This window comes from Schistocerca piceifrons, chromosome 2, assembly GCF_021461385.2.
Source record: "Schistocerca piceifrons isolate TAMUIC-IGC-003096 chromosome 2, iqSchPice1.1, whole genome shotgun sequence".
Classification (NCBI taxonomy): Eukaryota; Metazoa; Arthropoda; class Insecta; order Orthoptera; family Acrididae; genus Schistocerca; species Schistocerca piceifrons.
The window spans coordinates 1,116,435,031-1,116,723,388 of record NC_060139.1 but is presented as its reverse complement, the minus strand read 5'-3'; the positions used below and the strand labels follow the sequence as shown (position 1 = coordinate 1,116,723,388).

The 288,358-nt window shown below is 40.5% G+C and overlaps 1 protein-coding gene and 1 pseudogene across 1 annotated transcript; one reads left to right on the top strand and one right to left on the bottom strand.

Annotated features, from left to right (window-relative positions):
- Nucleotides 1–110,682: 110,682 nt before the first annotated feature.
- LOC124776176 lies at nucleotides 110,683–165,289 on the bottom strand (annotated as a pseudogene).
- A 734-nt stretch (nucleotides 165,290–166,023) lies between these two features.
- Nucleotides 166,024–211,980, top strand: LOC124776175 (GTP 3',8-cyclase-like). Its single transcript, XM_047251011.1, has 7 exons — nucleotides 166,024–166,152; nucleotides 167,334–167,554; nucleotides 167,763–167,778; nucleotides 188,872–189,096; nucleotides 200,863–201,008; nucleotides 209,781–209,866; nucleotides 211,778–211,980. Exons 1-7 carry the CDS (start codon nucleotides 166,024–166,026, stop codon nucleotides 211,978–211,980), a joined length of 1,026 nt encoding a protein of 341 aa, XP_047106967.1.
- Nucleotides 211,981–288,358: the final 76,378 nt, after the last annotated feature.

Sequence of the window (288,358 nt, the reverse complement as noted above, 5' to 3'; positions counted from 1 at the left end):
ACAAGAGGAGTGAATCTTCTCAGAGTATGTGCATTGAGCGGCTCCTGGGAGACCAGTGTTAGATTCCGATGCACCTGTGCTGGTTTAGTGTAACCCTTGGACCTTCACATGGACCTCCAAACACAGAAATTGCATCGGGATTGAATACAAAAGGGACTGCCGACTTAAGTGCAAGATGTGTTAATCATCTTAGAGTTTGTGTTTGAGCGGCTCCTGCGAGACCAGTATTAGATTCCGATGCACCAGTTCAGCTTTAATGTATCCCTTGGACCTTCACATTGACCATGAAACGCAGAACTTGCATCGGGATTGAATACAAAATGCACAATGCCGACTTATGTACAAGAAGAGTGAATCTTCTAAGAGTTTGTGCTTTGAGCGGCTCATGGGAGACCAGTATTAGATTCCCAAGCACCAGTACAGGTTTACTGAATCCCTTGGAACTTCACATTGACCATGAAGCACAGAGAATGCATCGGGATAGAATACAAATGGGACAATGCCTACTTAAGAACAAGAAGACTGATTCTTCTAAGAGCTTGTGCTTTGAGCGGCTTCTCGGAGACCAGCATTAGATTGCGATGCACCAGTGCAGGTTTTCTGTATCCCTTGGACGTTCACATTAACCATGAAACATAGAAATTATATCGGGAGTGAATACAAATTGCACAATGCCGACTTAAGTACAAGAAGAGTGAATCTTCTAAGAGTTTGTGCCTTCAGCGGCTCCTTGTAACGCCGGAAATGCATATCCTCCTATTTCCATCTATTGTACTATTATTTTTTTCCTTGTTTTGTTACCGCAAGATATGACATTTCTGTCTCGTTATATATTGTAATTGCTTTACTGTTTGGATATATATATATTTATGCACTCATGTCGATGTATAATTGGTTTGTTTCGTAAATATTATTTGTATTTTTACGCTGGGTCTTGCCTAGGGAAAACTGCTATCGAACGATTACGTCGATAGGTCGTGTGACGAATCAAAGTGTGTAGGATCTTTGGTAGTGTTAACTCTGCCGCGTGGAGCGCGGGCAGAGCAGTGAGAGTCTGGCGGGAGTAGCGAGTGGAGCAGGTGTTGTGTGACGCTCCCGCGAGTTGCCGCGCTTTCGGGGTTTGGCAGCAAGTAATTGCGCTCGACTCGCGATGATAGTTTCTGACATGGTGTCGCGGACGGGAAGCATTAGCTGGCGCACATCAAGAGCCCGTTTCGCCTGGTGACCGTGTCGAGAAGGAGGCGCGCCAACATCCAGCTTCTGCAACAGCGACGGCCGACAATGAGTGACTGTCGCCACCTCCTCGATTGACGGCTTCAAAACTTCAATCAACCAACAAGGAAGACTAAAAGCACGTAAAGTTTCAGAACTGTATGGCAGACCTCAGCTTTTCAAATTGTTCCATTTGCCTCGCAAAATTACAGCAACTTAGCATGAACCTTTGTTGCTCATTGTCCCAATTGCATTGCCAAGCAGGGTCCCTTCCTTTTCCGAAATGAACCCGAGTGTCGTTGAAATTCAAACGCCAGCATTAAAAAATATAATTAGATTTCACTGCTTTAATTTCAAAGTTCAGTAGCTGGCTACAATATTTAGGTTACACGAGCACAAATTTAGAGTGCGAGTTTTGTTAGCATATTTTAGCTTACCTGTGACTGCAGCTCAGCTTGGTACGTACTAAATTTTACTATTGTTAATAGTTCAGAATCATTTAATTCAAGTTCGAAGTTAAATCTCTTGTTTCTAAATTGCATAGAGTCAAGTTGCTTTTGAAATGATTGTTGATGTAGTCCAAGACTAACCGTATTTTACTGGATTTCGATGTGCTTCAGAAAGAAAGCTCACTATTAACTTCAGTCACTAAATTAACTTTCGATTTTCCGGTTTTATTAATTCTTTTGCTAAATTAAGTCAGAGTGTAGCGAAATTTATTACTTCTGACAAACTTTCAGTTTTCACACTACACGTGTCAACCTTCAGTTGCCACGCTTCTAGTGTTAATTATATGTGTAATAACCTTTCTTTTTCAGTTACTATAGTAATTGTCCTTAGGACTGGCGACCGTGATTTCCCCCAAATCTCAAATATCTAATTACCGCTAGTTAATTGTTAACGTAACGGCCGCACATTTACTTTCTTTATTAACTTTATCCCTTTTCAAAATTAATTTCCACCAGTTTCATTTGCATTTTTCCTTTCATTTAGATGTAACCCTTTCCTCCCTCTTTACCGATAGATTAACTTCGGTGACGATTGCTTTTCCCAAATTTCCATTAGGTACACGCGGTTTAATTTTTCACTGTCATTAAGGTCGATAAGTGAGGGGGGAAGTTACACGTGGCGACCTGGTGACAGGACAATCTTCAAATTTGAGGTTGTTCTGGACACGAATTTTGCATTGTGCAAATCTCGTAACAAAGTACTGGTTACGAAATGGTCGATACGTCAGCGAGAATATTCGTGTGAGGAATCCTAATTAGAGTTGAGATTTTGCATTTATATTGAAAATTATTAAAATGAGTGAAGGCAACAATTACCAAAATTTGGTAGACTTAGATACGGAACAATTGGTCGAACAGTGGGAAACGCGCACAGCGGTACCCATTGTTCCGGGGCAGGCGGCTAGCATGAAAGATGCGACCACCGAAACGCAACAAAGAGCAGAAATGGAATTCCAGACTTTAGAAAATGTTTCGGAATCGGAAGTGAAAATCAAATCTGAATCCCCTGATGACGAATACGGGGGGATAATGAAAGAGGAAGCCGCTACGGAAGAAAAACCGGTGGTTTCCGGGAATTTAACTGATTTATTGAATGTTTTGATTAACGAAATCAAGAGTCAATCGGCAGAAATTAAAGATCAGGCTGCCAAGCAAGAAGCTCAGGCTGCCGAGCAAGCAGCTCAGGCTGCCAAGCAAGTGGCTCAGTCTGAAAAAATTGAACGAATGCTAGACAATCAGAACAAAGCTATTAATGTTGTTAACAACAATGTTGAAGTTGTTAACACAAAAGTTGATAAAATCAAAGACGATATTGTCGTGATTTATACCGAAATCGGTTACCTTAAACAGGAAATGATAGGCGTTCAGGCGGAAATTGCGAGCATAAATACTCGTTTTGATTCCGAAATTAGCAGAATCGAGAAAAGTGTAGGAGACGCAGTTGCTCCGATCATCGAGAATAAGGTGACGGAACAAATTCAATTAGTGAGAAAAGAGGATCAACAGAATGTGGAAACTTTAAAGGCTTTAGTATCCGAAGTAGATACCAAAGTGACGAAGCAGGCTAACACCTGCGAAGAGAAAAAGAGGGAAGTGGAAACGCTTGCGACAACCACTTGCCAAGTGATTACGAGGGTGTCGGAATTAGAAAAGAAACGTGACGAAAAACAGAGCTATGTGCCAATCTGTGCACATAGTTCGGAGTTGTTGACGAAAGAGGAGCGGTTCGACCCCTTGAAAAAAGGCGGTATACACCCGACGGATTTCATTAAAAATTGTGAAAGAGTTTTACCCAGATCATGGACTAATGAGAGAAAAATTAATGCGGTTATTGATGTGTTGGCTGGTGATGCCAAGCGTTGGGGCTTAAACCTCAACATTACGAACCTGACTTTTGACGAGTTTAAAAATTTGTTTCTGGCTGAATACTGGTCAGAGCAGAAACAGCAAGGTGTCTGGCGCGAATTTGTCGTATCGAGGCCTTTCGATGCGAATTCGCGCGTTTCGATGAAGGAGTTTTGTGAGGGCTGGATCCGCAAGTTGGCATATTTGCGTGATCGCCGCACGGAATCCGTAATAATCTGGGAACTCTACAAGAAGCTTCCAGATGATACAAAACGATACGTAGGAAGCAATTACAGGACAATCAATGATTTCCTGGAAAGAGTGGAGGACGAGGACAATTGGCGCAATAATCGCGACAGTGGCAGAGGCCGTGGTAACAACAACGGGTACCACAGCAACCACAACAACGATAACCACGGGAATAATGCATACCGCAACCATGGCGGCAATAACAATAATGGTTCGGACCGTCATAACAATCGGTACAATGCAAATAATAACCGGAATGACGGAAACCAGTATCATACTAGCGTGATACGGGCTGCACAGAATAGTAATAACGCCAGAGGGTGTGACCAGCCGCCTCAGCAGTATCCGGGGGGCGTATCTGCTGGGACGAGACAGGGAAACCATTAGCCGCGCCGGTGAGGGGCCGACCGGGCGTGGAGAAATTTTGGCGGCCCAATAACAGGAGAAAACCCAGGTGTCGTCGTTATGAAAATTCCGTATGGAATAATCAACGGCGGGAGAGTGTGCCAGTGTTAGGAGAAAGGAGTGCGCCCACAAGTAGTAGATCAGCTGTAGACACGGCAGTAGGAAGTACATTCACTGTCAGTGAGAACAATTTAAGTAGTGTTCCGGAAATCGATTATAAAGTGGCAGCTGTAATACCCACAGCGGAACTGGAGATTGAGTTTAAGAATGATTCGCAAGTGTTGAAAGAAGATCAGATGTCAGATAAAACGTCCGTCATCGAGCGAGGAGATGCAGAGAGGGATGAGGTCTGGTTAAGGCAGTTCGGTCGCTTATACGACGAACTAAGAGATTATAGGGGCCTGTACGGGAGAAGTGTTTATGGGGAGCGCGGGCAGGATTTGCCGCGTCTCGTCCCGCAGGAAGATAGTGATTGTGAAGTGATAGAAAGTTCTGGCCCTAACCGGCAGACTTTACTAGAAATAGTTGATATTAATGGGGAGCACGAGCAAGATGCGTCGTGTTTCGTCCCGCAGGAGTTGAATGTTGAAGTAGTAACGGAAAGTTCTGGCCCTAACCGGCAGACTTTACCGAAAGTTGTAATGGTAGAAGTAGCCGACCCATCCGACGCGAACATCCAGTTTAAACATTGCGAGAGTATTAAGGAGAAAGATTACGAAAATTTTAGTGATAGCCGAACACGATTGGTAGAAAAGCACGTAGATTACAGCGTGTATGAGGTTAGAGTTGACATTATACGGTCAGAAGATAACAGTGTGGGTTGCGCAGATCTAGAGGAAGTAATTGCAGATACTACTGGGCACATGTCTCCAGGTAGATTGGCAGATGAGATCAATCTGATTAAAGAGGAATCAACGAAGGTGACAATTAGTGAATTGATAGCAAAGCAACACTCACTAGTTGACGAGTTACAGGAAAAGGTTTCGGTATTGGAGGCGACGCTACAGACTAAGCCTCAGGACAAACGTGTTGAAATTAAAACTGTATGTGAACAGAGGCTGAAAAAGCCGCCAGATAAACCGGATTTAGGATCAAAGCCGGATGGTTTTTTCTGGAATGACCTGGATATAGACGAGGATTTACTGTGGGAAAATAAAGAAACAGTCGAGGACAAGTGTAGACAGATAGTAGTGTCTGTTAATATGCACGACCTACAACTAAACGTGTTGATTGACACTGGTGCAGAATTGAGTGCTGTATCTGGGAAAATATTTGAGTTACTGAAAGATAGACCTGGCATCGTAGTTATGCCAGTAACAGGAGTGAAAATTATCGGTGCTACTGGGAAGGCCAGTAAACCGGTCACAAAACAGATTTTTGGCAACTTCGAGATATGTGGGGCACGATTTGAACAAGAGTTTGTCGTCGTGCCAGACTTAACTACGGAGGTAATTATTGGGTTAGATTGGCTATTAAAGTACCGTGCAGTGATTAATTGCGAAAGCAAAACTTTGACATGTACGTCACAAGATAAAACAATAGTAGTTCGTTTTGACGAGGCAGGAGACGGTGTGCATAGGCAATACCAGCCTATACACATTGTTAACTGGCCGGATGCTATTGACGTAGGTATGAATTTGAACTACTGTAATGTGAGGAATTTCGGCATTGACAACAGTGTAGAAAGTTTAGTGGAAGAGATAATCAAATTCCCTCCACGGATTGACATTAGTATTTGTGTGAAAAAAGATCGTTTGCGAGAAGTAATGAAGCTAAAAGCCGATGCTCGCATACGTCGTCATGACGCTAAAGCGCGTTTTGCTAAGTTTGCGATCGGAGACTTAGTACTTGTAAAAGCTCATGAGAAATCGAGCGAGATAGACAATGAAATCTCTAAATTTAAGTTTGTTTATAATGGACCATATAAAGTCATTGGTATACCTCACACAAATGCTTATTGCTTAGAGTATCCAAGCTCTGGAAAGCTATTAGGTATACGAAATATAATAGATTTGAAATTGTACCAACCTAGGATCGATTAATACCACACAATGGGTAATTTGTACAATATGTAAATATAGAGTGTAAGATTTAAGGTTTGCTAGATTGCCATGCTTTTGCCTGACCTAGAGGTCATTAAAGAAGTTGTAATTAATAAGTAATTTATGTTGATTAAATGATTTAAGAGTTACTGAATATTAATCAATTTAAAAATCCAAGCTGCTAGTTTAAGTTTTCAGCTGAGTCACAGTAGATTAAGCAATGTAAATATGATTTTGTAACTAGCTGTAAGATTCCATAAATATGTGATTTACTAGTCATTGCCGATGTACTTAGACGCTGTTTTAAGTTTCAGGCTAGTACATGCGTGTGATGATGGACAGTGTTGAGTTATCCGCTGTGATAGTGTTTATGGACTCCTTGAGATTACTCGGGAGTGAGTTTTTCCGAAAGAATTCATTGGAACGGACGTTCTGGAAACGCCGTCACAAGGGCGAGTGAGATCAAGCGTGCCGCACACGCGGGCGCAACAATACTGGCGAGGCGAGCCGCTGTCGGCTCTTGTGCCGCTGTTGGCTCTTGGGCCGCTGTCGGCATTCTTTGTACTTGCGAGTACGGAAGGCGGAATTGTTTTTCTTCCTGGACAGCTGAAAGAATTCTACTGTCAATATTTATGTTTTTTTCGATCTGATGTGTGTTATTTTCTTGTTTAGCGTTTAATGGTCTCCCATGACGAGAATATTAATTATGAAAGGGTTATGTAAAAATGTGTATTCTATGTAATTAATTATTAATTTGCGTATTTTCATCTACCTGTTTTTATGACCATGTACTCTGATTAATTTTGTAAATAGTATTCCATTTCTTGATACTGTTGGGAATTTTGACAATTTTAGAATAGCTAAACCATTTTCTATGTTTTCTATGAATTTTAATATGTTGTCAACCTGTTTTATTTTGTGCAAGATGACAGAGTGGAATAAGATTAGGAGTGTCTCCACTCAATTATTATGGTCTAAAGAAATTCATTTATGCTTAATTAGACGAATGCTAAATTTTGTTGATGTTTTGAGCATATGCATTTCCGCTGTTTCTTTTTTGGGACATTTTCTGAGTCTGTTTACATTACACGAACATCCTCAGACAATGTGGGGCACGTGTAACGCCGGAAATGCATATCCTCCTATTTCCATCTATTGTACTATTATTTTTTTCCTTGTTTTGTTACCGCAAGATATGACATTTCTGTCTCTTTATATATTGTAATTGCTTTACTGTTTGGATATATATATATTTATGCACTCATGTCGATGTATAATTGGTTTGTTTCGTAAATATTATTTGTATTTTTACGCTGGGTCTTGCCTAGGGAAAACTGCTATCGAACGATTACGTCGATAGGTCGTGTGACGAATCAAAGTGTGTAGGATCTTTGGTAGTGTTAACTCTGCCGCGTGGAGCGCGGGCAGAGCAGTGAGAGTCTGGCGGGAGTAGCGAGTGGAGCAGGTGTTGTGTGACGCTCCCGCGAGTTGCCGCGCTTTCGGGGTTTGGCAGCATGTAATTGCGCTCGACTCGCGATGATAGTTTCTGACATGGTGTCGCGGACGGGAAGCATTAGCTGGCGCACATCAAGAGCCCGTTTCGCCTGGTGACCGTGTCGAGAAGGAGGCGCGCCAACATCCAGCTTCTGCAACAGCGACGGCCGACAATGAGTGACTGTCGCCACCTCCTCGATCGACGGCTTCAAAACTTCAATCAACCAACAAGGAAGACTAAAAGCACGTAAAGTTTCAGAACTGTATGGCAGACCTCAGCTTTTCAAATTGTTCATTTGCCTCGCAAAATTACAGCAACTTAGCATGAACCTTTGTTGCTCATTGTCCCAATTGCATTGCCAAGCAGGGTCCCTTCCTTTTCCGAAATGAACCCGAGTGTCGTTGAAATTCAAACGCCAGCATTAAAAAATATAATTAGATTTCACTGCTTTAATTTCAAAGTTCAGTAGCTGGCTACAATATTTAGGTTACACGAGCACAAATTTAGAGTGCGAGTTTTGTTAGCATATTTTAGCTTACCTGTGACTGCAGCTCAGCTTGGTACGTACTAAATTTTACTATTGTTAATAGTTCAGAATCATTTAATTCAAGTTCAAAGTTAAATCTCTTGTTTCTAAATTGCATAGAGTCAAGTTGCTTTTCAAATGATTGTTGAGGTAGTCCAAGACTAACCGTATTTTACTGGATTTCGATGTGCTTCAGAAAGAAAGCTCACTATTAACTTCAGTCACTAAATTAACTTTCGATTTTCCGGTTTTATTAATTCTTTTGCTAAATTAAGTCAGAGTGTAGCGAAATTTATTACTTCTGACAAACTTTCAGTTTTCACACTACACGTGTCAACCTTCAGTTGCCACGCTTCTAGTGTTAATTATATGTGTAATAACCTTTCTTTTTCAGTTACTATAGTAATTGTCCTTAGGACTGGCGACCGTGATTTCCCCCAAATCTCAAATATCTAATTACCGCTAGTTAATTGTTAACGTAACGGCCGCACATTTACTTTCTTTATTAACTTTACCCCTTTTCAAAATTAATTTCCACCAGTTTATTTGCATTTTTCCTTTCATTTAGATGTAACCCTTTCCTCCCTCTTTACCGATAGATTAACTTCGGTGACGACTGCTTTTCCCAAATTTCCATTAGGTACACGCGGTTTAATTTTTCACTGTCATTAAGGTCGATAAGTGAGGGGGGAGGTTACATCCTGCGAGACCAGTATTAGATTCCGATGCACCAGTGCAGTATTGCTTTATCCCTTGGACCTTCACATTGACCATGCAACACAGAATTTGCATCGGGACTGAACACGAAAGGGTTAACACCGACTTAAGTACAAGAAAAGTGAATCTTCTAAGAGTTTGTGGTTTGAGCGGCTCCAGGGTGACCAGAGTTAGACTGCGATGCACCAGTGGAGGTTTACTGTATCCCTTGGACATACACATTGACCATGAAACACAGTAATTGCTTCGGAACTGAATACAAAAGGGACAATGCCGACTTAAGAACAAGAAGAGTGAATCTTGCAAGGGTTTGAGCTTTGAGCGGCTCCTGGGAGACCAGTATTAGATTACGATGCACCTGTGCAGGGTTACTGTATCGCTTGGGCCTTCACATTGACCATGAAACACAGAAATTGCATGGGGATTGAATCCTAAAGGCACAATGCCAACTTAAGTACAAGAAGAGTGAATCTTCGAAGATTTTGTGCTTTGAGCGGCTCCTGGGAGACCAGTATTAGATTCTGCTGCACCAGTTCACGTTTACTGTATCCCTTGGACCTTCACATTGACCATGAAACACAAAAGTTGCTTTGGGATTGAATACAAATGGGACAATGCCGACATAAGTGCAAGAAGAGTGAATTTTCTAACAGTTTGTTTTTTGAGCGGCTCTTGGGAGACCAGTATTAGATTACGATGCACCTGTGCAGGTTCACTGTATCCCTTGGACCTTCACATTTACCATGAAACACAGAAGTTGCATAGGGATTGAATACAAAAGAGACAATGCCGACTTAACTACAAGAGGAGGGAAATTTCTAAGAGTTTGTGGTTTCAGCAGCTCCTGGGAGAAAAGTATTAGATTCCGATGCACCAGTGCACGTTTACTGTATCCCTTGGTCCTTCACATTGACCATGAAACACAGATATTCCATCGGGATTGAATACAATAGGGACAATGCCAACTTAAGTACGAGAAGAGTGAAACTCTTCAGAGTTTGTGCTTTGAGCGGCTCCTGGGATACCAGTATTAGATTCCGATGCACCAGTGCAGGTTTACTGTATCCCTTCGACCTTCACATTGACCATGAAACACAGAAATTGCATCGGGATTGATTACAAATGGGACAATGCCGACTTAAGTATAAGAAGAGTGAATCTTCTGAGAGTATGTGCTTTGAGCGGCTCCTGGGAGACCAGTATTAGATTCCGTTGCACCAGTGCCGGTTTACTGTATCCCTTGCACCTTCACATTGACCATGATACACAGAACGTGCATCGGGATTGAATACAAAAGGGACAATGCCGACTTAAGTACAAGAAGAGTGAATTTTCTAAGATTTTGTGGTTTGAGCGGCTCCTGGGAGAAAAGTGTTAGATTCCGATGCACCAGTGCACGTTTACTGTATCCCTTGGACCTTCACATTGACCATGTAACACAGAATATGCATCGGGATTGAATACAAAAGGGACTGCCGACTTAAGTACAAGAAGATTGAATCTTCTAAGAGTTTGTGCTTTGAGCGGCTCCTGGGAAACCAGTATTAGATTCGAATGCACCAGTGCAGGATTACTGTACACCTTGGACCCTCACATTGACCATGAAACACAGATATTCCATCGGGATTGAATACAATAGGGACAATGCCGAATTAAATACAAGAAGAGTGAACCTCTTCAGAGTTTGTGCTTTGAGCGGCTCCTGGGATACCAGTATCAGATTCCGATGCACCAGTGCAGGTTCACTGTATCGCTTGGACTTTCACATTGACCATGAAACACAGAAATTGTATCAGGATTGAATACAAATGGGACTGCCGACTTAAGTACAAGAAGATTGAATCTTCTAAGAGTTTGTGCTTTGAGCGGCTCCTGGGAGACCAGTATTAGATTCGAATGCACCAGTGCAGGATTACTGTATACCTTGGACCCTCACATTGACCATGAAACAGAGAAACCGCATCGGGATTAAATACAAAAGAGACAATGCCGACTTAAGTACAAGAAGACTGAATCTTCTAAGAGTTTGTGCTTTGAGCGGCTCCTGGGAGATTAGTATTAGGTTCCGACGCACCAGTGCAAGTTTACTGTATCCCTTGGTCCTTCACATTGAACATGAAACACTGATATTGCATCAGGATTGAATACATAAGGGACAATGCTGACTTAAATACAAGAAGAGTGAATTTCTTCAGAGATTGTGCTTTCAGCGGCTCCTGGGATACCAGTATTAGATTCCGATGCACCAGTGCAGGTTTACTGTATCGCTTGGACTTTCACATTGACCATGAAACACAGAAATTGTATCAGGATTGAATACAAAAGGGGCCGCCGACTTAAGTACAAGAAGATTGAATCTTCTAAGAGTTTGTGCTTTGAGCGGCTCCTGGGAGACCAGTATTAGATTCGAATGCACTAGTGCAGGATTACTGTATACCTTGGACCCTCACATTGACCATGAAACACAGAAACCGCATCGGGATTAAATACAAAAGAGACAATGCCGACTTAAGTACAAGAAGAGTGAATCTTCTAAGAGTTTGTGTTTGAGCGTCTCCTGGGAGACCAGTGTTAAATTCCGATGCTTCAGTGCAGGTTTACTGTATCCCTTGGACCTGCATATTGACCATGAAACATAGATATTGCATCGCGATTGAATACAAATGGGACAATGCCGACCTAATTACAAGAAGAGTGAATCTGCTAAGAATTTGTGCATTGACCGGCTCCTGGGATACAAATATTACATTCAGATCCACCAGTGCACGTTTAATGTATCCCTTGGACCTTCACATTGACCATGATACACAGAACTTGCATCGGGATTGAATACAAAAGGGACAATGCCGACTTAAGTACAAGAAGAGTGAATTTTCTAAGATTTTGTGGTTTGAGCGGCTCCTGGGAGACAAGTGTTAGATTCCGATGCACCAGTGCACGTTTACTGTATCCCTTGGACCTTCACATTGACCATGTAACACAGAATATGCATCGGGATTGAATACAAAAGAGACAATGCCGACTTAAGTAGAAGAAGACTGAATCTTCTAAGAATTTGTGCTTTGAGCGTCTCCTGGGAGATTAGTATTAGGTTCCGACGCACCAGTGCACGTTTACTGTATCCCTTGGTCCTTCACATTGAACATGAAACACTGATATTGCATCGGGATTGAATACAATAGGGAGAAGGCCGACTTACGTACAATAACAGTGAAACTCTTCAGAGTCTGCGCTTTGAGCGGCTCCTGGGATACCAGTATTAGATTCCGATGCACCTGTGCACGTTTACTGTATCCCTTCGATTTTCACATTGACCATGAAACACAGAATTCCATCGCGATTGAATACAAAAAGGCACAATGCCGTCATAAGTACAAGAAGAGTGAATCTTCTAAGAGTTTGTGCTTTGAGGGTCTCCTGGGAGACCAGTATTAGATTCCGATGCACCAGTGCACGTTTATTGTATCCCTTGGACCTTCACATTGACCATGAAACACAGAAATTGCATTGGGATTGAATACAAAGGGAACAATGCCGACTTAAGTACAAGAAGAGTGAATCTTCTCAGAGTATGTGCTTTGAGCGGCTCCTGGGAGACCAGTATCAGATTCCGATGCACCTATGCTTGTTTAGTGTATCCCTTGGACCTTCACATGGACCATCAAACACAGAGATTGCATCGGGATTGAATACAAAAGGCACAATGCCGACTTAAGTACATGAAAAGTGAATCTTCTAAGAGTTTGTGGTTTGAGCGGCTCCAGGGTGACCAGTGTTAGATTCCGATGCACCGGTGGAGGTTTACTGTATCCCTTGGACCTTCACATTGACCATGAATCACAGTAATTGCTTCGGAACTGAATACAAAAGGGACAATGCCGACTTAAGAACAAGAAGAGTGAATCTTGCAAGAGTTTGTACTTTGAGCGGCTCCTGGGAGACCAGTATTAGATAACGATGCACCTGTGCAGGTTTACTGTATCGCTTGGACCTTCACATTGACCATGAAACACAAACGTTGCTTTGGAATTGAATACAAATGGGACAATGCCGACATAAGTGCAAGAAAAGTGAATTTTCAAAGAGTTTGTGGTTTGAGTGACTCCGGGCATACCAGTATTGGATTTCGATGCACCAGTGCTGGTTTACTGTATCCCTTAGACCTTCACATTGACCATGAAGCACAGAAATTGCATTGGGATTGAATACAAAAGGGACTCCCGACTTAAGTACAAGTAGAGTTAATCTTCTAAGAACTTGTGCTTTGAGCGGCTCTTGGGAGACCAGTATTAGATTCCGATGCACCAGTGCAGGTTAACTGTATCCCTTGGGCATTCATATTGCCCAAGAAACGCAGAAATTTCATCGGGATTGAATACAAAATGCACAATGCCGACTTAAGTACAAGAAGAGTGAATTTTCTAAGAGTTTGTGGTTTGGGCGGCTCCTGGGAGACCAGTATTAGATTCCGATGCACCGGTGCAGGTTTACTGTATCACTTGGACCTTCACACTGAATTTGAAACACAGAATTTGCATCGGGAATGAATACAAAATGCACAATGCCAACTTCAGTACAAGAAGAGTGAATCTTCTAAGAGTTTGTGCTTTGTGCGGCTCATGGGACACCAGTATTAGATTCCGTTTCACCAGTGCAGGTTTACTGTATCCCTTGGACCCTCACATTGACCATGAAACACAGAAACCACACCGGGATTGAATACAAAAGCGACAATGCCGACTTAAGTACAAAAACAGTGAATTTTCTAAGAGTTTGTGGTTTGAGCGGCTCCTGGGAGAAAAGTGTTAATTTCCGATGCACCAATGCAAGTTTACTGTATCCCTTGGACCTTCACATTGACCATGAAACACTGAAATGGCATCGGGAATGAATCCAAAAGGGACAATGCCGACTTAAGTACAAGCAGGGTGAGTCTTATAAGATTTTGTGCTTTGAGCGGCTCCTGGTAGCCCATTATTAGATTTCGATGCACCAGTGCTGGTTAACGGTATTCCTTGGACCTTCACATTGACCATGGTTCACAGAATATGCATCGGGATTGAATACAAAAGAGACAATACCGACTTAAGTACAAGAGGAATGAATTTACTAAGAGTTTGCGGTTTGAGCGGCTCCTGGGAGAAAGGTGTTAGATTCCGATGCACCAGTGCACGTTTACTGTATCCCTTGGTCCTTCACATTGACCATGAAATACAGATATTGCATCGGGATTGCATACAATAGGGACAATGCCGACTTAAGTACAAGAAGAGTGAATCTCTTCAGAGTTTGTGCTTCGAGCGGCTCCTGGGATACCAATATTAGATTCCGATTCACCAGTGCAGGTTTACTGTATCCCTTGGTCCTTCACTTAGACCATGAATCACAGATATTGCATCGGGATTGAATACAATAGGGACAATGTCGAACTAAGTACAAGAAGAGTGAATCTCTTCGGAGGTTGTGCTTTGAGCGGCTTCTGGGATACCAGTATTAGATGCCGATGCACCAGTGCACGTTTACTGTATCCCTTGGTCCTTCACATTGACCATGAAATACAGATATTGCATCGGGATTGAATACAATAGGGACAATGCCGACTTAAGTACAAGAAGAGTGAATCTCTTCAGAGTTTGTGCTTCGAGCGGCTCCTGGGATACCAATACTAGATTCCGATGCTCCAGTGCAGGTTTACTGTATTCCTTCGACCTTCACATTGACCATGAAACACAGAAATTGCATCGGGAATGAATACAAATGGGACAAGGCCGACTTAAGTACAAGAAGAGTGAATCTTCTCAGAGTATGTGCTTTGAGCGGCTCCCGGGAGACCAGTATTAGATTCCGTTGCACCAGTGCAGGTTTACTGTATCCCTTGGACTTTCACATTGACCATGATACACAGAACTTGCATCGGGATTGAATACAAAAGGGACAATGCCGACTTAAGTACAAGAAGAGTGAATTTTCTAAGAGTTTGTGGTTTGAATGGCTCCTGGGAGACCAGTATTAGATTCCGATGCACCAGTGCAGGTTTACTGTATCCCTTGGCCTTTCACACTGATCATGAAACACAGAAATTGCGTGGGGATTGAATACATATGGCACAATGCCGACTCAAGTACAAGAAGAGTGAATCGTCTAAGAGTTTGTGCTTTGAGCGGCTCTTGGAAGACCAGTATCAGATTCAGATGCGCCAGCGCAGGTTTACCGTATCCCTTGGACCTTCACATTGAGCATGTAACTCAGATATTGCATCGGGACTGAATACAAAAGGCACAATGCCAACTTAAGTACAATAAGATTGAATCTTCTAAGAGATTCTGCTCTGAGCGGCTCCTGGGAGACCAGTATTAGATTCCGTTTCACCAGTGCAGGTTTACTGTATCCCTTGGACCTCCAGATTGATCATGATACACAGAGCTCGCAGCGGGATTGAGTACAAAAGGGACAGTGCCCACTTAAGTACAAGAAGAGTGAATTTTTTAAGAGTTTGTGGTATGAGCGACTCCTGGGAGAAAAGTGTTACATTCCGGTGCACCAGTGCAAGTTCACTGTATCCCTTGGACTTTCACATTGGCCATGAAACACAGAAATTGCATCGGGATTGAATACAAAAGGCACAATGCCGGCTTAAGTACAAGAAGGGTGAATCTTATAAGATTTTGTGCTTTGAGCGGCTCCTGGGAGACCAGTATTAGATTCCGATGCACCAGTGCTGGTTAACGGTATCCCATGGACCTTCACATTGACCATGAAACACAGAATTTGTATTGGGATTGAATACAAAATGCACGATGCCGACATAAATACAAGAAGAGTGAATCTCTTCAGAGTTTGTGCTTTGAGCGGCTCCTGGGATACCAGTATTAGATTCCTATGCACCAGTGCAGGTTTACTGTATACCTTGGACCTTCACATTGACCATGAAACACAGAAATTGCATCGGGATTGAATACAAAATGGACTGCCGACTTAAGTACAAGAAGAGTTAATCATCTAAGTGTTTGTGTTTTCAGCGGCTCTTGGGAGACCAGTATTAGATTCCGATGCACCAGTGCAGGTTTACTGTATCCTTTGGGCGTTCACATTGCCCATGAAACGCAGAAATTGCATCGGGATTGAATACAAAATGCACAATGCCGACTTAAGTACAAGAAGAGTGAATCTTCTAAGAGTTTGTGCTTTGAGCGGCTCCTAATTAGACCAGTATTAGATTCTGTTTCACCAGTGCAAGTTTACTGTTTCCCTTGGACCTTCACATTGACCATGAAACACAGAAATCGCATCGTGATTGAATACTAGAGGGACAATGCCGCCTTAAGTACAAGAAGAGTGAATTTTCTAAGAGTTTGCGTTTGAGCTTCTCCTGGGAGACCAGTATAAGATTCCGATGCACCAGTGCAGGATTACTGCATCCCTTGGCCCTTCACATTGACCATGAAACACAGAAATTGCATCGGTATTGAATACAATACGGACAAGGACGACTTAAGTACAAGAAGAGTGAAACTCTTCAGATTCTGTGCTTTGAGCGGCTCCTGGGATACCAGTATTAGATTCCGATGCAACCAGTGCACGTTTATTGTATCCCTTGGACCTTCACATTGACCATGAAACACAGAATTCCATCGCGATAGAATACAAAAGGCACAATGCCGTCATAAGTACAAGAAGAGTGAATCTTCTAAGAGTTTGTGCTTTGAGCGGCTCCTGGGAGACCAGTATTAGATTCCGATGCACCTGTGCTTGTTTAATGTATCCCTTGGACCTTCACATGGACCATCAAACACAGAGATTGCATCGGGATTGAATACAAAAGGCACAATGCCGACTTAAGTACAAGAAAAGTGAATCTTCTAAGAGTTTGTGGTTTGAGCGGCTCCAGGGTGACCAGAATTAGATTCCGATGCACCAGTGCAGGTTGACTGTATCCCTTGGACCTTGACATTGACCATGAAACACACAAATTGCATCGGGATTGAATACAAAAGGGACTGCCAACTTAAGTACAAGAAGTGTTAATCATTTAAGAGTTTGTGCCTTGAGCGGCTCATGGGAGACCGGTATTAGATTCCGAAGCACCAGTACAGGTTTACTGTATCCCTTTGAACTTCACATTGATCATGAATCACAGAAATTGCATCGGGATTGAATACAAAAGGCACAATGCTGACGTAAGTACAAGCAGAGAGAATCTCCTAAGAGTTTGTTATTTGAGCGGCTCTTGGGAAACCAGTATTAGATTCCGATGAACCAGTGCAGGTTTACTGAATCCCTTGGACCTTCACATTGACCATGAAACAGAGAGATTGCATCGGGATTGAATACAAATGGGACAATGCCTACTTAAGAACAAGAAGACTGAATCTTGTAAGAGTTTGTGCTTTGAGCGGCTTCTTGGAGGCCAGTATTAGATTGCGATGCACCAGTGCATGTTTTCTGTATCCCTTGGACGTTCACATTGACCATGAAACACAGAAATTATATCGGGATTGAATACAAATTGCACGATGCCGACTTAAGTACAAGAAGAGTGAATCTTCTAAGAGTTTGTGCCTTCAGCAGCTCCTGCGAGACCAGTATTAGATTCCGATGCGCCAGTGCAGGATTGCTGTATCCCTTGGACCTTCACATTGACCATGCAACACAGAATTTGCATCGGGATTGAACACGAAAAGCACAACTCCGACTTAAGTACAAGAAAAGTGAATCTTCTAAGAGTTTGTGGTTTGAGCGGCTTCAGGGTGACCAGAATTAGAATCCGATGCACCAGTGCAGGTTAACTGTATCCCTTGGACCTTCACATTGACCATGAAACCTAGTAATTGCTTCGGAATTGAATACAAAAGGGACTATACCGACTTAAGAATAAGAAGAGTGAATCATGCTAGAGTTTGTGCTTCGAGCAGCTCCTGGGAGACCAGCATTAGATTACGATGCACCAGTGCATGTTTATTGTGTCGCTTGGACCTTCACATTGACCATGAAGCACAGAAATTGCATGGGGATTGAATACTAAAGGCACAATGCCAACTTAAGTACAAGAAGAGTGAATCTTAGAAGATTTTGTGCTTTGAGCGGCTCCTGGGAGACCAGTATTAGATTCCGATGCACCAGTTCACGTTTACTGTATCCCTTGGACATTCACATTGACCATGAAACACAAAAATTGCTTTGGGATTGAATACAAAAGGGACAATGCCGACATAAGTGCAAGAAAAGTGATTTTTCTAAGAGTTTGTGGTTTGAGCGGCTCCTTGCAGACCAGTATTAGATTCCGATGCACCAGTGCAGGTTTACTGCATCCCTTGAACTTTCACATTGAGCATGAAACACAGAAAGTGCATCGGGATTGAATACAAAAGTGACTATGCCGACTTTAAGTACAAGAAGAGTGAATAATCGAAGAGTTGATGGTTTAAGCTGATCCTGGGAGACCAGTATTAGATTCCGATGCACCGCTGCAGGTTTACTGTATCAATTGGACCTTCACATTGACTGTGAAACGCAGAAATTGCATCGGGATTGAATACAAAAGACACAATGCCGACTTAAGTACAAGATGAGTGAATCCTCTAAGAATTTCTGCTCTGGGCGGCACCTGGGAGGCCAGTATTAGATTCCGTTGCACCAGTGCAGGTTAACTGCATCACTTTGACCTTCACATTGACCATGAAACACAGAAATTGCATCGGGATTGAATACAAAAGGGACAACGGGGACTTAAGTATAAGAAGAGTGAATTTTCTAAGAGTTTGTGGTTTGAGCGGCTCCTGGGAGAAAAGTGTTAGATTCCGGTGCACCAGTGCAGGTTTACTGTATCCCTTGGACATTCCCATTGACCATGAAACACAGAAATTGCATTGGGATTGAACACAAAAGAGACAATGCCGACTCAATTACAGGAAGACTGAAACTTCTAAGAGTTTGTACTTTGAGCGGCTACTGGGAGACCAGTATTGGGTTCCGATGCAACAGTTCACATTTACTGTATCCCTTGGACGTTCACATTGACCATGAAACACACAAATTGCTTCGGGATTGAATACAAAAGGGACAATGCCGACATAAGTGCAAGATGAGTGAATTTTCTGAGAATTTGTGGTTTGAGCGGCTCCTGGCAGACCGGTATTAGATTCCGATGCACCAGTGCAGGTTTACTGTATCACGTGGACATTCACATTGAGCATGAAACACAGAAACTGCATCGGGATTGAATACAAAAGGGACTATGGCAACTTAAGTACAAGAGGAGTGAATCTTCTAAGAGTTGGTGGATTGAGCTGCTCCTGGGAGACCAGTATTAGATTCCAATGCACCAGTGCAGGTTTACTGTATCCCTGGGACCTTCAAATTGACCATGAAACACAGAAATTGCATCGGGATTGAATACATAAAGCACAATGCCGACTTAAGTATAACAAGAGTGAAATTTCTAGGAGTTTGTGGCTTGAGCGGCTCCTGGGAGACCAGTATTAGATTCCGATGCACCAGTGCAGGTTTACTGTATCCCTTGGACATTCACATTGACCATGAAACACAGAAATCGCATCGGGATTGAATACAAAAGGCACAATGCCGACTTAAGTACAAGAAGAGTGAATCTTATAAGAGTTTGTGGTTTGAGCGGCTCTTAGGAGACCTGTATTAAATTCCGATGAACCAGTGCAGGTTTACTGTATGCCTTGGACCTTCTCATTGACCATGAAACACACAAATTGCGTCGGGATTGAATACAAAAGGCACAATGCCGACTTAAGTACAAGAAGAGTGAATCTTCTAAAAGATTGTGCTTTGAGCGGCTAATGGGAGACCAGTATTAGATTCCGATGCACCAGTGCAGGTTTACTGTATCCCTTCGACCTTCACATTGAACATGAAACACAGAAATTGCATCGGCATTGAATACAAAAGGCACAATGCCGACTTAAGATCAAGAAAAGTGAATCTTCTAAGAGTCTGTACTTTGAACGGCTCCAGGGAGACCAGTATTAGATTCCGATTCACCAGTGCAAGTTTACTGTATCCCTTGGACCTTCACATTGAGCATGAAACACAGAAATTGCATAGGGTTTGAAAACAAAAGGGACAATGAACACTTCCGTACAAGAAGAGTGAATCTTCCAAGAGTTTGTGGCTTGAGCGCCGCCTGGGAGACCAGTATTAGATTCCGATGCACCAGTGCACGTTTACTGTATCCCTTGACCCTTCACATTGACCATGAAACACAGAAATTGCATCGGGATTGAATACATAAGGCACAATGCCGACTTAAGTACAAGAAGAGTGAATCTTCGGAGAGTTTGTGTTTTGAGCGTCTCATGGGAGACCTGTATTAGATTGCGATGCACCAGTGCACGTTTACTGTATCCCTTTGACCTTCACATTGACCATGAAATACAGAAATTTCATCGGGATTGAACACAATAGGGACAATGCCGACTTAAGTACAAGAAGGTGAATTTTCTAAGAGTTTGTGGTTTGACCGGCACCTGAGAGACCAGTATTAGATTCCGATGCACCAGTGCAGGTTTACTGTATCCCTTGGACCTTCACATTGACCATGAAACACAGAAATCGCATCGGGATTGAATACAAAAGGCACAATGCCGACTTAAGTACAAGAAGAGTGAATCTTCTAAGAGTTTGTGGTTTGGGCGGCTCATGGGAGACTAGTATTAGATACCGATGAACCAGTGCAGGTTTACTGTATCCCTTGGACATTCTCATTGACCATGAAACATAGAAATGGCATCGGGATTGACTACAAAATGCACAATACCGACTTAAGTACAAGAAGAGTGAATCTTCTAAGAGTTGATGATTTGAGCGGCTCCTGGGAGACCAGTATTAGATTCTGATGCACCAGTGCAGGTTGACTGTAACATTTGGACCTTCACATTGACCATGAAACACAGAAATTGCATCGGGATTGAATACAAAAGTACAATGCTGACTTAAGTACAAGAAGAATGATTCTTCTCGGAGTTGTGCTTTGAGCGGCTCCTGGGAGACCAGTATTAGATTCCGAAGCACCAGTGCAGGTTTACTGTATCCCTTGGAACTTCACATTGACCATGAAAGACAAAAGTTGCTTTGGGATTGAATACAAAAGGGGCAATGCCGACATCAGTGCAAGAAGAGTGAATTTTCTAAGACTTTGTGGTTTGAGCGGCTCCTGGCAGACCAGTATTAAATTCCGATGAACCAGTGCAGGTTTACTGTATCCCTTGGACTTTTAAATTGAGCATGAAACACATAAAGTGCATCGGGATTGAATACGAAAAGCACAACTCCGACTTAAGTACAAGAAAAGTGAATCTTCTAAGAATTTGTGGTTTTAGCGGCTCCAGGGTGACCAGAATTAAATTCCGATGCACAAGTGCAGGTTTACTGTATCCCTTGGACCTTCATATTTACCATGAAACACAGCAATTGTTTCGAAATTGAATAAAAAGTGACAATGCCGACTTAAGAACTAGAAGAGTGAATCTTGCAAGAGTTTGTGCTTCGAGCGGCTCCTGGGAGACCAGTATTACATTACGATGCACCAGTGCAGGTTTATTGTGTCGCTTGGACCTTCACATTGACCATGAAACACAGAAATTGCATGGGGATTGAATACCAAAGGCACAATGCCAACTTAAGTACAAGAAGAGTGAGTCTTCGAAGATTTTGTGCTTTGAGCGGCTCCTGGGAGACCAGTATTAGATTCCGATGCACCAGTTCACGTTTACTGTGTCCCTTGGACCTTTACATTGACCATGAAACACAAAAGTTGCTTTGGGATTGAATACAAAAGGGACAATGCCGACTTAAGTACAAAAAGAGTGAATTTCCTAAGAGTCTGTGGTTTGAGCGGCTCCTGGGAGACCAGTATTAGATTCCGATTCTCCAGTGCAGGTTTAACGTAGCCCTTGGACCTTCACATTGACCATGAAACGCAAAAATTCCATCAGGATTGAATACAAAGTGCGCAATTCCGACTAAAGTACAAGAAGAGTGAATCTTCTAAGAGTTTGTGTTTTGAACGGCTCATAGGAGACCAGTATTAGATTCCGAAGCACCAGTGCAGGTTTACTGTTCCCATTGGAACTTCACATTGATCATGAAACACAGAAATTGCATCGGAATTGAATACAAAACGCACAATGCCGACGTAAGTACAAGAAGAGTGATTCTCCTAAGAGTTTGTGCTCTGAGCGGCTCCTGGGAGACCAGTATTAGATGCCGACGCACCAGTGCAGGTTTACTGTATCCCTTGGACCTTCACATTCACCATGGAAAAACAGAAATTGCATGGGGATTAAATACTAAAGGCACAATGCCAACTTCAGTACAAGAAGAGTGAATCTTCGAAGATTTTGTGTTTTGAGCGGCTCCTGGGAGACCAGTATTAGATTGCGATGCAACAGTTCACATTTACTGTATCCCTTGGACCTTCACATTGACCATGAAACACAAAAATTGCTTCGGGATTGAATACAATAGGGACAACGCCGACATAAGTGCAAGATGAGTGAATTTTCTGAGAGTTTGTGGTTTGAGCGGCTCCTGGCAGACCAGTATTAGATTCCGATGCACCAGTGCAGGTTTACTGTATCACTTGGACTTTCACATTGAGCATGAACCACATGAAGTGCATCGGGATGGAATACAAAAGGGGACTATGCAGACCTAAGAACAAGAAGAGTGAATCTTCTAAGAGTTGGTGGTTTGAGCTGCTCCTGGGAGACCAGTATTTGATTCCGATGCACCAGTGCAGGTTTACTGTATCCCTGGGACCTTCCCATTGACCATGAAACACAGAAATTGCATCGGGATTGATACATAAGGCACAATCCCGACTTAAGTATAAGAAGAGTGAATTTTCTAGGAGTTTGTGGCTTGAGCGGCTCCTGGGAGACCAGTATTAGATTGCGATGCACCAGTGCACGTTGACTGTATCATTTGGACATTCACATCGACTATGAAACACAGAGATTGCATCGGGATTGAATACAAAAGCACAATGCCTACATAAGTACAAGAGGAGTGAATCTTCAAAGAGCTTCGTGGTTTCAGCGGCTCCTGGCTGACCAGTATTACATTCCGATGCACCAGTGCAGGTTTACTGTATCCCTTGAACCTTCACATTGACCATGAAACACAGGAATTGCATCAGGATTGAATACAGAACTCACAATGCCAACTTAACCTCCAGAAGTGTGAATCTTCGGAGAGTTTGTGTTTTCAGCGTCTCCTGGGAGACCTGTATTAGATTCCGATGCACCAAAGCACGTTTACTGTATCCCTTTGACCTGCACATTGTCCATGAAATACAGAAATTGCATCGGGATTGAACACAAAAGGGACAATTAAGACTTAAGTACAAGAAGGTGAATTTTCTAAGAGTTTGTGGTTTGAGCGGCTCCTGAGAGACGAGTATTAGATTCCGATGCACCAGTGCAGGTTTACTGTATCCCTTGGACCTTCACATTGACCATGAGACACAAAAATCACACCGGGATTGAATACAAAAGGCACAATGCCGATTTAAGTACAAGAAGAGTGAATCTTTTAAGAGTTTGTGGTTTGGGCGGCTCATGGGAGACCAGTATTAGATTCCGAAGCACCAGTGCAGGTTTACTGTATCCCTTGGAACTTCACATTGACCATGAAACGCAAAAATTGCATCGGGATTGAATTCAAAATGCTCAATGCCGACATAAGTGCAAGATGAGTGAATTTTCTGAGAGTTTGTGGTTTGAGCGGCTCCTGGCAGACCAGTATTAGATTACGATGCACCAGTGCTGGTTAACTGTATCCCTGGGACCTTCACATTGACCATGAAACACAGATATTGCATCGGGATTGAATACATAAGGCACAATGCCGACTTAAGTACAAGAAGAGTGATTCTTCTAAGAGTTTGTGGTTTGAGCGGCCCTTGGGAGACCTGTATTAGATTCCGATGAACCAATGCAGGTTTACTGTATCCCTCTCACCTTCTCTTTGACCATGAAACACACAAATTGCGTCGGGATTGAATACAAAAGGCACAATGACGACTTAAGTACAAGAAGAGTGAATCTTCTAAAAGATTGTGCTTTGAGCAGCTAATGGGAGACCAGTATTAGATTCCGATGCACCTGTGCATGTTGACTGTATCATTTGGACCTTCACATTGACCATGAAACACAGATATTGCATCGGGATTGAATACATAAGGCAGAATGCCGACTTAAGTACAAGAAAAGTGAAACTTCTAAGAATTTGTACTTTGAACGGCTACAGGGAGACCAGTATTAGATTCCGATTCACCAGTGCACGTTTACTGTATGCCTTTGACATTCACATTGACTATGAAATACAGATATTGAATCGGGATTGGACACAAAAGGGACAATGCCGACTTAAGTACAAGAAGGTGAATTTTCTAAGAGTTTGTGGTTTGAGCGGCTCCTGAGAGACCAGTATTAGATTCCGATGCACCAGTGCAGGTTTACTGTATCCCTTGGACTTTCACATTGACCATGAAACACAGAAATTGCATCGGGATTGAATACAAAAGGCACAATGCCGACTTAAGTACAAGAAGAGTGAATCTTCTAAGAGTTTGTGCTTTGGGCGGCTCGTGGGAGACCAGTATTAGATTCCGATGAACCAGTGCAGGTTTACTGTATCCCTTGGACATTCTCATTGACCATGAAACATAGAAATTGCATCGGGATTGAAAACGAAATGCACAATACCGACTTAAGTACAAGAAGAGTGAATCTTCTAAGATTTTATGCTTTGAGCGGCTCCTGGGAGACCAGTATTAGATTCTGATGCACCAGTGCAGGTTGACTGTATCATTTGGACCTTCACATTTACCATGAAACACAGAAATTGCATCGGGATTGAATACAAAAGGTACAATGCTGACTTAAGTACAAGAAGAATGATTCTTCTCGGAGCTTGTGCTTTCAGCGGCTCCTGGGAGACCAGTATGAGATTCCGATGCACCAGTGCAGGTTTACTGTATTCCTTGGACCTACTCATTGTCCATGATCACACATATCGCATCGGGATTGAATACAAAATGCACAATGCCAACTTAAGTTCAAGACGAGTGAATTTTCTAAGAGTTTGTGGTTTGAGCGGATCCTGCGAGACCAGTATTACATTCCGATACACCAGTGCACGATAAATGTATCCCTTTGACCTTCACATTGACCATGAAACACAGAAATTGCATCGGGATTGAATACAAAAGGGACAATGCCGACTTAAGTACAAGAAGAGTGAATTTTCTAAGAGTTTGTGGTTTGAGCGGCTCATGGGAGACCAGTATCAGGTTCCGATGCACCAGTGCAGGTTTAATGTATCCCTTGGACCTTCACATTGACCAGGAAACACAGAAATCGCATCGGGATTGAATCCTTATTGCACAATGCTGACTTAAGTACAAGAAGAGTGAATCTTCTAAGGGTGTTGTGGTTTGAGCAGCTCATGGGAGTCCAGTATCACATTCCGATGCACCAGTGCTGGTTTACTGTATCCCTTGGACCTTCACATTGACCATGAAGCACAGAAATTGCATCGGAATTGAATACAACAGGCAGAAAGCCGACTTACGTAAAAGAAAAGTGAATCCTCTAAGAGTTTGTACTTTGAACGGCTTCAAGGAGACCAGTATTAGATTCCGATTCACCAGTGCAGGTTTACTGTATCCCTTGGACCTTCCCATTGAGCATGAAACACAGATATTACATCGGGATTGAATACAAAAGGGACAATGCCAACTTAAGTACAAGAAGGTGAATTTTCTAAGAGTTTGCGGTTTGAGCGGCTCCTGAGTGACCAGTATTAAATTGCGATGCACCAGTGCACATTGACTGTATCATTTGGACCCTCACATTGACTATGAAACTCAGAGATTGCATCGGGATTGAATACAAAAGCGGAATGCCGACTTAAGTACAAGAAGAGTGAATCTTCTAAAAGTTTGAGGTTTGAGCGGCTCCTGGCTGACCAGTAATAGATTCCGATGCTCCAGTGCAGGTTTACTGTATCCCTTGAACCTTCACATTGACCATGAAACACAGAAATTGCATCGGGATTCAATACAAAACTCACAATGCCAACTTAACCTCAAGAAGTGTGAATCTTCGAAGAGCTTGTGCTTTGAGCGTCTCCTGGGAGACCTCTATTAGATTCCGATGCACCAGTACACGTTTACTGTATCCCTAAGACCTTCACATTGACCATGAAACACAGAAATTGCATCGGGATTGAATACAAAAGGCACAATGCCGACTTAAGTACAAGAAGGTGAATTTTCTAAGAGTTTGCGGTTTGAGCGGCTCCTGAGTGACCAGTATTAGATTCCGATGCACCAGTGCAGGTTTACTGTATCCCTTGGACCTTCACATTGACCATGAAACACAGAAATCGCAACGGGATTGCATACAAAATGCACAATGCCGACTCAAGTACAAGAGGAGTGAATCTTCTAAGAATTTGTGGTTTGGGTGGCTCATGGGAGACCAGTATTAGATTCCGATGCACCAAGGCAGGTTGACTGTATCATTTGGACCTTCGCATTGACCATGAAAATCAGGTATTGCATCGGGATTGGATACAAAAGGTACAATGCTGACTTAAGTACAAGAAGAATGATTCTTCTAGGAGTTTGTGCTTTGAGCGGCTCCTGGGAGACCAGTATTAGATTCCGATGCACCAGTGCAGGTTTACTGTATCCCTTGGACTTTCACATTGTCCATGAAACCCACGTATCGATCCGGATTGAATACAAAATGCACAATGCCAACTTAAGTACAAGAAGAGTGAATTTTCTAAGCGTTAGTGGTATGAGCGGCTCCTGGGAGACCAGTATTAGATTCCGATGCACCAGTGCGCGAGAAATGTATCCCTTTGACTTTCACATTGACCATGAAAGACAGAAATTGCATCGGGATTGAATACAAGAGGGACAATGCCGACATAAGTACAAGAAGAGTGAATTTTCTAAGAGTTTGTGGTTTAAGCGGCTCCTGGGAGAGCAGTATTAGATTCCGATGCACCAGTGCAGGTTTACTGTATCCCTTGGACCTTCACATTGACCATGAAACACAGAAATTGCATCGGGATTGAATACAAATGAGACAATGCCGCCTTAAGTACAAGAAGAGTGAATCATCTAAGAGTTTGTGCTTGCAGCGGCTCCTGGGAGACCAGTATTAGATTCCGATGCTCCTGTGCAGGTTTTCTGTATCCTTTGGACCTTCACATTGACCAGGAAACACAGAAATTGCATCGGGATATAATACAAAATGGACAATGCCGACTTAAGTACAAGAAGAGTGAATCTTCTAAGAGAAAGTGGTTTCAGCGCCTCCTGGGAGACCAGTATTAGATTCCGATGCACCAGTGCACGTTTACTGTATCCCTTGAACCTTCACATTGACCATGAAACACAGGAATTGCATCAGGTTTGAATACAGAACTCACAATGCCAACTTAACCTCTAGAAGTGTGAATCTTCGGAGAGTTTGTGTTTTCAGCGTCTCCTGGGAGACCTGTATTAGATTCCGATGCACCAAAGCACGTTTACTGTATCCCTTTGACCTGCACATTGTCCATGAAATACAGAAATTGCATCGGGATTGAACACAAAAGGGACAATTCCGACTTAAGTACAAGAAGGTGAATTTTCTAAGAGTTTGTGGTTTGAGCGGCTCCTGAGAGACCAGTATTAGATTCCGATGCACCAGTGCAGGTTTACTGTATCCCTTGGACCTTCACATTGACCATGAGACACAAAAATCACATCGGGATTGAATACAAAAGCCACAATGCCGATTTAAGTACAAGAAGAGTGAATCTTCTAAGAGTTTGTGGTTTGGGCGGCTCATGGGAGACCAGTATTAGATTCCGAAGCACCAGTGCAGGTTTACTGTATCCCTTGGAACTTCACATTGACCATGAAATGCAAAAATTGCATCGGGAGTGAATTCAAAATACACAATGCCGACATAAGTGCAAGATGAGTGAATTTTCTGAGAGTTTGTGGTTTGAGCGGCTCCTGGCAGACCAGTATTAGATTACGATGCACCAGTGCTGGTTTACTGTACCCCTGGGACCTTCACATTGACCATGAAACACAAATATTGCATCCGGATTGAATACATAAGGCACAATGCCGACTTAAGTACAAGAAGAGTGATTCTTCTAAGAGTTTGTGGTTTGAGCGGCCCTTGGGAGACCTGTATTAGATTCCGATGAACCAGTGCAGGTTTACTGTATCCCTCTCACCTTCTCTTTGACCATGAAACACACAAATTGCGTCGGGATTGAATACAAAAGGCACAATGACGACTTAAGTACAAGAAGAGTGAATCTTCTAAAAGATTGTGCTTTGAGCTGCTAATGGGAGACCAGTATTCGATTCCGATGCACCTGTGCATGTTGACTGTATCATTTGGACCTTCACATTGTCCATGAAACACAGATATTGCATCGGGATTGAATACATAAGGCACAATGCCAACTTAAGTACAAGAAAAGTGAAACTTCTAAGAATTTGTACTTTGAACGGCTACAGGGAGACCAGTATTAGATTCCGATTCACCAGCGCACGTTTACTGTATGCCTTTGACATTCACATTGACTATGAAATACAGATATTGAATCGGGATTGGACACAAAAGGGACAATGCCGACTTAAGTACAAGAAGGTGAATTTTCTAAGAGTTTGCGGTTTGAGCGGCTCCTGAGTGACCAGTATTAGATTCCGATGCATCAGTGCAGGTTTACTGTATCCCTTGGACAATCACATTGACCATGAAACACAGAAATCGCATCGGGATTGAATACTTATTGCACAATGCTGACTTAAGTACAAGAAGAGGTATTCTTCTAAAGGTTTTGTGTTTTGAGCGGCTCATGGGAGTCCAGTATTAGATTCCGATGCACCAGTGCAGGTTTACTGTATCCCTTGGACCTTCACATTGACCATGAAACACAGAAATCGCATCGGGATTGAATACAAAAGGCACAATGCCAACTTAAGTACAAGAAGAGTGAATCTCCTAAGAGTTTGTGCTTTGAGCGGCTCCTGGGAGACCAGTGTCAGATTCCGATGAACCACTGCAGGTTTACTGTATCCCTTGGACATTCTCATTGACTATGAAACATAGAAATTGCATCTGGATTCAATACAAAATGCACAATACCGACTTAAGTACAAGAAGAGTGAATCTTCTAAGAGTTTATGCTTTGAGCGGCTCCTGGGAGACCAGTATTAGATTCTGATGCACCAGTGCAGGTTGACTGTATCATTTGGACCTTCACATTGTCCATGAAACACAGAAATTGCATCGGGATTGATTAGAAAATGTACAATGCTGACTTGAGTACAAGAAGAATGATTCTTCTCGGAATTTGTGCTTTGAGCGGCTCCTGGGAGACCAGTATGAGATTCCGATGCACCAGTGCAGGTTTACTGTTTCCCTTGCACCTTCACATTGTCCATGAAACACACATATCGCATCGGGATTGAATACAAAATGCACAATGCTGACTTAAGTACAAGAAGAGTGAATCTTCTAAGGGTTTTGTGGTTTGAGCGGCTCATGGGAGTCCAGTATTAGATTCCGATGCACCAGTGCTGGTTTACTGTATCCCTTGGACCTTCACATTGACCATGAAGCACAGAATCTGCATCGGTATTGAATACAAAAAGCACAATACCGACTTAAGTACAAGAAAAGTGAATCTTCTAAGAGTTTCTACTTTGAACGGCTCCAGGGAGACCAATATTAGATTCCGATTCACCAGTGCAAGTTTGCTGTAACCCTTGGACCTTCACATTGAGCATGAAACACAGATATTGCATCGGGATTGAATACAAAAGGGACAATGCCGACTTAAGTACAAGAAGGGTAAATCTTCTAAGAGTTTGTGCTTCGAGCGCCTCCTGGGAGACCAGTATTAGATTTCGATGCACCAGTGCAGGTTTACTGTATCCCTTGACCATTCTCATTCACCATGAAACACAGAAATTGCTTCGGTACTGAATACAAAACTCACAATGCCAACTTAACCTCAAAAAGTGTGAATCTTCGAAGAGTTTGTGCTTTGAGCGTGTCCTGGAAGACCTGTATTAGATTCCGATGCACCAGTGCTGGTTTACTGTATCCCTTGGACCTTCACATTGACCATGAAACACAGAAATCGCATCGGGATTGCATACAAAAGGCTGAATGCCGACTTAAGTACCAGAAGAGTGAATCTTCTAAGAGTTTGCGGTGTGGGCGGGTCATGGGAGACCAGTATTAGATTCCGATGAACCAGTGCAGGTTTACTGTATCCCTTGGACATTCTCATTGCCCATTAAACATAGAAATTGCATCGGGATTGAATACAAAATGCACAACACCGACTTAAGTACATGAAGAATGAATCTTATAAGAGTTTATGCTTTGAGCGGCAACTGGGAGACCAGTATTAGATTCCGATGCACCAGGGCAGGTTGACTGTATCATTTGGAGCTTCACGTTGACCATGAAACACAGATATTGCATCGGGATTGAATACAAAATGTACAATGCTGACTTAAGTACAAGAAGAATGATTCATCTAGGAGTTTGTGCTTTGAGCGGCTCCTGGGAGACCAGTATGAGATTCCGATGCACCAGTGCAGGTTTACTGTATCCCTTGCACCTTCTCATTGTCCATGAAACACACATATCGCATTAGGATTGAATACAAAACGCACAATGCCAACCTAAGTACTAGAAGAGTGAACTTTCTAAGAGCTTGTGGTTTAAGCGGCTCCTTGGAGACCAGTATTAGATTCCGATGCACCAGTGCACCATAAATGTATCCCTTTGACCTTCACATTGACCATGAAACACAGAAATTGCATCGGGATTGAATACAAAAGGGACAATGCCGACTTAAGTACAAGAAGAGTGAATCTTCTAAGAGTTTGTGGTTTAGGCGGCTCGTGGGAGACCAGTATTAGATTCCGATGAACCACTGCAGGTTTACTGTATCCCTCGGACATTCTCATTGACCATGAAACATAGAAATTGCATCGGGATTGAATACACAATGCACAATACCGACTTAAGTACAAGAAGAGTGAATCATCTAAGAGTTTATGCTTTGAGCGGCTCCTGGGAGACCAATATTAGATTATGATGCACCAGTGCAGGTTGACTGTATCATTTGGACCATCACATTGACCATGAAACACAGACATTGCATCGGGATTGAATGCAAAAGGTACAATGCTGACTTAAGTAGAAGAAGAATGATTCTTCTCGGAGTTTGTGCTTTGAGCCGCTCCTGGGAGACCAGTATGAGATTCCGACGCACCAGTGCAGGTTTACTGTATCCCCTGGACCTTCACATTGTCCTTGAAACACACATATCGCATCGGGATTGAATACAAAATGCACAATGCCAAATTAAGTACAAGAAGACTGAATTTTCTAAGAGTTTGTGGTTCAAGCGGCTCCTGGGAGAGCAGTATTAGATTCCGATGCACCAGTGCAGGTTTACTGTATCCCTTGGACCTTCACATTGACCATGAAACACAGAAATTGAATCGGGAGTGAATACAAATGAGACAATGCCGCCTTAAGTACAAGAAGAGTGAATCATCTAAGAGTTTGTGCTTGCAGCGGCTCCTGGGAGACCAGTATTAGATTCCGATGCTCCTGTGCAGGTTTTCTGTATCCTTTGGACCTTCACATTGACCAGGAAACACAGAAATTGCATCGGGATATAATACAAAATGGACAATGCCCACTTAAGTACAAGAAGAGTGAATCTCCTAAGAGAAAGTGGTTTCAGCGCCTCCTGGGAGACCAGTATTAGATTCCGATGCACCAGTGCACGTTTACTGTATCCCTTTAACCTTCACATTGACCATGAAATACAGAAATTGCATCGGGATTGAATACAAAAGGGACAATGCCGAGTTAAGTACAAGAAGGTGAATTTTGAAAGGGTTTGTGGTTTGAGCGGCTCCTGAGAGACCAGTATTAGATTCCGATGCACCAGTGCAGGTTTTCTGTACCCTTGGACCTTCACATTGACCATTAAACACAGAAATCGCATCGGGATTGAATACAAAAGGCACAATGCCGACTTAAGTACAAGAAGAGTGAATCTTCTAAGAGTTTATGATTTGGGCGGCTCCTGGGACACCAGTATTAGATTCCGATGCACCAATGCAGGTCGACTGTATCATTTGGACCTTCACATTGACCATGCAACACAGAAATTGCATCGGGATTGAATACAAAAGGCACAATGCTGACTTAAGTAGAAGAAGAATGATTCTTCTCGGAGTTTGTGCTTTGAGCCGCTCCTGGGAGACCAGTATGAGATTCCGACGCACCAGTGCAGGTTTACTGTATCCCCTGGACCTTCACATTGTCCTTGAAACACACATATCGCATCGGGATTGAATACAAAATGCACAATGCCAACTTAAGTACAAGAAGACTGAATTTTCTAAGAGTTTGTGGTTCAAGCGGCTCCTGGGAGAGCAGTATTAGATTCCGATGCACCAGTGCAGGTTTACTGTATCCCTTGGACCTTCACATTGACCATGAAACACAGAAATTGAATCGGGAGTGAATACAAATGAGACAATGCCGCCTTAAGTACAAGAAGAGTGAATCATCTAAGAGTTTGTGCTTGCACCGGCTCCTGGGAGACCAGTATTAGATTCCGATGCTCCTGTGCAGGTTTTCTGTATCCTTTGGACCTTCACATTGACCAGGAAACACAGAAATTGCATCGGGATCTAATACAAAATGGACAATGCCCACTTAAGTACAAGAAGAGTGAATCTCCTAAGAGAAAGTGGTTTCAGCGCCTCCTGGGAGACCAGTATTAGATTCCGATGCACCAGTGCACGTTTACTGTATCCCTTTAACCTTCACATTGACCATAAAATACAGAAATTGCATCGGGATTGAATACAAAAGGGACAATGTCGAGTTAAGTACAAGAAGGTGAATTTCGAAAGAGTTTGTGGTTTGAGCGGCTCCTGAGAGACCAGTATTAGATTCCGATGCACCAGTGCAGGGTTACTGTACCCTTGGACCTTCACATTGACCATGAAACACAGAAATCGCATCGGGATTGAATACAAAAGGCACAATGCCGACTTAAGTACAAGAAGAGTGATTCTTCTAAGAGTTTATGCTTTGGGCGGCTCCTGGGACACCAGTATTAGATTCCGATGCACCAATGCAGGACGACTGTATCATTTGGACCTTCACATTGACCATGCAACACAGAAATTGCATCGGGATTGAATACAAAAGGCACAATGCTGACATAAGTACAAGAAGAATGATTCTTCTAGGAGTTTGTGCTTTGAGCGGCTCCTGGGAGACCAGTATGAGATTCCGATGCACCAGTGCAGGTTTACTGTATCTCTTGGACATTCACATTGTCCATGAAACACACATATCGCATCGGGATTGAATACAAAATGCACAATGCCAACTTAAGTACAATAAGAGTGAATTTTCTAAGTGTTTGTGGTATGAGCGGCTCCTGGGAGACCAGTATTAGATTCCGATGCACCAGTGCACGATAAATGTATCCCTTTGACCTTCACATTGACCATGAAACACAGAAATTGCATCGGGATTGATACAAAAGGGACAATGCCGACTTAAGTACAAGCAAAGTGAATTTTTTAAGAGTTTGTGGTTTGAGCGGCTCCTGGGAGACCAGTATTAGATTCCGATGCACCAGTGCAGGTTTACTGTATCCCTTGGACAATCACATTGACCATGAAACACAGAAATCGCATCGGGATTGAATACTTATTGCACAATGCTGACTTAAGTACAAGAAGAGTGATTCTTCTAAAGGTTTTGTGGTTTGAGCGGCTCATGGGTGTCCAGTATTAGATTCCGATGCACCAGTGCAGGTTTACTGTATCCTTTGGACCTTCACATTGACCATGAAACACAGAAATCGCATCGGGATTGAATACAAAAGGCACAATGCCGACTTAAGTACAAGAAGAGTGAATCTCCTAAGATTTTGTGGTTTGAGCGGCTCCTGGGAGCCAAGTATTAGATTCCGATGGACCACTGCAGGTTTACTGTATCCCTTGGACATTCTCATTGACCATGAAACATAGAAATTGCATCGGGATTGAATACAAAATGCACAATACCGACTTAAGTACAAGAAGAGTGAATCTTCTAAGAGTTTATGATTTGAGCGGCTCCTGGGAGATCAATATTAGATTCTGATGCACCAGTGCTGGTTTACTGTATCCCTTGGACCTGCACATTGTCCATGAAACACACATATCGCATCGGGATTGAATAAAAAATGCACAATGCTGACATAAGTACAAGAAGAGTGAATCTTCTAAGGGTTTTGTGGTTTGGGCGGCTCATGGGAGTCCAGTATTAGATTCCGATGCACCAGTGCTGGTTTACTGTATCCCTTGGACCTTCACATTGACCATGAAGCACAGAATCTGCATCGGAATTGAATACAAAAAGCACAATGCCGACTTAAGTACAAGAAGAGTTAATCTTGTAAGAGGTTGTGGTTTGAGCGGCTCCTGGCTGACCAGTATTAGATTTCGATGCACCAGTGCAGGTTTACTGTATCCCTTGAACATTCACATTGACCATGAAACACAGAAATTGCATCGGGATTGAATACAAAACTCACAATGCCAACTCAACATCAAAAAGTGTGAATCTTCGAAGAGTTTGTGTTTTGAGCGTGTCCTGGAAGACCTGTATTAGATTCCGATGCACCAGTGCACGTTTACTGTATCCCTATGACCTTCACATTAACCATGAAACACAGAAATTGCATCGGGATTGAATACAAAATGGACAATGCCGACTTCAGTACAAGAAGGTGAATTTTCTAAGAGTATGTGGTTTGAGCGGCTCCTGAGAGACCAGTATTAGATTCCGATGCACCAGTGCAGGTTTACTGTATCTCTTGGACCTTCACATTGACCATGAGACACAGAAATCGCATCGGGATTGCATACAAAACTGAATACCGACTTAAGTACAAGAAGAGTGAATCTTCTAAGATTTTGTGGTTTGGGCGGCTAATGGGAGACCAGTATTAGATCCCGATGAACCAATGCAAGTTTACTGTATCCCTTGGACATTCTCATTGACCATGAAACATAGAAATTGCATCGGAATTGAATACAAAGTGCACAACACCGACTTAAGTACAAGAAGAACGAATCTTATAAGAGCTTATGCATTGAGCGGCTCCTGGGAGACCAGTATTAGATTCTGATGCACCAGGGCAGGTTGACTGTATCATTTGGACCTTCACGATGACCATGAAACACAGATATTGCATCGGGATTGAATACAAAGTGTACAATGCTGACTTAAGTACAAGAAGAATGATTCATCTCGGAGTTTGTGCTTTGAGCGGCTCCTGGGAGACCAGTATGAGATTCTGATGCACCAGTGCAGGTTTACTGTATCCCTTGCACCTTCACATTGTCCATGAAACACACATATCGCATTGGGATTGAATACAAAATGCACAATGCCAACTTAAGTACAAGAAGAGTGAACTTTCTAAGAGTTTGTGGTTTAAGCGGCTCCTGGGAGACCAGTATTAGATTCCGATGCACCAGTGCACCATAAATGTATCCCTTTGGCCTTCTCATTGACCATGAAACACAGAAAATGCATCGGGATTGAATACAACAGGGAAAATGCCGACATAAAAACAAGAAGAGTAAATTTTCTAAGAGTTTGTGGTTTGAGCGGCTCTTGGGAGACCAGTATTAGATTCCGATGCACCAGTGCAGGTTTACTGTATCTCTTGGACCTTCACATTGACCATGAAACACAGAAATTGCATCGGGATTGAATCCAAAACTCACAATGCAAACTTAACCTCAAGAAGTGTGAATCTTCGGAGTGTTTGTGTTTTGAGTGTCTCCTGGGAGACCTGTATTAGATTCCGATGCACCAGTGCAGGTTTACTCTATCCCTTGGTCCTTCACATTGACCATGAAACACAGATATTGCATCGGGATTGAATACAAAATGGACAATCCCGACTTAAGTACAAGAAGAGTGAATTATCTAACAGATTGTGGTTTGAGCGGCTCCTGGGAGACCAGTATTTGATTCCAACACACCAGTGCAGGTTTTCTGTATCCCTTGGACCTTCACATTGACCATGAAACACAGAAATTGCATCGGGATTGAATACTTATTGCACAATGCTGACTTAAGTACAAGAAGAGTGAATCTTCTAAGGGTTTTGTCGTTTGAGCGGCTCATGGGAGACCAGTATTAGTTTCCGATGCACCAGTGTTCTTTTGCTGTGTCCCTTGGACCTTCAAAATGACCATGAAGCACAGAAATTGCATCGGAATTGACTACATAAGGCACAATGCCGACTTAAGTACAAGAAGAGTGAATCTTCTAAGAGTTTGTGCTTTGAGCACCTCCTGGGAGACCAGTATTAGATTCCAATGCACCAGTGCTGGTTTACTGTATTACGTGGACCTTCACATTGCCCATGAAACACAGAAATTGCATCGGGATTGAATACAAATGAGACAATTCCACCTTAAGTACAAGAAGAGTGAATCTGCTAAGAGTTTGTGGTTTGAGCGCCTCCTGGGAGACCAGTATTAGATTCCGATGCACCAGTGCACGTTTACTGTATCCCTTGACCCTTCACATTGACCATGAAACACAGAAATTGCATCGGGATTGAATTCATAAGTCACAATGCCGACTTAAGTACAGGAAGAGTGAATCTTCTAAGAGTTTGTGCTTTGAGCGGCTCCTGGGAGACCAGTATTAGATTGCGAGGCACCAGTGCACGTTGACTGTATCATTTGGACCTTCACATTGACTATGAAACACAGAGATTGCATCGGGATTGAATACAAAAGCACAATGCCGACTTAAGTACAAGAAGAGTAAATCTTCCAAGAATTTATGGTCTGAGCGGCTCCTGGCTGACCAGTATTAGATTCCGATGCACCAGTGCAGGATTACTGTATCCCTTGAACCTTCACATTGACCATGAAACACAGAAATTGCATCGGGATTGAATACAAAACTCACAATGCCAACTTAACCTCAAGAAGTGTGAATCTTCGGAGAGTTTGTGTTTTGAGCGTCTACTGGGAGACCTGTATTAGAATCCGATGCACCAGTGCACGCTTTACTGTATCCCTTTCACCTTCACATTGACCATGAAATACAGATATTGCATCAGGATTGAATACAAAAGGGACAATGCCGACTTAAGTACAAGAAGGTGAATTTTCTAAGAGTTTGTGGTTTGAGCGGCTCCTGAGAGACCAGTATTAGATTCCGATGTACCAGTGCAGGTTTACTGTATCCCTTGGACGTTCACATTGACCATGAAACACAGAAATTGCATCGGGATATAATACAAAATGGACAATGCCCACTTAAGTACAAGAAGAGTGAATCTCCTAAGAGAAAGTGGTTTCAGCGCCTCCTGGGAGACCAGTATTTGATTCCGATGCACCAGTGCACGTATACTGTATCCCTTTAACCTTCACATTGACCATGAAATACAGAAATTGCATCGGGATTGAATACAAAAGGGACAATGCCGAGTTAAGTACAAGAAGGTGAATTTTGAAAGAGTTTGTGGTTTGAGCGGCTCCTGAGAGACCAGTATTAGATTCCGATGCACCAGTGCAGGTTTACTGTACCCTTGGACCTTCACATTGACCATGAAACACAGAAATCGCATCGGGATTGAATACAAAACGCACAATGCCGACTTAAGTACAAGAAGAGTGAATCTTCTAAGAGTTTATGCTTTGCGCGGCTCCTGGGACACCAGTATTAGATTCCGATGCACCAATGCAGGTCGACTGTATCATTTGGACCTTCACATTGACCATGCAACACAGAAATTGCATCGGGATTGAATACAAATGGCACAATGCTGACTTAAGTACAAGAAGAATGATTCTTCTAGGAGTTTGTGCTTTGAGCGGCTCCTGGGAGACCAGTATGAGATTCCGATGCACCAGTGCAGGTTTACTGTATCCCTTGGACATTCACATTGCCCATGAAACACACATATCGCATCGGGATTGAATACAAAATGCACAATGCCAACTTAAGTACAATAAGAGTGAATTTTCTAAGTGTTTGTGGTATGAGCGGCTCCTGGGAGACCAGTATTAGATTCCGATGCACCAGTGCACGATAAATGTATCCCTTTGACCTTCACATTGACCATGAAACACAGAAATTGCATCGGGATTGATACAAAAGGGACAATGCCGACTTAAGTACAAGCAAAGTGAATTTTCTAAGAGTTTGTGGTTTGAGCGGCTCCTGGGAGACCAGTATTACATTCCGATGCACCAGTGCAGGTTTACTGTATCCCTTGGACAATCACATTGACCATGAAACACAGAAATCGCATCGGGATTGAATACTTATTGCACAATGCTGACTTAAGTACAAGAAGAGTGATTCTTCTAAAGGTTTTGTGGTTTGAGCGGCTCATGGGTGTCCAGTATTAGATTCCGATGCACCAGTGCAGGTTTACTGTATCCTTTGGACCTTCACATTGACCATGAAACACAGAAATCGCATCGGGATTGAATACAAAAGGCACAATGCCGACTTAAGTACAAGAAGAGTGAATCTCCTAAGATTTTGTGGTTTGAGCGGCTCCTGGGAGCCCAGTATTAGATTCCGATGAACCACTGCAGGTTTACTGTATCCCTTGGACATTCTCATTGACCATGAAACATAGAAATTGCATCGGGATTGAATACAAAATGCACAATACCGACTTAAGTACAAGAAGAGTGAATCTTCTAAGAGTTTATGATTTGAGCGGCTCCTGGGAGACCAATATTAGATTCTGATGCACCAGTGCTGGTTTACTGTATCCCTTGGACCTGCACATTGTCCATGAAACACACATATCGCATCGGGATTGAATACAAAATGCACAATGCTGACTTAAGTACAAGAAGAGTGAATCTTCTAAGGGTTTTGTGGTTTGAGCGGCTCATGGGAGTCCAGTATTAGATTCCGATGCACCAGTGCTGGTTTACTGTATCCCTTGGACCTTCACATTGACCATGAAGCACAGAATCTGCATCGGAATTGAATACAAAAAGCACAATGCCGACTTAAGTACAAGAAAAGTGAATCTTCTAAGAGTTTATACTTTGAACGGCTCCAGGGAGACCAATATTAGATTCCGATTCACCAGTGCACATTTACTGTATCCCTTGGACCTTCACATTGAGCATGAAACACAGAAATTGCATCGGGATGAATACAAAAGGGACAATGCCGACTTAAGTACAAGAAAGGTGAATCTTCTAAGAGTTAGTACTTCGAGCGGCTCCTGGGAGACCAGTATTAGATTGCGATGCACCAGTGCACGTTGACTGTATCATTTGGACCTTGACATTGACTATGAAACACAGAGATTGCATCGGGATTGAATACAAAAGCACAATGCCGACTTAAGTACAAGAAGAGTTAATCTTGTAAGGGGTTGTGGTTTGAGCGGCTCCTGAGAGACCAGTATTAGATTCCGATGCACCAGTGCAGGTTTACTGTATCTCTTGGACCTTCACATTGACCATCAAACACAGAAATCGCATCGGGATTGCATACAAAAGCTGAATGCCGACTTAAGTACAAGAAGAGTGAATCTTCTAAGATTTTGTGGTTTGGGCGGCTCATGGGAGACCAGTATTAGATTCTGATGAACCAATGCAGGTTTACTGTATCCCTTGGACATTCTCATTGACCATGAAACATAGAAATTGCATCGGGATTGAATACAAGGAGCACAACACCGACTTAAGTACAAGAAGAACGAATCTTATAAGAGCTTATGCATTGAGCGGCTCCTGGGAGACCAGTATTAGATTCTGATGCACCAGGGCAGGTTGACTGTATCATTTGGACCTTCACGTTGACCATGAAACACAGATATTGCATCGGGATTGAATACAAAGTGTACAATGCTGACTTAAGCACAAGAAGAATGATTCATCTCGGAGTTTGTGCTTTGAGCGGCTCCTGGGAGACCAGTATGAGATTCTGATGCACCAGTGCAGGTTTACTGTATCCCTTGCACCTTCACATTGTCCATGAAACACACATATCGCATTGGGATTGAATACAAAATGCACAATGCCAACTTAAGTACAAGAAGAGTGAACTTTCTAAGAGTTTGTGGTTTAAGCGGCTCCTGGGAGACCAGTATTAGATTCCGATGCACCAGTGCACCATAAATGTATCCCTTTGGCCTTCTCATTGACCATGAAACACAGAAATTGCATCGGGATTGAATACAACAGGGACAATGCCGACTTAAAAACAAGAAGAGTAAATTTTCTAAGAGTTTGTGGTTTGAGCGGCTCTTGGGAGACCAGTATTAGATTCCGATGCAACAGTGCAGGTTTACTGTATCTCTTGGACCTTCACATTGACCATGAAACACAGAAATTGCATCGGGATTGAATACAAAACTCACAATGCAAACTTAACCTCAAGAAGTGTGAATCTGCGGAGTGTTTGTGTTTTGAGTGTCTCCTGGGAGACCTGTATTAGATTCCGATGCACCAGTGCAGGTTTACTCTATCCCTTGGTCCTTCACATTGACCATGAAACACAGAAATTGCATCGGGATTGAATACAAAATGGACAATCCCGACTTATGTACAAGAAGAGTGAATTATCTAACAGATTGTGGTTTGAGCGGCTCCTGGGAGACCAGTATTTGATTCCAACGCACCAGTGCAGGTTTACTGTATCCCTTGGACCTTCACATTGACCATGAAACACAGAAATTGCATCGGGATTGAATACTTATTGCACAATGCTGACTTAAGTACAAGAAGAGTGAATCTTCTAAGTGTTTTGTCGTTTGAGCGGCTCATGGGAGACCAGTATTAGTTTCCGATGCACCAGTGTTCTTTTGCTGTGTCCCTTGGACCTTCACAATGACCATGAAGCACAGAAATTGCATCGGAATTTAATACATAAGGCACAATGCCGACTTAAGTACAAGAAGAGTGAATCTTCTAAGAGTTTGTGCTTTGAGCACCTCCTGGGAGACCAGTATTAGATTCCAATGCACCAGTGCTGGTTTACTGTATTACGTGGACCTTCACATTGCCCATGAAACACAGAAATTGCATCGGGATTGAATACAAATGAGACAATGCCACCTTAAGTACAAGAAGAGTGAATCTGCTAAGAGTTTGTGGTTTGAGCGCCTCCTGGGAGACCAGTATTAGATTCCGATGCACCAGTGCACGTTTACTGTATCCCTTGACCCTTCACATTGACCATGAAACACAGAAATTGCATCGGGATTGAATACATAAGTCACAATGCCGACTTAAGTACAGGAAGAGAGAATCTTCTAAGAGTTTGTGCTTTGAGCGGCTCCTGGGAGACCAGTATTAGATTGCGATGCACCACCGCACGTTGACTGTATCATTTGGACCTTCACATTGACTATGAAACACAGAGATTGCATCGGGATTGAATACAAAAGCACAATGCCGACTTAAGTACAAGAAGAGTAAATCTTCCAAGAATTTATGGTCTGCGCGGCTCCTGGCTGACCAGTATTAGATTCCGATGCACCAGTGCAGGATTACTGTATCCCTTGAACCTTCACATTGACCATGAAACACAGAAATTGCATCGGGATTGAATACAAAACTCACAATGCCAACTTAACCTCAAGAAGTGTGAATCTTCGGAGAGTTTGTGTTTTGAGCGTCTACTGGAAGACCTGTATTAGATTCCGATGCACCAGTGCACGCTTTACTGTATCCCTTTCACCTTCACATTGACCATGAAATACAGAAATTGCATCGGGATTGAATACAAAAGGGACAATGCCGACTTAAGTACAAGAAGGTGAATTTTCTAAGAGTTTGTGGTTTGAGCGGCTCCTGAGAGACCAGTATTAGATTCCGATGTACCAGTGCAGGTTTACTGTATCCCTTGGACGTTCACATTGACCATGAAACACAGAAATGGCATCGGGATTGAATACAAAACGCACAATGCCGACTTAAGTACAAGAAGAGTGAATCTTCTATGATTTTATGCTTTGAGCGGCTCCTGGGAGACCAGTATTAGATTCCGATGCACCCGTGCAGGTTGACTGTATCATTTGGACCTTCACACTGACCATGAAACACAGAAATTGCATCGGGATTGAATACAAAAGGTACAATGCTGACTTAAGTACAAGAAGAATGATTCTTCTAGGAGTTTGTGCTTTGAGCGGCTCCTGGGAGACCAGTATGAGATTCCGATGCGCCAGTGCAGGTTTACTGCATCCCTTGGACATTCACATTCTCATTGAAACACACATATCGCATCGGGATTGAATACAAAATGCACAATGCCAACTTAAGTACAAGAAGAGTGAATTTTCCAAGAGTTTGTGGTTTGAGCGGCTCCTGGGAGACCAGTATTAGATTCCGATGCACCAGTGCACGATAAATGTATCCCTTTGACCTTCACATTGACCATGAAACACAGAAATTGCATCGGGATTGAATACAAAAGGGACAATGCCGACTTAAGTACAAGAAGAGTGAATTTTCTAAGAGTTTGTGGTTTGAGCGGCTCCTGGGAGACCAGTATTAGATTCCGATGCACCAGTGCACGTTGACTGTATCCCTCGGACCTTCACATTGACCATGAAACACAGAAATTGCATCGGGATTGAATACAAAAGGGACAATGCCGACTTAAGTACAAGAAGAGTGAATTTTCTAAGAGTCTGTGGTTTGAGCGGCTCCTGGGAGACCAGTATTAGATTCCGATGCACCAGTGCAGGTTTACTGTATCCCTTGGACCTTCACATTGACCATGAAACACAGAAATCGCATCGGGATTGAATACTTATTGCACAATGCTGACTTAAGTACAAGAAGAGTGAATATTCTAAGGGTATTGTGGTTTGAGCGGCTCATGGGAGACCAGTATTAGATTCCGATGCACCAGTGCTGGTTTACTGCATTACTTGGACCTTCACATTGACCATGAAACACAGAAATTGCATCGGGATTGAATACAAATGAGACAATGCCGCCTTAAGTACAAGAAGAACGAATCTTCTAAGAGTTTGTGCTTTGAGCGGCTCCTGGGAGACCAGTATTAGATTCCAATGCACCAGTGCCGGTTTACTGCATTACTTGGACCTTCACATTGACCATGAAACACAGAAATTGCATCGGGATTGAATACAAATGAGACAATGCCGCCTTAAGTACAAGAAGAACGAATCTTCTAAGAGTTTGTGCTTTGAGCGGCTCCTGGGAGACCAGTATTAGATTCCGATGTACCAGTGCAGGTTTACTGTATTCCTTTCACCTTCACATTGACCAGGAAACACAGAAATTGCATCGGGATTGAGTACATAAGGGACAATGCCAACTTAAGTACAAGAAGAGTGAATCTTCTAAGAGTTTGGCTTTGAGCGGCTCCTGGGAGCTAACTCGATACAATACACCTAGGAAGTGGAGAGCAACCCGCACTGGACACCTCAAAAGGCAGAACATTGGGAATTATTGTAGATGTAGCTAAATGGAATATCTGAAGGGAAGTAACAAAATAATGTGTTCTAGGATGGGACAAACCTGCCCAAATCCTCTACAAAGGATACCAAGGGTCTAAATAATGTTTTGATAACATTTTGTATTTAAAAATATTTGTGTGTATAAATTGTTCATGCTGATGTAAATTTGACAATTTAAGATATGGTCATGCTTAGGAACAATGTAAGAAATAGGTGTTATGTAAAAGCCAGTGTGCTTTTGTTTGAAACGAAAATAGCTGTGGGGAGTGCAAAAGGTGCGAAAGGTGAATTGGCATGCTACCTTGAGCAAGTGCGGGAAGTAAGTCACACAGTCTGTAGGCAGCAGTGATTGAGGTAACTCCTTTGTGGAGCAGAAGCTTTGCATGCAAATTTTCATAAAAATGCCTCGGTTGAAGACTGCAAACAGCTTACAGCATAGCTGCGAGTTGTTGAGCTACTGTATGTAAAACTGAAAGAAGCCAAAGCCAAGAAGAGAAATTGAGCCCATACAGCAAGAAACTTGCAGGCCGTAGTGTGGGTAGTGTAGCCGTCATAACTGTTCGCCACACCCAAGCCTACAGCCACCAGATAAGATTTTTTTCTATTTTTACCTTTGTACAGCATGAACCATTAATTTAAACTGTGTTATAATAATCATTCTTGAACTTTATGGAAACTGGCTCACCCTGTCATTTCATCCTAATCATACATCTGTACAGGGATCCTTCCTGGTGTTTGATTAATCTGAGTGTCCTGTTTTACAGACTTATGAAATGCCAAGTTAAAATAAAGAGGCACCATTTATATTGCTTTAGCGTAAATAATAAAAATGTTTTCTTAACTATACCAAAGTGTTATAGTTTGCTAACATAAAATTCAATCAGAGTGAAGCCAAGTTACTAGAACCTGTTAGATGGCTAATTCAAAGAATAAGTAAGTTCCACCAAGAAAGAGGTTTTCTTTAAGTGAAATGTTCAGTTAAAAAGTGTGTGCTTTAGTGTCTAAGTATTTAAGTTTCTTGATTATGGAAAGTGCTTTTCTAAAGGTTGTCCCCCCCACCCCGGCTAATTTTTTTTACCTTCCTTGAAGTTATCTACTGGGCTTTTTCTTTTTTAAAAACATAATACATAAAGATGTAGCCCAAAATTGTTTAAGTGGGGTAATTTATTTGAAGAGCCAAACTAAACAGTAGCAAGAAAGTAGGCAAAATTCACATTTCTGCTTCTCCAATACTTCACTATTTCATTGCCAGGATAGGTTGGTGACCATTAAGTACATGTTTTAAACCACTAAATGAACTTGGAAATGAGTTGTCCTAGCTTCAGTATATTATTATTCATACTGTGTTTCTATCTAGCCACTGGGTAAGATCTTAGGAAAAGAAGTGAATAGTCCAATTTACTTATCCATTAGACGCAACACACGGTAAATCCAGTAAGAAGGATAACTCTATTGATTATCTTTTCCTATAAACAGGACTATCCTTCCATAGTGCATTTTATTTGGAAACTAGACTAAATTTTAGTAAGAGGGTTATACGTGGCAACATAGAGACAGGGTTTCTGTTATTTACGTAAAAGCATACTAATATCATAATGGTAGTGTTATAAGGTCCTATTAATGTGTGGTCATGACATTTGTTAAATGTCTCACCACATTCCTATTGAAACTATTTACTCTTCTTGTAAATAACACCTATGACAATTTTATACAAATGTCCACTAAGACTTTGCTCGTCAACTTTCATTTAGGTAACAGCGATCTTTTAGATGTATTTAAATCAGTACTGTTAAGAAATACTGACTAGCTTTATTTTCAAGAATCTCAAGTTTAAGTTATACATACTGTTATCCTCCAATAAGAATCATTGGCCGATTCTTCATCTTTGACAGGTTCATCATGCCTGCAATGCAAAACATTATCTTTTGTATTAACAGATGAAATCCAACTTTTTAAATTTAATAAATGCTTATACAAACATAAAGTTTCTTCAAAAAATGTATTTCTGACAACTTCCTGTCACAGATAATTTTCACTGAATGTTGCAACCCAGTTATATTGCTGATGAGAAGCAAATGTTGATCTTTTCCCTCTCTTCCTTCACCATCTCCTGTTTTGTTCACCTTGACATATTTCTACCAAAAAGACTACCCCAATAGATCCACTGCTTATATTTAACACACAGTAAATTCAGTGCAAATATTTCCTTAACACAGGATGTGCATTGACGAGCTTCAATTAATCAGGAAAATATAAACAGATACTAACCATTCCACAGCTCTTACAAAGTACTTGCATTAAGTAATCATCAAAGCTACTTTTTGTACAGCAAGAGGACTAACGGTCAAAATGGTGCTACATGCTACAGGCAGTGCAATACAATTTATTTTACTCATTGCTACAGCAATAAATGTACTTATAAAAATATTCAGACTTAGACTATAATCAAATACACAGAGAAAAAATATTCTAACTAAAGAGATATAGCAGCCATAGGCAGAAACAAATAAAAAAACTGATACTAATCTTAGCTTTGAGGACCAAAAGTTTATTCATCTGGAAAACGTAAAAAGAGAAATGAGACTGTTCAAGAATTAAGGACAAAAATTCAGGATCTTGAGTCAAGGAAGATGTACGGTTAAATGAATGAAAAAACTAGACTGGACATGATGAAATTCATTTGCGAAAGAGCAGCAGATGATGTAATTTTAAATGCTGAGAAATAAGATCTCTTCAAGAGGAGCCACCAAAAGGTCAAATAAGTGAAGAACAAGCTGAAAATACCGGTAAATGGGCTAAAATGGCGGCAAATAGATAAAGGTAACAGAAAGAAAGTGCTGAAGAACAGGCAACCAAACAACAACAACAACAACAACAACAATAATAATAACAGCACATTGTAGCAATATATAATAGCAGTCCCACAACATCTGGAGGAAGATTTTCCACTAACAGAGCAATAAATTCATGAAGCCATCAAATCATTCCAAAACTTCAAAGCAACAAATGAAGACTCTACTGCAGCAAAATTATTGACATAGTCAGAACACACAAATGATCTACAACTGCTGTTTGAGAACATTTGGAAAGCTGAAGAGATTATGGAAAGCATTAATCCACAGCTATGAAAAAAAGGGGACACACAAAATGTCAACAATTGCAGAGATGCCTCACTTCTGCCAGTGGTATACAAAATATTATCAAAAATTCTCTGGACAGAGTTGTAGAAACTTTAGACAAATAACTGGGAGAATCTCAAGGAGCTCTAGAAAGAGAATACCCTGCACAGAACAGATGTTTATTAGAAAATCGATAATTCTCCACATACTGTTAATCACCAAACCTATAATAGTATCATGTATTGGTTTCAAGAAAACATTTGATTTGATAGGCAAAGAAATTATACGTAAAATCATCAAAGAATTTTGTGTTAAAGCAAACATAATCCTCAAAACACTAGCAAATAGGATGACTGAAGCTAAATTTATGGGAGAAGTATCTCAACCATTTGAAATAAAAACTGGTGTTAGACAAGGGGACAGTTTATCACCTTTACTGTAACACTGCATTCTAGAAAAAATAGAAAGTATCTGGAATTTGGAGAAAAAAAATCACAAAATTGAACCAATAATTTTAGGACGAAAAACAAATTGAATTAAGGTAAACTGCCTGGCTTCTGCAGATGATTCTGATATACTTTCAAAAAATCTGACAGACAGTTATTGAAAGAAATCTTTTGGAAGAAGTAGCAAAGGGAGCTGGTCCCAAAATTTCAGCCGAAAAACCAACATTGATGACAATTTCAAACAATGCATCAACATTCTTAGAAAAACAAAAATGTAAAATAGCATTAGTAAGTAAATTTAAATATATTGGACAAACTGTACAACAAAATGGACTAGAAGAATTAACAGTAGATGCAAGAGTCAGCACACTGGAGAGAGCAAATCGTTTGACAAAGGATATTTACAACAAGAGATGTACAACTAAAAAAACAAAACTAAAACACTATCCCACAGTGGTAAGACCAGGATGTTTATATGGATGAGGATGCCTAATGATGAACTATAAGCTGGACAGAACAGAGGTTCCTCAAAGGAGCATTATTAGAACATAATGGTTGCAATACAAGCTACAGATGGCTGGAAAATGAGAAGTAATGAGGAGATCTACAAAAATTTTGAGAAAATATCAGAAGTAATGGCTAAAAGAAGATTAATCTTTTTTGAGAGACCTCTACTGAATGAGTAGTTCTGGAAGAAGGAATCAATGATAGCATGGATTACAGAAATAAGAAAGAAACAACATCAAACAATCAGAAATAATAGAAAGAAACCTTTTTACAGATAAAATACTGAATTTAAAAGGATCATCACCTCTCCAAGATCAAAATTAATTTCATCCCTCTCAATAAGACCGTGAAAACTGGAAATAAAATTCATAAATATGATATTGCGAAGCTCAAAATCAATCAAAACATATTGGAACAATGCCACCAGTAAGTGACAGTTGAATCCCATAAATGGGCAGACATTGCCTCCATGATCCAACAAGCAGCTAATACTACAATCCTGACAGCTAAAAAGAGGAATCATACATGGTGGAATGAGGTTTGTGGTGAGGTGGTGGCCCAAACAGCAAGTGCATGGAAAAAGTGGAACTCTACCAGGAGACCTGATGATTTTGATGTATTCCATGAAGTTCGAAAATATGCAGCCAGAACTCTATGAAGGGCTAAGCAATTGCAGAGAAACAGCAGTTAGAACAGATCGATCAGCGTTTCCAGATAAACAATGTCAGAGACTTCTATCAGACGTTCAAATCGAATTTGAAAGGATACCAAGCCCCTAGTTGCTGTTTTAGAGACGAAAATGGAAAGCTCAGTGTTGTGTACATAGTTCCGCGTATTCAGCACGTACACAAATTTCCCACTAGAGTGCGCCCCGCTAAGCACAACAGCGCAGGCGCAGCGCTCGTCCATCTCCGCACTACGAGATGGCGCTGCCATAGAGACGGACCAAATTCTGCTTCCGCCGATCCGCGTATTAATATGTAACGCAGCCAATGAGATTGCTGCTAACATAGAACACTTTCTCCTCGCGCATCACACTCGCGCAGTGATACATGAACGTGCGAGGTATTATAACAAATGTTAAGACCTCCGATCAGTCAGTCTGCATTTGTCTGCACTAGTCTGTACCAGTCTGCATTAGTCTGTACCAGTCTGCATTAGTCTGTACCAGTCTGTACGAGTTCTACAATTGTCTGTACCAGTCCATAGTCAAGATTCAGTCTGCGCCTAATAAGATTACCATTTTCCTGTACATAGCCATGAAGATAAATGTATAGACACTTTTGTCAAGTATCCGAGATATATGTGAGAATAAGATTAACGTACCAATACCAAAGGAACTTCAGATTGTCAATTGTAAATAGCATCCAGAACCAAGTTAAGTAATTTTTATATTTGTTATTATTTTAATAAATGTATGTGAAAATTAATCAAGTTCTGTTTAAAGTTGGTCACCGTCAATCTGCTACTCTAAGCGTGCAAGTGGCATTTCTATCGTCTGACCTAATGGCAGAAGATAAACACGCCATGATAAGACCACGAGACATATTGCTGTCACTCGCTTACTTCGTTAGAGCAACAAGTCAAATAATCTGATGGTGTGTGTACTGAAGGTCTTACAGTACGCACACCACACTTGGCCTGACCAACAAAGAAAACTGCAAGATAATGTCTCGTTACTTTGAAAACCTACTTAATTGTGATGAACCAAAAGAAAGATTCCCTGTATGTGCCCCAATCCACAAACTACCCCTCATCTCCATCTAGTAAAGAGGAGACCAAAGATATCATCAACAACTTTAAGAATAATAAGGCAGCTGGAGAGGATTCAATAGTGGTGGAACTACTGAAGCTGGCAAATAATGAAACTCTAGATATACTAGTCCAACTTTTTGAGGAGATCTGGAGAGCTAGGATGATACCAACTGAATGGCAGTCAGTTTTAATCCATCGTCTACACAAAAAAGGTGATATATAGAATGTCAATAACTATAGGGGTACCTCATTAGTATCTGTTCCATATAAGATTCTCTCCAAAGTGATACAGAATAGAATAGAAGATTATTGTAACCAACTGACTGGGGACTATCAAGCTTGTTTCCGAAAGGGCGATTCTTGCGCAGAACAGATCTTTAACCTGAAGAACATCATCAGGTACAAAAAAAATTGGAAGAAATAACTATGTGGTCTTGTTTGTTGATTTTCAGAAAGTATATGACTCCATCGACTGACAGGCATTAATGAATATTTTGGAAAAGTTTGGGGTGGATAATACATCAAGAAAGCTGATCAAACAAACTCTTGCTAACACAGTGTCAAAAATTAAATTTATGGGTGAGGTATCTGAACCCTTTACAATCAGAACAGACATAAGACGAGGAGATGGACTAGCCCTCTCCTTTTCAATTGTGTCTTGGAAAAGGTCATTCGAGAGTGGAGAAAGTTATTAGCCCAAGAAGAACCAAATGAAGAGTGGTTCAGACTTGGTCCTAAGAACAAAGGGGTGTGCATTGACTGCTTAGATTTTGCGGCTGACCTGGCCATTTTTGCTAACAACATAGAGTCAGCAGTCAACAAGATAAATAGGCTGTCAGAAATTGCTGAAAAAAGTTAGACTCCAGATCTCTATTCAAAAGACAAAATATATGACGAACATCTGTGACGGACCTGAATGGATGATAACCAACCTGGGAAAAAATCGGATGAGTTAAGAATTTCAGGTATCTCGGTGAAGTCATCCACCAGGAGAATGGATTAAAAGAAGAAGCAACTGTCGGGATGAGGAAGTTAGACCAAGCATACCAACTGACAAAGAATACTTATAACAAAAAGTCTATGAGTATATGGGCCAAGTTACAACATTATAATACAGTTGTAAAACCTGGGGGCTTATAAGCATCCAAAACTTTGACCACGAATAGGCAAGGTCAAGCTGAGCGGCTGGAAAAGCGTGAGTGTAGGATATTAAGGAAAATCCTAAGGTAATAGATGGGTCGATGGACAATGGCAAATGAGAGCAAATGAGGACTCGTGCAGCAAGACAGAACCTATCACAGCATCCATTACGAAGAAATGATTGTTATTTTATGGTCATCTCATGAAAATGGACGGTGATCGAATAACAAAAAGAATACGGAGTTTCATCCTATGTAAGAAAACGAGGCCGAGATGGTTCAAAGAATGTGAAAAAGATCTTAAGCAGATTGGTATCTCAGAGAGAAATTCCTGAAAGGAACAAATTTAGAAGATTGGTGACCAACTACCAAGGTTTTAACATGGCATCAACATCTGAAAGACAGTGAGGACCATTATCTGAAGAGCATAAAAAGGCACTTCTTGGAGGGGCTCAGAAGATACTGGCAGGAAGTCAAAGCTGGAGCAAGAACAAGACCTGGCACTAGAGTGAAGTCGGTTGTTACCACGCAGTCCGTAAAGACTCACCTCGATAAAAAAAAATAAATAAATAAAAATAAAAGGCTTTCGATGCAGAAGAAATAGGGGATTGAGAACAACACGAATAGAATTTATGAGGAGGAGATGGACGAGTACTGGAAAAACAGGAGACGACAAGGGAAGAAGAAGAAGTGAAGTTATTACATGACGAGAGATGGTTACTGGATTTGATTTGATTCAGTTTTCGTTACATACACCGAAAAAATGAGATGATTCTCGAGGGTGTGGAACATGTCAGAATGTATAACACAAAACATTTTAATATAATGAATACTACCCTGATCATTTGTCACGAGATTGTCAAAATAGGTGAATACAATACAGTAAACTGGAAAAGCTAATATTTACAGAATTAATACACTGTCAGAATGAAACATTGTTATGCACTATTAATAAATTTATCATACACAAAATACCTAATATTGTCTGTTGCAACCAAGTGCTGTCAAAACTTAAATCTAACATATTTTTACTTAAGCTGGCCTAACAGTCTCTGTTAGGTTAGTCATCTATAGAGTAGAAGGCATTGCCTATCAAAAAGTCATTCAAACTCTGTTTAAACTGTGCTTTATCTGAAACCAAGTTTTTAATGGTTGCTGGTAATTTATTGAAAATGTGTGTTCCTGAATATTGGACCCCCTTTTGGACCAACATAAGTGATTTTAGGTCTTTATGTAGATTGTTCTTATTCCTAGTATTGATAATATGTATTGAGCTATTTGTTGGAAATATAGGTATATAACTTGCAACAAATTTCATTGAGGAGTAAGTATACTGAGAAGCAATGGTTGGAATTCAAAGTTCCTCAAATAGGTTCTACACGATGTTCTTCAAAGACTGGTCCCAGATACTCCATTGCACCATTCACCGAACCTGATAACCCCGAGCCGTCAGTAACAAAAATTAAGTCTTGCTTAAGAGATTTACAACACTACATGCACTTGTTACCAAAGTCTCATTTACTTTTAGAACTATCTGTTCCACTTCCTTTTTGGCCCCACTTCTCTCTGTCTTCACTATATCCCATACAGTTCTTATTTTGTTGCCCGATACAATTATCTTTTTCTCTTAATAAAGCTACTTCGATTTCTGGATTACTTGATTCAACATTTTGCAGTATTCTTTGTAATGCATTACAATGCTAATATCAGAAATGTTCCTAGATAGTAGATACAGTCTCCTTTTTGCCCCACATGATATCTTTATTCCTTGTGTAATCCATGGTTTATCTTTTGACTTCTGTGTGATTTGAGTTACCTTTAGAGGAAAACAATTTTCGAATGAGGAGGTAACTTTATTAATAAATGCTTTGTATTTTCCATTTGAGTCAGGTAAACATCTCTCCAGTTCATGTCTTTGAGGAATTTCCTGAATTCCTCAATTTCTGGCTTATTTATTATCCTCCTGTACTCAGATTTAATATTTTTTTATCCTGACAAGTTTCAACATTTAACACAAGATGCTGCACGTCGTGATCAGATAGTCCATTTACTATTGGTTTTGTGATATGACTTTTTTCCCCTAGATTTGTTCATAAAGATATTATCAATAGCAGTCTCAGAGCATTTACATATCCTAGCTGCAAAGTTCACAGTAAGAACTAAATTGAATGATAGTGTTAAAAACACCAGCAACCACTATTTCCTCTTCTTTTTTTTTTTTTTTTTTTTTACAGAAGCCATTCCTTTCGCTTTGTGAAATGAAGCACTGCCTAGTTCCAAAACACAGGACTACTATGACAAGGTGAAATGTTCTCAGAGTGCTACATGTATGATAGTAAATGTAATCAGCACTATAGTTGTTTTCTGAGTAGTTATGCTGTGTGTGTTTCATTCAATCAGATGAAATGGAATAAAATCATCAATTTATTTATTTGGGCTCTTTATCACCAAGATACATTCAATGTTGGTTGAGGTTTATCTTTTGAATTCACTCCAGTGTAGATTGTCAAAATTTTATCAGTTGTCAAAGTACTTGTAACACAGTTTCCGAATTTACTGCCATCCAGGAAAGTCTCGCACTCAAATTATTCTCAGCGACTGAGAGCTGGCTGAAACCCAGAGTAGAAAGCTCTGGCATATTTAGTGATTAATGGAATATATATCGGAAAGGCAGGTTAGACACTGTAGGAGAGGGAGTGTCCATTGTCTCTATTGAGGTCAAAGCTGATTGTGACAGTGAAGTATAACAAGTCTACGTGAAATCACGTTAATTAATGGATGTTTTAATCAGCCACCCGGTTCTGCTATGACAGTTTTGGAGCCATTCAAAGAAAGTCTACAGACAGTAGCACGTAAATACCTAGATCATGCAATACTAGTTGGAGGTGAATTTAGCCTACTGAGTATAGATGGTAGCCTATGGCTTCATTGCAGGGGGTGCAGTCAATCTTGTGAAGCACTTTTGAATGTGGTTTTCGAAAATTGTCTTGAGCACCTAGTTTGGCACGCCACATGCAATGGAAATATCTTAGACCTTGTAGTTACAAACAGGCCAGATATCATCAATGACTTCAGCATAGAGATGGGGATTAATAATCATGATAACAACTAAGGTTACAAAAATTAATAAATCAGTCAAGAAGGCTAGGAAAATGTTCATGCCAGAAAGAGCAGATAAGCAGATGTTAGCATCTCACTTAGACAGAACTGACATCACTTACTTCCATTAAGATGGACGTAGAGAGATTATGGTCAAAGCTTAAACAGATCGTGAATTGCACTCTCAACAAGTCTGTACCTAGTAAACGAATTAAGGATGCAAAAGAGCCACTGTGGTTTAACAATGAAATTCGGAAAATACTGAGGAAGGAAAAGCTACTGCACTCTTGGTTCAAAAGAGAATGCCAAATGGCAACAAGGAATGGTTACTACCACTGTCATACCTCAGCAAAAGATCTGGCTGAGAAGCAGGGGAAATTATTGTCCTATGTAAAATCACTAAGTGAGTCAAAGGTTTCCATCAAGTCACTTGACCAGTCTGGTGTGGCAGTAGGAGATAAATGTTTTAAATTTTGCATTTAAGAAATCATTCATGCAAGAGAATCATATAAACATACCGTCATTTAACAATAGCACAAAGACACCTAACAACAATCACCACAAGAGGCCAGCGCTAGCACAAGTTGTTCACATGATATTCGTTGGACTGTTACCTGTAAACACGTGCCATGTCAGTGCTCTTGGAAGAGAGCTGTGGCAGTGACACGGCTCTGTTGCTGTTCCTGTGTAGTGATCTGCAAAGACGAGAGGGGGGGGGGGGGGGGGGTCGGGTCCAGATTCAAGCAGTGATTAAGTACTTCATAAAGAAAGGTATGAAAGCGAACGACATTCATGCCGATTTCCAGAATACACCAGGGGACTCTGCTCCTTTGTCTTCAACTGTTGCCAAGTGGATAAATGAATTTAAATTTGGTCAGGAGAGCTTAGATGATGATCATCCATGAATAGGTCAGCCAAGATGTGTCACTACTCTAGAAATCATTGCAAAAGTGCGCATAATGATCAAGGAGGATCACCAATTTAGAGTGCATTAAATTGCTCACGCTTGCCAGATGTCATCTGAAAGGTATTCACAAGATGGGTGCCGCGACTCTTTACGCTGGGTCAAAAACAATGTTTGGCCTGTTTTAGGAGAAACAAACAAGATCTTTTGTGCTGGTTTGTGACCATGAGGAAACTTTGGTTTACTACTATACCCCAGAGACAAAGCAACAATCAAAGCAGTGGAAACATGCTGAATCTCCTCCGCCAAACTCCTTCAGCGGGGAAGGACATGGCGTCAGTGTTCTGGGATGCACCACCAAATTCCTTCAGCAGGGAAGATCATGGCATCAGTGTTCTGGGATGAGAAGGGGATTCTGTTTGTACATTATCTCCCCACTGGGCAAACAATTACTGGAGAGTACTATGCTAACCTTCTGGACAAATTGCAACAAAAGATATGCAAAAAAGGCCAGGTTTAATAAGGAAGAAAGTCATCTAGCATCAAGCCAATGCACGCTCGCACGCATGTGCCATCGCCATGGTAAAATTACACAAACTAAGGTATGAATTGTTGCCACACGTGCCTCTTCCCTAAACTGAAAATTTTTCTTTGTGGATGAAGATTCACTTAAATGAAGAATTGATAGCCTGAGTTGACAACTATTTTGCAGGCCTGGAGGAAAATCATTGTCGAGATGGGATCAAGGTATTGGAACACTGTTGGACCAAGTGAATTAATCTACAAGCAGGGTACATTGAAAAACAACAAAGTTTCAGTGACTAAGTACTTTTTTTCTATTCTGTTTCAAGAAATTTTTAAACCACCCTCGTAAGCATCTCTGACACCTTAAATAATTAAAAACAAATAAGTCGCCAGTTGCAGATGGAATCTCAATTTGGTTTTACAAAGAGTGCTATATGGCACTGGACCCTTACTTAGCTTGTATTTATTGTGAATCTCTCACCCAGCAGAAAGACCTAAGCAACGGGAAAAAAATACAGAGGCGTCTCCTGTATATACGAAGGGCGAAAGAACAGACCCGCGAAATTACAGACCAATACCCGTAACATCAGTTTGCTGCAGAATTCTTGAACATATTCTGGGTTTGAATCTAATCAGTTTCATAGAGACCAATAAGTTTATGTCCACAAATCAGTACAAAGCATCGCTCATGGGCAACTCAGCATGCCCTTTTGTCATACGACGTCTGTTCAAAAAATTCCAGAACTTTGTCCACAAAATTTTCTATGCTTATCTTTTAGTTACTATGGATTGTCTCCTTCGAAATACTCTCCTCCACAATTGATACACTGCTCCCAATATCATTTCCACTTCCAGGAGCGGTCTTGACACACCTCTTGCTGGGTCGCATAAAGTGCCATCTGCGAATTTTCTTCTATCTCATCTACCATTGGAAACTTCATCCTTTTCAACTTTGGAAATAAAAAGAAGTCTGCAGGGGTCATACTATTCTCGCAAGGAACATCTCATTCTCATTTGTGAGATCCAAAAAGTTTTTTTGGTCTTGACTCATGAGCCGTGGAATGAACTTGGCGGCAACACAATGCATTCCAAGATGCTGTGTCATTTCATAACATGATCCAATTGAAATGTTACATTCTTCTACAATCTCTCGGACAGTGAATCTTCGACCGGCACACACAATTTCGTTGACGTTCCTGACACAAGCATCACCAGGGGACACCTAAGAGCGTCCTGAACAAGGATCATTTTTGACTTTTGTAAAGCCATTTTTAAAACGTGTGAATAATATGTAACACCGAGTATGGCTTAAGCACTCATCACTATAGGCTCCATGCATCATTTGGTGTGTCTCTGTAAAGGTTTTCTTGAGTTTCACGCAAAATTTAATGCAGATGCATTGCTCCTCTAACTTTGCCATCACAAAATTCACAAACCCAGATTCCATATTTCTTGATTTCCGAGAAGCATTTGACATAGTGACTCACTGCAGACTTTTAACAAAGGTACAAGCAAATGGAATAGGTTCCCAGACATGTGAGTGGCTCAAAGACTTCTGAAGTAATAGAACCCACTACATTATCCCGACGGTGAGTGTCCATCAGTGACTAGGGTATCATTAGGATCGTTCCAGGGATGTGTGATAGGAGCGCTATTACTCATATTTTCTATGTGCATAACTGATCTGATGGACAAAGTGGACAGTAATCTGTGGTTGTTTGCTGATGATGTTGTGGTGTATGGAAGGTGTCATCGTTGAGTGATTTAGGAGGATAAAAGATGACTTGGACAAAGTTCCCAGTTGGTGTGATAAATGACAGCTAACCCTAAATGTAGAAAAATATAAGTTACTGCAGATGAGTTGGAAAAACAAATCCATAATGCCAGAATCCAGCATTAGTAGTGTCATGAATGAAAAGGTCACATTGTTTCAATATCTGGACATAACATTGCAATGTGATATGAAATGGAACAAACTTGTGAGGGTCATGGTAGGGAAGGCGAATAATCATCTTTCGTTTGTTGGGTGGATTTTAATACAGTGTGGCTCAGCTGTGATGGACATCACATATAGGATGCTAGTGTGATCTCTTCTTGAGTACAGTTTGAGTGTCTGGGATCCACAAGGGGTCGAATTAAAGCAGACATTGAGGTAATTCAGAGGCAGGATACTAGATTTGTTAACAGTAGGTTGAAACAACAACATACAAGTATTATGGAGATGTTTCTGGAACTCAAATGGGAATTCCTGGAGGGATTTTGAGGAACACTGTGCTGACTGCAGAACAATTCTGCTTGCACCAACATACATTATGCATAAGGACCACGAAGATAAGAGACGACAAATTAGGACTCATAGAGAGGCATATAGACATTCACTTTTTCCTCACTCGATTGGCAGATGGAACGGGAAAGGAACTGACTACAGTCGAATTAAAATTACTTGATAGTTGGCACTTCAAACGCCAATAAGAGTAGTCAGCGTCACACTTGAACTGTCTGCTGTTGCCAAACTCCACCAAAATTGGCCAGTCACTTCCAATTCCTGGTTCAGCATTCTTTCTTGATGTATTTGTATCCCGAATTATGAGCCCGACACTTTTATTATGTATTTCATGACATGCGATAACTACACCAAAAACAACACACATTAACAATGCTAATGAAAGACACACATTTCATTCATAGCACTAACCAAACACTACCGAATAACTCAGCACAAGGTGTAATTCAGTATCATACATATAGTTATCATATTCACAGAGATCATCTTACATTAGATAAGCTTTTCACTACACTGCGTGAAACTGAAATTTTTAAGGTTGCAATTCATAGTTGCAACTGGGTCACTACATTCACATATATAAATACTTCATGCAGTGCTGTGGCATAGCACAATGGTTGGCAGATTAATCTAATGTGTAGCATGTCATAGGTTTGAATCTCATCAATGCAGCAAAATTTTTGTTTCTAAATCTAACCAAAAGAGTGTGATTATTATTTTCATTCAATTAATTGCTTTAAATATATATATATTTTTATTTTTAATACTTTGCTGCATCATTTTTCATCATTGTTTTGACTGTTCTATTTGGTCTTATTTGTCTTCCTGTCATTATTTCTTCATTTGGAATCTGCCTCAGTCATCTATAATCCACGACCAAGTGCCCACATGGACAGTTCACTGGTTTCTAACATGGCAGCATGTGCAACTAGTGTAAGGATAGTTACAGGTAACAAATGACATGGAGAAATTTCAATTTGCTTTCAGCCCTGAAATTGAGTTTTTGTTGTCTTTTGTTTACCCTTAAGGGTTAGCTTTAATCGCCATGAACAAAGTGATCATGATATTAGTACTGCTGCAGACTGTTGACCACAATTTTCTCGGCTGGGTTAGGACACAAGTTTACAGTCAGGGATACAAAAGGGGTCGTCTTCCCCAGTTCAGTCACTGGTCACTTTAAATCAATAGTCGACAGAGTATCCAACATTTCTGACATACCTTGCACCAGCCACTAGAAAAATTGCTCTGTGTTAAACATTTAACATAATTTGTGAAGTGAGCCGCTTGTTTGTTGTCACCTGTAACCAAACGGTAGCTGGCAGCCAATGTGGCAACATTGTTGCAGCAAGTGATTGATGTCAACTATCAAGTAATTTTATTCAGACTATTGTAGTGAGACAGGGTACCTTCTGCCATGCACCATATGGTGGCTAGTGGAGTATGTATGTAGATGTGGAATCAGTCTTTCCTTCTCATCCCATTTGGAAAGTCACCCTTGATCTGCAGTTCTGGATAACTTTCTCAAAATCTACCCTTTTTCCTAGACCTATCCTTCACCCCTCTTCCTTCCACTTCAACCCTTCTGCCTGAAGAATGAGCTACTGGCTCTGAAAGCTTGCCCCTGCAACTACTGAAAAGGCTGCTGCCCCTCTTCAGGAACCACATGTTTGTCTCGCCTCTCAACAGATACCCCTCCGTTGTGGTTGCACCTACCATACGGCCATCTGTATCGCTGAGGCACGCAAGCCTCCCCACCAACGGTAAGGTCCATGGTTCATGGGGGGAGTTCCTTCATAGTCAACAGTTAAGGAATGGGTGGCTGAATTCATATGTGGCATATGTCTCTGTAAACTCATGAACAACTTCCTAGAATTACAATCAAATATGAAAATGCTGAGAAAGAACACAGTGTGATATTGCAAGATCAGTAATTAAAAAGATGTGCAAAACAGTTGATGCCGTGGCCGTACCAGAAAGTGAGTGGCATGTCTGTTGAAGCCTGACTACAACCTAATGTGAAAAACAATTTGGGACAATCTGACACACAACTGATTCTATGCACCAATCTGTTCCTGTGGATGAGAGATGACTGAAATGAAACAGCAGTTGCACAAAAATAGCCAAGGTGACTTCATCGGAGAGAAAGAGTGGTCATTGCTTTCTAGGATGCAAAAGGGATTTGTATTTTAGATTAGCTTGCAAGACTGAATCAATACCTCACAAATACTATGCAAGTATTCTGACTCAACTGGATGAAAAAATATGGAGCCAAGACCCAGGGGGGGAAAAAAAAGTTTATCGTCAGTGAAATGCATATGGTCACAAAGGCACTTTCACAATAGGAAAACTGGGAGTTTCAAGTGTGAAGTCTTCAAATATCTATTCCATTCTCCAATTTTTTCACATTCTGACTTTAGCTTCTTCTTCTTTTCTTTTTGTATGAATGATTCACTTAAGACTACATGCGTCACACCTCAAAACCGTTTTGTGAGTCAACAACTGGATATGTTTTCACTGCTCTGTCTCTTGTAACTCCGTTGGACATGGAGGTAGCAAATGAGGATGTAGGATGTCCATGACATACTGCTGTGCTGTCCGAGTGACCTGAAGTCATATCCGATGCTGCCCCACACGCCCTCTCCCTATGTCGTTGTCATACTCACTGACAACTGTCATCGTGGGTCTTGCAGAATGTGACCCACTGCTGATCACATGACAGGTGCAGGTGTCAAAGGGTTACAATGTGCTCGGCGTACATTACAGCAATTCTCCCATGAGCTCGTCAGACACGGTCAACCGGAAGCTTGCTGACAAGCACGCCGCCCTTACGTTCCCAAGCAGTCCAACATGGGGCCACTACCACATCTGAATGTCTCACAAATCTGAATATTGCATAATTCAATCAGCCTGGCAAATGGAGACACACAATTAGGCCCCTTCAAATTTTGTTACGTGCTGATAATGCTGACTCACAGAAGTACAGGGCATCTGTGCCCTTCACAGGGATCACTCAACATCTTACACTCTTCACATCTCTTATAGCTCCTACCATTCACGGTAACAATCCGAGACACAAACAAAGCTAATGCAATCTGGTGGCCTTTGTATCCATTTCAGAGAGTTGCGACTCTCATAATTTACCACTGGTATGCACACTCGTGAAACTATGTTGCTTCAGGGACCTTCCCTTTTTTCTCTTCAAGCAGTTTAGTTCTTTGAATCCATTTTTCTTGTAGCTCAGAATAATTATTTTATTGTGTAGCAAACTTACAGACTAGCATTCTGATCTGAGCTGTCGGAGTCGGCGGTCATGTGTGTGTGAGGTGTGCTTGCTTGTGTGAATGAATGGTGTGTATTTCTATTACTTTTTCTGATGAAGGTTGTGGCCAAAAGCTTATGTGTAAGTGTCTTAACTGTGCCTGTCTGCATTTTAACGTGCCATCTTTATGGTAATTAGCACTCTATCTTTTCCTACACTGCTGATATTCCAACCTGGAGTTTCCATTGTTTGAACTTACGGTCTACTGTTTTATGTTGCAGTGCACTTCTACAAGTGTAATACACAAATGTTGCCTTAGGAAAGAGTCACAATAACATCCATGTCTACCGTTTACTCTTTTTTACGAAATAGCATGTCACACTCGAAATTTAACTTAGCCAATGAAATAAGTTTGAAGATTTATTGTGTGTAAAAGACACGAGGGCCCACTGTGTAGGAAATGTGTGAAGTTCTGTGCAGAGACGGAGTTATCCACAGACGCGGTACGTCTGGGGAGCTATACGGGTGTTAAAACATCGCCACTTGCTGGGATGAGGGGCCACTTACTCTGAGGTGGCGCTGTGCCAGCAACGAGCTCGACCCATTGATTAGCACCACAGATGACAATGAGCAACCAGCTGCTTGTCTGTGCAGAGATATAAAATTTATCTATTTTGGACGTCGGGTGACAATCTGTCACATGGAGAACAATGTTTACTCTGGCAATTTTAACACTAATCTAGTGTTCTGCAACATATTAATGTGAAATGTTGTCTATGATGTTGAGGAGTGTAAGTTAAACTGATCTCTGAGAATTTGTTGTTTTTGTGGCACTATCTGGAAAATGGCCTCTCTTGCAGCTCCAAGCATAAATGTCAAGTGAAGAAGAATAATTAGCACAGCACACTGTAACTGAGTAGGGATCCGGTTTACTGCTTGGCCACTAAATTAGCATATCATGAGTACACCAGAAGAGACGCTGTACACACTTGCATATACTACATACACAAGTACAAGCATCGATCAAGCTACTGTGAAACTGCACTCTGTGTGACTCATCACTACATCAGAATACTGTAAATGTGGTGATTCCAATTCCTTAAGTTCTCTTCCTGTTTGTTTTCATCAGTTGGATCTTATTTTTCAAGTATGTGGGAATCCAATGAGCTGCCGGTTTGGATACATTCTTTCTGTACGTCCCACAAGTTGGATTCTTTGGAGACACATTGTAACAAGAGTTTTTAGGAATTTGCCTGGAGATTTCACACTGGGTTCTGTGTGATGTATTCCATCTTTTATTCTTGGACCTAAGATTTTTACTACAATTTTACATTCTTCTAATTCAGTTTGCTGTTTTCATGTCTTGTGTTGGACAAAGAGTCTCTCTCATGCATAAAGAAATTCTAATTTGATCACTGTTGTACAATGTTAGATTTTAGAGTTCCAGGAAAAATACTTTTAGTTAACTGAGAGACAGTTTGAATTTTCTGAAGTCTGGATTCTATGGCCTTCTTTTCATTATGATGTTCAGTGGTCTTTTTCACCTAACTATTTAAACTCTTTAACACCGAATACTATGTCATTGCCTATATAAGTTCACCCAGTGCCATTTTGGTATCATCCAAGAATTTTTTCTCCAGGTGAAATTAGTAGTCCAATTTTCCTAGCTTGCTCCCTTAATATTTCAAATTGCTTTAGCACATCAGTGATGTTTTTGTCAATTAGTATTATGTCATCGGTATAGGTTACACAATATAATTCTATCTTTAAGTTTACGTTCTAGTCAGTGTAATAGTGCACCTGCTCTTCTCCATTATCTTACAATTTTCTTAGGGGCATAGTTGAATAGCAATGTGATATGCCATCCCATTTTCATATTCTTATGTCTGTCTTAAATTACACTGCTTGAAAAAAAGTGAGACACTCAGAAGGTGGGGAGAAAACAAATTGAAACATAGCGAATTTAAAGCGTATGTGATGTTATTTCAGTGATAACAAAACAGAGTCAAATTTATACAGAACTTATCAGTTTGAGCCCACTTATCAATACAGCAATGCACCCTGTCTGGTCTGGACAGTGCGGGAGGATGTCGTAAAGCTGCTGCATACCCTCCTGAGAAAGGTGATCCACAACTGTTGTAACTGGTCATTGCAATCATGGATACAGGCAGTGGGATGGAGTTGACGTCCATGTTGGTCCCATAACGTTCTATCGGGGACAGATATGGGGATTTTGCTGGCCACAGGAGTATATCAACATCACGCAGACAATTTAAAGAGACACATACTACATGTGGACAAGCACTGGCCTGTTGAAAAATAGCACCACAATACTATTACACACTGCTGTACCATCAGAGTTCCCTCGCCCATTACAAGCCGTGACCTGAAGTCATACCCAATGGCTCCCCACACCATGGGACTGCTTTGTGACCCCCCCCCCCCCAAATGTGGAAGAATGGGACCTCTCCCCATCTCCCCGGGTCACTGTCAAACTTCTCCACGATAGTCATTTGGAGCAGTGCAGGACTGGGACTCATTAGTGAACATAATGTGACGCCATTCATTAGCAGTCCGTACTTCTTGATCATGGCACCACTTCACATGCAGTCATTTGCTTGGGTGTTAATGGCAGCCTATGCGCAGGACGGCAATTCCACAGTCTGGCTGCTCCTAGCTGTATGATACAGCATGTTGCAAGGAGTCTATTACAGTGAACTCCTGTTTATCCGAAATGATCGGGACGGTGGCCGGTTCCGATAACGAAAATTTCAGATAAATCAAAGTCCCCCTGTTTTCACATGTGAACACTCCAAATTGCATCAATATTGCGAAATACGATCGTAAAACGTGCGTAGGGTATGTAAAACGTTACTGATATGGTTGCAAATAACCCTGCACTTTTTTACTGAAAAAATTGTGTTGACATGTTAAAAAGGCACCAAACTATGATTGAAAACTCAAAGTTTTTAAATGCTGTATAACAAAGCTCGTTTATTTTGCATTCTTACAGAAAAAAATCTCCCTTATTTGGCAGCAGGAAAAAACAGGAGTTTTAATTTTATTACCTACTCTTTTGAATAAAAAATAAACTACTGAACAAAATTATGAAACAAATCTAGAGATAACTCAAAGGAACGAAAAGTCTGTCTAGAAGAACTTTCAAGAAAAGTAAAAAAAAAAACTTTTTAAGTTATGGACATAGAAGTTCTAGGATGCTTCATTAGAGTTTATTTTTTGGTAACGAAGTCACAAATGTCTTTTTTTTTTTTTTTGTTTTTTTGCTTGAGAAACTATTTTTGCAACAATACATCTCCAACGTTGAAATCAAACTATTTCAGGATAAATCATCTCCTCCTATTAGCTGATGTACTCCAGGGCAGTTTGGATCACTTCGTAACAGAATGTGTGAGGAATATTTTTCTCTGATTCATCATCAGAAACATAGTCTTCTGACACTTTATGATCGGTCACAATTTGTACGATTTCATCCTCAGGCACATGAAAAAATGCCATTTTCCATCCACTCTTCAATGTCTTCGAAGTGTGTGTCTTTACAACCAGCTTCTAAAGTAAATTCACCAAAATTACGTCAGCTTGAGTTTCGGTGTTGCCTCCTCCTTCCCACCACTTAGGTTGCCTTACGATCTAAGAGTTTTTTCCAAGACCCAACAAGAGGAAGTGGAGGAATTAGACTCCAAGCTTCAGCAATCAATGAATGACACTTAAAACATCGATTTTTTAAGAGCTTCCACAAAATCATCTGCAGCATCAATCACCTAGCATCTTGCGTCTGTAATGTTTTTCCATCGCCTCAAGAATACCTTGGTCCATCGGTTGACATAGAGATGTGACATTTTGTGGGAGAAATACAACTTTGATATCCCCATCTTGCAGATCACCTGGGTGATAAGGAGCATTGTCCACAAGAAGTAGCGCTTTTCGAGGAAGTCCATTTCCTTCCATGTAATTTACTACAGCTGGAACAAACTCTGCCTGGAACCACTCTCTGATGATGGCACTGTTCATACATGCCTTAAGACTGATTCGTGTACCTCAGTGGCAAACTGGTTGGTTGGTGTCTAAATGCTCTTGGTGTTTTGGATTTGCCAATTAAAGTAAGACACAGTTTATGATTGCCAGTGGCATTACTGCAAGCGAGGACAGTAAATCTTTCTTTGATATTTTTGTATCCGGAAGCCATTTCTTCTTCTTTAGAGGCAAGGGTTTTCGTTGGCAGCATTTTGTAATTCAACCCAGTTTCATCACATTTGTAAAGTTGATTGCCAGTATAACCTCCTTTGTCAATGATTGTGTGCAGTTTCTTCTTAAAATCAGCGTAGCAGCTTCATCCCCAGATAATGATTTGGCACTGATGGCAATTTCATGAATGCCATGCCGCTTCTTGAAATGATCCTGCCAGCCATTACTTCCGAGGAATTCTTGCTTCTTTCCTTCAATCAGCTCATCAGCTCATTTTGACAAAGTAGAGGACCTGAAACTGACACACCTTTGGCTCTTATTTATTCGTGCCACAAAAATAATGCCTCTTCTATCTGAGGATGTGCACCTTCTCTCATTGTTTTTCAAGATTTCACTGCGCTGCCCAATGCTTGGATGGAACAAAATTTTTCAATTCCTGATCGATTTGTCTTCCGATCAGTAATTGTACTCCTACTCTGCAGCAACTTTTGTGGGTGGCTCACCAGCTTTGATGTACTGACAACAAGTGGAAAGTGTTAGGCGGCGCACTCTAATTGTCAGTTTCGACAGGACTACGTTGCGCTGCATAGAACAATACTGTATGTACTGTACTTACAAGGAGTTCCAATAGATGGCAGTGGCATGAAACCATGCAATACGAATAAGAAACACACTAGAGCTTCAACCAACACACGCACGAATTGACAATACTTGGACTTTTGACACGCACCAGTGCACTGATTAGCACTAGATTGCCAAAAAACACCAGCAAATGCTTGGCTCCAGGTGCATGCAAATTGAAACTTGTCAAGTGTCAATCTAGCTAGCCAAAAGTGTAGCTGCACGAGAGTTTACTGTACTTGTTCTCAGATGGCAGTCACAGATGTGAACAGGTTGCAATGTACTCAGTACACTACACAGTGATGCTCCCTTGTAGTGGTCTGATGTAGTCAACTGGAACATTGATTTTGAGTATGCCCTTACTTTCCAACATCAGGCCACTATCAGATCCAAATACTCCAAAAATACAGATGTTGCAAGGTTTAACCAGGTGACCAAATGGACATCCACAATGAGGTTTCTTTCAAACTCTTATCAGATAATGCTGTCTCACACCAATATGCAGCACCTTCATATCCTCCAGAGTGATGATTCAACATCTGACGCTATTCACATCCCTTATATACCACATGATGCTTGCTAAACAGCAATAAAAACAAAGAACACTAATGAATAATGAAGGAAAAGACAGACTGTTACTTACCATAAAGAAGATACCTTAGGCTGCAGATGGGCAGAATTAAAAGACACTTACATAAAGCTTTCAGCCACAGCCTTCACCAGTAAGTAGTAATCTGTCTTTTCCAACATTGTTGATATTCCTACTGGAGTTTCCATTATTTCAAGGACACTGATGCTTTTCTGTGAGTGTTTCCTTTATGATGTTTTCTGCATTTTAGCTTCTCTTTTAAAAAGAAAAAAAAGAAAGAAAGAAAAAAAAAGATTTGTTGCTGGAAAACTTCTGAAGTCCAAAAAAGGAGTTACAACAGCCATATATGGTTATCTGGTGGACCTTGCAGAACCAAATTCTAGGGCTGAAATGTATTGTTGACCAATGGGCATTAATCAGACTGAATACTAAATAAAAAATTAAATCCAATTTTACACAAAAACACAGGTTCTATCACTGTTGTTTTTCGTTCTATTTTGCTCTTATGTTTGCTATGACTTGTTAAGCAGAAATTTTCTTTCTATCTATAGAGTTACATTTGCTGTAATGTATCTTACCTGCATGTTGTTACTTCTTTCTTCTCACTGCTGCCCCAATCATGGCAAGCAAGTCATCCTCACTGCATTTGCTTCGTATTGCATCTCTGAAACAACAGTTAAAACACCCGTTAAACAGTACCAGGCAATTACCACACAGTGAAATGTTGGTACACTAAAAAGGAAGAAAAACTTTGCAGAAATCTTCAACAGTAATCTTGTAGTCTGTAGTAGGCAACAGCAGGATAACAAACCCACTGGACAAGAATGGGAAAGTCATGATAGAAGTTACTTTTATTTTTATAAATAAACAGGTATCTTACAAAAATGCTCAAGAGTATACATAGGATCTTGGGCTGAAGAGGTGGAGCAGAAACTGACATTAGTTTTGTTGAAGAGGGAGTAGTGGAACACAGCACAATTTCTTGCAAAATGAAGCCGAATTTATTGATAAACTGTTAATTAATTGCCAAGCTCACTAATGTGACCATTTTACAACAGGTACTTACTGCTTGGAGTATATGTGAATTTTCAGGCTTGCCTGATAGATCTGTTGCAAAAACACTTTGGGTTCCCCACCAGATAACATTATGCAAGTCCCTCCCTCAATATTTCAGTGACACAACGTTTTGGCATCTTCAGGTGGTGGTGATTTCCACCATCACTGCTGCAAGATGCAACTGGCAATTTCCACGTGACAGCTTTGAAATTTATCATGTGGATGACTATGACCATCATATTTAGAATTCAGAGGATTTCATAGAATACCTGAAGATGCTTAAACTAGAACTTTCAGATCTTTTAGTTAGCTCAAATGTTATATCATTACTTACAAAAGTGCCCCTGCAGCCCTCATTAGAGGTTATTAGCAGCAAGTTTGAGAAAGAAATTGTGGTGCTGTTTAAACATGTGCATACCTCATCCTATTTCTTATGTAACACCATCTACTTTGATCAAGTGGACAGTGCTCCCATGGGAGATCCTCTATTTCCCTTAGTAAATATCCAACATTCCTCCTTCTGGCAGAATGCTGAAGAGACATTTGTGGTGTGGCCCACATAATACAGACACTACCTATGTTCCTGCAGCATTTGCACTCACTCCATCTGAATATTCAGTTCACTGTGGAAGTACAATAAGATAGCAGCTTACCATTCCTGGACGTCACGGTTAGAAGAAAAGCTGACAGAACACTGGGGCATAGTCTCTACCGCAAACTGATACACGCAGAGTTATATTTGCGGTCCAAAAGTTGTCATCACCCTGCACAATGTGGTAGTGTCTTACACTCCCTGGCACATAGAGCACACGTGATCTCAGATACCGACAGTCTGCCTGGTGAACTGTAACACCTAAGAACAGTGTTCCAGCAGAATGTTTATTCTTGTAAACAGATTTGCAATGTGTTCTGAGCAAAGCAAGTTCAGTGTAGGGATGTAAATGAAGATACTTAGACAAGCACTGCAAATGGCTTTCTTGGCATATTTCAGTGGCATGTTTTCAAAAATAGAAAGAATCGCTAAGAGAAACAGAATCAAGTGTGTTTTTCGTCTACCAGCAAAACTAAGGAATTGTTTGGGTTCAGTTAAAGACAATCTTGACCTCAGAAAACACAGATCATATATAAGATCTGATGCCATTATGGGAAATCTTATATAGGGCAGACACCTCACATTGTGCAAGAACACTGTGTTCAAAAATGCTGACAAAAATGCCACCCAGTAAATTAGTGGTAGCAGAGCACTGCCTGAATACAGGGCACCACACGTTTCCCAAGAGGACTGAAATTTTATCCTCAGCATCATCACTCTAGGATTGTGTTTTTAAGAATGAGGCATGTATCCATACGGTGGGCAATCTTACCAACAGGAATATGGAATTTTGACTAAGCACTGCCCAGAATCCAGCACTGACTGCCATGAAATTAAAACAGTAGAAACCAGATCCTCCGATGTATGACCTGATGCAGCACCTTGCAGAGAGTTATTTCAGCTTTTAACCACACGAGTGTCCAGAAGTGCAGTCATTGCCCACAACACATAAGCAGAAGGCTACTATGAATGGCATTTCCATCCAACTGGGAGTGCCTGTCCACACATTCGTACTCCTGCTTCTAGCCTGACAAATTTCAATTCTGCTGTGCGAATATCACCAGTCACATCTTGCAGCAGTAATGACAGGACCCACCACTACCTGAAGATGACGAACAGTTGTGTTGGTGAAATCTTGTGAGGCTTGCACAAAGTTATTCAGTGGCAAATCTGAGAAGGTTAGTATACATTATTTTTCTGTGATGCAGGTAATGTGCAGCAAAATGTGATAACTTTCTGCATTTGCCTTTTTATACATTTCAAAATACCCCAAAAATTGGTGATAAACACTGAACATATGACGTAACCAGATGACATACCCCACAGCATGTGCAGCAGTTGGGGCTGAGTGTAAAGGAATGATTGAGCAGTGCAATACTTTCATTTGAGCAAACAGAGCAAATTTCGAAAACATTTTGTAAATATGATCTGTTGTAAATGTAGATGTTACAAAATTATTGTCCCTGCTGTAATCAAGCAAAAGCAGTTCTGATTTTGTGTTCTTTGCTTCTGTCCCTTCTCTTTTTGTTTACAGACATTAGTTAGTAAAGAAAACATAGGTAATTTAATGGCAATGATGCTATTCTGAAGTTTATACTCATCTACTTGTTATGCAATATGGTAGGTTTTCATTGTACTGTACTTTGCAAGAAATCAAGGAAACTGCAAGACCGGTAAATAAAATAATAAACTTCAATATAAATACATAATTGTTTAACACAATGAAAAAATACTGCCTGCCAGATGCAAGACTCAAATCCTGAACACCATCACTAAAGTCGCACACATGTGTCCGTAGCCACAATGATATGAATACTTGACTTGGGTTGGGATGATCAAGTGTGACAGGCCGAGAGGTTCAACCACTGCAAGCATGGCAAGGTACATCATCTGGTGACATTTGTCATTCGCTTTTGACACATTTCCCAACATTTGTATCGTATCCAACATTTGTGATCCCATATGTCTTGTATTAAATTACTTGTCTCAGGGTCATATACAGTGCTTTGGAGGCTTTTAAATGATAATACGCATCACCCTGTCTGTGTGTGTGTGCGTGTGTGTGTGTGTGTGTGTGTGTGTGTGTGTGTGTGTGTGTGTGTGTGTGTGTGTGTGTGTGTGTTTATATATATGAAACAAATGCTAACAAAGAGATAGAGGGCCTGGCCAGTACTTACCTCAGCTCAGTACAGCCGATAGATACACAAAACAGAACAGAAAATTGACGTATCCTAGCTTTCGGAACTTCGTTCCTTCATCAGGGAGGAGAGAGGGGAAAAAAGGGGAAGAAGGGAAAGTGGATTCAGTTATTCACAACCCAGGTTATGAAGCAACAGGGGAAAGGTAAACAGGAAGGGTAGCAAAGATGGAGGCATGGATGTCAGAGGGAAGCCAAGGTGGCTGTAATTACTGTGCCAGCTTCAAACCAAGGAGGATGAATACAGAAGTAAAGAGGCACATAGTATAAAGATAAACGCAACTGTGTAGGATGAAAAGATGCGTGAATGGCTAAAGAGGAAAGGGAAAGAGGAGAAGACTAAAGAGTAAATGGGAGTGAGGTTGGTTAACATATGTTCAGTCCAGGGGGATGGCGGGATGAAAGGATGTGTTGGAGTGCAAGTTCCCATCTCCGCAGTTCCGAGGTACTGGTGTTGGGTGGGAGAAGCCAAATGGCACATATGGTGTAGCAGGTTCCTAGGTCCCTAGAATTATGCTGGAGGGCATGCTCCGCTACTGGGTATTGGACATCTCCTAGGCGGACAGTTCGTCTGTGCCCATTCACGCGCTCAGCCAGTTTAGTTGTCGTCATACCAAAGTAAAAGGCTGTGCAGTGCAGGCATGTCAGCTGATAAATGACGTGTTGTCTCACATGTGGCCCTGCCTTGAGTTGTGTATGTTATACCAGTAGCGGGGCAGGAGTATTTGGTTGTGGGGGGATGCATGGGGCAGGTTTTGCATCGGGGTCGGTTACAGGGGTAGGAACCGCTGGGTAGAGAAGGTGGTCTGGGAATATTGTAGGGTTTGACAAGGATGTTACGGAGGTTAGGGGGTCAGCAAAAGGCAACTCTGGGTGGTGTGGGGAGAATATTGTCAAGGGATGATCTCACTTCAGGGCTTGACTTGAAAAATTCATATCCGTGGCAGAGTAATTAGTTGTCGTATTCGAGGCCAGGATAATATTGGGTGAAAAGGGGGATGCTTCTGTGTGGTCTGGGGGTAGTAACATTGTTGTTGGGTGGGGAGGAATGTATTGCTTGGGAGATCTGTTTGTGGACAAGGTCTGCAGGATAGTTGTGGGAGAGGAATGCACTGATATATAATATAATACAGGGAAACATTCCAAATGGGAAAAATATATCTAAAAACAAAGATGATGTAACTTACCAAATGAAACCGTTGGTATGTTGATAGACACACAAACAAACACACACACAAAATTCAAGCTTTCGCAACCCACAGTTGCTTCATCAGGAAAGAGGGAAGGAGAGGGAAAGACGAAAGGATGTGGCTTTTAAGGGAGAGGGTAAGGAGTCATTCCAACCCCGGGAGTGGAAAGACTTACCTTAGGGGGGAAAAAGGACAGGTATACACTCACGCGCGCACACACACACACACACACACACACACACACACACATATATTCATCCGCACATATACAGACACAAGCAGGGTATATGTGTGGATGGATATGTGTGTGTGTGTGTGTGTGTGTGTGTGTGTGTGTGTGTGTGTGTGTGTGTGTGGCATACTGATCTGAACTATGCAGCCTTCAAATGGAAGTTTTTTGATCACTCCTTATTTTGCACCCTGCCACCTTGGCAATATGTACCGCAAATCATCAGACAGACGACCTTCCTGCATGCTTCGAGCATCCCCTGGTGCTGTTCCGAACCAATGCTAATCTTTGTAACTGTGACGAGCAGTGTGCAGATTGCATGTTTGTATCCCACAAAGAGGTGACAGTTCCCAGTGGCATGAATGGTTACTGTTTATTGACTGTCACTGAGTTGGTGAGTCATTTGCTACATTGTGGCCCACCTGTTCACTGCTAAAGCCATGCTAGTCAGTGGTAACCCCTGTCAATGATATCCTGTTGCCCATAGCAGTTCACTCTGCTGATTGTGGTAGTATTTTCCTTGAATAAATCTGCTCACAGTACACCTTTGACACTGTGGTACAAGAAAGCCCAATGACTACACACCCTTATAGAATATGTGTCTTGACCCATGGGTACCCACGATATGGCAGTGATAAAATCACCCTGTGATCAACTGTCACACTGCAGCTGTAAGCTACACCTCCTTTTTCAGAATACTCAGGTTTATTAATTTGAAGTAAATCAGATCTTTTGAAGGAAGATTTAACAAAAAGAGCACATCCAGGAAAGGATGAAAGCATGTCTAATTAACTGGAACACAAAATTAATAATTAGTGGTGACAAAGATCCTCTGCAATAAAAAATAATGTCCACTGACTTCATGTATTAGTCTTCAAGTGACAGAATATATGTAACGGTGTCCTTCTTATTTACACTGATTAAACAATGGAAATTCCAGGTAGGAATATCAACAGTGCAGGGAAAGATAGATCACTCTTTACGGTAAAGAAAACAAAGTTGCACACAGGCACAACACACAAGCAAGCACACCGCGTGTGCACGCATGCACGCACACACACACAGAGAAAAAAAAACTGCCAAGTCCAGCAGCTAGGGGCAAGCTGCTGGAGTTGGCAGTCATATGTGTGTGACATGTGCTTGCCTGTGTGTATGAATGTGTGTGTTTCTCTGTATCTCTTTTGCTGATAAAGGCTGTGGCCGAAACCTTTGTGTAAGTGCCTTTTTAATTGTGCCTGTCTACAATGTAACATGTCTCCTTTACAGTAAGCAGCAATCTATGTTTTCCTATATTTTTCATTTACACAGATGTAATTAACAAATCAGAGTCTATTTATTCCAGAGAAGTGACAGTTTGTTCATGACAGTTCAGCACAAATCTGATTTTTTATATACAGCAAGGCTACCTATAAATTATTCTGTGTGCCAGTGTTCATGCTGACTATAGGGATTCACACTGATCATGTGTAATTTGACATCTGGTCCTGTAAACTTACTTCTGCTCAACGTGAAAAATTCTCCAATCCACGTTTTGTAATTAACCTTAACATATCAAATAATGCACCCTTCAATATAACTGCTTATTGTCCACTTCCCATCACTCTATTCCCACTGTCAACCCAGCTGACCTCTACTTCTAATCCAAAAACCATGGTTGACTCAATGTTTGCTATTGCAAGCTATTGCTATTGCAACACAAAAGTGCCAGAGGCACCAGTAATGATATATAATTAAAAATACTAGAAAGTAAGGCTCACCGGTTAGTTCATGCTAAGACAAACACTACAAGTGTCTAAGACACTGCGCTCTCACACAAGTACGAGGTCTGAATACATTCCAGTTACGATACACTAAACTATTTCATTCACGGTGGCAATATACATACTCTCTCCCCAATAAACAGAATAGTTATAACTCAATTGTTCACAAGTGTATATTATGACTCTTGCCACAGCTATGCAGTCAGTATGCCACAGGCGTGCCATAGAAAGGGATCAGGTTCAATTCCTTGTAGAGCCGGGAAATTCTGCTCGGTGGACAGACTGGAATAGGGTACACTCTGCTTGTAGTTCCAGCTGAGGAGCTACTCAAGTGAGAAGTAGTGTCTTCAACTTCTGGAAGTTGATAACAGCCTGGAGAGTTGTATACTGACCCCCTAACTCTCCATAGATATATAGTAGAGGACATCTCTCGAAGAGCATTGCGTGGTCTTCTGGGCCCAATGCAGAGTTCCTTTATCAATGTATATTGTATATCACCACTTGTACACACTCATCAGCACAGTACCATATTGTCTCTTCACGTGGCAAATTTTTATTCCCTTATTTCCAGATAAACATTTTTCCTCTTCTTCTTCTTTTTTTTTTTTAACTATCATTACTTGTACCACACATATTCCACACAGTTTATGCTCACTCCTTCAATGATACTGCCCATCCTTCTCTAGTGTGCGAGTTGTCCCTGCTTTCCTGCGTGTTTGTTGGTTTAAACACCCTTGTTTCAGAAGAGAGTGACAGCTTAGATACAGTCTTGTCAACATTTTGTATTTTTATTTAGCAATTATTGTTTGAGCCTTATAGGCGAATGTCACAAGATATTGTCAACCACTGCATTCACTAGATTGGAATGGGGTTCATGGTAACTTATCAATTCATTTTTTAAGTTGCTGTTATCTTTTTCATCCTATCTTGGACTAGCTTTTCCATATTCCCACTCTATTTTACGTAGTCAAACAGTTATCTGCCCTTGCAAACTTGCTCCTTTACTACCAAGTTAACTAATACTGGGCAGCCTAACAGAAGTTCCAATATCCAGTCTTTCACCACAATTCACCTACACACACTTTTCACTCACTGATTTTCTTTTTTCAATGTCATAAATATTTTGCTTTCACAGACTGCTGTGCTTTGAACATAAAATTGTAGGAACATCTGCGTCACATGTCAGTTTTTTTTTTTTTTTTATTTATTAAAGAATATGTTCCTTGCTTATTCCTATCTGCTTCTGATACATTTCCATTCTCACTTTTATTTTGTTTTGATCCATTTCTTATTTCTTTGATAGACAAGTCAAACAACAATGGCAATATGTTGCAGCCCCCTGTGTTTCACCCTACTTACTACGAACCTACTTTTCTTAGCTTCCAATTTCATTAGTCATTTGGTTTCTAAGATACTTAAATTAATTGTTTGACCCTGTATTTTTATATCTTATTTTACCTTCGGTTGATAAAGGATTTCTGTTATGCTCACAAAGAGAGAGCTGATTCTTCCCACCCCCTACCCCCCTTACCTTGTCCTGAAACAAACTTATCGCCAAGTATCTTGCAGTTTTTTCCCTATTATTAATCTCTTAGTCTAGTCATCAATTTAAAAGTGTCAGTTGTTGGTCCCATTGTCTAATAATTTGTACATTTATACACATGAAGTTCCAATTTTTATTTGGAACATATAGACTCTGATAATCATGAATCACAGTTCAAATGGCTCTGGGCACTATGGGACTTAACATCTGAGCCAAGGCAGGATTCAAACCTGCGACCATAGCAGTCGCGCGGTTCTGGACTGAAGCGTCTAGAACCGCTCGGCAACGGTGGCTGGCGAATCATAGTTACCATCACATGGACAGAAATACTGTGTTAACTTTATTACAACCAAGGGACATAGCTAAAAATGTCTTTACATAATTTCCAGTCCTGATTACTTTCCTTTAATTTAATCTCACAAATAGGTTAGTGTAACATGATGTTGACAGAGGCAAATTATATATACTCACAAATTATTTAGCTAGAGGTATCTGGTTTGTATGTCTGGGAGGGAGGAGGGTGCAAGCTGAAAACTTCAAGAAAAGATTACTCATTTCATACCTGCTGGATTTAACTGCAGTTTATCTCTTCCATATACCAACCACATACCTAATGTGCATGGCAAACAGTTTAAAAGTATTATTCTATACTCAGCATTTGGAACTATCAGTTCCTTCATGAGATAGGAAAGAGGGATAAGTTCCTGAAGGTCTGAAAGGTCACTCGGACTCCACGACTAATGTGAGGACAAGAGGAACGAATGTGTCTATAAGAAGTTTTGGAATTTCACCTCTTGAACGTAAAATACTGATCAGTCTGTCAGTCTTCTAGTAATTTTATGGTTTCCTCACATGAAATTTCACTTGGACACGATTATTCTATGTTTCATCACTCACCTGAGAGATATCTCTGAATTCCCAAAGAGACACACCTCCAAATTGCCATCAGCTGTTATCCGTAAACAGTTGCACGTGCCACAGAGGTGTTCACTCATTGAGGTAATAAATCCCACACATCCCTTGAAGCCCAGGATATGGTATGCCTGCAAAAAGAAATTGTAAGAAAATAGCTACTGCTGTTGTGAAAATACAATAAATGTGTTGCTCACCAAGTGGAGGAAGGAGAAAACGTGCATTAAGGGGAGTTTGAACACCCTATCCTGACAATGTTAAATTTAGTGACTTAACTTCCCCGTATTTCAGGAACAACTGTAGCCATTGACAAGAAACTTTTACAGCACATTAAACTATATGTTCTGAGTCTTACAATAATTGCATTTCAGCCACTGCTTTTGGAAATACAATTTTTTAATTACACAGTTAAAATTTTGTGTACTTTTTTGTATGTTATTCTAAATCATTTTATTTATACATAACATTATGTTTTTCTTTTAGTTAAGAAGACTCAGGATACGTATGTTATTACTCCCTGAAAATTTGAATTCGCTACTCGAAGTAGTTTCTGAGATTTAGGGAAAAATGCAAGAGAAAATGTAAATTTTCAGGAAGAGTTTTTAAAGTTTTAATAGACTGTAACTCAATATATGCTTAACATTTTATTTTTAGTCACTCAGAAGCACCCTGCACCATACTGTATATCATCCTCTTGATCTTTTTTAAGTTTTTTCTTGTTTTCTTCTTTCTGGACTCCGTAGTGGCCAACTGTGCTGCATACTTTGCTTTACCAATGCAAACCTTGTCCATCCATTAAATTCTCTGATGCAGTTTGCTCCAGAATTAATTCCCATATGTTGTAGCACTTTCACGCTACCAATGTTGCCATCATTAAAAGCAATAACAGCATAACTGACCCCCACTTTAGTGTCTTCATTACGAGAAAATCATTTTTTGGTCTACATCTACATCTACATCCATACTCCTCAAGCCAGCTGACGGTGTAGGGTACCTTGAGTACCTCTATTGGTTCTCCCTTCTATTCCAGTCTCGTATTGTTTGTGGAAAGAAGGATTGTCGGAATGCCTCTGTGCGGGCTCTAATCTCTCTCATTTTATCCTCATGGTCTCTTCGCGGGATATACGTAGGAAGGAGCAATATACTGCTTGACTCCTCGGTGAAGGTATGTTCTCGAAACTTCAACAAAAGCCCATACCGAGCTGCTGAGCGTCTCTTCTGCAGAGTCTTCCACTGGAGTTTATCTAACATCTCTGTAACGCTTTCGCGATTACTAAATGATCCTATAACGAAGCATGCTGCTCTCTGTTGGATCTTCTCTATCTCTTCTATCAACCCTATCTGGTACGGATCCCACACTGCTGAGCAGTATTCAAACAGTGGGTGAACAAGTGTACTGTAACCTAATTCCTTTGTTTTCGGATTGCATTTCCTTAGGATTCTTCCAACGAATCTCAGTCTGGCATCTGATTTACCGACGATCAACTTTATATGATCATTCCATTTTAAATCACTCCTAATGCATACTCCCAGATAATTTATGGAATTAACTGCTTCCAATTGCTGACCTGCTATATTGTAGCTAAATGATATGGGATCTTTCTTTCTATGTATTCGCAGCACATTACACTTGTCTACATTGAGATTCAATTGCCATTCCCTGCACCATGCATCAATTCGCTGCAGATCATCCTGCATTTCAGTATAATTTTCCATTGTTGCAACCTCTCGATATACCACAGCATCATCCGCAAAAAGCCTCAGTGAACTTCCGATGTCATTCACAAGGTCATTTATGTACGTTGTGAATAGCAACTGTCCTACGACAATCCTCCGCAGCACACCTGAAATCACTCTTACTTCGGAAGACTTCTCTCCATTGAGAATGACATGCTGCGTTCTGTTATCTAGCAACTCTTCAATCCAATCACATAATTGGTCTGATAGTCCATATGCTCTTACTTTGTTCATTAAACGATTGCGGGGAACTGTATCGAATGCCTTGCGGATGTCAAGAAACACAGCATCTATTTGGGAACCCGTGTCTATGGCCCTCTGAGTCTCGTGGACGAATACCGCGAGCTAGGTTTCACACGATCGTCTTTTTCGAAACCCATGCTGATTCCTACAGAGTAGATTTCTAGTTTACAGAAAAGTCATAATACTCGAACATAATACATGTTCTAAAATTCTACAACTGATCGACGTTAGAGATATAGGTCTATAGTTCTGCACTTCTGTTCGACGTCCCTTCTTGAAAACGGGGATGACCTGTGCCCTTTTCCAATTCTTTGGAACGCTATGCTCTTGTAGAGACCTATGGTACACTGCTGCAAGAAGGGGGACAAGTTCCTTCGCATACTCTGTGTAAAACTGAACTGGTATCCCATAAGGTCCAGCGGCCTTTCCTCTTTTGAGTGATTTTCATTGTTTCTTTATCCCTCTGTCATCTATTTCAATATCTACCATTTTGTCATCTGTGTGACAATCTAGAGAAGGAACTACAGTGCAGTCTTCCTCTGTGAAACAGCTTTGGAAAAAGACATTTAGTATTTCGGCCTTTAGTCCATCATCCTCTGTTTCAGTACCTTTTTGGTCACAGAGTGTCTGGACATTTTGTTTTGATCCACCTACCGCTTTGACATAAGAGCAAAATTTCTTAGGATTTTCTGCCAAGTCAGTACATAGAACTTTACTTTCGAATTCATTTAACGCCCCTCGCATGGCCCTCCTCACATTACATTTTGCCTCACGTAATTTTTGTTTGTCTGCAAGGTGTTGGCTATGTTTATGTTTGCTGTGAAGTTCCCTTTGCTTCCGCAGCAGTTTTCTAACTCGGTTGTTGTACCACGCTGGCTCTTTTCCATCTCTTACGATCTTGCTTGGCACATACTCATCTAATGCAAATTGTACGATGGTTTTGAACTTTGTCCACTGATCCTCAACACTATCTGTACTTAAAACAAAACTTTTGTGTTGAGCCGTCAGGTACTCTGAAATCTGATTTTTGTCACTTTTGCTAACCAGAAAAATCTTCGTACCTTTTTTAATATTTCTATTTACGGCTGAAATCATTGATGCAGTAACCACTTTATGATCGCTGATTCCCTGTTCTGCGTTAACTGTTTCAAATAGTTCAGGTCTGTTTGTCACTAGAAGGTCTAATATGTTATCGCCACGAGTCGGTTCTCTGTTTAACTGCTCAAGGTAGTTTTCAGATAAAGCTCTTAAAAAATTTTACTGGATTCTTTGCCCCTGCCACCCGTTATGAAAGTTTGAGTCTCCCAGTCTATATCCGGCAAATTAAAATCTCCACCCAGAACTATAACATGGTGGGCAAATCTACTCGAAATATTTTCCAAATTATCCTTCAGGTGCTCAGCCACAACAGCTGCTGAGCCAGGGGGCCTATAGAGACATCCAATTACCATGTCTGAGCCTGCTTTAACCGTGACCTTCACCCAAATTATTTCACATTTCGGATCTCCGTCAATTTCTTTTGATACTATTGCACTTCTTATCGCTTTAAACATGCCTCCCCCTTCACTGTCCAGCCTGTCTCTGCGGTATACATTCCAATCTGAGTTTAGAATTTATTAATGTTTACATCTGGTTTCAGACAACTTTCTGTCCCTAGTACTACGTGGGCATTGTGACCGTTTATTAATCAGAGCAGTTCTGGGACCTTTCTATAGATGCTCCTGCAGTTTACTATTAGCACATTAATATTGTTATTCCCTGTTGCATTTTGTCTACTTCTACCTTGCCGCATCTCAGGAGGTGTCTTGTTGGGCCTAGGGAGGGAATTCTCTAACCTAAAAAACCCACATGTGCACTCCACACATACTCCGCTACCCTTGTAGCCACTTCCTGCATGTAGTGCACGCGTGACCTATTCAGGGGGACCCTACTTTTCTCCACCCGATAGCGGAGGTCGAGAAATTTGCACCCCAAATCTCCGCAGAATCGTCTGAGCCCCTGGTTTAAGCCTTCCACTCGGCTCCAAACCAGAGGACCACTATTGGTTCTGGGAACGATACTACAAATAGTTAGCTCAGATTCCACCCCGCGAGGCTTTCCGCCTTCACCAACTCCGCTAACCGCCTGTACGAACTGAGGATGACCTCTGAACCCAGACGGCAGGAGTCATTGGTGCCGACATGAGCAACAATTTGCAGTCGGGTGCACCCAGTGCTCTCTATCACTGCCAGCACGGCCTCCTCCACATCTCGGATGAGACCCCTGGCAAGCAGACAGAGTGAACACTGACCTTCTTCCCCGACCTTTCCGCTATTTCCCTAAGGGGCTCCATCACCCGCATAACGTTGGAGCTCCCAATAACTAATAAACCCCTCCCCCCATGTGCCTGCTCAGACCTTGCTGAAGGAGTGGCCACATGTCCACTCACAGGCAGAATGGGCGATGCCACACGGCCAGCCTCCACTCTGACCCTCCGCCTCGTGCGCCGCGAATGCCGCTGAACCCGCCACTCCCCTTGGGAAGAGGGTGGCCCAACCGCACCCGGTACCCACAAAGATGTGTCGACAGAAGGGTCAGTGGGTGAAGCATGTAACACCTGGGGTGTACCATGCAACGCACCAGACTCCCCACTGCCGCTACACTCCAAGGCAACAGCCTGAAGAAGGCTAACCGCGGCCATCAACACGTTCAGCTGTTCGCGAACAGTGGCCAGCTCCTCCTGTGTCCGTACACAGCAGTCACACATCCTATCCATACTAAGAAATCAATTTACTGTAGAGAGTTAATCAACTTATAACTGGACTGCTAATTCACTAAAGGCGGCTGATAGTTGACTAAACTGTGGTTACTAGACACTTCCTGTAGAAAACAATGAAAATAGCACTACCTGTCTCTGGACTGTATTGAAAACAAACACTAGCACTACTGGCACTATGGCTGACTAAACGGACTCTCTCTGACTGTATTCAAAACAAACACAAAATCTATGGAACACTATTACTAGCACTCGACAATTAAAGCTTCCTAAAAGCAAAAACACACGGAAGAAGAAGTGACAAGTAAGAAAAATAGAGTTAAAACTTAAACTAGCGTAGCTCACTGCACAGCAGACGTGACGCAGGCGGCAGTTACGATGACACTGACACTATAAGATTATTGAACGACTCATTGGGATTTTGAGTCTGACAATGCAGACACTTCTTCAATAATTCAGGATTGCCAGGTCTCTGTAAACAGGTTTTATGATATCCACAACTGCTGCTGGGATAGAATGTTTATGGCTGTATGACCTGTTTGAGTACTGGCCATTGCGGTAATTGCACCATGAACCAGATCCAGGAGGGCAAAGATGGTGTACTGGTTTATCATCAGCTGACAGTCTCTGGAAGAAGGTAGCCCATACTGCCTGCTTCATTTTCAACAAATCCTCAGTATTATTTCTAATGGCAATCTCATAATACTGTTGTAGTTCATCAATCATTTTGTCTGTCAGCCTGCTTCTTATGGTCTTACCACCTGAAAGTTTCTTGTCTCTCAAACTTTGTTTCAACTTCCTCAATCTGGTACCCATCCTCTTCTGGACATGACCAACACGTTCCATTTCTGTGATAAGCTTCTCACCATAAGGCTGAGTGGCTACTACACTGTTATATGCATTTGAGTCTGCCTAACCTAAGAACTTAGTGTAACACACTCGCCTTTAGTTTACAGATCGATTATAAATTTCAACAGCTGCACAGGCCTCCGTACGACTAGTTGTCCTTCATAATTTCTGTCACAGATATGCCCTTCTTCATTCCCTGATTTATACTTATAACAATGTTTGGTTAAAATCTGGAAATCTATTAGCTTTCCAGTATCCACACTGGTCACTGTAGCAACAGAATTCTTAGAACTGCAGCTGCGCTTCTACCAAGTGCCCCAAAAGCTACTGATATGTCAATCATACCATCGTTTATTTCAGCAGCTTCATTTGCAGCACCCTTAATTGACTCACATGCAGCTGATTTCACAGCAGCTCCAATAAATCCTGCATACTTGTCCATTTTACAAAGTGGGCGTGGCATATACATCATGACACACATTGTTTCTGCTGCAGTGTGTCCTTTGCCAATAGCTCTCAATCCATAAAACCACCTAACATTTATTTCAAAATAATTATCTTTACACTTATCAGAATTCCAAAATGAATGAGTATATTTGCAACTGGCAGAATTAATGATAAGTTTCCTGGCTTGTCCATTTGATACCTCAATGTCTTCATGTAAACTAACTGGCCCTCCACATACATACAGCACACACATTCACATAACATCCCTATTAGGATGTGTAAATGTATCAGAATATAACCTAACCTACCGTTTACATGAGGTTTGTTTTGAGATAACTGTGTTATCACTATGTTTCATTTTAATCTTCGAAGCACTAATGGGTGTTTCGCTTGATACTCATGAGTTTGCCAGTATTTCATTGTCTGTAACTTCACACACCACATGCTGAGCACAATGTTTCTCTTTATTCAAAATTTTATTACCATGAAACCCACATTTCTTAAAAACACTTCATTTTGGAGTCATACTTTTTGAGAAATTTACCAGTCTATTCGTCACTTTTCCTCAGAAAAACGTTAGCACTTCGATATACAAAGCATGTTTATACTATGAAAAGATACGATCCTATTTTTGACACTGCTGCCAATACAAACACATAACTTAACCTTCATAACACAGCAATCCACAGCTTTCTACAGGGTGGTCCATTGATAGTGACTGGGCCAAATATCTCACGAAATAAGCATCAAATGAAAAAACTACAAAGAACGAAATTCGTCTAGCTTGAAGGGAGAAACCAGATGGCGCTATGGTTGGCCTGCTAGATGGCACTGCCATAGGTCAAACTCATATCAACTGCATTTTTTAAAAATAGGAATCCCCATTTTTTTATTAGATATTCATGTAGTACGTAAAGAAATATGAATGTTTTAGCTGGACCACTTTTTTCGCTTTGTGATAGATGGGGCTGTAATAGCCAAAAATGGTTCAAATGGCTCTGAGCACTATGGGACTTAACTTCTGAGGTCATCAGTCCCCTAGAACTTAGAACTACTTAAACCTAACTAACCTAAGGACATCACACACATCCATGCCCGAGGCAGGATTCGAACCTGCGACCGTAGCGGTCGCGCATTTCCAGACTGTAGTGCCTAGCACCGCTCGGCCACTCCAGCCAGCTGCTGTAATAGTCACAAACATGTAAGTATGTGGTATCACATAACATTCCGCCAGTGCGGACGGTATTTGCTTCATGATACATTACCCGTGTTAAAATGGACTGTTTACCAATTGTGGAAAAGGTCGATATCGTGTTGATGTATGGCTATTGTGATCAAAATGCCAAAGGGGCGTGTGCTATGTATGCTGCTCGGTATCCTGGATGACATCATCGAAGTGTCCGGACCATTCGCCGGATAGTTACATTATTTAAGGAAACAGGAAGTGTCCAGCCTCATGTGAAACACCAACCACGACCTGCAACAAATGATGATGCCCTAGTAGGTGTTTTAGCTGCTGGGGCAGCTAATCCACACATCTGTAGCAGACAAATTGCGCAAGAATTGGGAATCTCAAAAACGTCAGTGTTGAGAATGCTACATCCAACATCGATTGCACCCGTACCATATTTCTATGCACCAGGAATTGCATGGCGATGACATTGAACGTCATGTACAGTTCTGCCACAGGGCACAAGAGAAATTACGGGACGATGAAAGATTTTTTGCATGCGTTCTATTTAGCGATGAAGCATCATTCACCAACAGCAGTAACCTAAACCGCCATAATATGCACTATTGGCCAACGGAAAATCTACGATGGCAGCAACAAGTGGAACAGCAGCGACCTTGGCAGGTTAATGTATGGTGTGGCATTAAGGGAGGAAGGATAATTGGCCCCCATTTTATCGATGGCAATCTAAATGGTGCAATGTATGCTGATTTCCTGCGTAATGTTCTACCAATGTTACTACAAGATGTTTCACTGCATGACAGAATGGCGATGTACTTCCAACATGATGGATGTGCGGCACATAGTTTGCGTGCGGTTGAAGCAGTATTGAATAGCATATTTCATGACAGGTGGATTGGTCATCAAAGCACCATACCATGGCTCGCACATTCACCGGATCTGACGTCCCCAGATTTCTTTCTGTGGGGAAAGTTGAAGGATATTTGCTATCATGATCCACCGACAATGCCTGACAACATGCGTCAGTGCATTGTCAATGCATGTGCGAACATTACGGAAGGCGAACTACTCACTGTTGAGAGGAATGTCATTACATGTATTTCCAAAGGCATTGAGGTTGACAGACATCATTTTGAGCATTTATTGCATTAATGTGGTACTTACAGGTAATCACGCCGTAACAGCATGCGTTCTTAGAAATGATAAGTTCACAAAGGTACATGTATCACATTGGAACAACCGAAATAAAATGTTCAAATGTACCTACATTCTGTATTTTAATTTAAAAAACCTACCTGTTACCAACTGTTCGTCTAAAATTATGAGACATATGTTTGTGACTATTACAGCGCCATCTATCACAAAGCGAAGAAAGTGGTCCAAGTAAAACATTCATATTTCTTTACGTATTACACGAATATGTAATAAAAAATGGAGTTCCTATTTAAAAAAACACAGTTGATATCAGTTTGATCTATGGCAGTGCCTTATAGCAGGCCAACCATTGCGCCAGCTGGTTTCCCCTTTCGAGCTAGACAAATTTCGTTCTTTGTAGTTTTTTCATTTGACACTTATTTCGTGAGATATTTGGCCCGGTCACGATCAATGGACTACCCTGTATATAAAAAATTACCGATTTTATTAGGTCTTGAAGTAATGCATGTAAAAATTTTAACATTTTCAACTGGTGTAGATTATATTTTAGAAAATAAAATAAAATACTTCCCACGCAAGTTTATAAGTAATATACATTTCATTTTACTTGGAAAATTGCAAATTTTATAATCAGATAAAAACCCGAAAAAAAGAACAAGAATGTTTTTTCCTTCTAACTCCCCTTAAAGTTACGGAAATGTGCTAGCTTTCAGAGCCAGTGGCTTCTTCTTCTGGCAGAAACAATGAAGGGGAAGGAAAAGAGAAGTAAGAAAAGGATTGTCAAGGTTTAGGAAATGGGGAGAGTTGCAGAAAAGCTGCAGAGAAACCCAGGCCAGGACAGACTTACTGAATGGGATGAGAAATATGTAACTAAACCAGTCCATCTCTCATACCACCAGCAGATGTGAAGTATTCTTGTGATTGGTAGTAAGCCATAAACATTAAATTATTTTCAATGTATGTTCATATGTAATACTTCACGTACCTTTGAGGTATCATTGGGCCCATTGGGAAGAGGATCAAAATCAGGCCACTGCTTTCTAATTATTTGGAGCATTTCACTAAATGAGACCATCTTCCCATCATTCCATTTGTTGCCGCTGAAAGGCATGTACTCGATAAATCTTACATCAACATTTTACTCTTTTGTTAACTCCACAAAACTGCACACTTCATCTTCATTAAAATCTCACATTACAACACAATTCATCTGTGGAAGAAAGACACCATTAAAAACTTGGTATCAGATAAAGCTTGGTTTAAACAGAGTTTGAAAGACTTTTCGATAGGCAACTCATCCTACTCTATAGATGAATATCTTAACAGTGGCTGTTAGGCCAGCTTAAATAAGAATGTCTGTTAGATTTCAGTTCTGAGAGCACTTTGTCATAACAGTCCAGATTATGTACTTTTTGTTTGATAAATTTATTAATAGTGCATAACAATGTTTCAGTCTGACAGCGTATCAATTCTGAAAATATTAACTGTTCCAGTTTGTATTGTATTCACCTAGTTTGACAATCTCCTGACAAATGATCAGGGTATTCAAATGTTTTATATTTTTTATGTTATACTTTCTGGCATGTTACTCACCCATGAGAATCATCTCATGTTTTGGGTCTTGGAACAAAAGCTGAATCTAATCTAATCTAACCTACAAAATAATGGTTCTACAAGTCTGTTGTTATATTTGTATACCTCACTGATTCTGTTAAATTAATCTTTTTCTCTCTTTTTAGAGAATGTGGGAATTTATCTTAGCATGCCAAGCTGTTAACCTTCTTAACAATTTACGAAAATTAAACTACATACATCTCCAATCTTTTTCCCCACTCCAACGCACACATCTTTTGCTGAAGGTATTATTTTAACTATTACATTAAATTATGAAGCTTTCTTGAAACTGTGCTGCCATTTGTGAAACAACTTTAAAAGTGTTCTCAAGATAAAAGGTCTTCACAAAAAGAGCATTCAGTATCTGTGCAGGTGGTAACACTGACAGCCTTCATATAAACAAGCCCAAATGGTAGAACATCCTTATTTACACACACACGCAATGGTAGAAAAAAGGAAGAGAGCACACCTTTCATTCAAGCATTGAATATATAAACTGATGAGACAAAACACTATGACCTCCTGTTTGATAATGTGTTTGTCCACTGTTGGAACACAATACAGCAGTGATTTTGTGTGGGACAAGTTCAACAAATTTCAGGTATGTTCCCAGCATTATGTGAGGTATGTTCCCAGCATTATGCAGCACCGCATGTCTAAGCACAGGTCATGTAATTCCCATAAATTGGAGATCAGTGGTTTCTGGGTGCAGAACTGGTATCTGATAGCATCGCAGATGTATTCCATCAGATTCAGAAGGGGTGAATTTGATTCTGGCCTCGTGACACTGAAAGTCATATTGTTGAAACATGTCACCTTCATTAGGGACAGGGTGCGGACAGTGCACAATAATGTTCACACAGAACAAAGCTGTTATGGAGCCTTCAGTTACTACCACAGGACCCACAGAAGACCAGGTGAATGTCCTCCATAGCATAATATTGCTCCCACTGGCCTACGTCTGTAGCAAAGTGCACCTTTCAAGCACCAATTCACTCTGTTGACAGTGTATGTGCACAAAACCGCCAAGCAGGTGTAATGCGAAACATGAATGATTCAACCAGATGACACATTTCTATTGATTCACTGCCCAATCTCAATGCTCCTGAGCCACAGAAATTGTAATTCAACAGTGTTGTCAACATGGGAACATACAGGGGTTGTCTGCAGCAGAGCCCTATGTTTAACAATGCGCAATGAATGGTGTGCTCTGAAATACTCGTGCTTCCACCAGCACTGTGTCATCAGACCTGCCACAGAAATTAGCTTTCTCAGCCGAATGTCATCTTTTTTAAAGGAACCATCCCAGAATTTGTCTTAAATCATTTAGGGAAATCGAGGAAAAGCCAAATTTTGGTGGCCCGATGGGACTCGGGTCCGTTGTCCGCTCGAAGGCAAGTCCACTGTCTGACCACTGTGGTGGCATGACCTAGTCTTAATTAAGCCAGAAAATCCTGGGAAATGCTGACATACTTATTGATTTAAGATATAACAATTTAAAACAATCCTTTCATGAATTTCACTACAATTTTCTGCTCTTTTGAAAAAAAATTTCTTTTGACTGTTTTGATATTGTTTAGTATGTTTAAATAATGATGGCAGTCTCTATAAAAGGGCAGTTTGACTTTTAAGTTTAGTTATACTGTTTTAAACTACATCCTTCATCTATTTGTCCACACAGAAGTGCTATAGGATATAACTTGAAGACTATGGTGAGGTGGTGGGGGACAGTCATGTGTTGAGAAGGTGGTGCTGCCAGAAATGAAGTGTGACACTGCATACAGGGAGAATAAAAATACTCTATTCCATATTCATTTACAATCTAATTCTGGCCCCCATATGGTTTTACTTTTCTCCAATAAGAAAAAAGAAATTGTCAGTAACTGTCTTTATAAGGTCTTAAAAGGAAACAAACAATAGAACATCTAGGCTGGAATAATGACCATATTATAAAAAAGATACATTGCTATTCACAGTATACAGGAGATGTAAGGTCACAGACAAGCACAACAAAAAGACTACTAAACACGTAAGCTTTCGATCAGAAAGTCTTCTTCCAAAGTGGACAAAACACACACACACACACACACACACACACACACACACACACACACACACACACACACACATGACCGTTGTTTCTCCCATGATGCGCAGTTGCTCCCAGTCTGGCCCTAGCAGCCAGAGACAGTGGTCATGTATGTGTGATTTGCATTTGCGCGCATGTGTGTGTGTGTGTGTGTGTGTGTGTGTGTGTGTGTGTGTGTGTGTGTATGTGTGTATGTGCATTACTTCTGCAAACCTTTCAGAAAGGACACGGTATGCATTTCATTCAGCAAGATGAGTAATAAACAATATTAGCAATACTGCATCAAACTTGTTCACTTTCATCTTTGGATTAAACATTCGATTTCAGAGAGTACAGAATTTGGCAGAATCAAATTTTGGGGATATGTGGAACTGGGACAGTGGCATATTTTTCACCCATTCAACAAACTAAGCACTGCTGATTGCTACTTTTATTGTGTCTGCTGCTGCAATGCATATATGAAACTGTAAGTGCAGCATCTATGATGGAATAAAATGTTATACAAATGAAACAAACTCTCGTTCAGAACATGTTCTCTCATACACAGTCTATTATTTGGTTCTTGTTGATCATTATCAAAGAAAGCAGCAGTGTAAGTAACAAGAAATAGTAGTCTCTTGCCATTGTTTCGCTAATGAGACGATTTCTCTCTCTTTTCTTCTTTCACAAAGAAAAAGGAGCCACAATTGCACTTTGTGTGCCAGTTACTTTCCAATACATTGGCACCAGCTGATCTTATTTAAGAATACTCAACTTTCGTAGCCATACAGCACATCCTTTGCTTCCTGACCTAAATCCAAGTTAACTCCCAGCCCCCCTGCCTCCCCCCCCCCCCCACACACACACGCCACTCCCCCCCCTCTCCCCCCCCCCAAATCAGCTAGTTGTGTGCTGTTATCTCACGTCACACCCTAGTCTATGAGTGCCCAGCTGTCTGTCGCCTGACCCCTCTACCTGCACCCCTAACTAGCCCACAGATGGCTCCCCACTCTCCCACGAGCCACTAAATGCTTCCCTCCAAACCCCTCCCATCTCTCTCCATCTCTCACATTGCCTCAACCCACCCCATCCTACCCCACTCTAAAGCCCCACCTCACTCCAGAACACTCACCGTGGGCCAGTAAAGAGCTGGCAGTTGAGCGACCACAGCATAAGGAGACATGCATGCGCATGTGAGAATGTGTGTGTGTGTGTGTGTGTGTGTGTGTGTGTGTGAGTGTGCGCGCACGCGTGCGTGCGCGCGCGCGCGCATGTTTTCCCTACAGCTAGAAAAAGAAAGTGCATTCTGGAAGCTCGCCAAGCAACGTACCTTTGTTTGGAAGGTAGAAGGCGAGGTACTGGTGGAAGTAAAGCTGTGAGGACGGGTCGTGAGTTGTGCATGGATAGCTCAGATGGTAGAGCACTTGTCCACGAACGGCAAAGGTCCCAAGTTCGACTCTTGGTCCGGCACACGGTGTTTATCTGCCAGGAAGTTTCATATCAGTGCACACTCCACTGCACAGTGAAAATCTCATTCTACATACCTTTTGTTCGTGTGCCTATCGATGAGACAGTGCTTCTGCCTTTTGGTGAGCCATCTCCTTTATTCCTAAATAATTTGTAATTTTTTAACAGAAACCTTCCATACGTTATTATTGCATCCTACATTACAGTATGCAATTTCCACAATATGTGGTCATCTGTGAATATAATGGGGGTAACAACTGTAGGAGACCAAAAACTGACTGCAGTAAGCAAGTTCAAGTTACTGTACGCTGCAGTAGTTATGCAGAGGTGAAGAGGGTCACACAGGATAGGCTAGCATGGGCAACTCCATGAAACCAATCTTCAGATGGAAGATCACAACAATAAAAACATTTGATTCAGCATACACCAGACTCCAAACAGTGTACACAACCTGTATGCTCAGAAACACAGAAAATCATATTGGTTACATCAGCAGGAAACTTCAGCCAGTAATTGATATGGAACACTGTGTCGATTTTGTTCATTAATAAAACCCAAAACTGGGGAGTAATAAGAGAGTATTGTTGTAACTTCTTATCAACCTGGTTACCAAAATACATATTAAGAAGACTGGTAAAGTGTTATTTTAAAGGGGTCACTCCAAAGCGCCACGAAATTATTTGAGCAATGTATAACATTAGAGAATCAGTGCGCAATATTGAAAGCCTATCTACATTATCTATATCTGCATGACTAGTCTGTAATTCACAATTAAATGCTGGCAGAGGGTTCAGAGAACCACCCTCAACCTATTTATCTACCATTCCACTCCCCTACAGCATTTGAGGAAAACCAAACACTTCAATATTTCCGTACAAGCTCTGATTTCTCTTATTTTATTACAAGATCATTTCTCTCTATATAAGAGGGCTCTAACAAAATATTTTCACATTCGGAGGAGAAAGTTGATGATTGAAATTTTAAGAACCTGCTCCAGCAAAATGCTTTTGCTTTAATGACTGCCACCCCAATTCACATGCGATATCTGTGGCATGCACTTTCCTGTTTCCCAATAATACAAAATGAGCTGCCCTTCTTTGAACTTTTAAATGATGTCCTCTGTCAGTCCTATCTGGTAAGGATCCCACACCATGCAGAATGCTCCAAAAGAGGACAGACAAGTATAGTTGTAGATAGTCTCTTTAGTAATCCTAATCTTCTAAATGTTTTACTATTAAATCACAGTCTTTTGTTTGCTTTCCCACCGCATTATCTATATGAGCATTCCAATTTAAGTTATTTGTAAATGTAATTCCTAAGTATTCAGTAGACTTCACAGCCTTTAGATCTGCGTGAATTATCATGTAACCAAAATTTAGTAGATGCCTTTTACTACTCATGCGGATGACATAACAATTTTTATTATTTAAGGTCAGTTACCACTTTTTGCATCATATGGATAGGTAGCCTAAATCATTTTGCAGTTCATTTTGATCATCTGATCACTTTACAAGACAGTAAATGATTTGCAAGACTGTAAATGATAGCATCATCTAAGAGGACTGCTCAGATTCTCTCTTAAATTGTTAATGTAGATCAGCAACAGCAGGTGGTCTATAACACTTCCTTGAGGAATGTCAGATATCACTTCTGTTTTACTTGACGATTTTCCATCAATTACTATGAACTGTGACCTTTCTGACAGGAAACCACACATCCAGTTGCACAACTGAGACAATACGCCATATGATTAGAAAATGCTTGTGAGGAACTGTTTCAAAAAGTCTTCTGGAAATCTACAAATATGGAATCAATTTGAGATCCCCAGTCGACAGCACTTATTACTTTGTGTGGCTAAAGAGCTAGCTGTGTTTTAAAAGGTCGATATTTCTGAATCTATCTTGGCTATTTATCAATGAATCATTATCTTTGAGATAATTCATAATATTCAAACACAATATATGTTCCAAAATCCTAATGCAAATCAACATTAGTGATATGAGTCCATTATTTAGTAGATTACTCCTCTTTTCTTTCTTGAGCATTGGTGTGACCTGAGCAACTTTTCAGTCTCTAGGTATGGATCTTTATCAAATGAGCGGCTATATATGATTTCTAATGGAGCTATTGTATCAGCATTCTCTGAAAGAAACATAACTGCTTTATTACACTGAGGAGAGCTACTACTAAGTTACTCACAGTTGCAATTGTTCTTGATTTGAATACTGCAATATTTACTTTGTTGTCTTTGGTGAAGAAATTTCAGAAATCCGTGTTTAGTAACCCTGCTTTAGTAGCACTGTCATCAGTAACATTACCACAGCTATTGCGCAGTGAAGGTATTGGTTGCGTCTTGCCATTGGTGTACTACACATGCAACCAGAACCTCTTTGGATTTTCTTCCAGATTTCAAAACGAAGTTTCACTATGGGAACTATTAAACACATCTTGCACTGAAACCCACCCTAAGTTACGAGCTTCAGTAAAACATCGCTAATCTTGGAGATTTTGCATTCTTTTAAATTTTGACATGCTTTTTTTCATTGCTTCCGCAGCTGAGTTTTGACATATTTTGTGCACCACCCTTTTAATTTATTTGGTATCCTTCCAATTTATTTGGTATATATCTCATAATTGATGTCGATACTATTTCTCTGAATTTAAACCATGTCTGGTCTACACTTACATAGTCAGACTTGAAGGAGTAGAGACTTAGTAGAGACCGTCTCCTTGGAAGGCATCAAGTTAATTTTTATCTGCTTTCTCATTAAATGCCCGCTTTCTCATTAAATGCCCTATTGTGTAGGGCTGAAAATTAATAGAGATAAGGCAAACAGAATGTGCAAAGTAAGTGGAAATTACTCGTCTCTTCCCCGATTACAGTGCAATAGAAGATACTACAAGATGTTGACAGATTTCCATATCTCGGTAGCTTTATATGTAATAATGAGGTCACAGATGCAGAAATCACCAGCAGAACTGGAAAATCAGTCCATATGGCAATTAGGTCTGTAATATGTCAACAAAGCTTTGACTGTACTCCTTTATCGTTTGTATGTGTGAGACTTGGAAAATGTCAGTAAAATCAGCACACAGTCTCCATATTTTTCACCAACAATGCTAGAGATGAATTCTGAAGATGTTAACCCAACCAAGTTACAATCGATGAAGTGCTGAGAATACGACGTCTAGACAGCCTGCACAAAATTATTGTTGAAAGAAGACTGAAGATTGCAGGTTATGTTCTACGCATGTAAGGTGGAAGAATCCCAAAATCAACACTGTTGTGGAAATCAATGGACAGATACAGATGTACAGGAAGTCCTTCTAACACTTGGAACTTTTGCAATGAATCTTCAATGCATGGACACAAACTTGGAGGAAGGTGAGAACGTGGCAGCTGATCGAGTGAACTAGTGGAAACCAGTTCCTTGTATGGTACACAGCAAATCTGAGTAAGTTAGTAAGTAAGTAAGTAAGTAAGTAAAGTAAGTACAACTGGGGATTTTGCAAAATTGTTGGATGATCCATATTATTGTCTATATTTGACACTGTTGGACTTCTACCTTTTCCTTGATGTGTATTCTTCAAATTGTGAGTTTTATGAGAAAGCTGATAGGTACTTACCAATCAACCTTCCCTCACATGAACTGACATTGTCTCTTTGTAAATTCTACTGTGCTAACAATTATCTACTAAGAATCCCCGACTAGGTCTCCGCAGCTCAAATGAGCCAGTTTCTTTTAAATTTCTGTCTTTGGCTATAATTGTCTTCCAAGTATGGTGACACAACATCCTGTCATGAAACTTTTGCCTTTACACTTGTTTACTTTTCTGGACACTGCCTTTTTCTGCACTGTGCACTAAATACACTATGTGATTAACGCCCAATCTCCAACAGCCAATCGTGAACTGTAAACAGTTGTAAACTCTACCAGGGCACATAACAAACAATTAACATTTGTGTTTTTGTGTTCTAAGCTGTGAGGTCATCAGCGGACAAATAATTTAGTACCTATTCCTGGACAGCCGGAGTGGCCGTGCGGTTCTAGGCGCTACAGTCTGGAACCGAATGACCGCTACGTTCGCAGGTTCGAATCCTGCCTCGGGCATGGATGTGTGTGATGTCCTTAGGTTAGTTAGGTTTAATTAGTTCTAAGTTCTAGGCGACTGATGACCTCAGAAGTTAAGTCGCATAGTGCTCAGAGCCATTTGAACCTATTCCTGACGTGCTGTTGTTTGGAACAACAACTGACATGATCCAAAATATTACTTTCTTTTATTATAGCTTCACTTTTATTTTGTCTAATGATTACTAATTTCAGTATCAAATTCCATCACCAAGCCACTATATGATCAGAAAGCATAGTGTATCGTTAAAATATTGTTTAATAAACAGATTACCATTATATCATCATTCCTTAAAGTAATGTCCAAAGTGGAAGGACAGATGATTAATTTTGAGTGTATACAAAAGTCAGAGTGCTGAACTGGATATGAAAGAAGGAAAACCAGAAGGGCAGTGAGAGACGGGTGCCTTCTATCACCTTACTTCCATAATATGTTCATCAAGGAAGTAATAACAACAACAAAGAAAAGATGACAGGAATCAAAAGGTAATTTCTGGAATACTCCAAGGAAATGGGATAGGACCATTACATTTACAATGTATATAAATGATCCAGTAGAAAGTGTCAGAGGCTTCTTAATATTGTTCACAGGTACTACACTTGTCCATCAGAAAGTAGCAACAACAGAAGACAGTATCAATTTGCACAATGACCTGCAGAGGATTGGTGAATGATGCAGGCTCTGGCAGTTGACCCTGCACATAAATAAATGTAACATATCGCACACACACACACACACACACACACACACACACACACACACAGGAAAAGAAATCCAATACTGCCAATACTGTACAACTACACTATTAATGACAAATTGCTGGAAACAGAATCTACCATAAAATATCTAGAAGTAACTATCCAGAGCAACCTTAAAGTGGAATGACCACATAAAACACCAATAGAAAAGCAGATGCCAGACTAAGATTCACAGGAAGAATCTTAAGTGAATGTAAATTACCTGTGTCCTTACCCAGTAGGACTGACAGTAGAGAGAAAGAAGACCCAATGAAGTGCGGACTGTTTGGTCACAGGATCATTTAGTCGCTGTGACATCATTACAGATATGCTCAGCAACTCCAGTGGTAGATGCAATAAGAGAGCAGTTGTCCATCACGGAAAGATTTACTACCCAAATTTCGAGAGAGTAGTTTCCGAGAAGAGTCTGACAACATAATAGTTTCTCTCATATACAATTCACGAAATGATCATGAGAAGAAAATTTGAGAAGTTAGAGATAATACAGAAGCGTACTGACAGTCACTCTTCCCAAGCACTGTTCACAAGTGGAACAAGGCAGAGGGGATCAGTTGGTGGCATGAGACGTACCCCCTGCCACACACAGTTAAGTGGTTTTTGGAGCATGATGTCGATATGGAAACTTAATTGCATGCATATACACTGCAGATTGATGACATCGCAATAGTAAATCAGAGTAGGAACTAAATAAAATGTTTCAGGCCTTAAATCAAGAAGTGGTAAAACTAAAGCTAAAAATGAATACAAAGAAGACAAAAGTTATGGCTACAGACAAGAAAGGAGGTGGAGGTAGGACTGACACAAGAACAGGCAATGAGCAACTCCAGAAAGGAACTGAAATTCACTATCTCAGTAGCATTTTGCAAGAAAACTATCAATATTTCAAGGCATTCAAGAAAAGAAAAGCACAGGTGAAGAGTTCCTTCCAAAATAAGAAGAAACTGCAACTGAATAAACATATCAGCTTCCACATTAAGAAAATATTTGTAAAGACCTTTGTGTGGAGTGTTCTGACACACAGATGCAAAATCTGTACATTAGAAAAGCCAAAGGAAGCTCACCTCAAACCTGCTGAAATGTGGTTCTGGAGGAGAAGTACAAGAACTAGCTGCATTGACAGAAAAATTAAAGGAAATAGGAGAGAAGAAAGAACCACTGAAAGTTATAGGCCAGGGCAAAGCAAAATACACTGGACACTTAACTGGAGATGATAATCTTTTAAAAAACATTTCTGAAGGCAAGATCGTAGGTAAGAAAACAAGGGGATGACTGAGAACATCCTACTTAAACAATATGATCAATGAATGGGATTTTCTTCACACATGGAGATGAAGACAACTGCTGAAGAGAGGAAGCTGTGGCTGCAGAGACAAGGTTTAACCTTTGGAAGAGTAAGGACAAACTAATACAAAATATGAGTCTGCATGGTAGCTACATATGGAATAAATGACAACTTCTTGTGTGCACTCATCAAGTCACTTACCCCAGTAGGTGTCTTATCTACTAAAAGTAAAGGTCACTGTTGTGCTTTCAATAGATGTGAACTGCACCCTGAAAATGGTATGTCTAGTTTGCAGTTGTACAGAAGCTTTTTATTTTGCAAAATGGTTCAAATGGCTCTAAGCAGTATGGGACTTAACGTCTGAGGTCATCAGTCCCCCAGACTTAGAACTACTTAAACCTAACTAACCTAAGGACATCCCTGCCTAAGGCAGGATTCGAACCCGCGACCGTAGCAGCAGCACGGTTCCAGACTGAAGTACCTAGAACCGCTTGGCCACAGTGGTCAGCTTTTATTTTGCAAAGAAATTTTTGATAATAAGATGAACTGATGCTGGTACTTGCTACTGAAACCAGTAGTACTTAGACACAACAAAAGTGTGACTACAGAATTAAGAATAATTTTTCCAAACAATCGAGTATTTTTTCAAAACAACACCACAATAGAGGAAACTTATTTTAAACTAAAGACACAAAAGAAAAAAAGAGAAACTGTAAAGATCTTGAGTCTCATAAGACTCTCTTGGGAGGAAAATATAAGATATTTAATTGGTAAACTTGCAAGGCATACTTTTTTATGTTGTATAAACTATGAAACTGTTAGCATCGTCAGCTAAAATTTACTTCTTCTGTCTTAATATACCTTCCTTCACTTACACCTGCAGTGTGGAGACAGGGGTGAGGGTGGGAGCGGTGATGGGGGCGAGGGTGAGGGTGTACTGCTTTAAAATGGTGATTCTTGTATTGATATTCTTAACAACAGATTTATATCTTTTGCTTATGAAAGTCTGCATGCGATGACAGCTGCACTAGTAATACCTTCACAGGGTCGTATTCAAGTTGCAAGGCTAGATCTATGCCAGCCATGACATGCTCCCAGCCTTTCCTCCTCGTGATCTGGTTGTAGCATTGGGACTGCAGGGTGTCTAAGCTGATGTTCAGACCGTCAAGCCCTGCCCTCTGCAAGGCAACCAGCTGTCTTGTCAACATGAAGCCATCGGTTGTCATTAAGACACTTTCGAGATCTTTTATTTTCTTCAAGGCACCTGTGAAACAGCAATTTATTCTAAAGAAACTGAAACAAATAATTTGTAACATTGCTGCTGCATATAAAACAAAACTTCAGTTGATAAATTGAAAATACAAATTCCTTAAAAGTTAACTGTACATTTGCCCTAATACAAAGAGATAAGAAGGGTTAATAAACTGAATTGAAGAATGCAAGTTAAGATAGCAATGAAAAAATAATTAGAGGCATGAGATCACCTACTGCAACAGGGAAATGGGAATCAATATGAACCATTACCCAGCTACTGTCAACTGATTCCATGTCTCCATGCACACTGTATAAACCACTGTGGGTTGTACGACAAAGTACATTGTTGTACCACACATTATGGTTTTTCCCCATTCAATGCTCATGTGGAGTGTGGGAAGAATGATTCTTTAAATGGTTCTGTGCATGTTGTAATTAATCTTGCCTTCATGGTCCCTATAGGAGTGATACATATGCGGTTATTGTATAATCCCTAAATACCTCACTTAATACAGGTTCCTGAAATTTCATAAGTTGGGTTTTGTCATATATTTGGCATCTATCTTCACTTGTCTGGCATTTCCAATTTGTAGTAGCTTCTTGATGCTCTCCCATGCATCAAATAAATCTATGATCAATCATGCTACACTATTTTGTATACATTCAATGTCTGCCATTAGCCTTATTTGTTATGGGTCATACTTAAGCAATATTCTAGAATGGGCCACACAAGTATTTTGTAAGCAATGTCCTCTATAGACTGATTACATTTTCCAGTATCTTACCAATGAATTGAAGTCTGCATTCTGCTTTGCCTACAAGTGAGTCTATGTCACCATTTCATTTCATCCAGATATTTGTATGAGTTGACCAATTAAAACTGTGATTATTTGATAATGTAGTCATACAATACTGTCTTTTATTTGTTTTGTGATGTGCTCCAATTTACATTTCTGAAAACTTAAACTCAGTTGCCTATCTTTGGACCAATTTGAAATGTTATGATCTGACTCAAATTTGTGCAGATTTTTTTCAGGCAATAATTCATTATAGACAACTCTATCATCCAGGAAAAGTATGAGGCTCCTTATAATATCGTCTTCCAGAACATTAAGGTACAACATTAATGTAATGGTATAAATTACTATAAATGTATAAATAAGTTTATAAGTGTGTAAAATACATTGAACTATTTGTTACAACAAAACATTGTACTGGTATACTCAGCAAGATGTTAAATCAGCAGATAGCTACATTTTATGTTCAACATTTTGTGTACAGCATATATGCTGGAAAGGATTTATACCCAAATTAAATAAATCTGAAGAAATGGTAGGGTGTCTCTGGAAAAAAAATCCATAAAAACTCATACAGTCCAATTTGCTATTATGTCACTGTTACTGAAATATAATACAAAGTAACTGAATTCGATGAACATTCTCAGAGTGCAATATGCCTCAGAGTGAATGCACAGTAATGTCAACATTATTTTTCAAGGCTATGTTTGTGAAAATGGATGAAAGCAAACCACACATTTTGTTCTCAATCTGCGGAAGCATTATGCACTGTGAAACACTGTACTGCTGTACTACATAAAAGCTGTCTCATTGCCAACATCTTTCCCCTGCTGGCTGTTCTACACTTCTCATCACTGATTCAACATGTTGTAAGATATTTTATGCTATATGACACCACAGTCCAATCTGGTTAGGATAGCATAAAAATAATATATGAATTTCAGTATTGAAACTGGAACAGCAGAACAGCTCTCATCACACTGGATATCAAATCGAGGTTGGATTACAGCCATGGGTACATCATTTCATGCTACTCAACTGTATGTCATATGTCAGAGTTCATCAACTGTAGTGGCTGGCGACTGGTGGCTAGCGACTGGTGGCATAGCCATCTCTTGGCATCCAGTGAACAGACGTTCTACACAGGTGACAGATTTGAAGAAAATGCTGGATACGGCAACAGTGGAACACTCTCTGTATCGAGGTAGCTCAGTACAGCTCAGGTGATGTGTAGTCTTGCATTATCTTGTTAAAAGATAACATCATGGAGCCCTTGAGAATAGGGCACAGCGATAGGCCTTAACAAAACACAAATGCAATGGCTGCTGTCCAAATTACTGGCTATGTGAACCAGAGGTTGTGACATGTATCCAGTTGCACCCCATACCATAACATCAAATGCTGGACCCGCATGTGAATGACAGGTACAATCTGGCCAGGTCTGTTGGCATCAGAGCCTCCACACACAAGTACATCAATTGTGACGATGTTGCAGAACCGAGACTCATCTGATACGATGACATAGTGCCATTCCTGTGTCTGGCATTGTTGTCAGTTGCACCGCTGTCAGTTCACCTCTCTCTAGAGCTGCATTAAGGGCTTGACAGTCTGTGCTGCTCCAGATGCCATCACATTGTCTGTGTGGATACTTGTCTCACTGTATACAAGACCACTTCCTACCTAAATGTACACAACTTCACTGCAGGATCACGTACGCATGAGTGAACACTTGTCTGCCCTCTCAGGTGCTAGTTGGGTGGCACTACTGAGGCCCTGCAAGGCATTTAGCATGGCCCTCCTGAACCTACCAATTCTATGTTCGCACAAAATGAGATTCTGAGCAATGCAAGCAGCAATATAATGAAACAATAAACCAGAGCCTCAGCAGACCATGAGCCTGCCACTGCCAAATCTGGAATGCTGATAAACATTTCTCCTTCTTCCATTATGCTTAACATGGACTTCGTGTAAACAACCAACACTGAAATAGAATTTCTGAATGAGAAACCTGCTCCATAAGCTTTTTCTTGCATACAGAATATGCATGGGAGTGCTGAAAAGTAATGCCTCTGAATTTTTTATTCTGTTCTCAATATCGGTCGAGGTATGACACGTCACGCATATTACTTGGTCAACTTTCCCACTTCACTGACTCGTGGCACACCCCCCTCCCGCAAACAGATGGAGTCGCAATAGGCAGCCCACTCTGACCAGAGATTGTGAATATGTTTACGGTGCACTTCGAGGAAGAGGCGCTGATGTCATCCAAATGGAAATCCATCTTCTTCTTCTTCTTCTTCTTCTTCTTCTTCTTCTTCTGTTATGTGGATAACACACTTGTCATCTGGCCTCATGGAAGAGACAAACTTCTTGACTTCTTTGTACATCTGAACTCCACACGCCACAAAATCAAATTCACTATGGAGACCAAAGAAGAAGGAAGACTACCATTCCTGGACATCATAGTCAGGAGAATAATGGACAGCACCCTGTGCCACAGCGTGTATCTGATTCTATAAAACACATAAACTCAGTTCTCCCTATGGCACTGTGAATAATTTCAATAACAAAAAGTGAGATGAATGTTGCAGCGTACATTTAATTTCCACTTTGGCTTTGCATTCAAGATCAGTCTTACCTGAGAGTGCAACATTACATCTTTGGTTAATTTAATTATATGTTCATTAGATTTTGGTTATAAGGCATGTTTTGCTGCCTAATGTTTCATCTCCAAATGCTGGAAACAATCCATGGAGGAAGAGGAGTATGTAAGACATTGGTGGACGAGGTTGGAAGAATCTGTGAATTTTAATACTCTGTAGAAGAGCTCAATCATTTGAAAATAACTTTCAGACCTTGTGGCTATTCTAACAGATATACATAGGGCACTACATTCTAAAATATTTGCATCTTTCACTGAAAAACAAGCAACTAGAGGAAAAGTTCTCTTGCCATTTGTAAAAACAGTCGCAGATCGCGACCTCCGAGTGCTATGAAGAGAAGGTATTGACGCAGTGCTTAAACCAAACTGAAGACCACAACAACAGCCATACTCAAGCAAATTGTTATGCAGTAGTTTCAGTGAATTTGACAATGATGTGGCTGCTTTCATGGTGGCCCAGTCATATTGTGGGGTAGGGAATGCCAGTGACAGGGCTGGAATTGTAGGTGACAGATGGATTTTTGGCAAAGCCTTGTGTCAATACCTCCTTAATTATTGAGCTGAAAAACTGTAAAAAACATTCATACAGCAAAATCACACAAAAAAATTTCCTATTTCTGCAGGTATTGTGCCTTCTGTTTCTTTTTCATTACAAAAACATATTGATTCAAGTTTATAAAGGCACAACTATGTCACTGTGATTTGTGTATCACACATTCTGGAACATGTTCCAGGAATGTCATAAAACAGACAGCTTTAAATACTTACTCTAGCTCATCTTTCAAGACTTGCATGCCAACAAAAACACCATCTATCCAATCTGTTTTTATTTCACTTTCATGCAAAGATTTCTCCACAAAGGATATCATCTGCCATGTAGGCAGTGCAAGAGGAATTCCACACTCATATTTGGGTAATCAAGTGGATTCTGTGTCTTGTCAGAACCAAGCACAATCAACCCAATTTCATCTTTACCACTGGTAAATATCTGGAAACATATTAAATGGTAAAAATAAGTTTTGTTTATAACAAGTTGTATACCAATAAAAACATCACACACAGATACTCTTTATAAAATTATTTAATTGGATAGATAAAAAATCAACTCACCAAGCAGTGGCAGAACACACACATAAAAGACTGTTGTCATAGGCAAGCGTTTGGAGCCAGTGACTCCTTCTTCAGGCTGAAGGGTTGCAGGGGAAGCAAGAAGGGTGAAGGAAAAGGACTGGAGAGATCTAAGAAAAGGAGTAGATTTTGAGAAAGTTACCCAGAACCGTGGGTCATGGGTGACTTACCGTACAGGATGAGAAGGAAAGACTAATTGTTGGGGACTGCATTGGGCAAGATTCAGAAACCTGAGAGCTTAAAGGTGGAAGACAGGGTAATATGCAAGACAGATATTACTACTAAAACTGTACATGAGTTAATAAGAGTGAGAAGCTAAGTGTATTGTATGCAACAGCTGTGGGAGGGGGCAGTGAAAATAGACGGGAAAGACAATGAAAGATGTAGAAAGCTAAAACGGAGTGAAGCAAAGAGTAATTACAGTGAAGAAATGCTGAGACAGGAGAAATTAACGTAAATTAAGGCGAGGTGGTTGGTGAGAACCAAGGACACGTTGTAGTGCTGGTTCCCACCTGCGGAGTTCTGAGAAACTGGTGTCTGGCGGAAGAATCCAGGTGGCATGTGTGGTGAACAAGTGCCGAGGTCATGTATGCCATGTTGTAGAGCAAATAACAGAAAAGAAGACAAAAAAGCTCTACAAACTCTTCATCAAATCTCAGTCAAAACGGGACTACAAATCTCACATGAAAAAAACTTGTACATTGACACAATGTAAAGAGACAGACACCCACTGGTAACAAAGTATGGAAAGATATCACATGAAGGAAGTTTCCAGTGCGTGGAAGAGATTACACAGAAAATGGGACTGAACTCAACATCCAATGAAAAAAGAATCACAAAACTACATAAGGTATTCAGACTTATATCGAACAATTATAACAAAAGAAGTTTTTCCATCAATGCCAAATTAAGACACTGTAGTACAGTAGTTACCACAGGCCTTGTACACCTCAGAACAACAGCAATGAAGGGAAGAACAAAAATCAAAGAGATGGAAAAACAGAAGGAAAGATCTACAGGCCAGTTCAGAGAGAGGGGATCTGAATAAACATATTGACAAAAGAACTGTACAAATACAAACAGAGGATTAAAAACAACACCAGGTAAAGAAGGACAAGGTTCTAGAGACACATACAAATTATGCACAAAAACAGACTTACCAAGAATATTTTTTATATCGTTATGACTAATAAAGGGAAAACCAACTGGGTATACGAAACCATGGAGGACCTCAAGAAACTAAACATCTCCACAGAAGACATCACAGACAGGAAAAAATACAGAGTAAAAAACTGGAAAACAGAAATTTCAGCAGATATTGAAAGAGAAGAAAATGGGGAAGAACGGTACAGAAGAGAGGAAGAAGAATCACAATGAATATATGAGAAGTTTTTGAAAGACAAACGAAAGAGACAGGAAAAAAGCCTTCAAAATTGATGGTGCTTTACTGCTCTCCTTAAGGTGCTATTAATTAACAATAATTCAATATAATAATAATAATAATAACAACAACAATAACAATAATAATAATGACACTATCTCTGTCTCAAGAAACTGATCTTCGAAGATCAGCTGAAGTTATCTCCCATGTCTTACTCTGCCTCTGTCCATGTGAATAACAGTAAAATTTAGGCTTATTTGGGAAAACAGCATCAAAGAAATTGTTTATTACAAATGGAACAACAGTATTATAGATTGCACATGACACTATCTCTGTCTCAAGAAACTGATCTTCGAAGATCAGCTGAAGTTATCTCCCATGTCTTACTCTGCCTCTGTCCATGTGAATAACAGTAAAATTTAGGCTTATTTGGGAAAACAGCATCAAAGAAATTGTTTATTACAAATGGAACAACAGTATTATAGATTGCACATGACAAAGATTTATTGTCACAAATTGATGTTATCACCACTCTTGATAAATCCTGTTAATACAGTACAATAAAAAATAATAACACCCGATAAATCTCTGTACACACGCCACATTACCACAAGTGAAAACTACATGGAGTGGAAACAGAGGGAGATACTACAACGCAAAATTGTTTCCATCTTATGACCTTTTTGTTGTTGCTGTGGTAGTCTGAAGATTGGTTTGCTGCAGCTCTCAATACTAATCTATCCTGTGCAAGCCTCATCACCTCCACCTCCACATATCTATTACAACACCCACCCATTTAAACCTGCTAGTTGTCGTGAAGTCTTGATCTATTTCTACAGTTTTTATACCCCTTCCCTTCCAACACACACACACACACACACACACACACACACACACACACACACACACTAGGCACCAAGGAAGAGCCTACAGCTTTGATTCAAACCCCCCCCCCCCCCCCAGTCATAACCTCATACCTCCATCTTCCACAATCGCAACGAATTCCTCCATCCTCCATGAGATATATACATCCTAAACACCAATCCTGTAAAACTGTTGTCAACCTTTGTGCCACAACTCTTAGCCCTGCAGAAGTCTTGGTACTTTCTAAAGGCCTCACCTTCAGCCCAAAACCTAAATTCAAGTGTGCTGGACTTGTAAAGTACCTTCTTTCCTTACCTAATCTCTGCAGTGGAAATTTCTTCAATGTGCATTAGGGAGGTATGAGGGTATGACTGGAAGGGGGGGGGGGGGGGGGGTGGTGAATCAAAGCTGTAGGCTCTTCCTTGGTGGCTAATGTGTGTGTGTGTTGGAAGGGAAGGGGTATAAAAACTGTAGAAATAGATCAAGACTACGCTCCAGGCTGAACGCTGAAAGGCATAATCAGTCTTAAATGATGATGATGATGATGCATCCCACTAATAACAGCCAACAAAAACCTCACATAGAACCTTGCTTAAAACAGTTCCAGCCTCCCTCCCACCCTGAACCTCCCCTTCCAGCCAGTCATCTCTTGGTTATCTTTCAGGAATTCGTCACTTCTAACCTGGCCTTACTTTCCTTTCCTAAATCCTCCCTAATGAGACCAACATCACTCCTATGTAACACACAGCTACCCATATCCTGTAAATTAATCCGTGCCTTATCATCTTTCCACAGATAAAAGCTTCATCACAGTGTTCATGAATCATAGTGACTATGTGGCTGAGAGTCTTCACCAACTTTCTAACACCTCTGCATACAAACCTTACAACCATGATCACATCCTAGAATTCCAAGACTCCAGCAGCTCTCCAAGACCTTAAGTCCACCCCATAAAAACTACACAAACCCAACTACACAGATCTCTCCACTTGTCCAACTGTGGCTGGGTACAATCCTCCCACTGAACATCACATGCAAACCATTGTCTGTAACCTCCCATCCTACAGTGAAGACAATGCTCACTTCCTTCACCGCCTTTCTGCAGTTCCTGTTTTGCTACCACATGACTCCTTGCTGGTTACTATGGATGCAACATCCCCCATGCCCATGGCCTCACTTTCCAAACATCCTCCTGATACCAAACCCATCACCTCTTTCCTAATCCCCTTACCCAATCACATCCTGACCCACAATTATTTCACTTTTGAAGACCAAGTCACAGGGTGAAATGCCTAAAGCTCGCACCACAAGTATGAAGTGCTATTGATTTGCGGCTTTGACAGAATGGATTGGTAGTCAGGGACTCATTATTGTTACCCAATCATCAGATTGTAAAAATCCTTTCTTGTGCAGATGTACACTTTTTAAATGAAACTGTGCTTACTGACATTAACAAACTAAAAATATGGTAAATCAGAATGTCAGTGGGGTTTGTTGCAGGATTCTAGTACAAGTTGTCAATGAGATACAGTATTTTTAAAAGTTTCCACACCAATACTAGTTTGTGCCACTCAATCTGGGTAGTTACTAGGTATGATGTTGTTTGCTTACAGTGTGTTTGTGTGTGTGGGTAGTTGCTAGGTATGATGTTGTTTGCTTACAGTGTGTTTGTGTGTGTGGGTAGTTGCTAGGTATGATGTTGTTTCCTTGCAGTGTGTTTGCGTGTGTGTTCCTCGAGTTCATTGTGACTTGCAAGTCAGTAAGTGCGTGACAGTCCAATCAGTAGGTCGTGAGTGGACGATGGGATTTACCAACGCAGAAAAAGGTGACATGCTCATGGTGTATGGAGAGTGTACGAAGAATGCAGTTCATTCTTCTACAGTATATGCGGCAATAAATACCAATAAATGTCAAGCATCTCGGCAATCATTTATCAACCTCTTCAACCAGTTATATGGAAGTCATAGCCTAAATCTTAGCAACATAACAGATGAAACAAGTAGTTGATCCACATGTTACCTCTTGCACAATCGCATGTGGAAATGGCATTAATCGGGCAAGTGTCCTATGCATTCTCCATTGACATAGGTTTATCCCTTTCTATAAAGAGCTGCATGGAATTGATCAAGAGAATTGTGTTAACTTCCATACATGGGCATTAAGACAGGATACTCCAGATGTATCATGTATCTTGTTTAGTGGTGAAGGAAATTTTAACAATCGTGGCCTGGTAAAGTGCTGAAATAAGCACAATTGGTCTGTTAACAATTCTCTTTGGCTGTGGCAGGTGGAATGTCAGCATCCTTGGAGTGTAAACGTGTGGTGTGGGGCAGTGAACTATCAGCTCATAGGCCCATTTTTCTTAGAAAGAACACTGAATGTGCACAAGTATCACAGCCTCCTAACAAATCATCTTCCACGGATGCTAGAAGAGATTCCTCTGCAGACTAGGAGCAACTTGTGGTACCAATACGATGGCTGTACAACCCACAGTGCACGGAGTACAACATGGCTTCACAAACTGTTTACAAATCATTAGATTGGATGCAGAGGACCTGTATCTCGGTTGACCCATTCACCAAATTTCATGCCTGCAGACTTTTTTTCTATGGGGAAAGCTGAAATACTGTCTACAAGGGCATACCAACTACATCTGATGATATGGAATGATGTATTACTGCAGCCTGTCGGATTGTCCCTGCTGAAATACTGGTATGTGTGCAGCAGTCTTTCCATACCAGAATGGGAGCATATACTGTTGCTGCCAGTGGTCATTTTGAACACAGCCTGTGATGGTCAATTGTCTCATTACTGGTCACAATCCACATAACTAGTGTATGGACTTGGACTGTTCTTTGGTGTGTGCTACCTCAGCTAATGTACAAGTGTTGGCGTGGGAACTTTTCAAAATATGATATCTCGTGAATGGCTCACACTAGACTCCTGCAACAAACACCCCTGATAGACTAATTTACCCTACTTTTAGTTAATACCAATAGGCATAGTTTCATTTAAAAAAGTGTATGTTTGCACAAAAAATGCACTTTCTAATATCACTACAATCTGTTGGTTGGTTACTAGCATAAGCCCCCAACTACCAATCCATCGTGTGAAAACCACACATCAATAGCACTTTCCATTTCTGCAATGTTTGTGGTGCAGGTTTTAAGCAATTATCCCTGTACAAACAAATCTGTAGTACTGCCATGGGTACTTGCATGGTGCCATCCTATACCAACTTTTTTATCGGCCATCAGAAGTCCTTCCTATCCAGTCAACACCTAAAACCCCTTGTCTGATTCAGAGCAATTGAGACATTTTCATGATCTGGACTCATGGTATAGACTGCTTCTTCCATAACCTAAAAACCTACTCCCAAATCATCTTAACCCGATTATTCTCAACTCAATGCGCCATATCACTAGACGTCGATATCCATAAACACATGTCAAGTGGACCAACCACCAACAGTACCTCCCTCCACTTTGACAGCTGTCACCCATTCCATGTCAAAAAGTCTCTTCCATACAGCCTTGTCGCACGTGGACTCACTATCCCCAGTGGAAAGCAGGAGTTGTCTAAATATGGCAATAGCACTACCAGAGCCACAGTATCCTATCCGTCTCATTCATAAATAGATCTCCCGTGCCATCTCCTCATCTCACACCTGTAACCCTGTTAACCAGACAATGGTCAGCACTCATCTAATCACCCAGGCCTTGAAAAGCTCAACCACATTCTTCACTGGGGCTTTGACTATCTCAGATGGGGTATACTGTACTCAAGATACTACCCACTTCCTGCAAAGTAGTGTTCCACTGCCCGCACAATCTAGAGAACATCCTTGTCCGCCCCTAATCCTGTGAGTGACCCAGGTGCAAGACCTGTCCCACAAATCCACCCACCACCTCCTACAGCAGTCCAGTTGCAAGCATCTCCCACCATATAAAAGGCACGATCATGTGCAAAAGCAACCTGTTAAAAATCAGCTATGCTGCAATTACCTTACAATTTTCCATGTAGGGATGACAAGTAACCAACTGTTCACTCACAGTAATGTCTAGCACCAAACTGTGGCAAACCACAGACTTGACATTCCAGTTGCCAAGAGGCTGTACACCACTTCAACAACTGCTTCACTAGACATACCATTTGGATATTCCCTTCCAGTGCAAGTTTCTCTGAACTACACAGGTGGAAATTGTCTCTCCAGCACATCTAGTGCCATCCACCTGACCTAAACCTCTGCTAATTTGTTTCCCACTGTATCACTTTACCTTTTCTCTTCTGTACACACCAATCTTTTCCCATTCAGACCATGTACTGTCTTCTCCAATCACTCTGCCCCCCCCCCCCCCCACCCTCCCTGCAGCTAGTGCGGGTGTGTACATTTGGGTGTTTGTGTGGTTTCCAAACTAAACCATGTGCATTTTAGATATGTTAGATCCATATACTTTACCTGAAACTAATTCTCTGAGGTACTGAGACTACTGCTTCCTGGCTCAGGGTTTCTATTTTCAGCTAACACAGAAGTATTGTCTACAAACAAAAGTGTATGGGACAGGATATTTACCAGTGAATCATTCACACTGGACACCAAAAAGACTGTTGTGTGGCATGTAGACAACCCCCGAGATGGTGCACCAAGGCAGTGTGACTGCAGGAGCAGCCAGCAAAAACTCTACACAAAAGATGGTCCAGCACTTCTCAGAGTTTACAGTCAAAAATTATCAGGCAAGGTGTCCATATTATGCAAATTAACGTAGGATTAACAAGTGACAAATGCAGTTACCAAAGCAAATTAGATGATGAGCATGCCATCAGTATTATAGCTCTATAGGAAATGCATTTAGGTGATAATTCAGCAGCTACATGCAAGATTATGCAATATAAAGCAATATCAATACTCCTCTCAATTGTTAGGTGCATCCACAATCAATGAAAAAAGAAACAGCTCTTGGATTATGCTGGCTTAAGCTGTCAGAAAATTAGTGATGTAGAAGTAATTAGGATAAAACTCAAAGGCCTGGTTATTACATCAGTCCACAAATCACCTAACGGAAAGTGTCTGACACTAGTCTTACACACAGCAACTAGACAGCACGTATATGTTTAAGATTTTAATTCCAAAACACAACCCGGAGATACATAAATAGAGACAAAAATAGAGAACCATTGTTCGAATGGATCAACACACAAGAAATTATCTAAGTTTGATGCCAAGGAATTTAAAACGTTTTGGGCAGGCAGATGGAAACTGATACAAAACCTGACCCATCCATCTTTTCCACTGATGAGAACAAATTACCACTGAATCACTCAATAGTAGTACTGAAACATTTTTCAAGGAGTGTACATTGGCTCACAAAAGTTATCATTGGTGCTGAAATATCAGTTACAAAATACATTGATAAACCCACATGGAAATTTGAAAAAACTAACTCGATACAATACACCCAGGAAGTGGAGAGCAACCCGCACTGGACACCTCAAAAGGCAGAACATTGGGAATTATTGTAGATGTAGCTAAATGGAATATCTGAATGGAAGTAACAAAATAATGTGTACTAGGATGGGACAAACCTGCCCAAGTCCTCTACAAAGGATACCAAGGGTCTAAATAATGTTTTGATAACATTTTGTATTTAAAAATATTTGTGTGTATAAATTGTTCATGTTGATGTAAATTTGACAATTTAAGAAATGGTCATGCTTAGGAACAATGTAAGAAATAGGTGTTATGTAAAAGCCAGTGTGCTTTTGTTTGAAACGAAAATGGTTGTGGGGAGTGGAAAAGGTGCGAAAGGCGAATTGGCGTGCTACCTTGAGCAAGTGCGGGAAGTAAGTCACACAGTTTGTAGGCAGCAGTGATTGATGTAACTCCTTTGTGGAGCAGAAGCTTTGCCTGTAAATTTCCATAAAAATGCCTCGGTTGAAGACTGCAAACAGCTTACAGCATAGCTGCGAGTTGTTGAGCTACTGTATGTAAAACTGAATGAAGCCAAGAAGAGAAATTGAGCCCATACAGCAAGAAACTTGCAGGCCGTAGTGTGGGTAGTGTAGCCGTCATAGCTGTTCGCCACACCCAAGCCTACAGCCACCAGATAAGATTTTTTTCTATTTTTACCTTTGTACAGCATGAACCATTAATTTAAACTGTGTTTTAATAATCATTCTTGAACTTTACGGAAACTGGCTCACCCTGTTATTTCATCCTAATCATACATCTGTATAGGGTTCCTTCCTGGTGTTTGATTAATCCGAGTGTCCTGTTTTACAGACTTTTGAAGTGCCAAGTTAATATAAAGAGGCACCATTTAAATTGCTTTAGTGTAAATATTAAAAATTTTTTCATAACTATTGCAAAGTGTTATAGTTTGCTTACATAAAATTTAATCAGAGTGAAGCCAAGTTACTAGAACCTGTTAGATGGCTATACAGAATTAGTTCAAAGAATAATAGCTTTTGAAAGTAAATTCCACCAAGAAAGAGGTTTTCTTTAAGTGAAATGTTCAGTTAAAAAGTGTGTGCTTTAGTGTCTAAGTATTTAAGTTTCTTGATTATGGAAAGTGCTTTTCTAAAGGTTGTCCCCCCCACCCCGGCTAATTTTTTTTACCTTCCTTGAAGTTATCTACTGGGCTTTTTCTTTTTTAAAAACATAATGTATAAAGATGTAGCCCAAAATTGTTTAAGTGGTGTAATTTATTTGAAGAGCCAAACCAAACAGTAGCAAGAAAGTAGGCAAAATTCAAATTTCTGCTTCTCCAATACTTCACTATTTCATTGCCAGGATAGGTTGGTGACCATTAAGTACATGTTTTAAACCACTAAATGAACTTGGAAATGAGTTGTCCTAGCTTCAGTATATATTCAGTATATATTCATACTGTGTTTCTATCTAGCCACTGGGTAAGATCTTAGGAAAAGGAGTGAATAGTCCAATTTACTTATCCATTAGACGCAACACACGGTAAATCCTGTAAGAAGGATAACTCTATTGATTATCTTTTCCTATAAACAGGACTATCCTTCCATAGTGTATTTTATTTGGAAACTAAACTAAATTTTAGTAAGAGGGTTATATGTGGCAACATAGAGACAAGGTTTCTGTTATTTACGTAAAAGCATACTAATATCATAATGGTAGTGTTATAAGGTCCTATTAATGTGTGGTCATGACATTTGTTAAATGTCTCACCACATTCCTATTGAAACTATTTACTCTTCTTGTAAATAACACCTATGACAATTTTATACAAATGTCCACTAAGACTTTGCTCGTCAATCAGTACTGTTAAGAAATACTGACTAGCTTTATTTTCAAGAATCTCAAGTTTAAGTTATACGTATTGTTATCCTCCAATAAGAATCATTGGCCGATTCTTCATCTTTGACAGGTTCATCATGCCTGCAATGCAAAACATTATCTTTTGTATTAACATATGAAATCCAACTTTTTAAATTTAATAAATGCTTATACAAACATAAATGATTAATGGAAAATCTCATATAAGATGTGAAACAAATACTAACAAAGAGATAGAGGGGCTGGCCAGTACTTACCTCAGCTCAGTACAGCCGATAGATACACATAAAACAGAACTGAAAATTTACATTCCTAGCTTTCAGAACTTTGTTCCTTCATCAGGGAGGAGAGAGGGGAAAAAAGGGAAGAAGGGAAAGTGGATTCAGTTACTCACAACCCAGGTTATGAAGCAACAGGGAAAGGGCGAAAGAACAGACTCGCGAAATTACAGACCAATTCCCGTAACATCAGTTTGCTGCAGAATTCATGAACATATTCTGGGTTTGAATCTAATCAGTTTCATAGAGACCAATAAGTTTATGTCCACAAATCAGTACAAAGCATCGCTCATGGGCAACTCAGCATGCCCTTTTGTCATATGACGTCTGTTCAAAAAATTCCAGAACTTAGTCCACAAAATTTTCTATGCTTATCTTTTAGTTACTGTGGATTGTCTCCTTTGAAATACTCTCCTCCACAATTGATACACTGCTCCCAATATCATTTCCACTTCCAGGAGCAGTCTTGACACACCTCTTGCTGGGTTGCATAAACTGCCGTTTGCGAATTTTCTTTTATCTCATCTACCATTGCAAAACTTCATCCTTTTCAACTTTGGAAATAAAAAGAAGTCTGCAGGGGTCATACTATTCTCGCAAGGAACATCTCATTCTCATTTGTGAGATCCAAAAAGTTTTTTTGGTCTTGACTCATGAGCCGTGGAATGAACTTGGCGGCAACACAATGCATTCCAAGATGCTGTGTCATTTCATAACATGATCCAATTGAAATGTTACATTCTTCTACAATCTCTCGGACAGTGAATCTTCGACTGGAACACACAATTTCGTTGACGTTCCTGACACAAGCGTCATCAGGGGACATCTAAGAGCGTCCTGAACAAGGATCATTTTTGACTTTTGTAAAGCCATTTTTAAAACGTGTGAATAATACGTAACACCAAGTATGGCTTAAGCACTCATCGCTATAGGCTCCCTGCATCATTTGGTGTGTCTCTGTAAAGGTTTTCTTGAGTTGCACGCAAAATTTAATGCAGATGCATTGCTCCTCTAACTTTGCCATCACAAAATTCACAAACCCAGATTCCATATTTCTTGATTTCCGAGAAGCATTTGACATAGTGCCTCACTGCAGACTCTTAAGAAAGGTACAAGCACATGGAATAGGTTCCCAGACATGTGAGTGGCTCAAAGACTTCTGAAGTAATAGAACCCACTACATTATCCTGACGGTGAGTGTCCATCAGTGACTAGGGTATCATTAGGATCGTTCCAGAGATGTGTGATAGGAGCGCTATTACTCATATTTTCTATGTGCATAACTGATCTGATGGACAAAGTGGACAGTAATCTGTGGTTGTTTGCTGATGATGTTGTGGTGTATGGAAGGTGTCATTGTTGAGTGATTTTGGAGGATAAAAGATGACTTGGACAAAGTTCCCAGTTGGTGTGATAAATGACAGCTAACCCTAAATGTAGAAAAATATAAGTTACTGCAGATGAGTTGGAAAAACAAATCCATAATGCCAGACTCCAGCATTAGTAGTGTCATGAATGAAGAAGTCATATTGTTTCAATATCTGGACATAACGTTGCAATGTGATATGAAATGGAACAAACTTGTGAGGGTCATGGTAGGGAAGGCGAATAATCATCTTTCGTTTGTTGGGTGGATTTTACTGCAGTGTGGCTCAGCTGTGATGGACATCACATATAGGATGCTAGTGTGATCTCTTCTTGAGTACAGTTTGAGTGTCTGGGATCCGCAAGGGGTCGAATTAAAGCAGACATTGAGGTAATTCAGAGGCAGGATACTAGATTTGTTAACAGTAGGTTGAAACAACAACATACAAGTATTATGGAGATGTTTCTGGAACTCAAATGGGAATCCCTGGAGGGATTTTGAGGAACACTGTGCTGACTGCTTGCACCAACATACATTATGCATAAGGACCACGAAGATAAGAGACAACAAATTAGGACTCGTAGAGAGGCATATAGACATTCACTTTTTCCTCACTCGATTGGCAGATGGAACGGGAAAGGAACTGACTACAGTCGAATTAAAATTACTTGATAGTTGGCACTTCAAACGCCAATAAGAGTAGTCAGCGTCACACTTGAACTGTCTGCTGTTGCCAAACTCCACCAAAATTAGCCAGTCACTTCCAATTCCTGGTTCAGCATTCTTTCTTGATGTATTTGTATCCCGAATTATGAGCCCGACACTTTTATTATGTATTTCATGACACGCGATAACTACACCAAAAACAACACACATTAACAATGCTAATGAAAGACACACATTTCATTCATAGCACTAACCAAACACTACCGAATAACTCAGCACAAGGTGTAATTCAGTATCATACATATAGTTATCATATTCACAGAGATCATCTTACATTAGATAAGCTTTTCACTACACTGCATGAAACTGAAATTTTTAAGGTTGCAATTCATAGTTGCAACTGGGTCACTACATTCACATATATAAATACTTCATGCAGTGCTGTGGCATAGCACAATGGTTGGCAGATTAATCTAATGTGTAGCATGTCATAGGTTTGAATCTCATCAATGTAGTAAAATTTTTATTTCTAAATCTAACCAAAAGAGTGTGATTATTATTTTCATTCAATTAATTGGTTTAAATGTATTTTTTTATTTTTAATACTTTGCTGCATCATTTTTCATCATTGTTTTGACTGTTCTATTTGGTCTTATTTTTCTTCCTGTCATTATTTCTTCATTTGGAATCTGCCTCAGTCATCTATAATCCACGAACAAGTGCCCACACGGGCTGTTCACTGGTTTCTAACATGTCAGCATGTGCAGCTAGTGTAAGGATAGTTACAGGTAACAAATGACATGGAGAAATTTCAATTTGCTTTCAGCCCTGAAATTGAGTTTTTGTTGTCTTGAGTTTACCCTTAAGGGTTAGCTTTAATTGCCATGAACAAAGCGATCATGATATTAGTACTGCTGCAGACTGTTGACCACAATATCCTCAGCTGGGTTAGGACACAAGTTTACAGTCAGGGATACAAAACGGGTCGTCTGCCCCAGTTCAGTCACTGGTCACTTTAAATCAATAGTCAACAGAGTATCCAACATTTCTGACATACCTTGCACCAGCCACTAGAAAAATTGCTCTGTGTTAAACATTTAACATAATTTGTGAAGTGAGCCGCTTGTTTGTTGTCACCTGTAACCAAACGGTAGCTGGTAGCCAATGTGGCAACATTGTTGCAGCAAGTGATTGATGTCAACTATCAAGTAATTTTATTCAGACTATTGTAGTGAGACAGGGTACCTTCTGCCATGCACCATATGGTGGCTAGTGGAGTATGTATGTAGATGTGGAATCAGTCTTTCCTTCTCATCCCATCTGGAAAGTCTCCCCTGATCTGCAGTTCTGGGTAACTTTCTCAAAATCTACCCTTTTTCCTAGACCTATCCTTCACCCCTCTTCCTTCCACTTCAACCCTTCTGCCTCAAGAATGAGCTACTGGCTCTGAAAGCTCGCCTAATTATAATCTTCGTTTATGTGTGTGTTCTGCCACCACTTAGCGAGTATATTGTTTATCTATCCAATTCAATTATCATGTAATCAAAAGCTGCATTTAACACACCAAGTCTCTTTTACCAATCATTTTTAATATGTCCTACAGAATGTACTGTCTATCCTGTCCTTTTTTGAGATTACTGTTTTGTTGTACTTTTCTACAGGCATCATCTTACTTATTAGGAGTCAGTTCCTTCATGTTGTTGTTGTTGTGGTCTTCAGTCCTGAGACTGGTTTGATGCAGCTCTCCATGCTACTCTATCCTGTGCAAGCTTCTTCATCTCCCAGTACCTACTGCAACCTACATCCTTCTGAATCTGCTTAGTGTATTCATCTCTTGGTCTCCCTCTACGATTTTTACCCTCCACGCTGCCCTCCAATGCTAAATTTGTGATCCCTTGATGCCTCAAAACATGTCCTACCAACCGATCTCTTCTTCTAGTCAAGTTGTAGAGCTGCATGTACTCGGGAAAAATTACGGCTGTAGTTCCCCCTTGCTTTCAGCCGTTCGCAGTACCAGCACAGCAAGGCCATTTTGGTTAATGTTACAAGGCCAGATCAGTCAATCATCCAGACTGTTGCCCCTGCAACTACTGAAAAGGCTGCTGCCCCTCTTCAGGAAAAACTTGTTTGTCTGGCCTCTCAACAGATACCCCTCCGTTGTGGTTGCACCTACGGTACGGCCATCTGTATCGCTGAGGCACGCAAGCCTCCCCACCAACGGCAAGGTCCATGGTTCGTGGGGGGAGTTCCTTCATAGTCAACAGTTAAGGAATGGGTGGCTGAATTCATATGTGGCATATGTCTCTGTAAGATGACTCATGAACAACTTCCTAGAATTACAATCAAATATGAAAATGCTGAGAAAGAACACAGTGTGATATTGCAAGATCAGTAATTAAAAAGATGTGCAAAACAGTTGATGCCGTGTCCGTACCAGAAAGTGAGTGGCATGTCTGTTGAAGCCTGACTACAACCTAATGTGAAAAACAATTTGGGACAATCTGACACACAACTGATTCTATGCACCAATCTGTTCCCGTGGATGAGAGATGACTGAAATGAAACAGCAGTTGCACAAAAATAGCCAAGGTGACTTCATCGGAGAGAAAGAGTGGTCATTGTTTTCTAGGATGCAAAAGGGATTTGTATTTTAGATTAGCTTGCAAGACTGAAACAATACCTCACAAATACTATGCAAGTATTCTGACTCAACTGGATGAAAAAATATGGAGCCAAGACCCAGGGGGGGGAAAAAAAGGTTTATCGTCAGTGAAATGCATATGGTCACAAATCACTTTCACAATAGGAAAACTGGGAGTTTCAAGTGTGAAGTCTTCAAATATCTATTCCATTCTCCAATTTTTTCACATTCTGACTTTAGCTTCTTCTTCTTTTCTTTTTGTATGAATGATTCACTTAAGACTACATGCGTCACACCTCAAAACCGTTTTGTGAGTCAACAACTGGATATGTTTTCACTGCTCTGTCTCTTGTAACTCTGTTGGACATGGAGGTAGCAAATGAGGATGTAGGATGTCCATGACATACTGCTGTGCTGTCCGAGTGACCTGAAGTCATATCCGATGCTGCCCCACACGCCCTCTCCCTATGTCGTTGTCATACTCACTGACAACTGTCATCGTGGGTCTTGCGGAATGTGACTCACTGCTGATCACATGACAGGTGCAGGTGTCAAAGGGTTACAATGTGCTTGGCGTACATTACAGCAATTCTCCCATGGGCTCGTCAGACACGGTCAACCGGAAGCTTGCTGACAAGCACGCTGCCCTTACGTTCCCAAGCAGTCCAACATGGGGCCACTACCACATCTGAATGTCTCACAAATCTGCATATTGCATAATTCAATCAGCCTGGCAAATGGAGACACACAATTAGGCCCCTTCAAATTTTGTTACGTGCTGATAATGCTGACTCACAGAAGTACAGGGCATCTGTGCCCTTCACAGGGATCACTCAATATCTTACACTCTTCACATCTCTTATAGCTCCTACCATTCATGGTAACAATCCGAGACACAAACAAAGCTAATGCAATCTGGTGGCCTTTGTATCCATTTCAGAGAGTTGCGACTCTCATAATTTACCACTGGTATGCACACTCGTGAAACTATGTTGCTTCAGGGAGCTTCCCTTTTTTTTTTCTTCTAGCAGTTTAGTTCTTTGAATCCATTTTTCTTGTAGCTCAGAATAATTATTTTATTGTGTAGCAAACTTACAGACTAGCATTCTGGTCTGAGCTGTCAGAGTTGGCGGTCATGTGTGTGTGAGGTGTGCTTGCTTGTGTGAATGAATGGTGTGTATTTCTATTTCTTTTTCTGATGAAGGTTGTGGCCAAAAGCTTATGTGTAAGTGTCTTAACTGTGCCTGTCTGCATTTTAACGTGCCATCTTTATGGTAATTAGCTTCTTCTTCTTTTCCTACACTGCTGATATTCCAACCTGGAGTTTCCATTGTTTGAACTTACGGTCTACTGTTTTATGTTGCAGTGCACTTCTACAAGTGTAATACACAAATGTTGCCTTAGGAAAGAGTCACAATAACATCCATGTCTACCGTTTGCTATTTTTTATGAAATAGCATGTCACACTCGAAATTTAACTTAGCCAATGAAATAAGTTTGAAGATTTATTGTGTGTAAAAGACACGAGGGCCCACTGTGTGGGAAATGTGTGAAGTTCTGTGCAGAGACGGAGTTATCCACAGACGCGGTAAGTCTGGGGAGCTATACGGGTGTTAAAACATCGCCACCTGCTGGGATGAGGGGCCACTTACTCTGTGGTGGCGCTGTGCCAGCAACGAGCTCAACCCATTGATTAGCACCACAGATGACAATGAGCAACCAGCTGCTTGTCTGTGCAGAGATATAAAATTTATCGATTTTGGACGTCGGGTGACAATCTGTCACATGGAGAACAATGTTTACTCTGGCAATTTTAACACTAATCTAGTGTTCTGCAACATATTAATGTGAAATGTTGTCTATGATGTTGAAGAGTGTAAGTTAAACTGATATCTGAGAATTTGTTGTTTTTGTGGCATTATCTGGAAAATGGCCTCTCTTGCAGCTCCAAGCATAAATGTCAAGTGAAGAAGAATAATTAGCACAGCACACTGGAACTGAGTAGGGATCCGGTTTACTGCTCGGCCACTAAATTAGCATATTGTGTGTACACCAGAAGAGACGCTGTACACACTTGCATATACTACACACACAAGTACAAGCATCGATCAAGCTACTGTGAAACTGCACTCTGTGTGACTCATCACTACATCAGAATACTGTAAATGTGGTGATTCCAATTTCTTAAGGTCTCTTCCTGTTTGTTTTCATCAGTTGGATCTTATTTTTCAAGTATGTGGGAATCCAATGAGCTGCCTGTTTGGATACATTCTTTCTGTATGTCCCACAAGTTGGATTCTTTGGAGACACATTGTAACAAGAGTTTTTAGGATTTTGCCTGGAGATTTCACACTGGGTTCTGTGTGATGTATTCCATCTTTTATTCTTGGACCTAAGATTTTTACTACAATTTTACATTCTTGCTGTTTTCATGTCTTGTGTTGGACAAAGAGTCTCTCTCATGCATAAAGAAATTCTAATTTGATCACTGTTGTACAATGTTAGATTTTAGAGTTCCAGGAAAAATACTTTTAGTTAACTGAGAGACAGTTTGTATTTTCTGAAGTCTGGATTCTATGGCCTTCTTTTCATTATGATGTTCAGTGGTCTTTTTCACCTAACTATTTAAACTCTTTAACACCGAATACTATGTCATTGCCTATATAACTTCACCCAGTGCCATTTTGGTATCAGCTAAGAATTTTTTCTCCATGTGAAATTAGTAGTCTAATTTTCCTAGCTTGCTCCCTTAATATTTCAAATTGCTTTAGCACATCAGTGATGTTTTTGTCAATTAGTATTATGCCATCGGTGTAGGTTACACAATATAATTCTATCTTTAAGTTTACGTTCTAGTCAGTGTAATAGTGCAACTGCTCTTCTCCATTATCTTACAATTTTCTTAGGGGCATAGTTGAATAGCAATGTGATATGCCATCCCATTTTCATATTCTTATGTCTGTCTTAAATTACACTGCTTGAAAAAAAGTGAGACACTCAGAAGGTGGGGAGAAAACAAATTGAAACATAGCGAATTTAGAGCGTATGTAATGTTATTTCAGTCATAACAAAACAGAGTCAAATTTACACAGAACTTATCAGTTTGAGCCCACTTATCAATACAGCAATGCACCCTGTCTTGTCTGGACAGTGCGGGAGGATGTCGTAAAGCTGCTGCATACCCTCCTCAGAAAGGTGATCCACAACTGTTGTAACTGGACATTGCAATCGTGGATACAGGCAGTGGGATGGAGTTGACGTCCATGTTGGTCCCATAATGTTCTATCGGGGACAGATATGGGGATTTTGCTGGCCACAGGAGTATATCAACATCACACAGACAATTTAAAGAGACACATACTACATGTGGACAAGCAGTGGCCTGTTGAAAAATAGCACCACAATACTATTACACACTGCTGTACGATCAGAGTTCCCTCGGCCATTACAAGCCGTGACCTGAAGTCATACCCAATGGCTCCCCACACCATGGGACTGCTTTGTGACCCCCCCCCCCCCCCAAATGTGGAAGAATGGGACCTCTCCCCATCTCCCCTGGTCACGGTCAAACTTCTCCACGATAGTCATTTGGAGCAGTGCAGGACTGGGAGACTCATTAGTGAACATAATGTGACGCCATTCATTAGCAGTCCGTACTTCTCGATCGTGGCACCACTTCACATGCAGTCATTTGCTTGGGTGTTAATGGCAGCCTATGCGCAGGACGGCAATTCCATAGTCTGGCTGCTCCTAGCTGTATGACACAGCATGTTGCAAGGAGTCTATTACAGTGAACTCCTGTTTATCCGAAATGATCGGGATGGCGGCCAGTTCCAATAACGAAAATTTCAGATAAATCAAAGTCCCCCTTTTTTCACATGTGAACACTCCAAATTACATCAATATTGCGAAATACAATCGTAAAACGTGCGTAGGGTATGTAAAACGTTACTGATACGGTTGCAAATAACCCTGCACTTTTTTACTGAAAAAATTGTGTTGACATGTTAAAAAGGCACCAAACTATGATTGAAAACTCAAAGTTTTTAAATGCTGTATAACAAAGCTCGTTTATTTTGCATTCTTACAGAAAAAATCTCCCTTATTTGGCAGTAGGAAAAACAGGAGTTTTAATTTTATTACCTACTCTTTTGAATAAAAAATAAACTACTGAACAAAATTATGAAACAAATCTAGAGATAACTCAAAGGAACGAAAAGTCTGTCTAGAGGAACTTTTAAGAAAAGTAAAAAAAAAAAAACTTTTTAAGTTATGGACATAGAAGTTCTAGGATGCTTCATTAGAGTTTATTTTTTGGTAACGAAGTCACAAATGTCTTTTTTTTTTTTTTTTTGTTTTTTTGCTTGAGAAACTATTTTTGCAACAATACATCTCCAACGTTGAAATCAAACTATTTCAGGATAAATCGTCTCCTCCTATTGGCTGATGTACTCCAGGGCAGTTTGGATCACTTCGTAACAGAATGTGTGAGGAATATTTTTCTCTGATTCATCATCAGAAACATAGTCTTCTGACACTTTATGATCAGTCACAATTTGGACGATTTCATCCTCAGGCACATGAAAAAATGCCATTTTCCATCCACTCTTCAATGTCTTCGAAGTGTGTGTCTTTACAACCAGCTTCTCCAGTAAATTCACCAAAATTATGTCAGCTTGAGATTCGGTGTTGCCTCCTCCTTCCCACCACTTAGGTTGCCTTACGATCTAAGAGTTTTTTCCAAGACCTAACAAGAGGAAGTGGAGGAATTAGACTCCAAGCTTCAGCAATCAATGAATGACACTTAAAACATCGATTTTTTAAGAACTTCCACAAAATCATCTGCAGCATCAATCACACCTATTAAGTATTCCAGCATCTTGCGTCTGTAATGTTTTTCCATCGCCTCAAGAATACCTTGGTCCATCGGTTGACATAGAGATGTGACATTTTGTGGGAGAAATACAACTTTGATATCCCCATCTTGCAGATCACCTGGGTGATAAGGAGCATTGTCCACAAGAAGTAGCGCTTTTCAAGGAAGTCCATTTCCTGCCATGTAATTTACTACAGCTGGAACAAACTCTGCCTGGAACCACTCTCTGATGATGGCACTGTTCATACGTGCCTTAAGACTGATTCGTGTACCTCAGTGGCAAAGCTGGTTGGTTGGTGTCTAAATGCTCTTGGTGTTTTGGATTTGCCAATTAAAGTAAGACACAGTTTATGATTGCCAGTGGCATTACTGCAAGCGAGGACAGTAAATCTTTCTTTGATATTTTTGTATCCGGAAGCCATTTCTTCTTCTTTAGAGGCAAGGGTTTTCGTTGGCAGCATTTTGTAATTCAACCCAGTTTCATCACATTTGTAAAGTTGATTGCCAGTATAACATCCTTTGTCAATGATTGCGTGCAGTTTCTTCTTAAAATCAGCATAGCAGCTTCATCCCCAGATAATGATTTGGCACTGATGGCAATTTCATGAATGCCATGCCGCTTCTTGAAACGATCCTGCCGGCCATTATTTCCAAGGAATTCTTGCTTCTTTCCTTCAATCAGCTCATCAGCTCATTTTGACAAAGTAGAGGACCTGAAACTGACACACCTTTGGCTCTTATTTATTCGTGCCACAAAAATAATGCCTCTTCTAACTGAGGATGTGCACCTTTTCTCACTGTTATTTCAAGATTTCACTGCACTGCCCAATGCTTGGATGGAACAAAATTTTTCAGTTCCTGATCGATTTGTCTCCCGATCAGTAATTGTACTCCTACTCTGCAGCAACTTTTGTGGGTGGCTCACCAGCATCAATTCTCTGTAAAGTGTGAAGCTCTTTTTCCAACAAGATCACATTCGTTTTATGTTTCGTGCCCGTAGTCACGTTCAGTGTTCTTTTTACAGACACTCGACTGAGTCCTTTATGGTTTTTGGCCCCTTTTATCTCTGGACACTTTAAGGCACATAGTGGGAGCACAAAACCTCAAATCAGAAACACACAGATGCACAACTTGACAACACTCGAGATGCACTAGACAAACTTTTGACTTTTGAAACCAGGCTGTGGCAGCCATCAAATGAAAGCATTCGATACATCTATGCCATTTCCTCTGTTCTACTCAAGGCCACGTGGCAACACAACAGGGTGTTGTATGTTCACTGTTAAACACTCAGCTTTGATGCACCGACAACAAGTGGAAAGTGTTAGGCGGCGCGCTCTAATTGTCAGTTTCGACAGGGCTATGTTGCGCTGCATAGAACAATACTGTATGTACTGTACTTACAAGGAGTTCCAATAGATGGCAGTGGCATGAAACCATGCAATACGAATAAGAAACACACTAGAGCTTCAACCAACACACGCACGAATTGACAATACTTGGACTTTTGACACTCACCAGTGCACTGATTAGCAGTAGATTGCCAAAAAAACACCAGCAAATGCTTGGCTCCAGGTGCACGCAAATTGAAACTTGTCAAGTGTCAATCTAGCTAGCCAAAAGTGTAGCTGCACGAGAGTTTACTGTACTTGTTCTCAGATGGCAGTCACAGTCGTGAACAGGTTACAATGTACTCAGTACACTACACAGTGATGCTCCCTTGTAGTGGTCTGATGTAGTCAACTGGAACATTGATGATGAGTATGCCCTTACTTTCCAACATCAGGCCACTGTCAGATCCAAATACTCAAATACAAATGTTGCAAGGTTTAACCAGGCGACCAAATGGACATCCACAATGAGGTTTCTTTCAAACTCTCATCAGATAATGCTGTCTACACCAATATGCAGCACCTTCATATCCTCCAGAGTGATATTCAACATCTGATGCTATTCACATCCCTTATATACCACACGATGCTTGCTAAACAGCAATAAAAACAAAGAACACTAATGAATAATGAAGGAAAAGACCATAAAGAAGATACCTTAGGCTGCAGATGGGCAGAATTAAAAGACACTTACATAAAGCTTTCAGCCACAGCCTTCATCAGTAAGTAGTAATCTGTCTTTTCCAACATTGTTGATATTCCTACTGGAGTTTCCATTATTTCAAGGACACTGATGCTTTTCTGTGAGTGTTTCCTTTATGATGTTTTCTGCATTTTAGCTTTTTTTTAAAAAAGAAAAAAAAAGAAAGAAAGAAAGAAAGAAAAAAAGATTTGTTGCTGGAAAACTTCTGAAGTCCAATAAAGGAGTTACAACAGCCATATATGGTTATCTGGTGGACCTTGCAGAACCAAATTCTAGGGCTGAAATGTACTGTTGACCAATGGGCATTAATCAGAATGAATACTAAATAAAAAATTAAATCCAATTTTACACAAAAAACACAGGTTCTATCACTGTTGTTTTTCATTCTATTTTGCTCTTATGTTTGCTATGACTTGTTAAGCAGAAATTTTCTTTCTATCTATAGAGTTACATTTGCTGTAATGTATCTTACCTGCATGTTGTTTCTTCTTTCTTCTCACTGCTGCCCCAATCATGGCAAGCAAGTCATCCTCACTGCATTTGCTTCGTATTGCATCTCTGAAACAACAGTTAAAACACCCGTTAAACAGTACCAGGCAATTACCACACAGTGAAATGTTGGTACACTAAAAAGGAAGAAAAACTTTGCAGATATCTTCAACAGTAATCTTGTAGTCTGCAGTAGGCAACAGCAGGATAACAAACCCACTGGACAAAATGGGAAAGTCATGATAGAAGTTACTTTTATTTTTATAAATAAACAGGTATCTTACACAAATGCTCAAGAGTATACATAGGATCTCGGGCTGAAGAGGTGGAGCAGAAACTGACATTAGTTTTGTTGAAGAGGGAGTAGTGGAACATAGCACAATTTCTTGCAAAATGACGCCAAATTTATTGATAAACTGTTAATTAATTGCCAAGCTCACTAATGTGACCATTTTACAACAGGTACTTACTGCTTGGAGTATATGTGAATTTTCAGGCTTGCCTGATAGATCTGTTGCAAAAACACTTTGGGTTCCCCACCAGATAACATTATGCAAGTCCCTCCCTCAATATTTCAGTGACACAACATTTTGGCATCTTCTGGTGGTGGTGATTTCCACTATAACTGCTGCAAGATGCAACTGGCAATTTCCACGTGACAGCTTTGAAATTTATCATGTGAAGGACTATGACCATCATATTTAGAATTCAGAGGATTTCATAGAATACCTGAAGATGCTTAAACTAGAACTTTCAGATCTTTTAGTTAGCTTAAATGTTATATCATTACTTACAAAAGTGCCCCTGCAGCCCTCATTAGAGGTTATTAGCAGCAAGTTTGAGAAAGAAATTGTGGTGCTGTTTAAACATGTGCATACCTCATCCTATTTCTTATGTAACACCAACTACTTTGATCAAGTGGACAGTGCTCCCATGGGAGATCCTCTATTTCCCTTAGTAAATATCCAACATTCCTGCTTCTGGCAGAATGCTGAAGAGACATTTGTGGTGTGGGCCACATAATACAGACACTACCTATGTTCCTGCAGCATTTGCACTCGCTCCATCTGAATATTCAGTTCACTGTGGAAGTACAATAAGATAGTAGCTTACCATTCCTGGATGTCACGGTTAGAAGAAAAGCTGACAGAACACTGGGGCATAGTCTCTACTGCAAACTGATACATGCAGAGTTATATTTGCGGTCCAAAAGTTGCCATCACCCTGCACAATGTGGTAGTGTCTTACACTCCCTGGCACATAGAACACACGTGATCTCAGATACCGACAGTCTGCCTGGTGAACTGTAACACCTAAGAACAGTGTTCCAGCAGAATGTTTATTCTTGTAAACAGATTTGCAATGTGTTCTGAGCAAAGCAAGTTCAGTGTAGGGATGTAAATGAAGATACTTAGACAAGCACTGCAAATGGCTTTCCTACCATATTTCAGTGGCATGTTTTCAAAAATAGAAAGAATCGCTAAGAGAAACAGAATCAAGTGTGTTTTTCGTCTACCAGCAAAACTAAGGAATTGTTTGGGTTCAGTTAAAGACAATCTTGACCTTAGAAAACACAGATCATATATAAGATCTGATGCCATTATGGGAAATCTTATATAGGGCAGACACCTCACATTGTGCAAGAACACTGTGTTCAACAGCGCTGACAAAAATGCCACCCAGTAAATTAGTGGTAGCAGAGCACTGCCTGAATACAGGGCACCACACGTTTCCCAAGAGGACTGAAATTTTATCCTCAGCATCATCACTCTAGGATTGTGTTTTTAAGAATGAGGCATGTGTCCATGCGGTGGGCAATCTTACCAACAGGAATATGGAATTTTGACTAAGGACTGCCCAGAATCCAGCACTGACTGCTATGAAATTAACACAGTAGAAACCAGATGTATGACCTGATGCAGCACCTTGCAGAGAGTTAATTCAGCTTTTAACCACACGAGTGTCCAGAAGTGTAGTCATTGCCCACAACACATAAGCAGAAGGCTACTATGAATGGCATTTCCATCCAACTGGGAGTGCCTGTCCACACAGTCGTACTCCTGCTTCTAGCCTGACAAATTTCAATTCTGCTGTGCGAATATCACCAGTCACATCTTGCAGCAGTGATGACAGGACCCACCACTACCTGAAGATGACGAACAGTTGTGTTGGTGAAATATTGTGAGGCTTGCACAAAGTTATTCAGTGGCAAATCTGAGAAGATTTGTATACATTATTTTTCTGTGACACAGGTAATGTGCAGCAAAATGTGATAACTTTCTGCATTTGCCTTTTTGTACATTTCAAAATACCCCAAAAATTGGTGAGAAACACTGAACATATGATGTAACCAGATGACATACCCCACAGCATGTGCAGCAGTTGGGGCTGAGTGTAAAGGAATGATTGAGCAGTGCAATACTTTCATTTGAGCAAAGAGAGCAAATTTCGAAAACATTTTGTAAATATGATCTGTTGTAAATGTAGATGTTACAAAATTATTGTCCCTGCTGTAATCAAGCAAAAGCAGTTCTGATTTTGTGTTCTTTGCTTCTGTCCCTTCTCTTTTTGTTTACAGACATTAGTTAGTAAAGAAAACATAGGTCATTTAATGGCAATGATGCTATTCTGAAGTTTATACTCATCTACTTGTTAGGGAATATGGTAGGTTTTCATTGTACTGTACTTTGCAAGAAATCAAGGAAACTGCAAGGCCGGTAAATAAAATAATAAACTTCAATATAAGTACATAATTGTTTAACACAATGAAAGAATACTGCCTGCCAGATGCAAGACTCAAATCCTGAACACCATCACTAAAGTCGCACACGTGTGTCCGTAGCCACAATGATATGAATACTTGACTTGGGTTGGGATGATCAAGTGTGACAGGCCGAGAGGCTCAACCACTGCAAGCATGGCAAGGTACATCATCTGGTGACATTTGTCATTCGCTTTTGACACATTTCCCAACATTTGTATCGTATCCAACATTTGTGATCCCATGTGTCTTGTATTAAATTACTTGTCTCAGGGTCATATACAGTGCTTTGGAGGCTTTTAAATGATAATACGCATCACCCTGTCTGTGTGTGTGTGCGTGCGTGCGTGCGTGTGTGTGTGTGTGTGTGTGTGTGTGTGTGTGTGTGTGTGTGTGTGTGTGTGTGTGTGTGTGTGTGTGTGTTTATATATATGAAACAAATACTAACAAAGAGATAGAGGGCCTGGCCAGTACTTACCTCAGCTCAGTACAGCCGATAGATACACAAAACAGAACAGAAAATTGACGTATCCTAGCTTTCGGAACTTCGTTCCTTCATCAGGGAGGAGAGAGGGGAAAAAAGGGGAAGAAGGGAAAGTGGATTCAGTTATTCACAATCCAGGTTATGAAGCAACAGGTGAAAGGTAAACAGGGAGGGTAGCAAAGACGGAGGCATGGATGTCAGAGGGAAGCCAAAGATATTCTACTGTAATTACTGTGCCAGCTTCAAACCAAGGAGGATGAATACAGAAGTAAAGAGGTACATAGTATAAAGATAAACGCAACTATGTTGGATGAAAAGATGCATGAATGGCTAAAGAGGAAAGGGAAAGAGGAGAAGACTAAAGAGCAAAATGGGAGTGAGGTTGGTTAACATAGGTTCAGTCTAGGGGGATGGCGGGATGAAAGGATGTGTTGGAGTGCAAGTTCCCATCTCCGCAGTTCCGAGGTACTGGTGTTGGGTGGGAGAAGCCAAATGGCACATATGGTGTAGCAGGTTCCTAGGTCCCTAGAATTATGCTGGAGGGCATGCTCCACTACTGGGTATTGGACATCTCCTAGGCGGACAGTTCGTCTGTGCCCATTCATGCGCTCAGCCAGTTTAGTTGTCGTCATACCAATGTAAAAGGCTGTGCAGTGCAGGCATGTCAGCTGATAAATGACGTGTTGTCTCACATGTGGGCCTGCCTTGAGTTGTGTATGTTTTACCAGTAGCGGGGCTGGAGTAGTTGGTTGTGGGGTGATGCAAGGGGCAGGTTTTGCATCGGGGTCGGTTACAGGGGTAGGAACCGCTGGGTAGAGAAGGTGGTCTGGGAATATTGTAGGGTTTGACAAGGAAGTTACAGAGGTTAGGGGGTCGGCAAAAGGCAACTCTGTGTGGTGTGGGGAGAATATTGTCAAGGGATGATCTCATTTCAGGGCTTGACTTGAAAATTCATATCCGTGGCGGAGTAATTAGTTGATGTATTTGGGCCAGGATAATATTGGGTGACAAGGGGGATGCTTCTGTGTGGTCTGGGGGTTGTAACATTGTTGTTGGGTGGGGAGGAATGTATTGCTTGGGAGATCTGTTTGTGGACAAGGTCTGCAGGATAGTGGTGGGAGGGGAAAGCACTGATATATAATATAATACAGGGAAACATTCCAAATGGGAAAAATATATCTAAAAACAAAGATGATGTAACATACCAAACGAAAGCATTGGTATGTTGATAGACACACAAACAAACACACACACAAAATTCAAGCTTTCGCAACCCACAGTTGCTTCATCAGGAAAGAGGGAAGGAGAGGGAAAGACAAAAGGATGTGGGTTTTAAGAGAGAGGTTAAGGAGTCATTCCAAACCTGGGGGTGGAAAGACTTACCTTAGGGGGGGGTGGGGGGTGGGAAGGACAGGTATACACTCGCACACACACACACACACACACACACACACACACACACACACACACACACATATATCCATCCGCACATATACAGACACAAGCAGGCTATATGTGCGGATGGATATGTGTGTGTGTGTGTGTGTGTGTGTGTGTGTGTGTGTGTGGCATACTGATCTGAACTAAGCAGCCTTCAAATGGAAGTTTTTTGATCACTCCTTATTTTGCACCCTGCCCCCTTGGCAATATGTACCGCAAATCATCAGACAGACGACCTTCCTGCATGCTTCGAGCATCCCCTGGTGCTGTTCCGAACCAATGCTAATCTTTGTAACTGCGACGAGCAGTGTGCAGATTGCATCTTTGTATCCCACAAAGAGGTGACAGTTCCCAGTGGCATGAATGGTTACTGTTTATTGACTGTCACTGAGTTGGTGAGTCATTTGCTACATTGTGGCCCACCTGTTCACTGCTAAAGCCATGCTAGTCAGTGGTAACCCCAGTCAATGATATCCTGTTGCCCATAGCAGTTCACTCTGCTGATTGTGGTAGTATTTTCCTTGAATAAATCTGCTCACATTACACCTTTGACGCTGTGGTACAAGAAAGCCCAATGACTACACACCTTTATAGAATAAGTGTCTCGAGCCATGGGTACCCAGGATATGGCAGTGATAAAATCACCCTGTGATCAACTGTCACACTGCAGCTGCAAGCTGCACCTCCTTTTTCAGAATACTCAGGTTTATTAACTTGAAGTAAATCAGATCTTTTGAAGGAAGATTTAACAAAAAGGGCACATCCAGGAAAGGATGAAACCATGTCTAATTAACTGGCACACAAAATTAATAATTAGTGGTGACAAAGATCCTCTGCAATAAAAAATAATGTCCACTGACTTCATGTATTAGTCTTCAAGTGACAGAATATATGTAACTGTGTCCTTCTTATTTACACTGATTAAACAATGGAAATTCCAGGTAGGAATATCAACAGTGCAGGGAAAGATAGATCACTATTTACCGTAAAGAAAACAAAGTTGCACACAGGCACAACACGCAAGCAAGCACACCGCGTGTGCACGCATGCACGCACACACACACAGAGAAAAAAAAAACTGCCAAGTCCAGCAGCTAGAGGCAAGCTGCTGGAGTTGGCAGTCATATGTGTGTGACATGTGCTTGTCTGTGTGTATGAATGTGTGTGTTTCTCTGTATCTCTTTTGCTGATAAAGGCTGTGGCCGAAACCTTTGTGTAAGTGCCTTTTTAATTGTGCCTGTCTACAATGTAACATGTCTCCTCTACAGTAAGCAGCATTCTACCTTTTCCTATATTTTTCATTTACACAGATGTAATTAACAAATCAGAGTCTATTTATTCCAGAGAAGTGACAGTTTGTTCATGACAGTTCAGCACAAATCTGATTTTTTATATACAGCAAGGCTACCTAAAAAATATTCTGTGTGCCAGTGTTCATGCTGACTATAGGGATTCACACTGATCATGTGTAATTTGACATCTGGTCCTGTAAACTTACTTCTGCTCAACGTGAAAAATTCTCCACTCCACATTTTGTAATTAACCTTAACATATCAAATAATGCACCCTTCGATATAACTGATTATTGTCCACTTCCCATCACTCTATTCCCAATGTCAACCCAGCTGACCTCTACTTCTAATCCAAAAACCATGGTTGACTCAATGTTTGCTATTGCAAGCTATTGCAACACAAAAGTGCCAGAGGCACCAGTAATGATATATAATTAAAAATACTAGAAAGTAAGGCTCACCGGTTAGTTCATGCTAAGACAAACACTACAAGTGTCTAAGACACTGCGTTCTCACACAAGTACGAGGTCTGAATACATTCCAGTTACGATACACTAAACTATTTCATTCACGGTGGCAATATACATACTCTCTCCCCAATAAACAGAATAGTTATAACTCAATTGTTCACAAGTGTATATTATGACTCTTGCCACAGCTATGCAGTCAGTATGCCACAGGCGTGCCATAGAAAGGGATCAGGTTCAATTCCTTGTAGAGCCGGGAAATTCTGCTCGGTGGACAGACTGGAATAGGGTACACACTGCTTGTAGTTCCAGCTGAGGAGCTACTCAAGTGAGAAGTAGTGTCTTCAACTTCTGAAAGTTGATAACAGCCTGGAGAGTTGTATACTGACCCCTTAACTCTCCATAGATATATAGTAGAGAACATCTCTCGAAGAGCATTGTGTGGTCTTCTGGGCCCAATGCAGAGTTCCTTTATCAATGTATATTGTATATCACCACTTGTACACACTCATCAGCACAGTACCATATTGTCTCTTCACGTGGCAAATTTTTATTCCCTTGTTTCCAGATCAACATTTTTCCTCTTCTTCTTCTTCTTCCTTTTTTTTCTTACTATCATTTCTTGTACCACACATATTCCACACGGTTTATGCTCACTCCTTCAATGATACTGCCCATCCTTCTCTAGTGTGCGAGTTGTCCCTGCTTTCCTGCGTGTTTGTTGGTTTAAACACCCTTGTTTCAAAAGAGAGTGACAGCTTAGATACAGTCTTGTCAACATTTTGTATTTTTATTTAGCAATTATTGTTTGAGCCTTATAGGCGAATGTCACAAGATATTGTCAACCACTGCATTCACTAGATTGGAATGGGGTTCATGGTAACTTATCAATTCATTTTTTAAGTTGCTGTTATCTTTTTCATCCTATCTTGGACTATCTTTTCCATACTCCCACTCTATTTTACGTAGTCAAACAGTTATCTGCCCTTGCAAACTTGCTCCTTTACTACCAAGTTAACTAATACTGGGCAGCCTAACAGAAGTTCCAATATCCAGTCTTTCACCACAATTCACCTACACACACTTTTCACTCACTGATTTTCTTTTTTCAATGTCATAAATATTTTGCTTTCACAGACTGCTGTGCTTTGAACATAAAATTGTAGGAACATCTGCCTCACATGTCAGTTTTTTTTTTTTTTTTTATTTATTAAAGAATATGTTCCTTGCTTATTCCTATCTGCTTCTGATACATTTCCATTCTCACTTTTATTTTGTTTTGATCCATTTCTTTTTTCTTTGATAGACAAGTCAAACAACAATGGCAATATGTTGCAGCCCCCTGTGTTTCACCCTACTTACTACGAACTTACTTTTCTTAGCTTTCAATTTTATTAGTCATTTGGTTTTTAAGATACTTAATTGTTTGACCCTGTATTTTTATATCCTATTTTACCTTGGGTTGATAAAGGATTTCTGTTATGCTCACAAAGAGAGACCTGATTCTTCTCACCCCCCCACCCCTCGTACCTTGTCCTGAAACAAACTTATCGCCAAAGTATCTTGCAGTTTTTTTCCTATTATTAATCTCTTAGTCTAGTCATCAATTTAAAAGTGTCAGTTGTTGGTCCCATTGTCTAATAATTTGTACATTTATACACAGGAAGTTCCAATTTTTATTTGGAACATATAGACTCTGATAATCATGAATCACAGTTCAAATGGCTCTGGGCACTATGGGACTTAACATCTGAGCCAAGGCAGGATTCAAACCTGCGACCGTAGCAGTCGCGCGGTTCTGGACTGAAGCGCCTAGAACCGCTTGGCAACGGTGGCTGGCGAATCATAGTTACCATCACATGGACAGAAATACTGTGTTAACTTTATTACAACCTAGGGACATAGCTAAAAATGTCTTTACATAATTTCCAGTCCTGATTACTTTCCTTTAATTTAATCTCACAAATAGGTTAGTGTAACATGATGTTGACAGAGGCAAATTATATATACTCACAAATTATTTAGCTAGAGGTATCTGGTTTGTATGTCTGGGAGGGAGGAGGGTGCAAGCTGAAAACTTCAAGAAAAGATTACTCATTTCATACCTGCTGGATTTAACTGCAGTTTATCTCTTCCATATACCAACCACATACCTAATGTGCATGGCAAACAGTTTAAAAGTATTATTCTATACTCAGCATTTGGAACTATCAGTTTCTTCATGAGAGAGGAAAGAGGGATAAGTTTCTGAAGGTCTGAAAGGTCACTCGGACTCCACGACTAATGTGAGGACAAGAGGAACGAATGTGTCTATAAGAAGTTTTGGAATTTCACCTCCTGAAGGTAAAATACTGATCAGTCTGTCAGTCTTCTAGTAATTTTATGGTTTCCTCACATGAATTTTCACTTGGACATGATTATTCTATGTTTCATCACTCACCTGAGAGATATCTCTGAATTCCCAAAGAGACACACCTCCAAATTGCCATCAGCTGTTATCCGTAAACGGTTGCAAGTGCCACAGAATTGTTCACTCATTGAGGTAATAAATCCCACACATCCCTTGAAGCCCGGGACATGGTATGCCGGCAAAAAGAAATTGTAAGAAAATAGCTACTGCTGTTGTGAAAATACTATAAATGTGTCGCTTACCAAGTGGAGGAAGGAGAAAACGTGCATTAAGGGGAGTTTGAACGCCCTATCCTGACAATGTTAAATTTAGTGACTTAACTTCCCCGTATTTCAGGAACAACTGTAGCCATTGACAAGAAACTTTTACAGCACATTAAACTATATGTTCTGAGTCTTACAATAATTGCATTTCCGCCACTGCTTTTGGAAATACAATTTTTTAATTACACAGTTAAAGTTTTGTGTACTTTTTTGTATGTTATTCTAAATAATTTTATTTATACATAACATTATGTTTTTCTTTTAGTTAAGAAGACTCAGGATACGTATGTTATTACTCCCTGAAAATTTGAATTCGCTACTCGAAGTAGTTTCTGAGATTTAGGGAAAAATGCAAGAGAAAATGTAAATTTTCAGGAAGAGTTTTTAAAGTTTTAATAGACTGTAACTCAATATATGCTTATCATTTTATTTTTAGTCACTCAGAAGCACCCTGCACCATACTGTATATCATCCTCTTGATCTTTTTTAAGTTTTTTCTTGTTTTCTTCTTTCTGGACTCCGTAGTGGCCAACTGTGCTGCATACTTTGCTTTACCAATGCAAACCTTGCCCATCCATTCAAATTCTCTGATGCAGTTTGCTCCAGAATTAATTCCCATATGTTGTAGCACTTTCACGCTACCAATGTTGCCATCATTAAAAGCAATAACAGCATAACTGACCCCCACTTTAGTGCCTTCATTACGAGAAAAACATTTTTTTGTCTACATCTACATCTACATCCATACTCCTCAAGCCAGCTGACGGTGTAGGGTACCTTGAGTACCTCTATTGGTTCTCCCTTCTATTCCAGTCTCGTATTGTTCGTGGAAAGAAGGATTGTCGGTATGCCTCTGTGCGGGCTCTAATCTCTCTCATTTTATCCTCATGGTCGCTTCGCGAGATATACGTAGGAGGGAGCAATATACTGCTTGACTCCTCGGTGAAGGTATGTTTTCGAAACTTCAACAAAAACCCGTACCGAGCTACTGAGCGTCTCTCCTGCAGAGTCTTCCACTGGAGTTTACCTAACATCTCCGTAACACTTTCACGATTACTAAATGATCCTATAACGAAGCATGCTGCTCTCTGTTGGATCTTCTCTATCTCTTCTATCAACCCTATCTGGTATGGATCCCACACTGCTGAGCAGTATTCAAACAGTGGGCAAACAAGTGTACTGTAACCTAATTCCTTTGTTTTCGGATTGCATTTCCTTAGGATTCTTCCACTGAATCTCAGTCTGGCATCTGATTTACCGACGATCAACTTTATATGATCATTCCATTTTAAATCACTCCTAATGCATACTCCCAGATAATTTATGGAATTAACTGCTTCCAATTGCTGACCTGCTATATTGTAGCTAAACAATATGGGATCTTTCTTTCTATGTATTCGCAGCACATTACACTTGTCTACATTGAGATTCAATTGCCATTCCCTGCACCATTCATCAATTCGCTGCAGATCATCGTGCATTTCAGTACAATTTTTCACTGTTGCAACATCTCAATATACCACAGCATCATCCGCAAAAAGCCTCAGTGAACTTCCGATGTCATTCACAAGGTCATTTATGTATATTGTGAATAGCAACGGTCCTACGACAATCCCCCGCAGCACACCTGAAATCACTCTTACTTCGGAAGACTTCTCTCCCTTGAGAATGACATGATGCGTTCTGTTATCTAGCAACTCTTCAATCCAATCACATAATTGGTCTGATAGTCCATATGCTCTTACTTTGTTCATTAAACGATTGCGGGGAACTGTATCGAACGCCTTGCGGAAGTCAAGAAACACAGCATCTACCTGGGAACCCGTGTCTATGGCCCTCTGAGTCCCGTGGACGAATAGCACGAGCTGGGTTTCACCCGATCGTCTTTTTCGAAACCCATGCTGATTCCTACAGAGTAGATTTTTAGTTTACAGAAAAGTCATAATACTCGAACATAATACATGTTCTAAAATTCTACAACTGATCGACGTTAGAGATATAGGTCTATAGTTCTGCATATCTGTTCGACGTCCCTTCTTGAAAACGGGGATGACCTGTGCCCTTTTCCAATTCTTTGGAACGCTACACTCTTGTAGAGACCTACGGTACAGCTGCAAGAAGGGGGGCAAGTTCCTTCACATACTCTGTGTAAAATTGAACTGGTATCCCATCAGGTCCAGCGGCCTTTCCTCTTTTGAGTGATTTTCATTGTTTCTCTATCCCTCTGTCATCTATTTCAATATCTACCATTTTGTCATCTGTGCGACAATCTAGAGAAGGAACTACAGTGCAGTCTTCCTCTGTGAAACAGCTTTGGAAAAAGACATTTAGTATTTCGGCCTTTAGTCCATCATCCTCTGTTTCAGTACCTTTTTGGTCACAGAGTGTCTGGACATTTTGTTTTGATCCACCTACCGCTTTGACATAAGAGCAAAATTTCTTAGGATTTTCTGCCAAGTCAGTACATAGAACTTTACTTTCGAATTCATTTAACACCTCTCTCATGGCCCTCCTCACATTACATTTCGCTTTGCGTAATTTTTCTTTGTCTGCAAGGTGTTGGCTATGTTTATGTTTGCTGTGAAGTTCCCTTTGCTTCCGCAGCAGTTTTCTAACTCGGTTGTTGTACCACGCTGGCTCTTTTCCATCACTTACGATCTTGCTTGGCACATACTCATCTAACACATATTGTACGATGACTTTGAACTTTGTCCACTGATCCTCAACACCATCTGTACTTAAAACAAAACTTTTGTGTTGAGCCGTCAGGTACTCTGAAATCTGATTTTTGTCACTTTTGCTAACCAGAAAAATCTTCGTACCTCTTCTAATATTTCTATTTATGGCTGAAATCATCGATGCAGTAACTGCTTTATGATCGCTGATTCCCTGTTCTGCATTAACTGTTTCAAATAGTTCAGGTCTGTTTGTCACTAGAAGGTCTAATATGTTATCGCCACGAGTCGGTTCTCTGTTTAACTGCTCAAGGTAGTTTTCAGATAAAGCTCTTAAAAAATTTCACTGGATTCTTTGCCCCTGCCACCCGTTATGAAAGTTTGAGTCTCCCAGTCTATATCCGGCAAATAAAATCTCCACCCAGAACTACAACATAATGGGCAAATCTACTCGAAATATTTTCCAAATTATCCTTCAGGTGCTCAGCCACATCAGCTGCTGAGCCAGGGGGCCTATAGAGACATCCAATTACCATGTCTGAGCCTGCTTTAACCGTGACCTTCACCCAAATTATTTCACATTTCGGATCTCCGTCAATTTCCTTCGATACTATTGCATTTCTTATCGCTTTAAACATGCCTCCCCCTTCATTGTCCAGCCTGTCTCTGCGGTATACATTCCAATCTGAGTTTAGAATTTCATTACTGTTTACATTTGGTTTCAGCCAACTTTCTGTCCCTAGTACTATGTGGGCATTGTGACCGTTTATTAATCAGAGCAGTTCTGGGACCTTTCTATAGACGCTCCTGCAGTTTACTATTAGCACATTAATATTGTTATTCCCTGTTGCATTTTGTCTACTCCTACCTTTCCGCATCTCAGGAGGTGTCTTTTTGGGCCTAGGGAAGGAATTCTCTAACCTAAAAAAACCACATGTGCACTCCACACATACTCCGCTACACTTGTAGCTGCTTCCTGCATGTAGTGCACACGTGACCTATTCAGGGGGACCCTACATTTCTCCACCCGATAGCGGAGGTCGAGAAATTTGCACCCCAGATCTCCGCAGAGTGGTCTGAGCCCTTGGTTTAAGCCTTCCACTCGGCTCCAAACCAGAGGACCACTATCGTTTCTGGGTACGATACTGCAAATAGTTAGCTCAGATTCCACCCCGCGAGGCTTTCCGCCTTCACCAACTCTGCTAACTGCCTGTAAGAACTGAGGATGACCTCTGAATCCAGACGGCAGGAGTCATTGGTGCCGACATGAGCAACAATTTGCAGTCGGGTGCACCCAGTGCTCTCTATCACTGCCGGCATGGCCTCCTCCACATCTCGGATGAGACCCCCGGCAAGCAGACAGAGTGAACACCGACCTTCTTCCCCGACCTTTCCGCTATTTCCCTAAGGGGCTCCATCACCCGCCTAACGTTGCAGCTCCCAATAACTAATAAACCCCTCCCCCCATGTGCCTGCTCGGACCTTGCTGAAGGAGTGGCCACATGTCCACTCACAGGCAGAACGGACGATGCCACACGGCCAGCCTCCACACTGACCCTCCGCCTCGTGCGCCATAAACGCCGCTGAACCCGCCACTCCCCTTGCGAACAGAGTGGCCCAACCGCGCCCGGTACCCGCAAAGATGTGTCAACAGCAGGGTCAGTGGGTGAAGCATGTAACACCTGGGGTGTACCATGCAATGCACCAGACTCCCCACTGCCACTACACTCCGAGGCAGCAGCCAGAAGACGGCTAACCACGGCCATCAACACGTTCAGCTGTTCGCGAACAGTGGCCAGCTCCTCCTGTGTCCGTACACAGCAGTCTCACATCCTATCCATCCTAAGAAATCAATTTACTGTAGAGAGTTAATCAACTTATAACTAGACTGCTAATTCACTAAAGGCGGCTGATAGTTGACTAAATTGTGGTTACTAGATACTTCCTGTAGAAAACAATGAAAATAGCACTACCTGTCTCTGGACTGTATTCAAAACAAACACTAGCACTACTGGCACTATGGCTGACTAAACGGACTCTCTCTGACTGTATTCAAAACAAACACAAAATCTATGGAACGCTATTACTAGCACTCGACAATTAAAGCTTCCTAAAAGCAAAAACACACGAAAGAAGAAGTGACAAGTAAGAAAAATAGAGTTAATACTTAAACTAGCGTAGCTCGCTGCACAGCAGACGTGACGCAGACGGCAGTTACGATGACACTGACACTATAAGATTATTGAACGACTCATTGGGATTTTGAGTCTGACAATGCAGACACTTCTTCAATAATTCAGGATTTGCAGGTCTCTGTAAACAGGTTTTATGATATCCACAACTGCTGCTGGGATAGAATGTTTATGGCTGTATGACCTGTTTGAGTACTGGGCATTGCGGTAATTGCACCATGAATGAGATTCAGGAGGGCAAAGATGGTGTACTGGTTTATCATCAGCTGACAGTCTCTGGAAGAAGGTAGTCCATACTGCCTGCTTCATTTTCAACAAATCCTCAGTATTATTTCTAATGGCAATCTCATAATACTGTTGTAGTTCATCAATCATGTTGTCTGTCAGCCTGCTTCTTATGGTCTTACCACCTGAAAGTTTCTTGTCTCTCAAACTTTGTTTCAATTTCCTCAATCTGGTACCCATCCTCTTCTGGACATGACCAACACATTCCATTTCTGTGATAAGCTTCTCACCATAAGGCTGAGTGGCTACTACACTGTTATATTTATTTGAGTCTGTCTAACCTAAGAACTTAGTGTAACACACTCCCCTTTAGTTTACAGATCGATTATAAATTTCAACAGCTGCACAGGCCTCCGTACGACTAGTTGTCCTTCATAATTTCTGTCACAGATATGCCCTTCTTCATTCCCTGGTTTATACTTTTAACAATATTTGGTTAAAATTTGGAAATCTATTAGCTTTCCAGTATCCACACTGGTCACTGTAGCAACAGAATTCTTAGAACTGCAGCTGCACTTCTACCAAGTGCCCCAAAAGCTACTGATATGTCAATCATACCATCGTTTATTTCAGCAGCTTCATTTGCAGCACCCTTAATTGACTCACATGCAGCTGATTTCACAGCAGCTCCAATAAATCCTGCATACTTGTCCATTTTACAAAGTGGGCGTGGCATATACATCACGACACACATTGTTTCTGCTGCAGTGTGTCCTTTGCCAATAGCTCTCAATCCATAAGACCACCTAATATTTATTTTAAAATAATTATCTTTATACTTATCAGAACTCCAAAATGAATGAGTATATTTACAACTGGCAGAATTAATGATAAGTTTCCTGGCTAGTCCATTTGATACCTCAATGTCTTCATGGAAACTAACTGGCCCTCCACATACATACAGCACACACATTCACATAACATCCCTATTAGGATGTGTAAATGTATCAGAATATAACCTAACCTACCGTTTACATGAGTTTTGTTTTGAGATAACTGTGTTATCACTATGTTTTATTTTAATCTTCGAAGCACTAATGGGTGTTTCTCTAGATACTCATGAGTTTGCCAGTATTTCATTGTCTGTAACTTCACACACCACATGCTGAATACAATGTTTCTCTTTATTCAAAATTTTATTACCATGAAACCCACATTTCTTAAAAACACTTCATTTTGGAGTCATACCTTTTGAGAGATTTACCAGTCTATTCGTCACTTTTCCTCGGAAAAACGTTAGCACTTCGATATACAAAGCATGTTTATACTATGAAAAGATACGATACTATTTTTGACAGTGCTACCAATACAAACACATAATTTAACCTTTATAACACAGCAATCCTCAGCTTTCTACAGGGTGGTCCATTGATAGTGACCGGGCCAAATATCTCACGAAATAAGCATCAAATGAAAAAACTACAAAGAACAAAATTCGTCTAGCTTGAAGGGAGAAACCAGATGGTGCTATGGTTGGCCTGCTAGATGGCGCTGCCATAGGTAAAACTCATATCAACTGCATTTTTTAAAAATAGGAATCCCCATTTTTTATTACATATTCATGTAGTACGTAAAGAAATATGAATGTTTTAGCTGGACCACTTTTTTTGCTTTGTGATAGATGGGGCTGTAATAGTCAAAAATGGTTCAAATGGCTCTGAGCACTATGGGACTTAACTTCTGAGGTCATCAGTCCCCTAGAACTTAGAAATACTTAAACCTAACTAACCTAAGGACATCACACACATCCATGCCCGAGGCAGGATTCGAACCTGCGACCGTAGCGGTCGCGCGTTTCCAGACTGTAGTGCCTAGCACTGCTCGGTCACTCTGGCCAGCTGCTGTAATAGTCACAAACATATAAGTATGTGGTATCACATAACATTCCGCCAGTGCGGACGGTATTTGCTTCGTGATACATTACCCGTGTTAAAATGGACCATTTACCAATTGCGGAAAAGGTCGATATCATGTTGATGTATGGTTATTGTGATCAAAATCCCAAGGGGCGTGTGCTATGTATGCTGCTCAGTATCCTGGACGACATCATCGAAGTGTCCGGACCATTCGCCGGATAGTTACATTATTTAAGGAAACAGGAAGTGTCCAGCCACATGTGAAACACCAACCACGACCTGCAACAAATGATGATGCCCTAGTAGGTGTTTTAGCTGCTGGGGCAGCTTATCCACACATCAGTAGCAGACAAATTGCGCGAGAATTGGGAATCTCAAAAACGTCGGTGTTGAGAATGCTACATCAACATCGATTGCACCCGTACCGTATTTCTATGCACCAGGAATTGCATGGCGATGACATTGAACGTCATGTACAGTTCTGCCACAGGGCACAAGAGAAATTACAGGATGATGAAAGATTTTTTGCATGCGTTCTATTTAGCAATGAAGCATCATTCACCAACAGCGGTAACCTAAACTGCCATAATATGCACTATTGGCCAACGGAAAATCTACAATGGCAGTGACAAGTGGAACAGCAGCGACCTTGGCAGGTTAATGTATGGTGTGGCATTAAGGGAGGAAGGATAATTGGCCCCCATTTTATCGATAGCAATCTAAATGGTGCAATGTATGCTGATTGCCTGCGTAATGTTCTACCAATGTTACTACAAGATGTTTCACTGCATGACAGATTGGCGATGTACTTCCAACATGATGGATGTCCGGCACATAGATTGCGTGCGGTTGAAGCAGTATTGAATAGCATATTTCATGACAGGTGGATTGGTCGTCAAAGCACCATACCATGGCCCGCACGTTCACCGGATCTGACGTCCCCAGATTTCTTTCTGTGGGGAAAGTTGAAGGATATTTGCTATTGTGATCCACCGACAATGCCTGACAACATGCGTCAGTGCATTGTCAATGCATGTGCGAACATTACGGAAGGCGAACTACTCAATGTTGAGAGGAATGTCATTACTCGTATTGCCAAAGGCATTGAGGTTGACAGACATCATTTTGAGCATTGATTGCATTAATGTGGTATTCACAGGTAATCACGCCGTAACAGCATGCGTTCTTAGAAATGATAAGTTCACAAAGGTACATGTATCACATTGGAACAACCGAAATAAAATGTTCAAATGTACCTACGTTCTGTATTTTAATTTAAAAAACCTACCTGTTACCAACTGTTCGTCTAAAATTATGAGCCATATGTTTGTGACTATTACAGCGCCATCTATCACAAAGCGAAAAAAGTGGTCCAACTAAAGCATTCCTATTTCTTTACGTATTACACGAATATGTAATAAAAAATGGGGTTCCTATTTTAAAAAACACAGTTGATATCAGTTTGAGCTATGGCAGTGCCTTATAGCAGGCCAACCATTGCGCCAGCTGGTTTCTCCCTTCCAGCTAGACAAATTTCGTTCTTTGTAGTTTTTTCGTTTGACACTTATTTCGTGAGATATTTGGCCCGGTCATGATCAATGGACTACCCTGTATATAAAAAATTACCGATTTTATTAGGTCTTGAAATAATGCATGTAAAAATTTTAACATTTTCAACTGGTGTAGATTATATTTTAGAAAATAAAATAAAATACTTCCCACGCAAGTTTATAAGTAATATACATCTCATTTTATTTGGAAAATTGCAAATTTTATAATCAGATAAAAACCCGAAAAAGTGAAAAAGAATGTTTTCCCCTTCTAACTCCCCTTAAAGTTACGGAAATGTGCAAGCTTTCGGAGCCAGTGGCTTCTTCTTCTGGCAGAAACAATGAAGGGGAAGGAAAAGGGAAGAAAGAAAAGGTTTGTCAAGGTTTAGGAAATGGGGAGAGTTGCAGAAAAGCTACAGAGAAACCCAGGCCAGGACAGACTTACTGAATGATATGAGAAATATATAACTAAACCAGTCCATCTCTCATACCACCAGCAGATGTGAAGTATTCTTGTGATTGGTAGTAAGTCATAAACATTAAATTATTTTCAATGTATGTTCATATGTAATACTGCACGTACCTTTGAGGTATCATTGGGCCCATTGGGAAGAGGATCAAAATTAGGCCACTGCTTTCTAATTATTTGGAGCATTTCACTAAATGAGACCATCTTCCCATCATTCCATTTGTTGCCGCTGAAAGGCATGTACTCGATAAATCTTACGTCAACATTACTCTCTTTTGTTAACTACACAAAACTGCACACTTCATCTTCATTAAAACCTCGCATTACAACACAATTTATCTGTGGAAGAAAGACACCATTAAAAACTTGGTATCAGATAAAGCATGGTTTAAACAGAGTTTGAAAGACTCTATAGATGAATATCTTAACAGTGGCTCTTAGGCCAGCTTAAATAAGAATGTCTGTTAGATTTCAGTTCTGAGAGCACTTTGTCATAACAGTCAAGATTATGTACTTTTTGTTTGATAAATTTATTAATAGTGCATAACAATGTTTGAGTCTGACAGCGTATCAATTCTGAAAATATTAGCTGTTCCAGTTTGTATTGTATTCACCTAGTTTGACAATCACCTGACAAACGATCAGGGTATTCAAATGTTTTATATTTTTTATGTTATACTTTCTGGCATGTTACTCACCCATGAGAATCATCTCATGTTTTGGGTCTTGGAACAAAAGCTGAATCTAATCTAATCTAACCTACAAAATAATGGTTCTACAAGTCTGTTGTTATATTTGTATACCTCACTGATTCTGTTAAATTAATCTTTTTCTCTTTTTTTAGAGAATGTCTGAATTTATCTTAGCATGCCAAGCTGTTAACCTTCTTAACAATTTACAAAAATTAAACTGCATACATCTCCAATCTTTTTCCCCACTCCAACACACACATCTTTTGCTGAAGGTATTATTTTAACTATTACATTAAATTAAGAAGCTTTCTTGAAACTGTGCTGCCATTTGTGAAACAAAGTTAAAAGTGTTCTCAAGATAAAAGGTCTTCACAAAAGGAGCATTTAGTATCTGTGCCGGTGGTTAACGCTGACAGCCTTCATATAAACAAGCCCAAATGGTAGAACATCCTGCTTTACACATACATGCAATGGCAGAAAAAAGGAAAAGAGCACACCTTTCATTCAAGCATTGAATATATAAACTGATGAGACAAAACACTATGACCTCCTGTTTGATAATGTGTTTGTCCACTGTTGGAACACAATACAGCAGTGATTTTGTGTGGGACAAGTTCAACAAATTTCAGGTATGTTCCCAGCATTATGTGAGGTATGTTCCCAGCATTATGCAGCACCGCATGTCTAAGCACAGGTCATGTAATTCCCATAAATTGGAGATCAGTGGTTTCTGGGTGCAGAACTGGTATCTGATAGCATCGCAGATGTATTCCATCAGATTCAGAAGGGGTGAATTTGATTCTGGCCTCGTGACACTGAAAGTCATATTGTTGAAACATGTCACCTTCATTAGGGACAGGGTGCGGACAGTGCACAATAATGTTCACACAGAACAAAGCTGTTATGGAGCCTTCAGTTACTACCACAGGACCCACAGAAGACCAGGTGAATGTCCTCCATAGCATAATATTGCTCCCACTGGCCTACGTCTGTAGCAAAGTGCACCTTTCAAGCACCAATTCACTCTGTTGACAGTGTATGTGCACAAAACCGCCAAGCAGGTGTAATGCGAAACATGAATGATTCAACCAGATGACACATTTCTATTGATTCACTGCCCAATCTCAATGCTCCTGAGCCACAGAAATTGTAATTCAACAGTGTTGTCAACATGGGAACATACAGGGGTTGTCTGCAGCAGAGCCCTATGTTTAACAATGTGCAATGAATGGTGTGCTCTGAAATACTCGTGCTTCCACCAGCACTGTGTCATCAGACCTGCCACAGAAATTAGCTTTCTCAGCCGAATGTCATCTTTTTTAAAGGAACCATCCCAGAATTTGTCTTAAATCATTTAGGGAAATCGAGGAAAAGCCAAATTTTGGTGGCCCGATGGGACTCGGGTCCGTTGTCCGCTCGAAGGCAAGTCCACTGTCTGACCACTGTGGTGGCATGACCTAGTCTTAATTAAGCCAGAAAATCCTGGGAAATGCTGACATACTTATTGATTTAAGATATAACAATTTAAAACAATCCTTTCATGAATTTCACTACAATTTTCTGCTCTTTTGAAAAAAAATTTCTTTTGACTTATTTGATATTGTTTAGTATGTTTAAATAATGATGGCAGTCTCTATAAAAGGGCAGTTTGACTGTTAAGTTTAGTTATACTGTTTTAAACTACATCCTTCATCTATTTGTCCACACAGAAGTGCTATAGGATATAACTTGAAGACTATGGTGAGGTGGTGGGGGACAGTCATGTGTTGAGAAGGTGGTGCTGCCAGAAATGAAGTGTGACACTGCATACAGGGAGAATAAAAATACTCTATTCCATATTCATTTACAATCTAATCCTGGCCCCCATATGGTTTTACTTTTCTCCAATAAGAAAAAAGAAATTGTCAGTAACTGTCTTTATAAGGTCTTAAAAGGAAACAAACAATAGAACATCTAGGCTGGAATAATGACCATATTATAAAAAAGATACATTGCTATTCACAGTATACAGGAGATGTTAGGTCACAGACAAGCACAACAAAAAGACTACTAAACACGTAAGCTTTCGATCAGAAAGTCTTCTTCCAAAGTGGACAAAACACACACACACACACACACACACACACACACACACACATGACCGTTGTTTCTCCCATGATGTGCAGTTGCTCCCAGTCTGGCCCTAGCAGCCAGAGACAGTGGTCATGTATGTGTGATTTGCATTTGCGCGCATGTGTGTGTGTGTGTGTGTGTGTGTGTGTGTGTGTGTGTGTGTGTGTGTGTGTGTGTCTGTGTGTATGTGCATTACTTCTGCAAACCTTTCAGAAAGGACACGGTATGCATTTCATTCAGCAAGATGAGTAATAAACAATATTAGCAATACTGCATCAAACTTGTTCACTTTCATCTTTGGATTAAACATTCGATTTCAGAGAGTACAGAATTTGGCAGAATCAAATTTTGGGGATATGTGGAACTGGGACAGTGGCATATTTTTCACCCATTCAACAAACTAAGCACTGCTGATTGCTACTTTTATTGTGTCTGCTGCTGCAATGCATATATGAAACTGTAAGTGCAGCATCTATGATGGAATAAAATGTTATACAAATGAAACAAACTCTCGTTCAGAACATGTTCTCTCATACACAGTCTATTATTTGGTTCTTGTTGATCATTATCAAAGAAAGCAGCAGTGTAAGTAACAAGAAATAGTAGTCTCTTGCCATTGTTTCGCTAATGAGACGATTTCTCTCTCTTTTCTTCTTTCACAAAGAAAAAGGAGCCACAATTGCACTTTGTGTGCCAGTTACTTTCCAATACATTGGCACCAGCTGATCTTATTTAAGAATACTCAACTTTCGTAGCCATACAGCACATCCTTTGCTTCCTGGCCTAAATCCAAGTTAACTCCCAGCCCCCCTGCCTTCCCCCCCCCCCCACACACACACGCCACTCCCCCCCCCTCTCCCTCCCCCAAATCAGCTAGTTGTGTGCTGTTATCTCACGTCACACCCTAGTCTATGAGTGCCCAGCTGTCTGTCGCCTGACCCCTCTGCCTGCACCCCTAGCTAGCCCACAGATGGCTCCCCACTCTACCACTAGCCACTAAATGCTTCCCTCCAAACCCCTCCCATCTCTCTCCATCTCTCACATTGCCTCAACCCACCCCATCCTACCCCACTCTAAAGCCCCACCTCACTCCAGAACACTCACTGTGGGCCAGTAAAGAGCTGGCAGTTGAGCGACCACAGCATAAGGAGACATGCATGCGCATGTGAGAATGTGTGTGTGTGTGTGTGTGTGTGTGTGTGTGTGTGTGTGTGTGTGTGTGTGTGTGAGTGTGCGCGCGCATGTTTTCCCTACAGCAGAAAACCACCCTCAACCTATTTATCTACCATTCCACTCCCCTACAGCATTTGAGGAAAACCAAACACTTCAATATTTCCGTACAAGCTCTGATTTCTCTTATTTTATTACAAGATCATTTCTCTCTATATAAGAGGGCTCTAACAAAATATTTTCACATTCGGAGGAGAAAGTTGATGATTGAAATTTTAAGAACCTGCTCCAGCAAAATGCTTTTGCTTTAATGACTGCTTTATGACACTGAGGAGAGCTACTACTAAGTTACTCACAGTTGCAGTTGTTCTTGATTTGAATACTGCAATATTTACTTTGTTGTCTTTGGTGAAGAAATTTCAGAAATCCGTGTTTAGTAACCCTGCTTTAGTAGCACTGTCATCAGTAACATTACCACAGCTATTGCGCAGTGAAGGTATTGGTTGCGTCTTGCCATTGGTGTACTACACATGCAACCAGAACCTCTTTGGATTTTCTTCCAGATTTCAAAACGAAGTTTCACTATGGGAACTATTAAACACATCTTGCACTGAAACCCACCCTAAGTTTCGAGCTTCAGTAAAACATCGCTAATCTTGGAGATTTTGCATTCTTTTAAACTTTTACATGCTTTTTTTCATTGCTTCTGCAGCTGAGTTTTGACATATTTTGTGCACCATCCTTTTAATTTATTTTGTATCCTTTCAATTTATTTGGTATATATCTCTTAATTGATGTCGATACTATTTCTCTGAATTTAAACCATGTCTGGTCTACTGTTACATAGTCAGACTTGAAGGAGTAGAGACTTAGTAGAGACCGTCTCCTTGGAAGGCATCAAGTTAATTTTTATCTGCTTTCTCATTAAATGCCCTATTGTGTAGGGCTGAAAATTAATAGAGATAAGGCAAACAGAATGTGCAAAGTAAGTGGAAATTACTCATCTCTTCCCCGATTACAGTGCAATAGAAGATACTACAAGATGTTGACAGATTTCCATATCTCGGTAGCTTTATATGTAATAATGAGGTCACAGATGCAGAAATCACCAGCAGAACTGGAAAATCAGTCCATATGGCAATTAGGTCTGTAATATGTCAACAAATCTTTGACTGTACTCCTTTATTGTTTATATGTGTGAGACTTGGGAAATGTCAGTAAAATCAGCACACAGTCTCCATATTTTTCACCAACATTGCTAGAGATGAATTCTGAAGATGTTAACCCAACCAAGTTACAAACGATGAAGTGCTGAGAATACAACATCTAGACCGCCTGCACAAAATTATTGTTGAAAGAAGACTGAAGATTGCAGGTTATGTTCTACGCATGTAAGGTGGAAGAATCCCAAAATCAACACTGTTGTGGAAATCAATGGACAGATACAGATGTACAGGAAGTCCTTCTAACACTTGGAACTTTTGCAATGAATCTTCAATGCATGGACTTGGAGGAAGGTGAGAACTTGGCAGCTGATCGAGTGAACTAGTGGAAACCAGTTCCTTGTATGGTACACAGCAAATCTGAGTAGGTTAGTAAGTAAGTAATTAAGTAAAGTAAGTACAACTGGGGATTTTGCAAAATTGTTGGATGATCGATATTATTGTCTAGATTTGACACTGTTGGACTTCAACCTTTTCCTTGATGTGTATTCTTCAAATTGTGAGTTTTATGAGAAAGCTGATAGGTACTTACCAATCAACATTCCCTCACACGAACTGACATTGTCTCTTTGTAAATTCTACTGTGCTAACAATTATCTACTGAGAATCCTCGACTAGGTCTCCGCAGCTCAAATGAGCCAGTTTCTTTTAAATTTCTGTCTTTGGCTATAATTGTCTTCCAAGTATGGTGACACAACATCCTGTCGTGAAACTTTTGCCTTTACACTTGTTTACTTTTCTGGAAACTGCCTTTTTCTACACTGTGCACTAAATACATTATGTGAGTAACGCCCAATCTCCAACAACCAATCGTGAACTGTAAACAGTTGTAAACTCTATCAGGGCACATAACAAACAATTAACATTTGTGTTTTAGTGTTCTAAGCTGTGAGGTCATCAACGGACAAATAATTTTAGTACCTATTCCTGGACAGCCGGAGTGGCCGTGCGGTTTTAGGTGCTACAGTCTGGAACCGAGTGACCGCTACGTTCACAGGTTCAAATCCTGCCTCCGGCATGGATGTGTGTGATGTCCTTAGGTTAGTTAGGTTTAATTAGTTCTAAGTTCTAGGCGACTGATGACCTCAGAAGTTAAGTCGCATAGTGCTCAGAGCCATTTGAACCTATTCCTGACGTGCTGTTGTTTGGAACAACAACTGACATGATCCAAAATATTACTTTCTTTTATTATAGCTTCACTTTTATTTTGTCTAATGATTACTAATTTCAGTATCAAATTCCATCATCAAGCCACTATATGATCAGAAAGCATAGTCTTTCGTTAAAATATTGTTTAATAAACAGATTACCATTATATCATCATTCCTTAAAGTAATGTCCAAAGTGGAAGGACAGATGATTAATTTTGAGTGTATACAAAAGTCAGAGTGCTGAACTGGATATGAAAGAAGGAAAACCAGAAGGGCAGTGAGAGACGGGTGCCTTCTATCACCTTACTTCCATAATATGTTCATCAAGGAAGTAATAACAACAACAAAGAAAAGATGACAAGAATCAAAAGGTAATTTCTGGAATACTCCAAGGAAATGTGATAAGACCATTACATTTACAATGTATATAAATGATCCAGTAGAAATTGTCAGAGGCTCCTTAATATTGTTCACAGATACTACACTTGTCCATCAGAAAGTAGCAACAACAGAAGACAGTATCAATTTGCACAATGACCTGCAGAGGATTGGTGAATGATGCAGGCTCTGGCAGTTGACCCTGCACATAAATAAATGTAACATATCACACACACACACACAGGAAAAGAAATCCAATACTGTACAACTACACTATTAATGACAAATTGCTGGAAACAGAATCTACCATAAAATATCTAGAAGTAACTATCCAGAGCAACCTTAAAGTGGAATGACCACATAAAACACCAATAGAAAAGCAGATGCCAGACTAAGATTCACAGGAAGAATCTTAAGTGAATGTAAATTACCCCTGTGTCCTTACCCAGTAGGACTGACAGAAAAGAGAAAGAAGATCCAACGAAGTCTGGAGTGTTTTGTCACAGGATCATTTAGTCACTGTGAGATCATTACAGAGATGCTCAGCAACTCCAGTGGTAGATGCCATAAGAGAGCAGTTGTCCATCACGGAAAGATTTACTACCCAAATTTCGAGAGAGTAGTTTCCGAGAAGAGTCTGACAACATAATAGTTTCTCTCATATACAATTCACGAAATGATCACGAAAAGAAAATTTGAGAAGTTAGAGATAATACAGAAGTGGAACAAGGCAGAGGGGATCAGTTGGTGGCATGAGACGTACCCCCTGCCGCACACAGTTAGGTGGTTTTTGGAGCATGATGTCGATATGGAAACTTAATTGTATGCATATACACTGCAGATTGACAACATCGCAATAGTAAATCAGAGTAGGAACTAAATAAAATGTTTCAGGCCTTAAATCAAGAAGTGGTAAAACTAAAGCTAAAAATGAATACAAAGAAGACAAAAGTTATGGCTACAGACAAGAAAGGAGGTGGAGGTAGGACTGACACAAGAACAGGCAATGAGCAACTCAAGAAAGGAACTGAAATTCACTATCTCAGTAGCATTTTGCAAGAAAACAATCAATATTTCAAGGCATTCAAGAAAAGAAAAGCACAGGTGAAGAGTTCCTTCCAAAATAAGAAGAAGCTGCAACTGAATAAACATATCAGCTTCCACATTAAGAAAATATTTGTAAAGACCTTTGTGTGGAGTGTTCTGACACACAGATGCAAAATCTGTACATTAGAAAAGCCAAAGAAAGCTCGCCTCAAACCTGCTGAAATGTGGTTCTGGAGGAGAAGTACAAGAACTAGCTGCATTGACAGAAAAGTTAAAGGAAATAGGAGACAAGAAAGAACCACTGAAAGTTATAGGCCAGGGCAAAGCAAAATACACTGGACACTTAACTGGAGACAATAATCTTTTAAAAAACATTTCTGAAGGCAAGATCGTAGGTAAGAAAACAAGGGGATGACTGAGAACATCCTACTTAAACAATATGATCAATGAATGGGATTTTCTTCACACATGGAGATGAAGACAACTGCTGAAGAGAGAAAGCTGTGGCTGCAGAGACAAGGTTTAACCTTTTGGAAGAGTAAGGACAAACTAATACAAAATATGAGTCTGCATGGTAGCTACATATGGAATAAATGACAACTTCTTGTGTGCAGTCATCAAGTCACTTACTCCAGTAGGTGTCTTATCTACCGTAGCAGCAGCACGGTTCCGGACTGAAGTGCCTAGAACCGCTTGGCCACAGTGGTCAGCTTTTATTCTGCAAAGAAATTTTTGATAATAAGATGAACTGATGCTGGTACTTGCTACTGAAACCAGTAGTACTTAGACACAACAAAAGTGTGACTACAGAATTAAGAATAATTTTTCCAAACAATCGAGTATTTTTTCAAAACAACACCACAATAGAGGAAACTTATTTTAAACTAAAGACACAAAAGAAAAAAAGAGAAACTGTAAAGATCTTGAGTCTCATAAGACTCTCTTGGGAGGAAAATATAAGATATTTAATTGGTAAACTTACAAGGCATACTTTTTTATGTTGTATAAACTATGAAACTGTTAGCATCGTCAGCTAAAATTTACTTCTTCTGTCTTAATATACCTTCCTTCACTTACAGCTGCAGTGTGGAGACAGGGGTGAGGGTGGGAGCGGTGATGGGGGCGAGGGTGAGGGCGTACTGCTTTAAAATGGTGATTCTTGTATTGATATTCTTAACAACAGATTTATATCTTTTGCTTATGAAAGTCTGCATGCGATGACAGCTGCACTAGTAATACCTTCACAGGGTCGTATTCAAGTTGCAAGGCTAGATCTATGCCAGCCATGACACGCTCCCAGCCTTTCCTCCTCGTGATTTGGTTGTAGCGTTGGGACTGCAGGGTGTCTAAGCTGATGTTCAGACCGTCAAGCCCTGCCCTCTGCAAGGCAACCAGCTGTCTTGTCAACATGAGGCCATCGGTTGTCATTAAGACACTTTCGAGATCTTTTATTTTCTTCAAGGCACCTGTGAAACAGCAAATTATTCTAAAGAAACTGAAACAAATAATTTGTAACATTGCTGCTGCATATGAAACAAACCTCCAGTTGATAAATTGAAAATACAAATTCCTTAAAAGTTAACTGTACATTTGCCCTAATACAAAGAGATAAGAAGGGTTAATAAACTGAATTGAAGAATGCAAGTTAAGATAGCAATGAAAAAATAATTAGAGGCATGAGATCACCTACTGCAACAGGGAAATGGGAATCAATATGAACCATTACCCAGCTACTGTCAACTGATTCCATGTCTCCATGCACACTGTATAAACCACTGTGGGTTGTACGACAAAGTACATTGTTGTACCACACATTATGGTTTTTCCCCATTCAATGCTCATCTGGAGTGTGGGAAGAATGATTCTTTAAATGGTTCTGTGCATGCTGTAATTAATCTTGCCTTCATGGTCCCTATAGGAGTGATACATATGCGGTTATTGTATAATCCCTAAATACCTCACTTAATACAGGTTCCTGAAATTTCATAAGTTGGGTTTTGTCATATATTTGGCGTCTATCTTCACTTGTCTGGCATTTCCAATTTGTAGTAGCTTCTTGATGCTCTCCCATGCATCAAATAAATCTATGATCGATCATGCTACACTACTTAGTATACATTCAATGTCTGCCATTAGCCTTATTTGTTATGGGTCATACTTAAGCAATATTCTAGAATGGGCCACACAAGTATTTTGTAAGCAATGTCCTCTATAGACTGATTACATTTTCCAGTATCTTACCAATGAATTGAAGTCTGCATTCTGCTTTGCCTACAAGTGAGTCTATGTCACCATTTCATTTCATCCAGATATTTGTATGAGTTGACCAATTAAAACTGTGATTATTTGATAATGTAGTCATACAATACTGTCTTTTATTTGTTTTGTGATGTGCTCCAATTTACATTTCTGAAAACTTAAACTCAGTTGCCTATCTTTGGACCAATTTGAAATGTTATGATCTGACTCAAATTTGTGCAGATTTTTTTCAGGCAATAATTCATTATAGACAACTCTATCATCCACGAAAAGTATGAGGCTCCTTATAATATCGTCTTCCAGAACATTAAGGTACAACATCAATGTAATGGTATAAATTACTATAAATGTATAAATAAGTTTATAAGTGTGTAAAATACATTGAACTATTTGTTACAACAAAACATTGTACTAGTATACTCAGCGAGATGTTAAATCAGCAGATAGCTACATTTTATGTTCAACATTTTGTGTACAGCATATATGCTGGAAAGGATTTATACCCAAATTAAATAAATCTGAAGAAATGGTAGGGTGTCTCTGGAAAAAAAATCCATAAAAACTCATACAGTCCAATTTGCTATTATGTCACTGTTACTGAAATATAATACCAAGTAACTGAATTTGATGAACATTCTCAGAGTGCAATATGCCTCAGAGTGAATGCACAGTAATGTCAACATTATTTTTCAAGGCTATGTTTGTGAAAATGGATGAAAGCAAACCACACATTTTGTTCTCAATCTGCGGAAGCATTATGCACTGTGAAACACTGTACTGCTGTTCTACATAAAAGCTGTCTCATTGCCAACATCTTTCCCCTGCTGGCTGTTCTACACTTCTCATCACTGATTCAACAAGTTGTAAGATATTTTATGCTGTATGACACCACAGTCCAATCTGGTTAGGATAGCATAAAAATAATATATGAATTTCAGTATTGAAACTGGAACAGCAGAACAGCTCTCATCACACTGGATATCAAATCGAGGTTGGATTACAGCCATGGGTACATCATTTCATGCTACTCAACTGTATGTCATATGTCAGAGTTCATCAACCGTAGTGGCTGGCGACTGGTGGCATAGCCATCTCTTGTCAGTTGCACCGCTGTCAGTTCACCTCTCTCTAGAGCTGCATTAAGGGCTAGACAGTCTGTGCTGCTCCAGATGCCATCACATTGTCTGTGTGGATACTTGTCTCACTGTATACAAGACCACTTCCTACCTAAATGTACACAACTTCACTGCAGGATCACGTACGCATGAGTGAACACTTGTCTGCCCTCTCAGGTGCTAGTTGGGTGGCACTACTGAGGCCCTGCAAGGCATTTAGCATGGCCCTCCTGAACCTACCAATTCTATGTTCGCACAAAATGAGATTCTGAGCAATGCAAGCAGCAATATAGTGAAACAATAAACCAGAGCCTCAGCAGACCATGAGCCTGCCACTGCCAAATCTGGAATGCTGATAAACATTTCTCCTTCTTCCATTATGCTTAACACGGACTTCGTGTAAACAACCAACACTGAAATAGAATTTCTGAATGAGAAACCTGCTCCATAAGCTTTTTCTTGCATACAGAATATGCATGGGAGTGCTGAAAAGTAATGCCTCTGAATTTTTTATTCTGTTCTCAATATCGGTCGAGGTATGACACGTCACGCATATTACTTGGTCAACTTTCCCACTTCACTGACTCGTGGCACACCCCCCTCCTGCAAACAGATGGAGTCGCAATAGGCAGCCCACTCTGACCAGAGATTGTGAATATGTTTACGGTGCACTTCGAGGAAGAGGCGCTGATGTCATCCAAATGGAAATCCATCTTGTTCTTCTTCTTCTGTTATGTGGATAACACACTTGTCATCTGGCCTCATGGAAGAGACAAACTTCTTGACTTCTTTGTACATCTGAACTCCACACGCCACAAAATCAAATTCACTATGGAGACCAAAGAAGAAGGAAGACTACCATTCCTGCACATCATAGTCAGGAGAATAATGGACAGCACCCTGTGCCACAGCGTGTATCTGACTCTATAAAACACATAAACTCAGTTCTCCCTATGGCACTGTGAATAATTTCAATAACAAAAAGTGAGATGAATGTTTCAGCGTACATTTAATTTCCACTTTGGCTTTGCATTCAAGATCAGTCTTACCTGAGAGTGCAACATTACATCTTTGGTTAATTTAATTATATGTTCATTAGATTTTGGTTATAAGGCACGTTTTGCTGCCTAATGTTTCATCTCCAAGTACTGGAAACAATCCATGGAGGAAGAGGAGTATGTAAGACATTGGTGGACCAGGTTGGAAGAATCTGTGAATTTCAATACTCTGTAGAAGACCTCAATCATTTGAAAATAACTTTCAGACCTTGTGGCTATTCTAACAGATATACATAAGGCACTACATTCTAAAATATTTGCATCTTTCACTGAAAAACAAGCAACTAGAGGAAAAGTTCTCTTGCCATTTGTAAAAACAGTCGCAGATCGCAACCTCCGAGTGCTATGAAGAGAAAGTATTGACGCAGTGCTTAAACCAAACTGAAGACCACAACAGCAGCCATACTCAAGTAAATTGCTATGCAGTAGTTTCAGTGAATTTGACAATGATGTGGCTGCTTTCATGGTGGCCCAGTCATATTGTGGGGTAGGGAATGCCAGTGACAGGGCTGGAATTGTAGGTGACAGATGGATTTTTGGCAAAGCCTTGTGTCAATACCTCCTTAATTATTGAGCTGAAAAACTGTAAAAAACATTCATACAGCAAAATCACACAAAAAATTTCCTATTTCTGCAGGTATTGTGCCTTCTGTTTCTTTTTCATTACAAAAACATATTGATTCAAGTTTATAAAGTCACAACTATGTCACTGTGATTTGTGTAACACACATTCTGGAACATGTTCCAGGAATGTCATGAAACAGACAGCTTTAAATACTTACTCTAGCTCATCTTTCAAGACTTGCATGCCAACAACAACACCATCTATCCAATCTGTTTTTATTTCACTTTCATGTAAAGATTTCTCCACAAAGGATATCATCTGCCATGTAGGCAGTGCAAGAGGAAATTCCACACTCACATTTGGGTAATCAAGTGGATTCTGTGTCTTGTCAGAACCAAGTACAATCAACCCAATTTCATCTTTACCACTGGTAAATATCTGGAAACATATTAAATGGTAAAAATAAGTTTTGTTTATAACAAGTTGTATACCAATAAAAACATCACACACAGATACTCTTTATAAAATTATTTAATTGGATAGATAAAAAATCTACTCACCAAGCAGTGGCAGAACACACACATAAAAGACTGTTGTGATAGGCAAGCGTTTGGAGCCAGTGACTCCTTCTTCAGGCTGAAGGGTTGCAGGGGAAGCAAGAAGGGTGAAGGAAAAGGACTGGAGAGGTCTAAGAAAAGGGGTAGATTTTGAGAAAGTTACCCACAACCGTGGGTCATGGGTGACTTACCGTACAGGATGAGAAGGAAAGACTAATTGTTGGGGACTGCATCGGGCAAGATTCGGAAACCTGAGAGCTTAAAGGTGGAAGACAGGGTAATATGCAAGACAGAGATTACTACTAAAACTGTACATGAGTTAATAAGAGTGAGAAGCTAAGTGTATTGTATGCAACAGCTGTGGGAGGGGGCAGTGAAAATAGACGGAAAAGACAATGAAAGATGTAGAAAGCTAAAACAGAGTGAAGCAAAGAGTAATTACAGTGAAGAAAAGCTGAGACAGGAGAAATTAACGTAAATTAAGGCAAGGTGGGTGGTGAGAACCAAGGACACGTTGTAGTGCTAGTTTTCACCTGCGGAGTTCTGAGAAACTGGTGTCTGGCGGAAGAATCCAGGTGGCATGTGTGGTGAAACAAGTGCCGAGGTCACGTATGTCATGTTGTAGAGCATGCTCTGCAACAGGATATTGCGAGTTTCCAGTATATACACTATGCCTGTGCCCATTTATCCTAACTGATAATTTGGTGGTAGTCATGCAGATGTAGAAAGCTGAACAGTGTTTACATAATAGCTGGTATATGACATGAGTCGTTTCTATTTTTCGCCTGATCCGCAGTTCTGGGTGACTTGCCCAAAATCTACACCTTTTCCTGGAACTCTCCAGGCCTTTTCCTTTACCCTTCTTCCTTCCCCTTCAACGCTTCTGTCTGGAGGAGCCACAGGCTCTGAAAGCTTGCCAATCACAACAGTCTTTTATGTGTATGTTCTGCTGCCGCTTGGTGAGCAGATTTTTTATCTATTCAATTAAATAATTTTATCAATAATTTATTGTTTATGTTGTTATAGTTACTCTTTATAACCTACTTAAAATACATCACGTACCCTCCTCTCCACAATTCTTCGAACACATAGTTTGCGTTTTGTAAAAAATCACTGCATTTCTGTATAACATACTTGGAGTCAAAGTGTCCAACATCTATTACAATTATAAACAGAAGAAAGAAAGTCATTGTATTTATTGGCAGTATTACGCAATCAAATATTTTTTAAAGAGTTCCAGTGGTATAAATTTACAATATCTTACAAATAAATATATACGTTTATTCTTTAAATCAATTCTTAGCAATAACATAATAGTATAAATTGCAGAATCAATATAGCCAATTTTAATGTAATGACTGCAATACAAATACAAAATAACAGCGGTAAGTTATAACAAATGAGAGAGAGAGAGAGAGAGAGAGAGAGAGAGAGAGAGGCATTTAGACAATGTTTCATTACAGTGTGAAACTTATTAGAATTAAAATGAAGCCATAGTGAATTATTACAATCCAAAAATAATAATTATTGTGTTCTTTCACCCCAAAATAATACTTTCATTAGGTAATATATACTTTTAATTTCAGAAATTTTTACAACAGCTCTAGACTTCACTGCCTCGATGAATTTATTACATGTGTCAATGAATGAGGGTTGATAACACTGCTTTAGTCATTCAATTGTTCGTCATGTGATGTTCGCAATGTTCTTAATAACTTCTTATGTAAAGTTCCATCATCAAAAAGATAATCTACGTAAGTTTTAAAAGTCGCGAATCTTTAAACAACAACTTGAAAATGGGTATATCAGTATTTTGTATACTTTCTAGCATTGCTAGATTTACTTTTAAATTTTAAAGTATATGGGCAGATTGAGCGACTTTCCATCCAGAAAATTTGCTGTTGGCAAGGCCTCACTACAAAGATAAATGGTCTTTCCGGAGTCAAATGCAAAAAAAATTCATAAATACCAGCATTGTAAGTGATACAAACAGGTATTAAGCAACGGGCATAAATATCGTTCTGCTTGACGAGAAAAAAAAGTAGGTAGATGAAAGAGTAAATTGGGTGCAAGGATTGAACATAAACTCACCCAAATTGCAAAGGTTTAAAAAAAACAAAAAAAAAAAGAAACAAGAGGGTCACTGCTCAAGAATTGAGAACTGCCCCCCCCCCCCCCTTTCTTTTACAGGCTTGCTTTCACTTTTCAGATGAGACCATGTCCCGCATATGTGAAGAAAATAGTCAATATGTAAAGAGAATTACAGATAAAGAGTTTTCTAGAATGAGATTTTCACTCTGCAGCTTAGTGTGCACTGATATGAAACTTCCTGGCAGATTAAAACTGTGTGCTGGACCAAGACTCAAACTTGGTGATCGTAACCCCAGACCTGTGTTGCCGTTCTGGGAGGTAGATCTCGTATCTGGAATGAGGAGATGACAGTTAGGGTACTATGGGCGAGCAGCTGCCATCAATTTTTGATGGTGCAGAACCCACAATAGTGGAACTGCTGCCTAGTCCAAAGGCACCTGTTACCAGTCTTACCCCACAATAGTGTATCGAATCCAGACGTAATGTCGAAGCTGATAAAAAGTCATATGAGAGATTCCTGTAATCTAGGTGTGACTGCACCAATGCTGCATACAGCCATATCAAAGTAGAGTGGACCACACCACGGTCGGTGTCGCTGAGGCATAGAAGAGCATTCAGGTGCGACCTACATGTCTGCTTTAGTTGACAAAGATGGGGAAGCCATGTCAACTAGGCATCAAAGACCGGTCCTAAAAAACACAAAGACAGAAATGCATAACGTAGGTCATGGCAGCCAAAAAATGGATGCTATGAGTGAAAGCCCAGGATTGTGCTTGGTGTATTGCTCCCTGCATTCTGCCTCCAGCAATAGCCGTCGCGGACGAACAAAAAAGATGGGGACACCATATGTCATGCAGCTGCCGCAAGATCATTGATAGCCACAAAAAGGAGAGCGACACTCAAAACAGAACCTTGTGCAAGCCCATTCTCCTGCAGGGGGGGATGCTACAGGAGGCACCAACCTGTACCCAAAAAGTGTGACATGGAAGAAAGTTCTGGATATAAATCAGGAGTGGGCCATGGAGGCCCCACTCCTTTAAGGTGGCAAGGACGTTATGGCACCATGTGGTATCATAAGATATATACGCAGATCAATGAAAACTGCAACAAGGAACTGATGCTGAGCAAAAGCTGTTCAGATAGCACACTTCAAGTGGACTAAATTATCTTCAGTAGAGCGCCCTTGGCGAAAAGCACCCTGGATCGAAGCCAAAGATCCGGGGATTCAAGGACACAATACAGCCTTCGACTAACCATATGTTCAAGTAACTTGCAGGACACTGAGTAAACAATCTGGACGACAGCTGTCCGTTTGAAGAGGCAATTTATCTGATTTCAAAATTGGAATAATGGCATTTTCTCGCTACTGGGAAGAGAATTCTGCATTGCACCAGGGATGGTTAAAGAAAGGCCAGGTACATTGACAGAAAAATTTGCAACACCAAAAAATAATTAATGTAGAGTAATGAAATACCAGGAATATATTTGTTGAGACAACGTATGTAAAGTGATTAATGTTGCAAGATCAGAGATCAATGTGAGTGTGAGATAAGCCACTGCAAATGTAAATGTAAATGCTGGTACGCTGTTGTACACGTCTCATGTGTCAGTTTGTGGGATGGAGTTCCATGCCTGTTGCACTTGGTTGGCCAATATAAGGACAGTTAATGATGTTTGTGGATGGGTTGAAGCTGTCATCAGATGATGTCCAATATGTGCTCGATTGGAGGTAGAGCTGGTTATCGAGCAAGCCAAGGCAATATGTTGACACACTATAGCATGTTGGCTTACAACAGCAGTATGTGAGCAAGTGTTATCCTGTAGGAAAACACCTCCTGGAATGCTGTTTGTGAATGGCAGCACAACAGGTCAAATAACCAGACGGACATACAAATTTGCAGTCAGCGTTCGTGGGATTCAGACAGACAGTTTTGTCAGTGGAAAAGCGAAAGCCATTGTCGATGCTCCAGGAGTAAGACAATCAAGACATTGCTGAAGATGCCACTAAGTGAGACAGGTTCATAGAGAACTGCAATAGATGGCAAAATCGTCAAAAAAAGGTAGCCGGAGATGCCCAGTGGGAGACAGGCCATTATAGGGTTAATGGCGACAGCAAAGAGAATGACACTCAGAATGGAACCCTGAGACACACCATTTTCCTGGATAAAGGTGTCCGACAAGGCAGACCCTCCATGCACCTCGAAAACTCGGTCTTTTAAAAATGTCTGAAGGAAACAGGGTAGGTGGCCATGGAAGCCCCACATTTGAAGAGTATGGAGGGTACTAGCTCTCTAGCAGGTGTCATAGGCCTTCTCCAAATCGAAAAACACGGCAACAGTCTGGGATTTCTGCAGAAAACCATTCTTGACATGGGTGGGCAAAATAATGGGACAGTCAACTGCAGAATGCCGTGTTGAAAGCCACACTGTGCATCCATCAAAAATTGTGAGACTCGAGCCACCATATCATCCGGGCATGAATCATATGTCCCATCACCTTGCGAACACACTGGTAAGAGAGATGGAGTGGTAGCTAGAAGGGAGAGTGCGTGTGTGTGTGTGTGTGTGTGTGTGTGTGTGTGTGTGTGTGTGTGTGTGTGGGTGTCAGAGAGAGAGAGAGAGAGAGAGAGAGAGAGAGAGAGAGAGAGAGAGAGAGCTAATTTCGGCAAGAGCTGGATTTCCATCAATAAACTGAGTTGAAGTCTGCTGTTGTGGTCTTCATCCAACTACTCCTTTGGTGCATCTCACCAGCCTATTCCAGCCTTTGTAAGCCTCTTCATCTCTGCATAGTATTTCAACCTAAATCCACTTAGAATGGTGAACCACCATTCAGAGAATAACTTTTTAACAACACAGTTTGACTTCTGTAAAGGCTTCTATACTGAGAATCCAACATAATATCTCACAAATTCAATTCCAGTAGAATTAAATAGTGGAAATTATCCCCTCTGTCGTCTTGCCAAAGCCTTTGACTGTTTAGATTAAAAAATTCTGTGAGGGGGAGCTAAAATAGTATGGCATTAAAAGTCTTCCCCTTGCATGGATTGAGTTGTACTTTAACTACAGAAAATGGAAGGTCACATTAACAAATGATAAGACAGGAATAAGATTAAACTCAAAAAGGGAGAACATAAAATATGGTGTGGCACAAAGTGTTTGCTGCCAAGTCCACAAAAATGATTTACTTGGGGCACTGGAGGGCTTTGGAAAAACTCTAATGTTTTGCAGTGTCACAAACTTATTGATGCAAGATCTAAACTCATCCATACCAGAAACATCCAGGAGAATAACAGAACAGGCTTGTACTGATCCACAGGTACCAGCTTAATGCCTAAAAACTTGTATTGTGCAGTTCTAAAGAAATAAAAGTGACTTACAGATACGAATATCAAAAGTAGGGATAAATGGGCAGTTAGGCTCCCGTGTTCTAAGTTCCTGGGTATGCAGATACCACTCACGTGTGAGACCAGCATGTGAGTCAGCTAACTGAGAAGCTCAGTTCCGCCCATTTTGTGCTTAGAAATCTCTTACTGTATCAAACTGGACAAAGGATTGCTAACACACTTTCACTCAGTTTACTCATATGGCATAATCTTCTGAGGTACTTCAGCTAAGCGGAAAAAAATATTTATTCTACATGTTGAAAAAGCTTCTTCAGGGACCCATGGATTCTCACACTTACATGCCTATAGAAGTTATATTCCCTAATGGTATTTGTGATTAATAACAAGAGTTAGTTTAAGATAAACTCAGCAATTCAGAACTGCAATACTAGAAGCAAAAATAATTTCCATATATAAAAACCTAAAATCAGGGTTGCCACAAGTTTCTCCAAGTGAAATTCCCTGATATTTCTCTGATTCCACAGACACGTTTTAGAATTTTTCCCCGACAAATTTTGAGGTCTCAAGGGGAGGTAAAGACATAAGTCAACAAAAGAATGTAAGGGCTTTGTATTTCTCCCCCATTTTGTTTTAGGGTGCAAAAACACCTAGGGTCATATGTGTCCATGCCAAAACTGTGAAACACAAAGATGAAGAGAGGAGTTAAAAATGATTACATGTCAACGTTTAATGACAGAAGAGAGGACAGCTACAAACAGGGATGTGGAGAAAGGTCTATGAAGTACGCAATAGGGAAATGGAGGCCCAGAACTAAAAATTAAATGGCCTTCACCATATTGCTACAACTGATAAAAAGTAAAACACGGTCGACAGCCCACGCATTGTTCACTAAAACGGCCAATAACTCAGATGGCAAACCCAAACGGGAATGTAAACGGTAAAAAAAAAAGGGCATCCCCTCAGGAAACGGCAGACAGTTAAAAGTTGGGTGCAATGTGCACAAAGTAGTAGGGGAGCACCACTTAACAAATGGTGATGACTAAAAAGGCAGTGCCCAATATGCAACCTAGTTAAAATGACCTCCTCGCCACAGGAGGACTGAGAGGTGGTTGTCCAAGCCACTGGGAGAGGCTTAATAACCCAGAGCTTATTCCTATGAATGGAGGACCAGTGGCGATGCCAAAGTGACATCACCTTCTGACAGAAAGCAACAAGAGATCATCAGAGGGAATGCAAGAATTATTGGGCTGAAGTACGAGGAATGCAGCTTTGGCAGCAGTATCAGCAACCTCTTGGACCGATATGACCTGGAACCCACATAAACATCACAGTGGCTCCATAAAAAGTGAGCAAGTGGAAGATTTCCTGGAACCGGTGCACTAAGGGATGGACAGTCTACAGTGCACAGAGGCTTTGAAGGGTGCCAAGAGAGTCTGAGCAGTGACACAGTTGAAAAGAGTATGTCACCAGATGTACTCCATGATCTGATACAGGGTGAAGAGCTCTGCTGTAAATACTGAGCAATGTGCTGGAAGTCAGTACCAAAAAATGTTGGTTGACGTTGAAGGCACACCCGACACCATGGTCAGTCCAAGAGCCACCAGTGTACACAAAGATACTATTGCAAAATTCCATGCATAGGTCATGAAACTGAAGGCAATAGACCGAGCCTGGTGCAGTGCCTTTAGAAAGTGAATGAAGGTCAAGGTGAAGATGGGCTGCCGCACAAAGCCAAGATTGTGAAGGGTTCACACCCATCGAAAAAGCTGCAGGGAGCATGAAGTGGGAGGACCAAGATAGTTTTGTATAAAGCAGGAGCCTCAGGAATTTTGTAGTGTCAATGAATGGAAGAGCAACAGGCCCAAGATGTAAAAATGGTGGGAGAAACCAGCTGTGCTGCCAGAAATTCATACAAATGTTTTTGTCAGTAGAAAAACGAAAGTCACTGTCGATGCTCCGTGAGTAAAGACGATCGAGACATTGCTGAAGACACCACTCAATGAGACAGGTTCATGGAGAGCAGCAGTAGATAGCAAAATTGTCAACAAAAAGAGAGCTGGAGATGCCCGGCAGGAGACAGGCCATTGTAGGGATAATGGCGACAGCAAAGACGACGACACTCAGGACAGAACCCTGAGGTACACCATTTTCCTGGCTAAAGGTGTCCGAGGAGGCAGACCCCATACGTACTTCGAAAACTCGTCTTTTAAAAATTCCTCAAGGAGATGGGGCAGTTGGCCCCATGTGTAGAGAGTACAAATGATACTAGTCCTCCAACAAATGTTGTAGGCTTTCTCCAAATTGAAAAACACAGCCAGTCTGGGATTTCCACAGAAAACCATTCATGACATGGGTAATCAAAGTGGGTGATAGCCAGAAGGAAGTTGTTTGTCCTTACCGGGCTTAGGTGTGGGTATGACAGTGGAAAACATGCCCTCTGCCCAGGTCCGGTTGTACGTATTAAGCAAAAAGTGCTTGCCCACAAGAGAAATGTGCTGCAACATTTGAAAGTTAACAGTGTCTGGTCCAGGGCAGAGGATTGAGATGAAGTGAGAGCGTGACCTAGCTTCCTCATAGTGAAGGCAGCACAGTAACACTCACGATTCTGAGAAATCCAGCTCTTGCCGAAATTAGCTCTCTCTCTCTCTCTCTCTCTCTCTCTCTCTCTCTCTCTCTCTCTGACACCCACACACACACACACACACACACACAAAAACACACACACACACGCACACACACACACACACACACACACACACACTTCCTTCTAGCTACCACTCCATCTCTCTTACCAGTGTGTTCGTAAGGTGATGGGACATATGATTCATGCCCAGATGATATGGTGGCTCGAGTCTCACAATTTTTGATGGATGCACAGTGTGGCTTTCAACACGGCATTCTGCAGTTGACCGTCTCATTATTTTGCCCACCCATGTCAAGAATGGTTTTCTGCAGAAATCCCAGACTGTTGCCGTGTTTTTCGATTTGGAGAAGGCCTATGACACCTGCTAGAGAGCTAGTACCCTCCATACTCTTCACATGTGGGGCTTCCGTGGCCACCTACCCTGTTTCCTTCAGACATTTTTAAAAGACCGAGTTTTCGAGGTGCATGAAGGGTCTGCCTTGTCGGACACCTTTATCCAGGAAAATGGTGTGTCTCAGGGTTCCATTCTGAGTGTCATTCTCTTTGCTATCGCCATTAACCCTATAATGGCCTGTCTCCCACTGGGCATCTCCGGCTCCCTTTTTTTGACGATTTTGCCTTCTATTGCAGTTCTCTATGAACCTGTCTCACTTAGTGGCATCTTCAGCAATGTGTTGATGGTCTTTACTCCTGGAGCACCGACAATGGCTTTCGCTTTTCCACTGACAAAACTGTCTGTCTGAATCCCACGAACGCTGACTGCAAATTTGTATGTCTGTCTGGTTATTTGACCTGTTGTGCTGCCATTCACAAACAGCATTCCAGGAGGTGTTTTCCTACGGGATAACACTTGCTCACATACTGCTGTTGTAAGCCAACATGCTATAGTGTGTCAACATATTGCCTTGGCTTGCTCGATAACCAGCTCTACCTCCAATCGAGCACATATTGGACATCATCTGATGACAGCTTCAACCCATCCACAAACATCATTAACTGTCCTTATATTGGCCAACCAAGTGCAACAGGCATGGAACTCCATCCCACAAACTGACACATGACACGTGTACAACAGCGTACCAGCATTTACATTTACATTTGCAGTGGCTTATCTCACACTCACATTGATCTCTGATCTTGCAACATTAATCACTTTACATACGTTGTCTCAACAAATATATTCCTGGTATTTCATTACTCTACATTAATTATTTTTTGGTGTTGCAAATTTTTCTGTCAATGTACCTGGCCTTTCTTTAACCATCCCTGGTGCAATGCAGAATTGTCTTCCCAGTAGCGAGAAAATGCCGTTATTCCAATTTTGAAATCAGATAAATTGCCTCTTCAAATGGACAGCTGTCGTCCAGATTGTTTACTCAGTGTCCTGCAAGTTACTTGAACATATGGTTAGTCGAAGGCTGTATTGTGTCCTTGAATCCCCGGATCTTTGGCTTCGATCCAGGGTGCTTTTCGCCAAGGGCGCTCTACTGAAGATAATTTAGTCCACTCGAAGTGTGCTATCTGAACAGCTTTTGCTCAACATCAGTTCCTTGTTGCAGTTTTCATTGATCTGCGTATATATCTTATGATACCACATGGTGCCATAACGTCCTTGCCACCTTAAAGGAGTGGGGCCTCCATGGCCCACTCCTGATTTTTATCCAGAACTTTCTTCCATGTCACACTTTTTGGGTACAGGTTGGTGCCTCCTGTAGCATCCCCCCCTGCAGGAGAATGGGCTTGCACAAGGTTCTGTTTTGAGTGTCGCTCTCCTTTTTGTGGCTATCAGTGATCTGGCGGCAGCTGCATGACATATGGTGTCCCCATCTTTTTTGTTCGTCCGCGACGGCTATTGCTGGAGGCAGAATGCAGGGAGCAATGCACCAAGCACAATCCTGGGCTTCCACTCATAGTATCCATTTTTTGGCTGCCATGACCTACGTTATGCATTTCTGTCATTGTGTTTTTTAGGACCGGTCTTTGATGCCTAGTTGACATGGCTTCCCCGTCTTTGTCAACTAAAGCAGACATGTAGGTCGCACCTGAATGCTCTTCTATGCCTCAGCGACACCGACCGCGGTGTGGTCCACTCTACTTTGATATGGCTGTATGCAGCATGGGTGCAGTCACACCTAGATTACAGGAATCTCTCATATGACTTTTTATCAGCTTCGACATTACGTCTGGATTCGATACACTATTGTGGGGTAAGACTGGTAACAGGTGCCTTTGGACTAGGCAGCAGTTCCACTACTGTGGGTTCTGCACCATCAAAAATTGATGGCAGCTGCTCGCCCATAGTACCCTAACTGTCATCTCCTCATTCCAGATACGAGATCTACCTCCCAGAACGGCAACACAGGTCTGGGGTTACGATCACCAAGTTTGAGTCTTGGTCCAGCACACAGTTTTAATCTGCCAGGAAGTTTCATATCAGTGCACACTAAGCTGCAGAGTGAAAATCTCATTCTAGAAAACTTTTTATCTGTAATTCTCTTTACATATTGACTATTTTCTTCACATATGGGGGACATGATCTCAACTGAAAAGTGAACACCCAATTTACTCTTTCATCTACCTAGTTTTCTTCTCGTCAAGCAGAACGATATTTATGCCCGTTGCTTAATACCTGTTTGTATCACTTACAATGCTGGTATTTATGTATTTTTTATCATTTGACTCTGGAAAGACCATTTTTCTTCGTAGTGATGTCTTGCCAACAGCAAATTTTCAGGATGGAAAGTCGCTCAATCTGCTCATATACTTTAAAATTTAAAAGTAAATCTAGCAATGCTAGAATCTACAAAATACTGATATACCCATTTTCAAGTTGTTGTTTAAAGATTTGTGAGTTTTAAAACTTACGTAGATTATCTTTTTGATGATAGAACTTTACATAATAAGTTATTAAGAACATTGCGAATATCACATGACGAACAATTGAATGACTGAAGCAGTGCTATCAAACTTGATTCATTGACACATGTAATAAATTCGTCGAAGCAGTGAAGTTCAGAGCTGTTGTAAAAATTTCTGAAATTAAAAGTATATATTACCTAATGAAAGTATTATTTTGGGGTGAAAGAACACAATAATTATTATTTTTGGAATGTAATAATTCACTATGGCTTCATTTTAATTCTAATAAGTTTCACACTGTAATGAAACATTGTCTAAATGCCTCTCTCTCTCTCTCTCTCTCTCTCTCTCTCTCTCTCATTTGTTATAACTTACCGCTGTTATTTTGTATTTGTATTGCAGTCATTACATTAAAATTGGCTATATTGATTCTGCAATTTATACTATTATGTTATTGCTAAGAACTGATTTAAAGAATAAACGTATATATTTATTTGTAAGATATTGTAAATTTATACCACTGGAACTCTTTCAAAATATTTGATTGCGTAATACTGCCAATAAATACAATGACTTTCTTTCTTCTGTTTATAATTGTAATAGATGTTGGACACTTTGACTCCAAGTATGTTATACAGAAATGCAGTGATTTTTTACAAAAGGCAAAACTATGTGTTCGAAGAATTGTGGAGAGGAGGGTACGTGATGTATTTTAAGTAGGTTATAAAGAGTAACTATAACAACATAAACAATAAATTATTGATAAAATTATTTAATTGAATAGATAAAAAATCTGCTCACCAAGCGGCAGCAGAACATACACATAAAAGACTGTTGTGATTGGCAAGCTTTCGGAGCCTGTGGCTCCTCCAGACAGAAGCGTTGAAGGGGAAGGAAGAAGGGTAAAGGAAAAGGCCTGGAGAGTTCCAGGAAAAGGTGTAGATTTTGGGAAAGTCACCCAGAACTGCGGATCAGGCGAAAAATAGAAACGACACATGTCATATACCAGCTATTATGTAAACACTGTTCAGCTTTCTACATCTGCATGACTACCGCCAAATTATCAGTTAGGATAAATGGGCACAGGCATAGTGTATATACTGGAAACTCGCAATATCCTGTTGCAGAGCATGCTCTACAACATGGCATACATGACCTCGGCACTTGTCTCACCACACATGCCACCTGGATTCTTCCGCCAGACACCAGTTTCTCAGAACTCTGCAGGTGGGAACTAGCACTACAACGTGTCCATGGTTCTCACCACCCACCTTGCCTTAATTTCCGTTAATTTCTCCTGTCTCAGCTTTTCTTCACTGTAATTACTCTTTGCTTCACTCCGTTTTAGCTTTCTACATCTTTCATTGTCTTTTCCATCTATTTTCACTGCCCCCTCCCACAGCTGTTGCATACAATACACTTAGCTTCTCACTCTTATTAACTCATGTACAGTTTTAGTAGTAATCTCTGTCTTGTATATTACCCTGTCTTCCACCTTTAAGCTCTCAGGTTTCCGAATCTTGCCCGATGCAGTCCCCAACAATTAGTCTTTCCTTCTCATCCTGTACGGTAAGTCACCCATGACCCACGGTTGTGGGTAACTTTTTCAAAATCTACCCCTTTTCTTAGACCTCTCCAGTCCTTTTCCTTCACCCTTCTTGCTTCCCCTGCAACCCTTCAGCCTGAAGAAGGAGTCACTGGCTCCAAACACTTGCCTATCACAACAGTCTTTTATGTGTGTGTTCTGCCACTGCTTGGTGAGTAGATTTTTTATCTATCCAATTAAATAATTTTATAAAGAGTATCTGTGTGTGATGTTTTTATTGGTATACAACTTGTTATAAACAAAACTTATTTTTACCATTTAATATGTTTCCAGATATTTACCAGTGGTAAAGATGAAATTGGGTTGATTGTACTTGGTTCTGACAAGACACAGAATCCACTTGATTACCCAAATGTGAGTGTGGAATTTCCTCTTGCACTGCCTACATGGCAGATGATATCCTTTGTGGAGAAATCTTTACATGAAAGTGAAATAAAAACAGATTGGGTAGATGGTGTTGTTGTTAGCATGCAAGTCTTGAAAGATGAGCTAGAGTAAGTATTTAAAACTGCCTGTTTCATGACATTCCTGGAACATGTTCCAGAATGTGTGTTACACAAATCACAGTGACATAGTTGTGACTTTATAAACTTGAATCAATATGTTTTTGTAATGAAAAAGAAACAGAAGGCACAATACCCGCAGAAATAGGAAATTTTTTTGTGTGATTTTGCTGTATGAATGTTTTTTACAGTTTTTCAGCTCAATAATTAAGGAGGTATTGACACAAGGCTTTGCCAAAAATCCATCTGTCACCTACAATTCCAGCCCTGTCACTGGCATTCCCTACCCCACAATATGACTGGGCCACCATGAAAGCAGCCACATCATTGTCAAATTCACTGAAACTACTGCATAGCAATTTACTTGAGTATGGCTGCTGTTGTGGTCTTCAGTTTGGTTTAAGCACTGCGTCAATACCTTCTCTTCATAGCACTTGGAGGTCGCGATCTGCAACTGTTTTTACAAATGGCAAGAGAACTTTTCCTCTAGTTGCTTGTTTTTCAGTGAAAGATGCAAATATTTTAGAATGTAGTGCCTTATGTACATCTGTTAGAATAGCCACAAGGTCTGAAAGTTATTTTCAAATGATTGAGGTCTTCTACAGAGTATTGAAGTTCACAGATTCTTCCAACCTGGTCCACCAATGTCTTACATACTCCTCTTCCTCCATGGATTGTTTCCAGTACTTGGAATGAAACATTAGGCAGCAAAACATGCCTTATAACCAAAATCTAATGAACATATAATTAAATTAACCAAAGATGTAATGTTGCACTCTCAGGTAAGACTGATCTTGAATGCAAAGCCAAAGTGGAAATTAAATGTACGCTGCAACATTCATCTCACTTTTTGTTATTGAAATTATTCACAGTGCCATAGGGAGAACTGAGTTTATGTGTTTTATAGAGTCAGATACACGCTGTGGCACAGGGTGCTGTCCATTATTCTCCTGACTATGATGTGCAGGAATGGTAGTCTTCCTTCTTCTTTGGTCTCCATAGTGAATTTGATTTTGTGGCGTGTGGAGTTCAGATGTACAAAGAAGTCAAGAAGTTTGTCTCTTCCATGAGGCCAGATGACAAGTGTGTTATCCACATAACAGAAGAAGAAGAACAAGATGGATTTCCATTTGGATGACATCAGCGCCTCTTCCTCGAAGTGCACCGTAAACATATTCACAATCTCTGGTCAGAGTGGGCTGCCTATTGTGACTCCATCTGTTTGCGGGAGGGGGATGTGCCACGAGTCAGTGAAGTGGGAAAGTTGACCAAGTAGTATGCGTGACGTGTCATACCTCGACCGATATTGAGAACAGAATAAAAAATTCAGAGGCATTACTTTTCAGCACTCCCATGCATATTCTGTATGCAAGAAAAGCTTATGGAGCAGGTTTCTCATTCAGAAATTCTATTTCAGTGTTGGTTGTTTACACGAAGACCGTGTTAAGCATAATGGAAGAAGGAGAAATGTTTATAACCATTCCAGATTTGGCAGTGGCAGGCTCATGGTCTGCTGAGACTCAGGTTTATTGTTTCACTATATTGCTGCTTGCATTGCTCAGAATCTCATTTTGTGCGAACATAAAATTGGTAGGTTCAGGAGGGCCATGCTAAATGCCTTGCAGGGCCTCAGTAGTGCCACCCAACTAGCACCTGAGAGGGCAGACAAGTGTTCGCTCATGCATACGTGATCCTGCAGTGAAGTTGTGTACATTTAGTCAGGAAGTGGGCTTGTATACAGTGAGACAAGTATCCACACAGACAATGTGATGGCATCTGGAGCAGCACAGACTGTCAAGCCCTTAATGCAGCTCTAGAGAGAGGTGAACTGACAGCGGTGCAACTGACAACAATGCCAGACACAGGAATGGCACTGTGTCATCGTATCAGATGAGTCTCAGTTCTGCAACATCGTCACAATTGATGTACTCGTGTGTGGAGGCTCTGATGCCAACAGACCTGGCCAGATTGTACCTGTCATTCTCATGCGGGTTCAGCATGTGATGTTATGGTATGGGGTGCAACTGGATACATGTCACAACCTCTGGTTCACATAGCCAGTAATTTGGACAGCAGCCATTGCATTTGTGTTTTGTTAAGGCCTATCGCTGTGCCCTATTCTCAAGGGCTCCGTGATGTTATCTTTTAACAAGATAATGCAAGACTACAAATCACCTGAGCTGTACTGAGCTACCTCGATACAGAGAGTGTTCCACTATTGCCGTATCCAGCATTTTCCTCAAATCTGTCACCTGTGGAGAACGTCTGTTCACTGGATGCCAAGAGATGGCTATGCCACCAGTCGCCAGCCACTACAGTTGATGAACTCTGACATATGACATACAGTTGAGTAGCATGAAATGATGTACCCATGGCTGTAATCCAACCTCGATTTGATATCCAGTGTGATGAGAGCTGTTCTGCTGTTCCAGTTTCAATACTGAAATTCATATATTATTTTTATGCTATCCTAACCAGATTGGACTGTGGTGTCATATAGCATAAAATATCTTACAACATGTTGAATCAGTGATGAGAAGTGTAGAACAGCCAGCAGGGGAAAGATGTTGGCAATGAGACAGCTTTTATGTAGTACAGCAGTACAGTGTTTCACAGTGCATAATGCTTCCGCAGATTGAGAACAAAATGTGTGGTTTGCTTTCATCCATTTTCACAAACATAGCCTTGAAAAATAATGTTGACATTACTGTGCATTCACTCTGAGGCATATTGCACTCTGAGAATGTTCATCGAATTCAGTTACTTTGTATTATATTTCAGTAACAGTGACATAATAGCAAATTGGACTGTATGAGTTTTTATGGATTTTTTTTCCAGAGACACCCTACCATTTCTTCAGATTTATTTAATTTGGGTATAAATCCTATCCAGCATATATGCTGTACACAAAATGTTGAACATAAAATGTAGCTATCTGCTGATTTAACATCTTGCTGAGTATACCAGTACAATGTTTTGTTGTAACAAATAGTTCAATGTATTTTACACACTTATAAACTTATTTATACATTTATAGTAATTTATACCATTACATTAATGTTGTACCTTAATGTTCTGGAAGACGATATTATAAGGAGCCTCATACTTTTCGTGGATGATAGAGTTGTCTATAATGAATTATTGCCTGAAAAAAATCTGCACAAATTTGAGTCAGATCATAACATTTCAAATTGGTCCAAAGATAGGCAACTGAGTTTAAGTTTTCAGAAATGTAAATTGGAGCACATCACAAAACAAATAAAAGACAGTATTGTATGACTACATTATCAAATAATCACAGTTTTAATTGGTCAACTCATACAAATATCTGGATGAAATGAAATGGTGACATAGACTCACTTGTAGGCAAAGCAGAATGCAGACTTCAATTCATTGGTAAGATACTGGAAAATGTAATCAGTCTATAGAGGACATTGCTTACAAAATACTTGTGTGGCCCATTCTAGAATATTGCTTAAGTATGACCCATAACAAATAAGGCTAATGGCAGACATTGAATGTATACTAAATAGTGTAGCATGATTGATCATAGATTTATTTGATGCATGGGAGAGCATCAAGAAGCTACTACAAATTGGAAATGCCAGACAAGTGAAGATAGACGCCAAATATATGACAAAACCCAACTTATGAAATTTCAGGAACCTGTATTAAGTGAGGTATTTAGGGATTATACAATAACCGCATATGTATCACTCCTATAGGGACCATGAAGGCAAGATTAATTACAGCATGCACAGAACCATTTAAAGAATCATTCTTCCCACACTCCACATGAGCATTGAATGGGGAAAAACCATAATGTGTGGTACAACAATGTACTTTGTCGTACAACCCACAGTGGTTTATACAGTGTGCATGGAGACATGGAATCAGTTGACAGTAGCTGGGTAATGGTTCATATTGATTCCCATTTCCCTGTTGCAGTAGATGATCTCATGCCTCTAATTATTTTTTCATTGCTATCTTAACTTGCATTCTTCAATTCAGTTTATTAACCCTTCTTATCTCTTTGCATTAGGGCAAATGTACAGTTAACTTTTAAGGAATTTGTATTTTCAATTTATCAACTGGAGGTTTGTTTCATATGCAGCAGCAATGTTACAAATTATTTGTTTCAGTTTCTTTAGAATAATTTGCTGTTTCACAGGTGCCTTGAAGAAAATAAAAGATCTCGAAAGTGTCTTAATGACAACCGATGGCCTCATGTTGACAAGACAGCTGGTTGCCTTGCAGAGGGCAGGGCTTGACGGTCTGAACATCAGCTTAGACACCCTGCAGTCCCAACGCTACAACCAGATCACGAGGAGGAAAGGCTGGGAGGGTGTCATGGCTGGCATAGATCTAGCCTTGCAACTTGAATACGACCCTGTGAAGGTATTACTAGTGCAGCTGTCATCGCATGCAGACTTTCATAAGCAAAAGATATAAATCTGTTGTTAAGAATATCAATACAAGAATCACCATTTTAAAGCAGTACGCCCTCACCCTCGCCCCCATCACCGCTCCCACCCTCACCCCTGTCTCCACACTGCAGCTGTAAGTGAAGGAAGGTATATTAAGACAGAAGAAGTAAATTTTAGCTGACGATGCTAACAGTTTCATAGTTTATACAACATAAAAAAGTATGCCTTGCAAGTTTACCAATTAAATATCTTATATTTTCCTCCCAAGAGAGTCTTATGAGACTCAAGATCTTTACAGTTTCTCTTTTTTTCTTTTGTGTCTTTAGTTTAAAATAAATTTCCTCTATTGTGGTGTTGTTTTGAAAAAATACTCGATTGTTTGGAAAAATTATTCTTAATTCTGTAGTCACACTTTTGTTGTGTCTAAGTACTACTGGTTTCAGTAGCAAGTACCAGCATCAGTTCATCTTATTATCGAAAATTTCTTTGCAGAATAAAAGCTGACCACTGGGGCCAAGCGGTTCTAGGCACTTCAGTCCGGAACCGTGCTGCTGCTACGGTCGCGGGTTCGAATCCTGTCTCAGGCAGGGATGTCCTTAGGTTAGTTAGGTTTAAGTAGTTCTAAGTCTGGGGGACTGATGACCTCAGACGTTAAGTCCCATACTGCTTAGAGCCATTTGAACCATTTTGCAAAATAAAAAGCTTCTGTACAACTGCAAACTAGACATACAATTTTCAGGGTGCTGTTCACATCTATTGAAAGCACAACAGTGACCTTTACTTTTAGTAGATAAGACACCTACTGGGGTAAGTGACTTGATGACTGCACACAAGAAGTTGTCATTTATTCCATATGTAGCTACCATGCAGACTCATATTTTGTATTAGTTTGTCCTTACTCTTCCAAAAGGTTAAACCTTGTCTCTGCAGCCACAGCTTCCTCTCTTCAGCAGTTGTCTTCATCTCCAAGTGTGAAGAAAATCCCATTCATTGATCATATTGTTTAAGTAGGATGTTCTCAGTCATCCCCTTGTTTTCTTACCTACGATCTTGCCTTCAGAAATGTTTTTTAAAAGATTATCGTCTCCAGTTAAGTGTCCAGTGTATTTTGCTTTGCCCTGGCCTATAACTTTCAGTGGTTCTTTCTTCTCTCCTATTTCCTTTAATTTTTCTGTCAATGCAGCTAGTTCTTGTACTTCTCCTCCAGAACCACATTTCAGCAGGTTTGAGGTGAGCTTCCTTTGGCTTTTCTAATGTACAGATTTTGCATCTGTGTGTCAGAACACTCCACACAAAGGTCTTTACAAATATTTTCTTAATGTGGAAGCTGATATGTTTATTCAGTTGCAGCTTCTTCTTATTTTGGAAGGAACTCTTCACCTGTGCTTTTCTTTTCTTGAATGCCTTGAAATATTGATTGTTTTCTTGCAAAATGCTACTGAGATAGTGAATTTCAGTTCCTTTCTTGAGTTGCTCATTGCCTGTTCTTGTGTCAGTCCTACCTCCACCTCCTTTCTTGTCTGTAGCCATAACTTTTGTCTTCTTTGTATTCATTTTTAGCTTTAGTTTTACCACTTCTTGATTTAAGGCCTGAAACATTTTATTTAGTTCCTACTCTGATTTACTATTGCAATGTCGTCAATTTGCAGTGTATATGCATGCAATTAAGTTCCCATATCGACATCATACTCCAAAAACCACTTAACTGTGTGTGGCAGGGGGTACGTCTCATGCCACCAACTGATCCCCTCTGCCTTGTTCCACTTGTGAACAGTGCTTGGGAAGAATGACTGTCAGTACGCTTCTGTATTATCTCTTAACTTCTCAAATTTTCTTCTCGTGATCATTTCGTGAATTGTATATGAGAGAAACTATTATGTTGTCAGACTCTTCTCGGAAACTACTCTCTCGAAATTTGGGTAGTAAATCTTTCCGTGATGCACAACTGCTCTCTTATGGCATCTACCACTGGAGTTGCTGAGCATATCTGTAATGATGTCACAGCGAATAAATGATCCTGTGACAAAACACTCGGCACTTCATTGGATCTTCTTTCTCTCTTCTGTCAGTCCTACTGGGTAAGGACACATACGTAATTTACATTCACTTAAGATTCTTCCTGTGAATCTTAGTCTGGCATCTGCTTTTCTATTGCTGTTTTATGTGGTCATTCCTCTTTAAGGTTGCTCTGGATAGTTACTTCTAGATATTTTATGGTAGATTCTGTTTCCAGCAATTTGTCTTTAATAGTGTAGTTGTACAGTATTGGATTTCTTTTCCTGTGTGTGTGTGTGTGTGTGTGTGTGATATGTTACATTTATTTATGTGCAGGGTCAACTGCCAGAGCCTGCATCATTCACCAATCCTCTTCAGGTCATTGTGCAAATTGATACTGTCTTCTGTTGTTGCTACTTTCTGATGGACAAGTGTAGTAACTGTGAACAATATTAAGGAGCCTCTGACACTTTCTACTGGATCATTTATATACATTGTAAATGTAATGGTCCTATCGCATTTCCTTGGAGTATTCCAGAAATTACCTTTTGATTCTTGTCATCTTTTCTTTGTTGTTGTTATTACTTCCTTGATGAACATATTAAGGAAGTAAGGTGATAGAAGGCACCCGTCTCTCACTGCCCTTCTGGTTTTTCTTCTTTCATATCCGGTTCAGTACTCTGACTTTTGTATATACTCAAAATTAATCATCTGGCCTTCCACTTTGGACATTACTTTAAGGAATGATGATATAATGGTAATCTGTTTATTAAACAATATTTTAACGAAACACTATGCTTTCTGATCATATAGTGGCTTGATGATGGAATTTGATACTGAAATTAGTAATCATTAGACAAAATAAAAGTGAAGCTATAATAAAAGAAAGTAATATTTTGGATCATGTCAGTTGTTGTTCCAAACAACAGCACGTCAGGAATAGGTTCAAATGGCTCTGAGCACTATGCGACTTAACTTCTGAGGTCATCAGTCGCCTAGAACTTAGAACTAATTAAACCTAACTAACCTAAGGACATCACACACATCCATGCCCGAGGCAGGATTCGAACCTGTGAACGTAGCGGTCATTCGGTTCCAGACTGTAGCGCCTAGAACCGCACGGCCACTCCGGCTGTCCAGGAATAGGTACTAAATTATTTGTCCGCCGATGACCTCACAGCTTAGAACACTAAAACACAGATGTTAATTGTTTGTTATGTGCCCTGGTAGAGTTTACAACTGTTTACAGTTCACGATTGGCTGTTGGAGATTGGGCGTTAATCACATAGTGTATTTAGTGCACAGTGCAGAAAAAGGCAGAGTCCAGAAAAGTAAACAAGTGTAAAGGCAAAAGTTTCATGACAAGATGTTGTGTCACCATACTTGGAAGACAATTATAGCCAATGACAGAAATTTAAAAGAAACTGGCTCATTTGAGCTGCGGAGACCTAGTCGAGGATTCTCAGTAGATAATTGTTAGCACAGTAGAATTTACAAAGAGACAATGTCAGTTCGTGTGAGGGAATGCTGATTGGTAAGTACCTATCACCTTTCTCATAAAACTCACAATTTGAAGAATACACATCAAGGAAAAGGTTGAAGTCCAACAGTGTCAAATATAGACAATAATATGGATCATCCAACAGTTTTGCAAAATCCCCAGTTGTACTTACTTTACTTACTTACTTACTTACTTACTTACTTACTAACTTACTCAGATTTGCTGTGTACCATACAACGAACTGGTTTCCACTAGTTCACTCAATCAGCTGCCATGTTCTCACCTTCCTCCAAGTTTGTGTCCATGCATTGACGATTCATTGCAAAAGTTCCAAGTGTTAAAAGGTCTTCCTGTACATCTGTATCTGTCCATTGATTTCCACAACAGTGTTGATTTTGGGATTCTTCCACCTTACATGTGTAGAACATAACCTGCAATCTTCAGTCTTCTTTCAACAATAATTTTGTGCAGGCTGTCTAGACGTCGTATTCTCAGCCCTTCATCGTTTGTAACTTGGTTGGGTTAACATCTTCAGAATTCATCTCTAGCATTGTTGGTGAAAAATATGGAGACTGTGTGCTGATTTTACTGACATTTTCCAAGTCTCACACATATGAACGATAAAGGAGTACAGTCAAAGATTTGTTGACATATTACAGACCTAATTGCCATATGGACTGATTTTCCAGTTCTGCTGGTGATTTCTGCATCTGTGACCTCATTATTACATATAAAGCTACCGAGATATGGAAATCTGTCAACATCTTGTAGTATCTTCTATTGCACTGTAATCGGGGAAGAGACGAGTAATTACCACTTACTTTGCACATTCTGTTTGCCTTATCTCTATTAATTTTCAGCCCTACACAATAGGGCATTTAATGAGAAAGCAGATAAAAATTAACTTGATGCCTTCCAAGGAGACGGTCTCTACTAAGTCTCTACTCCTTCCAGTCTGACTATGTAAGTGTAGACCAGACATGGTTTAAATTCAGAGAAATAGTATCGACATCAATTAAGAGATATATACCAAATAAATTGGAAGGATACCAAATAAATTAAAAGGGTGGTGCACAAAATATGTCAACACTCAGCTGCAGAAGAAATGAAAAAAAGCATGTCAAAGTTTAAAAGAATGCAAAATCTCCAAGATTAGCGATGTTTTACTGAAGCTCGAAACTTAGGGTGGGTTTCAGTGCAAGATGTGTTTAATAGTTCCCATAGTGAAACTTCGTTTTGAAATCTGGAAGAAAATCCAAAGAGGTTCTGGTTGCATGTGTAGTACACCAATGGCAAGACACAACCAATACCTTCACTGCGCAATAGCTGTGGTAATGTTACTGATGACAGTGCTACTAAAGCAGGGTTACTAAACACGGATTTCTGAAATTTCTTCACCAAAGACAACAAAGTAAATATTGCAGTATTCAAATCAAGAACAACTGCAACTGTGAGTAACTTAGTAGTAGCTCTCCTCAGTGTCATAAAGCAGTTATGTTTCTTTCAGAGAATGCTGATACAATAGCTCCATTAGAAATCATATATAGCCACTCATTTGATAAAGATCCATGCCTAGAGACTGAAAAGTTGCTCAGGTCACACCAATGCTCAAGAAAGAAAAGAGGAGTAATCTACTAAATAACAGACTCATATCACTAATGTTGATTTGCATTAGGATTTTGGAACATATATTGTGTTTGAATATTATGAATTATCTCAAAGATAATGATTCATTGATAAATAGCCAAGATAGATTCAGAAATATCGACCTTTTAAAACACAGCTAGCTCTTTAGTCACACAAAGTAATAAGTGCTGTCGACTGAGGATCTCAAATTGATTCCATATTTGTAGATTTCCAGAAGACTTTTTGAAACAGTTCGTCACAAGCATTTTCTAATCATATTGTGTGCCTAGGGAGTATTGTCTCAGTTGTGCAACTGGATGTGTGGTTTCCTGTCAGAAAAATTGATGGAAAATCGTCAAGTAAAACAGAAGTGATATCTGACATTACTCAAGGAAGTGTTACAGACCACCTGCTGTTGCCGATCTACATTAACAATTTAAGAGAGAATCTGAGCAGTCCTCTTAGATGATGCTATCATTTACAGTCTTGCAAATCATTTACTGTCTTGTAAAGTGATCAGATGATCAAAATGAACTGCAAAATGATTTAGGCTACCTATCCATATGATGCAAAAAGTGGTAACTGACCTTAAATAATAAAAATTGTTATGTCATCCGCTTGAGTAGTAAAAGGCATCTACTAAATTTTGGTTACATGATAATTCACGCAGATCTAAAGGCTGTGAAGTCTACTGAATACTTAGGAATTACATTTACAAATAACTTAAATTGGAATGCTCACATAGATAATGCGGTGGGAAAGCAAACAAAAGACTGTGATTTAATAGTAAAACATTTAGAAGATTAGGATTACTAAAGAGACTATCTACAACTATACTTGTCTGTCCTCTTTTGGAGTATTCTGCATGGTGTGGGATCCTTACCAGATAGGACTGACAGAGGACATCATTTAAAAGTTCAAAGAAGGGCAGCTCATTTTGTTTTATTGGGAAACAGGAAAGTGCATGCCACAGATATCGCATGTGAATTGGGGTGGCAGTCATTAAAGCAAAAGCATTTTGCTGGAGCAGGTTCTTAAAATTTCAATCATCAACTTTCTCCTCCGAATGTGAAAATATTTTGTTAGAGCCCTCTTACATAGGGAGAAATGATCATTGTAATAAAATAAGAGGAATCAGAGCTCGTATGGAAATATTGAAGTGTTTGGTTTTCCTCAAATGCTGTAGGGGGGTGGAATGGTAGATAAATAGGTTGAGGGTGGTTCTCTGAACCCTCTGCCAGCATTTAATTGTGAATTACAGACTAGTCATGCAGATATAGATAGTGTATATAGGCTTTCAATATTGTGCACTGATTCTCTAATTTTATACATTGCTCAAATACTTTCGTGGCACTTTGGAGTGACCCCTTTAAAATAACACTTTACCAGTCTTCTTAATATGTATTTCGGTAACCAGGTTGATAAGAAGTTACAACAATACTCTCTTATTACTCCCCAGTTTTGGGTTATATTAATGAACAAGATCGCCGCAGTGTTCCATAACAATTACGGGCTGAAGTTTGCTGCTGATGGAGCCAATATGATTTTCTGTGTTTCTGAGCATACAGGTTGTGTACGCTGTTTGGAGTCTGGTGTATGCTGAATCAAATGTTTTTATTGTTGTGATCTTCCATCTGAAGATTGGTTTCATGGAGTTGCCCATGCTAGCTTATCCTGTGTGAACCTCTTCACCTCTGCGTAACTACTGCAGTGTAGAATAACTTGAACTTGCTTACTGCAGTCAGTTTTTGGTCTCCTACAGTTGTTACCCCCATTATATTCACAGATGACCACATATTGTGGAAATTGCATATTGTAATGTAGGATGCAATAATAATGTACGGAAAGTTTCTGTTGAAAATTACGAATTATTTAGGAATAAAGGAGATGGCACACCAAAAGGCAGAAGCACTGTCTCATCGATAGACACAAGAACAAAAGGTATGTAGAATGAGATTTTCACCGTGCAGTGGAGTGTGCACTGATATGAAACTTCCTGGCAGATTAAAACTGTGTGCCGGACCAAGAGTCAAACTTGGGACCTTTGCCTTTTGTGGGCAAGTGCTCTACCATCTGAGCTATCCATGCACGACTCACGACCCGTCCTCACAGCTTTACTTCCACCAGTACCTCGCCTTCTACCTTCCAAACTAAAAGGTACGTTGCTTGGCGAGCTTCCAGAATGCACTTTCTTTTTCTAGCTGTAGGGAAAACATGCGCGCGCGCACACGCACACGCACACACACACACACACACACACACACACACACACACACACACACACACACACACTCACATGCGCATGTCTCCTTATGCTGTGGTCGCTCAACTGCCAGCTCTTTACTGGCCCACGGTGAGTGTTCTGGAGTGAGGTGGGGCTTTAGAGTAGGGTAGGATGGGGTGGGTTGAGGCAATGTGAGAGATGGAGAGAGATGGGAGGGGTTTGGAGGGAAGCATTTGGTGGCTCGTGGGAGAGTGGGGAGCCATCTGTGGGCTAGCTAGGGGTGCAGGTAGAGGGGTCAGGCGACAGACAGCTGGGCACTCATAGACTAGGGTGTGACGTGAGATAACAGCACACAACTAGCTGATTTGGGGGGGGGGAGAGGGGGGGGGAGTGGCGTGTGTGTGTGTGTGTGTGTGGGGGGGGGGGGGGGGGCAGGGGGGCTGGGAGTTAACTTGGATTAGGCCAGGAAGCAAAGGATGTGCTGTAAGTATGGCTACGAAAGTTGAGTATTCTTAAATAAGATCACCTGGTGCCAATGTATTGGAAAGTAACTGGCACACAAAGTGCAATTGTGGCTTCTTTTTCTTTATGAATTTTGAATAGTCTGCAGAGAAAATTGAATTAGGAGGATCAGGCATTTGTGTGGGTCTAGGAAAGTAAATTGTAGAGCCAGATAAAAGGCGCGCAAGACAGGAGGGGTACTACTACTCATCACTGCTGTATCGTGCTACTAGTACGTGTCAGCGTGAGTGCACCGAGAGTGGTGTTGCCGTACATGCGTCTTTAAATTGGTCACCGACTGATCATTGCAGGCTGGCTGCTGGATTCCATCTCTGGGAGCCAAGCGTGCGGCGCGGTCCCTGCCGTGCCATCTGCTGATGACTCGCACATACATAAGTGTGGAACAGTGCTGACTGACTCTCTGTGTGATTCTAGTTTGTAATGTGCACATCAGTGTTCTGTGTCTTGTTGAGTCCTTAGAGGCATATTGTTTGGAGGTTATTATTAAAGCCATATTTGTGCGACTTGGATCACACTTCAGTATTTATTTATTTATTTAATTATTTATTTATTTCTTGTTCCATAGATCCAGTTAGTGAGTCAATCACAAGGATATAGAACGTGTCAAATTGTACAGGTTTCAATTTAAACTTATTATAAATACAAGGGCAATTCAATGGCAAATTGTACATAGTTTAAGTAAGACATACTATAAATACAGTAACAGATACACTGTCAGCTAGACAACATAACAACCGTTTGACAGAAAAAGGAGTTTCAAATAAAGGTTAAAGATAAGAGCACAAAGTTAAATCAGATATTAGGCCTACAAGAGTAAATACATGTACAGCCAATCTGTTGTTGCAAAAAGTGTGCTAATGCCCAAATGCACAATAAAATCAATTGAACTACTTCTAGACACAATAAGTTTAGTGATGGTATACATTTTATTTCAGGTATTCATCCACAATATAATAAGATTTCTCTGTCAGGTAATCTTTGAGAACTAGTTTAAATTTTGGCAGTTCTGTATGAACACATTTGATATGTAGTGGTAGAGCATTGAACAACTTAATGCTGGAGTAGTAAACTCCTTTTTGTACCAGAGTGAGACGTTTCATTTCTAAATGTAGATTGTTTTTGTTTCTGGTGTTATAACCATGGAATTTACTGTTGTCTTGGTAGATGGAATAATTTTTGCACACAAAGGTCAGCAAGGAAAAAATAAACTGTGAGGCAGTTGTTAGGATACCTATCTTCTGAAACAAGTGCCTGCAAGAGTGTCTTTGATGGACCTCACACATTATTCTGATTGCTTTTTTTTGGATGGTGAAAACTTTTTTTAGCAAGTGGTTGGTTCCCCCAGAATATGATAGCATATGACATCAATGAATGGAAGTTGCCAAAGTAGGCAACCTTAATAGAGTCAACTTCAGCCACTGAAGAAATTACCCGTAATGAAAATGTTGCCGAGCTAAGTTTTTTACATAGATGAAGAATGTGAACTGACCAATTACATTTACTGTCTATGTAAGCACCCAGGAATTTTGTGTCTTCAACTTTCTGTATTGGCTGATCTCTACATTTTATGTCAATTTCATCAGGATTACTTTGTGATGTATGGAACCTCATATAATGAGTTTTATCTGCATTGAGTGAGAGACCATTTGAGGAGAACCAATTTAAGATGTCATTAAAAACAGTATTTGTAGTTTTTTCAAGATCATCATCAATCAAATCGTCAATTAGAATTGTGGTATCATCGGCAAACAGGGTAAATTTGCTGTTTGTCTCAGAACAAAGAGGAAGATCATTAATAAAGATGAGGAAAAGCAGTGGGCCCAAAACGGAGCCTTGAGGCACACCACACGTTATCGTGCCCCATTCAGACGAGGCAGGTTCTCCAGAAGAGCCATTTAGCATTACAGTCTGCTTCCAATCCTGTAGATATGATTGTAGCCACAAGCCAACAGTACCACCTAAACCATAGTATTCTGCCTTTTTCCAAAGAATTTGGTGGTTTACACAGTCAAAGGCTTTCATAAGATCGCAAAAAATACCCACTGGAGACATTTTTTTGTTAATGGCTTCCAGAACTTGGTTGCTGAAAGAGAATATTGCCTGTTCACTACAAAGACCGGCACGAAAACCAAACTGATTTTTGCTTAAGATACTATGGTAGTTGAGATGGTCTACAATCCTCCTGTGCATGAGTTTTTCTAGAATTTTCGAGAAGGTAGTTAATAGGGATATTGGACGATAGTTTGTAACAATGCTTTTATCCCCTTTTTTAAAGAGAGGAATCACTACAGCCAACTTAAGTCTGTCAGGGACAATCCCATCTTGTAGGGATGCATTGTATATGTTGCATAAGACGGGACTAACAAATTTATAACAGTGTTTCAGTATTTTACTAGAAATATTGTCCACACCAGCAGAATTTTTATTTTTTAATGATCTAATTACTCTTATGACTTCGCTTACAGTAACTGGAGATAAGGATAACTGTGGGATTCTGTTGCTAATAGCTTTCTGTAGGAGGGACAATGATTCTTCCATGGAACCATTACAGCCTGTCTTCTCTGCTGCTCTCAAAAAGTGGTTATTAAATATTTCTGCAACCAACTCAGGTTTCTTAATGATACTGTCCCCTGTTTTAATCTCTACCTGAGACATGTTCCCTGTTGTCCTGCCAGTTTCCCTCTTTATTACATTCCATATAGTTTTAATTTTATTTTCTGAGCTTTCAATTTCTGATTTTATGCACATATTTTTAGATTTATTTATAATCTTCTTGAGAATGCTACAGTAAAGTTTGTAGTGTTGTCGTTTCTTTGGTTCATTACAAGTCCTGAGAGAACTTTATAACATCCTCTTTGTTCTACAAGATGTTGTTATCCCTGTAGTGATCCAAGACTTCTTGGCATTGCCTATATGACTATTTCTAACTACTTTTTTGGGAAAGATGGACTCAAATACAGACATGAATTCATTTAAAAATGAATTGTACTTTTTGTTTACATCTGTTTCCTTATAAACTCGGCTCCAGTCTATCTATTTTAGGCTATCATTGAATTTTTTAAGGCCCTGTTCATTTATTATCCTAAAAGATTTCCAAGAATGCTCGGAATTGTTGCACACACTGATGTAATTGAGCCTAAGCAATTGACCACCATGATCAGAAAGGCCAAGGATTGGATGTACAGTGATCTCATTCCATGTAGACTTATCTATAAATATATTATCTATCAGACTTTTACTGTTAACAGTAACCTGAGTTGGGAAATCTACTATTGCCATCAGATTATAAGACTCCATTAAATGTACTAAATCAGCTTTACTATTGCTCTCATTTAGGAAATCAACATTAAAGTCACCAGAAATTATCAAGTTCTTGGACTTTGAGTACAGTATGGATAATGAAGAATCTAAGTGCTTAAGAAATACATTCAAATTCCCTGAGGGAGATCTATACAGTGCTAACACTACAGCCGTGAAGTCATTTACAGTAATCTCAACACCACATACTTCAATTTGTTGCTCTATACAATGGCTCTTTAAATCTAATGCATTGTAAGATATGTTGTTTTTTACATAAATTACCACTCCACATTCTTCCATGATGGTTCTTGAGTAATGCGCTGCCTGACACACAGTATTACTTGGTTAGTACATCACCACAAACATATGCACCGGGAATGTACATCCTTTGACAGTTTGCTATGTCTCTCTCTTCTAGGACTGACATGGTAGCTGCCTTGCATTTCTTAATGACTCTGACCTTGTCAACCACAAACCGAATCTTAGTACAGTCATGATTTCCCTGAAGAGATTACATGACAGCAGAGACTTGTAAAATTGTGTTACCCATTTCTCTAGCCAGTGAAGATTCATTCTATACCTTCAGATACAGTGTCATGTAGGAGTAGAACAGCAAGAAATACGGAGCTCCTCTAACAGTAATGACAGTTTACCACCTCCCAACACTACATGTGCCAATGTTTCAGTGCATTTTTGAATATGTTTGTTAACAGATTCATCAACACAACAAAAATTTACGATCTCAGTAGCATCTTATTTCTTAACTCATACTTTACTATTCATCAGAATCTTCATTGCTGCTCTTTGATTTGTCAGAGCTCCCTGCTGTACTTTGTTTTATTTCATTGTTAGAATTAGTTGAAATACCACCTACCGTATTTACTCAAATCTAAGCCGCACTCAAACCTGAAAAATGAGACTCGAAATAAAGGAAGGAAAAAAAAAATTCCTGAATCTAAGCTGCACCTGAAATTTGAGACTCGAAGTTCAAGGGGAGAGAAAAGTTTTAGGCCGCACCTCCAAATCGAAACAAAGTCGGTCCATTGTAATATGAGACACAACTTAGGTCGAATGATTGACGATACAGCTACAGTAGTTTGGATCGAGTCGTAAGCTTAGCAGTTAAGCTTTACCAGGTAGCCTTTGCTATGCGTCGGGCGCTCCGTCCGTATTTATACTGGTACCCTTCCTTTTTCACATGCATCGTCTGGTTTGAATCGATTGCTTATTTTGCTTTGATCTGATAAGTGCCGTTTTCCTTGTTATAGGCGTTTATGTCACTCTAAGCTGAAAATGCTTTACTGTACTGTGTCATGCATTGTTTGTCGCATTCTGATAGTGCGTGTTTGCGGACTGTCGTCGCTCGCGGCATGGCTTGCCTTTGTGCAAGCTACCGCCGCCTACAATTAAAAAAAAAAAAAAAAAAAAGAGAGAGAGAGAGAGAAATCATCTCATTAGTGGAACAATGGCAAGAGACTACTATTTCTTGTTACTTACACTGCTGCTTTCTTTGATAATGATCAACAAGAACCAAATAATAGACTGCGTATGATAGAACATGTTCTGAACGAGAGTTAGGCGAAAATTTTTCTCCATTTGAAAATCCTTGCGGCCGCTTCTTTAGTACATCAAATTCTGCACAGAAATTAGAGTCATCTTAGATTTAAAAATCTAGTCAGTTGCCGTGCTTCATTTCTGACTGTATCACTATTAGGCATTAGAATAATACGAATATAAACATGACACGATACGTATATTCTTCCGCGTTTGCTGTTGTCTGACTCTAGTTTCGTAGTTTATTAGGCAGACAGGATTTAAATAAGATAGCAGCAAACACGAAAGAATACGTGGCAAAATGTTTATATTCGTATTACTCTTATGATGAAGAGAATACTGCATGTGATTCACATTTCATCAGGTTCCTATTAGCAACCATCTCTTCTCACAGGTAGGAAAAAATTCAGAAAGTAGAATTGGCCATATTGACAAACATCCCAAACAGTCTTGCCAGTCGGATTTTCATAATACATTGAAGTTCTGCTACATTCGAAGATGAACAATACGGAATTTGTATTTACTTCGTTGGATAATGTATGAAAATTGTCTTCCACCTTTTTTTTTAATTTATTTACTGACGCAGAGGTTTTGGCGCCAGTATTTATCTTTGTGCCTACGAAGCATGCCTGTGTAGCGCTACATATATTCGACGGCAGAAGTTAGTTGTGGCAGCACCTACCGACATTTTTCAGAACTTCCACTTGCTTTGCACTCGAATCTAAGCCGCAGGTGGTTTTTTGGATTACAAAAACCGGAAAAAAAGTGCGGCTTAGATTTGAGTAAATACGGTACATCCTCTCCTTTGGATTCAACTTCTTAAGTATTATCTTTCAAGTCAACACCTGCTAATCTGTGAGACCGAAATGATGAGCCATACTACTCTATTTCACTGTGCCTGTTTGTTTCATTTGTATAACATTTTATTCCATCATAGATGCTGCACTTACAGTTTCATATATGCATTGCAGCAGCAGACACAATAAAAGTAGCAATCAGCAGTGCTTAGTTTGTTGAATGGGTAAAAAATATGCCATTGTCCCAGTTCCACATATCCCCAAAATTTGATTCTGCCAAATTCTGTACTCTCTGAAATCGAATGTTTAATCCAAAGATGAAAGTGAACAAGTTTGACGCAGTATTGCTAATATTGTTTATTACTCATCTTGCTGAATGAAATGCATACCATGTCCTTTCTGAAAGGTTTGCAGAATTAATGCACATACCAGTTTTCTAAAAACTTACATTGAGATTGTGCTCTCCTCCCTCTTGTACAAATTAGTAGAGCCCTTCGGATTACTCCACAATATGCCTCTTGGCAAGGTGGTAACGACAGTATTATCAAATGATAGATTGGCACTCACTGTATAGTGTAGAAGTTGTGTTGCAGGCAGGGGAAAAAAAAAAAAAAAAATACACCACCTATTAAACACGTAAGCTTTTGGTGCAACCCCCCCCCCCCCTTCCCACACACACACACACACACACACACACACACACACACACACACACACATGCGCGCAAATGCTGATCACACATACATGACCACTGTCTCTGGCTGCTAGGGCCAGACTGGGAGCAACTGCGCATCATGGGAGAAACAACGGTCGTGTGTGTGTGTGAGTGTGTGTGTGTGTGTGTGCGTGTGTGTGTGTGTGTGTGTGTGTTTTGTCCACTTTGGAAGAAGACTTTCTGATCGAAAGCTTATGTGTTTAGTAGTCTTTTTTGTTGTGCTTGTCTGTGACCTAACATCTCCTGTATACAGTGAATAGCAATGTATCTTTTTTATAATATGGTCATTATTCCAGCCTAGATTTTCTATTGTTTGTTTCCTTTTAAGACCTTATAAAGACAGTTACTGACAATTTCTTTTTTCTTATTGGAGAAAAGTAAAACCATATGGGGGCCAGACGTAGATTGTAAATGAATATGGAATAGAGTATTTTTATTTCCCCTGTATGCAGTGTCAATAACGTCACCTCACACACTTAATTTCTGGCAGCACCTCCTTCTCAACACATGACTGTCCCCCACCACCTCACCATAGTCTTCAAGTAATATCCTATAGCACTTCTGGGTGGACAAATAGATGAAGGATGTAGTTTAAAACAGTATAACTAAACTTAAAAGTCAAACTGCCCTTTTATAGAGACTGCCATCATTATTTAAATATAATAAACAACATCAAAACAGTCAAAAGAATTTTTTTTTTCAAAAGAGCAGAAAATTGTAGTGAAATTCATGAAAGGATTGTTTTAAATTGTTATATCTTAAATCAATAAGTATGTCAGCATTTCCCAGGATTTTCTGGCTTAATTAAGACTAGGTCATGCCACCACAGTGGTCAGACAGTGGACCTGCCTTCGAGAGGACAACGGACCCGAGTCCCATCGGGCCATCAAAATTTGGGTTTTCCTTGATTTCCCTAAAGGATTTAAGACAAATGCTGGGATGGTTCCTTTGAAAAAGATGACATTCGGCTGAGGAAGCTAATTTCTGTGGCACGTCTGATGACACAGTGCTGGTGGAAGCACGAGTATTTCAGAGCACACCATTCATTGCACATTGTTAAACATAGGGCTCTGCTGCTGACAACCCCCGTATGTTCCCATGTTGACAACACTGCTGAATTACAATTTCTGTGGCTCAGGAGCATTGAGATTGGGCAGTGAATCAATAGAAATGTGTCATCTGGTTGAATCATTCGTGTTTCGCATTACACCTGCTTGACGGTTTTGTGCACATACACCGTCAACAGAGTGAATTGGTGCTTGAAAGGTGCACTTTGCTACAGACTTAGGCCAGTGGGAGCAATATTATGCTATGGAGGACATTCACCTGGTCTTCTGTGGGTCCAGTGGTAGTAACTGAAGGCTCCATAACAGCTTTGTTCTGTGTGAACATTATTGTGCACTGTCCACACCCTGTCTCTAATGAAGGTGACATGTTTCAACAATATGACTTTCAGTGTCACGAGGCCAGAATCAAATTCACCCCTTCTGAATCTGATGGAATACATCTGTGATGCTATCAGATACCAGTTCTGCACCCAGAAACCACTGATCTCCAATTTATGGGAATTACATGACCTGTGCTTAGACATGCGGTGCTGCATAATGCTGGGAACATACCTCACATAATGCTGGGAACATACCTGAAATTTGTTGAACTTGTCCCACTCAAAATCACTGCTGTATTGTGTTCCAACAGTGGACAAACACATTATCAAACAGGAGGTCATAGTGTTTTGTCTCATCAGTTTATATATTCAATGCTTGAATGAAAGGTGTGCTCTTTTCCTTTTTTCTGCCATTGCATGTATGTGTAAAGCAGGATGTTCTACCATTTGGGCTTGTTTATATGAAGGCTGTCAGCGTTAACCACCTGCACAGATACTAAATGCTCCTTTTGTGAAGACCTTTTATCTTGAGAACACTTTTAACTTTGTTTCACAAATGGCAGCACAGTTTCAAGAAAGCTTCTTAATTTAATGTAATAGTTAAAATAATACCTTTAGCAAAAGATGTGTGCGTTGGAGTGGGGAAAAAGATTGGAGATGTATGTAGTTTAATTTTCGTAAATTGTTAAGAAGGTTAACAGCTTGGCATGCTAAGATAAATTCAGACATTCTCCAAAAGGAGAGAAAAAGATTAATTTAACAGAATCAGTGAGGTATACAAATATAACAACAGACTTGTAGAACCATTATTTTGTAGGTTAGATTAGATTAGATTCAGCTTTTGTTCCAAGACCCAAAACATGAGATGATTCTCATGGGTGAGTAACATGCCAGAAAGTATAACATAAAAAATATAAAACATTTGAATACCCTGATCATTTGTCAGGAGATTGTCAAACTAGGTGAATACAATACAAACTGGAACAGCTTTTTTTTCAGAATTGATACGCTGTCAGACTGAAATATTGTTATGCACTATTAATAAATTTATCAAACAAAAAGTACATAATCTTGACTGTTATGACAAAGTGCTCTCAGAACTGAAATCTAACAGACATTCTTATTTAAGCTGGCCTAACAGCCACTGTTAAGATATTCATCTATAGAGTAGGATGACTTGCCTATCAAAAAGTCTTTCAAACTCTGTTTAAACCATGCTTTATCTGATACCAAGTTTTTAATGGTGTCTTTCTTCCACAGATAAATTGTGTTGTAATGCGAGGTTTTAATGAAGATGAAGTGTGCAGTTTTGTGGAGTTAACAAAAGAGAAAAATGTTGATGTAAGATTTATTGAGTACATGCCTTTCAGCGGCAACAAATGGAATGATGGGAAGATGGTCTCATTTAATGAAATGCTCCAAATAATTAGAAAGCAGTGGCCTAATTTTGATCCTCTTCCCAATGGGCCCAATGATACCTCAAAGGTACATGCAGTATTACATATGAACATACATTGAAAATAATTTAATGTTTATGACTTACTACCAATCACAAGAATACTTCACATCTGCTGGTGGTATGAGAGATGGACTGGTTTAGTTACATATTTCTCATCCCATTCAGTAAGTCTGTCCTGGCCTGGGTTTCTCTGCAGCTTTTCTGCAACTCTCCCCATTTCCTAAACCTTGACAAGCCTTTTCTTTCTTCCCTTTTCCTTCCCCTTCATTGTTTCTGCCAGAAGAAGAAGCCACTGGCTCCGAAAGCTTGCACATTTCCATAACTTTAAGGGGAGTTAGAAGGGGAAAACACACTTTTTCACTTTTTTGGGTTTTTATCTGATTATAAAATTTGCAATTTTCCAAATAAAATGATATGTATATTACTTATAAACTTGCGTGGGAAGTATTTTATTTTATTTTCTAAAATATAATCTACACCAGTTGAAAATGTTAAAATTTTTACATGCATTACTTCAAGACCTAATAAAATCGGTAATTTTTTATATACAGGGTAGACCATTGATCGTGACCAGGCCAAATTTCTCACGAAATAAGTGTCAAACGAAAAAACTACAAAGAACGAAATTTGTCTAGCTCGAAGGGGGAAACCAGCTGGCGCAATGGTTGGCCTGCTATAAGGCACTGCCATAGCTCAAACTGATATCAACTGTGTTTTTTAAAATAGGAACCCCATTTTCTATTATGAATTCGTGTAATACATAATATCTTAGAAGAAAGATTAAGAAAAGGCAAACCTACATTTCTAGCATTTGTAGACTTAGAGAAAGCTTTTGACAATGTTGACTGGAATACTTTCTTTCAAATTCTAAAGGTGGCAAGGGTAAAAGACAGGGAGCGAAAGGCTATTTACAATTTGTACAGAAACCAGATAGCAGTTATAAGAGTCGAGGGACATGAAAGGGAAGCAGTGGTTGGGAAGGGAGTAAGACAGGGTTGTAGCCTCTCCCCGATGTTGTTCAATCTGTATATTGAGCAAGCAGTAAAGGAAACAAAAGAAAAATTCGGAGTAGGTATTAAAATTCATGGAGAAGAAATAAAAACTTTGAGGTTCGTCGATGACATTGTAATTCTGTCAGAGACAGCAAAGGACTTGGAAGAGCAGTTGAATGGAATGGACAGTGTCTTGAAAGGAGGATATAAGATGAACATCAACAAAAGCAAAACAAGGATAATGGAATGTAGTCTAATTAAGTCGGGTGATGCTGAGGGAATTAGATTAGGAAATGAGGCACTTAAAGTAGTAAAGGAGTTTTGCTATTTGGGAGCAAAATAACTGATGATGGTCGAAGTAGAGAGGATATAAAATGTAGGCTGGCAATGGCAAGGAAAGCGTTTCTGAAGAAGAGAAATTTGTTAACATCCAGTATTGATTTAAGTGTCAGGAAGTCATTTCTGAAAGTATTCGTATGGAGTGTAGCCATGTATGGAAGTGAAACATGGACGATAAATAGTTTGGACAAGAAGAGAATAGAAGCTTTCAAAATGTGGTGCTACAGAAGAATGCAGAAGATTAGATGGGTAGATCACATAACTAATGAGGAATTATTGAATAGGATTGGGGAGAAAAGAAGTTTGTGGCACAACGTGACCAGAAGAAGGGATCGGTTGGTAGGACATGTTCTGAGGCATCAAGGGATCACCAATTTAGTGTTGGAGGGCAGCGTGGAGGGTAAAAATCATAGAGGGAGACCAAGAGATGAATACACTAAGCAGATTCAGAAGGATGTAGGTTGCAGTAGGTACTGGGAGATGAAAAAGCTTGCACAGGATAGAGTAGCATGGAGAGCTGCATCAAACCAGTCTCAGGACTGAAGACCACAACAACAACAACGTAAAGAAATATGAATGTTTTAGTTGGACCACTTTTTTCGTTTTGTGATAGATGGCGCTGTAATAGTCACAAACATATGGCTCATAATTTTAGACGAACAGTTGGTAACAGGTAGGTTTTTTAAATTAAAATACAGAACGTAGGTACATTTGAACATTTTATTTCGGTTGTTCCAATGTGATACATGTACCTTTGTGAACTTATCATTTCCGAGAATGCATGTTGTTATGGCGTGATTACCTGTGAATACCACATTAATGCAATAAATGCTCAAAGTGATGTCTGTCAACCTCAATGCCTTTAGCAATACGTGTAACAACATTCCTCTCAACAGTGAGTAGTTCGCCTTCCGTAATGTTCGCACATGCATTGACAATGCACTGACGCATGTTGTCAGGCATTGTCGGTGGATCACGATAGCAAATATCCTTCAACTTTCCCCACAGAAAGAAATCCGGGGACGTCAGATCCGGTGAACGTGCGGGCCATGGTATGGTGCTTTGACGACCAATCCACCTGTCATGAAATATGCTATTCAATACTGCTTCAACCGCACACAAACTATGTGCTGGACATCCATCATTTTGGAGGTACATCGCCATTCTGTCATGCGGTGAAACATCTAGTAGTAACATTGGTAGAACATTACGCAGGAAATCAGCATACATTGCACCATTTAAATTTCCATCGATAAAATGGGGGCCAATTATCCTTCCTCCCTTAATGCCACACCATACATTAACCTGCCAAGGTCGCTGCTGTTCCACTTGTCACTGCCATCGTAGATTTTCCGTTGCCCAATAGTGAATATTATGGTGGTTTAGGTTACCGCTGTTGGTGAATGATGCTTCATTGCTAAATAGAACGCATGCAAAAAATCTTTCATCGTCCCGTAATTTCTCTTATGCCCAGTGGCAGAACTGTACATGACATCCAAAGTCATCGCCATGCAGTTCCTGGTGCATAGAAATATGGTACGGGTGCAATTGATGTTGATGTAGCATTCTCAACACCGTCGTTTTTGAGATTCCCAATTCTCGCGCAATTTGTCTGCTACTGATGTGTGGATTAGCTGCCCCAGCAGCTAAAACACCTACTAGGGCATCATCATTTGTTGCAGGTCGTGGTTGATGTTTCACATGTGGCTGGACACTTCCTGTTTCCTTAAATAATGTAACTATCCAGCAAATGGTCCGGACACTTCGATGATGTCGTCCAGGATACCGAGCAGCATACATAGCACACGCCCCTTGGGCATTTTGATCACAATAGCCATACATCAACACGATATCAACCATTTCCGCAATTGGTAAACGGTACATTTTAACACGGGTAATGTATCACGAAGCAAATACCGTCCGCACTGGCGGAATGTTATGTGATACCACATACTTATATGTTTGTGACTATTACAGCAGCTGGCCAGAGTGGCCGAGCGATGCTAGGCGCTACAGTCTGGAAACGCGCGACCGCTACGGTCGCAGGTTCGAATCCTGCCTCGGGCATGGATGTGTGTGATGTCCTTAGGTTAGTTAGGTTTAAGTAGTTCTAAGTTCTAGGGGACTGATGACCTCAGAAGTTAAGTCCCATAGTGCTCAGAGCCATTTGAACCATTTTTGACTATTACAGCCCCATCTATCACAAAGCAAAAAAAGTGGTCCAGCTAAAACATTCATATTTCTTTACGTACTACATGAATATCTAATAAAAAATGGGGGTTCCTATTTTTAAAAAATGCAGTTGATATGAGTTTGACCTATGGCAGCGCTATCTAGCAGACCAACCATAGCGCTATCTGGTTTCTTCCTTCAAGCTAGACGAATTTCGTTCTTTGTAGTTTTTTCATTTGATGCTTATTTCGTGAGATATTTGGCCCGGTCACTATCAATGGACCACCCTGTAGAAAGCTGTGGATTGCTGTGTTATAAAGGTGAAATTATGTGTTTGTATTGGTAGCACAGTCAAAAATAGTATCGTATCTTTTCATAGTATAAACATGCTTTGTATATCAAAGTGCTAACGTTTTTCCGAGGAAAAGTGATGAATAGACTGGTAAATCTCTCAAAAAGTATGACTCCAAAATGAAGTGTTTTTAAGAAATGTGGGTTTCATGGTAATAAATTTTTGAATAAAGAGAAACATTGTGTTCAGCATGTGGTGTGTGAAGTTACAGACAATGAAATACTGGCAAACTCATGAGTATCTAGAGAAACACCCATTAGTGCTTCGAAGATTAAAATAAAACATAGTGATAACACAGTTATCTCAAAACAAAACTCATGTAAACGGTAGGTTAGGTTATATTCTGCTACATTTACACATCCTAACAGGGGTGTTATGTGAATGTGTGTGCTGTATGTATGTGGAGGGCCAGTTAGTTTACATGAAGACATTGAGGTATCAAATGGACTAGCCAGGAAACTTATCATTAATTCTGCCACTTGTAAATATACTCATTCATTTTGGAGTTCTGATAAGTGTAAAGATAATTATTTTAAAATAAATATTAGGTGGTTTTATGGATTGAGAGCTATTGGCAAAGGACACACTGCAGCAGAAACAATGTGTGTCGTGATGTATATGCCACGCCCACTTTGTAAAATGGACAAGTATGCAGGATTTATTGGAGCTGCTGTGAGATCTGCTGCATGTGAGTCAATTAAGGGTGCTGCAAATGAAGCTGCTGAAATAAACGATGGTATGATTGACATATCAGTAGCTTTTGGGGCACTTGGTAGAAGCGCAGCTGCAGTTCTAAGAATTCTGTTGCTACAGTGACCAGTGTGGATACTGGAAAGCTAATAGATTTCCAGATTTTAACCAAACATTGTTATAAGTATAAATCAGGGAATGAAGAAGGGCATATTTGTGACAGAAATTATGAAGGACAACTAGTCGTACGGAGGCCCGTGCAGCTGTTGAAATTTATAATCGATCTGTAAACTAAAGGGGAGTGTGTTACACTAAGTTCTTAAGTTATGCAGACTCAAATGCATATAACAGTGTAGTAGCCACTCAGCCTTATGGTGAGAAGCTTGTCACAGAAATGGAATGTGTTGGTCATGCCCAGAAGAGGATGGGTACCAGATTGAGGAAGTTGAAACAAAGTTTGAGAGACAAGACACTTTCAGGTGGTAAGACCATATGAAGCAGGCTGACAGACAACATGATTGATGAACTACAACAGTATTATGAGATTGCCATTAGAAATAATACTGAGGATTTGTTGAAAATGAAGCAGGCAGTATGGGCTACCTTCTTCCAGAGACTGTCAGCTGATGATAAACCAGTACACCATCTTTGCCCTCCTAGATCTGGTTCATGGTGCAATTACCGCAATGCCCAGTACTCAAACAGGTCATACAGCCATAAACATTCTATCCCAGCAGCAGTTGTGGATATCATAAAACCTGTTTACAGAGACCTGCCAATCCTGAATTATTGAAGAAGTGTCTGCATTGTCAGACTCAAAATCCCAATGAGTCGTTCAATAATCTTATAGTGTCAGTGTCATCGTAACTGCCGTCTGCGTCACATCTGCTGTGCAGCGAGTTACGCTAATTTAAGTATTAACTCTATTTTTCTTACTTGTCACTTCTTCTTCCGTGTGTTTTTGCTTTTAGGAAGCTTTAATTGTCGAGTGCTAGTAATAGTGTTCCATAGATTTTGTGTTTGTTTTGAATACAGTCAGAGAGAGTCCATTTAGTCAGCCATAGTGCCAGTAGTGCTAGTGTTTGTTTTGAATACAGTCCAGAGACAGGTAGTGCTATTTTCATTGTTTTCTACAGGAAGTGTCTAGTAACCACAGTTTAGTCAACTACACTCCTGGAAATTGAAATAAGAACACCGTGAATTCATTGTCCCAGGAAGGGGAAACTTTATTGACACATGCCTGGGGTCAGATACATCACATGATCACACTGACAGAACCACAGGCACATAGACACAGGCAACAGAGCATGCACAATGTCGGCACTAGTACAGAGTATATCCACCTTTCGCAGCAATGCAGGCTGCTATTCTCCCATGGAGACGATCGTAGAGATGCTGGATGTAGTCCTGTGGAACGGCTTGCCATGCCATTTCCACCTGGCGCCTCAGTTGGACCAGCGTTCGTGCTGGACGTGCAGACCATGTGAGACGACGCTTCATCCAGTCCCAAACATGCTCAATGGGGGACAGATCCGGAGATCTTGCTGGCCAGGGTAGTTGACTTACACCTTCTAGAGCATGTTGGGTGGCACGGGATACATGCGGACGTGCATTGTCCTGTTGGAACAGCAAGTTCCCTTGCCGGTCTAGGAATGGTAGAACGATGGGTTCGATGACGGTTTGGATGTACCGTGCACTATTCAGTGTCCCCTCGACGATCACCAATGGTGTATGGCCAGTGTAGGAGATCGCTCCCCACACCATGATGCCGGGTGTTGGCCCTGTGTGCCTCGGTCGTATGCAGTCCTGACTGTGGCGCTCACCTGCACGGCGCCAAACACGCATACGACCATCATTGGCACCAAGGCAGAAGCGACTCTCATCCCTGAAGACGACACGTCTCTATTCGTCCCTCCATTCACGCCTGTCGCGACACCACTGGAGGCAGGCTGCACGATGTTGGGGCGTGAGCGGAAGACGGCCTAACGGTGTGCGGGACCGTAGCCCAGCTTCATGGAGACGGTTGCGAATGGTCCTCGCCGATACCCCAGGAGCAACAGTGTCCCTAATTTGCTGGGAAGTGGCGGTGTGGTCCCCTACGGCACTGCGTAGGATCCTACGGTCTTGGCGTGCATCCGTGCGTCGCTGCGGTCCGGTCCCAGGTCGACGGGCACGTGCACCTTCCGCCGACCACTGGCGACAACATCGATGTACTGTGGAGACCTCACGCCCCACGTGTTGAGCAATTCGGCGGTACGTCCACCCGGCCTCCCGCATGCCCACTATACGCCCTCGCTCAAAGTCCGTCAACTGCACATACGGTTCACGTCCACGCTGTCGCGGCATGCTACCAGTGTTAAAGACTGCGATGGAGCTCCGTATGCCACGGCAAACTGGCTGACACTGACGGCGGCGGTGCACAAATGCTGCGCAGCTAGCGCCATTCGACGGCCAACACCGCGGTTCCTGGTGTGTCCTCTGTGCCGTGCGTGTGATCATTGCTTGTACAGCCCTCTCGCAGTGTCCGGAGCAAGTATGGTGGGTCTGACACACCGGTGTCAATGTGTTCTTTTTTCCATTTCCAGGAGTGTATCAGCCGCCTTTAGTGAATTAGCAGACTAGTTATAAGTTGATTAACTCTCTACAGTAAATTGATTTCTTAGGACGGATAGGATGTGAGACTGCTGTGTACGGACACAGGAGGAGCCGGCCACTGTTCGCGAACAGCTGAACGTGTTGATGGCCGCGGTTAGCCGTCTTCAAGCAGTGGTGAGTCTGGTGCGTTGCATGGTACACCCCAGGTGTTACAAGCTTCACCCACTGACCCTGCTGTCGACACATCTTTGCGGGTACCAGGCGCGATTGGGCCACCCTCTTCCCCAGGGGAGTGGCGGGTTCAGCGGCGTTCGCGGCGCACGAGGCGGAGGGTCAGTGTGGAGGCTGGCCGTGTGGCATCGCCCATTCTGCCTGTGAGTGGACATGTGGCCACTCCTTCAGCAAGGTCCGAGCAGGCACATGGGGGAGGGGTTTATTAGTTATTGGGAGCTCCAACGTTAGGCGGGTGATGGAGCCCCTTAGGGAAATAGTGAAAAGGTCGGGGAAGAAGGACAGTGTTCACTCTGTCTGCTTGCCGGGGGTCTCATCTGAGATGTGGAGGAGGCCGTGCCAGCAGTGATACAGAGCACTGGGTGCACCCGACTGCAAATTGTTGCTCATGTCGGCACCAATGACTCCTGCCGTCTGGGTTCAGAGGTCATCCTCAGTTCGTACAGGCGGTTAGCGGAGTTGTTGAAGGCGGAAAGCCTCGCGGGGTGGAATCTGAGCTAGCTATTTGTAGTATCATTCCCAGAACCAATAGTGGTGGTCCTCTGGTTTGGAGCCGAGTGGAAGGCTTGAACCAGGGACTCAGACGATTCTGCGGAGATCTGGGGTGCAAATTTCTCGACCTCCGCTATCGGGTGGCAAAATGTAGGGTCCCCCTGAATAGGTCACGCGTGCACTACATGCAGGAAGCGGCTACAAGGGTAGCAGAGTATATGTGGAGTGCACATGTGGGTTTTTAGGTTAGAGAATTTCCTCCCTAGGCCCGACAAGACACCTCCTGTGATGCGGCAAGGTAGGAGTAGACAAAATGCAACAGGGAATAACAATACTAATGTGCTAATAGTAAACTGCAGGAGCGTCTATAGAAAGGTCCCAGAACTGCTCTCATTAATAAGTGGTCACAATGCCCACATAGTACTAGGGACAGAAAGTTGGCTGAAACCAGATGTAAACAGTATGAAATTCTAAACTCAGATTGGAATGTATACCGGAGAGACAGGCTGGACAGTGAAGGGGGAGGCATGTTTAAAGTGATAAGAAGTGCAATAGTATCGAAGGAAATTGACGGAGATTCAAAATGTGAAATAATTTGGGTGAAGGTCACGGTTAAAGCAGGCTCAGACATGGTAATTGGATGTCTCTATAGGCCCCCTGGCTCAGCAGCTGTTGTGGCTGAGCACCTGAAGGATAATTTGGAAAATATTTTGAGTAGATTTTCCCAACATGTTATAGTTCTGGGTGGAAATTTTAATTTGCCGGATATAGACTGGGAGACTCAAACTTTCATAACGGGTGGCAGGGACAAAGAATCCAGTGAAATTTTTTAAGAGCTTTATCTGAAAACTACCTTGAGCAGTTAAACAGAGAACCGACTCGTGGCGATAACATATTAGACCTTCTAGTGACAAACAGACCCGAACTATTTGAAACAGTTAATGCAGAACAGGGAATCAGTGATCATAAAGCGGTTACTGCATCGATGATTTCAGCCGTAAATAGAAATATTAAAAAAGGTACGAAGATTTTTCTGGTTAGCAAAAGTGACAAAAATCAGATTTCAGAGTACCTGATGGCTCAACACAAAAGTTTTGTTTTAAGTACAGATGGTGTAGAGGATCAGTGGAAAAAGTTCAAAACCATCGTACAATATGCGTTAGATGAGTATGTGCCAAGTAAGATCGTAAGAGATGGAAAGAAGCCAGCGTGGTACAACAACCGAGTTAGAAAACTGCTGCGGAAGCAAAGGGAACTTCACAGCAAACATAAACATAGCCAACACCTTGCAGACAAACAAAAATTACGCGAAGCGAAATGTAATGTGAGGAGGGCCATGCGAGAGGCGTTAAATGAATTCAAAAGTAAAGTTCTATGTACTGACTTGGCAGAAAATCCTAAGAAATTTTGCTCTTATGTCAAAGCGGTAGGTGGATCAAAACAAAATGTCCAGACACTCTGTGACCAAAAAGGTACTGAAATAGAGGATGATGGACTAAAGGCCGAAATACTAAATGTCTTTTTCCAAAGCTGTTTCACAGAGGAAGACTGCACTGTAGTTCCTTCTCTAGATTGTCACACAGATGACAAAATGGTAGATATTGAAATAGATGACCGAGGGATAGATAAACAATTAAAATCACTCAAAAGAGGAAAGGCCGCTGGACCTGATGGGATACCAGTTCAATTTTACACAGAGTATGTGAAGGAACTTGCCCCCATTCTTGCAGCAGTGTACCGTAGGTCTCTACAAGAGCGTAGCGTTCCAAAGAATTGGAAAAGGGCACAGGTCATCCCTGTTTTCAAGAAGGGACGTCAAACAGATGTGCAGAACTATAGACCTATATCTCTAACGTCGATCAGTAGCAGAATTTTAGAACATGTATTATGTTCGAGTATTATGACTTTTCTGTAAACTAGAAATCTACTCTGTAGGAATCAGCATGGGTTTCGAAAAAGATGATCGTGTGAAACCCAGCTCGCGTTATTCGTCCACGAGACTCAGAGGGCCATAGACACGGGTTCCCACGTAGATGCTGTGTTTCTTGACTTCCGCAAGGCGTTCGATACAGTTCCCCGCAATCATTTAATGAACAAAGTAAGAGCATATGGACTATCAGACCAATTATGTGATTGGATTGAAGAGTTGCTAGTTAACAGAACGCAGCATGTCATTCTCAATGGAGAGAAGTCTTCCGAAGTAAGAGTGATTTCAGGTGTGCTGCAGGGGAGTGTCGTAAGACCGTTGCTATTCACAATATACATAAATGACCTTGTGAATGACATCGGAAGTTCACTGAGGCTTTTTGCGGATGATGCTGTGGTATATCGAGAGGTTGCAACAATGGAAAATTGTACTGATATGCAGGATGATCTGCACCGAATTGATGCATGGTGCAGGGAATGGCAATTGAATCTCGATGTAGACAAGTGTAATGTGCTGCGAATACATAGAAAGAAAGATCCCATATCATTTAGCTACAATATAGCAGGTCAGCAATTGGAAGCAGTTAATTCCATAAATTATCTGGGAGTATGCATTAGGAGTGATTTAAAATGGAATGATCATATAAAGTTGATCGTCGGTAAATCAGATGTCAGACTGAGATTCATTGAAAGAATCCTAAGGAAATGCAATCCGAAAACAAAGGAATTAGGTTACAGTACACTTGTTCGCCCACTGTTTGAATACTGCTCAGCAGTGTGGGGTCCGTATCAGATCGGGTTGATAGAAGAGATAGAGAAGATCCAACAGAGAGCAGCATGCTTCATTATAGGATCATTTAGTAATCATGAAAGCATTACGGAGATGTTAGATAAACTCCAGTGGAAGACTCTGCGGGAGAGATGCTCAGTAGCTCGGTACGGGCTTTTGTTGAAGTTTCGAGAACATACCTTCACCGAGGAGTCAAGCAGCATATTGCTCCCTCCTACGTATATCTCGCGAAGAGACCATGAGGATAAAATGAGAGAGATTAGAGCCCGCACAGAGGCATACCGACAATCCTTCTTTCCACGAACAATACGAGACTGGAATAGAAGGGAGAACCAATAGAGGTACTCAAGGTACCCTACACCGTCAGGTGGCTTGAGGAGTATGGATGTAGATGTAGATGTAGACCAAAAAATGATTTTCTTGTAATGAAGACACTAAAGTGGGGTCAGTCATGCTGTTATTGCTTTTAATGATGGCAACATTGGTAGCGTGAAAGTGCTACAACATATGGGAATTAATTCTGGAGCAAACTGCATCAGAGAATTTGAATGGATGGACAAGGTTTGCACTGGTAAAGCAGAGTATGCAGCACAGTTGGCCACTACGGAGTCCAGAAAGAAGAAAACAAGAAAAAACTTAAAAAAGATCAAGAGGATGATATACAGTATGGAGCAGGGTGCTTCTGAGTGACTAAAAATAAAATGTTAAGCATATATTGAGTTACAGTCTATTAAAACTTTAAAAACTCTTCCTGAAAATTTACATTTTCTCTTGCACTTTTCCCTAAATCTCAGAAACTACTTCGAGTAGCGAATTCAAATTTTCAGGGAGTAATAACATACGTATCCTGAGTCTTCTGAACTAAAAGAAGAACATAATGTTATGTATAAATAAAATGATTTAGAATAACATACAAAAAAGTACACAAAATTTTAACTGTGTAATTAAAAAATTGTATTTCCAAAAGCAGTGGCTGAAATGCAATTATTGTAAGACTCAGAACATATAGTTTAATGTCCTGTAAAAGTTTCTTGTCAATGGCTACAGTTGTTCCTGAAATACGGGGAAGTTAAGTCACAAAATTTAACATTGTCAGGATAGGGTGTTCAAACTCCCCTTAATGCACGTTTTCTCCTTCCTCGACTTGGTGAGCAACACATTTATTGTATTTTCACAACAGCAGTAGCTATTTTCTTACAATTTCTTTTTGCAGGCATACCATGTCCCGGGCTACAAGGGATGCGTAGGATTTATTACCTCAATGAGTGAACACTTCTGTGGCACATGCAACCATTTACGGCTAACAGCTGATGGCAATTTGGAGGTGTGTCTCTTTGGGAATTCAGAGATATCTCTCAGGTGAGTGATGAAACATAGAATAATCATGTCCAAGTGAAAATTAATGCGAGGAAACCATAAAATTACTAGAAGACTGACAGACTGATCAGTATTTTACCTTCAGGAGGTGAAATTCCAAAACTTCTTATAGACACATTCGTTCCTCTTGTCCTCACATTAGTCGTGGAGTCCGAGTGACCTTTCAGACCTTCAGGAACTTATCCCTCTTTCCTCTCTCATGAAGGAACTGATAGTTCCAAATGCTGAGTATAGAATAATACTTTCAAACTGTTTGCCATGCACATTAGGTATGTGGTTGGTATATGGAAGAGATAAACTGCAGTTAAATCCAGCAGGTATGAAATGAGTTATCTTTTCTTGAAGTTTTCAGCTTGCACCCTCCTCCCTCCCAGACATACAAACCAGATACCTCTAGCTAAATAATTTGTGAGTATATATAATTTGCCTCTGTCAACATCATGTTACACTAACCTATTTGTGAGATTAAATTAAAGGAAAGTAATCAGAACTGGAAATTATGTAAAGACATTTTTAGCTATGTCCCTAGGTTTTAATAAAGTTAACACAGTATTTCTGTCCATGTGATTGTAACTATGATTTGCCAGCCACCGTTGCCGAGCGGTTCTAGGCACTTCAGTCCAGAACCGCGCGACTGCTACGGTCGCAGGTTTGAATCCTGCCTTGGCTCAGATGTTAAGTCCCATAGTGCCCAGAGCCATTTGAACTGTGATTCATGATTATCAGAGTCTATATGTTCCAAATAAAAATTGGAACTTCATGTGTATAAATGTACAAATTATTAGACAATGGAACCAACAACTGACACTTTTAAATTGATGACTAGACTAAGAGATTAATAATAGGTAAAATACTGCAAGATACTTGGCGATAAGTTTGTTTCAGGACAAGGTAAGGGGGGTGGGGGGCGGGAAGAATCAGCTCTCTCTTTGTGAGCATACCAGAAATCCTTTATCAACCCAAGGTAAAATAAGATATAAAAATACAGGGTCAAACAACTAATTTAAGTATCTTAAAAACCAAATGACTAATGAAATTGGAAGCTAAGAAAAGTAAGTTCATAGTAAGTAGGGTGGAACACAGGGGGCTGCAACATATTGCCATTGTTGTTTGACTTGTCTATCAAAGAAAAAAGAAATGGATCAAAACAAAATAAAAGTGAGAATGGAAATGTATCAGAAGCAGATAGGAATAAGCAAGGAACATATTCTTTAATAAATAATTAAAAAAAAGAAACTGATATGTGAGGCAGATGTTCCTACAATTTTATGTTCAAAGCACAGCAGTCTGTGAAAGCAAAATATTTATGACATTGAAAAAAGAAAATCAGTGAGTGAAAAGTGTGTGTAAGTGAATTGTGGTGAAAGACTGGATATTGGAACTTCTGTTAGGCTGCCCAGTATTAGTTAACTTGGTAGTAAAGGAGCAAGTTTGCAAGGGCAGATAACTGTTTGGCTACGTACAATAGAGTGGGAGTATGGAAAAGCTAGTCCAAGATAGGATGAAAAAGATAACAGCAACTTAAAAAATGAATTGATAAGTTACCATGAACCCCATTCCAATCTAGTGAATGCAGTGGTTGACAATATCTTGTGACATTCGCCTATAAGGCTCAAACAATAATTGCTAAATAAAAATACAAAATGTTGACAAGACTGTATCTAAGCTGTCACTCTCTTTTGAAACAAGGGTGTTTAAACCAACAAACATGCAGGAAAGCAGGGACAACTCGCACACTAGAGAAGGATGGGCAGTATCATTGAAGGAGTGAGCATAAACCGTGTGGAATATGTGTGGTACAAGAAATGATAGTAAGAAAAAAAAAAGAAGAAGAAGAAGAAGAGGAAAAATGTTGGTCTGGAAACAAGGGAATAAAAATTTGCCACGCGAAGAGACAAAATGGTACTGTGCTGATGAGTGTGTACAAGTGGTGATATACAATATACATTGATAAAGGAACTCTGCATTGGGCCCAGAAGACCACGCAATGCTCTTCGAGAGATGTCCTCTACTATATATCTATGGAGAGTTAGGGGATCAGTACACAACTCTCCAGGCTGTTATCAACTTCCAGAAGTTGAAGACACTACTTCTCACTTGAGTAGCTCCTCAGCTGGAACTACAAGCAGAGTGTACCCTATTCCAGTCTGTCCACCGAGCAGAATTTCCCAGCTCTACAAGGAATTGAACCTGATCCCTTTCTATGGCACACCTGTGGCATACTGACTGCATAGCTGTGGCAAGAGTCATAATATACACTTGTGAACAATTGAGTTATAACTATTCTGTTTATTGGGGAGAGAGTATGTATATTTCCAACGTGAATGAAATAGTTTAGTGTATCGTAACTGGAATGTATTCAGACCTCGTACTTGTTGTGTGAGAGCGCAGTGTCTTAGACACTTGTAGTGTTTGTCTTAGCATGAACTAACCGGTGAGCCTTACTTTCTAGTATTTTTAATTATATATCATTACTGGTGCCTCTGGCACTTATGTGTTGCAATAGCAATAGCTTGCAATAGCAAACATTGAGTCAACCATGGTTTTTGGATTAGAAGTAGAGGTCAGCTGGGTTGACAGTGGGAATAGAGTGATGGGAAGTGGACAATAAGCAGTTATATTGAAGGGTGCATTATTTGATATGTTAAGGTTAATTACAAAACGTGGATTGGAGAATTTTTCACGTTGAGCAGAAGTAAGTTTACAGGACCAGATGTCAAATTACACATGATCAGTGTGAATCCCTATAGTCAGCATGAACACTGGCACACAGAATAATTTATAGGTAGTCTTGCTGTATATAAAAAATCAGATTTGTGCTGAACTGTCATGAACAAACTGTCACTTCTCTGGAATAAATAGACTCTGATTTGTTAATTACATCTGTGTAAATGAAAAATATAGGAAAACATAGTGCTTACTGTAAAGGAGACATGTTACATTGCAGACAAGCACAATTAAAGAGGCACTTACATAAAGCTTTCGGCCACAGCCTTCATCAGCAAAAGAGATACAGAGAAACACGCACATTCATACACACAGGCAAGCACATGTCACACACATATGACTGTCAACTCCAGCAGCTTGCCCCTAGCTGCTAGACTTGGCAGTTTTTTTTTTTTCTCTGTGTGTGTGTGCGTGCATGCGTGCGCGCGCGGTAGGCTTGCTTGTGTGTTGTGCCTGTGTGCAACTTTGTTTTCTTAACGGTAAATAGTGATCTATCTTTCCCTGCACTGTTGATATTCCTACCTGGAATTTCCATTGTTTAATATGTAAATATTTAAAGAAGGACACAGTTACATATATTCTGTCACTTGAAGACTAATACATGAAGTCAGTGGACATTATTTTTTATTGCAGAGGATCTTTGTCACCACTAATTATTCATTTTGTGTTCCAGTTAATTAGACATGGTTTCATCCTTTCCTGGATGTGCTCTTTTTGTTAAATCTTCCTTCAAAAGATCTGATTTACTTCAAATTAATAAACCTGAGTATTCTGAAAAAGGAGGCGCAGCTTACAGCTGCAGTGTGACAGTTGATCACAGGGTGATTTTATCACTGCCATATCGTGGGTACCCATGGCTCGAGACACTTATTCTATAAGGGTGTGTAGTCATTGGGCTTTCTTGTACCACAGTGTCAAAGGTGTACTGTAAGCAGATTTATTCAAGGAAAATACTACCACAGTCAGCAGAGTGAACTGCTATGGGCAACAGGATATCATTGACAGGGGTTACCACTGACTAGCATGGCTTTAGCAGCGGACAGGGGGGCCACAATGTAGCAAATGACTCACCAACTCAGTGACAGTCAATAAACAGTAACCATTCATGCCACTGGGAACTGTCACCTCTTTGTGGGATACAAACATGCAATCTGCACACTGCTCGTCACACTTACAAAGATTAGCATTGGTTTGGAACAGCACCAGGGGATGCTCGAAGCATGCAGGAAGGTCGTCTGTCTGATGATTTGCGGTACATATTGCCAAGGTGGCAGGGAGCAAAATAAGGAGTGATCAAAAAAACTTCCATTTGAAGGCTGCATAGTTCAGATCAGTATGCCACACACACACACACACACACACACACACACACACACACACATATCCATCCGCACATATACCCTGCTTGTGTCTTTATATGTGCGGATGGATATATGTGTGTGTGTGTGTGTGTGTGTGTGTGTGTGTGTGTGTGTGTGTGTGTGTGCGAGTGTATACCTGTCCTTTTTCCCCCCTAAGGTAAATCCTTCCACTCCCAGGATGGAATGACTCCTTACCCTCTCCCTTAAAACCCACATCCTTTCGTCTTTCCCTCTCCTTCCCTCTTTCCTGATGAAGCAACTGTGGGTTGCGAAAGCTTGAATTTTGTGTGTGTGTTTGTTTGTGTATCTATCAACATACCAACGCTTTCGTTTGGTAAGTTACATCATCTTTGTTTTTAGATATATTTTTCCCATTTGGAATGTTTCCCTGTATTATATTATATATCAGTGCTTTCCCCTCCCACCACTATCCTGCAGACCTTGTCCACAAACAGATCTCCCAAGCAATACATTCCTCCCCACCCAACAACAATGTTACTACCCCCAGACCACACAGAAGCATCCCCCTTGTCACCCAATATTATCCTGGCCTCGAATACATCAACTAATTACTCCGCCACGGATATGAATTTCTCAAGTCAAGCCCTGAAATGAGATCATCCCTTGACAATATTCTCCCCACACCACCCAGAGTTGCCTTTTGCCGACCCCGTAACCTCCGTAACATCCTAGTCAAACCCTACAATATTCCCAGACCACCTTCTCTACCCAGCGGTTCCTACCCCTGTAACTGACCACGATGCAAAACCTGCCCCATGCATCCCCCCACAACCAACTACTCCAGCCCCGCTACTGGTAAAACATACACAACTCAAGGCAGGGCCACATGTGAGACAACACGACATTTATCAACTGACATGCCTGCACTGCACAGCCTTTTTCATTGGTATGACGACAACTAAACTGGCTGAGCGCATGAATGGGCACAGACGAACTGTCCGCCTAGGAGATGTCCAATACCCAGTAGCGGAGCATGCTCTCCAGCATAATTCTAGGGACCTAGGAACCTGCTACACCATATGTGCCATTTGGCTTCTCCCGCCCAACACCAGTACCTCGGAACTGCGGAGATGGGAACTTGCACTCCAACACATCCTTTCATCCCGCCATCCCCCTGGACTGAACCTACGTTAACCAACCTCACTCCCATTTACTCTTTAGTCTTCTCCTCTTTCCCTTTCCTCTTTAGCCATTCATGCATCTTTTCATCCTACATAGTTGCGTTTATCTTTATACTATGTACCTCTTTACTTCTGTATTCATCCTCCTTGGTTTGAAGCTGGCACAGTAATTACAGTAGAATATCTTTGGCTTCCCTCTGACATCCATGCCTCCATCTTTGCTGCCCTCCCTGTTTACCTTTCCCCTGTTGCTTCATAACCTGGGTTGTGAATAACTGAATCCACTTTCCCTTCTTCCCCTTTTTTCCCCTCTCTCCTCCCTGATGAAGGAACGAAGTTCCGAAAGCTAGGATACGTCAATTTTCTGTTCTGTTTTGAGTATCTATCGGCTGTACTGAGCTGAGGTAAGTACTGGCCAGGCCCTCTATCTCTTTGTTAGTATTTGTTTCGTATATATAAACACACACACACACACACACACACACACACACACACACAGACAGGGTGATGCGTATTAACATTTAAAAACCTCCAAAGCACTGTAGATGACCCTGAGACAAGTAATTTAATACAAGACACATGGGATCACAAATGTTGGATACGATACAAATGTTGGGAAATGTGTCAAAAGCGAATGACAAATGTCACCAGATGATGTACCTTGCCATGCTTGCAGTGGTTGAGCCTCTCGGTCTGTCACACTTGATCATCCCAACCCAAGTCAAGTATTCATATCATTGTGGCTACGGACACACGTGTGCGACTATAGTGATGGTGTTCAGGATTTGAGTCTTGCATCTGGCAGGCAGTATTTTTTCATTGTGTTAAACAATTATGTATTTATATTGAAGTTTATTATTTTATTTACCGGTCTTGCAGTTTCCTTGATTTCTTGCAAAGTACAGTACAATGAAAACCTACCATATTGCATAACAAGTAGATGAGTATAAACTTCAGAATAGCATCATCGCCATTAAATGACCTATGTTTTCTTTACTAACTAATGTCTGTAAACAAAAAGAGAAGGGACAGAAGCAAGAAACACAAAATCAGAACTGCTTTTGCTTGATTACAGCAGGGACAATAATTTTGTAACATCTACATTTACAACAGATCATATTTACAAAATGTTTTCGAAATTTGCTCTGTTTGCTCAAATGAAAGTATTGCACTGCTCAATCATTCCTTTACACTCAACCCCAACTGCTGCACATGCTGTGGGGTATGTCATCTGGTTACGCCATATGTTCAGTGTTTCTCACCAATTTTTGGGGTATTTTGAAATGTACAAAAAGGCAAATGCAGAAAGTTATCACATTTTGCTGCACATTACCTCCGTCACAGAAAAATAAAGTATACAAATCTTCTCAGATTTGCCACTGAATAATTTTGTGCAAGCCTCACAATATTTCACCAACACAACTGTTCATCATCTTCAGGTAGTGGTGGGTCCTGTCATCACTGCTGCAAGATGTGGCTGGTGATATTCGCACAGCAGAATTGAAATTTGTCAGGCTAGAAGCAGGAGTACGAATGTGTGGACAGGCACTCCCAGTTGGATGGAAATTCCATTCATAGTAGCCTTCTGCTTATGTGTTGTGGGCAATGACTGCACTTCTGGACACTCGTGTGGTTAAAAGCTGAATTAACTCTCTGCAAGGTGCTGCATCAGGTCATACATCGGAGGATCTGGTTTCTACTGTTTTAATTTCATGGCAGTCAGTGCTGGATTCTGGGCAGTGCTTAATCAAAATTCCATATTCCTGTTGGTAAGATTGCCCATCGTATGGATACATGCCTCATTCTTAAAAACACAATCCTAGAGTGATGATGCTGAGGATAAAATTTCAGTCCTCTTGGGAAACGTGTGGTGCCCTGTATTCAGGCAGTGCTCTGCTACCACTAATTTACTGGGTGGCATTTTTGTCAGCGCTGTTGAACGCAGTGTTCTTGCACAATGTGAGGTGTCTGCCCTATATAAGATTTCCCATAATGGCATCAGATCTTATATATGATCTGTGTTTTCTAAGGTCAAGATTGTCTTTAACTGAACACAAACAATTCCTTAGTTTTGCTGGTAGACGAAAAACACACTTGATTCTGTTTCTCTTAGCGATTCTTTCTATTTTTGAAAACATGCCACTGAAATATGGCAAAAAAGCCATTTGCAGTGCGTGTCTAAGTATCTTCATTTACATCCCTACACTGAACTTGCTTTGCTCAGAACACATTTCAAATCTGTTTACAAGAATAAACATTCTGCTGGAACACTGTTCTTAGGTGTTACAGTTCACCAGGCAGACTGTCGGTATCTGAGATCACGTGTGCTCTATGTGCCAGGGAGTGTAAGACACTACCACATTGTGCAGGATGACGGCAACTTTTGGACCGCAAATATAACTCTGCGTGTATCAGTTTTCAGTAGAGACTATGCCCCAGTGTTCTGTCAGCTTTTCTTCTAACCGTGACATCCAGGAATGGTAAGCTGCTATCTTTTTGTACTTCCACAGTGAACTGAATATTCAGATGGAGCGAGTGCAAATGCTGCAGGAACATAGGTAGTGTCTGTATTATGTGGGCCACACCACAAATGTCTCTTCAGCATTCTGCCAGAAGCAGGAATGTTGGATATTTACTAAGGGAATTAGAGGATCTCCCATGGGAGCACTGTCCACTTGATCAAAGTAGTTGGTGTTACATAAGAAATAGGATGAGGTATGCACATGTTTAAACAGCACCACAATTTCTTTCTCAAACTTGCTGCTAATAACCTCTAATGAGGGCTGCAGGGGCACTTTTGTAAGTAATGATATAACATTTGAGCTAACTAAAAGATCTGAAAGTTCTAGTTTAAGCATCTTCAGGTATTCTATGAAATCCTCTGAATTCTAAATATGATGGTCATAGTCATCCACATGATAAATTTCAAAGCTGTCACGTGGAAATTGCCAGTTGCATCTTGCAGCAGTGATGGTGGAAATCACCACCACCTGAAGATGCCAAAACGTTGTGTCACTGAAATATTGAGGGAGGGACTTGCATAATGTTATCTGGTGGGGAACCCAAAGTGTTTTTGCAACAGATCTATCAGGCAAGCCTGAAAATTCACATATACTCCAAGCAGTAAGTACCTGTTGTAAAATGGTCACATTAGTGAGCTTGGCAATTAATTAACAGTTTATCAATAAATTTGGCCTCATTTTGCAAGAAATTGTGCTGTGTTCCACTACTCCCTCTTCAACAAAACTAATGTCACTTTCTGCTCCACCTCTTCAGCCCGAGATCTTATGTATACTCTTGAGCATTTGTGTAAGATACCTGTTTATTTATAAAAATAAAAGTAACTTCTATCATGACTTTCCCATTTTGTCCAGTGGGTTTGTTATCCTGCTGTTGCCTACTGCAGACTACAAGATTACTGTTGAAGATATCTGCAAAGTTTTTCTTCCTTTTTAGTGTACCAACATTTCACTGTGTGGTAATTGCCTGGTACTGTTTAACGGGTGTTTTAACTGTTGTTTCAGAGATGCAATACGAAGCAAATGCAGTGAGGATGACTTGCTTGCCATGATTGGGGCAGCAGTGAGAAGAAAGAAGAAACAACATGCAGGTAAGATACATTACAGCAAATGTAACTCTATAGATAGAAAGAAAATTTCTGCTTAACAAGTCATAGCAAACATAAGAGCAAAATAGAATGAAAAACAACAGTGATAGAACCTGTGTTTTTTGTGTAAAATTGGATTTAATTTTTTATTTAGTATTCATTCTGATTAATGCCCATTGGTCAACAGTACATTTCAGCCCTAGAATTTGGTTCTGCAAGGTCCACCAGATAACCATATATGGCTGTTGTAACTCCTTTATTGGACTTCAGAAGTTTTCCAGCAACAAATCTTTTTTTCTTTCTTTCTTTCTTTCTTTTTTTTTCTTTTTTAAAAAAAAGCTAAAATGCAGAAAACATCATAAAGGAAACACTCACAGAAAAGCATCAGTGTCCTTGAAACAATGGAAACTCCAGTAGGAATATCAACAATGTTGGAAAAGGCAGATTACTACTTACTGATGAAGGCTGTGGCTGAAAGCTATATGTAAGTGTCTTTTAATTCTGCCCATCTGCAGCCTAAGGTATCTTCTTTATGGTAAGTAACAGGCTGTCTTTTCCTTCATTATTCATTAGTGTTCTTTGTTTTTATTGCTGTTTAGCAAGCATTGTGTGGTATATAAGGGATGCGAATAGCGTCAGATGTTGAATCATTACTCTGGAGGATATGAAGGTGCTGCATATTGGTGTGAGACAGCATTATCTGATGAGAGTTTGAAAGAAACCTCATTGTGGATGTCCATTTGGTCGCCTGGTTAAACCTTGCAACATCTGTATTTTTGGAGTATTTGGATCTGACAGTGGCCTGATGTTGGAAAGTAAGGGCATACTCATCATCAATGTTCCAGTTGACTACATCAGACCACTACAAGGGAGCATCACTGTGTAGTGTACTGAGTACATTGTAACCTGTTCACGTCTGTGACTGCCATCTGAGAACAAGTACAGTAAACTCTCGTGCAGCTACACTTTTGGCTAGTTAGATTGACACTTGACAAGTTTTAATTTGCGTGCACCTGGAGCCAAGTATTTGCTGGTGTTTTTTGGCAATCTACTGCTAATCAGTGCACTGGTGCATGTCAAAAGTCCAAGTATCGTCAATTCGAGCGTGTGTTGGTTGAAGCTCTAGTGTGTTTCTTATTCCTATTGCATGGTTTCATGCCACTGCCATCTATTGGAACTCCTTGTAAGTACAGTACATACAGTATTGTTCTATGCAGCGCAACATAGCCCTGTCGAAACCGACAATTAGAGTGCGCCGCCTAACACTTTCCACTTGTTGTCGGTACATCAAAGCTGAGTGTTTAACAGTGAACGTACAACACCCTGTTGTGTTGCCACATGGGCTTGGGTAGAACAGAGGAAATGGCATAGATGTATTGAATGCTTTCATTTGATGGCTGCCACAGCCTGGTTTCAAAAGTCAAAAGTTTGTCTAGTGCATCTCGAGTGTTGTCAAGTTGTGCATCTGTGTGTTTCTGATTTGAGGTTTTGTGCTCCCACTATGTGCCTTAAAGTGTCCAGAGATAAAAGGGGCCAAAAACCATAAAGGACTCAGTCGAGTGTCTGTAAAAAGAACACTGAACGTGACTATGGGCATGAAACATAAAACGAATGTGATCTTGTTGGAAAAAGAGCTTCACTCTTTGCAGAGAATTGATGCTGGTGAGCCACCCACAGAAGTGGCTGCAGAGTAGGAGTACAATTACTGATCGGAAGACAAATCGATCAGGAATTGAAAAATTTTGTTCCATCCAAACATTGGGCAGCGCAGTGAAATCTTGAAAAACAATGAGAAAAGGTGCACATCCTCAGTCAGAAGAGGCATTATTTTTGTGGCACGAATAAATAAGAGCCAAAGGTGTGTCAGTTTCAGGTCCTCTAGTTTGTCAAAATGAGCTGATGAGCTGATTGAAGGAAAGAAGCAAGAATTCCTCGGAAGTAATGGCCGGCAGGATCGTTTCAAGAAGCGGCATGGCATCCATGAAATTGCCATCAGTGCCAAATCATTATCTGGGGATGAAGCTGCTATGCTGATTTTAAGAAGAAACTGCACACAATCATTGACAAAGGATGTTATACTGGCAATCAACTTTACAAATGTGATGAAACTGGGTTGAATTACAAAATCCTGCTAACGAAAACCCTTGCCTCTAAAGAAGAAGAAATGGCTTCCGGATCCAAAAAAATTAAAGATATATTTACTGTCCTTGCTTGCAGTAATGCCACTGGCAATCATAAACTGTGTCTTACTTTAATTGGCAAATCCAAAACACCAAGAGCATTTAGACACCAACCAACCAGCTTTGCCACTGAGGTACACGAATCAGTCTTAAGGCATGTATGAACAGTGCCATCTTCAGAGAGTGGTTCCAGGCAGAGTTTGTTCCAGCTGTAGTAAATTACATGGCAGGAAATGGACTTCCTTGAAAAGCGCTACTTCTTGTGGACAATGCTCCTTCTCACCCTGGTGATCTGCAAGATGGGGATATCAAAGTTGTATTTCTCCCACAAAATGTCACATCTCTATGTCAACCGATGGACCAAGGTATTCTTGAGGCGATGGAAAAACATTACAGACGCAAGATGCTGGAATACTTAATAGATGTGATTGATGCTGCAGATGATTTTGTGGAAGCTCTTAAAAAATCGATGTTTTAAGTGTCATTCATTGATTGCTGAAGCTTGGAGTCTAATTCCTCCACTTCCTCTTGTTAGGTCTTGGAAAAAACTCTTAGATCGTAAGGCAACCTAAGTGGTGGGAAGGAGGAGGCAACACCGAAACTCAAGCTGACATAATTTTGGTGAATTTACTGGAGAAGCTGGTTGTAAAGACACACACTTCGGAGACATTGAAGAGTGGATGGAAAATGGCATTTTTTCATGTGACTGAGGATGAAATCGTCCAAATTGTGACTGATCATAAAGCGTCAGAAGACTATGTTTCTGATGATGAATCAGAGAAAAATATTCCTCACACATTCTGTTACAAAGTGATCCAAACTGCCCTGGAGTACATCAGCCAACTGGAGGAGACGATTTATCCTGAAATAGTTTGATTTCAACATTGGAGATGTATTGTTGCAGCAATAGTTTCTCAAGCAAAAAAACAAAAAAAAAAAAAAACATTTGTGACTTCGTTACCAAAAAATAAACTCTAATGAAGCATCCTAGAACTTCTATGTCCATAACTTAAAAAGTTTTTTTTTTTTTTACTTTTCTTGAGAGTTCCTCTAGACAGACTTTTCGTTCCTTTGAGTAATCTCTAGATTTGTTTCATAATTTTGTTCAGTAGTTTATTTTTTATTAAAAAGAATAGGTAATAAAATTAAAACTCCTGTTTTTTTCCTGCTGCCAAATAAGGGAGATTTTTTTCTGTAAGAATGCAAAATAAACGAGCTTTGTTATACAGCATTTAAAAACTTTGAGTTTTCAATCACAGTTTGGTGCCTTTTTAACATGTCAACACAATTTTTTCAGTAAAAAAGTGCAGGGTTAATTGCAACTGTATCAGTAACGTTTTACATACCCTACGCACATGTTACGATCGTATTTCACAATATTGACGCGATTTGGAGTGTTCACATATGAAAACAGGGGGACTTTGATTTATCTGAAATTTTCGTTATCAGAACCGGCCACCGTCCCAATCATTTCGGATAAACAGGAGTTCACTGTAACAGACTCCTTGCAACATGCTGTGTCATGCAGCTAGGAGCAGCCAGACTATGGAATTGCCGTCCTGCGCATAGGCTGCCATTAACACCCAAGCAAATGACTGCATGTGAAGTGGTACCATGATCGAGAAGTACGGACTGCTAATGAATGGCGTCACATTATGTTCACTAATGAGTCCCAGTCCTGCACTGCTCCAAATGACTATCGTGGAGAAGTTTGACAGTGACCCGGGGAGATGGGGAGAGGTCCCATTCTTCCACATTTTTGGGGGGGGGGGGTGACAAAGGAGTCCCATGGTGTGGGGAGCCATTGGGTATGACTTCAGGTCACGGCTTGTAATGGCCGAGGGAACTCTGATGGTACAGCAGTGTGTAATAGTATTGTGGTGCTATTTTTCAACAGGCCAGTGCTTGTCCACATGTAGTATGTGTCTCTTTAAATTGTCTGCGTGATGTTGATATACTCCTGTGGCCAGCAAAATCCCCATATCTGTCCCCGATAGAACATTATGGGACCAACATGGACGTCAACTCCATCCCACTGCCTGTATCCATGATTGCAATGTCCAGTTACAACAGTTGTGGATCACCTTTCTCAGGAGGGTATGCAGCAGCTTTATGACATCCTCCCGCACTGTCCAGGCCAGACAGGGTGCATTGCTGTATTGATAAGTGGGCTCAAACTGATAAGTTCCGTGTAAATTTGACTCTGTTTTGTTATCACTGAAATAACATCACATACCCTCTAAATTCGCTATGTTTCAATTTGTTTTCTCCCCACCTTCTGAGTGTCTCACTTTTTTTCAAGCAGTGTAATTTAAGACAGACATAAGAATATGAAAATGGGATGGCATATCACATTGCTATTCAACTATACCCCTAACAAAATTGTAAGATAATGGAGAAGAGGAGGTGCACTATTACACTGACTAGAACGTAAACTTAAAGATAGAATTATATTGCGTAACCTATACCGATGACATAATACTAATTGACAAAAACATCACTGATGTGCTAAAGCAATTTGAAATATTAAGGGAGCAAGCTAGGAAAATTGGACTACTAATTTCACCTGGAGAAAAAATTCTTGGCTGATACCAAAATGGCACTGGGTGAACTTATATAGGAAATGACATAGTATTCGGTGTTAAAGAGTTTAAATAGTTAGGTGAAAAAGACCACTGAACATCATAATGAAAAGAAGGCCATAGAATCCAGACTTCAGAAAATACAAACTGTCTCTCAGTTAACTAAAAGTATTTTTCCTGGAACTCTAAAACCTAACATTGTACAACAGTGATCAAATTAGAATTTCTTTATGCATGAGAGAGACTCTTTGTCCAACACAAGACATGAAAACAGCAAGAATGTAAAATTGTAGTAAAAATCTTAGGTCCAAGAATAAAAGATGGAATACATCACACAGAACCCAGTGTGAAATCTCCAGGCAAAATCCTAAAAACTCTTGTTACAATGTGTCTCCAAAGAATCCAACTTGTGGGACATACAGAAAGAATGTATCCAAACAGGCAGCTCATTGGATTCCCACATACTTGAAAAATAAGATCCAACTGATGAAAACAAACAGGAAGAGACCTTAAGAAATTGGAATCACCACATTTACAGTATTCTGATGTAGTGATGAGTCACACAGAGTGCAGTTTCACAGTAGCTTGATCGATGCTTGTACTTGTGTGTGTAGTATATGCAAGTGTGTACAGCGTCTCTTCAGGTGCACTCACGATATGCTAATTTAGTGGCCGAGCAGTAAACCGGATCCCTACTTGGTTCCAGTGTGCTGTGCTAATTATTCTTCTTCACTTGACATTTATGCTTGGAGCTGCAAGAGAGGCCATTTTCCAGATAATGCCACAAAAACAACAAATTCTCAGATATCAGTTTAACTTACACTCTTCAACATCATAGACAACATTTCAAATTTAATATGTTGCAGAACACTTATTTCATTGGCTAAGTTAAATTTCGAGTGTGACATGCTATTTCGTAAAAAATAGCAAATGGTAGACATGGATGTTGTTGTGACTCTTTCCTAAGGCAACATTTGTGTATTACACTTGTAGAAGTGCACTGCAACATAAAACAGTAGACCGTAAGTTCAAACAATGGAAACTCCAGGTTGGAATATCAGTAGTGTAGGAAACGATAGAGTGCTAATTACCATAAAGATGGCACGTTAAAATGCAGACAGGCACAGTTAAGACACTTACACATAAGCTTTTGGCCACAACCTTTATCAGAAAAAGAAATAGAAATACACACCATTCATTCACACAAGCAAGCACACCTCACACACACATGACCGCCAACTCTGACAGCTCAGACCAGAATGCTAGTCTGTAAGTTTGCTACACAATAAAATAATTATTCTGAGCTACAAGAAAAATGGATTCAAAGAACTAAACTGCTTGAAGAAAAAAAAGGGAAGCTCCCTAAAGCAACGTAGTTTCACGAGTGTGCATACCAGTGGTAAATTATGAGAGTTGCAACTCTCTGAAATGGATACAAAGGCCACCAGATTGCATTAGCTTTGTTTGTGTCTCGGATTGTTACCATGAATGGTAGGAGCTATAAGAGATGTGAAGAGTGTAAGATGTTGAGTGATCCCTGTGAAGGACACAGATGCCCTGTACTTCTGTGAGTCAGCATTATCAGTGCGTAACAAAATTTGAAGGGGCCTAATTGTGTGTCTCCATTTGCCAGGCTGATTGAATTATGCAATATGCAGATTTGTGAGACATTCAGATGTGGTAGTGTCCCCATGTTGGACTGCTTGGGAACGTAAGGGCAGCATGCTTGTCAGCAAGCTTCCGGTTTACCGTGTCTGACGAGCCCATGGGAGAATTGCTGTAATGTACGCCGAGCACATTGTAACCCTTTCACACCTGCACCTGTCATGTGATCAGCAGTGAGTCACATTCTGCAAGACCCGCGATGACAGTTGTCAGTGAGTATGACAACGACATAGGGACAGGGCATGTGGGGCAGCATTGGATATGACTTCAGGTCACTCTGACAGCACAGCAGTATGTCATGGACATCCTGCATCCTCATTTGCTACCTCCATGTCCAATGGAGTTACAAGAGACAGAGCAGTGAAAACATATCCAGTTGTTGACTCACAAAACGGTTTTGAGCTGTGACGCATGTAGTCTTAAGTGAATCATTCATACAAAAAGAAAAGAAGAAGAAGCTAAAGTCAGAATGTGAAAAAATTGGAGAATAAAATAGATATTTGAAGACTTCACACTTGAAACTCCCAGTTTTCCTATTGTGAAAGTGCCTTTATGACCATATGCATTTCACTGACGATAAACTTTTTTTTTTCCCTCTGGGTCTTGGCTCCATATTTTTTCATCCAGTTGAGTCAGAATACTTGCATAGTATTTGTGAGGTATTGTTTCAGTCTTGCAAGCTAATCTAAAATACAAATCCCTTTTGCATCCTAGAAAACAATGACCACTCTTCCTCTCCGATGAAGTCACCTTGGCTATTTTTGTGCGACTGCTATTTCATTTCGGTCGTCTCTCTTCCAAGGGAACAGATTGGTGCATAGAATCAATTGTGTGTCAGATTGTCCCAAATTGTTTTTCACATTAGGTTGTAGTCAGGCTTCAACAGACATGCCACTCACTTTCTGGTATGGCCACGGCATCAACTGTTTTGCACATCTTTTTAATTACTGATCTTGCAATATCAAACTGTGTTCTTTCTCAGCATTTTCATATTTGATTGTAATTCTAGGAAGTTGTTCATGAGTCATCTTACAGAGACATATGCCACATATGAATTCAGCCACCCATTCCTTAACTGTTGACTATGAAGGAACTCCCCCCATGAACCATGGACCTTGCCATTGGTGGGGAGGCTTGCGTGCCTCAGCTATACAGATGGCCGTACCGTAGGTGCAACCACAACGGAGGGGTACCTGTTGAGAGGCCAGACAAACAGGTGGTTCCTGAAGAGGGGCAACAGTCTGCATGATTGACTGATCTGGCCTTGTAACATTAACCAAAATGGCCTTGCTGTGCTGGTACTGCGAACGGCTGAAAGCAAGGGGAAACTACAGCCGTAATATTTCCCGAGGACATGCAGCTCTACAACTTGACTAGAAGAAGAGATCGGTTGCTAGGACATGTTTTGAGGCATCAAGGGATCACAAATTTACCATTGGAGGGCAGCATGGAGGGTAAAAATCGTAGAGGGAGACCAAGAGATGAATACACTAAGCAGATTCAGAAGGATGTAGGTTGCAGTAGGTACTGGGAGATGAAGAAGCTTGCACAGGATAGAGTAGCATGGAGAGCTGCATCAAACCAGTCTCAGGACTGAAGACCACAACAACAACAACATGAAGGAACTGACTCCTAATAAGTAAGATGATGCCTGTAGAAAAGTACAACAAAACAGTAATCTCAAAAAAGTTCAGGATAGACAGTACATTCTGTAGGACATATTAAAAATTATTGGTAAAAGAGACTTGGTGTATTAAATGCAGCTTTTGATTACATGATAATTGAATTGGATAGATAAACAATCTACTTGCTAAGTGGCGGCAGAACACACACATAAAAGAAGATTATAATTAAGCAAGCTTTCAGAGCGAGTAGCTCATTCTTCAGGCAGAAGGGTTGAAGTGGAAGGAAGAGGGGTGAAGGATAGGTCTAGGAAAAAGGGTAGATTTTGAGAAAGTTACCCAGAACCGCAGATCAGGGGAGACTTTCCAGATGGGATGAGAAGGAAAGACTGATTCCACATCTACATACATACTCCACTAGCCACCATATGGTCCATGGCAGAAGGTACCCTGTCTCACTACAATAGTCTGAATAAAATTACTTGATAGTTGACATCAATCACTTGCTGCAACAATGTTGCCACATTGGCTACCAGCTACCGTTTGGTTACAGGTGACAACAAACAAGCGGTTCACATCACAAATTATGTTAAATGTTTAACACAGAGCAATTTTTCTAGTGGCTGGTGCAAGGTATGTCAGAAATGTTGGATACTCTGTCGACTATTGATTTAAAGTGACCAGTGACTGAACTGGGGCAGACGACCCGTTTTGTATCCCTGACTGTAAACTTGTGTCCTAACCCAGCCGAGAAAATCGTGGTCAACAGTCTGCAGCAGTACTAATATCATGATCGCTTTGTTCATGGCGATTAAAGCTAACCCTTAAGGGTAAACTCAAGACAACAAAAACTCAATTTCAGGGCTGAAAGCAAATTGAAATTTCTCCATGTCATTTGTTACCTGTAACTATCCTTACACTAGCTGCACATGCTGACATGTTAGAAACCAGTGAACAGCCCGTGTGGGCACTTGTTCGTGGATTATAGATGACTGAGGCAGATTCCAAATGAAGAAATAAAGACAGGAAGACAAATAAGACCAAATAGAACAGTCAAAACAATGATGAAAAATGATGCAGCAAAGTATTAAAAATAAAAAAAATACATTTAAACCAATTAATTGAATGAAAATAAAAATCACACTCTTTTGGTTAGATTTAGAAATAAAAATTTTGCTACATTGATGAGATTCAAACCTATGACATGCTACACATTAGATTAATCTGCCAACCATTGTGCTATGCCACAGCACTGCATGAAGTATTTATATATGTGAATATAGTGACCCAGTTGCAACTATGAATTGTAACCTTAAAAATTTCAGTTTCACGCAGTGTAGTGAAAAGCTTATCTAATGTAAGATGATCTCTGTGAATATGATAACTATATGTATGATACTGAATTACACCTTGTGCTGAGTTATTCGGTAGTGTTTGGTTAGTGCTATGAATGAAATGTGTGTCTTTCATTAGCATTGTTAATGTGTGTTGTTTTTGGTGTAGTTATCATGTGTCATGAAATACATAATAAAAGTGTCGGGCTTGTAATTCAGGATACAAATACATCAAGAAAGAATGCTGAACCAGGAATTGGAAGTGACTGGCCAATTTTGGTGGAGTTTGGCAACAGCAGACAGTTCAAGTGTGACGCTGACTACTCTTATTGGCGTTTGAAGTGCCAACTATCAAGTAATTTTAATTCGACTGTAGTCAGTTCCTTTCCCGTTCCATCTGCCAATCGAGTGAGGAGAAAGTGAATGTCTATATGCCTCTCTATGAGTCCTAATTTGTCGTCTCTTATCTTCGTGGTCCTTATGCGTAATGTATGTTGGTGCAAGCAGAATTGTTCTGCAGTCAGCACAGTGTTCCTCAAAATCCCTCCAGGGATTCCCATTTGAGTTCCAGAAACATCTCCATAATACTTGTATGTTGTGGTTTCAACCTACTGTTAACAAATCTAGTATCCTGCCTCTGAATTACCTCAAAGTCTGCTTTAATTCGACCCCTTGTGGATCCCAGACACTCAAACTGTACTCAAGAAGAGATCACACTAGCACCCTATATGTAATGTCCATCACAGCTGAGCCACACTGTTGTAAAATCCACCCAACAAACGAAAGATGATTATTCGCCTTCCCTACCATGACCCTCACAAGTTTGTTCCATTTCATATCACATTGCAACATTATGTCCCGATATTGAAACAATGTGACTTCTTCATTCATGACACTACTAATGCTGGATTCTGGCATTATGGATTAGTTTTTCCAACTCATCTGCAGTAACTTATATTTTTCTACATTTAGGGTTAGCTGTCATTTATCACACCAACTGGGAACTTTGTCCAAGTCATCTTTTATCCTCCTAAATCACTCAACGATGACACCTTCCATACACCACAACATCATCAGCAAACAACCACAGATTACTGTCCACTTCGTCCATCAGATCAGTTATGCACATAGAAAATATGAGTAATAGCGCTCCTATCACGCATCTCTGGAACGATCCTAATGATACCCTAGTCACTGATGGACACTCACCGTCAGGATAATGTAGTGGGTTCTATTACTTCAGAAGTCTTTGAGTCACTCACATGTCTGGGAACCTATTCCATGTGCTTGTACCTTTGTTAAGAGTCTGCAGTGAGGCACTATGTCAAATGCTTCTCGGAAATCAAGAAATATGGAATCTGGGTTTGTGAATTTTGTGATGGCAAAGTTAGAGGAGCAATGCATCTGCATTAAATTTTGTGTGAAACTCAAGAAAACCTTTACAGAGACACACCAAATGATGCAGGGAGCCTATAGCGATGAGTGCTTAAGCCATACTCGGTGTTACGTATTATTCACACATTTTAAAAATGGCTTTACAAAAGTCAAAAATGATCCTTGTTCAGGACGCTCTTAGATGTCCCCTGATGACGCTTGTGTCAGGAACGTCAACGAAATTGTGTGTGCCAGTCAAAGATTCACTGTCCGAGTGATTGCTGGTGCAAGGTATGTCAGAAATGTTGGATACTCTGTCGACTATTGATTTAAAGTGACCAGTGACTGAACTGGGGCAGACGACCCGTTTTGTATCCCTGACTGTAAACTTGTGTCCTAACCCAGCCGAGAAAATCGTGGTCAACAGTCTGCAGCAGTACTAATATCATGATCGCTTTGTTCATGGCGATTAAAGCTAACCCTTAAGGGTAAACTCAAGACAACAAAAACTCAATTTCAGGGCTGAAAGCAAATTGAAATTTCTCCATGTCATTTGTTACCTGTAACTATCCTTACACTAGCTGCACATGCTGACATGTTAGAAACCAGTGAACAGCCCGTGTGGGCACTTGTTCGTGGATTATAGATGACTGAGGCAGATTCCAAATGAAGAAATAAAGACAGGAAGACAAATAAGACCAAATAGAACAGTCAAAACAATGATGAAAAATGATGCAGCAAAGTATTAAAAATAAAAAAATACATTTAAACCAATTAATTGAATGAAAATAAAAATCACACTCTTTTGGTTAGATTTAGAAATAAAAATTTTGCTACATTGATGAGATTCAAACCTATGACATGCTACACATTAGATTAATCTGCCAACCATTGTGCTATGCCACAGCACTGCATGAAGTATTTATATATGTGAATATAGTGACCCAGTTGCAACTATGAATTGTAACCTTAAAAATTTCAGTTTCACGCAGTGTAGTGAAAAGCTTATCTAATGTAAGATGATCTCTGTGAATATGATAACTATATGTATGATACTGAATTACACCTTGTGCTGAGTTATTCGGTAGTGTTTGGTTAGTGCTATGAATGAAATGTGTGTCTTTCATTAGCATTGTTAATGTGTGTTGTTTTTGGTGTAGTTATCATGTGTCATGAAATACATAATAAAAGTGTCGGGCTTGTAATTTAGGATACAAATACATCAAGAAAGAATGCTGAACCAGGAATTGGAAGTGACTGGCCAATTTTGGTGGAGTTTGGCAACAGCAGACAGTTCAAGTGTGACGCTGACTACTCTTATTGGCGTTTGAAGTGCCAACTATCAAGTAATTTTAATTCGACTGTAGTCAGTTCCTTTCCCGTTCCATCTGCCAATCGAGTGAGGAGAAAGTGAATGTCTATATGCCTCTCTATGAGTCCTAATTTGTCGTCTCTTATCTTCGTGGTCCTTATGCGTAATGTATGTTGGTGCAAGCAGAATTGTTCTGCAGTCAGCACAGTGTTCCTCAAAATCCCTCCAGGGATTCCCATTTGAGTTCCAGAAACATCTCCATAATACTTGTATGTTGTGGTTTCAACCTACTGTTAACAAATCTAGTATCCTGCCTCTGAATTACCTCAAAGTCTGCTTTAATTCGACCCCTTGTGGATCCCAGACACTCAAACTGTACTCAAGAAGAGATCACACTAGCACCCTATATGTGATGTCCATCACAGCTGAGCCACACTGTTGTAAAATCCACCCAACAAACGAAAGATGATTATTCGACTTCCCTACCATGACCCTCACAAGTTTGTTCCATTTCATATCACATTGCAACATTATGTCCCGATATTGAAACAATGTGACTTCTTCATTCATGACACTACTAATGCTGGATTCTGGCATTATGGATTAGTTTTTCCAACTCATCTGCAGTAACTTATATTTTTCTACATTTAGGGTTAGCTGTCATTTATCACACCAACTGGGAACTTTGTCCAAGTCATCTTTTATCCTCCTAAATCACTCAACGATGACACCTTCCATACACCACAACATCATCAGCAAACAACCACAGATTACTGTCCACTTCGTCCATCAGATCAGTTATGCACATAGAAAATATGAGTAATAGCGCTCCTATCACGCATCTCTGGAACGATCCTAATGATACCCTAGTCACTGATGGACACCCACCGTCAGGATAATGTAGTGGGTTCTATTACTTCAGAAGTCTTTGAGTCACTCACATGTCTGGGAACCTATTCCATGTGCTTGTACCTTTGTTAAGAGTCTGCAGTGAGGCACTATGTCAAATTTTTCTCGGAAATCAAGAAATATGGAATCTGGGTTTGTGAATTTTGTGATGGCAAAGTTAGAGGAGCAATGCATCTGCATTAAATTTTGTGTGAAACTCAAGAAAACCTTTACAGAGACACACCAAATGATGCAGGGAGCCTATAGCGATGAGTGCTTAAGCCATACTCGGTGTTACGTATTATTCACACGTTTTAAAAATGGCTTTACAAAAGTCAAAAATGATCCTTGTTCAGGACGCTCTTAGATGTCCCCTGATGACGCTTGTGTCAGGAACGTCAACGAAATTGTGTGTGCCAGTCGAAGATTCACTGTCCGAGAGATTGTAGAAGAATGTAACATTTCAATTGGATCATGTTATGAAATGACACAGCATCTTGGAATGCATTGTGTTGCCGCCAAGTTCATTCCACGGCTCATGAGTCAAGACCAAAAAAACTTTTTGGATCTCACAAATGAGAATGAGATGTTCCTTGCGAGAATAGTATGACCCCTGCAGACTTCTTTTTATTTCCAAAGTTGAAAAGGATGAAGTTTTGCAATGGTAGATGAGATAAAAGAAAATTCGCAGACGGCACTTTATGCGACCCAGCAAGAGGTGTGTCAAGACTGCTCCTGGAAGTGGAAATGATATTGGGAGCAGTGTATCAATTGTGGAGGAGAGTTTTTCAAAGGAGACAATCCATAGTAACTAAAAGATAAGCATAGAAAATTTTGTGGACAAAGTTCTGAATTTTTTTGAACAGACGTCATATGACAAAAGAGCATGCTGAGTTGCCCATGAGCGATGCTTTGTACTGATTTGTGGACATAAACTTATTGGTCTCTATGAAACTGATTAGATTCAAACCCAGAATATGTTCAAGAATTCTGCAGCAAACTGATGTTACGGGTATTGGTCTGTAATTTCGCGGGTCTGTTCTTTCGCCCTTCATATATAGAGGAGACGCCTCTGTATTTTTTTCCCGTTGCTTAGGTCTTTCTGCTGGGTGAGAGATTCACAATAAATACAAGCTAAGTAAGGGTCCAGTGCCATATAGCACTCTTTGTAAAACCAAATTGAGATTCCATCTGCAACTGGCGACTTATTTGTTTTTAATTATTTCAGGTGTCAGGGATGCTTACGAGGGTGGTTTGAAAAGTTCTTGAAACAGAATAGAAAAAAAGTACTTATGTCACTGAAACTTTTTTGTTTTTCAATGTACCCTGCTTGTAGATTAATTCACTTGGTCCAATAGTGTTCCAATACCTTGATCCCATCTCGACAATGATTTTCCTCCAGGCCTACAAAATAGTTGTCAACTCAGGCTATCAATTCTTCATTTAAGTGAATCTTCATCCACAAAGAAAAATTTTCAGTTTAGGGAAGAGGCACGTGTGGCAACAATTCATACCTTAGTTTGTGTAAGTTTACCATGGCGTTGGCACATGCGTGCGAGCGTGCATTGGCTTGATGCTAGATGACGTTCTTCCTTATTAAACCTGGCCTTTTTTGCATATCTTTTGTTGCAATTTGTCCAGAAGGTTAGCATAGTATTCTCCACTAATTGTTTGCCCAGTGGGGAGATAATGTACAAACAGAATCCCCTTCTCATCCCAGAACAATGATGCCATGATCTTCCCCGCTGAAGGAATTTGGTGGTGCATCCCAGAACACTGACGCCATGTCCTTCCTCGCTGAAGGAGTTTGGCGGCGGAGATTCAGCATGTTTCCACTGCTTTGATTGTTGCTTTGTCTCTGGGGTATAGTAGTAAACCAAAGTTTCCTCATGGTCACAAACCAGCACAAAAGATCTTGTTTGTTTCTCCTAAAACAGGCCAAACATTGTTGTGATATGTCCATTCTCATGCGTTTTTGACCCAGTGTCAAGAGTTGCGGCACCCATCTTGTGAATACCTTTCAGATGACATCTGGCAAGCGAGAGCAATTTCATGCACTCTAAATTGGTGATCCTCCTTGATCATTATGCGCACTTTTGCAATGATTTCTAGAGTAGTGACACATCTTGGCTGACCTATTCATGGATGATCATCATCTAAGCTCTCCTGACCAAATTTAAATTCATTTACCCACTTGGCAACAGTTGAAGACAAAGGAGCAGAGTCCCCTGGTGTATTCTGGAAATCGGCATGAATGTCCTTCGCTTTCATACCTTTCTTTATGAAGTACTTACTTAATCACTGCTTGAATCTCGACCCGACCCCTCCCCCCCCCCCCCCCCCCTCGTCTTTGCAGATCACTACACAGGAACAACAACAGAGCCGTGTCACTGCCACAGCTCTCTTCCAAGAACACTGACATGGCACGTGTTTACAGGCAACAGTCCAACGAATATCATGTGAACAACTTGCGCTAGCACTGGCCTCTTGTGGTGATTGTTGTTAGGTGTCTTTGTGCTATTGTCAAATGACGGTATGTTTATATGATTCTCTTGCATGAATGATTTCTTAAATGCAAAATTTAAAACATTTATCTCCTACTGCCACACCAGACTGGTCAAGTGACTTGATGGAAACCTTTGACTCACTTAGTGATTTTACATAGGACAATAATTTCCCCTGCTTCTCAGCCAGATCTTTTGCTGAGGTATGACAGTGGTAGTAACCTTTCCTTGTTGACATTTGGCATTCTCTTTTGAACCAAGAGTGCAGTAGCTTTTCCTTCCTCAGTATTTTCCGAATTTCATTGTTAAACCACAGTGGCTCTTTTGCATCCTTAATTCGTTTACTAGGTACAGACTTGTTGAGAGTGCAATTCACGATCTGTTTAAGCTTTGACCATAATCTCTCTACGTCCATCTTAATGGAACTAAGCGATGTCAGTTCTGTCTAAGTGAGATGCTAACATCTGCTTATCTGCTCTTTCTGGCATGAACATTTTCCTAGCCTTCTTGACTGATTTATTAATTTTTGTAACCTTAGTTGTTATGATGTTATCATGATTATTAATCCCCATCTCTATGCTGAAGTCATTGATGATATCTGGCCTGTTTGTAACTACAAGGTCTAAGATATTTCCATTGCATGTGGCATGCCAAACTAGGTGCTCAAGACAATTTTCGAAAACCACATTCAAAAGTGCTTCACAAGATTGACTGCACCCCCTGCAATGAAGCCATAGGCTACCATCTATACTCAGTAGGCTAAATTCACCTCCAACTAGTATTGCAAGATCTAGGTATTTACGTGCTACTGTCTGTAGACTTTCTTTGAATGGCTCCAAAACTGTCATAGCAGAACCGGGTGGCTGATTAAAACATCCATTAATTAACGTGATTTCACGTAGACTTGTTATACGCAACCAGATAACTTCACTGTCACAATCAGCTTTGACCTCAATAGAGACAATGGACACTCCCTCTCCTACAGTGTCTAACCTGCCTTTCCGATATATATTCCATTAATCACTAAATATGTCAGAGATTTCTACTCTGGGTTTCAGCCAGCTCTAAGTCTCTGAGAATAATTTGAGTGCGAGACTTTCCTGGATGGCAGTAAATTCGGAAACTGTGTTACAAGTACTTTGACAACTGATAAAATTTTGACAATCTACACTGGAGTGAATTCAAAAGATGAACCTCAACCAACATTGAATGTATCTTGGTGATAAAGAGCCCAAATAAATAAATTGATGATTTTATTCCATTTCATCTGATTGAATGAAACACACACAGCATAACTACTCAGAAAACAACTATAGTGCTGATTACATTTACTATCACACATGTAGCACTCTGAGAACATTTCACCTTGTCATAGTAGTCCTGTGTTTTGGAACTAGGCAGTGCTTCATTTCACAAAGCGAAAGGAATGGCTTCTGTAAAAAAAAAAAAAAAAAAAAAAAAGAAGAGGAAATAGTGGTTGCTGGTGTTTTTAACACTATCATTCAATTTAGTTCTTACTGTGAACTTTGCAGCTAGGATATGTAAATGCTCTGAGACTGCTATTGATAATATCTTTATGAACAAATCTAGGGGAAAAAAGTCATATCACAAAACCAATAGTAAATGGACTATCTGATCACGACGTGCAGCATCTTGTGTTAAATGTTGAAACTTGTCAGGATAAAAAAATATTAAATCTGAGTACAGGAGGATAATAAATAAGGCAGAAATTGAGGAATTCAGGAAATTCCTCAAAGACATGAACTGGAGAGATGTTTACCTGACTCAAATGGAAAATACAAAGCATTTATTAATAAAGTTACCTCCTCATTCGAAAATTGTTTTCCTCTAAAGGTAACTCAAATCACACAGAAGTCAAAAGATAAACCATGGATTACACAAGGAATAAAGATATCATGTGGGGCAAAAAGGAGACTGTATCTACTATCTAGGAACATTTCTGATATTAGCATTGTAATGCATTACAAAGAATACTGCAAAATATTGAAGCAAGTAATCCAGAAATCGAAGTAGCTTTGTTAAGAGAAAAAGATAATTGTATCGGGCAACAAAATAAGAACTGTATGGGATATAGTGAAGACAGAGATAAGTGGGGCCAAAAAGAAAGTGGAACAGATAGCTCTAAAAGTAAATGAGACTTTGGTAACAAGTGCATGTAGTGTTGTAAATCTCTTAAGCAAGACTTAATTTTTGTTACTGACGGCTCGGGGTTATCAGGTTCGGTGAATGGTGCAATGGAGTATCTGGGACCAGTCTTTGAAGAACATCGTGTAGAACCTATTCGAGGAACTTTGAATTCCAACCATTGCTTCTCAGTATACTTACTCCTTAATGAAATTTGTTGCAAGTTATATATCTATATTTCCAACAAATAGCTCAATACATATTATCAATACTAGGAATAAGAACAATCTACATAAAGACCTAAAATCACTTATGTTGGTCCAAAAGGGGGTCCAATATTCAGGAACACACATTTTCAATAAATTACCAGCAACCATTAAAAACTTGGTTTCAGATAAAGCACAGTTTAAACAGAGTTTGAATGACTTTTTGATAGGCAATGCCTTCTACTCTATAGATGAATATCCTAACAGAGACTGTTAGGCCAGCGTAAGTAAAAATATGTTAGATTTAAGTTTTGACAGCACTTGGTTGCAACAGTCAATATTAGGTATTTTGTGTATGATAAATTTATTAATAGTGCATAACAATGTTTCATTCTGACAGCGTATTAATTCTGTAAATATTAGCTTTTCCAGTTTACTGTATTGTATTCACCTATTTTGACAATCTCGTGACAAATGATCAGGGTAGTATTCATTATATTAAAATGTTTTGTGTTATACATTCTGACATGTTCCACACCCTCGAGAATCATCTCATTTTTTCGGTGTATGTAACGAAAACTGAATCAAATCAAATTCAATCACCATCTCTCGTCATGTAATAACTTCACTTCTTCTTCTTCTTCCCTTGTCGTCTCCTGTTTTTCCAGTACTCGTCCATCTCCTACTCATGTTTTTCCCCCTTTATTCTATTCGTGTTGTTCTCAATCCCCTATTTCTTCTGCATCGAAAGCCTTTTATTTTTATTTATTTATTTTTTATATTGAAGTGAGTCTCTACGGACTGCGTGGTAATAGCCGACTTCACTCTAGTGTCCAGGTCTTGTTCTTGCTCCAGCTTTGACTTCCTGCCAGTATCTTCTGAGCCCCTCCAAGAAGTGCCTTTTTATGCTCTTCAGATAATGGTCCTCACTGTCTTTCGGATGTTGATGCCATGTTAAAACCTTGGTAGTTGGCCACCAATCTTCTAAATTTGTTCCTTTCAGGAATTTCTCTCTGAGATACCAATCTGCTTAAGATCTTTTTCACATTCTTTGAACCATCTCAGCCTCGTTTTCTTAGATAGGATGAAACTCCGTATTCTTTTTGTTAGCCAATCACCATCCATTTTCATGAGATGACCATAAAATAACAATCATTTCTTCGTAATGGATGCTGTGATAGGTTCTGTCTTGCTGCACGAGTCCTCATTTGCTCTCATTCGCCATTGTCCATCGACCCATCTATTACCTTAGGATTTTCCTTAATATCCTACACTCACGCTTTTCCAGCCGCTCAGCTTGACCTTGTCTATTCGTGGTCAAAGTTTTGGATGCCCTCAGGTTTTACAACTGTATTATAATGTTGTAACTTGGCCCATATACTCATAGACTTTTTGTTGTAAGTATTCTTTGTCAGTTGGTATGCTTGGTCTAACTTCCTCATCCCGACAGTTGCTTCTTCTTTTAATCCATTCTCCTGGTGGATGACTTCACCGAGATACCTGAAATTCTTAACTCATCCGATTTTTTCCCAGGTTGGTTATCATCCATTCAGGTCCGTCACAGATGTTCGTCATATATTTTGTCTTTTGAACAGAGATCTGGAGTCTAACTTTTTTCAGCAATTTCTGACAGCCTATTTATCTTGTTGACTGCTGACTCTATGTTGTTAGCAAAAATGGCCAGGTCAGCCGCAAAATCTAAGCAGTCAATGCACACCCCTTTGGTCTTAGGACCAAGTTTGAACCACTCTTCATTTGTTTCTTCTTGGGCTAATAACTTTCTCCACTCTCGAATGACCTTTTCCAAGACACAATTGAAAAGGAGAGGGATAGTCCATCTCCTCATCATATGTCCGTTCTGATTGTAAAGGGTTCAGATACCTCACCCATAAATTTTATTTTTGACACTGTGTTAGTAAGAGTTTGTTTGATCAACTTTCTTGATGTATTATCCACCCCAAACTTTTCCAAAATATTCATTAATGCCTGTCAGTCGATGGAGTCATATACTTTCTGAAAATCAACAAACATGACCACATAGTTATTTCTTCCATTTTTTTTGTACCTGATGATGTTCTTCAGGTTAAAGATCTGTTCTGTGCAAGAATCGCCCTTTCGGAAACCAGCTTGATAGTCCCCAATCAGTTGGTTACAATAATCTTCTATTCTATTCTGTATCACTTTGGAGAGAATCTTATATGGAACAGATACTAATGAGGTACCCCTATAGTTACTGACATTCTATTTATCACCTGTTTTGTGTAGACAATGGATTAAAGCTGACTGCCATTCAGTTGGTATCATCCCAGCTCTCCAGATCTCCTCAAAAAGTTGGACTAGTATATCTAGAGTTTCATTATTTGCCAGCTTCAGTAGTTCCACCACTATTGAATCCTCTCCAGCTGCCTTATTATTCTTAAAGTTGTTGATGATCTCTTTGGTCTCCTCTTCACTAGATGGAGATGAGGGGTAGTTTGTGGATTGGGGCACATACAGGGAATCTTTCTTTCGGTTCATCACAATTAAGTAGGTTTTCAAAGTAACGAGACATGATCTTGCAGTTTTCTTTGTTGGTCAGGCCGAGTGTGGTGTGCATACTGTAAGACCTTCAGTACACACACCATCAGATTATTTGACTTGTTGCTATAATGAAGTAAGCGAGTGTCAGCAATATGTCTCGTGGTCTTATCATGGCGTGTTTATCTTCTGCCATTAGGTCAGACGATAGAAATGCCACTTGCATGCTTAGAGTTGCAGATTGACAGTGACCAACTTTAAACAGAACTTGATTAATTTTCACACACATTTATTAAAATAATAACAAATATAAAAATTACTTAACTTGGTTCTGGATGCTATTTACAATTGACAATCTGAAGTTCCTTTGGTATTGGTACGTTAATCTTATTCTCACATATATCTCGGATACTTGACAAAAGTGTCTATACATTTATCTTCATGGCTATGTACAGGAATATGGTAATCTTATTAGGTGCAGACTGAATCTTGACTATGGACTGGTATAGACAATTGTAGAACTCGTACAGACTGGTACAGACTAATGCAGACTGGTACAGACTAATGCAAACTGGTGCAGACAAATGCAGACTGACTGATCGAAGGTCTTTACACTCATTATAATACCTCGCACATTCATGTATCACTGCGCGAGTGTGATGCGTGAGGAGAAAGTGTTCTATGTTAGCAGCAATCTCATTGGCTGCGTTACATATTAATACGTGGATTAGTGGAAGCAGAATTTGGTCCGTCTCTATGGCAGCGCCATCTCGTCGTGCGGAGATGGACGAGCACTGCGCCTGCGCTGTTGTGCCTAGCGGGGCGCACTCTAGTGGGAAATTTGTGTACGCGCTGAATATGCGAAACTATGTACACAACACTGAGCTTTTCATTTTCGCCTCTAAAACAAAAACTAGGGGCTCGGTATCCTTTCAAATTCGATTTGAACGTCTGATAGAAGTCTCTGACATTGTTTATCTGGAAACATTGATCGATCTGTTCTAACTGCTGTTTCTCATGCAATTGCTTAGCCCTTCATAGAGTTCTGGCTGCATATTTTCGAACTTCATGGAATACATCAAAATCATCAGGTCTCCTGGTAGAGTTCCACTTTTTCCATGCACTTGCTGTTTGGGCCACCACCTCACCACAAACCTCATTCCACCATGTATGATTCCTCTTTTTAGCTGTCAGGATTGTAGTATTAGCTGCTTGTTGGATCATGGAGGCAATGTCTGCCCATTTATGGGATTCAACTGTCTCTTACTGGTGGCATTGTTCCAATATGTTTTGATTGATTTTGAGCTTCGCAATATCATATTTATGAATTTTATTTCCGGTTTTCACGGTCTTATTGAGAGGGATGAAATTAATTTTGATCTTGGAGAGGTGATGATCCTTTTAAATTCAGTATTTTATCTGTAAAAAGGTTTCTTTCTATTATTTCTGATTGTTTGATGTTGTTTCTTTCTTATTTCTGCAATCCATGCTATCATTGATTCCTTCTTCCAGAACTACTCATTCAGTAGAGGTCTCTAAAAAAAGATTAATCTTCTTTTAGCCATTACTTCTGATATTTTCTCAAAATTTTTGTAGATCTCCTCATTACTTCTCATTTTCCAGCCATCTGTAGCTTGTATTGCAACCATTATTTTCTAATAATGCTCCTTTGAGGAACCTCTGTTCTGTCCAGCTTATAGTTCATCATTAGGCATCCTCATCCATATAAACATCCTGGTCATACCACTGTGGGATAGTGTTGTAGTTTTGTTTTTTTAGTTGTACATTTCTTGTTGTAAATATCCTTTGTCAAACGATTTGCTCTCTCCAGTTTGCTGACTCTTGCATCTACTGTTAATTCTTCTAGTCCATTTTGTTGCACAGTTTGTCCAATATATTTAAATTTACTTACTAATGCTATTTTACATTTTTGTTTTTCTAAGAATGTTGATGCATTGCTTGAAATTGTCATCAATGTTGTTTTTTGGCTGAAATTTTGGGACCAGCTCTCTTTGCTATTTCTTCCAAAAGATTTCTTTCAATAACTGTCTGTCAGATTTTTTGAAAATATATCAGAATCATCTGCAGAAGCCAGGCAGTTTACCTTAATTCCATTTGTTTTTCGTCCTAAAATTATTGGTTCAATTTTGTGATTTTTTTCTCCAAATTCCAGATACTTTCTATTTTTTCTAGAATGCAGTGTTACAGTAAAGGTGATAAACTGTCCCCTTGTCTAACACCAGTTTTTATTTCAAATGGTTGAGATACTTCTCCCATAAATTTAGCTTCAGTCATCCTATTTGCTAGTGTTTTGAGGATTATGTTTGCTTTAACACAAAATTCTTTGATGATTTTACCTATAATTTCTCTGCCTACCAAATCAAATGTTTTCTTGAAACCAATACATGATACTATCATAGTTTTGGTGATTAACAGTCTGTGGAGAATTATCGATTTTCTAATAAACATCTGTTCTGTGCAGGGGCTTCCCTTTCTAGAGCTCCTTGAGTTTCTCCCAGTTATTTGTCTAAAGTTTCTACAACTCTGTCCAGAGAATTTTTGATAATATTTTGTGTACCACTGGCAGAAGTGAGGCATCTCTGCAATTGTTGACATTTTCTCATAGCTGTGGATTAATGCTTTCCATAATCTCTTCAGCTTTCCAAATGTTCTCAAACAGCAGTTTTAGATCATTTGTGTGTTCTCACTATTTCAATAATTTTGCTGTAGTGGAGTCTTCATTTGTTGCTTTGAAGTTTTGGAATGATTTGATGGCTTCATGAATTTATTGCTCTGTTAGTAGAAAATCTTACTCCAGATGTTGTGAGACTGCTATTATATATTGCTACAATTTATTTATTTATTTCTTGTTCCGTAGATCCAGTTAGTGAGTCTATCACAAGGATATGGAACGTGTCAAAATGTGCTGTTATTATTATTATTGTTGTTGTTGCTGTTGTTGTTGTTTGGTTGCCTGTTCTTCAGCACTTTCTTTCTGTTTCCTTTATCTATTTGCCGCCATTTTAGCCCATTTACCGGTATTTTCAGCTTGTTCTTCACTTATTTGACCTTTTGGTGGCTCCTCTTGAAGAGATCTTATTTCTCAGCATTTAAAATTACATCATCTGCTGCTCTTTCGCAACTGAATTTCATCATGTCCAGTCTAGTTTTTTCATTCATTTAACCATCCATCTTCCTTGACTCAAGATCCTGAATTTTCATCCTTAATTCTTGAACCGTCTCATTTCTCTTTTTACATTTTCCACATGAAGAAACTTTTGGTGCTCAAAGCTAAGATTAGTATCAGTTTTTTTATTTGTTTCTGCCTATGGCTGCTATATCTCTTTAGTTAGAATATTTTCTCTCTCTGTATTTGATTATAGTCTACGTCTGAATATTTTTATAAGTAATCAAAATATCCACGGATATGCTGCCGGTCTATAGTGTCCAACGGGCACAATATTTCGGCGATCAAACACGTCGCCATCATCAGGTGAACTGACGGACTGAGCTCCTGTGAACGTGCCGGCACGGAGATCCGTACGCTATGGCTGCTCAGAGGGAACTGGGTTCGGTCGCGGCGGCGGCCGATTTAAATACCCTCCGCCCGCGGCGCGCTCCCTCCGCCGTCCGCGCCCAGCGCCACGGTCGCGCGGTGGAACAGATTGCGACGGCGTCTGAGATGACGTCGGTGTGATGGCTCTGTCCGCCGTGGTCGTCACAACTGTACGTCTGCTCGATTTACTCTTGATTAACAAGATCGCTGGTTCCCAAGCCTTGCTAAGATTATAGCCACAGTCACGGTTTATGAGGTCGTCATTGGTGCGAATTTCGATGGCCTCTCTAACAACGCTGTCCCAGTATCTCGACGTCTGTACCAGAATCCTCGTGCGGTCATACTCCATGGCGTGATTTTCCGACAAACAATGTTCAGCGACCGCCGACTTGCTCGGATACATCAGTCGAGTGTGCCTCTGGTGTTCACGGCATCGATCCTCGACGGTACGCATCGTCTGACCAGTATACGACTTGCCACATTGACACGGAATCTGGTACACGCCGGCCTTCCTCAAACCGAGGTCATCTTTGGCGCTCCCCACCAGTGCACGAGTTTTATTTGGAGGACAAAACACAGTTCCGACCCGGTGTTTCTTCAGAATGCGGGCGATTTTCCCCGAGAGTGCGCCTGTGTATGGAATAAGTGCAGTGCCTACCTCCTCCCTCGTGACTTCATCCATCTCAACAGGTTGTGCTGCAGTGGTTGGGCGGAGAGCACGTTGAATCTGCCACTCTGAGTACCCATTTTTTCGAAATACAGTTCTCAGATGTTCCAATTCCTGGGGTAGACTCTCTGCGTCAGAGATAGTGCGCGCCCTATGTACAGGAGTTTTAAGTACCCCATTCCTCTGTGAAGGGTGGTGGCAGCTGTCTGCATGCAAATACAGATCAGTGTGCGTAGCCTTCCGATACACCCCATGACCTAGGGTGCCGTCAGACCTTTTCTTGAGCAAGACGTCAAGGAAAGGTAATTTACCCTCCGTTTCAGTCTCCATAGTGAATTTGATGTTGGGGTGTATGGAGTTTAGATGTGTAAGGAAGTCAAGGAGTTTATCCATACCATGTGGCCAGATGACGAACGTGTCGTCCACGTAACGGAAAAAGCAAGTAGGTTTCCATACGGATGACGACAGGGCTTCCTCCTCGAAGTTCTCCATGTACAAATTCGCTACCACCGGTGAGAGTGGGCTACCCATGGCGACTCCCTCCGCTTGTTTGTAGTATTCTCCATTAAAAAGAAAATACATGGAAGTCAAGACATGCCTAAAAAGTTCAGTGGTCTTCTCGTCAAACTTCTGACTAATCAATTCTAGTGACTCTCGCAGGGGTACCCTCATAAACAAGGAAACGACGTCAAAACTCACCATGATATCTGACTCATCCAACCTGAAGCTATCAAGGCGTTTAACAAAATCCACGGAATTACGGATGTGATGAGGGCATTTACCCACATAAGGACTTAATATTCCCGTCAGGTATTTGGCCAACAAATATGTAGGTGCCCTGATGTTGCTGACAATGGGACGTAATGGTACCCCCTCTTTGTGAACCTTCGGGAGTCCATATAGTCTAGGCGGTACCGGACCTTGGGGTAACAATTTCTTAGCGTCACCCTCCGGTAAATCTGCGTCCTTGAGAAGCGCCCTCGTCTTGTTCTCCACCTTCTTTGTAGGGTCAACGCAGATCTTCCGGTAGGAGTCGTCATTTTGCAGGCTCTGCATCTTATCAGTGTAGTCCTTATGGGAGACAACAACTGTAGATTGCCTTTGTCAGCCAGTAAGACAACAATTTCAGAGCGCTCCCTCAGATCACGAATGGCCGCCCTCTCTTTACTGCTGATATTTGACTTCATCGGCTTGGATTTCGTCAACGCACGACAAGTTTCACGACGTGTTTCCTCGGCTGATTCTGGCGGAAGTCGAGCTGCAACCTGTTCAACAGCACTAACAATTTCTGCGACCGGAGTGAACTTGGGGGTGGGAGCGAAGTTGAGACCTTTCTGCAAAACTGAGACCGCATCATCACTCAACACCATGCCACTCAAATTGATGACAGACTTGCACGGAACCTGCAGGGATGGTTTGTCAAGGAGACGTGAGAACTTAGCTGTTTGACGTCCTGTAGCCTTCTTATGGGCGGAATCACCTGACACCCAGGTGACACCATCAATCCAATCCCAGGAACAAGAAGTGAACTTACTAGCCAGTTGCAAATGTAGTTTGAGTAATTCCTGTGAGATAAACTCAAGGCTCCGGCGGGTGAATTGCACTCTCTCACGTACCAATGCGAGGCTGGCTCGTTTCTTGATTCTCTTAGCTGCTGCAGTATCGATGTGATGCATAACCTTAGCAAAATTTGGAACAACATTCTCGGAACGACATCTCTTTAGAAAGGCAAGAGTACTTAGCAAACGACATCTACGGTGGCGCAACTTTTCAAATTTCTTCATGCTGCGATACATCTCCTCCCCGTAAAGGTGTATGATGTGATTCTTGAGTTTCTCCCGGCGTATTTGATAATCAAAATATCCACGGGTATGCTGCCGTTCTATAGTGTCCAACGGGCACAATATTTCGGCGATCAAACACGTCGCCATCATCAGGTGAACTGACGGACTGAGCTCCTGTGTACGTGCCGGCACGGAGATCCGTACGCTATGGCTGCTCAGAGGGAACTGGGTTCGGTCGCGGCGGCGGCCGATTTAAATACCCTCCGCCCGCGGCGCGCTCCCTCCGCCGTCCGCGCCCAGCGCCACGGTCGCGCGGTGGAACAGATTGCGACGGCGTCTGAGATGACGTCGGTGTGATGGCTCTGTCCGCCGTGGTCGTCACAACTATACGTCTGCTCGATTTACTCTTGATTAACCCGATCGCTGGTTCCCAAGCCTTGCTAAGATTATAGCCACAGTCACGGTTTATGAGGTCGTCATTGGTGCGAATTTCGATGGCCTCTCTAACAACGCTGTCCCAGTATCTCGACGTCTGTACCAGAATCCTCGTGCGGTCATACTCCATGGCGTGATTTTCCGACAAACAATGTTCAGCGACCGCCGACTTGCTCGGATACATCAGTCGAGTGTGCCTCTGGTGTTCACGGCATCGATCCTCGACGGTACGCATCGTCTGACCAGTATACGACTTGCCACATTGACACGGAATCTGGTACACGCCGGCCTTCCTCAAACCGAGGTCATCTTTGGCGCTCCCCACCAGTGCACGAGTTTTATTTGGAGGACAAAACACAGTTCCGACCCGGTGTTTCTTCAGAATGCGGGCGATTTTCCCCGAGAGTGCGCCTGTGTATGGAATAAGTGCAGTGCCTACCTCCTCCCTCGTGACTTCATCCATCTCAACAGGTTGTGCTGCAGTGGTTGGGCGGAGAGCACGTTGAATCTGCCACTCTGAGTACCCATTTTTTCGAAATACAGTTCTCAGATGTTCCAATTCCTGGGGTAGACTCTCTGCGTCAGAGATAGTGCGTGCCCTATGTACAGGAGTTTTAAGTACCCCATTCCTCTGTGAAGGGTGGTGGCAGCTGTCTGCATGCAAATACAGATCAGTGTGCGTAGCCTTCCGATACACCCCATGACCTAGGGTGCCGTCAGCCCTTTTCTTGAGCAAGACGTCAAGGAAAGGTAATTTACCCTCCGTTTCAGTCTCCATAGTGAATTTGATGTTGGGGTGTATGGAGTTTAGAAACTGTTGTTTGGGTAACAATAATGAGTCCCTGACTACCAATCCATTCTGTCAAAGCCGCAAATCAATAGCACTTCATACTTGTGGTGCAAGCTTTAGGCATTTCACCCCGTGGCTTGGTCTTCAAAAGTGAAATAATTGTGGTTCAGGATGTGATAGGGTAAGGGGATTAGGAAAGAGGTGGTGGGTTTGGTATCAGGAGGATGTTTGGAAAGTGAGGCCATGGGCATGGGGGATGTTGTAAAATGATGTTGCATCCATAGTAACCAGCAAGGAGTCATGTGGTAGCAAAACAGGAACTGCAGAAAGGCGGTGAAGGAAGTGAGCATTGTCTTCATTGTAGGATGGGAGGTTACAGACAATGGTTTGCATGTGATGTTCAGTGGGAGGATTGTACCCAGCCACAGTTGGACAAGTGGAGAGACCTGTGTAGTTGGGTTTGTGTAGTTTGGCGAATAGGTAAAAAGGAAGGAGTGGTGTGAGGAGGGAGATTGATCCAGGAGTCAGGTTATGGGATGGACTTAAGGTCTTGGAGAGCTGCTGGAGTCTTGGAATTCTAGGATGTGATCATGGTTGTAAGGTTTGTATGCAGAGGTGTTAGAAAGTTGGTGAAGACTCTCAGCCACATAGTCACTATGATTCATGAACACTGTGATGAAGCTTTTATCTGTGGGAAAGATGATAAGGCATGGATTGATTTTCAGGATATGGGTAGCTGTGTGTTACATAGGAGTGATGTTGGTCTCATTAGGGAGGATTTAGGAAAGGAAAGTAAGGCCGGGTTAGAAGTGACGAATTCCTGAAAGATAACCAAGAGATGACTGGCTGGAATGGGAGGTTCAGGGTGGGAGGGAGGCTGGAACTGTTTTAAGCAAGGTTCTATGTGAAGTTTTTGTTGGCTGTTATTAGTGGGATGCATCATCATCATCATCATTTAAGACTGATTATGCCTTTCAGCATTCAGTCTGGAGCATAGTCTTGATCTATTTCTATAGTTTTTATACCCCTTCCCTTCCAACACACACACACTAGCCACCAAGGAAGAGCCTACAGCTTTGATTCAACACCCCCCCCCCCCCTTCCAGTCATACCCTCATACCTCCCTAATGCACATTGAAGAAATTTCCATTGCAGAGATTAGGTAAGGAAAGAAGGTCCTTTACAAGTCCAGCACACTTGAATTTAGGTTTTGGGCTAAAGGTGAGGCCTTTAGAAAGTACCAAGACTTCTGCAGGGCTAAGAGTTGTGGCAGAAAGGTTGACAACAGATTTACAGGATTGGTGTTTAGGATGTATATATCTCATGGAGGATGGAGGAATTCGTTGCGATTGTGGAAGATGGAGTATTGAACAAAGCATAGTTAGGGAGGTATGAGGGTATGACTGGGGGGGGGGGTTGAATCAAAGCTGTAGGCTCTTCCTTGGTGGCTAGTGTGTGTGTGTGTGTGTGTGTGTGTGTGTGTGTGTGTGTGTGTGTGTTGGAAGGGAAGGGGTATAAAAACTGTAGATATAGATCAAGACTTCACGATTACTAGCAGGTTTAAATGGGTGGGTGTTGTAATAGATATGTAGAGGTGGAGGTGATGAGGCTTGCACAGGATAGATTAGTATTGAGAGCTGCAGCAAACCAATCTTTAGACTACCACAGCAACAACAAAAAGGTCATAAGATGGAAACAATTTTGCGTCGTAGTATCTCCCTCTGTTTCCACTCCATGTAGTTTTCACTTGTGGTAATGTGGCGTGTGTACAGAGATTTATCGGGTGTTGTTATTTTTTATTGTACTGTATTAACAGGATTTATCAAGAGTGGTGATAACATCAATTTGTGACAATGAATCTTTGTCATGTGTAATCTATAATACTGTTGTTCCATTTGTAATAAACAATTTCTTTGATGCTGTTTTCCCAAATAAGCCTAAATTTTACTGTTATTCACATGGACAGAGGCAGAGTAAGACATGGGAGATAACTTCAGCTGATCTTCGAAGATCAGTTTCTTGAGACAGAGACAGTGTCATTATTATTATTGTTATTGTTATTGTTATTGTTATTATTATTATTATTATTATTATTATTATTATTATTATTATTATATTGAATTATTGTTAACTAATACCCCCTAAAGTAGAGCAGTAAAGCACCATCAATTTTGAAGGCTTTTTTTCTGTCTCTTTCATTTGTCTTTCAAAAACTTCTCATATATTCATTGTGATTCTTCTTCCTCTCTTCTGTACCGTTCTTCCCCGTTTCCTTCTCTTTCAATATCTGCTGAAATTTCTGTTTCCAAGTTTTTTACTCTGTATTTTTTCCTGTCTGTGATGTCTTCTGTGGAGATTTTTAGTTTCTTGAGGTCCTCCATGGTTTCCTATACCCAGTTGGTTTTCACTTTATTAGTCATAACTATATTAAAAATATTCTTGGTAAGTCTGTTTTTGTGCATAATTTGTATGTGTCTCTAGAAATTTGTCCTTCTTTACCTGGTGTTGTTTTTAATCCTCTGTTTGTATTTGTACAGTTCTTTTGTCAATATGTTTATCCAGATCCCCTGTCTCTGAACTGGCCTGTAGATCTTTCCTTCTGTTTTTCCATCTCTTTGATTTTTATTCTTCCCTTCATTGCTGTTGTTCTGAGGTGTACAAGGCCTATGGTAACTACTGTACTACAGTGTCTTAATTTGGCATTGATGGAAAAACTTGTCATAATTGTTCCATATAAGTCTGAATACTTTATGTAGTTTTGTGATTCTTTTTTCATTGGATGTTGAGTTCAGTCCCATTTTCTGTGTAATCTCTTCCAGGCACTGGAAACTTTCTTCATGTGATATCTTTCCATACTTTGTTACCAGTGGGTGTCTGTCTCTTTACATTATGTCAATGTACAAGTTTTTTTCATGTGAGATTTGTAGTCCCATTTTGACTGAGATTTGATAAAGAGTTTGTAGAGCTTTTTTGTCTCCTTTTCTGTTATTTGTTATGATGGCTATATCATCAGCAAAGGCCAGACATTTTATCTACATGTGCATATATATTCCGCAAGCCATGGTGTGGTGTGTGACATGATTTGACTACACGTAGCGTGCAGTCTTTGTTTGGCACGGCACTTGGAGGGCGACGTATCAGTCTTCACCCATCTGTCTCTTTTGTCCCATGTCCTGATTATTTTCTCCAAAACTGAGTTAAATAGAGTAGGTGATGGCCATCCTCATGCCTCACTCCTGTCTTTACTTTGAACGGTTCATAGATCTCTCCCATGAACTTCACCTTCGATATTGCATTTTTCATGTTTCTTGTCATATTAACATCAAAGATAATGATAATGTGCAAGAATAATGTAAGGCTAGCATCTTTTTAGTCACATGTTTCTGCTGATACAGCTTATATTGTACACCTGGAAATACAATGTCAATTTTGTTCTGATGACAACACATGTCACCTGGGAATAGTAGATGTACTGGCAATGGTTTCAGTGTCATCCACCAACAGATAGTGTAATGGCATAGCTATCAGAGTGCTATATGTGTCTACCCTTTCATAGGAAATGCTCACAACCAGTGTGATGCAGACATGTGAAGCAAGCAGGCAACCATGCCAGGAAGGCACACTCGTGATTCTTATAGCCAATGAGTGAGTTTAAAAAAGGGTCAAATTGTGGGCTCCCGCGTGGCAGGATGATCCTTTCGGGGGAATAGCCACACAAGTTGGACATGCTGCGTCAGTTATGCAACGTTGCTAGTATCAGTAGTCACGTGAACATTCTCACACATGTAGTCGACGTTCTGGACATCCACACAGCACAGATGCTCACTAGGATTGTTGTACTGAAAGGGCAGCAGGTGCAGATCGTACGGCTACCACAGCACAGATAAAAGGTCTTGTGAGCCCCAGATGTGTCAACACAAACTGTTGCGCAGCAGTTATTGCCAGTTGCGTTACGGACGTGCACACATCTATCCCGTCTTCCAATCGTGCCTCAGCACTGACATGCATGGCTCGAGTGGTGCCATCAGAAAATCTCTTTGAGGATGGCATGGCACGCCATGGTCGTAAGTGATGAAAGCAGATTCTGCTCGCACACAAGTGATGGTCGTATCAGCAAATGACATAAATCTGGTGAGCACTCTCTTGTAGAGTGCATTCGTCCAAGATACAGTGGCCCCACCCCAGGCCTTATGGTCTGGGGTGCGATAAACTACAACTCTCATTCATCTGTGGTGTTTCTGCACTTGGTACATGCAGAATGATGTTACACCCGTTATTTTTGTATTCTTGCAACTGGAAGGTAATGTACTGTTCCAACAGTATAGTGCTGACCCACACGCTGCCCATGACACTCAGTGTTCTCTGAAAGATGAGCAGTGACTTCCCGGGCCAGCATGTTCTACGAGTTTGTCTCCAACCAAGCACATGTGGGAACATGGGATGACAAGTGACTCGTGCAACTTGTCAACCAACAACTCTTACATGACATAATTTATCTCAGGACAGTTTTTGCCATCTGTACTATCGACTGAATGCCACAGTCAGTGCCTGCATTGTCACAAGTGAGGGCTACACCACATACTAATGTGTGTATTTGGCACGGGTCGATACATGCTAGCTGAGAAGCATTTGCAGTATTGATCTGTAAATGTGATCATTTCATGTACTCCATATGCACTGTTGCAACATTAAATCTGGAGTGAATTTTCTTCTGGCAGTGGGCACAGACTTTTACCTCACAACTTTGATACATTTTACTTTTTCTTTTTCTTAGTCTTTATCCCCTGCTATCACAGTCTCAGCATGTTAATGTGGATTTGGCAGTATTAGTGGTAAATTGTGGCCAGATGCCCTTTCCATGCCACCTCCCCACCCCCCTCCCTCCCTTCCAACCCACACCAGGATGAAAGTTATGTACCCTGTATCTGTATGTATCTAATATTATCGTGTGTGAACGTGTGAGAATGTTTTCAAAATGTTTGAGGATCATGTAACTGATGTGGAGTGTGCATACCAGTCTGCTATTCATCTAGTCGGATGTGGACAGCAGCCTAAAAACCATGTCCACACTGGCTCTAGCTGCATGCTAATGTTGGCATCTACCCAGGAGTATTACAATTTCGATAGAGTACAGTAGAGTTTTAATGATTTATACAATACTTTTATGTCATGAATTTTAGAAAATTGATTGAAGATGTCTTTCTGTTGTTGTTTAATTTATGATATAGTCGCAACAGAAAATCCAACAGAATATGTTAATTATTCTGGTCTTGTTCATTTCCGTATTTGTTCTGTGTTAAAGTAATTGTTCAGACGCATACAACATAAAAGTTAAAGTAAGGTCTATGATGGCAGGCAGTGACTGGGCTGTTGTCCTGACAGCAGGTAGGGTGCAGCCTTTGTTCACCGTGGCACTAGGAGGGAGAGGGTTATGGCCTATCACCCCAGCTTCCTTTTACCCCTGGGAAATATCCCCAGGAGTCATCTGATAGCAGGTTGGCGTCACCTGGGGCCATCCTGCAGTCACTGGAACAAGGAAAAATCCCCACCTTTTATGTTTTATGGGGAATCGAGCCCAGGACCTCCTGATTGGAGTCTAGTGCGCTACCCACTAGACCACCACAACCACCGTGCTTATGGGATATGAAATGTCTGCATCTATATGACTACTCTGCATTTCACAGCTCAGTGCCTGACAGAGGATTTATCAAACCACTTTCATACTGTTTCTCTACCGTTCCACTCTTGAGCAATGTGTGGGGAAAAGTAACACTTAAATTGCTCTGTGTGATCTCTGATTTGTTGTGTTTTATTATAACGATCATTTTTCCCTATGAAGGTGAGTGCTATGAAAATGAAAATGTTTTTGCATTTGGAGGATGAAGTTGGAGACTGGAATTTTGTGAAAAGATCTTGCCACAGCAAAAATGTATTTCTTTTTGTGATTACCATCTCAACTCGCATATCATGTCCGTGACTCTCTCTCTCCTAATATTTTACAATAATACAGACTGAGCTGCCCTCATTTTGACTTTGATTTCCTCCATCATTCGTATCCCATGGTGTACTTGTGCATTGTCATCTTGAAACACAACCAATGATCATCCAAACGTCGACTATATGACAGGACAGTAGATTCGAGGATCCTATCATCATATTGCACAGCCCTCAAATAGCCTCATTAGAAATGAGATGTGTCAGACATCTGTATACCATACTGGCCCAAAACATGACTGATCCATCTGCCTGCTAAACTTAAAAGACTGGACTGCAAGTCTGAAACTCATTTTTCACTGGAGCGGACACAAATGAACAAGAATTCTCTGTGGCTCTGAACAGTAGCTGAGCACAAGCAGACACCATTCTGTTGCATTTGCTTAGCATTCACAGGTGTTCACTCATGTTCTGCCCATTATCAGTCTTTCGATGAACTGTCAAACGAAGTCTCCATCGTCTCTGCATTGGTGAGAGCAGGAGAGAGAGAGCTAAATTCTGGTGTTTCATCAGTGAACTTTTGTCTTCAACTCAAGATCTTTGAGCAGCAGAATGGTCTGAAGAGAATGTAATGTTTCTGATAACAGAATAGATGCTCGTGAATTCCAAGATGTCCACACCATAAATGCCAAATAAAAAGAAATACAATTGACAGAGAGTTTCCGAGGTACTGGGAACATGAGAAAGATGATAATTACATTAGATACTTTCATCAGCCAGGAATGGAGTGAATAAGCACGAGCTTCGTATTTGTTTTTATTAAAAAAGAACAGCACAACAAAGTTCCTTGAAAGTAAACATGTACAAAAATGTATCTATCATGCTGATTAAAATTACATACATACCCCACAAGCCACTTTAGTAATTTCTTGTCCTGTTCCACTGACAAATAGTGCTAGGAAAAATGATAGTCTATATGCCTCTGTACAAGCCCTAATTTCTCTTGTCTTTGTGGCCTTTACATGAATTGTAAATTGGTGGCTGTAGGATCGTCCTGCAGTCAGCTTCAAGTACGAGGTACCTAAATAGTTTAATAGTGTTTTGTGAAAAGAATATCATCTTCCCTCCAGGGGTTCCTATTTGAGTTCATGAACCATCTCTAAAATACTTATGTGCTGGTCAAACTTACTGGTGATAAATCTCTGAATTGGTTCAATGTCTTCCTTTAATCCAATGTCATGCAGATCCCAAACACTCAAGCGATGCTAAAGAATGGGTCACACTAGTGTTGTGTCCTTTACAGATAAGCTACACTTTCCTAAAATTCTTGCAATAAACCAATTTGGCCATTTGCCTTCCCTACAACCAATTTTGCTTGTTTCATGTCTTACTGCTTTGCAACATTATGCCTAGGTATTTAATTGACATGACTGTCAAGCAGCATACTACTGATGCTATTTTCAAACATCATGGGATTTTTTTTTCCTTCTCATCTCCATTAACCTACATTTTTTTATATATACTCACCAATCACAAATTTTGTCTGTCATCTTATATCCTCCTATAGTCACTCAATGGCGACATTTGCTCATACACAATAGCGTCATCAGCAAACAGCCTCATAGTGCTGGCCACATTGGCTGTCAGATCCTTAATGTACACTTATTAGCCAAAACATTATGACCACTGCCCACTGCGAGTTGGATGCTGTCTGGTGGCATTGCGGGCATGTGATGCGGTAACAAAAATATGTAAATAGAGCAGACACAGATGGGGGCTCACTTTAGGGAAGATATGGGCTGCAAATGGGGAAATCAGTTGAGATAAGTGATTTTGATAAATGGCAGATTATTATTATGCTGAGCCTGTGACACACATCTCAAAAGCGGCAATGCTGGTCAAATGTTCATGTGCTATCTATCACTAGGTGCTAAATGGTTAGACATCCACGACTCTTCACAGTACTTGGGGTTTGGAGGCATGTCTGGCTGCAATGTAGAATAGACGGTGATTTGTAGCAACTCTGCTGAAAGAGCACAATGCTGGTGCATGCACAAGTGTTCCATAGCACACTGTTCATTGTAAATTCTGGAACATTGAGCTCCGCAGCAGACCACTCCTACATGTTCACATGTCTACCCAACAACATCATCAGTTGTGATTGCAGTGGGCACAGGACCATTCGTATTAAACCATCAATCAATGGAAATGTTGGCTCTTTGGGTGAATCCCATTTTTGCTACACTAGGTTGATAGGTGTCTCCACAAAAACCATCATCGAGGTGAATGGCAGCTCCAAATGTGCAGCACACCACGGAAGCTGGCTGGTGGGAGCAGCATTATGCTTGGGAGACATTCTCCTGCACTTGCATGTAGTAATCGAAGACATGCCGATAGCTGTGAATCACCTATGTCCCTTCATGCTTGATGTCTTCCCCGACAGCGATGTCATCTTTCAGCAGCGTAAATGTCTGTGTCTCAGAGCCAGAATCATGCTACAGAGGTTTGAAAAGCATTATAGTGACGTCACGTTGATGTCTTGGAGGCCAAATTTGCCTGATGTAAACCTAAAGAACCCATCTGGATCGCTATCGAGCATCATTACCACGTATGCAAATCAGTGATATGTTATTTACGTGAATTAAAAGACCTGTGTGTAGACATCTAATGCTTCATACCTCCTCAAACCTAACAACAAGCTGTCTGATCCCTGATACGCAGAATCAGTGATGTATTTTGTCCCAAAGATGGACAAACAAGCTATTAAGCAGGTCATAATGTTTTGGACCACCAGTCTATACAGGATGTTACAAAAAGGTACGACCAAACTTTCAGGAAACATTCCTCACACACAAAGAAAGAAAATATGTTATGTGTACATGTGTCCGAAAACGCTTACTTTCCATGTTAGAGCTTATTTTATTACTTTTCTTCAAATCACATTAATCATGGAATGGAAACACACAGCAACAGATGTACCAGCATGACTTCAAACACTTTGTTACAGGAAATGTTCAAAATGTCCTCCGTTAGCGAGGATACATGCATCCACCCTCTGTCGCATGGAATCCCTGACGCGCTGATGCAGCCCTGGAGAATGGCGTATTGTATCACAGCCGTCCACAATATGAGCACCAAGAGTCTCTACATTTGGTACCGGGGTTGCGTAGACAAGAGCATTCAAATGCCCCCATAAATGAAAGTCAAGAGGGTTGAGGTCGGGAGAGTGTGGAGGCCATGGAATTGGTCTGCCTCTACCAATCCATCGGTCACCGAATCTGTTGTTGAGAAGCGTACGAACACTTCTACTGAAATGTGCAGGAGCTCCATCGTGCATGAACCACATGTTGTGTTGTACTTGTAAAGGCACATGTTCTAGCAGCACAGGTATGAAATCATGATAACATGCTCCATAGAGCATAGGTGGAAGAACATGGGGCCCAATCAAGACATCACCAACAATGCCTGCCCAAACGTTCACAGAAAATATGTGTTGATGACGGGATTGCACAATTGAGTGTGGATTCTCGTCAGCCCACTCATGTTGACTGTGAAAATTTACAATTTGATCACGTTGGAATGAAGCCTCATCCGTAAAGAGAACATTTGCACTGAAATGAGGATTGACACAATGTTGGAGAACCATTCGCAGAAGTGTACCCGTGGAGGCCAATCAGCTGCTGATAGTGCCTGCACACACTGTACATGGTACGGAAACAACTGGTTCTCCCATAGCACTCTCCATACAGTGACGTGGTCAACGTTACCTTGTACAGCAGCAACTTCTCTGACGCTGACATTAGGGTTATCGTCAACTGCACGAAGAATTGCCTCGTCCATTGCAGGTGTCCTCGTCGTTCTAGGTCTTCCTCAGTCGCTTAGTCATAGGCTGGAATGTTCCGTGCTCCCTAAGACGCTGATCAATTTCTTCGAACGTCTTCCTGTCGGGACACCTTCGTTCTGGAAATTTGTCTCGATACAAACATACCACGCCATGGCTATTGCCCCGTGCTAATCCATACATCAAATGGGCATCTGCCAACTCTGCATTTGTAAACATTGCACTGACTGCAAAACCACGTTCCTGATGAACACTAACCTGTTGATGCTACGTATTGATGTGCTTGATGCTATTACTGTAGAGGAATGAGTCGCATGTCAACACAAGCACCGAAGTCAACATTACCTTCCTTCAATTGGGCCAACTGGTGGTGAATCGAGGAAGTACAGTACATACTGACGAAACTAAAATGAGCTCTAACATGGAAATTAAGCATTTCCGGACACATGTCCACATAACGTATTTTCTTTATTTGTGTGTGAGGAATGTTTCGTGAAAGTTTGGCCGTACCTTTTTGTAACACCCTGTATAGAGAATGAGAGTGGTCCTATCATACTTCCCCGGGGCACTCTTGAGAATAACCCCAAAACCCCTGCCTCTGATGAACACTCACCATCAAGGACGACATTCTGGCTTCTACTACACAAGAAGTCATCTCGAGCCATTCACATATCTTGAAACCTAATCTGTAATTTCAGACCTTCATCAACAGTCTGCAGTGGCGCACTGTGGCAAACACTTTCTGGAAATAACAATGTGGAATCTGCCTGTTCCCTTCATCCGTGATTTGCAGGATATATTGTGAGAAAGGGGCAAGTCGAGTTTCACACGAACGATGATTTCTAAATCTGTGCTGATTTGTGAACAGAAGCTTTTCTGTCTCGTGGAAATCAAAGTGAAAATACATTCAAGAATTCTGCAGCAAACCAATGTTAAGGATATTGGTTTGTAATGTTGTGGGTCCATTGTTTTACTCTTCTTATATACAGGAATTACTGTGCTTTTTTCCAATTGCTTAGGACTTTGCATTAAGCAGGAAATTACAATAAATGCATGCTAAGAACAGGACCTATGCCATAGTGCACTATTTGTCGAGAGACCCACTGCTGAAATTTTGACATTATGTTGGCTAGACAGTAGGCTGGAGGATTCAGTTCTGATACTGCACAGCTCTCAAATTATACTTACTAGTTATTAGAGGCATTTGATATACATAGGTGACACCAGACCAAAACCAGACTGACTCAACTATGTGCTGAATCTGTGGGTCTTCACACTTGAGACATGCATTGGTACCTGGCCATTTCTGCACCCTTCTACAAGGATCATTAGGTATCAAAGAAATGCTTCACATATTGTGAAAGGAATACAATACCACTGATCCAAGTTCCGTTGGAGGACACCCTGTATCACCACTAGTAATTTCCTTTCCTGTTGCACCACAAACAGAGTGAGGGCAAAATGACTTATCTATATGCCTCTGAATGAGCCGTAATCTCTCTAAACTTGTGTTCATGGCCCTTACATGGAATGTACATTAGTTGCAGTAGATTGTTCTGCAGTCAGCATCAACAGCCATTTCTCTAAATTTCCTCACTAGTGCTCCTCAAAAAGAATGTCGCTTTCCATCCACCGGTTTCCATGTACACCACGATTCTTTGTGCACTACATTCCCTGGGGGTTTGTACTGTAGTACATAATGGACACCTAGAGACCCCACTGAATGTGTCGAGATGGTCGTGTACCATGTGAGTCAACACAGCTCTCCCCATTATCTGCAAAAAAAGTCACAGTGCAGTTACAGTAAGTTCCCGAGGTACTACCTGTCAGCTATAATTTGAAGTTAGCAGTCGTCAGTTGTTGTTGGCTCTGAGCAATCTCTGTAGTGCCGATTTTTAACATTTTGTTACTGCAAAAGCTCTGGAATGTTCATATGATGTCGCTGTAGCGTTTGCCAATTGTGTGGTAACTTTCAAATGCTGACAAACATTCTTACTGTAAAGTAACAATGCTTGGGCAGTCTTTAAGCATTAACGCTTTAATCCCTTTGCAAAGTCAAATTTTTTGATGTTATATTGGACATGTGATCAGTTTGTTTATTTATTTATTTTTGTAATTTTATTTTTGTGGTTTAGGACAAAAACTGTAGTGGTAGTGTATTTCTCCTAGAGCCCTTTTGTGAGCTGCTATTTTCCACTGTGAAAATGAGGCAATTTTTTTTTCCAACTACACAAGTGACGATAGTAGTGATCTGACAACAAACAAAAATTGTTTGTTGTAGCAATTTTTATGCATCTGGTACAGTGTACTATCACAAGATACCAGGTACATCTACAGATGTAATATATATTCCCAAAAGCTTTGTAAAACCACTAAGTGGTTGGCAAGTATGCTTCCCGAGATTCACAAAAGACATAATTGTGTAATACCGTATTTACTCGAATCTAAGCTGCACTTTTTTCCGGTTTTTGTAATTCAAAACACTGCCTGTGGCTTAGAATCAAGTGCAAAGTAAGCGGAAGTTCTGAAAAATGTTGGTAGGTGCCGCCACAACTAACTTCTGCCGTCGAATATATGTAGCACTACACAGGCATGCTTTGCAGGCACAAAGATAAATACTGGCGCCACAACCAATGCTTCAGTAAGCAAACTAAAAAAAAACGGGGGTGGGGGTGGAAGACGAGCTTTTTTCTCTGCCCCAAGTTTCGACCACTGCATTTTCATACTTTATCCAACGAAGTAAATACAAATTCCGTATTTTTCATCTCTGAATGTTGCAGCCTTTCAATGTACTATGAAAATCCAACTGGAAGACTGTTTGGGATGTTTGTCAATATGGCCAAGTCTACGTTCTGAATTTTTGTCCTACCTGTGACAAGAGATGGTTGTTAATAGCAACTTTTATGAATTGTGAATCACATGCAGTATTCTCTTCACCATAAGAATAATACGAATGTAAACATTTTGCCATGTATTCCTACGTGTTTCCTGCTATCTCATTTAAAACCTGTCTTCCTAATAAACTACGAAACTAGAGTGAGACAACAGCAAACGCGGAAGAATATATATATATATCATGTCATGTTTATATTCGTATTATTCGTATGCTGAATAGTGATACAGTCAGAAATGAAGCACGGCAACTGACTAGATTTTTAAACCTAAGATGGCTCTAATTTCTGTGCAGAATGTAATGCACTAAAGAGGCGTCTGCAAAACTTTTCAAACGGAGAAAATTTTTCGCTAAACTTTCGTTTGGAACATCTATCATATGCAGTCTATTATATGGTTCTTGTTGATCATTATCAAAGAAAGCGGCAGTGTAAGTAACAACAAATAGCAGTCTCTTGCCATTGTTTCGCTGATGAGACGATTCCCCTCTCTTTTTTTTTTAATTGTAAGCGGCGGTAGCGTGCGCAAAAGCAAGCCACCCCGCGAGCGGCGACAGGCCGTAAACACGCATAATCGGAATGCGACAAACAATGCATGGCACAGTACGATAATGCATTTTGAGCTTAGAGTGATGGAAACACCTATAACAAAGAGAACGGCACTTATCAGATCAAAGCAAAATAAGCAATCAATTCAAACCAGACGAAGCACGTGAAAAAGGCTCTCTAGTATAAATACGGACGGAGAGCCTGACGCATAGCAATGACTGCGTGGTAAAGCTTAACTGCTAAGTTTACCACACGCACCAAACTACTGTAGCTGTATTGTCATTCATTCGACCTAAATTGTCTCATATTACAATGGACCAACTTTGTTTCGGTTTGGAGATGTAGTCTAAAACGTTTCTCTCCCTTGAATTTCGAGTCACAAATTTCAAGTGCGGCTTAGATTCGGGAAAATTTTTTTTCCTTGATTTCGAGTCTCATTTTTCAGGTGTGGCTTAGATTCGAGTGCGGCTTAGATTCGGGTAAATACAGTAAGTGTAATTCCCAAACCATTTTGAGAAACTATTTTGATGGAAAGCATATTTTCCAAGAGCCATTAAAACACTGGGCTGTATACTTCTCACAGCCCTAAAAGCTATATTTCATAACAAAAAGAAAGTAAACTGGTGCAGCGGACTATCACTGGATGCGAGGAGCATGCAGAAGTGGTTCAATGTATTCCCATAAATGCAGTAAAGAAACACAGTTACTGCTAAGTATATCTCTCATGACCAGTAAAAGCCTTAAGCGACTCTTTGCAGCAGGTCGACAGACTGTACAGCCCACGTGAGTCACACTGTCCCATTAACGAATGGAGACACAGTGCACTCTGCTAAAGTAAATGAGAGTGCAGGTTCGCTTTCACCTACATTACACAGTCAGTTGTACTTAGTGATTTCTGGTAGACAAAAGAATATTGAGAAAGGAGAAATGAAGGAAGATAAGTGTTTAATATCCCATAAACATTGAGGTCTTTAGTGTCTGAGCACAAACTCTGATTGTTTCAAGGATGGGAAGGCTATTTATTGTGCCCTTTCAGAGAAACCATCTCGGCATTTGCCTGTACTGATTTAGAGAAAGCTCAGGAAACCCAAGTCTGGGTGGACTAGATGGAGCTGTAGAGAGCAAAAACTGTAGAGGAAAACAGAGATTGGAATACATCCAGCAGATAATTGAGGCTGTAGGTTGAAAGGGCTACTCTGAGATGAACAGGTTGCCACAGGAGAGTAATGCATGGACTTTAACTGTTAGTCGCCCTGAATGTGAGTCCAGTGAGCTCACCACTGTGCCACCTCGCTCGATATATTGTGAGAGAAGTTCCTGATTTAACCATTTCACAGGATGTGGGAAGTGTACTTACCATCAACTGTATTTCTTTACTGTATTCCTGAGAACACATCATACGAGCTCTGTATGCACCTGGCACCTGATGTTAGTTTGCTGCACCAGCTGAACTTTCTGTCTGTTATGAAATGTAGCTTTTAATTGTCATTAAATGTCACTTGTTCCTTTCAGAAGCAGTTGCAACTATATGTGCCACAAAATAATGTTGTTTTGAAGGCCACTGGGATGTATGCTTACTACCAAAGTAATTTTTCCATGATACAAGGGGAATATACTTAAAACAAAATTAATTTCTTTTTTGGACTGCAGAAAGGATACTTACCACCAACTGACCATACTTACCACTAATTTAGTTGTTTTACTATGCTCTTGGGAAAATGTTGTACCTCCTCTGGATGTGGTTGACCTTTTGTGATAATATGCTAAACAACTGGTGTCTGTTTGTCATGACATCAGTGCTGTTGTCACTTGTTACAACAGAACACATTGTTTCATTCTGCAATATATGCTATTGTGACTTGTCTCAGCTCGTTTCTTTAAGTAGTGTTAAATGAAGTTTCTAGGATTGTAAAATAGATAGTCAAATAAAAACAGAAAATTCCTTTTTTCACATGTAGTAGTAACTCATAACAGCTTACTAAAGACAGTGGGAAGTATACTTACCACTTTAGTTTTTTGCTCCTAAATCACAAAAATAAAATAATCAAAAATTAAATGTAGTTGACACTTCTAAAATGATACCAAAACAATTAACTTTACAGGGCTGCTACAAAAAATGTGCCCACAAATGGGTTAAAAACAAAGTATGCAAGCTGTGGGGGCAATGTGAAACTTTTTAAGCACTGTATTTGAAAAATATTATTCGTTTTGTTCCACTTCTAGAATGTTAGGTTTTGTTGATTTTTGCCTGTACATTAATGGGTGCAGATGCGTTCAGTGGAGGCAAGTGTGTCGTGTATGATTTTTCTCAGTAAATATGTCCTACTGACGTTGCAGTATATCTCCAATGTTCTGGATGCATCAAATGAAGTTTAAAAGACAGCTAACTGCTGCTGCTGGTATGCCTCTTCATGTAAATGTCAGAGTTACTATTATTATTCAATACAGAAAGGAAGATTACCAACTTAGCAATTTGCTGAAAATGAGTTCATTAAAGGGAATATTACAATTAACATCCTGTTAACGACAAATTAATTAGAGATGGGAAGCAGCCCCAGATTGGAGAAGGAAATTGGACAGATAGCTGACTCCATAAAAATTAACACATTTCATACTGTGCTCAAGCACAGGCAATAAAAAACAGTGAGCAAACATGATGTATGTACTTGTTGCCTCAGGGTCTCCTGCGAAACTGAGGTGCTTGAGTAAGCTACATCACACTGCTTTGTTGTGTGCTTGTTGTCAAGCCAGTTTATGAAGTACACATCCCTCTTCATTTTTATATAACTTCGTTTTGAATGCACTGTACAAGAATATTGAATACCTTGAAAATTATCGAGTTCAGCCATTCATTCACATGTAATATTCCAACAGCTCCATCACCGATTAGAGCCTTCAGGGGTGTAAAACGAGTAAGTGAGAAGTGCCACTGAACTGTTATTATTCTAGGGGATCAGTTCTACATCATTTTATTTTTATAAATATACAGAGAAGCAACTACTTGAAAAAAGCCAATGCTCTGCTACTTAAACTGCTCTGCCACTATTTTGATTTAATACTTCATGCTAAATGAGCATTTAATTTTACACAGGACACTGTCATCTAAACTTATTCTGATAAATTCATATACTTCCTTCCTGTGCAATGCCCTTTATGCTGTCAACGCCACGTTGGGACTGGTACAGTAGTTTCTGTTCCGTGGAGAACCAACCGTACCTGCACATAGGCTATTATTATGATGGAATCACCACTTCAAAAGGCATTCCAAAGCTGCTGCCAGCTTCCCTCTGTGGAGTAAACCATCTACCATTCCTGTCTGCTCCTAGAGAATATGTTGCATGGCTAAATATGGTTTTCTGTTAGAAAGTGTTTGTGCGTTGTGTATCTGAGGTGGGACAGGTAGGTAAATTCACATATCCAGGTAAATTATTGGTGTACTGGCTAATAAAACATTTTTTACTTTAATTTTGAATATTTGGGGATTTCCAGATTGCTCCTAATGTCGGCTGGCAGATGTTAAAAGGGTGTTGCACCTGAATATAAAACAGTTTCCTTAACCCTAAGCTTCAATGCATATTCTCTATGTAAATTATTTATTTTGTGATTGTTATGGTTGCAAACTTTGCAATTAATGCTAAATTCTCTCCTGTCCATTTGAGCAGCTCAGAGGTCAGCATATCTTGCTGCTATGTGGAGGACCCAGGTCCAATTCGTGGTAATGCCTTTTTCTTTAAAGGGCGAAGCTACTCCACACCCACACTGACATGGTGACCATCACCAAAGTTCTACCATCACCTCCGTTTGCTTCGTTACAATTGAGAAGTGCACAGGATGTGGGGTCATGATGTTGTCCGTAGGATTACCCACTAATACAGGCACTTCGAGTCGACAGAAGTGGTCAAGAAGTGAGCAGAAGGTAGCAGTTTTAAGGACAGAGGGAGAAAAGTGCCGAGGCAAGCACCACAGGAAAAGAACTTCTGCAATAGTCTGGACAGATAGTAAGAGCAGTAGCAGTTTCTTTCTGTCTGCAAGGGTGAGGTTGTCGTTAGTTTTGGGTATTGTGGGATGCTCGATACCACTGTCGCAGCTTAAAACACTCTTTACGAGTGTCAGTCCTATTGACGAGGGGTACTCCTGGGCTGTGCACCTGAGTGTCTCCTGGTCCACCTGCAGCATCTGTACTTGTAACATGCCAAGGTCGTTATACAAGTGGTCAATTGGCCATAAAGAGGTTTGGTTGGATATGTTTATGTTTAGTGTGCAATACTGCTTTCCCGTATTGCCAGTTGGTCAGCTAGATATTTGCAGCTGGCAATGCCATTTAGTTTTGCTGTAATGCAGGGATTCACCAGTGTTTATTTTGTCTGTGAGCTTGTGCTGTCCACAAGTGATTAATTGTCCCTAGATTGAAGTGTTTTTCAGCAGTTGTGTTTTCACCCGTGGTTGTGGTCGTAGTTTCCCAGGTTAAGAATGAAGTGATTCTCAGAGTGTCTCAAGTTCCTGTACAGTCGTGTGGTGAGTTTTTTGAATATCTGTGTGTGAGTCTCAAGGCAGTATTCTCTGTGAAGGTCGACAGTGTGTGTGGACTGTGGTGCACTTCGTTCTGTATCACCTGTAGGTGGCACAGGTGGTCAGAGCCACGTAAGCCCAGACTGCAGCTGCATGTATCATCATGGGTCTAATCAGTATCATGTACACGGACCTCAATACCCTCCTATTCAGTGTGCTTTACCTGTTGAGCTTAGAGTAACACTGTTTGAGCCTTGCATTTGCTCAGTTGGCCTGGCACTGAAGTATTTGACTTTCACACTGAAACGTATTGGGCGTGTGTGTAGTGTTATTTGTCTGCAGTCTTAATGTGGGGTCCTGCCCACTCATCTCGTATAGGGTGCCTAAAGGATGCTGCATTCTCAAAATGCTATACAACAATTCAAGCAAACAACATTAATAGTTTTTATTACAAATAAGAAGCTTGACAATACTTAACCTGGAATTTACAATGGTGTCGCAAGCAATAGGCGACATGCAGTATAAATCCGAGTCCTTTGCTATATGCAATGTTCGTGCAAGTTTGACACACAGTTTGTGGATCACTAATAACTGTTATTGTAGCATTCTGCGCTAGGCCTGTCCGTATACTGTCCTAATCCTGTCCAAATACTGAGTGGCTGTGGCTGGCAGGAGCGGCACTTATATTCTCTTTGTCTAGGGGCCTGCTCCCGTCGTGGTGTGGTCCTTGCCAGTGGGCTATTGGCTGACGGTGCGTTCACTGCCTTCTTTGCTCTTGCGATCTTAATTTTCATTCCAGAGCTGGTGGGTATGCCAGAACACTTAATGTTTGTGCAGTTGTTATGGTTTGTCAGTGAACAGAACTGCTTCACACTTGTCAGCATTTGCTTTAACACACTGTCGTTCCAGCTAGGCAGTTTTGTTTGCAGTTGCGAACTATGCCTGATGGTTTCCAGTCTTGCACTAGGATGGTAGTGTCATCTGCGTAGATGGTTGCCATTGTGTTTTGTTCAGTTGGAAAGTCATTGACGTAGAGATTAAACAAGAGGGGCCCTTGGATGCTGCCTTGGGGTACTCCCACTTGTATACTGACTGTTTGTCCTGAAAGTCGGTGTTGAAGCTTCTGTGGGTGAGATATGAGTGTGTAAGATGTATGAGCTCGTCGGAGAGACTAGCAGTGCAGAGTTTGCGAATGAGATGATTGTGCCGTAGATGACTGAAGACCAGGAACAGCGCTCCTGTAGCTTAGTTGGTGTTGGGGGTGTGTGTAATATGTTCTACTACACGGAGGAGTTGTTGTGTTGTGGAGTGGTGATTGCTGAATCCAAATTGCTCCAGTCTCAGCGAGTCATTGGTGTTGCAGTGCATAGTAAGATGTTTGAGAATCATCTTCTCAACAATCTTATTCAGGGAGCTCAGCAGGCTGATGGCTCCGTAATTTTGTGATAGGGAGTGGTATTTCCCTGGCTTCCTTAACATCAGGACAGGGAAGTGTTGATGTTGTAGCATGGTATTCGTCGTATGTGTGAGATGCTCTATAGCTTTATTCGTAAACTCCTGGGTGACATGGTTTTGAAAGTGATTGGGACCAGGAGCTTTTCTAGCTGGTTTGTGCTTAATAACCTGTGTAATTTCATGTGTAGCAGTATGTATTGTTACATTGCACTTGGGCTGGGTTACAAGCCATGTAACCTCCTGGTCCATTTCAAGTAGCAGTGCTGGATTGGAAGGAGCCAGATTCAGTGTGAATGATGTTCCTAGTGTTCTGGTCATCAGCTCATGCTTCTCCTCCATGGAATATGCTGGTCTGTAAGGCATTTGTAAACTTGGTGTTTAGTATTTCTTCTTGGTGGAGTGGACAGCTATTTGCCACACTCCAGGTCATGTGGTGTGCAGCCCTGCGAGTGTATTGTCCCAGTTTGTGGTTTTAAAAGTTTTAATTTAGCCTGTATGATCCCCTGGAGCCTGCTAATATGCTGTTTGTACAGCCAGTTTCATTTCGTGTGTTTGTGATTGCCCTAGTTTGCGTGTGTCTTCTGTGATATCACGAGTGTCACAATCTGGCCCAGACAGAGTTGACTTGGTGTTGTCTGGGACCGGCAGTGTTGTCATCAGTACAGGGGCAGTTTCTAGCATTGCAGGTGTGGGTTGTGGTTCTGTTGTTGTGGGAGTGTGCCATGAGTTTGTGCAATCTGTTTTGTTGCATACGTACAGCGATACATGGTCCCTTGTGAGTTTTGTGTTTGGTATATGGTGGGGAGTGACATTCTACAAATGTCTTGTTTAGCTTGCCGAGGCAAGTGTAATTGTGTATTATGACCAGTGGGAAGCCAGTCGGTGTAGTGTTCTGCGTAGCGGCTGGGGTAGTGTTGTGTAGTTGAGGTGCTGCAGAATTCCCTCATATTACCGATGCTCGGAACTGGTGTTGGTAAAAGCACGCTGCATTTGCCGTGTGAGTCAGTAGGCTCAGTTGTTCATGTATGTTGCTGCTGATTGCATTTTGGACCCACCAGCTTCCAAGGTCCATCTTTGTTCCACGGAGCTGTCACTTCCAGCTCGAGGACTGCTGTGGTGATATTGAGGGCCTCTCTAGTATATTCACTGGTGGTATGACTGGTGTTGGTGTTGCTTTTGCTGTTGTGTTGCTTTCACCCGTCAGTTGGACAATGAGCTCATGCTGTCTCCGAGCCATTGCTTCTTGATTTGTGGCAGCAAAATCCAGATTTAGCTGGTTCATCACTTACTGATAGGTGGCAAAGCAAGACAGAAACATCGAAGGGAACAGATGGCACTCCTGCCTCTTGTGCTGCAGTCTTGCTACGGGTCGTCGGATCAAATCTGCTCGGTGGATCTGCCGTCTCCCAGACATAAGGATACTTTTAAGGATAGAATATGGATATGAGACAATTTTACTTCTTCGTCTAAAAAGACAATTTTGCTTTTTTAGTGTACATACAGAAGAGGGGAGTCCTTATGACTCACTTGTGCAAGATGCAATGCACAGTGCAAGAGAGGACGGGTGGAAGACAGCAGCCTGTACTGGACAGTGTTGTCCAATGTGAACGTGCCCCGGACACTGAAATACCCTATTAAAGAATGGGAGAGTCACACTGGGGAAGTTCCAACCACAGTTGCAGGAACTTTGAGCCAGAACTCTTGGCCACCTAGCTCTGTCAAGTGTGTAGCAGCGTGTGCTTGTTAGTGACACTCCAAAGAGTGTCCTGTGGCATCTACACCAGTTTTAGCATATGTGTAACACAACAATGGGCTTGAACTGTTGATTTTCTCTTATCCTAGCAACCCTGTGGACTTCAGCAAACCTTTCTTGATCAAATTCAATTTCTTTAATTTCTTTCTCTGTAACGTAAGACAAGATGATGCTTGAAATGTTGTCCTTGAATTTAAATAGATCAAGACTACAGTCTATCAATCTATCACTTTGTTAAAGTAATGTATTGCACAGGGTATTTAGGACTGATGAATGATGACCATCAACTACTGGAGCACATTTATTTAAAGTAGTTTGGATAGTGGGACGTTCATGTTGACCACTGGGTTTTTCTGCATGTGTATATTGACTGAATGGTGAGGTAGATTATGTTGCTACTGGACAGAGCAACACTGGAAGTGGCTTCCATTTGGCCACACTTGCTGTTCTTAATGTTTTCTCTGTGCCGCAGATCCCTACTTCAGATATGTGCCAGGCTCCTACGGTGAAGACACATGTGACAATGCATCAGACATACACAGAACCAAGAAATGCTATGGACTTTAACTTGGTTTGTTGCAAATGATGTTGAAATATACTAGCCAAGCAAACAGAACAGCTTGATATCTTTCCTGTGTGTAAAAAGCTATAATAATATATGTGTTTTACAGAAGAAGAAAATTCTCTCATGTAGTAGTGTGCACAGTAGTAGTCTGTTGTTGAGCCTTCAGCACTCAGCAGCATGCCAAAAAGGAGACACAGTCAGTAATACAAGGCATACAGGGTACAGCTGGACACTGATTTGGAGATGGGGCGGTGAGATGGGGGGAGATGGGGGGGGGGGGGGGGGAGCAGTTTATGCAGGTAATGAGCAAAAGGTGTTTTGACAATAGTAGCTAATGTACTGCCCTCATCAGAGAAAATTGTCATGTAAGTACCCAGGAAAAATTTCATTTGTGGTGAATGCCCCACAGAATGGCGAATCTGCAAAAATTTGTTAAGATACTTGAAAGGAATTAGTATTTTTGTCATAATGAGTTCCAGCAGAAAAGGACACTGTCCATGAAAATGTGGTCAACTGTGAAGGTTACTCAATGCAGCAATCATTAATAATACTTTATTCAAGAAAAGTTTATGAAGAATTGAGCTGTTGATGAGAATACAGTGATACAGAAGGAACAGAAGGAATTTAGTTGTCAATACAAGAATATTAAGTTACTCAACAATAATTACAACACAGAATAAAATACATGTCTACAATCCAGAAGATTGAGATTTCGAGCCGGTGGCTGTTTTCTAGTCTTCAGTTCCTTGTCATCACACGCCAGTTAACTGCAGTTACATTGGCGGTATATCAAACACCAGAGTTGGCCACTGCTGCAGCAATTTCTATTGTAGCCTTCCCACCATGACAGTCCCACTTTGCACTGGCAGTTCGCCGTGCCTAGAGCCACTGAAAACCGTAAGTGAGCTGTATTTGAATCAAAATAACGTGCCTTCAAGTGGCACTATGTGTTGTGAGAAATTTGAAGTCAGTGGCTGGCCAAAAAGTTGAGCGTTATTGGGCTTAGAATACTGAGTCAACAGACAACTCATTAGCATTTTTACATTAATAAATTTTAGGCAACGAATGGTGGAAGACCGACAGGAATTAAGTGCAAAAGTAGATATCACAAATATCACAAATGGTAGCCTCCAACAGCATATTCAGGAATCTCACGAAGAGGAAAAAAAAAAGGAGATAAATACAAAAATAACTAACTTGCTAACATTTTACCCAATTTACAAGAGTAGTTAAGCACTAAGATAAACGAACTATGTGATCTTGTAAGAAATGCTGGTTTTGAACAATTAAAGGAGGTAGGTCAGAATGTAAAACATATATGTAAGAATTAACTAAACAAATGTTTACAAAAGTAAATGAACAATTCTTAAGACAGGCAAATGTGGTTACATGTGTTAGAGCAGGGTAAAAATTTGGACATAACAGCTTTACCAGGCTCCACTTTCAGAACTTTGGAGGCATGAGTAAGTGAATTAATTACTCAAAAGGTACAAGAAACAACAGATTTATCAGTCAGTACACTATGGTTCACAGTTGATTTAGGAAAAACAGAAGAGGAACTAGGTAAGCTCTGGGATGGACTTAATAAAACCAGAGATAAATTAAGTAAATGGAAATTTTATGAAAGCAATCGCCTTTCACCAGAACTATCGGAAGAATTAAATTTAGATGGAGAAGATTTAAGATTTATTTACACTCTCAACCTAGGAGGTGGTGCTAGTATTTCATCTGGAGGGCATCATAAAACACTACTGACACAATGTCTCTCACATGGCCTGGTGTAGTATTATTTAGTTAATAAGAGTATACAAGGATTTTATTTACACTGGTATTAATTATAGTCACACTACTTATTTATTTATGTGTTATTTAAAAATACCAGGTGACAAGAAAAGTGGAACTCAGAATATTGGGGACAGATTAACATACTATGCAAGGAAGAGATTGCACCAATAATAATCAAGACCCTCTTGAATGGAAAAGGAGGCCTCTACAATATCGACACTGTAAAGAAGAATATTACATAAAAACGAAGTACTAGGCTAGACGAACAACTGCTTGTCACATTCTGGGATTCTTATATACCCTACAGATATTGCAAGTATCTTCAGATTTCGTACAAACAGTAGCTCAAGTAGCATTTACTGGTCTCAAATAGATTACTAATTGGTATGAAGATCATTAGGCCACTTGCTGTACTTTATGTTTTCCCTGTGCAGCAGATTACCACCTCAGAGTTGTGACAGGCTCCTTGGAAGAAGACATTCTTGACAGTGCTTAAAAAAGTCATGGAACAAAAGAAACATGATAGTAGGGTGTGTTCTAATCTGTAACTCTGTTCATTGCAAATGTTGTCAAAATGTGCTTATCAAGCAGACAGAATTATTTGAAGTCTTTCTTGTGTGTAAAAAGCATTACAATGTTTGTCGTTTACAAAAGAAGAAATTTCTCTCATTTAGTAGGGTGCACAGAAGCAGCCTGCTGTAGAGTTTCCAGCACTCAGCAAAAATGAAAAAGCAGTGATATGAAGCATACACGGTGTACCCAGATGTCAATTTGGGAAAGAGGGAGAGAGAGAGACAGAGAGAGAGGGGGGGGGGGGGGAGGGGGACAGCAGGGGGAGCAGTGGAGAGAGAGAGAGAGAGAGACAGAGAGAGAGAGAGAGAGAGAGAGAGAATGGTAGCTTGTCAGACCATGACTTTTTTTTTATTTGTTTTCTTTTTTAAAGAACCAGTTTCTCTATCAACTCTTCTACAGTTGAATGATGCATCTCTACAACATTCTTATTAGTATAAAACCCTGTTTGTACTGTATAATTTCTTCTGGGTCATATTCTTTTAAAAACATGTACTGAATAAGATTCGAGGTCAGGTTATATAGGACATGGTTCACAATATTGCAGCATGCATTCTTTGATTCCAAATGGCACACAGTTTTCTTCATTAATTCCTCATAGATACCATCCTTGATAGCAGCTGCAGCCAACACCAGTTGGCCATTTTTATTTATTACACATACATGAACTGAGTGTACCAGCCAGGATTAGGGAGAAAATAAAAATGGGTTTAAAAAATGAAAGAAAAGTAGTTGAAATTGGATTTTATTGCTTTCTTTTCAGATTGATGATTAAACATTTCAATATAAATTCCTATTATTACTCTATTGAAAACAATAACCCATTCTTACAACTACTTTATTAGTGCCTCTTTTCATGCCCTGCCAGCAATGCACCTGAAAGAATCTTGTTCATCTGCCAGTTCATTTGGGCAAAATTAATAAAAAATTTAGGAGACAAAAGAACTGAGAAATTAGTGAAGATTACAATTTTCTGCATGCTTCCAAAAAGTAGTTAATAGTACTTTACTCCCATGACAATTCTACATCAAGTTAGTTTCTTTTTGCTGGGAGTGTAAATGTTATTTTAGTTGCATTTCTTAAATTGCAAGAAAAGTTAAAACACAATATTAATAAAATAAATTCTTGTGACACTATATATTTGCCTTCAGTAAATATGATGGCTCTCTTTAGTTCGTGTAAGGTTAACTATGTAACATTTTGTATGTTAATTGAATTTTCATATTAGATTTTTTTTACAATGGGTTTAAAAACGCAATCTTTTTGGGTAAGGTTAAATTACAACAACTCTGGTACCAGCAGCTCTACTTTGGCCTGAGTTCACAAAATTTTGAGAAGACCAATTCCGGAACAATACATGTCTAAAAGTCATAAAAACACCAAAACATCAGGAATCCAATATATTTACTCAGAATATGAACAAGACAGTAATAGCAATTTATTCATTCTGATGTGCAAAAAAATTATTCCAGCTGTGTTTAGAGTTCTAACATTCTGAATTTTCATTTGTTTTATTGCTGCTTATTGCTTGAAGTTGATTCGTACATAACTACACTTGTATTTTTATGGACAGAAAAAAGGTTTCACTGATTTTTCTTTCTGTTTATTCATTAATATCACGTTTGAGCATAAAAATGTGTATGAAAAGTAATAACTGTGAGCAATTTTTTTTTCAGTCATAAGCACGCAAGTTGAAAGGCTTCTCTTTTTAGATACAGAAAGATTATAAAGATTAAAGAACATACAGTTGAGATACAGACTCCAAAAACTACACAAATTTGGCACCCAAAACATTTACACCAAATTGGTAGGAGCATATAATTTGACAGAAAAGGCCTAAGGCTATCAAACAAAAAGCACAAGAAGACAGCACAGTTGTCGGCCAAATCTGTTGATTAAATTGTGAATTGTGACTGGTTAAAGATGGGCTCTCAAAGTCACACAATGAATTTTCTGTCATTTTTGTAGTCTTACGGCTCTTATAGTTTGCATTTAAAAATGTCAACGATAATATCTTCTAATTCAGCACAAAAAGTTGTTTAAGTGCACACAAGCAAGGGCTTGTAAACTGAAAGTACCTTTCACAAAAGTTATCCAAAGTTCACACTTTGGCACGTGTGCAGGTGGTGCAAACTCGGGAACCCTATTCACGAGAGGCTGTAGAAATGAACCAAAGGAGATTTGGAGCTGAATATTAGTACATATCCATTCAAGACATTGTGGAACCTTCTGATAAAATTTCATTACATTCACAAATGGTCCACCAGAGACTCCTGTTACACTTGAAATGGAATGAGCCAATTTTCAAACTGTCCATGTGCTCCACACCCTAACAAGGACTGTACAGGTGGAGCAGAAAGTGCGCTGCAGTCACAAACAATATTCTTTATTTATTTAGAAATGTATACCATTAGAAGTGATTTTAAGGTGGAAATCAGTTTTTAAGCACCAGACTGTGATTCTCTCTGCGTATGTAGGTTCAGAGGAATGATGGTGAGACAAGAATTGAGGTTACAGGATGATCCAGGAAGTGGGGTGGGGGGGAGTGAAGGTGGAGGGGAGGGATGTATTGTAGGATCACAGTTAGATGGAAGAGTATACCACGTAAGGCTGGGTTCAGTATTAGTTTTGAGTTGGTAGCAAAAAAGTGTTTCCACTTTAGGAAGGAGAGTAGGTCTTTAACAAGCTCAGAATGACTGAATTTGTGAATGTGGCAAAAGATAAGCCCCTTTGAAATGAGGCTTTTGGAGGAGAGGTTCACTACTATGTTACAGGACTGTTTAGGTGCTGGGTTCGGTAGGATGGTGGGCGGGAGCTTGTGAGATTGTAGCATATGTAGTTCTGCAAGATGGAGTCAGGCATCTATTAACTGATGTAAAGGAGGTTTGACAGAGATTTTTGTAGTGGTGCTGGATTGTGGTAGTCCAATATAAGTGTACAAAGTGAATAGACTTTACAGTTTTTAAGGTGGCACTGTGCATGCTGCTCTTGTTCCTTCAGTACGTGGGTTTCAAATTTGGCAATGTGATGTAGTAATTGGTACAGCAGAGTGGAAATATTTTACAGGCAGTGATGAGGTTGTGAGAAAATGTTTAGGACTCAGTTATATATTGTGTAGGGCTGAGTTGGTGAGTGCTGTGGAATGACAGAATTATAACATAGAATCACTGTGGAAAGCTGTTTGGGAGCAATTCCACAAACTAAGCAGCAACACAGAAACAAGTTATGTGGGAGTGGGTTCGGTATAGGGGTAGGGAAACTTTTCTGTATTTACACAGATGGAAGGAACTAAAATTGATTGTGGAGAAAAAAATAGTAACAGAGCATTAAAACATATGGGAATATTCTGAAAACTGGAAAAAGACAAAACCAGATTAAGTATAGCAAAGGAAGGATAAAGCTACATGAAGCACAGTAGTAAGACATCAAGATGTAAATAAGACCAATAAGAAAACTGGATGAGATTAAAATGAAGACAGGAATAGAAATAAATAATAATACAATAACAGTGTGAAATGCATGTTGGTATGTAGGTATGAGTGAAGCAGGCAGCAGTTGTAAATGGGTTGGGCATGGTCAGTATCTTGCCTTTTCGTTTTGATGCACTGTAAAGCCTGTCACACAGCTTAAATGGTAAGAAGACACAGTGCTGCCAATGTACTACCAATTCACATGGGTCCATACTGTACCCTATAGCAAACAAAAAGTGAGATACCAACTGACCTGAATTAGGAGTTAACATAAGACTAATTTCAATTAAAATCAGTGGCTTAACAGAAAGGTTCATTTTCTTCTACCATAAAACAAAGAATGAAAATAGTCATCTACAAGCATCACGGCAGTAAAAATATTCCTCAGGATGGATGTATTTATGTGTGACATAATGTGGAATTCACAAACTGATTTAGTAACTGATTTGAAGTTTTATTTTTCCCAGAGCATTTTAACGCACTGGAGGCCACTGACGCCAATAATGTTTGGACTGGTTGCATACCAGTCTCTGCCCACCAGGTCTGTTGGGTGCTATGAAGGTCCCAACTGTTGCTGTGGCAGAACACTGACATTTCCTTGAAAGTGAAGGTTTCATTCTTATTTTTGCCCTCGCTAGTTTCAACACTATCTGATTTTTAACAATTAAAATCTTAATTTCAATATAAGATTAATAAAAGCCAGTTGTCATGTCATTTCCTTTTTTCATTTATTATTAATACAACAACATACCAGTCATCGTACAGAGCAATAAGTTAAGTCTTCATGAATTTCCTTCTTTTCCTTGTAGTACATTTACTAAATTTAGCATATGCTGCTCTATTTAAAAGGTTTAATTTCACATTTTTGTATGAAAAAATATCCTTCAGCCTGTCGCGCAGAATTGCTCACTGAACAGCTAGCTAATTAATGCATCAATACCCATTTGTGACACATCAGGAAGGTAACAAGTTATGTACCTGGGATTCTATCTGCTTTTATAGTTTGCTTCTCAGTTGGTCTTACTAGGATGATTAAGGTGTGTGCATCCTGTATGTGGATGCACGAGGAGTTGGCTGTGGTCCGCGAACAGCTTGAGGCGCTTCTGGCTACAATCGGTCACCTTCAGACTGCTGTATCGGGGTACAGTGGTAGTGGAGAATCTGGCGTGTTGTATGGGACACCTCAGGTGTCACTTGTTCTGCCCATGGGCTCTGCTAACCAGGCACCTCCTAGTGTACATGATGCAGTGGATTCACCCTCACTGCAGGGTGAGTATAGGGAGGTAATGCATTTGCATCAATCAAGACGGAGAGCCAATGAGGAGACCGGTCGCTTGGCCTCACCCATTCGCCCTTTAAGTAAATATGTGGCTGCTGCTTCAGTAGGATATGGGCAGGCCCACAGGAGGAGGAGTTTACTAGTTATTGGGAACTCCAAAATTAGGTGCGTTGTGGAGCCCCTTAGACAGACACTGTTCAGGGCTGGAAAGAAAGACAATGTGCATTCGGTAGTGTCTCGGTGAGTCTCATCCAAGATGTGGAGGCAGCTCTGCCTGCAGCTATCTACCACGCAGGGTGCAGTTGTCTGCAAGTTGTGGCTCACATTGGCACCAATGATTTCTGTCGCCATACTCAGTTCATACAGGACAGGTGGCCGGGGGGTGGGAAGGGGAGGAGGGTGGGGGGGAGGAGGAGGAGAAAGAAGTGGTGGTGGTGAAGACTGCTAGCCTTGGTGTGGGGTGCAGGCAGAGCTCACAATTTGCAGCATTGTTCCCAGGGGTGACTGGGTCCTTTGGTTTGGAGCCGAGTGGAGGGTCTCAACCAAAGGCTTCGTTGATTCTATGATTGTCTTGACTGCAGATTTCTAGACTTGCATTATCTGGTGGGGATTTGTAAGACTCCCTTTGTCAGGTCAGGGGGTGGTCTACATGAAGGAAGCAGATTGCTTATGAAGTGCACATGAGGGTTTTTTTGACTAGACAGTAGTTTGAAGTACTCTGAAGAACACTCCCCAGTCAATACGCAGCAAAGGATGTCAGACCACTTTAGGTCTAAAGAAACTTCGACTGTCAACATTTTATCAGTAAACCGTCAAAGAATTCATAACAAAATTTCTTGAATTTCCTGCCCTACAGGAAAGCTCTCATGCTCAAAGTATTCTTGAGACCAACAGCTCACTGCAACCTAAAGTGGAAAGATCTGAGAGATTTAGAAAGTCAGGGAACATATGTCATAAAGACAGATTAGACTCCAAGGCAGGGGGAGTGTTCACTGCAGCTGACAAAAATATTACCTCTATTGAGGTTGAAGTGGAATGCGACAGTGAAGTTATCTGGTCCCGTATAACAGACAGATGTTTTTAGTGGCGACCCTATTCCACTGTGACAGTTCTTAAAACTTCAAAGAAAGACCACAGTCAGTTGCGCATAAATTCCCAGACCATGCAATACTTGTTGGAGGTGACTTCCACCTATTGAGTATAGACTGGTATATTTATGGATTCATTGCTGAGAATACTGACAGACAGATGGCCAAAATAATTTTGAAAACATTTTCTGAAAACTCTTTTGAGCAGTTAGCTTGGTAGCCCATACGCAATGGAAATATCTTAGATCTTGTAGCTACAAACATGCCAGATCTTACTGACAATATCAGTATAGAAATGGGGATTAGCAATCATAACTAGCAATTAACCATGGTTATGAAAGATATTACATCAAGTAAGAAGGCTAGGAGAGTGTTTCTTGTAGATAAGAGGCGATAAGCAGTTGTTAGCATCTCACTTAGCCAGTGAATTAACGTCACTTAGTTCCAGTAAGATGCAAGTAGAGGAGTTACAGGTAAAGTTTAAACAGATTGTAAATCATGGTCTGGAGAGTTATGCACCTTGTAAGTGGATAAAGGATGGAAAAGCCTCTCCATGGTTTAATAATGAAATTTGGAAGATGCTGTGGAAGCAGAGGTTATTGCACCCTCAGTTCGAAAGAGACCGCAAAAATGACAACAACAAAAGGTTAATAGAGATTCGTATGTTTGCGAAAAGATCTATGCGCAAAGCATACAACAACTACCACCGTGATACCTTAGCAAAAGATCTTGCAGAGAACCTGAGAAAATTCTGATCCTATGTAAAATCACTAAGTGTGTCTTACACTTCTGCTCAGTCCCTTGTTGAACAGTCAGGTGTGGCAGTTGAAGACAGCAAAATGAAAGCTCAAGTTTTAAATTTCATATCCAAGAAATCATTCACGCAGCAAAATCACACAAATATACAGTCATATGACCATCGGACAGGCTCCTGGTGCAGAGAAAAACTGAAAGATTTAAAAGCAAATAAGGCACTAGGTCCGGATGTACTCCCAATTTGGTTTTACAAATAATACTCCACAGCATTATCCCTTATTTAGCTTGCATTTATTGCGAATCTCTTGTCCAGCACAAAGTCCCAAGTGGCAGAAGGGTAAAGGAACACACCTGCAAAATTACAGACGAATATCAGTAACTTCAGTTTGTTGCAGTCTGAATATAATAAATTTTCTTGAGACTGAGAAGATTATGACCACAAATCAGCTTGAGAGAGCATTGCTCGTGTGAAACTCAGATCAACCTTTTCTCACATGATATACTGTGAACTACATATGAAGGGCAACAGGCAGAGTCCATAGATTTCTGGAACACATTTGACACGGTGCCCCACTGCAGGCTCTGAATGAAGATACAAGCATATGGAATAAGTTCACAGATATGTGAATCGCTCGAAGACTTCTTAAGTAATAGAACCCAGTATCAGGGACAATGGTATCATTACGAGTGCTCCAGGTACGTGTGATAAGATCACTGTTGTTCTCTATATACAGATAAATGATTTAGAGGACAGGATAGGCAGCAATCTGGGGTTGTTTGCTGATGATGCTGTGCTGCATGGCACTGTACTAATTAAAAGCTATCAACTGAAAACTTCACTATTATACGAGATAGGAAATTTAGAATGAGCTGAGCGGAATAATCTGAAACAGTGACACCACCCACCGGAAAGCACTTATTCCATTATCTGTGAGAAGATATTTTGATTCACTGGAAAATAATTCAATTAAAATATATACACACTTAAAGTTTGGAACCAGGCACACTATTTTCTTTTGTGTCATAATATCTGTTTACTTCTGAAGTTCGCCTGTGTATTATCATAGACATTATTTTTGTGGACTGAATGGCATCCTTTATTAATATGTAAAGTAATTAATTAAAAACTTAATAAAATTAACATAAGGCATTATACATTTAAATATGACTGTCAAACTTTTAGCTGGGGTGTTCCTAACATGGATGAATAAAGTGGTTGCATGAATTTTTCTAATGTAATAATCCACAACATATTTCATAAACCCAATTTTGTTCTGAGTATACAGCCCATCCAAAGTAGTAAAACTTAACCTAGTCATTTTCAAAAATTTTTGATAAAAACTTTAATTTTTTTATCACTTACCTGCAGCAGTAAAGGTTCACTATTTACTGTCAACATTTTTAGTTGTTGGTATTAATGTATGGGGACTATAAACAGAAAGCAGGAATGACGTGACAGCTAGCTTATATTCATCTTACATTTAAAATAACATTTTAATTGTTATGTCTACCACAGTTTTGAAACTCGTAGAGGTGACAAAAAGAATGAAATCTTCACCTCTCAAGAAAATGATGAGTGTTACACCCACCAACCAGTAGTCACTTTCCTGGCACCTGGCAGGGCCGATGGGTGAACACTGTCACACAGCCGGTACGAGAATGGTTGGCCTCAGTGGCATCTAGTACTTCGTAATAAAGGGTGTAAAACAGGATCACACTAGTCCAGCCCATCAACACAGAAACGCTGTTATTACTAGACCAAATGGTTAGTGGTTTTTGTTTTACTTAAATGTTTGACAGTTGGAAACAATAGGAAAAATTATATGGATCTTAGTGCAGCTAGAAAGACCACCTTGATACACAACTTATTTCTCATATAGACATAAAATCATGTTAATACTGAGAAACAAATATGCTTTCAATTTTTGTCTTATCCTTGTCCGGGGATGCAATTTTCAGCTCCTTAGTGACTCACTGAACATCCCTCAGAAAAGTCTAATACATTCGAACTGTGGCATCTCAACTCTTGTTTGTATTATCTCCATTCACTAATACTACTTTGACATGCGTGTAGAAATGCAAGTGTCAGTTGTGAAAAGCTTAAAATGCTGTAGGAGGGACAAATAAAATTGCAGATCAGTTACTAAATCCACTTACAACTCCACATCATGTCATACAAAAATGTGCACATCAGGAGCAATGTTTTTACTGGCTGTGATTCTTGTGAATTGCTCTTTTTCTTCCTTGTTTTATGGTGCAGACATATAGTTGTAAACATATAGTACGTTGACAGTACTGTCTCTCCTTTCCTGTTACGCTGTGTGACACTTTACAGTTCAGCATATCAAAAGGCAAGGGATTTTGCAACTTATGCCACTGAAAATGTGAGACTATATGTCTGGTGCAGGCAGGAGCAGAAAATACAATGATGGTGAAGAGAAGTGGTGAGATTAGTTTGAAGATCCAGAAATAAACATATCAGTCTTAGCATGCGGAGATGATAGTTGTGTGTGTGTGTGTGTGTGTGTGTGTGTGTATGGGTGTGTGGGTGCGCGCGCGCGTTCGCCGTCACATATCTCTTTTGTGTATCCGGAGGTGGACTCTCTCAAAAAATTTAATTTAGTATTACATAAACGTCAATCAAAAATAAATATAAAATTAGACTTTATTACAAATCATATAACACTGTTCCCTGATTACATTAACATTGCATTGGATTTCTCAAATTTAAAGAACTTTTCTATGAATTATATAACATAGAATGCATTATTAATCATGTACAAACAAAACCAGAAAGACATAACTTGAACAAATCAGACTATATTCCAAATTTCTCTGCCTTAAAAATTAAGTAAGACAATAATACAATTATTACACAAAATTTTCTTCTTCTTACTTTCAAATAACGTGTTATTATCTCTTAGGAATCTTTATTACTTCCAAGCAAGTTAAAAGATTTCAGTGCTAGTTCTATTTCACACATTTCTGTACTACAGAAAAATTCATCAGATCATAATGTGGGTCACATTTTCTTCTTATATTATGGTTGTGGTACATTTGATTGTGAGAAAGTTATGATTGAAGAGAGAGAATGTTTGGTTGTGGTCAATGTCCTCACTTTCTTAAAAAGGCTAAGACAGGAGATTTCTCGGGTGATGGGACACATGTAACTCTTTAATAATCTCATTTTGGGTGTAGACATTTTTCATTGCCCATTAACTGCCTTAGAAAACATTCACAAATCCACAAGTAAATGAAAATATTTCATTCATATTAGGAATTATTCTGATGGCAAGTGTTTCAGAGCACATACTTTTAATTTTCTAAATTAGGAGCATGTGCAACTCCCAATTTTGCTACAATCAACACAACACATCACTATTATCCACCTATACTATACAGCTTGATAAAGGCATCCCCTTGGGGATAATATTCTGGAGGAGAAATGCTTTCCCTTTTGGATTTCCCAGTTGGTGAATACTGAGGAGGAGGTTACCAGAAAAACATTTCAATTTTGTAATGGAGGGAAGTTTGAGGGGAGGGGGCAGGGGTAACATTATAAAGGGAGAACAATTTTTGACAACAGCATGCAGAGCCAAATGGATGCAGATTGCAGCAGTTATACGAAAACAAAAAGATCTGTACAGAAAAGACAAACAAGAAGAGGTGAACCAAATAAGTCTTGGCCTTCAAAGTAACCACTGTTAGCTACAACACACTTCTGACATCAGTTGTAAAGCTGTTGGAAACTGTCAACAAATTTTCTTGTGCAATCGCTCAAAGCACTGTGGTCACACACCGTTGCATATCTGTGGCTTAGCAGGTGATGAGGCCTGGTGCTACCTATAAGATCCTGAGACCGAGTGACAGTCCGTGGCACAATGTTTGTTGTCTTCCCCACCTCCCAAAAAGAGTCTTCTGTCAAAATCCAAGATTAAAGGATGTTGATTGCTTTTTTCAAAAGCAAAGTCTTGATCTATCATGAATTTCTGTCTGAGGGAGGTGAGGGAAATGTCTGTCGCTCAGTCTCTGGATCGTACTGGTAGCACCCGGTCTCACCTCCTGTAATGATGCGATAAATCCAACAACGCATGACGACGTTACTTAAAACTATTCCACAAGAAGTGTTTATGAACAGTTTTCAATAGCTTTACAAGTCCGCCCCGATAGCTGAGTGGTCAGCGTGACAGACTGTCAATCCTAAGAGCCCGGGTTCGATTCCCGGCTGGGTCGGAGATTTTCTCCACTCTGGGACTGGGTGTTGTGTTGTCCTAATCATCATTTCATCCCCATCGATGCGCAGGTCGCCGAAGTGGCGTCAAATCGAAAGACCTGCACCAGGCGAACGGTCTACCCGACGGGAGGCCGTAGCCACACGACATTTCAATTTTTATAGCTTTACAATTAGTGTCACAAATGTGTTGTAGCTAATGGTGATTACTTTGTAATTCTCATTTTCTTTATTTTCTGAGACCATTCATCGAACTTTTTGGATGTACCTTGTATATTTCGGAGTATAATAGCACACTATAATGCATAATGGTGATAGGTTTTCATTATCATGTTCTTGTGTTTAAAAAGATGGTTTATGCCACCTTACCCCATGTAAACTGCCTTTCAAAAGAGCTGCCCTGTCTTTCATTTTCTTGTACTTCCCAACAAATCCTTCAATCTGCCACTAGAACAAAACAAGAAAGAAAATTGTTGCGAACAAAACCACAGGAATTTGCCCAAGTATTCTATCTATAGTAAAATTAACTTGAGGAAGCTGCTTGGTCCAAAACTACTTGTAACCACCTGTCAAAAGCCCAAATAGCCATCTTTCACAGTGAGGACATGCATGGAGAGTGTCAGTGAGGTTCCAGAAGGTACCAACAGGGATGTGGACCCACTCCAGATCCACTGTCGTGGCCAAGTGTGCTATGTTTCACAGACGAGGGCCAAAGATTCGTGGCAAAAACAGTATCAAAGTTGTCACCGCATATTCTCAACTGGGTTTTGAATTCAGCCTTAGGGTAGAGGAGGGGGTAGGGAGTGGGTAGGGGGAGGCAGGGGAGCATGAGCACAGTAAACTCCCTCTGGTGCTCGTGGTACCACACACTTACACTACGAAGTGTGTGACATACTCCATTGTTCTGCTGGTAGACGCTATCTTGCCAAGGGAAAATAAATTGCACGTATGAGTGGATGTGGTCCCCAAGGATTGATGCTTACTTGTGTTGAACCACTGTGCTTTCCAGAATGATGAAATCACCCGGGGGAGACCACAAAAATATTCGCAACACCATAAACCCCATCCACCGGCCTGAACCCTTCAACAATTGTTGCAGTGCCATACATGCCAAAAGCCGTCTGTCTGATGGAGCATAAAACACGATTCATTTGAAAAGGCCATCTTTTGCCACTCAGTGGCATGCAAATTCTTGCCTTTCTCGATGATGGACAGCAGCCAGAATACGTGCATGAACCAAACCATTGTTGCAGAGGCCCATATGCATCAACATTTGTTGAACGGTCATTGAGGAGACACGGTTGGTAGCCCCTTGGTTCATCTGGCCGGTCAGTTGCTCAACAGTTGCATATTCATTCACCCACACATATCTTTGCACCACAGTTGTCTGCATGCCGGTTTTGGATGGCACTAATTCGCCATGCACTGTATACTTTCACCACGGTGGCACGTAAACAGTTTACAATCTTAGCATTTTTGGAAATGCTTCTACACTTGGCCCAAAAACCAATGATGTCCAATAAATAGCTCTGTTTCAGCATTATGACAACATCTGCACTCTTTTCTGCATCACCCCTTGACCCACTTTATATATACTCCAATGCTAATGGTGGCATCTGCCGTCTGAAAGCGGTTACTGCATGTTGATATAAAACATAGGCAGTGCTCACATTAATGTGACTGAACTGTGTATAAAATTACAAAGAGACAGATCGGGTGGGCAGTACTTACCTTTAGAAGGTGGAATTTCAAGTACTGCTGATGGACACTTGTAAGTGTATGGGGCGAAAAAAAAAAATATTTGAATTCATTAGTTTCCTGATGTCTGAGGGACCTCTTCCAATCATCCCCAAGCTATCAATCTTTCCTCCTTGGGGAACATCAAAGTTATGAGATATCTCCCTTCCTCATTCCCCCTCATTTTGTGTGTGACAATCAGCAGCACTGGCAATTTCACCTCCTAAATATAAGTAGTGGTCGGCCATAGTGTATCACTGGAATTATATATTTTTCTGCTAGCAAAAATTACACCCCATACAGAATTGCAGTCAAATAACATTAGATATAATTTTTATTTACCAAGCAGATGTAGATACAGGCATACACAGTGAAGTATAACAGCGCCATTTTTCGGGTTCTTTCCAATGAAGAAAGTACAGAAGCAGGAATAGTAACTGAAATTAAATGGAAAGAATGAAAGGAAAAACAAGTGCTCTTACTGAGTTGTTCACCTCCTCCTTGCTTCAGGAACTCTTGAGAACTTTTTCTATTTAATCTCAGTATGCATTGTTTCATCCAACCTGTCTTCTCATTTCAAATAAGGAAAATCCAGGATGGAATATAACAAAATTATGGAAATAAAAGTCACCACTCGCCGTATGGTAGAGATGTCTTCCTTGATGCTTGGTAAGCAGTTTCTATCAATATTTGATACAACACTTATATGTTTGCCAACATAGGAGATTTCAAAATACAGGGTGTACATAAAGTCTAGGAACAGTTTCAATTATTTATTGCACAGAAACCAAACACTGTACAGATATCACACATATGTCATTTCGAAGATAAACACTGAAAGTTTTTTTTCCCCTATGTTTAGAACCAAGTACGGTAAGAAGCCAACAACAAGAAAGGCCATGTACCACCGGCACAACAAATTCGTTATGACAGGTAGCTTGTGCCTGACGAAGAGAAGCGGACATCCTAGTGTGAGTGCAGTGAATGTGGAGCACTTATGAGAGATATTCATAAGGAGTCCTAGGAAATCAGCGCATCGTGCATCCTTTGATCTGGAAATTACTCCTATGACAGTGTGAAAAGTCCTGCTACAGAAGCTGTCTATGAAACCATTAAAATTGGAGCTAGTGCAGAACCTCAATGGCAACGACAAAGACCAGCATTCTGAGATTTATTCACAGTTGTAACAAGTGAATGGGGTGGGTATGGCATTGTTGAACACTTCATTTTTAGCAACCAAGTAACTTTTCACAGTACTGTGAAAGTGAACAGGCACAACTGTCGAATCTACGGTATGAAGCATCCACACAAATGCACTGAATTTGAGCGTATTCCCCAAACATAGGTGCCAATGCTAAGGAAAAGGTCATGTGGGTTAGAGGGCAGAAGGAAGAAGTAGTAAACCAGTTCATTCAGAAACTCGGATATATTAAGTGGGACTGTATATATAACTGTCAAGTGGGAATAAATAAAACTGAAACTGCTTTTAAGAGCTTCATTAAAAAATATTTAAATTTGTGGTATTCTTGTTCTCCTCCTATAAAAATCAATCTTAAAAGCCAACCTATAAAGAAAAACATTAAGTGGTACACAGATAAACTTATCAATATGAGGGAAAATATGTTATCATTGTACCACATATATAAAAATTCTCATAAAGATGGAACGGAGCAGAAAGATGATTTGTACAAAGCATATCTTGAATGTAAGAGAACCTACAGAACTAAGCTTAGAATGGCAAAAAGAACAGCATACAAAAGATACACTGAAGGGGCTCCTAATAAGTGCAAAGCTGCATGGAATGCTGTTGCACAAGAGCATTGCAGGAATGATGAACATCGCATAGCTCTTGACCCGGATAAAGTTAATCATTTTTTCATGGACTCTGTAAGTTATATTAGGAACAAAATTGAAACAACAACCACCAATGCAAGTGATCTACTTAAGCAACAACAACCTGCAAACAATACATTTACATGGAGGACAATCGCACCCACTGAGATTACAAAGGTAGTGGCAAAGTTCTCAAACTCCCAAGAGCATGGACTACTCTTGGTTGTCCAATTACATAATTAAAAAAACAGTGCATATAATTAGTGAACCATTGGCCTTTCTGTTTAATAGGTGTCGAAAGTTTGGAGTCTATCCTACAACTCTAAAAATATTAAAAGTTATCCCAGTGTATAAAAAAGGGGACAAACATGATCTCAAAAATTACCAACCAGTTTCAATAGTTCCCATTTTCTTGAAAATACTTGAATCTCTTATTTATAACCAACTGAACCACTACTTTGAGTCGCATAACTTACTCTCTAATAGTCAATTTGGCTTCCGCAAGGGAAAAAATACCACCACTGCTGTTCTTTCAATTGTGAATGAAGTAATAACAACCTTTGAGAATAAAAATAAAGCCTCACTTCTTTTATGTGATTTAAGTAAGGCATTAGACTGGATTTCTCATGATATCTTAATTGCTAAACTCAAATTCTATGGCATACAAGATTCTGCATTGGCAGTAATTGAATCATACCTAAAAATTGGAAGCAGTTTGCCTATGTCAGAAACAGAGACTCACAGTTGCTAGAAGATAAGACAGGAGTCCCACAAGGTTCTGTCCTTAGGCCCTTCTTTTTCATAACTGCAGTCAATGATTTACCTCATTGTATCCCCACTTTTGTTATTTGGTTATGCTGATGCCACAACTTTGCTTGCTCAGCACGAGAACATATCAGTTCTGCAAGATGACATGGAAGCAGCACTAACAGATTACACTGGGATTGTCAAAAGAGGTATAGATGAAAGCAGTTAAAAGTCTAGGAATTCATGTAGACTTTAAGTTAATGTGGGAAACACACATCAACCACACCTGCGCAAAATTGTCTCGAGTTACGTATTTAATGTGGAAACTGAGGAGCCTGGTGACAAAAGAATATTTATGAGTTATTTATTTTGGACTCTTTCAGTCACAGATAGAATATGGACTGCTGATACGGGGACTCTCTCTTCACATCACTGAACTTCTAAAAATTCAGAAGAAAGTGATAAGGCCAATGAGCAATTCTGGTAGATCAGAGCACTGCCGACCACTGTTCATTCAGCTGAAAATATTAACCGTTATTAATTTTTATATATACGCCTCAGAATTGTATGCAAATAACAATATAGCAGATTCTGAAATGGGGGAAAACATGCACCACCATAGTACCAGAGGCAAAACAAAATTAGACATACCTAGGCACAGGCTGACAAGAACAGGGAATTCCCATCGAATCAATAGTCTAAAAATATTTAATAAACTTCCATTTTCTTCTCGGTCGGATCACATAAGTAGCTTCAAGAGCAAGCTACTAAATTGGTTACTAAACAGTCCTTTCTACAATGTAACAGAATTTATGAATATAAAATCAATCAACATTGATTTTTAAGGATTTAATTATGTGATGTCACTGAATGTATTTATCTTATGTTATGGTGTATGTTATCATCTATGGGCACTATTTGCAAAGCTCATTTAGCTTTAAGGTACTATTCAAGGAAAGTGTTATATGATATCCATTTAAATTGCCTATTCCACCTCAGGTGGTCAATGGTGAACAAAGAATCTGAATCTGTACTGCAAAGGTAAATGTTTTTTGTGTTTTGTCACGTCAAAAATTGTATGGGCCATTCTTCTTCGCCAAGAGCACTGTCACTGGAAATTCCTACTTGTACATGTTGCAGCAATGGCTGATGCCTCAAATGAGATTGGACTCTCTGTTCATCTTTCAGCAGGATGGGGCTCCACCCCATTTTCATCGTGAAGTTCCTGGGTACCTGAAAACGGAGCAGTCACATCGATGGCTCGGCCATGCTACAGAAGGGGAAATCTGTTTCATGAAATGGCCCTCCCGATCACCAGATCTCACTCTGTGTGACTCTTTTGTGTATGTACTGCCTCTACCATATGATGTGGCAGAGCTCCGGGAGTGAATACGGGAAGTGACTGCCACAGTCGACGATGCCATGCTGGGATGGGTAAGGCAAGAATTCGATTACCGTATTGTCATCTACCTGATCACTCATGGTTAGCATATCAAATGTTTATGGAAAAAAATAAACTTTCAAAAAGTTTCTCTTCGAAATGCAGTATGTATGGCATCTGTACAATGTTTAAATAAATAATTGAAAGTGTTCCTTGATTTTATGTACACGCTGTACTTGAACATACACTGTATGGCAGCACATTCAAGATAAGAGAATCAGGTGTAAACAATGGTATACAACTGCGAAGAACACAATCTCAAAGAAATAAGTATTATGTCGTGGAAATAATGTCTGTCTGTCTGTCTAACAAACAGTAAGCAGAGACAGGAAAAATCCATTTTATTTTATGGTCAATTTCAGAGTTATTTTTGCCTATTTGTTGCTGTTTTCTGTCAACTCTGGTATTACTTTCTGCCAATTTTGATGGTATTTTTGAAGAGTTTGGTATCACTTTCCAATAGCTTATTTTTGAAGTATCAAATGGCTTATATCACTGTTCCAGCACTATGAAAACGAAAATATACCTCTTAACTACATTACATATGGCATCACAGAAGAAAAAGGAAATCATTTATATGAAACCCATTAAATGTAATCAATTAAAGAAACCATACACTATCAAAAGGTTTTCAAATTAAAGTACTATTATAGCTTCAATGGTTTCTTTGAAAACTTTTACCACCAATTGATCAGTACTTCACAACAATGCAAAAATAGCAGCGTAAAGTGTAAATTTTTGACATGGGCAAGGAGAAGGCCACAAATGCAGTTAACCAATTCTGCTCATATTTGGCAGCCTGCTTCTATACAACATAAAATGAAGATCAGTTTTGAGAACACCATCCCTACAGTTCATGATGTGAATCTGATTCAAAACTGACCAGATCGATACACAATTGAAAATGGAACACTTTTAATCATCATAGGTGGTGTCCAGAAGCAAACTTTTTTCCTAGGGATTTGCAAAAGAAACTATTACAACTGCCACTTATGTACCCGTAAAGTAAATGCTATTCAATGAAAGTACTGCTGATGCAACAATCAAGGCATCTGACTGGGGAGCAGAGAACCTGTGTTCAATTCTGAAATGCAGTCTGCTGGATTTTTTGTCATCTTTCTTTTCCTTATTGAAATTAGTAACAAAAGGAGGGTTAATATGGCAGTTATTAAGGAATAATAACAAGGATGTAAATAAATTTCTCAAACAACTTGGATTGGTGAAAAATTAAAATTCAAAGCCTCATATGAAAACAAATGTCACGAGGGACCACAGACAGCTTAATATGCTATGCTAGTTTACAATGAGCCGTGGTACAGAACTTTATTTGGAGGTTTCAAAACTGCAATGTACATCTGGAAATCCAGCAGGAATTTCACAACTATCCACATTCCACAACAATTCATAGCATAATTCATGATCAATTTTCAGCACCAATTTTTTAGGTGATGTTGCATGCGTGGTATGCATTAGAATTACACTGGAGATCCAAAGAAACTGGTACACCTGCCTAATATCATGTAGGGGCCCACAAGCACGCAGAAGTGCTGCAACATGGCATGGCATGGACTTGACTGATGTCTGAAATAGTGCTAGAGGGAACTGACACCATGAATCCTGCAGGGCTGTCCATAAATCAGTAAGAACACAAGGGTGTGGAGACATCATCTGAACAGCACATTGCAAGGCATCCCAGATACACTCAATAATGTTCATGTCTGGTGAGTTTGGTGACCAGTGAAGTGTTTAAACTCAGAAGAGTGTTTCTGGAGCCACTCTGTAGAAATTCTGGATGTGTGGGGTGTCACATTGTCCTGCTGGAATTGCCCAAGTTCTTCAGAATGCACAATGGCCATGAATGGATACAGGTAATCTAGAAAGGATGGTTACATAAGAGTTACCTATCAGAGTCGTATATAGACATATCATGGGTCCTTTATCAGTCCAACTGCACACATCCCACACCATTACAGAGCCCCCACCAGCTTGAACAAGTCCCCTGCTGACAAGCAGTGTCCATGGACTCATGAGGCCAGCTCCATACCCATACACATCTATACACTTGATACAATTTGAAATGAGACTCATCCGACCAGGCAACATGTTTCCAGTCATCAACAGTCCAATGTGGGTGTTGACGGATCCAGACGAGGCATAGAGCTTTGTGTCATGCAGTCATCAAGGGTACACGAGTGGGCCTCAGCTCCAAAAGTCCACATTGATGATGTATCGTTGAATGATTTGCATGCTGATACTTGTTGATAGCCAAGTACTGAAATGTACGGCAATCTGAGGAAAGGTTGCACTTCTGTCACATTGAACAATTCTCTTCAGTCGTCATTGGTCATTTTCTTGCAGAATCTTTTTCCAGCCACAGCGATGTCAGAGATCTGATGTTTTACCAGATTCCTGATATTCAAGGTACACTTGTGGAATGGTCAAATGGAAAAACCTCGCTTCATCTCTACCTCAGAGATACTGTGTCCCATCGCTCATGCACCGACTATAGCAACACGTTCCAACTCATTTAAATCTTGATAATTTGCCATTGCAGCAGCAGTAACCGATAACTGACACTTGTTATCTTATACAGGCATTGATGACCGCAGTGCCATATTCTGTCTGTTTACATCTCTCTGTATTTTAATACACATTCCTATACCAGTTTCCTTGGCGCTTCAGTGTAATTCCCAAAAACGAAATATTTTTAAATGTAACCCACGTCAGTTTTCTGCCAAATCTTCAGAATGAATTATGTAGTTGTGTGAAAGCTGCTTTCATTATATGTTCTTGGTGCCATAAGCATATTTGCTTCAAATGTTTACATGACAAGTACCACCCATGTAGATGTTCAAAGGTACGTGAAGGCATGTAACAGTGAGTGAAAGAGCCTTTGTAGGGCAACCAGGATTAAAATTATAATTCTTTCTAATCCAAGTCATTAAAGAAATTTATTTCCCTACCTTGTTATTATTTTTCACTGATTACCTTTTGACTTTCCTATTCCTACTAGATTCAATACAGCAAAAATACTAATGAAAAAACTGCAGAATGCATTTGGAAATTAAACATATGTTCTCTTCTCCTCAGCCACATGCCTTGATCGCTACGTCAGTGGCAGTTCTTCTGAACAGTGTTTACCATAGGCATACTCAGTGTCTTTCTTTGATTCTACGAAATGGGAATATGCTGAGCAGCACCCCCCCACATGATGAAAACACCCAATTTTCAATTACCTATTGATTTCGTCAAATTTGAATCAATCAATTAGGAGTGGTTTCCTCAAATATAAGGATGGGGGAGCTTTTTGAGCCAAAATATCTCAGTCTTCTGTTTTAGGTGTATACAAGCACCCTGCCAAATATGACTCAAATTGGTTGGCCATTCCAAGACCTTCCCCTTGTGAGGACCAAATGTCTTCAGCACAACACCAGACAACTGACAATGTCGACATATCCTGCTTGCATGGGAAGTTGCTTCCCATCAAATTATAAAGGTATTGCTACCCCTTCAGAATATTTCACAACTGAGACCTGCCATCCTATGCACACATAAACTATTTGCTGTGTCAGCATGAACATAATTCATCATCATCACACTAGAAATAAGAGCCCAGGACTGTGAATAAGACTAAATATACAGATCTGTCACCATAAGAGTTGTTAGCCAATTATGAAGGTGCAACATAGTGCCTTTCTCAGTTTTCTTCACCTCGCCCTGAAGCATTCGTTCCATTCATATTTAACAAAAGCTGGCTGGTTTTAGCATCAAAAATTTGTATTTCTCATAATAATGAAGCAGTCTTCAATTGTAACTTGCAATATAGGTACTGTTTCATCCACTGACATCAGAGTTCTCAATATTTTTGCGTAACAAACTGTACCAACAATGAGACAGTTTGGTGAGATCTGTAAAGTGGAGCATCAGTTAAATAGGATTTTTTTGCAGGACACAAACACAACATCAAATATAGCACATAGCACTTTAGCTAGCACGTAAATCAAATTTGCACCCAATTGGTCAGGTTCTCGCCACCGTACACAGCAGCGAACAGAGGGTGTCATGCTAACTGAAAGTACGAAGATTGCCTGGAAAATAATGTACCACATATTTTCTCAATCAGCAAAAATTGTATGAATGTGACAGTTAAGATATACATTATTTGAAGTTTCCAAATTGCACACACAAATATCCCATTTATTCTGACAGGTATCATACCTATAGCAATGTTTTGAAATGGTGGCTCTATATGATGTAAGCTACAAGCAGCGTGTCGTCATTGAACTTCTCACAGCAAAGAATAGAACCTTCGAGAATATTCCCAATTGTTTGCATCCTTTTTATGGAGCATCTGCAATAGACAGAAGTTCTGTTAGTCACTGGGCAAAGAGAGTGAGGCCATTACGAGACATTGGTTCTGCAGAGCTCCAAGATTTGCTTCATTCAGGGAGCCCATTCGTGGCATTCAAACTTGACCAGGCACAGCTTGCTGATGTGCTCATTCACCAAGACCAATGCAGAACAACTTGGCACTTGGCAATGAAGCTGTCACTCAGGAAGGAAAGTGTGGATGCAATTGTCCATAGTCTTAATTACTCAGAAGTTTGTGCACAATGGATTATGCACTATCTCATGAGGAAACTAAATCTTCTCACTCTTTGATGTGATGCTAAGACACAGTACCAATATTTCTGAAGCAGGTGTGAACACATTAACCAAACCCAAAAGGGGCTTCCAATGATTTTGTCACCATAATAACCCAGGTGATTGATTGATTCTATATGATAACGCTCGGCCTCACACAAGTTTGAGGACTTCAGAACCATCATTAAACAGGGTTGGACAGTATCATCTCATCCATCCTACAGCCCTGACCTAGCGCACCTCCAACTTCCATTTGCTCGTCCCATTAAAGCATCACATTTGTAGATGACATTTTGAGGATGACAAAGATGTGATTCTTACAGTGGAGAAATGGCTTCAATACCAGAACAAGGAGTGGCACTAACAGGGTGTCTCGATGGAGGAAGGCCATAGAAAAGGGCAGCAATTGTGTGGAAGTATAGGGAATGTAGAATAAACAACATTCTTTCTTTTGTATATTTATCGTTGTGTTCAATAAATAATTACTGAAGGAAAACAAATGTAGTGCCTCACTTTTTGGGTAACCCTCACATTTATTTTAATAGTTATTCCATATTATTTTTACCACTTTGTGAATGAAGCATGTGGTCAAAGCACGAATTGTTGGTAGTGAAATTTAGCAGTGAAAAAGAGACGGATGGCTGTACTGAGCTGAGAAGACACATTACATTTCAATGATCTGTCACCCTGATGCTACTCATAAACATTTACCTCAAGTCAGTTACCTTCTTGTAGTTTCTCCATGTTAACAAACCTGCTATGCACTGCCACCATGTCTTGTCGTGTGACTTTGTTTCCATTTGCAGAGGATTGAGGGCTGTAAGACAGCTCTCTAGTCTTCAAGCCACAAAATAACATAACTGCCTTTTAAACAACTCTTTTGTATTTTGTTACTCTTATGTGACATTCATATACATTGAGTAAACAGATCTCATTAACGAGAACAACATTTTCAAATTGAATCTCATAACAACACAGAAGAGAGTGACATTGCTCCTTAGCCTTGTTAAGCTTATTCTGGGTGTTGATATTGCAGACAGTGCCTCTTCCTCTCTGCCTTCCAAAACACTGCCAAGCCACAACCCCAATAAGTAAATAACCCCTTCGTAGCAGGAGAAGATGTTCCATATCTGTCACACTTTGATGATGTCCTAAGCCGACAATTCTTTCATCATTTCTGCAAATATTACACAGTGGGGAGTACTTTATATATTAACTAGCTAAATAATATTTTTAAATGAACATCTTGATCTCATCATGAGGAAGAGATTTGACATGTTTTTATGGACAAATAACATGTCTTGCTGAAGTAGGCTGGGATCTATGTTATGTTAAAAGATACCAGATGCCATGTTAATTTACATGTTCGCAAAACTTAAGCGTCACATTCAGTGTTTTTCATATTTATACTTTTGTAATTTGAAAATGTATAAAACTTCCTGGCAGATTAAAACTGTGTGCACGACCGAGACTCGAACTCGGGACCTTTGCCTTTCGCGGGCAAGTGCTCCTCCATCTGAGCTACCGAAGCACAACTCACGCCCGGTACTCACAGCTTTACTTCTGCCAGTATCTCGTCTCCTACCTTCCAAACTTTACAGAAGCTCTCATGCGAACCTTGCAGAACTAGCACTCCTGAAAGAAAGGATATTGCAGAGACATGGCTTTGCCACAGCCTGGGGGAGGTTTCCAGAATGAGATATTCACTCTGCAGCGGAGTGTGCGCTGATATGAAACTTCCTGGCAGATTAAAACTGTGTGTCCAACCGAGACTCGAACTCGGGACCTTTGCCTTTCGCAGGCAAGTGCTCTACCATCTGAGCTACCGAAGCACGAGATACTGGCAGAAGTAAAGCTATGAGTACTGGGTGTGAGTCATGCTTCGGTAGCTCAGATGGTAGAGCACTTGCCCGTGAAAGGCAAAGATCCCGAGTTCGAGTCTCGATCGGACACACAGTTTTAATCTGTCAGGAAGTTTCGTATCAGTGCACACTCCACTGCAGAGTGAATATCTCATTCTGAAAATATATAGTTTAAATGATGCACCATATTAAAGCCTCGCAAACACCCAATTTTCCACAATAGTTGTGTAAAAGGCTCAGGAAATGTCACATCCGTGGCTAAAACTGTTATTGGAAAGTAGTTTGTTTGCAAGGTGCTACTCCAGTCTCCGTAAGCAAGAAATTACTATTACTTCATTTTACAAATGGGCTCCCATTCAGTCTGTCGCCTTGCTGCTGATACAACAATGGGCCAGTTCATGATGGACTAGGATAAATCATCACTGTAAAGACCTACCTACCAACCAAATAATGCCACAGGATCACTTGACTTTAGACACTGACTGCTATCAGAGCTGAAGAACATCTCTCTCTTATGTTTCAAACCGCCACCTATAGCAAACACTAAATGGCTCAGTTTCTTTACCTTGGCTCCTTTACCTTCTGCTCCAAGATGGTTCTGGAACTACCTTCTGTTGTCCTCCTGACAATTCTCACAATGTAATCCCTATGAGCAAATAAACTGATACAGTTTCCTTTTCCCAACATGACTATGTATATTAATTACAAGTCCACATCACTATCCAATCCTGACGACACCCCCAAGTGGGTGTAAGAACTGGCATCTGAAGTGAGATGCCAAATTTGACCCACTTTCAGCTTTGAGGTGCCCCATACAAATTACTAAGCCGTGAACAGACGTAAGAATCCATCATGCAGGACAGTCCGGCTCCATGCTGTGGTGCAACAGACAAGTGCTTAGCACAGTCAGCCCAAGCTGCCCACCACAGTCTACCCAGGCCTAATGCCAAGCTGCCATCACTGCCATTAGGCAAGGAAATTCAACCTCGTCTGCCTCCTCTATCGTGGTCGCACGAGGCCACATCATGATTATGATGTCCCGATGCCACCTCGACACCGGGCATCGCCACTGGATTGCTGCCCAATCAATTGTCAATGAACAATTTAATTGTAACAATCAAAATAATCAATTCCTGACAATATACTGTAATTGTATAGCTAAAAAATCCATTCACCAAGCAATGGTTGGTGTCTTCCTTTATCATCCCATCTGTTAAGTCTCCCCTGACCTTGCATTTTGGGTGACCTTTCAGAACCCCACCCCTTTCCCTAGACGTCTCAAGTTCCCTTCCCTTCACCCCTCTCCCTACCCGTTCAATCTTTATGCTGGAAGGAGGGGCCACTGGCTTCAAAAGCTTGCATAAGTAAAACCTTTCTCCTGCCATCACTTGGTGACTGGATTTTTTTATCTATCCAATTACTACATATTAAATGTGCAAGCTTCACTTGTAGGGGGAAATGCCTCTGGACCAATGCTGCCACTGACATCATCAAGGTCTGTGTGTGTGTGTGTGTCTAGTTTAAAGCAATTCCCTCAACCACGTCACAGAGGCAACTAGTGATGGATCCAACATATTGCAAACATGGGTGGAGCAACTCCGTGTGAAAAATGATGATCTGCAAAGGCACCTTAGTGAGGCATTAGTAAATGTGATGCTGCGAAACAGCACTGTGCCTGGAGCTAGCCTAACGTCCCTATTTCTGTGTTCCCCTAGGCGGTTCTAAACTAGATGTAAATGTTGACACAGTAGTACAAAATGTAATGGATACAGGGAAACTGTCCCCATCGACTGACGAAAAGTTTATAGGAGTACCAACACGAAAGTGCAAGGAGTGGCTCATGCTTATGTAGATTCAAGGAAGGGCTGAGAAATACCAAGGCATTTGACATCCTTGCAGAATGCGTTGAGGATATGTACAGAGATAAATACAGTCAGCTACTATAAGGACAATCCTTCCATCAAATATCAAAATTCTGGAGAGGATTTTGAGTGATTTTCTGACCGAATAAGAGTTGCGTGTTGTCGTACATATGTACTAACAGAAAGTAATGAAAGGAATGAGATACCACTCAGGAAATCAGAAACTTGCTTGCAGATTCACTCATTCGCAGGATTGACCCCACAGGTACGTGACAAGGTGAAGTACACCGAGTACACTAAGTTAGGCTACACAACTCACAAAGGAGGTGCAACAATTCGTTTAATCATCCACCGGGATAAAGCGCACTTGATGTGCATTCGTTGCCAAAGTGTGCTACACTTGTTGCAAATGACAAAAAGTTACACGGCTCCTTAGTGTTTGGCACCAGCATGTGCTTGTTTCAGAAAAATCAGACACGAGAGAGAAAACTGTCCATCTCTACAGCACTGGTCAGCTAACCAAGTAGATCAACGAGGTGCTCGAAGGAATGTGAATACGCGAAACGTGAATGGGAGCAGTTCTGCCACTGCTCCTTGCTCCCCTTCTGCAAAGCCAATCCGGTAAGAGAGATAGGAATTGCTCAAGTTTGCAAGATAAATGAACAGCAGAACTTCTACCTTCCTCATCAATACAGGCATACAAATAAATGTTTTGTTTGTTAGATATACTCACTGTCAACTGTACCCCATTCTAGCTGACTTTGCAACTTCATCTGAAGAAAAGAAACAACTTCCGTCAAACTTCTTAATGTACCACAAGATTCCTACATATGATACCAAGCCAATAGCCTGGAAACCATATTGCACATCTTATCACTTGCAGCCTGCAGTAGACAAAAATGCCTCAGATTTACTAAAAGCTGGAGTAATTAAACCTTCTTTCAGTTCCTGGTTGTCACATACAGGGTGTACATAAAGTCCAGGAACACTTTCAATCATTATTTATTGCAAAAGAACTAAACATTGTACAGGTCTCATACATATTGCACTTTGAAGAGAGACTGTGAAAGTTTTTGTTTTTTACAAACATTTGATATGCGAACCATGAGAGACCCAGCACATGCCAGTATGGTAATTGATACCTTGCCATACCCATCCTAGCATGGCATCGTCGACTGTGGCAGTCGCTTCCCGTATTCTCTCCCAGAATTCTGCTGTATCACGTGGTAGAGGTGGTACATGCATCAGATCTTTAATGTGTTCCCACAGAAAAGACTCACATGGAGTAAGGTCTGGTGATCAGGAAGGCCATTTCATGAAACAGCTGTCCCCCTGTGTAGCACGACCAGTCCACCAATGCAGTAGCTCCATGTTCAGGTACCCACAAACTTCAAGATGGAAATGGGGTGGAGCCCCATTCTGCTGAAACATGTCCAACTAGGAATACCCAGTGACAGTGCTTTCGACAAAGAAGAATGGCCTGTACAGTTTTCAACGTGACAAGGCACAAAAAATATTTACCTTTGGGGAATCACGCTCAAATTCAATGCTTTTGTGTGAATGCTTTGAATCCCATATTCGACATTTATGCCTGTTCACTTTCCCATTTGTCAAACTACAACATACCTCAACTCACCATGCTTGTGACTAGCACCAACTATCGGCAAATTACCAAAATACGCTGTGGCAGTTGTAATGCTATTGTAAATATAATACTGCCATTAATCTGTATATTTTAAATTTTTTGTTCTGTACTAATTTTGAAAAATTAAGTAAATACTATAACGAGAGTAAGCTTTTGTTAAGTGTAGTTTATCTGTTAAAAATAACCTCTTTGATGTAGGTGGAATAAATGTATTAAAACATATTTTGTGAATAATTATGTAATATTTCAAGTACAACTGTAATTAATTATGTCAATTTTGTATGTATGTGCTGTCATGCAATTGTAGATGGTTCATACTTAGGGTTTTTGTAAGCAGAAGTGTAAAATGAAAATGTGTAGGGATCATAGGTAGAACGGAACTCCGTTCTGTGGTGGAATGGGAAAGGTGGTGGGGCATGCGAGTGAGAATTGGCGAGCAAGTGACACACACAGTCAGTAGCTGCCCTGCAAGTGGTGAACATGCTCA

Excerpts from the sequence above, each read along its gene's own strand:
- LOC124776175 (XM_047251011.1), top strand. The coding sequence starts at position 166,024 with ATGACTTTCTTTCTTCTGTTTATAATTGTAATAGATGTTGGACACTTT. Across the intron at positions 189,097-200,862 it reads GGCCCAATGATACCTCAAAG|GCATACCATGTCCCGGGCTA; the intron begins GTACATGCAGTA and ends TTCTTTTTGCAG. Across the intron at positions 209,867-211,777 it reads AAAGAAGAAACAACATGCAG|GAAAGAAGCAAGAATTCCTC; the intron begins GTAAGATACATT and ends AGCTGATTGAAG.